Source organism: Microtus oregoni, unplaced genomic scaffold (genome assembly GCF_018167655.1).
Source record: "Microtus oregoni isolate MIOR12 unplaced genomic scaffold, Mior012 000116F_ref0000321, whole genome shotgun sequence".
NCBI lineage: Eukaryota > Metazoa > Chordata > Mammalia > Rodentia > Cricetidae > Microtus > Microtus oregoni.
This window is the reverse complement of record NW_024544745.1, coordinates 2068352-2356709: the sequence shown is the minus strand read 5'-3', so window position 1 is coordinate 2356709 and position 288358 is coordinate 2068352. Positions and strand designations below refer to the sequence as shown.

The 288358-nt window shown below is 39.6% G+C and overlaps 1 protein-coding gene across 1 annotated transcript; it reads right to left on the bottom strand.

Moving 5' to 3' along the window:
* Nucleotides 1-118164: 118164 nt before the first annotated feature.
* Nucleotides 118165-230117, bottom strand: Chrdl1 (chordin like 1). The gene is made up of 12 exons (XM_041645762.1): nucleotides 230014-230117; nucleotides 226220-226368; nucleotides 202270-202382; nucleotides 199815-199908; nucleotides 157064-157209; nucleotides 155085-155178; nucleotides 138490-138557; nucleotides 133479-133647; nucleotides 130094-130303; nucleotides 123908-124075; nucleotides 121852-121941; nucleotides 118165-118788 (listed from the first exon to the last, which is right to left on the bottom strand). Exons 2-12 carry the CDS (start codon nucleotides 226296-226298, stop codon nucleotides 118658-118660), a joined length of 1362 nt encoding a protein of 453 aa, XP_041501696.1. The 5' UTR covers nucleotides 226299-226368; nucleotides 230014-230117; the 3' UTR covers nucleotides 118165-118657.
* Between the last annotated feature and the right edge of the window lie 58241 nt (nucleotides 230118-288358).

Here is a 288358-nt window from a genome sequence, read left to right as displayed (position 1 = left end):
AAAACAGCAAATAGCATGAATTAGTCTTGGGCTCACCATTCCCAAGTTTGCCACTGATGAATGTGTAACTAGGCAAGAGTCTTAACCAGAATGATTTGTGTTCTTTGTACAAGTAGGCTAAAGATAATAGGCCTATCTTACATAACTGCTAGAATGTATTAATGATGTAAGTGAATGCAGTTAGTAACTACTAACTGTAGTAATTATAAAATGACTACATTAAATCTATATAATTCTATATGCCAATATGACCTGAAAATGCATAGACTGGGCTGGAGACATGGCTCAGTAGGTCAAGTACTTGGTGGACAATGTCAGGACCTGAGTTCAGATTCACAAACCCACAGGCAGTTTGACACAGTAGTGCATGTCTGTAAGCCCAGTGCTCCAAGAGTAGGACAAACAACAGAAGACTATGTCCTAAACCAGGTGAAAGGTGCTAACTGTGGTTGTCCTCTGACTTCCTCTGTGGTTCGAACACAATGGCATGCGTGCACCCCACTCACACTGGCTACAAAGTGAGTCCACATATCAGAAGAGCCCACATAGAAAAAGAGTGTCATTTTTCTTCAGGTTTATATGCACTTTTAATGTAATTATTATAAAAATACGAGTAAGATATGTTGTAGATTACAAGACTTTATGCTAAGGCCGTTGATATGGCTAAACCAATAAAGATGACCATCTTTCAAGCACAAATGGAATGTAGATCAGAATAACAAAATAGACAAATTATACAACTATATTCAAAATGGTGTGGAAAAAGGCTGCAAAGTCATCCCTGGAAGAAAGATAGCCCTTCCAATCAATAATAACAATGTCAGTGAAATGATGAGGGGGATTCGATCTGAACTTCAAACAAAATTAGAAAACTTGCTCTACTACCTTAGATATTTTTTGGTAATACGAAAAATTAGCTCCAAACAAATTGCAAATGTAAAGGTAAACTATGAAACTATAATAACACAGGAGGGAAGTTATTCCACTTAGGAATAGGAAACAGTTTTTAGACTTGATCAGTACAGGAAAACTTTCTAAATTAAATCTAATCAAAATCTACAAACCACATTGCCCACAAAAAACTGGACTTAAAGTATACAAAAAACTTCTGCAAGCTCAAGAGTAAAATCAAGAGGCAATGGGCAAAAGGCACCAAGAACATTTTGCCAAAAAGGAAATACAGAAGTTGGTGCATAAAATATAAAAAAAAAAACCTAGCCATCAGGAAATGGGAATTTAAATCCACACTTAAATGAGGTTCTCTCTCTCATTTGTTTGTTTATTTATTTATTTATTTATTTATTTATTTATTTATCTATTTATTGATATTTTTTTTATTGAGAAAAGGAAAAAAAACAAGTTTCCGCCTCCTCCCAGCCTCCCATTTACCTCCCCCTCCTCCCACCCTTCTCCCCCTCCTCCCACCCTTCTCCCCCTCCCCCTACTCCTCTCCCCCTCCCTCTCTAGTCCAAAGAACAGTCAGGGTTCCCTGCCCTGTGTTAAGTCCAAGGTCCTCCCCCCTCCGTCCATATCTAGGAAGGTAAACATCCAAACTGGCTAGGCTCCCACAAAGACAGCACATTAAGTAGGACCAAACCCCCTGCCATTGTCCTTGGCTTCTCATCAGCCCTCATTGTTCGCCATGTTCAGAGAGTCCGGTTTTATCCCAAGCTTTTTCAGTCACAGTCCAGCTGGCCTTGGTGAGCTCCCAATAGATCAGCTCCACTGTCTTAGTGGGTGGGTGCACCCCTCGTGGTCCCGACTTCTTTGTTCATGTTCTCCCTCCTTCTGCTCCTCAATGGGACCTTGGGAGCTCAGTCTGGTGCTCCAGTGTGGGTCTCTGTCTCTATCTCCATCCATCACCAGATGAAGGTTCTATGGTGATATGCAAGATATTCGTCAGTATTGCTATAGGATAGGGTCATTTCAGGTTCCCTATCCTCAGCTGACCAAGGAACTAACTGGGGACATCGCCTTGGGCTCCTGGGAGCCACTCTAGGTTCAAGTCTCTTGCCAACCCTAAGATGGCTCCCTTAACTAAGAATAGTGCTTCCGTGCTGCCCTATCCAACCTTCCTTTATCCCAATCATCCTTTTTCCCCAAGCTCCCCCCATCCTCCGCTTCTCCCTTTTCTCTCCCCATCTCCCCTTACCCCCAGCCCACCCCACCCCCAAGATCCCAATTTTCTCCCCGGCAATTTTGTCTACTTCCCATAGCCAAGAGGATAACTATATGTTTTTCCTTGGGTTCACCTTCTTACTTAGCTTCTTTAGGTTCACCAATTGTAGACTCCGTGACCCGTATTTATGGCTAGAAACCAATTATGAGTGAGTACATCCCATGTTCATCTTTTTGGGTCTGGGTTACCTCACTCAGGATAGTGTTTTCTATTTCCATCCATTTGCATGCAAAATTCGAGAAGTCATTGTTTTTTACCGCAGCGTAGTACTCTAAGGTGTATATATTCCACACTTTCTTCATCCATTCTTCCATTGAAGGGCATCTAGGTTGTTTCCAGGTTCTGGCTATTACAAATAATACTGTTAGGAACATAGTTGAACAAATGCTCTTGTCATATGATAGGGCATCTCTTGGGTATATTCCCAGGAGTGGTATTGCTGGGTCCAGGGGTAGGTTGATCCCGAATTTCCTGAGAAACCGAAACACTGATTTCCAAAGTGGTTGCACAAGACTGCATTCCCACCAGCAATGGATGAGGGTACCCCTTCCTCCACAGCCTCTCCAGCAAAGGCTATCATTGGAGTTTTTTATTTTAGCCATTCTGACAGGTGTAAGATGATATCTCAAAGTTGTTTTGATTTGCATTTCCCTGATCGCTAAGGAGGATGAGAATGACCTTAAGTGTCGGTTGGCCATTTGAACTTCTTCTGTTGAGAATTCTCTGTTCAGTTCAGTGCCCCATCTTTTAATTGGGTTAATTAGCATTTTAAAGTCTAGTTTCCTGAGTTCTCTATATATTTTGGAGATCAGACCTTTGTCTGTTGCAGGGTTGGTGAAGATCTTCTCCCAATCAGGGGGTTGCCTTTTCGTCTTAGTGACAGTGTCCTTTGCTTTACAGAAGCTTCTCAGTTTCATTAGGTCCCATTTATTCAATGTTGCCCTTAATGTCTGTGCTGCTGGGGTTATACATAGGAAGCGATCTCCTGTGACCATACGTTGTAGGGTATTTCCCACTTTCTCTTCTATCAGGTTCAGTGTCCTTTGTGTATAAGAGGGCGACTGATTTTTTGGAGTTGATCTTGTATCCTGCCACATGACTAAAGGTGTTTATCGGCTGTAAAAGTTCTTTGGTGGAGTTTTGGGGGTCGCTTATGTACACTATCATATCATCTGCAAATAACGAAAGTTTCACTTCTTCCTTTCCAATTCGAATCCCGTTGATCCCCTTATGTTGTCTTATTGCTATTGCTAGAAGTTCAAGCACTATATTAAAGAGGTATGGCGAGAGTGGACAGCCTTGTCATGTTCCTGAGTTTAGTGGGATGGCTTTGAGTTTCTCTCCATTTAATTTGATGTTAGCTGTCAGCTTGCTGTATGTAGCTTTTATTATATTTAGGTATGACCCTTGTATCCCTAATCTCTCCAATACTTTTATCATAAAGGGATGTTGAATTTTGTCAAATGCTTTTTCAGTATCTAATTAATGATCATATGGTTTTTTTTCTTTCAGTTTATTTATATGATGGATTACATTGATAAATTTTCGTATGTTGAACCAGCCCTGCATCTCTGGGATGAAGTCTACTTGATCATAATGGATAATTTTTCTAATGTGTTCTTGGATTCGGTTTGCCAGTATTTTGTTGAGGATTTTTGCGCCGATGTTCATGAGTGAGATTGTGTTGAAATAGGAGCGGCGGGCTGCGTCCCTGGCACCCGGCCGCCCCCACGGCTAGCTTTACCTGAAATAATTACACAGAAACTGTATTCTTTTAAACACCGCTTGGCCCATTTCTATCTAGCCTCTTCTAGGCTAGCTCTCGCACCTGGACTAGCCCATTTCTAATAATCTGCTGTAGCCCACGAGCTGGCTTACCAGGAATGATCTTTACCTGTGTCTGTCTGGAGTGTGAGAATCATGGCGACTCACTGACTCAGCTTCTTTCTCCCAGCCCTCTGTTCTGTTTACGCCACCCACCTAAGGGTGGGCCTATCAAATGGGTCTAGCAATTTCTTTATTGCTTAACCAATGAAATCAACAGATTGATATATGGCACTCCCACATCAAGATTGGCCTATAATTCTCTTTCTTGGTTGAGTCTTTGTGCGGTTTTGGTATCAGAGTAACTGTAGCTTCATAAAAGGAATTTGGCAATGCCTCTTCTGTTTCTATATTGTGAATTACATTAAGGAGTATAGGTATTAGGTCTTCTTGGAAGTTCTGCTAGAATTCCGCCTTGAAACCATCTGGTCCTGGGCTTTTTTTGGTAGGGAGGTTTTTGATAACACCTTCTAATTCTTCGCGACTAACAGGTCTATTTAGATTGTTTACCTGGTCCTGGTTTAACTTTGGTATATGGTATTTATCTAAAAAGTGTCCATTTCCTTTATGTTTTCCAGTTTTGTGGCATATAGGCTTTTGTAGTAAGTTCTAATGATTCTCTGAATTTCCTGTGTGTCTGTGGTTATGTCCCCCTTTTCATTTCTGATCTTATTAATTTGCAAATTCTCTCTCTGCCGTTTGATTAGTTTGGATAGGGGTTTGTCAATCTTGTTGATTTTCTCCAGGAACCAGCTTTTTGTTTTATTGATTCTTTGGATTGTTTTCTGTGTTTCTATTTTGTTGATTTCAGCCCTCAGTTTGATTATTTCCAGTCTTCTACTCCTCCTAGGTGAGTCTGCTTCTTTTTTTTCTAGAGCTTTCAGGTGGGCTGTTAAGTCTCCAATGTGAGCTATCTCTGTTTTCTTTAAGTGGGCACTTAGTGCTATGAACTTTCCTCTTAGGACTGCCTTCATAGTGTCCCATAAGTTTGAGTATGTTGTTTCTTTATTTTCATTGAATTTCAGGAAGACTTTAATTTCTTTCTTTATTTCTTCCTTAATACAGGTATGGTTCAGTAGTTGACTGTTCAGTTTCCATGAATTTGTAGGCTTTCTGGGGGTAGCATTGTTGTTGAATTCTAACTTTAATCCATGGTGATCTGATAAGACACAGGTGGTTACTAATATTTTTTTTTTGTAACTGTGGATGTTTGCTTTGTTACCAACTATGTGGTCTGAAAGACCCTCCCAGAGTGTCTTTCCTCTGTGGAGACCCTTCCCAAGGAACAGCGAGACCACTTGTACGGATGCAAACAGCAACAGGTTTATTCAGATACACAGGTACCTGGGGCAACAAAGTCTCTCGGAGGACTTGTGTGCCTCCAGGTTGGGGTAATGGGTTTATATATATTTTGGGGAGCAAAAAGCATGGTACAGAAGCGAGAAGCGTAGTTACACGGTTTTTATTGGTTAGTTTGAATGTGGCCGAGTTCAGGTCGGGACAAGGTCCCTAGTCCCCGAGAATTCAGATATGGGCTGCCTTGGCTCTTATCTAGGGCAGACAGAGTGTCTTCTCCCCACCTGGGGCAGACGACACCCAGCCACATTCTCGGTATTCCTCGTTCCTCCCCCGGCCCAGCCACAGGTGTCTCTATCTCATTTTGGCAGCTTCTAAACTGCCCTTTGTTCAAACCCTGAATATTCAGTACAAGCCTTGTAAAATGGCGTTACCAGTGCTAAGTTGTTTAACAAGCTGGGCGGGGAGTCTTTCTTTCCCCCATGTCTCTTATGACTTTGAATGGAATTTTTCATTCAATTGCTTTAAGTGGATTCGGGAATCTCTAGGTCCCAGTCATTTGATCCTGCAGCTAACTGGCAAAAATCGTGTGTGAGAGTAGACCACCAAGTGTTAAGTGCATGGTTGCCCTGAATTTCCCAAACAATCGCTCCACTTGGGGACAGGACTTGCCATTTTAAGGAGTATGTCTGGTGTGGGCTCCCCCCTAGGGTTGTCCCTACCAGTCCTAGCAGGGCCCAGAGAGTAATCAAGGGGCCCCCCAGGCATGTCTTAATTTTAACGGGTTTGGGGTGCGCTGGATTCTCCATGGTGGGGTCGCAGTTGGCTCCTTCTCCTCAGGGTGATGGGCTGCCTTGACGTGGGAGGCATGGACCCAGGCGGCGATGCCGTCAACTTTCAGTGCCGTGGGGGTGGTCAGCAGTACGGTGTATGGTCCCTTCCAGCGGGGTTCTAGGTTTTTGGTCTGATGTCTGCGGACCCAGATATTGTCTCCTATCTGGAAGGGATGTGGTACCTCCGGTTTGTCTAGTTGTTCCCGATAGGCTGCAGCTAATGGCCTCCAGACCTCTCTCTGGACAATCTGCAGTGCCTGTAAATGAGCTTCCAGAGAAGGGCTGTTAGCAAAATCAGCAATATTAGAGTCAAAGAAATTAATGAATGGTGGAGGTGTTCCATATAGTATCTCAAATAGGGTGAGTCCATGAGGGCCCGGCGTGTTCTGGGCCCGGTAGAGGGCTAGGGGAAGGAGGAGCACCCAGTCTCTAGAGCCAGTTGCAAGCGTTAATTTGGTCAAAGTCTCCTTGATGGTTCTATTCATCCGTTCTACCTGCCCTGAACTTTGGGGTCCGTATGCACAATGTAATTTCCAATCAATCCCCAATAGCTTGGCCACCAACTGACTTACCTGGGAGATGAAAGCAGGTCCATTATCAGTGCCCAATACCTGGGGCATGCCATACCTGGGAAAGATTTCTTCCAAGAGCTTTTTAGTTACAACCTCAGCAGTCTCGTGCTTGGTGGGAAAGGCTTCCACCCATCCTGAAAAGGTGTCCACGAATACCAATAGGTATTTGTATCCATATTGTCCAGGTCTTATTTCGGTGAAGTCAATCTCCCAATGAGTGCCGGGGCGATGCCCCCGTACCCGGACCCCTGGCCCAAGCTTAGTCTTACCTGCATTTACTTGAGCACAGGCTTTATTTTTATCAGTTACCTTTTGTAGGGCCCCATCTCTGTTTAGGAGGTAGGGGCCAGTTTCCTGTCGTTCCAGTAAGGTTTCTCATTGGCATAACAGTCTTTTCCTTGAAGACCCAATGTTACTCTTTGGGGTCATAGGTGGCCCCCATTTTCTTTAGGAGGTTGGTGTCCTCTTGACTTTAGGGCAGTGGACATCAGAACAGCCTTGTATTTTCTGAATCGGTCATAGTGAAGGCTCAGGAGGTGCTGATTGTTTTTAGGGCAGCCTCTTTGGCGGCAGCATCCGCCAGTCGATTTTCTTTTGCCTCTGGGCTGTGGCCCTTTTGGTGGCCAGGACAGTCCATAATACTCAGTTTTTGGGGCAGAAATAGGGCTTTGAGTAGTGCCAAGATTTTAGTCTTATTTTTAATTTAATTTTTTTTTCTGAGGTCAGGAGCCCTCACCTTCAGTAAATTTTCCCATGTATATGGGAAGTGGCAAAGGCGTATCGACTGTCCATATAGACATTAAGTTTCTTACCTTCTGCCATCTGGAGCATCTGGAGTGTCTGGGTCAATGTGATGAGTTCTGCTCTTTGGGATGAGGTGCTTGCTGGTAGGGCCTCAGCCCAAATTACCTCAGTTTCCGTGGTTACTGTTGCCCCCGCTCTCTGTTCCCCGTTTTCCAGGAAGCTGCTACCATCGATGTGCCAGGTATAGTCAGCGTCCTGAAGAGGGTGATCTGTCAGGTCCCGTCTGGTCCCGTGCATTTCCGCAAGGATCTGGAGGCAATCATGCTGCTCTGTCTCCTCCAGCAAGGGGAACAAAGTTGCGGGGTTGAGAGTGACCACAGGTCCAAATTGCACCCGGTCCGCATCCAGGATCATGGCTTGGTAATGAGTCATGCAGGCATTGGAAAGCCAGTGGTCTGGAGGCTGTTTGACCAAGGCCTCCATTGCATGGGGTGCCAGGATGGTCAATGGCTGGCCTAGAGTCAATTTACCTGCGTCCTTGGTAAGGACTGCAATAGCTGCTACCATCCGTAGACAGGGTGGCCATCCAGAAGCCACTGGGTCGAGTTTCTTGGACAGATAGGCCATAGGATGCCTCCAGGGGCCCAGTCTCTGGGTCAGGACCCCCTTGGCATATCCCCACTTTTTATCTATAAACAGTTCAAAGGACTTGGTAACGTCTGGAAGGCCCAATGCGGGTGAGGTTAGTAAAGCCTTTTTGATATTGTCCTCAAAAGCCTTTTGCTATTTCTTTTCCCATCTGAACATTGCCCCCTGCTTGGTTAGGGGGTACAGGGGTGTAGCTATCTCTGCAAACCCTGGGATCCAGAGGCAGCAGAATCCTGCTGTCCCCAGAAACTCCTGCAGCTGGCAGATGTTAGTGATAGTCTGTTTGCACGCCTCGGTCAGCCATCTCTGTCCATCTCTCAATTGATAACCTAGGTAAATGACTTGTTTCTGATATATCTGAGACTTTTTGGCTGATGCCCGATATCCTAATTGTCCCAATGTCTGTAGGAGGGCTTTTGTGCCCTCCTGACATTATTTTTCCGAGGCGGCCGCCAGAAGGAGGTCATCAATATATTGGAGCAATATCAGGGCGGGGTACTGAACCCGAAAGTCTGCCAAGTCCCAGTGTAAGGCCTCATCAAAGAGGGTCAGGCTATTTTTAAATCCCTGGGGGAGCCTGGTCCAGGTCAATTGACCCAAAAGTCCAAGATCTGGGTCCTTCCATTTAAAGGCAAAAAGGGACTGGCTCTCAGGATGTAACCGCAAGCAGAAGAAAGCATCCTTTAAATCCAATACAGTGTACCAAACGTGGGATGGTGACAGAGTACTCAAATAGATTGTAAGGGTTGGGGACCGTGGGGTGTATGCCCTCCACCCTTTTGTTAACCTCTCTCAGATCCTGCATTGGCCAATAGTCCCCAGTCCCCGGCTTTTTTTATTGGCAGGAGGGGGGTGTTCCATGGCAATCTGCAGGGAGTGAGAATGCCCTGATCCAGCAGCCTCGTTCCTTGCAGTAGGCACATTGGTCAATATCCATTTTGGCCCCCTTCCGTTCTCCCAGCCTACCTCCCTCTTTATCTTGTCCTTGAACTACAGTGGCCAGCAGCCTGTTTAATTCTTTATTCTTTTCATGTCTTTTTCCTCCTGATTCTTTTTTTTTTCTCTGCCATAATCTCTCTTCCTTTTCCTCTGGAGTTTCCCTTTTGTTAAATTTTTTTCTGCTTCCTTCAGTAAATCCTGTAAGGTATATCCCTGCAGACCCTCCAATCTCTGCAACTTGCTTCGGATATCCGGGCTGGACTGCCAAATGAAAGACATCGAAATGCTAGTGGCCTGTCCAGGCTCCTCAGGGTCATAAGGGGTATACATTCTATATGCTTCCTTAAGCCTTTTAAAAATGCTGAGGGTGTCTCCTCATTCCCTTGTATCACTTGCTTTACCTGAGCCAAATTAGTGGGGTGGTGTGCTGCCCCTTGGAGACCCGCTATGAGTAACTGGCGGTAAAGACATAGGTGTCCCCTACCTGCGTCCATGGTAAAGTCCCAATTAGGGCGGGTCAAGGGAAAAGCCGCATCAATCTCGTTCGGCAGCTGGGTCGGGCGTCCATTGTGGCCCAGGACATTCTTCCGCGCCTCCAAAAAGACTCCTTGTTTTTTTCTCCAAGGTCAACAGAGCCTGCAGGAGCTGCTGGCAGTCATCCCAGGTGGGCTAGTGTGTAACTAGGATAGATTCTATCAAGTTAGTTGCTTCCAGTTGTAAAGATCAGAAGCTGAGAATGGCCAGTGCTGTTGCTGGCCATTCGGACCCTCTTGGAGGGGAAGGGCGAGGGAGGTGGAATCAGGCGGAGGCCTGCGTCTGCCCCTCAGTCGGCCAGCCATAGGTGAGGGGGTTGGGGATTCTATGTCGAACATCTGCTCCTTCACCTAGGAAATGATATCAAGGTTAAAAATGCCGTCCTGCGGCTATAAATGTGGGCCATTCAGACGAACAGACAGTCACCCATTTTTTTCTTTCACACTTCGACCGATTGATTGTTTGCTCGGTCCCGGACATCAGGCCAGTGATCTAAAGTGAGACTTAAAGGTGTTGTTAACGATTGTCCCATGGTACCAGATTTAGACTCGAGTACAAACAGATATATCAAAAACAAAGGACATAAAAACAAAGAAACAAAAAAACCAAAACCAAGCTCAAAATCAGAAGCTGCGCAGCATTACGGATTTAGATGGAGGCCTCCTGGGAACTAGAGGAGTGACCTGGTCACTCTTAGCCCCTACGGATACTGGAGTGTCCTCCAGTTACAGATTGAGCCCCAAAGGCTCCAGACACCCTTAGAACGTCTTCTAGGGCTGTGGAGGGGGGGAAGTCTGAGCTCGTCAGCTCCTTCGCTAGGCCGCCAGATACTGATAGACCCGATCGAATCTTACTGAATGACAGAACGACAAAAGACTCAGACAGACACAGACACAGACAGGGAACTGGCCAGCTTACCTCCCGGTGGTGGGTCGGTGGTCCCTGGGTGGGGGTCTCCAAATCCGGGACGAGCCCCCAAATGAAAAACCCTCCAAGAGTGTTCCTTGGGAGACCCTTCCCAAGGAACAGCGAGACCACTTGTATGGATGCAAACAGCAAGAGGTTTATTCAGATACACAGGTACCTGGGGCGACAAAGTCTCTCGGAGGACTTGTGTGCCTCCAGGTCGGGGTAATGGGTTTATATATGTTTTGGGGAGCAAAAAGCATGGTACAGAAGCGAGAAGCGTAGTTACACGGTTTTTATTGGTTAGTTTGAATGTGGCCGAGTTCAGGTCGGGACAAGGTCCCTAGTCCCCGAGAATTCAGATATGGGCTGCCTTGGCTCTTATCTAGGGCAGACAGAGTGTCTTCTCCCCACCTGGGGCAGACGACACCCAGCCACATTCTCGGTATTCCTCGTTCCTCCCCCGGCCCAGCCACAGGTGTCTCTATCTCATTTTGGCAGCTTCTAAACTGCCCTTTGTTCAAACCCTGAATATTCAGTACAAGCCTTGTAAAATGGCGTTACCAGTGCTAAGTTGTTTAACAAGCTGGGCAGGGCGGTCTTTCATGGTCGATTTTCGAGAAGGTTCCATGAGCTGCAGAGAAGAAGGTATATTCTTTCCTATTTGGGCGGAATGTTCTATAGATGTCTATTAAGTCCATTTGCTTCATTACCTCCATTAATTCTCTTATTTCTCTGTTAGGTTTCTGTCTGATTGACCTGTCCATTGGTGAGAGAGGAGTGTTGAAGTCTCCTACTATTAGTGTATGCGGTTTGATGGCTGCCTTGAATTTTAGCAATGTTTCTTTTATGTACGTGGGAGCTTTTATATTAGGGGCATAGATGTTCAGGATTGAGACTTCATCCTGATGAATTGTTCCTGTTATGAGTATAAAATGCCCCTCTCCATCTCTTCTGATTGATTTGAGTTTGAAGTCTACTTTGTTAGAAATTAGTATGGCCACACCTGCTTGTTTCTTAGGTCCATTTGCTTGATAAGCCTTTTCCCAGCCCTTTACTCTGAGTAGGTGCCTGTCTTTGTGGTTGAGGTGTGTTTCTTGTAAACAGCAGAATGTTGGATCCTGTTTTCATATCCAATCTCTTAGCCTGTGCCTTTTTATAGGTGAGTTGAGTCCATTGACATTAAGTGATATTAATGACTAGTGGTTGTTAACTCCGGTCACTCTTTTAGTCATAGAGTTTGTGTGTTTCCCTTCTTTGAGTTGTGTTGGTGAAGGGTCTCTAGATGTCTGAGTTATTGTGGTCATTGTTGGACTCCTTGGTTAGTGATTTTCCTTCTATTACTTTCTGTAAGGCTGGATTTGTTTTTATCCTGGAAAATTTTGTTTTCTCCATTTATAGTGAATGAAAGCTTGGCTGGGTATAGTAGTCTGGGCTTGCATCCATGGTCTCTCAGTTTCTGCAGTAAATCTATCCAGGACCTTCTGGCTTTTATGGTTTCCATGGAGAAGTCAGGTGTAAGTCTGATAGGTTTACCTTTATAAGTGACTTGGCCTTTTTCCATTGCAGCTCTTAAAATTCTTTCCTTATTCTGTATGCTTTGTGTTTTGATTATTATATGGCGAGGGAATTTTTTTTTTTGATCCAGCCTATTCGGTGTTCTGTATGCTTCTTGAACCTTCATAGGTATATCTTTCTTTAGGTTGGGAAAGTTTTCTTCTATAATTTTATTCATTATATTTTCTGGACCATTGAGCTGCACTTTTTCTCCTTCTTCTACTCCTATTATTCTTAGGTTTGGTCTTTTTATTGTGTCCCAGATTTCCTGAATGTTTTGTGATGAGAGTTTGTTGGACTTGCTATTTTCTCTGATCAGTGTGTTTATTTTCTCTATGGTATCTTCAGAATCTGAGATTCTTTCTTCTAACTCTTGTATTCTGTTGGTTATGCTTGTTTCTGTAGACTCTGTTTGTTTACTTAAATTTTCCATGTCCAGCCGGCCCTCTGTTTGTGTTTTCTTCTTTGCCTCCATTTCAGTTTTCAAGTCTTGCACTGTTTCCATTATCTGTTTGATTGTTTTTCCTTGGTTTTCTAGGGTATCATTCACTGATTTATTCAATTCTTCAAACTTTCTGTTATATTTCTCTTCCATTTCTATAAGGGCGTTTTTTACATGCTGTTTAAGGGCTTCAATCACTTTCATGAAGTCAATCTTTTCTACTTCTTCTTGATTAAGGTGTTCATGTCCTCCCGTTGTGAGGTCACTGGTTTTGGTGGCTTCATGTTGTATTTCAGATTGTTGGGTGAATTCTTGCATTGGCGTCTGCCCATCTCTCCTTCCAAATGGTCCCTTATGGATCTTCTTTTACCGGATCAGGTCTCCTTGCCTACTGATGTACCTTCCCAGTGATGGCTCTTCCCAGTGATGGCTCTCCTGGTGCCGAGATCAGATCTCCATGCCCAATGATGTCTCTCCAAAATGCTGGCTCTCCTGGCACCCAGATCAGGTCTCCGTGCTGGTTGGGCAGCTCTTAAACAAAGCGCCTACCTTGCTTTGTGCAGGCAGGCAATAGAAACAAAGGAACTCCTGCTCGCTTGGTTGCCCTGAGGATTCAGACCCAGTGCCCAGACAGGCTGGGCTGGGTGATGTTATGTGTCGAAAGAGGGCAGGGGGGCCGAAGTGGGGAGGGTTCTGGATGCAAGCTGGGTGGGATAGGAAGAAAGAGGCAGTATGCAGGGAGTAGAGGCCCTGCAGAGAGCCCAAGAAGGATAGGGGGTTGAGGAACTTCTGAGTTCCCTTTCCCGGGCTGGCACCGCGGGGTCAGAAACTCACCCCATTGTTGGCTCTCCTGGCACCGAGAAATCAGGTCTCCCTGCTGGTTGGGTAGCTCGTAAACAAAGCCTATTTATTTATTTTTTTGAGAGAAGCTTTCTCTGTGTATCCTTCACTGTCCTGAAACACTCTGTTGACCAGGCTGGCCTCAAACTCGGAGATCTTTCCGTCTCTGCCTCCTGAGTGCTGGGATTAAAGGCATGTACCACCAATACTGGGATATTTATTTTCTTTAAGAAACCCAACTAAAATAAGTAATGTGAAAACAAATGGTAGCAATTATGTAGAGAAACTGGATGATTGCTACTTTGCTTGTGACAATGTACAATTAAGTACTGTATGGACATTCTGGAGATTGTTTATGTGGCAATTTCTTAGAAAGGCAAGCATTGTGATACTCTCTAATACAACAGTTGACAATGCCAAGAACTTAACATGGTTCCAACTGCTTTATCCATTCTGCTGCTCTCCAGACTTTTCAGTTGACCCTGAAACTTTTGGTGGCATTTTTTTCCCTTCACCAGATATATTTGTATTGACATGTTAATTTGCTTTTATGTCCCTTCTGATTTGTTTTTAAAGAAACAGGATCCCATCCTTGCTTTGTTTTTTAAGGCATTGATAGTTTTGGTTTTTCTTTCTTTCTTTTTTTTTTTTTTAAAGAATAGAGCCCCTATTGTGTACTGAGTACTGTTTCTGCCCCTGAAGTTTATATGTTCAAGTATTTACTCTTGATTAGATAGAACTAAATCCAATAATAATGGTATCCTCATAAGGCCAAACCACCAGCTAACACTCTGTATGTGCTTGAGAACAGAGGAAAAGGCTTGTAAGGACACGGGAAATAGGAGCACGTGCTACAGCAAAGAAAAGTGGCTTTCCAAGGAGGCAGTTGACAGTTTTTTTTTAAAACCTCTCAATCTTTTGATTTTTACCATTAAAGACTCAGGAGCTAGATGCTGAGGTGAAAGTCTGCTGGCTCAGAGAGTCAGAGAAAGCACCAGCTGCCTTCCCTCCTCAGCCGATGTCACCCAAGCTCCCTTTCTCCTATGCTGTCTCAAACCCAAACCTCACACTGAATGTACCTTTCTACTTCCTGTGTCTCTCTCTCTATCTGACCTCCTGACCCTTCTTATTCTCTATGGTTATTTTTCTTAATAATCCCATGTTCCCTTCCTGTCAACTGGTTCCCTGCTCTACCTGTTCACCTATGGTTGACTTTATTTAATCCTGTTTACAATATTAAATTAGAAAGCTCTTCAACTAAAGGTGTGTACTCAATGTGTACTAAGGCTGAGCCACACCACAACTGAAAACAGGTTTTTTTTCAGTAAATAACACAATATTGGGGTTCACAGTGTGATCTAATATCCTGAAACAAGACAGGGTCTTGATCATTGACTGTCAAGCCTCTAGAATCGTGAGGAATGAGTATTTGATATGTAACATTATTCCCGTCTGGGGCATTCTTCTATGACAGCTTCAACAGGAGGAGGTGGGAATAACAGGAGCACCAAGGTATGGAAAGGTGTTTTGAAAAAGACATCTTCTGAATATTCTCCAGGTGGTCATACAGTACTTAATTGTACATGTCACAGACAAAGAAGCAAGCATCCAGTTTCTCTACATAATCGTTACTATTTGTTTCTCATTACTTATTTTAGGCATTCTCATAGTTTTATTTTGTTTGTTTTTTTTTTTTTGAGACAGGGTTTCTCTGTAGCTTTTGGAGCCTGTCCTAGAACTAGCTCTTGTAGTCCAGGCTGGCTTCAAACTCACAGAGATCTGCCTGCCTCTGCCTCCCGAGTGCTGGGATTAACGGCATGTGCCACCACTGCCCGACCTCTTTTTTTTTTTTTGAAAAGAAAAAGTACCCTGGGCAGTGGTGGGATACTCCTTTAATCCCAGCACTCGGGAGACAGAGGCAGGAGGATCTCTAAGTTTGAGGTTACCCTGGTACTCATGAACTCACTTGTTTAAAAACTGTACAAGATTGAGTCAATCAAGAAAAAAGTAAGGGCTCATGAGGTCCCAAAACATTCTTGAGTGGCAATCAATAGTTGATGGTGGAGGGAGGAGAGGTATCACTTACTTCAGCATAAATACAGATAAACTGTCCATGCTCCAGTAAAAAACCTCCTACCAAGCTCATGCTAGTAACCCTAAACAAAGTCAGAGCTACAAATAGCATGAAATATCTTGGGGGTAACACTAACCAAACAAGTGAAAGACCTGTTCCACAAGAACTTAAGTCTTTGAAGAAAAAAATTGAAGAAGATACTAAAAAATGAAAAGGTCTCCCATGCTCTTGGATAGGTAGAATGAACAAGATAAAAATGGCAATTCTACCGAAAGCAATATATAGATTCAATGCAATTTTAATCAAAATCCCAACATAATTCTTCACAGACCTCGTAAGACAAATCTCAACTTCATGTGGGAAAACAAATCAAAACAAAACGAAAAACATGATAACCAAAACAATCCTGTATAATAAAGGAACTTCTGGAGGCAACCACCCCTGACATCAAGCTCTATTATAGAACTACAGTAATGAAGACAGCTTGGTATTGGCATAAAAACAGAGAGGTTGACCAATGGAAGTGAATCAAAGACCCAGATATTAATTCACATGCCCATGAACACCTGATTTTTGACAAAGAAGATAAAATTATACAATGGAAAAAAGAAAGTATCTTCAACAAATTTTGCTGGCATAACTGGATGTCAACATATAGACAAATGAAAATAGACCCATATCTATCACCATGTACCAACCTCAAATCCAAATGGATTAACACCTCAATATTAATCTGACCACACTGAACCGGATAGAGGAAAAAGTGCGAAGTAGCCTTCAATGTATGGACACAGGACACCACTTCCTAAAGATAACCTCAGTAGCACAGACACTGAGAGCAACAATAAATAAATGGGACCTCCTGAAACAGAGAAGCTTCTGTAAAGCAAAGGACCCAGTCAATAAGACAAAAAGACAACCTACTGAATGGGAAAATATCTTCACCAACCCCATACCAGACAAAGGACTGATCTCCAAAATATATAATGAACTCAAGAAATTAGATATCAACATATCAAATAATCCAACTAAAAATGGGGTACAGATCTAAACAGAATTCTCAACAGTAGAATTTCAAATGGCTGAAAGAACTTAAAGAAATGTTCAACATCCTCAGCCATCAGGGAAATGCAAATCAAAACAACTCTGAGATACTATCTTATACCTGTCAGAATCTAAGACAAAAAAAAAAACATCAATGATAGCTTATGTTGGAGAGGATATCGAGTAAGGGGAACCCTCCTCCATTGCTGATGGGAATGTCAACTAGCACAGTCACTTTGGAAATCAGTATGGCAGTTTCTCTGAAAATTGGGACTCAACCTACCACAAGACCCAGCAATACTACTCTTGGACATATACCCAAAGGATGCTCAACCATACTAAAAGGACATTTGTTTAACTATGTTCATAACATCATTATTTGTAATAGCCACAACCTAGATACAACCTAGATGCCCCTCAACCAAAGAATAGATTAAGAAAATGTGGTACATTTACACAATGGAATACTGCTCAATGGTAAAAAACAATGACATCTTGAAATTTGTATTCAAATTGATGGAACTAGAAAAAAACCATCCTGAATGAGGTAACCCAGACCCAGAAAGATGAGCATGGTGAATAGCAAAGGATAATGAGCCTCTATAGTCCACAACCCCAGAGAATCTAAGTTACAAGGTGATCCCTAAGAAAAACATACATGGATCCCCTTGGGAAGGGGAAATAGACAAAATTTCCTGAGAAAATTGGGAGCATGAGGGTGGGGGGAGAAGGGAAGGCAGAAGGGGTGGAGGAGAGAGGAAGAAGAGGGGCGGAGAACATGAGAGAATGGGATGGTCATGATGGGGGAAGGACAGAGACAGAGAGCAAAAAAGAGATATCTTAATCGAGGGAGCCATTATGGGGCTAGTAAGAAACCTAGCATTAGAGAAATCCCCAGGAATCCACAAGGATGACCCCAGCTAAGACTCTAAGCAATAGTGGAAAGGGTGCCCGATCTGGCCTTGCCCTGTAGTCAGATTAAGGACTATCTTAAATGTCACTATAGAACCTTCATCCAGAAACTGATGAAAACAGATACAGAGAACCACAGCAGAGCATTGGGCTGAGCTCCCAAAGTCCAGATGAAGAGTGGGAGGAGTGAGAATGTGAGCAAAAAGGTCAAGACCGTGATAGAGACACCCTCTGAAACAATTTACCTGAGCTAATGGAAGCCTTCCAACTCCAGCCTGAAAGCAAGGGAACCAGCATAGGACCAAACTAGCCCCTCTGAATGTGGGTGACAGTTGTATGACTGGGGCAAATTGTGGGGCCACTGGCGATGAGACCAGGATTTATCCCTACTGCTTGTTCTGGAAAAAAGGAACCCATTATTTCTGGAGGGATGCCTTTCTCAGCCTAGATATAGTGGGGTAGGGCCTTGGTCCTGCCCCAAAGCAATGTGTTGTACTTTGTTGACCCACCATGGGAAGCCTTCTCCTCTCTGAGGAGTGGATGAGGGGTGGAATAGGGAGTAGGGGGAGAGGTGGAGGGAGAAGGGGGAGGGGAGGGAGTGGGAAATGGATTTGACATGTAAAATGAGAAAAGATAGTTTTTTAAAAAAATAAATTGAAATAAAAAACTAGAAATAAAACAAAACAAACCAAAACAAAATGAAACAAAAGTCAGCGGGACACAAACAAAAACACGCACACACACGACATGAAAGTTTGCTAGTTTTCAGGAAGAAGGAGAGTTATAGCAGAAAAGGTTCAGGTATTAAGAGAAGATAATAGGGATGGAAAAGATAAATCATTTATAAAACTACCAAACATCAAAAAAGTAAATTATTCCCCATTTGGGGTGTCTTTGCTGTTTCCTCTAGTAAACACAAGTAATGACAAGCTACCATATGAATGATACCGAGTTCCCCTCAAAATACCACATATGGAGGCACACAATGCTCATTTATTCTTACTAGGTGATTCTCATTGAGGCTGCTTGGTAAAGGAGTATCTGTTCTCCACTATGAAGTTGCTACTTTCTCTTTAGTGTACAATATGAAATTTGGAGACCATGTAAATACCTTGAAGTTTATCATATTAGATTCTTTATATCTTCACGTCCGAATTAACTGTCACTCCTTGAAGCTGCCTTCTTCAACCATGCCTGTTTAGAGAGGCCTCCTTCCTTTTTGTTCTCAATTGCAACCCTGTCTATTTTCATTACAGCCTTCATGCTAACTTGTGATTTACTTATTAATTTGCATGCTTGTTAATGTCTTTAACTGTAGGGATAAGCCCAGCCCCTTAGGGGGCGTGTTCACCTCGGGCGAATGTTTACTTATAAATCGGGCAAGCGGGAGCCGCACGGGCTCTCTGCTTCCCTGTTTGTCACAGGAACCTGTGGTCCTGTAAGTCTATTTCTCCATTAAAGCTGTATATATTATTACAATCTGTCTAAATTCATTTACGCAGATACATTTAACAGATGTCCATGTCTTGGAAATACGGTTGTATGTGTCAGAGCCCTGGACCACAAAGCTCTCACAGCTTCAGTTAAACAGTAATCCAATACAGCCAACTGTTTTCTGCCTCTTGGTCTTTTTTTTTTTTTTCTACAGGCTACAGTTCTCTGTTCATTAGTCTGCAATAATTTTCTTTCTGCCACATACAGGAGAAACAGTTGTATAAGGAGAAGATTATGTCATTGGCAAAAAAGTAAGCAAAGTTCAGCAACCTTCAGTGAGTGTGTCTAGAGCTAGGAAGCAAGGACAGCTTCAGACTACAGTCAGAGTTTGTGTTAACCTTTGGATTAGTTTTACACTGGAATTAATATATTACAAAGATCTAAGCCCACTGAATGAAATTTGATTGATGGGTGCCAAGGTGCAGGTCAACAAGTAGACAGCGGAGATTCTCATGATGGTTACCTAATCATTCATGTTTGGAGTACTTGCCGTGGAATGCAGGTGACATTTAAGACCTTGCAATGGTGTTCCTTGTAGACTGTTAAACTACATTGATAGTTGATGTTTGTCCCTACTGTTTCTATCTATAAATGAAGCATACTTCCCCTTTCAAATCAGACTGAGGAATGGTACTTACTTGGGCCAATGAAACCTGAACAAAAGTGGAACAGGTGACATCTGTAGAGAGGCTTGAAAAACCAGGACTTGATTTACCAGTGTTCTTTTCCCGTATGCTGTGTTAAGCTGCAAGAGTGTTTCATCAGAATGAGGGCAACTAAGAACTACTGTGGTCAGATGCCTACCTAATGCTCCCCCACCACTCTCTGTTGGACATGTGGTTTAAGTGAGAAACAAATATTTATTAGAGGCCGCTAAATTTTGATATCACTTCTCACTGCAGTGCAACCTAGCTCATCCTAGCTTGTAAAGCTTCCAAAGATGTCCGAAAAGTGACTTAACAAAGATTTGTAGCTGCCACACAGTAACTCTTTCATGAGTTTGAACTGAGAGAATGACTTATTTATTTCTTTGATTCTGTTACAAATACTGATAAATCCCAAGTCACAGAACTAGGTGCAAGAGATGGCCCTTCTTCCTAAAGACAAAGCTTGTTCTGTGACTAAGCACCCTTTCCCCTTTTGCCTTGCTTCCTGGGTAATGAGGGAGAACCTCTGAGACACCCCCTGAGGTCCTAGTCGAGTGGCTGTCAGTTCTTTATGGAAAGCATATTGTAAATCTTCACTTTCTCTCATCATAAACCAGTGTGAGAGTTGGCATCTGTTCTGCAAGTGGAATTTTCTGCTTTTAGTGATTTGACACTTTGGCCCTTTTGTTACAAATCCAGTTTTAATTTTCTTAACATAGTCCAGGCACAGCACATAAACCCCTGCACCCTGGGGAGGTTTGTATGGTCAGTTCCATTAGAGGCTGTTTTTTTTCCCCTTTCTTTCTTTCTTCTTTCTTTCTTTCTTTCTTTCTTTCTTTCTTTCTTTCTTTCTTTCTTTCTTTCTTTCTTTCTTTCTTTCTTTCTTTCTTTCTTTCTTTCTTTCTTTCTTTCTGACTTTGCTGAAATTGATTACAAGCGTTGAAACAAACATGCAGGCTATTTCCTTGTCTGAAAGCTCAGGAACAAGGGAAACTGAGCTGTTGGAGCACACATTAATTGGTGAACTTGGAAAGTATTGTATGGGAAGGGTCACGCCACATGGAGAGGAGACAAGAAGCTGCTGGCCAGTGCATTTCTTAGTTGCCAATTTGACAGTTTCAAAGACCTTTGTGTTAAAAAAAAAATTGCGAGTGAAAATTAAATGTTCAAAAATATTCAATGGATACACGGCAGTCTTTATTTTACTTAAATTTTCCGTCTTCAGCATTTCACACTTGACTTCTTTGAAATATTTTTCTCTTGGCTTTGGTGACACTCAATTCTTCTCCATCTCACAGAAACTTCCTAGTTTCTCCTTGATCTATTTTTCCTGGACTCTTTCCCTCTGCCTACTTGCTAAATGTTGATATTTACCACCACTATCGTCTACTCTTATTGTCACCCTATACTTGAGTATTTTTGCCCATTTATATTACTTTAACTGCAATGTTTATGCTATCTTTGTGACTCCAGACAAGTTTCCATGTAAAGTTGTCATATCTATATATCCAAATACCAACTTGCCACCTTCATTTAGATATCTCATGGACACTTTTCCCCATGTGCCCTTTACCACAGCAAAGGCACCAGAGTCTACAGGATTGTCACAACAGTAAACTGTTATTCAATACCACTATCCTTCCTTAACTCTATCTAGCTAGTACCTATATAAAGATAACTGTCAATTCTCCCCATGGATGGGTTCCCATAAGTTTCTAGAATGAAAATTCATGTTCCATAGGTATATCTTCTTTTGAGAGAAGTCTTCACTATGTAACTCCATTTGACCTTGAAACCAGGATCCTTCTTTCTCAGCCCCCTGAGAGCTGGGATTATCATTATGCACTATCATGCCTTGGTTCTCCACAGGCACAATTTATTATTCCCAGCCTTCTAGTTTACTTCATTTGCTTTATCTCTTACCTAAATATCATCATCTCTGTAAAGATCCTGCATTACTCCTCTGTGAACTTATTTATGCTTTTCCTTCAGCTTGAAATGTTGTCTTCTCCATCTGGAAATTTGCTTTTCATCCTTCAGAGCCCAGAACTGATGTCACCTTCTTTGTGAAGCTTTCCATGGTATTCCTCATAATAATTACCTTATTCATCTGCACTCCCATAGCATATATACATATGTAGCCCAAAGCATTTATCACATAATAAAAGCAGATTTTCATGTTTGTTTTTCTATTACACTTTTATAACAAATTGATTTTGTCATGTTTGTCTTTCCATTAAACTTTAAACTTCTCTGTAGCAGGTACCTATTAATCTTTCTTCCTCCAGGACCCAACAGCATGCTTGACACAAAGTTGGCTCTCAGGGCAGACTTGTGGAATGAACAAATATGGAATGGGTTAGAGATTAAGTAGGTTTAAATGGAGACGGCTAAGTAATAATACATTTCTTTAAGTTACTATTAATCCTTTACATTTTTATGGCCCTTTAAACTTTTAAACCACAACCAGACACATTATTTTATACTGTATTTTACAAAAACCTCGCAAACTGGGTGGAGTAGAAAGTATTTTTTGCCTCTTATAAGAGGACAGAAAGCAAAAGACTCAAGAGCATCTAGTGATGTAGCTGTGGGATTATGACCAGAACTTCGTCTTTTCAATTTCTCTTCAGTGCTTTTGAAGTTTTCATATGAGAATGATAACCTTGTTCTTGAGTTTGACATTCATAGAATGTAGATAATATAAGTTTAATTACTATAAATAGAAGTATTTAATTATATAAATTATACATATAATTATTTAGTTATTTGAAGAGGTTATATTTCTAAGTCCCCATATAAGCAGCATTATATGGACTCAACAGCTTGTGTTTGAAAATATATATTTACTTGCAACTACATATATGCATGCAATTACAATTGATGAAAAAATAAAAGCCATGAATTTGAAGGAGAGTGAGGAAGGGTATATGGTACAATTTGGAGGGAAGAAAGGGAAGGGAGAAATGTTGTAATTAAAATATAATCTCAAAAATTAACAAAAAATAATTTTAAAGGTCACAGGTAAACTTACATATCTATGGATACTTGATTTTTGACAAAGAACCGAAATTATACAATGGAGAACAAAGAGTATCTTCAACAAATGGTGCTGGCATGACTGAATGTCAGCAAGTAGAAGAACGCAAATAGATCCATATCTATCACCCTGCACCAAACTCAAGTTCAAGTGGATCAAAAACCTCAACATAAATCCAATTAAACCTAACCTGATAGAAGAGAAATTGGGGAATAGCCTTGAATGCATTGGCACAGGAGGCAGCTTCCTGAATAGAACACCAATAGCACAGATACTAAGATCAACAATTAATAAATGAGACCTCATGAAATTGAAAAGCTTTTGTAAAGCAAAGAACACTGTCAATGGGACAATCAGCCTGTAGAATGGGAAAAGATGTTCACTAATCCCACATCTGACAGAGGGTTGATCTCCAAAATATATAAAGAACTCAAGAAACTAGACTTCAAAAAACAAATAATATAATTAAAAAGTGAGGTACAGACCTAAACAGAGAATTTTCAACAGAAGAATCTCAAATGGTAGAGAAACACTTAAAAAATGGTCAACATCTTTCATCACCAGGGAAAAGCAAATCCAAACTTCTTTGAGATTTCATCCTACTCCTATCAGAATGGCTAAGATCAAAAACACAAAACAAAAAATGACAGCTTTTGCTGGAGAGGATGTGGAGTAAGGGGAAGATTCCTCTATTACTGGTGGGAGTACAAATTTGTACAGCAACTTTGGAAATCAATATGACTGTTTCTCAGAAAATTGGGAATCAGGGTTGAAGAGGAAGGGGAGAGTCAGGGAGGGAAGCAGAGATAAATGTAGAGCTCAATAAAAATCAATAAAAAACATTTAATTAAAAAAGAATTGAGGATCAGTCTACCTCATGGCTCACTGATCCCATTCTTCAGCATATACCCAAATGATGCTCAAATCATACCACAAGTACACTTTCTCAACTATGTTCATAGCAGCTTTATTTGTAATAGGCAGAACCTGGAAACAACCTAGATACCCCTCAACCAAAGAATGGATAAAGAAAATATGATACATTTACATAATGGAGTATTATTTAGCAATTCAGAATAATGACATCAGCAAATTTGAAGGCAAATGGGGATAGAACTAGAAAAAATCATCCTGAGTGAGGTAACCCAGACCCAGAAAGACAAACATGGTATGTACTCACTTATAATTGGATATTACCTACAAAGTAAAGGATAGTCATGCTGCAATCCATAGACTCAGAGAGGTTAGGTAACAAGGAGAGCCGGGGGGGGGGTGTATGGATCTTCATGGGAAGGGGAAATAGAGGAGATCTCCTGGGTAGACTAGGGGCAGATGGGAATGGAGATTTGAAAGGTCTGGTTGGGGCATGTGTAGAGGGAAAGTACTGAAAGAGATAACAGGAAAGGAGGCTTTTCAGGGTCAGGTAGAAACCTGATGCAAGGGAAACTCCCACGTATCTACAAGACTGACTCCAGCTAAGACTCCTAGCAATAGTGGATACATAGCCTTAACCGTCTCTTTCCTGTGATCAGATTGGTGATTACTCCAATTGTCATCAGAGAGCCTCCATCCAGTAACTGATGCAGGCAGATAGAAATACCCATTGCCAAACATTGGGCTGAACTGGGATATCCTGAAGAGAGTGAGGAAGGTTTGTAGGAGCCAGAGGGGTTGAAGACACCACGAGGAAATGAACAGAAACAACTAACTTGGCTCATAAAAAACTCAAAGAGTCTGAACCAACAACCAGAGAGCCTTCATGGGAAGGACCTAAGCCCTCTACCTATATATGTGACAGTTATGTAGCTTGGTCTATTTGTGATATTCCTAACAATGGAACCCTAATGTTTTGGCTGGCTCTTGGGAACCTATTCCTCATACTGGATTGACTTGCCCAGCCATAATACAAGGGAGGTGCTTAGTCTTACTGCAACTTGATATGCCATGTTTTGTTGAAACCCATAGGATGCTGGCCCTTTATGAACAGAAACAGAGGAGGAGTGGATTGAGTCTCCATATGGGTGGTGGTGGTGGTGACTGGTAAGGGAAGGGGAGGAAAAGTGAGGAGAAGAGTGAGTGGAAACTTCAGTTGGATGTAAAAATAAATAAATAAATCAAACAAAAGGGCACAGGCAAACTTTTTATATTTACTTAAAATTCATATAATGAATGAAAATATATTATATAAATTAATATAAAATACATGTATTGTATATACTTACATATAATTTGAATGAAGTTATGCCACGTGGGGAGATAATGTTCTCCCCAAAAGCCACAGACTGTCTAATGAAAATCCCAGTGTCAGACATGGGAAACACCAGTTGTCGGTCAAGGGAGATAAAGAAATTCCCAAAATAATATTGTTGCTTCTCTTGATTTCCTCACAGAATTTGAAAGTAAGTCCCTAATTTGGAAGACACCACACATTTCAGACACAGACCTTGTGGGAATCAAATTGGGTTTGGCCTGGAAACCTTTTCCCTGAGGACTCTCATAGGATCTGAAGGTTATATGCAGGATGCTAAATGAGAAAAGCAAACAACAAGACTACATAGCTTTAAACCCTGTGAATGACAACAGTGGACGAAGACATCCCCAAGTGTGCAAGGGGATAATCAAGAGTTGTCTAATTGGCTTTAAGGCCCATTTGATAGGAGAGAATTCATGTTCTGGTACTGTAAACCTGGACAACTACCAGTGACTGCTGAGGCCATGAACCCTAGAGGAAAACCTACTGTTGCCACTTTTCCTCACTGTATAATTCCTAACTGCATTGTAGATACTTATTTTTATATCCACAGATAGGTGTAGCTTTTATCACCCACTAAATAAACTTCTCTTTTCAGCAGACAGAGGTCATTATAGAAAGAAGTCACAACTGGTCAAAATGCAGAAAACAATTTATCATAGAGTGCACAGTCCAGGTGATACATATACAACAGAATCCTTTCAGCTAAGGTTCAGAGAACATCTTGGAAGAAGGGGAAGAGAGATTGTTCAAGCCAGAGGATCAGGATGTCTGTTATTGAGACAATGTCTTCTATATATGATGGGGAAGCTGCACCCACAAATCTTAATAAAGTGGTTACCTAATTAAGACCTACCTAATGTGTGGGTGAGGGAAATCTCACACATCTTAATTCCTAGATGAAGCGTGAAAGGGGAAATTAGCTTTCCCTGACAGGTTATATAATTCCAGATGGTCAGCCCTAAACATATATTTATATGAGCAACATCAAATGTACTCAGCATAATTAAAGTAAGAAATAAGAATAATTTGATAGGTTGGGTATGGAAGGAATTTAATGGATGAGAGGGAAGTGTGCAAATGATGTAAACACAGTACTTATGCATGGAATTAAAAGAAAGCTTTAAATTAAAAATCTTTCGGTTATCTTTTTGAGATCAGATTTCACTATGTAGTCCAGGCTGATATGGAGTTTACTAGCCTCCTACCTCCACCCACCTAACTTGACACTGCCTTATTTAATTTTTATGAAAGCACTATAAAGTATCTTCATTTAAAAATGCAAAAACTGAGATTAAAAGAAGTTAGGCAAAGGGCCCAATATTATAAAAATTGGTATTCTACACAACTGAGAGCTTATATAAGTTTCAAAGCTTATAGTTTTTTGGGGGAGGCCTTATGTTTTTCAGTAGTAAAAGTAGACAGTGTATTAAACAGTGTTAAGTTCATGGCAAATTTGATTGGGAAGACAATTTCTATGGAGCTTCCCGCCCCTTTTCATGTGCATCTCATCTTGTTGCATTACCAGATATACCAGACTATGTATTCTTTATAATTGATGGCCCTGCATCTAGACATCATTATCAACCAGAATATGTAAGTTATGTTTAGATTCACTTTTAGTGCTGTGGATTTGGTAAAATATATAATATACATGTCTATTATTTATAGTATTGCACAATCTCACTGCCCTTAAAATTTTCTCTATTCTATGTATTCGCTTATTCCTTCCTTTCTCAAGCCTTGATAAACACTGTCTCCATAATTTTGCCTTTTCCAGAATGACATGCAGCCTGTAGCTTTCTCAGATTACTAGTATGTATTTAAGTGTGATTTGTGTCTTCAAAATACACATACACACATCCAGCAAAGCACTAGACTAGAAGACCAGAAATAAACGCACAAATTTATGGTCAATTGAGTTTTGACAAAGGTGCCAAGAACATACAACGGGGAAAGGACTTTCTCCTCAAAGAATACCATTGTGTAAACTTGATATCCACATGAATAACAATTAAGTCATGCCTTTTAAAAACAGCTATACGAAAATTAAGTTGGAATGACTAAACGGCTTTTAAAATGTATTACCCAAAACTACAAAATTACTAAAAGAAAACGTAAAAGAAAGCTCTGTGGCATTAGCTTAGGAGATAATTTTTTTTAAATATACCACCCCCAAAGCATAGGTAGTGAAAACAAAGTTAGACTAACAGAAGTACATCAAAGTGAATAGCTTCAGTCCATCAAGGGGACCAACTAAGAATGAGAACCCAACCCATAGAATAGAAGAAGTATTTGCATAGAAATTTCCCAAAGGAAGACACACAAATGTCCCAACAAAATATGAAAAAAGCTCACTACACATTAGGGAAGTGAAAATTAAAATCATAACAAGCTATCACTTCACTCCAGTTATAACTGCAGTTACCAAGAGAACTCAAAGTTTTAAGTGTTGCAGAGAATGCAGGGAGATAAAAACTGAACATTGCTCATGAAAGCGAAAGTCGATGCATCCATTATGCAAACAGCATGAATTCTCTCAAAAATAAACATAGATTTGCCATGTAATCAAACAATCTTAATACTAAGCAGATAAGCAAAATATAGACTATCTTCAGATTGAAGAGATACTTATTTACAGTCTCAGTACATTGCAATATTGCGGTGCCATTCATTATTGCAAGGATGAAATCAGTCCAACTGCCCACCAGTGTAAACACATTATACAGCCTTAAAAAGAATGATAATCTATCATCTAAGACAATAAAGATGAAAGATGCTACCCTATGTGAAATAAGCCAGGTATAGAAAGGCAAACTATTTATGTCTACAATCTTTAAAGAGTTGAATTTTTGGAGATAGAGAGTAGAATGTTTATCTCCAGAGTTCAGGAGAATAGAAAAAACCAGTAAGAAAATACTGATCAAAGGGTTAAAAAATGGTAGTGTTTGTTTTTGAGACATACATCACAGCTGTTAACTAATGATATGTATTTTCAAATTGCTAAAAGGTTAGATTTCTAATATTTTCAACATAAAAATACATAAGTACCTTCAGTAATGGCTATGTTTATTATGCAGTATATATACAGATGAATCAATGTATCACATCACATCTCATAAATGCCTACAATTATTATTTGTCAATCAAAGCTAAAAATTTAAATTAACAAAGAAAGATCATGATAGAGACACTAGGGCAATATTCAGAGATAAAGTTCACTGCCTATCAAATTTCACTGCTTTACAGTTCTTTGAAATGTATGTCCAACCATATATACATGTGATGCATGTGAAATGGTACTCATTGCTGGGTCTTGTAATGTTTGCCTAAACTCAAAACCTTCGGAGGCAAAGGCAGAAAGATGAGAAAATCAAGGCCAACCTGGGCTACAGAGTGAAACCTTTTCTCAGAAATAAAGGAAAAAACTAAACACAACTAAAAAGCAGTGACTGGGTCTGTAGATTCAGTGCTTGAGTGTTGTTGTTGTTGTTGTTGCTGTTTTTTGCTTTTCCCATATGCAAGTCCTCCATTACCTGATTATGAATGTGCGTTTGAGTATCTCTCCATATCTTCCTTCATTTGCCAGTCATGTTTCTCCTGTCCTAAGTGAATTTCTTAACCATAACCTTTGTCCGTTTTTTTCTGTTGAAAAGCTTTTATTTTTATTCTTGATTATATTATGGATACTAATTCTTTATTTGTTGCATATATTACAAATACATTCTCCTGTTTGTCAGCTCATAATGTGTTGTCCATTTACTATAAATTTTGATTTATCTAATCTGCTGAATATTTCTTGATTTATGCTTTTCTTTTCTTTTAGAAATGCTGAGACCATAACATGATCAATTATATGTTCTTTTAATCACTTTACTTTTTTGTTTTTTTTCATATAAGTTTTTAGCATGCCTAGAGTTTACTTGCCTATGTGGTAAAAGACAAGGAAATGGTCAAGTTTTCCCTTTGTATTGTCAGGTATTCCAATCTCATTTATGGAACAGTTTTTTTCTTGTTCTACCAGTCTGGAAATCCAGTTGCATATTATGAATATAATTATAATATATTCATGAATTTACAACTGGGCTTTTCTTTGTGTTCTGTTGATCTATTTGACTTACCATGTCTTAACCAATGGTACTTTCTGTTTGTTTGCTTTTTTGTCACAGTCTTACCATGTAACACTGCCTGCTTTGGGAACTCACAGAGCATCACCTGCTTCAGCCTCCAAAGTGCTAGAATGAAAGGTGTGCACTCCCATGCCTGACTCAGTACAATGTGTTAGTTATTGCGGTTTTATTGAAGTCCATGTTATTTAGCAGAAAATATTGAATTTTCTTGGCTATTTGACTCTTTTTGGACCCTTGGGTTTCTATACAAATTTAAGAATCAATTTGTCAGTTTGAATCAAGAAATAACTACTATTAGAATTATGTTGGAAATTGATTTATATTTATGGATGATTCTGGAGCAAGCAGTCATGGTATATTCCTCAAATTTTGCATCTTTTTGTGTTACTCAGCAATTTAGATATGTTTACATATTATGTTCTGCTCGTTTAGGACCTGACAACTAACAGGTAGCCTAGCCCTAGATGCAAGCTGAAGGAAGAATGTTAATGAAACCTTCCTGAGTTACCTGGAGGAGTGGATCACTTTTCAGTCTTCATTCATATGCAGCTTACTAATTGATCTACTTTATCCCAACCTCATAGTATAATTTCCAACTCAGGATGGCATATGGCTTATGTAGATGACAGAACTCGGCTCATAATAAGCAATTGTGAGCATGCTGTCAGATGATATCTCTTTGTTAAATGTTCCATCTCTAGCATTTTCTATTTCATGATGGCAACACATCATGAGATTATCTTCAAAATGTAGTTTTCCTCTTCTGTAGCACAATTAATAAAACCCCAGAGAAAGAAATTGGAGTTCAACCTGAAGGTCAGAAAAGCAAAACAGTCAACCACTGGCTTTTAACTCTATCTCAGTCTGAAATGGCGATCCTGTCTCCGGGAATCTCAGGATGAGACTGTGTCTGAGAGAGCTGTCTTATAATTCCTCTTAGGGCTCGGATTGAAGGTGTATACCATTACTGCCCAGTTTCTATGGCAAACTAGCGTGGCTCCTGGGATTAAAGGTGTGTGTCACCACTGCCCGGTCTGTAAGGAAAACTTTATTATTAAAATACAAATGAAATATCACTATATACTTCAGATCCTATGGTAATATTTTACAACTTCAAAGCAATGCATTACGGTTGTTCTCCTACTAGAAGTTGCCTTTGAGCTTCACATTCCCTTTGTTTCCCATCACTAACCATACAAAGAAGAGTAGCTTGTGTCTACAGAGGCCATTTTTCTCCTAGTTTCACACAGATCTGAACGCATTCTCTGTCACTGGTGTATGACTCATTGCATAATGTGTGCATCCAGAAGCCAAAGAAGTCCATTAGCTATTACACCTCCTTCTTTATGGAAATGAAACAAGATGCTGTAAGCGTTCTTCTGCTATGGAAGAGATACCTTTAAAACCATGACTCATTGGCAACTCTCTGAGTCTTCGTGAGATCTGTCTTACACCTCATGCAGCACATGTGTGTCTTGCCAAATCCTAAAGCATATTATGCCACCTCTTTTTCTGCCTCACTTATTCGGCATGTCGACAATGCAATGATTCTCAACGATGTCCTGAAATATGCAGGTGCTAATTTTTTTCATGGTGTATTGTGACAAAGAGTATAAACAAAAGAATTATAACAGACTTAGATAAAAATATTATAGATGGAGGAAAGTGATAGATTTCCTAATTTGAAAGTCTATCGCATTCTTGTATAAAGTGAATAATGGTTGTTGTGCATTTACATTGATGGGCTTACTAAAGCCATTCGATATTTTGTTTCTCATTTCTGTAACTGAGGAGAACCTGTGCTTTTCTTACTCCATTTCTATTCACTTTAAACATTAACATGAAATTGGTTAATAAAACTGGATATATTTCTCATCTTTTTTTCTGCTCCACAAAATGCAAAATATGGCACTATCAGATTCTTGTGGGTTTGATACAAGTCACCTACAAAAAACATACCGGGCATGTCCTGTTTTTGCAGTAACACCTCCTTAAGGGATAAAGGATTTACTCTGGGAAAAAGATGTACTCTTTTAGGGTATAGACAATAACAGGAAGAAAGGATAAGTGGCATGGACTTGAGGTAGTTGGAAATATTGCATTCACAGTTAAGAGACAAATTTTTAACTACAAATTAAATTTACGTAATGATTATTAATATATTTGCATTTTATTCCTTCCCAAGTCAACCTTATTAATTTTTTCTTATAAATAATTCATCCCACTAATCATTAGACTTTATTATTGTCATACATCATATCTTAGTTCTTTTGAAACAAAGTGTCACACTGTAGCCCCAGCAATCCTGAAACACTTTGGCATTATACAATTTTCTAGACTATATTAGTATCTTTGTCTTTTTACACAAATGTAAACATTCTTAAAGTTACTGTGTAGTTCAGGCTATCCTTAGACTCATGACAGCTCTCCTGTCTCTGTCTTCCAGGTACTCCAATTACTGGCATGAGTTTCCATGTTTGGTATATACAATGATCCAATGACTTAAAAGTTCTACTTTATATGTGTACATTTGTTCCACCGTTCCATATTCATTACATTTTTCATTTGTACATTTTCTTTATTCCTCATGTATCTTACCACATACTACTGTACTAACTTTTTGGGAGAGCTGGCTTTCAGTTTTATTTGTCATCTTTAATACATGTCTGTTTTCTGTTATATCATTTTCTTTCGATGAATTTTATTATGCTGTCCAGCCTGACTTGCAACTTGTGATTCTCCTGCCTTGGATTCCCAAGCTGTTGGAAATACAGGCAAACATTACCCTGCCCAGATGTTTTATTAGCTTTTCCAGTTGTTTTTATTACTTAGAGACAGATGCTGTCAGTTAGTGTCTGTTGTTATATTTTCAAGTTTTCCCATCTGGTTGGTAAAACATCAATTATTAAAAATTAAACCATATAAAACTCTAAGTAAATAAAGTATATTAAAACAAAAAACAATAGGCACTCAAAGCCCGCCATTTAATATTGCTTTTAATGTTTTGTTATTGTTTATGTTTTTGAGATTGTTCACAGCTATTGTATTGGAATGATCTACTGTGCATCCTTTCCCAGTAAAAATCATTTTGGCGCTCAAAATTGGCCCTGGTGAGAATGATCAAGCCACAGAAATACATAAATGCTCTCTGTAACAAAGAGTTTGATTTATTGTTTTTGGTAATTCTCAAGATGTATGAAAATATAATCAACCTTTGATTATACTGTGTCTGTAGACATTTCCTTTTAGATATTGCATCAATTATTCTTCCCATGTTCAGAATTATTATCTGGGTAAGCACAGAAGCCAGTCATATCATTGACATGTAGGTCTATATTTTTCACATGCATTAGAAGGACTATTGATTCTTTGATTGGTGAGTTCAGTGTGTGTGCGCTCTTTAAAAATTGGTTTAACGAGATGGAGGAAGGACAGAGATTAGAGCAAGAAAAGAGATATTTTGACTGAGGGAGCCATTATGGGGTTAGCAGAAGCCTGGCTCTACAGAAATTCCCAGGAATCTACCCGGATGACCCCAGTTAAGACCCTAAGCAATAAAGAAGAGGAGGCCTGATCTTGACTTGTCCTGTACTCAGACTGATGAATATGTTAAATATCACCATAGAACCTTCATCCAGCTACTAATGGAAACAGAAGCAGCGAAGCAGTAGACTGAGCTCCCAAAGTCCAGTTGAAGAGTGGAAGGAATGAGAATATGAGCAAAGAGTTCAAGACCGTGATGAGTTCACCCACTGAAACAGTCTGCCTGAGCTAATAGGAGCCCACCAACTCCAGCCAGACTGCAAAGGAACAAGCATAGGACCAAACTAGTCCCTCTGAATGTGGTTGACAGTTGCATGGCTGGCTCAGACTGAGGTGCCACTGGCAGTGGCACCAGGATTTATCTCTACTGCATATACTGGCTTTTTGAGAACCTATTCTCTTTGGATGGATACCTTGCTTAGCCTAGATATAGTAGGGAGGGCCTTGGACCTTCCACAAGGCAATGTGCCTTACCCTCTCTGAGGAGTGAATGGGGGTGGAGTGGGTTGGCATGTGGAGAGAATAAAAGGAGGGAAGGGAGTGGGAACTTAGATTGGTATGCATAATGAAAAAAGATTGTTTGTTTTCTTTAAAGAAATAAATATATAAAAGAAAAAAAGAAAAAAAATTGGTTTGAATATTTTGTGGTTACAGAGAGACTATCTGTAAGTTTGGAGAGTTTCCACACATCACTTCCTTGACATCAGCACAATGATAGTACACTTGTCAAATGGAACAACACTTACAGATCACTACGCAAAGCCTAGAGTTTACATTAATGTTCACACTTCCTCTTTCGAGTTTCATGGGTGTTGACAAATCTATAATGACAAATATATACAGGCATGTAACTCTATATGTAACCTTAGTGGTCTAAAACCCTCTCTATACTGTGTACTCGTCCCTTTCTCCACTCAACCTCTGGAAACCCACTGCTTTTTGTTTTTATTTATTTAATTTTAATGTATCTATCAACTTGCTATTTTATTGTTTTAGCTATACCTTGTCTATCTCCAGTAATTTTTATCTACTTTATCAGTCCCTGAATAGAGGTATGCTCAAATCTCACACTGGGATTACAGATTGGATTTTGATCGCGCTACTTCTACTTTCTCTTGGTACGTTTTAAAGCAATGCTTTAAAATCTTTCAGTTAGGCCAGGCAGTGATGGAGCACACCTTTAATCCCAGTACTCGGGAGGCAGACATATGCAGATCTCTGTGATTTTGAGTCCAGCCTGGTCTACAGAGTGAATCTCAGGATAGCCAGGGCTGCACAGAGAAACCCTATCTTGAAACAAACAAGAACCTAATCAACCAAACAAAAAATCTTTCAGTTTGGCTGACCTGAGTTTGAATTCTTGACACCCACATAAAAAGTAAGGTGTCACAGAGTATGTCTGTAACTCCAGTGCTGGGGATGAGAAGAATGGACAGAGATTATGTCTCTGGAACAACCTGGCCAATCAGTCTAGCCAACTTAGCAACCCTAAGGTTCATTGTCTCCAAAAATAAGGTGGAGCATAAATGAGGAAGATGTCCAACATTAGTAGCTGACCTACATAGCTACTTGTGCGTGTGCGTGCGTGGACACACACACACACACACACACACACACACACACACACACACACACACACACGCGTGTGCATGCGCGCGCACACACACACAAATAAAGTTCACAGTAAAAAATATGTAATTTAATTTTCTTTGTGAATGTCTCCATCTCTCTGTCTTCCTATCTCTCTCTCATATCCCTATGTGGCACTGGATAGCTTGGAACTTGGTATGTTCAAGGCTGGCCTCGAACTTACAGAAATAGGCTTGCCTCTGCCCAAGGAGAACTGGGATTAAGCATGTGCACCTCTACAAATGACAGGGGTGATATGTTTCTTTTTCTTAATATTTTTAATATTAAATTCGATTTTTCCTGTTGTGCATTTTTACCTCCATCCACTTTTCATGGTGATGGGCACTAAACCGAGGGTCTTGAAGCTACTGAACAAACACTCAGCTACTAAGGCACCCCATAACCCCTACTCTCCTTTCTTTCATCATTGTCATGATGTATTACATATGCTTCTTGTAGACAATGGCAGTTAAATTTTTCATTTGTGAACTTAGTACATCTATATTCAAATAGATTTATTTATTTACTAATTTGTTATGCTGGGTCCTGCACATGCCATTGTGCTTGATCATTGAGCTACATCCTTAGCAAAAGTTTTAATCCACTCAAATTAATTTGAACTATTCATGTACTATTTTGTCTTTTCTGATGACCATATTTTATATTTTCTTTTGGTTTCACATCGCATGGCCTAAGTGCATCAATTTTCCTGGTTGATTTCATTTTCATTAAAACCTTTTAAGATTTATTAATAGTATTTTGTGTGGATGAGTCTTTTGCTTGGATGTATGTATATGCTCCACATGTGTGTCTCATGTCCACAAATGTCAGGAGAGGCCATTAGGTACCCTGAAACTTGAGTTACAGTTGGTTGTAAGTCACCATGCTTGTGCTGGGAATCAAACCCTGGATCTCTGGAAGAGCAACAAGTACTCTTAACTGTGGAAACATCTCTCCAGCCCTCATTTCCAATTTTGAGTTGGAGCAAAGATCATATAATTGCTATTATTTGGTAAGCATGTCAGATCTAATAACTCTGTTATATGGAAAACTTGAAACTTTCTTTCCTATATTTTTTTAGCCCTAAAAATTTTATCTGGCTCATTTATTTCTTTGAAGTAACAGTCTCCAAGTTGTAAGTACAGTTTAAGTATTTTCTTTGTTTCTAGTCCTTTAATATTTCCTTTCTTGTTTTCAAGATTATATATATATATACTACTTAATATTATATATACATATTTTTATTTTTATTTTATTTTTTGCAATAAGAAGCAGATTTTAATAAGCAGAGCAAAAATTTCCACCATTTAGATATTCTCACATCCACAATTTTTGAGATGACTTTTCTAATATGCTTTCATCCACATATGTTTAACCTGCGAAAGAAAAAATATCACCTCCATTATGGCGGTGGGTGGTCCTTGGACTTCCCACAGGGCAGGGAACCCTGATTGCTCTTCAGGCTGATGAGGGAGGGGGACTTGATCGGGGGAGGGGGAGGGATATGGGTGGCGGTGGCGGGGAGGAGGCAGAAATCTTTAATAAATAAATAAATAAATAAATAAATAAATAAATAAATAAATAAATAAATAAAAAGTGAACCCCACAAGAGTTGGTCTAGTGGGAGCCAGTCTGAACACTTTGTATTTTAGAGTATGTAGATCCTTGGCTGACAGGTTTTCAGTTTCATCAGCTTGACCTCTTAAACCAACCAACCAAATAAAAACTGAGGTGGTTCACATAAAAAAAATGGTGGTAAATGTGAGGATGACTGTCATGGAACCAGAAAGAATAAGGAATTTGTCTACAGTACTAAGTAACAATCATATACATATTTTTAAATATCAGGCATTTTTGTAGATCAGGTGTGTGTGAATTTGTGTTGTGTGTGTTGTGTGTTTTATGGAATGGTGGCTTACTTCCATTAGGCTTATTACATTGACTTGGGGGTGGGGAGCCTGTGCTCTAACCACCAGGCTCTACTGCCTCCCAGTGTTACTTCCTCTGATAGATGCCAATATCACCCTTGATGCTTCTGTGAGTTGTAGCAGAGTCAGATATTAGGGAAAATGCTGAGAGATGAGAGAGAGAGAGAGAGAGAGAGAGAGAGAGAGAGAGAGAGAGAGAGAGAGAGAGAAGAAAAACCACAACCACCTTACTGCTCAACTTTCCAGCCAAAAAGAAATTGAGTTCCTGTTTCCTCCCGCCTTATCACTTCTTCTCTATACCCAACTATATCAGTTCTAGTCTGTCTGTACAGACCTCCTGACCTCTATGGTCATCTAGTGGCTAGCTCCATCCTCTGATCTTCAGGCAGGCTCTATTTGTATAAGCAAAATATCACCACATTTTCCATTTTTGTCTAAAAATTTAAAAAGAAAGCTATAACTGATATAAGAAAAACTATGTACAATGTCTAGTACATTAACAATTGACAAATTCAGAGAAAATATTCCATATCTATCTTATCTTGGTGAGCCCAAAAGGTTGCACCTAATTTACTTTCTATTTTAACTTGTATTACCAAAACTATCTATGTATCTCAACCTTATATAATTCACATTTCTTTTGTGAATTTCATTTCTGAATCTGGTAACAAGGAAAACTATAATAATAACTATAAAGTCTTCAGTTCCATCAGAGACCTAAGAAGGAAATACTATTACCTGAGTAAGCAGGAAGTGCAAGCAAGCAACTTGCAAAAACTGTGAGAAATGACAGAAACTGCTGGCTGTCTGGACAGTCACCCAAGGTTCCTCTGCAACATTGAGACATCCGTCTTTGGCCTATAGGCCTAGCATATATGACAGACTTTTCTGTGATACAGGATATTCTAAAGGGCTGTTCTACCTTGTTTTGGCAAAGTTCAGCAGTTCTTTCTTTCGTGTCCTGCTTGTCCAACTTGTACAGCATACTGACTGCAGTTGAAGTGAGAGCACTTTCTTACCCAGTGGCTAACCTTTGCCACAAAGACAGTAAACTCCATGATGAGTTTCTTTGATGCCCATCAACTTTGCTGAAGTAAATTGGTGCTGCCAGGAACAGACACGTCTCATTGTCATAAAAAAGAAAAGAACCTGTGCTATCAAAACATCTCAAATGCCACATGTTTGAAGATGATCTGTCTATAAAATGTACCTTGAAAATATACATAATATAACTTCAAGCTCAATTGTAATAGGTGATTAATTGATAACTTGAATTTCCTGATTATCTTAAATAGTTGGTAGTAATAACTTTCAAGGGCCAAAACTTTGCATCACATTGTTAAATGACTTGCTTAAGCACAATACCTTGAAGAAGAGTAGAAATGTGTGTGCAATATGTTCTAAGAAAAATATCTCAACTTTGTGTCAATATATAAAAAATCCAAGCCAATTCAAATATTTAAAACTAGTAGTTGCTTTTTTTGGTTTGATAGTAGATTCAGTAATCTACCTTTTAACTCTATTTCTATGACTCCCTTATTTGTTTTCAGAGTAGATTCAATAATCTACCCTTATATCCTATCATATCTATATTCCCCCTTTTGTCAAAACAAGAACTCTGACTCTAATAATTTTCTTTGTTCAACTTTCTTGTTGACTGTAACCAATATCAACTTGTAACTAACCCCTCTAAACAATGACAAACATATATAACCCATTGAATGACCAAAAACCACTTACCCTGCCTCTTGGAAATGTGGGAGTCATTATTCTTAAGTTTAGTTCCTGCTGTCCGGGGGCAATGGCATCTTTAGGAGATCCTAAGAAAAATTTTTGGGCTAATTATCAAGTCCAGGGACAGGTAGCTATATCATTTGTTGTCCAGTCTCTGTATAATGGGAGAGTTTAGGGCTTGTCTCAAGTCCTGGCTAAAGTAGTCTGTGAGGCTGGACCATCTCAACTAGCCAACTTGAAATTGCCTTGAGCAGTTTGGAGTCCAAAGCTGATTTTTTTAGGTGGTGATTTTCAGCCTAGTGGTGTTACCATAGTCCTGGTGGAATCACCATTGTGGGGACCCATACTCCTTTTGGAGACTTCAAATGCCTCTGGTAGACATGGTCTTGGTTCATTGCAGAAACCTTAAACATTTTAAATGTCATGCGCAGAAGATCTCGAAGACGTTAAAGGATGAATATTTGTTATGTATATCCAGAGTACAAAAACTTTATTCCTAGTTGCCTGATAGAGACTCAAACCCAAAATCATGTAGAAAAAGCTAGAGGAAGCCTTTTTCTAGAATTAGTTAATACTCTATATGACCATTAATATCACGATAAAAACTTTAATATATATTTATTTAATTTTATCAATTTTTAGATCATGTTTATGCCTCAAGAAAAGTTTCAAAGACTTAAAGTCTTTGAATACCAAGGTATTATGAGTTTAGTGGCAATATAATAGTCCTTTAATTTTGTTTTCTTCTGTTCCATATCAGTGAATTTTTTTAAAAAAATGACAAAATCTGTTACATATACTTTCTTCTTATAATGAATAAACACATTTATTTCTGTTGACATTATCAACTTTTTAATACAAAGTAGAGAATTAATTACCCACAGTTATTGGCCAAATGAGCCTATCATGTTCTTCACTATCTAATAATTTGTTCCTCAATTCAGAACCTTAATAAATGAAGACCTTGTCTGCCAACTCTCATGGAGCACTAGGAAGTCAAGTTTTAAGATACTTCCTTTCTGAGAAAGGAAGGCTCAAAACTTAATGCACCACTTCAAACTTCATCCTTAAAATCAAAGTGCACACCCAAGACTGTAGATGCACTGACTTGCTTCAGCCATTCCGTGTTGCCTAATAGATTTAGAAGGTTGAAAATCAGCAGCACCTGTCGCTCTAGTGACTCCCTGACAGTTACCTTTGCTCCATTGATGGAGGAAGGTCATTGGCTAATAAAGAAACTGCCTTGGCCCATCTGATAGGGCAGAATTTAGATAGGTGGAGTAAACAGAACAGAATGCTGGGAGGAAGAGGAAGTGAGCTCAGAAATCTTGCAGCTCCTCTCAGAGCCAGACGCGATGAAGCAAGCCGCCAGGTCAGACATGCTGAATCTTTCCTGGTAAGCGCACCTAGCAGTGCTACACAGATTATTAGAAATGGGCTAAATTAATACATGAGAATTAGCCTAGAAGAGGCTAGATATAATGGGCCAGGCAGTGTTTAAAAGAATACAGTTTGTGTGTTGTTGTTTTGGGGCATAAGCTAGCAAGGCGGCCAGGAGCTGGGTGGCAGAAAGCAGCCAGCAGCTCCTACAACACTCCATCCTGTATAAATATACAAATGATGATTAAGATGTCAAGCTTAGTAAGGGACTTTTGCAGGAGTGAAGACAGTGAGTCACTCCTGAAATGTCTCCCTGACTGTCCCCCAGATGTCTGCCATCCACCTCTTCAGCGATTTCCTTGCCCAATCGTTTTTTATAAAGCCAGAGTCTTCAAAATGGCCCACGAATGTTGTGGCATTTGAGGATTCTCTAGGAAGCATACACCTTGGACTGGATGATCTTTTACTAGAAGTCCTCCCAGTTCCGGCATTTAACATGCTCAACTTTCATTGCCAGCTTCCATAATTGAAGACAGATATCACATGAGACGTTAAGTTCATTCTTAGGAAAGTGACACTGCTCATGTTTATTGCCATCTTCAGACTTCAGACATTTATCACAGTGCATGCTTCAACCTCCAGGTGTTTCTCTAAGAAGCAGAAGAAAAAGGAAGGGCACTATTATTTATTGCGTTATCACATAGCATGTCTTTCCTCAACTAAAACATATGCCTCTAAGGGTTATACTATTTTTCTTATTGTAAAATGATAGAGTTTGAGATAATATAAGTGATTTTCTGGGTGGTGTTTCACTATCAATAGTAGAGATGAGCTTACACTCTAAGCACTTGGTCACAAAATCTGTCACAACTCATGTTGCCATGCCTATTCATCCTTCCATCTAGTCTTTCACCACGTATTTATTGAGCACCTACTATGTGATGATTGAATACCTACAGTGTGCCTCACTCTATTCTGAGGAAAATGTGAAAGACAAGATCCTTGGCATCCATTATGACTCATTTAGATCATAGAGTCATTTTCAATATGTAAACCATAGGAGAGTTATCCTCACTATGACTTCAGTAAGACTTAAAACATGAACTTGAGTGCAAAGAGCCCAGGAGACTGTGGTGCAGTTTGGCTAGCACTACTCAAAAAAGGACTTTTTTTCTGATTATCTTGTTATGACCACAAAAATGAAACACTTCATTCAAACCAAATTGCTGGCAAAGTGAGCTGAGGGAAACATAGCCCTCCTCACCCATATGAGCCTATGCAACTATTGTAAAGTTCATCTATGTATGAGTATAACCTAATATAATTATAGTTTCACAAAGTTTGTAACCATTAACAAAATTAAATGTTTGAATACTTTCATCAACTGAAAAAGACACTGGACAACCATGATGCATAGTACCTTATACCTGCCCCCTCTCTTTCTTTACTCCAGACTTAGGAAAATACTAATTTTCTTCTGTCTCCACAGATTTATGAAGTCAGGATATTTCACACAAATAGAATAATGTAGAATAATGTAGAATTCTTTCTAAATGGCTTCTTTTCCTTAACATAACATTTTGAGAGTTTATTGATGTGATAGCATGTATCAGTAATTTATTCTTTTGGTGGTCAAAAATCTCATTGTTTAGATATGTCATATTTTATATATTTACAGTGGGGATATTTGGGTTGTTTATATCCATTGTGAGTAATGCTATAGCGATCATTTGCATACAAGGTTTTGTTTGAATACACACTTTCAGGGTTTTTTGGTATACACCTGGGGTAAAATTTCTGAATTGTAGAGGAATCAACATTATTTTTCCATATTGGCGACATACACATCATTTTATATTCCCATCACAAAATATATGAATGTTGCAGTTTTTCCTCATCTGCTCTAATCATTTATCACTCTTTCAAATAGGCCTTATGATTCTTTAATAATAATGTAAACAACAATAATGCTAGCCAACATTTACTATGTGTCAGGCACTCTTCTAAATACATTGCATAAATTAACTCATTGAATTTCCATACATACTGTATGGCAAAGATACCACAAAACACAGAGAAATAAAATTTCCCAGACCACACAACTAAAATGGTCATGGCTAAGGGTTGAATCTAGATGTTGTGAATTGAAAGTTTGTATTCTTGACAAATACTTATAGTGGCTCCCTAGTTATACTACCTTACATTCTAATTGTTTTGCACTCATTTTGTCATGTCATCCTACAAACTACTAGTGAGCCGGACATAATTTTATCAACTTCTGCCTATCAGTGAATAGTCACAGGAAGGCTAAGGGACCTTGTCATATTGTGTGGTTTCATGCTTGTGAAAGAAACATGCAAATTCAATCCAAGCCTGCTTAGTTCTTTTTTTCAGACCTGAATGTCAAGCTACTTTCCTGGTGGTCGAATAGGAAAGAACATCAGTACTCATAGACAGTCATTGCCGTCATTACTCTTTCCAGAGTGACCGTCAATACTTGTAAACTCCCCATGACCCTTGTATGAAAATATTTGCGATTAAAAATGTGAGACTGGGGGCTGGAGATATGGCTCAGCTGTTAGGAGCACTTACACTTGCAGCTTGCTCTGGCTGCTCAGGCAGAGGACCTGGGTTTAATTCCCAGCCCTCATCAGGCCATTTCCAATCATCTGCAGCTCTAATCCCAGGGAATCCAACACCTCTGGTCTTCAGAGTCCTAATCACTCATGTCTGCATGCACCCCCGTGTGTGTGTGTAATTAAAGCTAAAGTAAAAAGAAACCTTTAAAGTGAAAAGAAAACATGAGGGCTAGAGAGATGGCTCAGCAGTTGAGAGCACTGGCTGCTCTTCCAGAGGACCCTGGTTCAATACCCAGCACCAACATGCCAGCTCACACCTGTCCTCAATTCCAGTCCCAGGGTTTCAGACACCCTTACACAGACGTACATTCAGGCAGAACACCAATGAACACAAAACGAAAACAAATTATTAAAAAGGAGAAAACTTAGTTGAAATGTTAAGGTGAGACTTGGTGCCATGGGAGACTTTGGGGGAAATATACAATGGCTGTCTAAATAAAAATGGCACTGGTGCTGAAGTTGAAGCAGTTTCTGGTCATTAAAAGGCTTTTAAGATTTCTTTCTTTCTTTCTTTCTTTCTTTCTTTCTTTCTTTCTTTCTTTCTTTCTTTCTTTCTTTCTTTCTTTCTTTCTTTCTTTCTTCCTTCCTTCCTTCCTTCCTTCCTTCCTTCCTTCCTTCCTTCCTTTCTGTTTCTCTCTCTCTCTCTCTCTCTCTCTCTCTCTCTCTCTCTCTCTCTCCCTCTCTCTCTTTCTCTCCTTGCGCTTGCTTATTTTGGGGATGTTTCACAAGATCATGCCTTACAAGCATGTAATGTACTTTGAACACATTCTCCCCCACAATTCTCTAAAAATTAAAAGTTTTATGTTTGGTATTTTGTCCTTTCAGGCCAGGAAATTGATGACTAAGGTACTAGCTTTGAAGCATGAAAAAGAAAGGATGTCTGAGAGATAACACATCAGGAAAATATGAGGTAATAACTATTAATTCAGGCATGGACTAGAGCATACAAGCTTAAGGGAGTTTACTTTGTTGAATTTGAAACAATTATGTAGGTATTGACATTGAAGACTACTGCCTTTCGGATTTCTATTTTGAAATCTGGCACTAGCTACTTATATAAACTGAATTGGATACTTAATATATCTCTACCTCAATTTCCCCATCATCAAATGGAGATCATAGTACCTATCACATAGAACTGTGGTAGAGATTAAATGGGATAGTATGAATAAAATATCTCATTTATCATGCCATTTTAACATTTACTATAAACTGTATACATAATTTTATTATATCTTACATAAAAGAGCCACCACAGACATTTACATAAGTTAAAAGCAGGAAGGATAATTAAGGAGAGCCCAGACCTGTGAGCTTCTTTTCTCACATTCACACTTCACTAGGAAAAGGGGTTTATAATGCACTATTAGGAGTGAAGGAAAGCCTTTAGATACAGGTAACCAACAACGGAACAGCCAACATCCGAAGATCTCCATATTCTTTTGTTTTGCTTTTCGAGACAGAGTTTCTCTGTAGCTTTGAAGCCTGTCCTGGAACTAGGTCTTGTAGACCAGGTTGGCCTCAAACTCACAGAGATCCATTTGCGTCTGCCTCCTGAGTGCTGGGATTAAAGGCATGCTCCAATACTGCCCGGCAAAGAAGAGCTCCATTCCTGACATAGGCATCTATGTGGACTTTCTTCCATGGCTTAGGAAATCCCATTACAAAGATGTCTCTTTCCCAGATGTTGACTCAAATATCCACTCAATCTCAAAGGCAGGGGTTACCTCACTCTGTTTTCCTTGTGAATAACCCCATAACTTCGGGACACTAAATATCCATCCCACATAACGGTTTTATGTTTGTTTATAGCACCCGATCGCCTAGAAGTAAAACACTATAGTCTAGGTTGTCCGTGTTTTGTGAGAGATGACCAGGTATACATGTCTGGATAATGGGAATTCCAAATCCATCACTGCCGAACAATTCTCAGAATGAATTATCAACTGATAAAAGTGGGTTCGGGTTTCCCATGTACAGTAACCCATCTTCATTGAGGAAATGATATGGAGGCTTTCTTTAAATTTCCAGGACCCTGGGATCTGAACTCATCTTCAAATACCTGCCAACTCATGAAAAGCATTCAGTAAAGAAATTCAGGGAGACCCACTGGGTATCTTGGGAGAGATATAGAAGAATGAAATATCTCAAACAGATGTGGTATTTAATAAGACCTCAGTAGTGCGCATTGCTTATAAAAATTATAATTATAGGGCGCTTTGTTTACGAGCTACCCAACCAGCACGGAGATCTGATCTCGGCACCAGGAGAGCCATCATTGGGGTGAGTTTCTGACCAGCAGCAGCAGCCCAGGACACGGAACTCAGATGTTCCTCATTCCCCCTATACTTCCTGGGCTTCCTGCAGGGCCTCTACTCCCCGCATACTGCCTCTCTCTTCCTATCCCAACCAGCTTGCATCCAGAATCCTCCCCCCTTCTGTCTCCCTTCCCTCTTCGGGCACATAAAATCACCCAGCTCAGCCTGTCTGGGAGCTGGGGCAGAATCCTGAGGGCAACCGAACGGGCAGGTTGGAGGTCCGTTGTTTCAATAGCCTGCCTGCACCAAGCAAGGTAGGCGCTTTGTCTACGAGCTACCCAACCAGCAATCTGATCTTGGCACCAGGAGAGACATCACTGGAGCACCAGGAGAGCCATCACTGGGGAGTGCCATCACTGGGAAGGTACATCAGTAGGCAAGGAGACCTGATCCTGTAAAAGAAGATCCATAGGGGAGCATTCAGAGGAAGAAATGGGCAAGCGCCAATGCAAGAATTCACCCAACAATCTGAAATACAACATGAAACCACCAGAACCCAGTGACCTCACAACAGGAGGACATGAACAGCTTAATCAAGAAGAAGTAGAAAAAAATGACTTTATGACAGTGATTGACGCCCTTAAACAGCATGTGAAAAATGCCCTTATAGAAATGGATGAGAAGTATAACAGAAAGTTTGAAGAGTTGAATAAATCAGTGAATGATACCCTAGGAAACCAAGGAAAAACAATCAAACAGATAATGGAAACAGTTCAAGACTTAAAAACTGAAATGGAGGCAAAGAAGAAAACACAAACAGAGGACCGGCTGAACATGGAAAATCTAGGTAAACGAATAGAGACTACAGAAAAAAGCATAACCAGCAGAATACAAGAGATAGAAGAAAGAATCTCAGATTCTGAAGATACCATAGAGAAAATAAACACACTGATCAAAGAAAACAGCAAGTCCAACAAACTCTCATCACAAAACATTCAGGAAATCTGGGACACAATAAAAAGACCAAACCTAAGAATAATTGGAGTAGAAGAAGAAGAAGTACAGCTCAATGGTCCAGAAAATATAATGAATAAAATTATAGAAGAAAACTTTCCCAACCTAAAGAAAGATATACCTATGAAGGTTCAAGAAGCATACAGAACACCAAACAAGCTAGATCAAAAAAAAAAATTCCCTCGCCAAATAATAATCAAAACACAAAGCATACAGAATAAGGAAAGAATATTAAGAGCTGCAAAGGAAAAAGGCCAAGTTACGTATAAAGGTAAACCTATCAGACTTACACCTGACTTCTCCATGGAAACCATGAAAGCCAGAAGGTCCTGGATAGATGTACTGCAGAAACTAAGAGACCATGGATGCAAGCCCAGACTACTATACCCAGCCAAGCTTTCATTCACTATAAATGGAGAAAAAAATATTTTCCAGGATAAAAACAAATCCAGCCTTACAGAAAGTAATAGAAGGAAAATCACTAACCAAGGAGTCCAACAATGACCACAATAACTCAGACATCTAGAGTCCCTTCACCACCACAACTCAAAGAAGGGAAACACACAAACTCTATGACTAAAAAAGTGACCGGAGTTAACAACCACTGGTCATTAATATCACTTAATGTCAATGGACTCAACTCACCTATAAAAAGGCACAGGCTAAGAGATTGGATATGAAAACAGGATCCAACATTCTGCTGTTTACAAGAAACACACCTCAACCACAAAGACAGGCACCTACTCAGAGTAAAGGGCTGGGAAAAGGCTTATCAAGCAAATGGACCTAAGAAACAAGCAGGTGTGGCCATACTAATCTCTAACAAAGTTGACTTCAAACTTAAATCAATCAGAAGAGATGGAGAGGGGCATTTTATACTCATAACAGGAACAATTCATCAGGATGAAGTCTCAATCCTGAACATCTATGCCCCTAATATAAAAGCACCCACGTACGTAAAAGAAATATTACTAAAACTCAAGGCAGCCATCAAACCGCATACACTAATAGTAGGAGACTTCAACACTCCTCTCTCACCAATGGACAGGTCAATCAGACAGAAACCAAACAGAGAAATAAGAGAATTAATGGAGGAAATGAATCAAATGGACTTAACAGACATCTATAGATCATTTCGCCCAAATAGGAAAGAATATACCTTCTTCTCTGTAGCTCATGGAACCTTCTCGAAAATTGACCGCATACTCGGTAACATAGCAAACTTCCACAGTTACAAAAAAAAAATATTAGTAACCACCTGTGTCTTATCAGATCACCATGGATTAAAGTTAGAATTCAACAACAATCCTACCCCCAGAAAGCCTACAAATTCATGGAAACTGAACAGTCAACTACTGAACCATACCTGTATTAAGGAAGAAATAAAGAAGGAAAATAAAGTCTTCCTGGAATTCAATGAAAATAAAGAAACAACATACTCAAACTTATAGGACACTATGAAGGCAGTCCTAAGAGGAAAGTTCATAGCACTAAGTGCCCACTTAAAGAAAACAGACAAAGTACACATTGAAGACTTAACAACCCACATGAAAGCTCTAGAAAAAAAAGAAGCAGACTCACCTAGGAGGAGTAGAAGACTGGAAATAATCAAACTGAGGGCTGAAATCAACAAAATAGGAACACAGAAAACAATCCAAAGAATCAATGAAACAAAAAGCTGGTTCCTGGAGAAAATCAACAAGATTGACAAACCCCTATCCAAACTAATCAAATGGCAGAGTGAGAATATGCAAATTAATAAGATCAGAAATGAAAAGGGGGACATAACCACAGACAAATTCAGGGAATCATTAGATCTTACTACAAAAGCCTGTATGCCACAAACCTGGAAAATGTAAAAGAAATGGACACTTTTTTTTTTAGATAAATATCATATACCAAAGTTAAACCAGGACCAGGTAAACAATCTAAATAGACCTGTTAGTCCCGAAGAATTAGAAGCTGTTATCAAAATCCTCCCTACCAAAAAAAAGCCCAGGACCAGATGGTTTCAATGCGGAATTCTACCAGAACTTCCAAGAATACCTAATACCTATACTCCTTAATGTATTTCACAAAATAGAAACAGAAGAATCATTACCAAATTCCTTTTATGAAGCTACAGTTACTCTGATACCAAAACCACACAAAGACTCAACCAAGAAAAAGAATTATAGGCCAATCTCACTCATGAACATCGACACAAAATCCTCAACAAAATACTGGCAAACCGAATCCAAGAACACATTATAAAAATTATCAATTATAAAAAAAAATATCCATTATGATCAAGTTGGCTTCATCCCAGAGATGCAGGGCTAGTTCAACATACAAAAATCTATCAATGTAATCCATCATATAAATAAACTGAAAGAAAAAAAACCCATAAGATCGTTTCATTAGATGGGGAAAAAGCATTTGACAAAATACAACATCCCTTTATGATAAAATTATTGGAGAAGTTAGGGATACAAGGGTCATACCTAAATATAATAAAAACTATATACAGCAAGCCGACAGCTAACATCAAATTAAACAGAGAGAAACTCAAAGCCATCCCACTAAACTCAGGAACATGACAAGGCTGTCCACTCTTGCCATACCTCTTCAATATAGTGCTTGAAGTTCTAGTAATAGCAATAAGACAACATAAAGGGATCAAGGGGATTCGAATTGTAAAGGAAGAAGTGAAACTTTCGTTATTTGCAGATGATATGATAGTGTACATAAGCGACCCCAAAAACTCCACCAAAGAACTCCTACAGCTGATAAACACCTTTAGTAATGTGGCAGGATGCAAGATCAACTCCAAAAAATCAGTCGCCCTCTTATACACAAGGATATGGAAGCAGAGAGGGAAATCAGAGAAGCATCACCTTTCTCGATAGCCACAAACTGCATAAAATATCTTGGGGTAACTCTAACCAAGAAAGTGAAAGATCTATTTGTCAAGAACTTTAAGGCATTTAAGAAAAAAATTGAAGAGGATACCAGAAAATGGAAGGATCTCCCTTGCTCTTGGATTGGGAGAATCAACATAGTAAAAATGGCAATTCTACCAAAGGCAATTTATAGATTCAATGCAATTCCCATCAAGGTCCCATCAAAATTCTTCACAGATCTTGAGAGGACAATAATCAACTTTATATGGAAAAAAAATCTAGGATAGCCAAAACAATCTTATACAATATAGGAACTTCTGGAGGCATTAACACCCCCAACTTCAAACTCTATTACAGAGCTACAGTAATGAAAATAGCATGGTACTGGCATAAAAACAGAGAAGTCGACCAATGGAATCTTATACAAGACCCAGTTTTTAACCCACAAACCTGTGAACACCTCATTTTCGATAAAGGAGCTAAAAGTATACAATGGAAAGAAGAAAGCATCTTCAACAAATGGTGCTGGCACAACTGGATGTCAACCTGTAGAAGAATGAAAATAGACCCATATTTATCACCTTGCACAAAACTCAAGTCCAAATGGATCAAAGATCTCAATATCAATCTGAACACACTGAACCTGATAGAAGAGAAAGTGGGAAATACCCTACAACATATGGGCACAGGAGATAGCTTCCTATGTATAACCCCAGCAGCACAAACATTAAGGGCAACATTGAATAAATGGGAACTACTGAAACTGAGAAGCTTCTGTAAAGCAAAGGACACTGTCACTAAGACAAAAAGGCAACCTACTGACTGGGAAATGATCTTCACCAACCCCGCAACAGACAAAGGTCTGATCTCCAAAATATACAAAGAACTCAAGAAACTAGACTTTAAAATGCTAATTAACCCAATAAAAAAATGGGGCACTGAACTGAACAGAGAATTCTCAACAGAAGAAGTTCAAATGGCCAAAAGACACTTAAGGTCATGCTCAACCTCCTTAGCGATCAGGGAAATTGCAAATCAAAAGAACTTTGAGATATCATCTTACACCTGTCAGAATGGCTAAAATCAAAAACAGCCTTTGCTGGAGAGGTTGTGGAGGAAGGGGTACACTCATCCATTGCTGGTGGGAATGCAAACTTGTGCAACCACTTTGGAAATCAGTGTGGCGGTTTCTCAAGAAATTCGGGATCAACCTACTCCTGGACCTAGCAGTACCACTTTTGGGAATATACCCAAGAGATGCCCTATCATATACAAAAACATTTGTTCAACAATGTTCATAGCAGCATTATTTGTAATAGCCAGAACCTGGAAACAACCTAGATGTCCTTCAATGGAAGAATGGATGAAGAAAGTGTGGAATATATACACATTAGAGTGCTACTCAGCGGTAAAAAACAATGACTTCTCGAATTTTGCATGCAAATGGATGGAAATAGAAAACACTATCCTGAGTGAGGTAACCCAGACCCAAAAAGATGAACATGGGATGTACTCACTCTTAATTGGTTTCTAGCCATATATAAAGGTCACTGAGTCTATAATTTGTGATCCTAAAGAAGCTAAATAAGAAGGTGAACCCAAAGAAAAACATATAGTTATCCTCCTGGCGATGGGAATTAGACAAGATTGCCAGGCAAAAAATTGGGATCTTGGGGATGGGGTTTTCTGGGGGTAAGGGGAGATGGGGAGAGAAAAGGGAGAAGGGGAGGATGGAGGAAACTTGGGGAAATGGGATGATTGGGGATAAAGGAAGGTTGGATAGGGGAGCAGGGAAGCACATATCTTAGTTAAGGGAGCCACCTTAGGGTTGGCAAGAGACTTGAACCTAGAGGGGCTCCCAGGTGCCCAGGGCAATGTCCCCAGTTAGTTCCTTGGGAAGCTGAGGATAGGGAACCTGAAATGACCCTATCCTATAGCCATACTGATGAATATCTTGCATATCGCCATAGAACTTTCATCTGGTGATGGATGGAGTTAGAGACAGAGACCCACACTGGAGCACCAGACTGAGCTCCCAAGGTCCCATTGAGGAGCAGAAGGCGGGAGAACATGAGCAAGGAATTCAGGACCACGAGGGGTGCACCCACCCACTGAGACGGTGGGGCTGATCTAATGGGAGCTCACCAAGGCCAGCTGGACTGTGACTGAAAAAGCGTGGGATAAAACCGGAATCTCTGAACATGGCGAACAATGAGGTCTGATGAGGAGCCAAGGACAATAGCACGTGGTTTTGATCCTACTTCATGTTCTGGCTTTGTGGGAGCCTAGCCAGTTTGGATGTTCACTTTCCTAGACCTGGATGGAGTGGGGAGGACCTTGGACTTTCCTCAGGGCAGGGAACCCTGACTGCTCTTTGGACTGGAGAGTTAGGGGGAGAGAAGTGGGGGAGGGGGATAGGGGAGGGAGGAGGGGGAGGGTAATGGGAGGCTGGGAGGAGGTGGAAATTTTTTTTAGTAAAAAATTAAAAAAATTATAATTATACTAATAATTATTATTAAGCGATGAAACTAACTGCTGTGACAGAAAAGATAATGCAAATATATCTTTGTTCTATTTTATGTGTTTCTCTACATCTATCTATCTGTCTGTCTATCTATCTATCTATCTATCTATCTATCTATCTATCTATCTATCTATCTACTATCATTTATTTTTGAGACAGGGTCTCCCTGTCTAGTTCTGGCTGTCCTGGAACTTGCAATGTAGATGAGGTTGGTCTCAAACTCTCAGAGAACCACCTGCCTCTGCCTCCCAAGTGCTAGTCTCAAAAGACTAAAGGTGTGCTCCACCACACCTGGCCATACTGAGAATCTTAAAACGTATGTTGCACAGCCTTTTGGGCAGCAATTACACTTTTCCATAATTATCCTAAATAAATAGTTCCACATTTGATTACAAATGTTCATTCTATCTGGCCTGGTTAGCTCTTGTCAATTGTGATGATGCATCTGTAAGATTGGCCTATAGGCAAGTCTGTGTGGAATTTTGTTCATTGTTGACCCAGTGCACTGATGTTGGTGCTGCCCCTGGACAGGTGATCATGGGAGCTATAAAAGCAGTAGTTGAATGTGAGCCTGAGAGGATGTCAGTAAGTAACTTTCTTCCACAGTCTCAGCTTCAGTTCTGACCTCCAGATTCCTGCTTTGGCTGCCCTGGATGATGGACTCTTCCCTGCAAAATGGAATAAATTCTTTCCTCCCCAAATTGTTTCCTCAGCAACAAAGAACTACATGCATTAGGACAGCATTTATGTATACATAGTAAAAAACCTGAATCCATGTATTGATAATGTAGATCTGTATGTTTTCTCAAGAAAGTGGCTTTACAATCAAGCACTAAGTGAAGAAAGTACATTAGTTTCTAAAAGTATATGTATATGCATATGCTTAGAAAACAGTCTGGCATAGGTACAGCTCATTAGTAACTTGGGTTGTGGTAATTTTGATGACTTGAACTGTTGATAGTTTACTCTTTTTTTTTCGCTCAATGAGCAGGAATTATTTGTATATTTTGAAGCCGTGACTAAAAAAATCTTTAGATTCATTCATTTTTATTTATGTTTTTTTGCCTGAATATATGCTAGTGCATCATATTCATTCATTGCCCTCAGAGGCCAGAAGAGGATGTTAGGTTGATCCCCAGGAACTGGACTTAGGGACTGTTGTTAGCTGCCATGCGGATGCTGGGAACCAAACCATGCATCCTCCGGAAGGGGAGCTAGCCCTTTACTGCCTTTAACAATCTCTCCTGCTCCTGAGATAGGGATAGTGATCTTTAAAGGTCCAAGCCTGCCTCACCTGGCAGCTGATGAGAATACTCAGGGACACAAGCCAGATTATATGGGAGGCACTTTACATTCTCCACTAGGCCTGGGGACAGTATTTAAATTAGCACACCTGGGGTTGCCTTCGGTGGCCCCTTGCTGCATCAGTTCCACCTAAGAGGTACTGTGAATTTGCATAAACACCCACTGGATGAGTGCCATTGTCTTGGAAAATAGAATGTGATGAGCAGGCAGGGAGGAGGGAGAGGGAGCATTTGCCTTTGTTTCCTGGTACTCCTTTCTCGTCAATGCTGATTCAAGACTGATTTGACTGCTGCTCAGTTGTGGTTTGCTAATTTCCATGTTTTTTTTATGATGGGGAAAACAATTTGAACAGCATTTTCTTTCGTGAGAGGCCCTCCTTTGGAAAGAGATGTTGGACATTGGAGAGCCAGATCACATGGCATGAAATGTGTGTGCGGGCTTCGAATTTCCTAGTGAAAAGTGCCCTTAGGGGCTGCCTGTCCAGAGTTGCCTGCAACCATGATTTATAATCCATGCTGGCCTTTTCAGAAACTCAAAGATGATGTCCTTTCTCTAGTGGGGTTCATAACCACAATCTTTCTTTTTCACACCGTTGTTCTCTAATTGAAAAAAGAATTAAAAAACTTTAGTTGTTCATTTGTAATAGAAAAAAATGTTTTGGCCTTTTTAAAATGGTTCTTATTTTGATATTCTACCCTCCTGGACTTGGTGTTCATGATGGCCTCACACAAAGAAAAGTCATCAAGCCAAGAGTCTCTCCTCATAACCATTTCCTTTTCATTTGGTTAATTATTGAGCCAGTATCATGTTCGAAGGAACACACAGCTCATGTTATGTGTCTCCCTGTGAAAACAGAATCTGTATAGTTCTAATAAAAATGCCTGTGGCTAGTAGAAATTGGATTTGTTCATCCTCTTTTCATTGAGCAAATATTTATTGAGAATTCACTATGACCCAAGCAGTATTGTAGGTCCTGCAGGAATCAGCAGTGAGCTGGAAATAATAGTTTACCACAGAAAGATAATAAATATAGAAAGGCAGACAGTGACAAGTGCTGTGAAGGAAACAAAGGGTAGCATGGGAATGCTTCTTTAGTTATTGATGCCAGAAAAGGATGTGCTAAGAGATACCGCTGAGTAAATCGCTGAGTGAAAGAGAGAGGAGTCTTTTCCCTAGATAGTCCTAGAATCGGAATGCATAATGAAAGAACATCCGTGAACATACATAAAGGAGCTATCTACTGCTGGTTCCCCAAATCTGCTGAATCTCAGAACAGGAAAGTCCTCTGACTATGACAGAAGATATGGCCATGTATAAGGTGAGCAGTGCAAAGCATTCTACACCCTGTGTTAGAAGGCAAGAGACAAACCATTAATTTGATTTCTCTTGACAAAAGAGAACCAAGAATGTTGCTATCAGTTGGTTTATATGAAGAACAAATATCAGCAGGTGTAACTCCCTATTCCTTAGGCTCCTGGGTTCTTGGAGAATTCAACTGAATCCTTAGTTCCTGCTAATTCCCTGCACTCTTATTGTGTCCTCGTGAAACCTAGTCATGTCACTGAAGTCTCTGGTGAGATTCAGGTTTCAAGAGGCAAACAAGGCCATGGGACTAGATGCTTGTACTTTTAAAGGGTGAAAAACAGTCATGGGGGAAAGGGGGGAGAATCCAGAAAACAACAAAGTGAGCAAACAGTTATGTGACTGTTTTTGACTTCCCAGATCCATCCTGTTGCTTCTGTTTCCAGTAACTTTGACTGAGCCTCCATACAGATGCTGAGTTTCCTTGCCATGTACTCTCTACTAATCCCCCGCACACTTACCCCCAGAAAGAAAACTCTTTCATATTACAGCATTAGATTTTAAACTAAATATTGTATAATAGCAAGGCTCTGAGGTGGTGCCTTGGTGGCTGCTATAGGGAGATGTAGTGGGATATATGACACAATGGGTTCCTTTCGATTCCTTACCCAGGCTGAACAAATAAATTATATTTGGGTCTGCAGGACATACTGCCTACTATAAGAAAATATCCACCTAAGAGTTAGTTAGGTCATGGATAAGGTAATTTGTATTCTATCATAGCATCATCACGTCAGTGACCTTTGGCAAAAGGCTGATGTGGTGGTTTGAATCAGAATGGCTCCCATAGGCATACAGAAGAGTTCCACAATAGCCTGGAATAGAGTGTAACAAAGGTTTATTTATTTGGGGATAAACTCACAGAAAGAGTAGTGATCTACTGTGCTCTGTGTGTCCTGGGAACTGGAATCAAATCCAGCAGCCAAGAGGAAAGATGCCCAGAACCTTTAATGGTAAGCCACAGTGTCGTGGCGATACACAGATGAATAGAAATGTGTTAATGTAAGAAAAGAGTGCTAGGAATATGCCTAAGTCATTGGCCAAACAGTGTTATAATGAATAGTTTCTGTGTTATTATTTGGGTCTGGGCAGCCAGGAAAAGAACGAGCAGTCTCCAGTTACAAATTGGTGCCCAATGGTGCCGACATGACCTGAGTCCACGCCTTTTCCAGGCCCTGCTCAGACCACTGTCTGCAGCCTTTTCCCACCCAACGCAACTGAACAACCCCGCCACAGCTGAACTACCCCTCTGTGCAAGGTTGGGCATGGCTGACCCACCCCGACTACTTAGCAATTCTTGCTGGTCCACGCCCACGTGGCTTGGTCCCCCTTACTAAGTGGCTGAGTTACTGCCACCCACTTACTAGGTGGGACCATTGGCCAAACAGTGTTGTAACTATTATAGTTTCTGTGTGATTATTTGGGTCTGAGCCGCAGGGAAACGAATGAGCAGTCTTCATTTACACATATGTTTGAATGCTTAGTCATCAGGGAACAACACTATTTGAGAAGGATTAGGAGGTATGACTTTTTGGAGGAAGTGTGTCACTTGGGGTAGGCTTGGAGGTTAGTGATCCTAGAGAAGCTAAATAAGGAGAACCCAAAGAAAAACATATAGGCATCCTCCTGAATATTAACCTTCAGCAAGCGATGAAAGGAGACAGAGACAGAGACCCACATTGGAGCACAGGACTGAATTCTCAAGGTCCAAATCAGGAGCAGAGGGAGAGAGAGCACGAGCAAGGAACTCAGGACCATGAGGGGTGCACCCACACACTGAGACAATGGGGATGTTCTACTGGGAACTCACCAAGACCAGCTGGCCTGGGTCTGGAAAAGCCTGGGATAAAACCGGACTCTCTGAACATAACGGACAATGAGGACTACTGAGAACTCAAGAACAATGGCACTGGGTTTCTGATCCTACTGCACGTACTGGCTTTGTGGGAGCCTAGGCAGTTTGGATGCTCAACTTACTAGACCTGGATGGAGGTGGGGGGTTCCTTGGACTTCCCACAGGACAGGGAAACCTGATTGCTTTTCGGGCTGAGGGGGGGGGGACTTAATTAGGGGAGGGGGAGTGAAATGGGAGGCGGTGGCTGGGAAGAGACAGAAATCTTTAATAAATAAATAAATTAAAAAAAAAAAGCCCACAATAGGCACAGTGTTGTTCTCTATGCCTATGGATCAGGTTGTAACTCTCAGCCCCTGCTCCAGTGCCTTTCTGCCTGTGTGCTGCCATGTTCCATGATGATAAGGAACTAAACCTCTGCAAATATAACCAAGCCCCCAATTAAATGCTTACTTTTATGAGTTGTTATGGTCATGGCCTCTCTTCACAGCACTAGAATAGTGACAGCTGAAGAATTTCTCAATCAGATTTGTGAAACTTCTGGCTTTATTTTTTTTATGTTGCTTTTAATCCCAACGGTGCATGCCTTTTATCTCAGTGGTACACACATTTAATCCAAGCCCTAGAGAAGACTATAAGACGGGAAGAGACAGCTCTCATATAGAGTCTAATTCTGAGATTCCTGGAGGCAGAATCACTATTTTGGACTGAGGTAGAACTAAGAGCCAGTGGCTGACTGTTTTCTTTTTTGACCTTTATGTTGAACCCCAATTTCTGTCTCTGGGTTATTGTTAATCTTGCTACAAATTTCATGAATATCTAATGAGGTGGTAGTGGTTGAAATCTTTGTACAATGGCTGTAAACCTCCTCGGCAGGTCATCGGCGGGTCACTCAGTCTAGGGTTGTAACCCGCCTGGCAGGTCAGTAATTCCAGGGTCCCGGAGAGGCGCTATCTGAAAGACATGGGCGGGAAAGAGGAAGAAGGCCAAGCAGATTTGTCAAAGCCTCCGTTTATTAGAGTCATGGTTACAGCTTATATAGGATGAGGAATTTGGGGGGCAGGGGCATGGGCAGGAAGGAATCTTGCAGCGGTGGTTACAGCCTGTCGCAAGGTCCTTGGCCAGGAGGTTACCATAGGTCAGGTCACCATTCCTCGGTCAGGAGGTTGCAAGTTGACACTCCTAGTTCTCTAGATAATTGGAGTGTGGGGCGGGTTCCGCTAACAGATAGCTCTCTATTAACAGATAATTGGGTGTGGGATAGGCTCTGCCAATTTTGGGGGGAAATGGCTCCTGACAAATGGCTACCACAAATTAAGCACATAGGAATGTTATCAGTTATTAGCTATGCATATTTGTGTACGCTCATATTTTACTACTTATATGGTAGTCCATGGACCAGTAACCCAAGCATTCCCTGGGAGGTTGTTATAAATACAGCCTCAGATCTCAACTCAGACCTACTTAATAAGGATATGCACATTAATAATATTTATAAGCTATTCATATATGCAGTGATCCTAGGACATTGAAGATCAAAGATACCTTCTAAAGGACAATGACCACGGCAATGTTTTGGAGTCAGAGATTTTCCTGGTGCTCTTCAAGTCATATGTAGTAAATTGTTGATTGCTCAACCAAGAAGTTTGGTTTTAAATGAGGGAAGTGTCTGACATCTCCAAAGGGCATACCGCTCATCTTTCAAGCATTGCTCAAGTGTTCCTCCTCAGCACAGTATTTCCTGAGACATCTATCTCACCCCTCATTTCCTCATAGGACTGAGTAATCTTCCCTTTGTCTTCCTTGTTACTGAAATGGCATCTATGTTGACACCAAAATCTGTTCAGCAGGGCTGGAATGTAAACCAACAACTCAGATGTGCAAAACTGTGTCCCTACAATTGATTTAAGCTACCCTAGGAATTGTCAGGCTTTCTGTATAAGGGACAGGGAGTGGAGACATATAATGCATTGTACCAACTGAGAGAATCTGCCTTTTCTGGGTAAATATTGAGTTGAAAATGTTTTGATTTCTGTGGTAATATTTAATTTGGATTTTAATAAATAAAGCTTGCCTGAAGATCAGAGAGTAAAACAGCCCCACTTGTCAGCCTTACAGACCAGGCAGTGATGACACACACCTTTAATCCCAGTAATCACACTAGTTTGCCATAGAAACCAGGCGGTTCCATGGATTTAATTCCAGTAGTGCACGCCTTTAATCCCAGCCCTAGAGAGGAATATAAAATGGGAGGAGACAGCTCTCAGGGATAGTCTCATTCTGAGATTTCTGGAGGCAGGATCGCCATTTCAGAATGAGGTAGAGGTAGGAGTCAGGGACTGGCTGGCTTGCTTCTCTTATCTTCAGGTTGAACCCCAATTTATGTCTCTGGGTTTTTATTAATTGTGCTACAAATTTCAGTTTCCTTTTTGTTTTAAAATAAGATGCCTGGAGTTGAGGAGGATGGAGCCTTGGGTCCATACTCATTCTTCTGGTTGCACATTATTTTTTGCTACGTCTCTGTGAAGAATGGCATATAAGGTGCTCCTTCTTTTTTAAAGGACTCCATGGGTTGTTCCTATTGCTAAAATATATGGTCTTAAGAATTACATCTTCAACATAGTGATAGACTTCAGATGGTCCACAGGGCCTTTGTACTCCTTCAAATGCAGCATTTTATGTATCCCAAGTATAGGTGAGGAAGAAATGGAAGGTTCCATCATGCGCATCCTTCCTCCTCTATCCTACTATACCCTATTCGGGATACCACATTGCTACAACACAAAGATGAATGCTGATCTTTCTTAAGGGAGTTGCATATCTCCACAGTCTGTTCCAAGTGAGAAATATGATTCACACACAGTATATATGATTTCTGTCTTACCCTGTGACATCTATCTTCCCAGTCCTCCTGTCTTCATTCTATAGTTCAACATCTCAACCTACGAAGTACAATTCATTCTTGAGGAAGGCGAAAATATATTCAAGTATTTCCTTTATATTCAAGACTGATACTATCCATGGTTTGTTCTAAAAGTCTATATTTTCCTTTGAATTTATTGTTAGCCTTTTGTATCTAAGAGTTCCACAGGCTCACTCAAGTATAGCTCAAAGTATTCTGAAATTGAAGTCAGTAAGTTGGCTCAGTGGCTAAAGGCATTTGGCCTGCAAATTTGTAGCCCTGAGTTTGATCCCTGGAACCCATGTAAGGAAGATGGAGAGAACTGATGCCACAAAGTTGCCCTCTGTCGTGGCACAAAGGTCCCCCTCATACATTCACATGCACACACTATTAATAAATAAAAATATTCCAAGATTGCCTCTGTATTAAGAATATATACTCATTTTTGTTGACATTTGTCCATAATCAGTACTGTACCACAACTAGTATTTAACATTTTAGATACTGTAAATAACATAAAAAATGATTTTAAATGTAGGAGAGGTTTGTTTAGGCTTCAGCTGAACACTACACAATCTTATATAAAGGTCTGAAGTTGCTGTGGTTTGGGTATCCATTGGCAAAGGGTTGTCTTGAATATGGAGAAACAGTGGTAAAAAGAAAACTTAGGAAATTTGAAAATTCTTTTCTTCCTTGATAAACCCTCTCTCTCTCTTTTTTTTGATTTTATTTGAAATATAGTTAGATTTTATTTGTGATAATAGAATAGGGTAGCACCTTACTTTATTTTTTTTTTCTGGCTGGAAAGGTGGTTTTTTTTTTTTATTTAAATTTATTTATTTATTAAGGATTTCTGCCTCGTCCCCACAACCGCTTCCCATTTCCCTCCCCCTCCCCCGATCAAGTCCCCCTCCCTCATCTGCTCGAAGAGCAATCAGGGTTCCCTGACCTGTGGGAAGCCCAAGGACTGCCCACCTCTATCCAGGTCTCCTAAGGTGAGCATTCATGTTCCTAGAGAAGCTAAATAAGAAGGTGAATCCAAAGACAAACACATAGGCATCCTCATGAATATTAACCTTCATCAGGCGATGAAAGGAGACAGAGACAGAGACCCACATGGGAGCACCGGACAGAAATCTCAAGGTCCAAATCAGGAGCAGAAGGAGACGGAGCACGAGCAAGGAACTCAGGACCACGAGGGGTGCACCCACACACTAAGACAATGGGGATGTTCTATTGCGATCTCACCAAGGCCAGCTGGCCTAGGTCTGAAAAAGCATGGGATAAATCCGGACTAGCTGAACATAGCGGACAATGAGGAATACTGAGAATTCAAGAACAATTGCAGTGGGTTTTTGATCCTACTGCACGTACTGGCTTTGTGGGAGCCTAGGCAGTTTGGATAAACCCTCTCTCTTAAAATGATTATGGAACAAAGGTTCTTAGGCATATTTTGGTATCATAGTCCTCTTTTGTAGACTGATGGGACCCATGAACTCCTTCTCAAAATATTCTTTAAATAGACAAGACTGTAACCTATAAAAGAAGCTGATTTTGCTGAAGTATAGTTATCAAAATTGAAGATACAAAAATTCTTGTCAGGTGTGATGGTAGCATATAGCTTTAATCTCAGTGCTCAGGAGGCAGAGGCTGATGGATATCTATGAGTTCAAAGCCAGACCGACCTACATAATGAGTTCCAGGACAACCATAGAGAGACCCTGTTTCAAAAGTAATTCGTGACAATAGGCCATTTGTGTTGCCTTGATTTATAATTTGCGAAAGTCTAGTGTCACTCCTAATGAAGCAGTGATGGAAAATAACATCATGAGTTAGCTAGAACAATATTAATTTGATATGAAAATCAGTGTGCTTTATTTTGGTTGTAAATCATAGGCTCTAATGTGGTAAAAGATGCCCTTTGTGTTGTTTAGCTTTGGGCTTCATGTTTAAAACAAAGCCTCATGGAGAGATTAAACACAAAATCTGATACGAAAGTCAAAGCTAAGCTGTGACTTGTTACTATCTACTCTTCCCTGAGGGGGAAAAAAAAAACTACAGATTTGGTGAAACAGCACCACGACTTCAGGTTACTAAAGATATGTCAGTCAACTGGCTTCAAACTGATTATTTTATATACTGGTCTTGTTTTGTTTCATCTGTTCACTGCCTTAGACTATAAGACCCCTGAGAACAGGTTTTATGTGTAAGACGCTTTTGTCTCTTAGGAGTTAGCTTGACACGTGGCAGACACTAAATAACGGTGTAATGCATGTACAAATTAACCAGCCTTGCCTACACATCTGTGGGACCTAGCTGCCTGCTGAGCCATTCACCCCTGAGCTCTTCCTTACGTTGCAGCTTCTTCAAGCTCCTAACAAACTTAGTCCCAATGCATTCCATCCAATTAAATGCATATATAAAACAACATGTGCCTGCCATATGGGGAAAAAAACTCATGTAAAGACCAACAATTGCCACCTGTTGTTGGTATCTATGACTCAATGGATTCACGACTATGGTAATCCTCTTATGTGCCAGGCTTGGAACATAGTGAGGGGATGCAGAGGTCTGCCATCTAGAAATGTTCCACAAGGCTTGATATTGATCTTTTTTATTTTATTTTATATTATTTTTTTCGAAGACAGATTTTTTTCTGTATCCTTGGCTGTCCTGGAACTTACTCTTTAGACCAAGCTGGCCTTGAACTTACAGAGATCTGCCTGCCTCTGCCTCCTATGTGCTGGGATTGAAGGCATGTGCTATCGCTGCTCAGCTTGATCTTGAATCTTATGGTCAAGGGCAGTGCCTTTGTGTTCTGCCAATGCACAGAGATAAATATGTCAAAGATCTGCTTCCATATTCTATTCAGAGTATCTATACTTTCATCTCTCATGTACTGTCTTTCTTTCTGTTTTTTTTTTAATATGACATAGGCTGGGTACATAGCTCAGTTGGTAGAGCGCTTGCCCAATACACACAAAGTCCTGGGTTCAATATGAAGTACCACATAAACTTAGCCTGTTGGCATACACTTATAAACCTAGAACGTAAGAGATAGAAAGAGGTAGATCAGAAATTCAAGGGCATCCTCTGGTACATAGTAAGTTTTGGCCACCTTAAATTACATGAGAATGCTGTCTTAAAAAAATTGAGTAAGCAGCTTCTGTTCTGAGTGCCTATTCTAAACATGTAGAAGTTCATTCAGTTGTATAGACTTTGGGTCTGGCTAATTCTGCTGTGTCAAGTTTTTATTTATTTTCACTCTTTTAAATAATAAAGTTTATGAAATTAAAGTAAGAAAAAAAGGATGCCATAGCTAAGTCACAGCTTTAGTGGAAGACCAGACAACAGCCATGGTTCTCAGGTCAGCTACCTTCTTGCAATGGCAGAAGAGCATGTGTGCCAGAAACCCATGCAAATAGAGAAAATGTCCTCATCCATTAAGTGCTTAGAGAAAAATATTTTAAAGGACAAAGTCTTTATTCCATTGGAAATCACTACCTTTCTGTCCTTCACAAAGGAACCAAAGGGGCACAGCCATGTGGCCTCTGTCCCTGGTTGTCAACCCCCACCACAGGGCTTACAGGAAGGACATGTGGATTTTGCAAAGAGTGGAATTTCCCTAGTGGTTATGCCATAGACGCCAAGCTGATGCCTTCTCTCTGGCACCCTGCTTCCCTCCTCTGCCTTTCCAAGTGAGATGGCAGAGAGAATCAGGAATGCAACCTCTGCAAGGCCAAAATGTGGTTAATTCCATTGATGGCTGGAAATCAAGACCAAAATCTTTAATACAGAATGGTGCCCTTTTAAGACTGCCTTGTTTAGACTAAGAGCACAAATTGCATTAGAAAAAAATGGGGCCTGTGGAGATTGTATTTGGAAACATATGAGGCACATGGTAGGAAAACATTTTCCCCAAGCACTGCCTTCTCCACGATTGCATGACATTTTTTTGTTGTTGCTGTTCTTAAAGGCAACTTTGGGAACAAAGAATCTGGATTTGGTTTGCTAACCAATCACTTTTCTGTTAACTACCATACCATCCAAGCTTTGGTAAAGTTCAGAGATGGTGACCCAGTGTGAATGATCAGGAATGAAAAAGATGAGGGCATAACAGAGGTATATGACTTGTGCATAGTGTTGAAGGAATTCATTTCTTTGTCTTCAGCCATTCATTCAAAATACTTACTGTATACTAGCTGTGAATTTCAGTTACCCATTAGTATACTATAGAGTAACTGAAATAGAAGAATGTAGACATAGCCTTTGCTTTCTTGCTGCATGGATAAATTACCAAGGCTTTGTAAAGTTTTTGGTTTTACAGCTACAAAAATAGAGTTCATAGTAGTTGTTAAAGCACATGCGTACTCAATTGCTATAGTTTACAAATTGTTTAAAGCAGACATTTTTACTCACCTGCCTAAATTCTAATAAACATTGCAAACAAAGGTTTAAGTATTGAGATACAGAGTAAGATATGTCAGGAGATTACTGATATAGCCATAGAATTTATCTGGAAGAACCAGCCTCTAGACTTCTATGAATTTGGTCAGCCAGTGGCCCGGAATTTATTGGCCTAGATTATGAGGGCGCTTCAGTTTCACATCAGATGAATTAAACTGCAGCCCAATTAGTGGTTGATTTCTAAATGACTTGGATCCTCAAGGGCATTGTGTCTATTTAAAAACTCATCTCTCTTCCTACCAGAGCGGTAATATCAATGGCATTGTTCTGAACATGAGGGGTCCTCCAACCCTAAGGACCATTCATAGCTCTGCCCTTTGTCATTCTGCCGGATGAACTTCCTTCCTTCAGTGCTCTTTTTCCTGGGTACAGGTTAGGAAATGCTCTGAATGCTAGCTTAGGTAAGCCATGCCATCAGTGGTTTATTTCTGCCCTAATGGAAGAAAATTAGAGTGTATTTTGTGCTTAGCACTAAGGTTTGCAATAATTTTACAAATATAAAGAGACTTGCTGAGAAAAACCTTGAGCTGCAGTGAAGTACTACTACTACCACTTTGAATGTGCTTGATTATTATTCTGAAGATGACTAGAGCTATGGACTAAAGCCAGCCATTAACACGCTGATCAGGCTACAGAATCATACTGAAGCCTCCTGTTGAGCCACAGTCTTTGGCATAACAGAATAGTTGATTTAAAATATTCATTGTGTAAAATACAAATAAATTAAAAGTCCTGAAAATAGGAGGGAGATGAATTGGAAATAAGGGATTTGGTAGGAAATGGGGGACGGATGCTGAGAGAATGAAGGGAATATAGTCACAATACATTGCATACATGCATGAAATTGTTAAAGTCTAAAATCTATATTAAAAAATCCACAGTTGATATGGGATTCCCCTCTGTATGCTGTGAATACCATTTGTTAATAAAGAAACTGTCTTGGCCTGTGATAGGGCAAAAGAGTAGAGCTACACGGGGAAAACTAAACTGAATGCTAGGAGAAGGAAGGTGGAGTTTAGAGAAGCCATGGAGCTGTCACCAGAGAGAGACATGCTGAAACTTTGCCAGTAAGACATAGTCATGTGGTAATACACAGATTAATGGAGATGGGTTAGTTTATATAAGAGTTAGCTAGAAATATGTTTAAGTTATTGGTCAAACAGTATTGCAAATAATATGGTTTCTGCGTGATTATTTTGGGAGTCTCGGTGGCCAGGAAATGAACAAGCAGTCTCCTAAAACACATGGTAAGTACTAGGGCTGAAGGACAATATTGGTTAGTTTGGTAGAATATCTGATGTAAGCAGTACAGAGGTGATTAAGAACATAAGGTCTGGAATCAGGCTGGCTAGCTTTGAAATGCCAGTTTGGAGCTATTTATTTACTTAGGTTCTACAGCAAATCACGCTAATCCTTGGACCCTCCCACACATTTTACCTCTAGTACAAGGTAATTATAGCCAGTTATTGTTTTGTAAGATGTAACATTTTTGATTCAGAACTGTTTACCTAACAATCTGTGACCATTCTTGGAGCACTATATCCTGTAGAATTACATTTCGTTACCTTTAGATATGTTAGCATTGCCCTGAGACATAGTTTGGCCAAGCAAATAGGAAAAAGATGTCTTGTGCTGCTTTCAGAAACCTGAAAAGCTAGTATGTCATATTCCTATTTTTTCTCTATATAATGGCAGTATTACAGCTAGATTTTGGTCTATCGTCTTGGGCTCTGAAATAAATATAGTGTTGGACAGAGAGGCTCAATTAATTTATGAGACATTTGCAACATGAATAAAAAATACTCCTTTGTAGTTTACAACTGAACTTTTGCAGATGTTACTGTATCCTGATTGATACAAAAACTTCTAAATAATGTTATTGTGAAGCAGAATGTTTCTCTCATTTAGCATACACAAAATTCAAATACATCATTATATTTAGCAATAGAACAAATCAATTGTTACTTTTTTACTCCTATGGTTTTCAGATCTGTTCATTAACAAAGCTGCCTTATTTAACAAATCTCTATACAGGACCTCAATACACAAAATAATGCAAAGAGATTACATCTTGAAAATATTTGATAACCAAAATAGATATTTTTTTGTAAGGAACAGTTAATAAGTGTGACCTGATAAACACAAATGTTTGCTATCAAAAGTTATGATGGTTATATCAATTGATTCTTGTAATTTGTTTTTGTTGCATGGCATTAAGATTATTCTGACCCAAACAGATGAATATTGCAACTAGTAATTATTATTATTATTATTATTTGTTACTATTTTTTTTTTTTTTGAGAAAAGGCCTCACTATGTAGCCCTGACTGTCCTGGAACTCACTCTGTAGACCAAGCTGGCCTTGAATTTAAAGGATCTACCTGCCTTTAGGTCCTAAGTTCTGGGATTAAAGGCATGTCTGCCACCAACTGGCATTAGTAACTTTTTTTTATTTCCCTGTCCAACAGCATGCTGTGTAATTGCCATATATTGCTTGCTTTAGATGGAGGCCAAGTGAAGTTTATGTTAAATTCTTTTCAAACATGAATCTGTTGAGTATCCCAAATTAACATACTGTTGGTCTTCAACATGTTAAAATATGCTATGTATGACAAAATTTTTTAATTTATTTTTGAAAGTATAATTAGAGCACTTCCTTTTTCCATTTCTTTCCTCGAAGCCCTCCTGTATACCTTTATTTTCACTGTTTCAAAGTAATGGCCTTTTTCATTAGTTGTCATTCCATGTATACATATATGAATATACATATATATTTCTAAATATAATCTGCTCAGTCTGTATAAATGTACTAGTATGAGTGTTTTAACAACTGTGTATTGGATAATTCGTTGGTGTGCTCTTTCCCATGCAAGACTATTTCTCCCACTCTCAGCATTTCTTAGTTTTCCTGTAGTTCTTTGTGTAGGGTTGAGGCCTCATGATCTTTCCCCTGTATACCTCAACAATAGGTATGTGACAGTAATGAATACACGTCTTACTTTTAGCTTTATTTTCTTTAGATAAAACACTCAAGTTACTTACATGATATTTTAATATCATTTAATTAATATCTTTAAATAATATTCAAGCTGATTCTAGAATTCCTTGACCATTTCTTCAAAATTCTCTAAAGTAAAGAACACATTTGTTTAAACCAGTGTTTTCCAAGTATATTTCATTTGCATACTATCTTAAGTTTTTGCTATAGACCACCTATTCCATCATCCATGGAGTACTCTTTTATCAAGCTGACTTACTTAAAAAGAAGTTGCCTCTCAAGAGATTCATTACACAATATGGTGACTATGGTTAATACCAGTGAATTGAGTATTTGAAAATTGCTATGAGTAAAATTTAAGTATTCTTGCCACAAAAATGTGTGTGAACATGTATAAGTTTGATTTAACCATCTGTAATGTGTGAATGCTTTAAAAACATCATATTGTAAATCTTAATAATAAACAATTTTTGTTATATAAAAGATAGAGCTTCGATCCTCCTACATCCTTGGTGGAACTCTGAAACACAGCTTGCACCAATACTGAGGGGACTTAAGAGGTGATTGAACAGCCACAGGGTAGAATGCCCCACTCTCTAGGACCTCAACAGTGGGACAAAACCCTGAGCCCCTCCCCCAACTCCCTTGGCTATATTACCCAGTCAGCTGGGAGTTTCCTTTGGCTACAAGCCCCTCGAACCCAAATTTATCCAGCTATCCAAACTACTAGCCACACCCCACCCCTAAACCTGCCTATCCTCCTGCAACCTCAGTGGAACTCTGAAGCACAGCTTGTTCCAATACTGAGGGGACTTAAGAGGGACTAAGAGCTTGCTACAACACTGAGGGGATTAAGAGAGAGCACCAAGAGAGCAAACCAGGAGAGAAGACAAAGAAAGCAGGAGTATAGAGACCTCAGAGGCTTTCTGAGAGAGATATTAAGAGTATAGATCAGACCAAGAAAAACCCCCCAAACACTCAGACAACCACTGCAAGGATTGGACCAAGATGCAAAGACACTGCCAGCCTCATTTGAAGGAAGAGATGGGTAGGCACCAATGCAAGAATTCTTCCAACAACCTAAAAAACAATATGGTAACACCAGAACCCAGTGGTCACAGAACAGGAAGACTTGGTCACCCTAACCCAGAAGAAGTAGAAGAAAATGACTTTAAATGCTGCCTTATGAAAATGATGGAGACCTTTAAAGAGGAAATGAAAAACTCCCTATGGAGGAGAAGACAAACAAAAAAAATTGGAAGAAATGAATAAATGCCTTAAAGAAACCAATGAAAACCAAGAAAAAACAAACAGGTGAAGAAAACAGTTCAAGACTTGAAGACTTAAATAGAGAAAACACAAACTGAAGAAATTCTGGATAAGGAAAATCTGGGTAAATGAACAGCAACTACAGAGACAAGTATAACCAACAGAATACAAGAAATAGAAGAAAGAATCTCAGGTGCTAAAGATACTATAGAGGAAATAGACTCATTGGTCAAAGAATACATTAAATCCAATAAATTCTTAACATAAAATCTCCAGGAAATCTGGGATACCATGAAAAGACCAAACCAAAGAATAATAGGGGTAGAAGAGAAAGAAGAACAACAGCTCAAAGGCACAGAAAATGTATTCAACAAAAATATAGAATAAAACTTTCCAAACCTAAAGAAGAATAGCCCTATGAAGGTACAAGAAGCTTACAGAATACAAAATAGACTGGATAAAAAAAATCTCCTCACCATATAATAATCAAACCAAAAAACATATAGAATAAAGAAAGAATATTAAGAGCTGCAAAGAAAAAAAATCACATAACATATAAAGGTAAACCTATCAGAATTACACCTGACTTCTCAATGGAAACCATGAAAACCAGAATGTCATGGAAGATGTGCTGAAGGCACTAAGAGACCACAGATGCAAGCCCAGACTACTATACCCAGCAAAGCTTTCATTTATCATCGATGGAGAAAACAAGATATTCCATGACAAAAACAGATTTAAGCAATACGTATCCACAAACCAAGCCTTACAGAAAGTACTAGAAGGAAAACCCCAACCCAAGGAAGCTAACTGCACCTACAAAAACACAGGCATCTGATAACCCCCACCAGCATAACCCAAAGAAGGGAAACACACAAACACTACTACAGAAAAATAACCCGAAATAACAACCACTAGTTATTAATAAGTTATCAATGGACTCAATTCACCTATGAAAAGGCACAAGGTAAGAGAATGGATATGAAAACAGGATCCAGCCTTCTGTTGTATACAAGAAATGTACCTCAACCTCAAAGACAGACAATAACTCAGAGTAAAGGGTTGGGAAAAGGTTTTCCAAACAAATGAACCTAAGAAACAAGCTGGTGTAGCTGTCTTAATATCTAACAAAATTGATTTCAAACTAAAATCAGTCAGAAAAGATGGTGAAGGACACTTTATACTCATAAAAGGAGCAATTCATCAAGATGCAGTCTCAATCCTGAACATCTATGCCCCTAATACAAGGGCACCTACATATGTAAAAGAGACATTACTAAAATTTAAATCACACATCAAAACCCACACACTAATAATAGGAGACTTCAACACTCCATTCTCGCCAATGGACAGACAGGTCAAACAGACAGAAATTAAACAGAGAAATAAGAGAACTAACAGATGTCATGAATCAAATGGTCTTAACATAGAACATTCCACCCAAATGGAATAATATACCTTCTTCTTAGCACCTCATGGAACCTTCTCTAAAATTGATCACATACTTGGTAACAAAGCAAACCTCCACAGATATAGAAACAATTGGAGTAACCCCCTGTGTCTTATCAGATTACCATGGATTAAAGTCAGAATTTAGCAACAATACTACTTTCAGAAAGCATACAAACTAATGAAACTGAAGAGTGAACTACTGAACCACCCCTGGGTCAAGGAAGAAATAAAAGAAAGAAATTAAAGACTTCCTTGAATGCAACAAAAATAAAGGCACAACATATCCAAACCTACGGGACACCATGAAAGCAGTGCTAAGAGGAAAGTTCACAGCACTAAGTGCCCACATAAAGAAAATGAAGAAAGCTCACATTAGTGACTTAACAGTACATCTGAAAGCTCTAGAACAAAAAGAAACAGACTCACCCAGGATGAGTAGAAAACAGGAAGTAATCAAATTGAGGGCTGAAATCAACAAAATAGAAACAAAGAAAACAATACAAAGAATTGATGAAAGAAAGAGCTGGTTCTTTGAGAAAATCAACAAGATAGACAAACCCTTACCCAAACTAATCAAAAAGTAGAGAGAGAACAACAAAATTAACAAAATCAGAAGTGAAAAGGATGACATAACAGCACACATTGAGGAAATTCAGAGAAACATTAGGCCATACTACAAAAACCTACTCCACAAAATTGTAAAATGTAAAAGAAATGGACAATTTTTTAGATAAGTACCATATACCAAAATTAAATCAAGACCAGGTGAGCAATTTAAATAGGCCTATAAACTGCAAAGAAATAGAAGTTGTTGTCAAAAACCTCCCAACCAAAAGATGCCAGATGGTTTAATTGCAGAATTTTACCAGAACTTCCAAGAAGAGCTAACACCTATATTCCTCAAAGTGTTCCACATAATAGAAACAGAAAAGACATTGCCAAACTCTTTTTACAAAATTATAGTTACACTGATACCAAAACCACACAAACTTTCAACCAAGAAAGAGAATTACAGACCAATCTCACTCATAAACATTGATGCAAAAACACTCAATAAAATGCTGGCAAACCGAATGCAAGAACACATTAAAAAATCATCCACCATGATCAAGTTGGCTTCATCTCAGAGATGCAGGACTGGTTCAACATACAAAAATCTATCAATGTAATCCATTATATCAATAAACCGAGAGAATAAAAACCATATAATCATTTCATTAGATGCTAAAAAAGCATTTGACAAAATCCAAAATCCCTTTATGATAAAGGTCTTGGAGAGATCAGGGATACAAGGAACATATTTAAATATAAGAAAAGCAATATACAGCAAGCTGACAGCCAACATCAAATTAAATGGAGAGAAACTCAAAGCAATTCCACTAAAATCAGGAATAAGACAAGCTGTCCACTCTCTCCATATCTCTTCAACATAGTTCTTGAAGATTTAGCAATAGCAATAAGACAACAAAAGAGATCAAGGGGATTCAAATTGGAAAGGAATAAATTAAACTTTCATTATTTGAAGATGATATGATAGTGTACATAAGCGACCCCAAAAACTCTACCAGAGAACTCCTACAGCTGATAAACAGCTTTAGTGATGTGGCAGGATACAAGATCAACTCAAAAAAATTCAGTAACCCTCCTAGACACAGATGATAAAGATGCTGAGAGGGAAATCAGAGAAACATCACTCTTCACAATAGCTACAAATAACGTAAAATGTCTTGGGAGTAACATTAACCAAAGACGTGAAAGATCTATTTGACAAGAACTTTAAGTCTTTGAAGAAAGAAGTTGAAGAAGATACCAGAAAATCGAAAGATCTCCCATGCTCTTGGATAAGTAGGATCAATATAGTAAAAATGGCATTCCTACTAGAAGCAATCTATAGATTCAATGCAATCCCCGTCAAAATCCCAACACAATTCTTTACAGACCTTGAAAGAACAAAAATTAACTTCATATGGGAAAACAAAAAACCCAGGATAGCCAAAACAATCCTGTACAATAAAGGAACTTCTGGAGGTATTACCTCCATCCCTGACATCAAGTTCTATTACAGAGCTATAGTAATGAAAACAGCTTGGTATTGGCATAAAAACAGAGAGGCTGACCAATGGAATAGAATTGAAGACCCAGATATTAATCCACACACCTATCAACACCTGATTTTTGACAAAGAAGCTAAAATTATACAACAGAAAAAAGAAAGTATCTTCAGCAAATGATGCTGGCATAACAGGATGTCAACATGTAGAAGAATGAAAATAGATTAATATCTATTGCCATGCACCAAACTCAAGTCCAAATGGATTAAAGACCTCAATATAAATCTGACTACACTGAACCTGATAGAAGAGAAAGTGGAAAGTAGTCTTCAATGCATGGGCATAGGAGACCACTTCCTAAATATAACCACAGTAGCACAGACACTGAGAACAACAATAAATAAATGGGACCTCCTGAAACTGAAAAGCTTCTGTAAAGAAAAGGACACAGTCAATAAGACAAAAAGGCAGCCTAGTGAATGGGAAAAAATCTTCAGAAATCCCACATCAGACAAAGGACTGATCTCCAAAATATATAAAGAACTCAAGAAATTATAAATTAAAATTCTAAATATCCCAGTTAAAAATGGGATATGGAACTGCACAGAGAATTCTCAATAGAAGAATCTCAAATGGCCAAAAGATACTTAAGGAAATGTTCAACATTCTTACCTATCAGGGAAATGCAAATCAAGACAACTCTGAGATAACATCTGACACCTGTCAGAATGGCTAAGATTAAAAAACACTAATGATAGTTTATGCTGAAAAGGATGTGGAGTAAGGGGAGCACTCATCCATTGCTGGTGGGAATGCAAACTTGACATACAACACACACTGAGGAAATTCAGAGAATCATTAGGCCATACTACAAAAACCTACTCCACAAAATTGTAAAATGTAAAAGAAATGGACAATTTTTTTACGTAAGTACCATATACCAAATTAAATAAAGAGCAGGCGAGCAATTTAAATAGGAAATCAGTATAGTGTTTTCTCAGAAAATTGGTAATCAACTTCCTTCAGGATCCAGCAATCCCACTCTTGGGCATATACCCAAAGATGCTCAATCACACTACAAAAGCATTTGTTCAACTACATTTATAGCAGCATTATTTTTAATAGCCAGAACCTGGAAACAACGTAGATGCCCTTCAACCAAAGAATGGAAAAAGGAAATCTGGCACATTTACACATTAGAGTACTACTCAGCGGTAAAAAACAATGACATCTTGCATTCAAATGGATGGAATTAGAAAACACTATCCTGAGTGAGGTAACCCAGACCCAAAAAGATGAATATGGCATGCACTCACTCATAAGTGGATACTAGCTATAAACAAAGGACATTGAGCCTACAGTTTGTGATCTTAGAGAAGCTAAGAAATAAGGTGAACCCAAAGAAAAATAATTATAGATCCAAAGAGAAATTATTATAGACCCACCTGGAAATTGGAAACAGACAGGATTGACTGGCAGGGTTGTGAGCATGGGGGTGAGGGGATAAGGGAGGGTAGGAGGAGAGGAGGAGAGGAGAGGGGAAGGGTAGAGAACTTTAGGAAAGGGATGGTTGAGATGGAGGAAGGAGAGAGATACTTTGATTGAGGGAGCCATGAAAAGGTTAGCAGAAATCTGGCTCTAGAGAAATTCCCAGGAATCTACAGGAAGACCCCACTTAGGACCCTGGGTAATAGAGTAGAGGGGGCCCGATCTTGACTTGCCCTGTAGTCAGAACGATGATTATCTAAAATATCACCATAGAGCCTTCATCCAGCAAATGATGGATATTCAGTGAGGCTTCAGTTTTTGTTTGTTTGTTTGTTTTCTGTTTCTGGCATATCCAAGAAATTAACAGTCTGTAGAAGTGGCTCTATAAAGGAGATGCACAAGCATAGTGAAAAACAGAAAAACGTGGATAATATTCTAAGAAAAAAAAGTCCACGTTAATAGCCAAACTGTCACTTTTTTTGATGACTTATAATATGAGCTCTCCTTCCATTGCAATCTCCTTCCACAGCTTTACAAAAGTAAACTCCTTGAGAACACCTTGGAAACACAGGGACTGGCTAGCTGATCAGCCCTTTTGCCATTTACCTGCAAGGTAGCTTGACTTTCACCACATTAGGTGGAGGTCTCTTGTTGTATATGGCAATTGATATAACGATAATTGCAACCTGAGTCTAAGTGACTACTTGAATTTCACTCCATCACTGTTGGATAAAGATCCACTAAGAAAGACAGGGAAAGTCTGTGGCCAAGAACATATTTTTATTTGACATTTAGGGACTAAGAGGATCAAGAAAAGATAAACTTCATTTTGACAGTCCAGATTTTCCTGGTTTCATTCTTTTGGTTTGAGTAAAATTTTAAAAGAAATCTTCATCCAGCCAGAATAAGATATGAATTTTGAAGACCATTTGGTATTTTAGATGCGAAGAGAAGAGTTTGTCTTATTGCATGTGCCACTTTTCTATGGAGTATAACTTCCATATGCATGGCTCAAGGATATCAGCAAAAATAGTAATGTTCAACTTCACAGGTTTGACAGTCTAATGTTCCTTAAAGTGTTTTGAAACAGTGTAAAGGTTAAGTGAGTCTAAAAAACCATCAATGGGAAAATGAATTTGAAAAGTGAGGTACCTTTTTAGACTGGAAGGCTTTGAAGTACAGGTATGGATCCAATTCACAAACATATTTAATATTTTATTATTTATACAAAGGGTAAGAACATGTCAAACAACACTGTATAATGTTCAGGGGTACATAAATAAGGGAAAAGAATTCAAAAGGATTTGACTGTACTTATTTTTTATTTATTAAGCTAGAGAGCACATAAATGTGTAATATATTTTTCTCTGTATATTTTCAACGTATCTAACATTTCTCATAAATTAAAATCACATCAAATTTATCCAGTAGGACAGCCTATAACGAATAATCTTGGTTGTCAGGCTGATTGCATTTAGAATTGCCATGGAAACAAACCTCTGGGTGTGTCTGTAAGGATGTTAGAGTGTACATGTATCACACAATTTAGTTGCTATGCAAGGTCTATACTTTGGTGGGCAGTGCATCTCAGAGTTAAGCCGTTTCCTACATCCTTACTACAAACAGTTCTCTGCAGTTATTCTAGAGTTCTAACAATTCAGTTTTTCTCCATGAACCATCCAATGTTCCATGCATTGTTTTCCTGTGCCTCCAGATCAAGGCAAATATAAAGACATGACCTACCCAACCCTGATGCCTTTCTCCTCCTCGAAATTTGCTTCTCTATCTACCATTACAATCTTTGATGTCAATAATTTGATTCTGCTCATTCCTTAGGTAAGAAGTCTCAAAATTATTCTTACTCTCTAGTTTTCTAAGTTAAATTTTTTTATTGCGAAAAGAAGAAAAAAAACATAAACAAAAAACAAGTTTCCACCTCCTCCCAGCCTCCCATTTCCCTTCCCCTCCTCCCACCCTTCTCCCCCTCCTCCCACCCTTCTCCCCCTCTTCCCACCCTTCTCCCCCTCCCCCCACTCCTCTCCCCCTCCATCTCCAGTCCACAGAGCAGTCCGGGTTCCCTGCCCTGTGTTAAGTCCTAGGTCCTCCCCCCTCCGTCCATATCTAGGAAGGTGAACATCCAAACTGGCTAGGCTCCCACAAAGCCAGCACATTAAGTAGGATCAAAACCCCATGCCACAGAGGCGCAGCGGCGGCGGCGCCAGACGCACAGAGGCGCAGCGGCGGCGGCGCCAGACGCACAGAGGCGCAGCGGCGGCGGCGCCAGACGCACAGAGGCGCAGCGGCGGCGGCGCCAGACGCACAGAGGCGCAGCGGCGGCGGCGCCAGACGCACAGAGGCGCAGCGGCGGCGGCGCCAGACGCACAGAGGCGCAGCGGCGGCGGCGCCAGACGCACAGAGGCGCAGCGGCGGCGGCGCCAGACGCACAGAGGCGCAGCGGCGGCGGCGCCAGACGCGGCGCAGCGGCGGCGGCAGCACGGCGGCGGCGCCAGACTCGGCTGAGCGGTGGCCAGACCCAAGCAGCTGGGACAGGCTGCAATAAGGAGAGCAGATCGCCCTACTACAATTGAATCAAAGAGGTAGGCCTTTGGTTGGCCAGGTCACTGGCACAAGGGGAGCCTGGTCCTGTCCTGAAGATCCTTCGGAGGGGTGAGAGGGTTCTTGGCCTGCAGCAGGAACCACAAAAGAGAGTGAGGGCATTTTGTAAGCGGAGCCCTTGGCCAGCAGGGAAACCTGATCCGGTTTCTAAAGGATCCATTGGATAGGATCAATAGGGGGAGATGGGCAGGCGCCAAGGCAAGAACTCACCCAATAATCCGAAAAACAACATGAAAACATCAGAACCCAATGATCTTACAACAGAAGTATTTGAACAACCTAACACAGAAGAAGTGGAAAAAATCGACTTTATGAAGATAATAGAGTCCCTTAAACAACATGTAAAAAATGCCCTTATAGAAATGGATGAGAAGTACAACAAAAAGTTTGAAGAAATGAGTAAATACGTACATGATACCCTGGGAAACCAAGAAAAAACCATCAAACAGGTAATGGAAACAGTTCAAGAATTGAAAACTGAAATGAAGGCAAAGAAGAAAATACAAACTGAGGACCAGCTGGATATGGAAAATCTAGGCCAACGAGCTGAGTCTACAGAAACAAGCATAATCAATAGAATCCAAGAGCTAGAAGAAAGACTCTCAGATGCTGAGGACACCATAGAGAAAATAAACGAACAGATCAAAGAAAACAGCAAAGCCAACAAATTCTCAACACAAAACATTCAGGAACTATGGGACACAATAAAAAAACCAAACCTAAGAATAATAGGAATAGAAGAAGGAGAAGAGTCACAGCTCAAAGGCTCAGAAAATATTTTCAACAAAATTATGGAAGAAAACTTTCCCAACTTAAAGAAAGATATTCATTTAAATATTCAAGAAGCATACAGAACACCAAACAGACTGGATCAAAGAAAAACATCTCCTTGCCATATAATAATCAAAACACAAAATATACAGGTTAAAGAAAGAATATTAAGAGCTGCAAAAGAAAAAGGGCAAGTAACTTATAAAGGTAAACCGATCAGACTTACACCTGACTTCTCGATGGAAACTATGAAAGCCAGAAGGTCCTGGATAGAGGTTCTGCAGAAGCTAAGAGACCATGGATGCAAACCCAAACTACTATACCCAGCCAAGCTATCGTTCACTATCAACGGAGAAAACAAGACATTCCAGGATAAGAACAAATTTAAACAATACGTAGCCACAAATCCAGCCCTACAGAAAGTAATAGAAGGAAAATCGCAACCCAAGGAATCCACCACTGCCAACACTGCCTACAATAACCCAGGCATCTAATGGCCCTTCACGAGCACATCTCAAAGAAAGGAGACACACAATCTCTACTACCAAAAGCAATAAGAATAACCGGAGTAAACAACCACTGGTCATTAATATCACTTAATATTAATGGGCTCAATTCACCTATAAAAAGGCACAGGCTAAAAGATTGGATACGAAAACAGGATCCAACATTCTGCTGTTTGCAAGAAACACATCTCAACCACAAAGACAGGCACCTACTCAGAGTAAAGGGTTGGGAAAAGGTGTTTCAAGCAAATGGTCCTAAGAAAAAAGCAGGTGTGGCCATACTAATTTCTAACAAAACTGACTTCAAACTAAAATCAATCAGAAGAGACCGAGACGGTCACTTTATACTCATAACAGGAACAATTCATCAGGAGGACGTCTCAATCCTGAATATATACGCCCCCAATACAAAAGCACCTACTTATGTAAAAGAAATATTACTAGAACTCAAGGCTGACATCAAACCACACACACTAGTAGTAGGAGACTTCAACACACCTCTCTCTCCAAGGGACAGGTCAATCAGACAGAAACCTAATAGAGAATTAAGAGAATTATTGGAGGTAATGAAGCAAATAGACTTAACAGACATCTATAGAACATTCCACCCAAATAGGAAAGAATATACCTTCTTCTCTGCAGCGCATGGAACCTTCTCAAAAATTGACCACATACTCGGAAACAAAGGAAACCTCCACAGATACAAAAAAATCTCAGTGTCCACCTGTGTCTTATCAGATCATCACGGATTAAAGTTAGAAGGCAACAACCACGCTGCCCCCAAAAAACCGACAAACTCATGGAAACTGAACAGTCAACTACTGAACCACGCCTGGGTCAAGGAAGAAATCAAGAAAGAAATTAAAGTCTTCCTTGAATTTAATGAAAATAAAGGGACAACATACTCAAACCTATGGGACACAATGAAAGCAGTGCTAAGAGGAAAGTTCATAGCACTAAGTGCCCACTTAAAGAAAACGGAGAATGCATACATTGGGGACTTAAAAACACACCTGAAAGCTCTAGAAAAAAAAGAAGCAGACGCGCCCAGGAGAAGTAGAAGACTGGAAATAATAAAACTGAGGGCTGAAATCAACAAAATAGAAACACAGAAAACAGTCCAAAGAATCAATGAAACAAAAAGCTGGTTCTTGGAGAAAATCAACAAGATCGACAAACCCCTATCCAAACTAATTAAACGACAGAGAGAGAACACGCAAATAAATAAGATCAGAAATGAAAAGGGGGACATAACCACAGACACAGAGGAAATTCAGAGAATCATTAGATCTTACTACAAAAGCCTGTATGCCACAAAACTGGAAAATACAAAAGAAATGGACATTTTTTTAAATAAGTATCATATACCAAAGCTAAACCAAGACCAGGTGAATGATCTAAATAGACCGGTTTCTCGCGAAGAATTAGAAATGGTTATCAAAAATCTCCCTTCGAAAAAAAGCCCAGGACCAGATGGTTTCAATGCAGAATTCTACCAGAACTTCCAAGAAGAACTAATACCTATACTCCTTAATGTATTTCACAATATAGAATCAGAAGAGTCATTGCCAAATTCCTTTTATGAAGCTACAGTTACCCTGATACCAAAACCACAAAAAGACCCAACCAAGAAAGAGAATTACAGACCGATCTCACTCATGAACATCGACGCAAAAATTTTCAATAAAATACTGGCAAACCGAATCCAAGAACACATAAGAAAAATTATCCATTATGATCAAGTAGGCTTCATCCCAGAGATGCAGGGCTGGTTCAACATACGCAAATCTATCAATGTAATCCACCATATAAATAAACTGAAAGAAAAAAACCATATGATCATTTCACTAGATGCGGAAAAAGCATTCGACAAAATTCAACACCCCTTTATGATAAAGGTCTTGGAGAGAATAGGGATACAAGGGTCCTACCTAAATATAATAAAAGCTATTTACAGCAAGCCAACAGCTAACATTAAATTGAACGGAGAAAAACTCAAAGCCATCCCACTAAAATCAGGAACACGACAAGGATGTCCACTCTCGCCATACCTCTTCAATATAGTGCTTGAAATTCTAGCAATAGCAATAAGACAACATAAGGAGATCAAGGGGATTCGTATTGGAAAGGAAGAAGTTAAGCTTTCGTTATTTGCAGATGATATGATAGTGTACATAAGCGACCCCAAAAATTCTACCAAAGAACTCCTACAGCTGATAAACAGCTTTAGTAACGTGGCAGGATACAAGATCAACTCCAAAAAATCAGTTGCCTTCCTATACACCAAGGATAAGGAAGCAGAGAGGGAAATCAGAGAAGCATCACCTTTCACGATAGCCACAAATAGCATAAAATACCTTGGGGTAACCCTGACCAAGGAAGTGAAAGATCTACTTGACAAGAACTATAAGTCTTTGAAGAAAGAAATTGAAGAAGACACCAGAAAATGGAAAGACCTCCCTTGCTCTTGGATTGGGAGGACCAACATAGTAAAAATGGCAATTCTACCAAAAGCAATCTATAGATTCAATGCAATCCCCATCAAAATCCCATCAAAATTCTTCACAGATCTGGAGAAGACAATAATCAACTTTATATGGAAAAACAAAAAACCCAGGATAGCCAAAACAATCTTATACAATAAAGGATTGTCTGGAGGCATTACCATCCCTGACTTCAAACTCTATTACAGAGCTACAGTATTGAAAACAGCTTGGTATTGGCATAAAAACAGAGAAGTCGACCAATGGAATCGAATAGAAGACCCTGACATTAACCCACAAACCTATGAACACCTGATCTTCGATAAAGGAGCTAAAAGTATACAATGGAAAAAAGAGAGCATCTTCAACAAATGGTGCTGGCAAAACTGGATGTCAATCTGTAGAAGAATGAAAATAGATCCATATCTATCACCATGCACAAAACTCAAATCCAAATGGATTAAAGACCTCAATATCAGTCCGAACACACTGAACCTGATAGAAGAGAAAGTGGGAAGTACTCTACAGCACATGGGCACAGGAGACCACTTCCTATGTATAACCCCAGCAGCACAGACACTAAGGGCATCATTGAATAAATGGGACTTCCTGAGGCTGAGAAGCTTCTGTAAAGCAAAGGACACTGTCACTAAGACAAAAAGACAACCCACTGACTGGGAGAAGATCTTCACCAACCCTGCAACTGACAAAGGTTTGATCTCCAAAATATATAAAGAACTCAAGAAACTAGACCGTAAAAGGCTAATCAACCCAATTATAAAATGGGGCACTGATCTGAACAGAGAATTCTCAACAGAAGAACTTCAAATGGCCAAAAGACACTTAAGGTCATGCTCAACTTCCTTAGCGATCAGGGAAATGCAAATCAAGACAACTTTAAGATACCACCTTACACCTGTCAGAATGGCTAAAATCAAAAACACCAATGATAGCCTTTGCTGGAGAGGTTGTGGAGAAAGGGGTACACTCACCCATTGCTGGTGGGAATGCAAACTTGTGCAACCACTCTGGAAAGCAGTGTTTCGGTTTCTCAGGAAATTCGGGATCAACCTACCCCTGGATCCAGCAATACCACTCTTGGGAATATACCCAAGAGAGGCCCTATCATACAACAAAAGTATATGCTCAACTATGTTCATGGCAGCATTGTTTGTAATAGCCAGAACCTGGAAACAACCTAGATGCCCTTCAACGGAAGAATGGATGAAGAAAGTATGGAATATATACATATTAGAGTATTACTCAGCAGTAAAAAACAAGGACTTCTTGAATTTTGCATACAAATGGATGGAAATAGAAAACACTATCCTGAGTGAGGTAAGCCAGACCCAAAAAGAGGAACATGGGATGTACTCACTCATATTTGGTTTCTAGCCATAAATAAAGGACATTGAGCCTATAATTCATGTTCCTAGAGAAGCTAAATAAGGTGAATCCAAAGACAAACACATAGGCATCCTCAGGAATATTAACCTTCATCAGGCGATGAAAGGAGACAGAGACAGAGACCCACACGGGAGCACCGGACAGAAATCTCAAGGTCCAAATCAGGAGCAGAAGGAGACGGAGCACGAGCAAGGAACTCAGGACCACGAGGGGTGCACCCACACACTAAGACAATGGGGATGTTCTATTGGGATCTCACCAAGGCCAGCTGGCCTAGGTCTGAAAAAGCATGGGATAAATCCAGACTAGCTGAACATAGCGGACAATGAGGAATACTGAGAACTCAAGAACAATTGCAGTGGGTTTTTGATCCTACTGCACGTACTGGCTTTGTGGGAGCCTAGGCAGTTTGAATGCTCACCTTAGGAGACCTGGATAGAGGTGGGCAGTCCTTGGGCTTCCCACAGGTCAGGGAACCCTGATTGCTCTTCGAGCAGATGGGGGGAGGGGGACTTGATCGGGGGAGGGGGAGGGAAATGGGAAGCGGTTGTGGGGACGAGGCAGAAATTCTTAATAAATAAATAAATTAAAATAAAAAAAAAAAAAAAAAAAACCCCATGCCATTGTCCTTGGTGTCTCATCAGCCCTCATTGTTCACCATGTTCAGAGAGTCCGGTTTTATCCCATGCTTTTTCGGTCACAGTCCAGCTGGCCTTGGTGAGCTCCCAGTAGATCAGCTCCACTGTCTCATTGGGTGGGTGCATCCCTCGTGGTCCCGACTTCTTTGCTCATGTTCTCCCTCCTTCTGCTCCTCATTGGGACCTTGGGAGCTCAGTCCAGTGCTCCTGTGTGGGTCTCTGTCTCTATCTCTATCCATCACCAGATGAAGATTCTATGATGATATGCAAGATATTTGTCAGTATTGCTCTAGGATAGGGTCATTTCAGGTTCCCAATCCTCAGCTGCCCAAGGAACTAACTGGGAACCTCATCTTGGGCACTAGGGAGCCCCTCTAGGGTCAAGTCTCTTGCCCACCCTAAAGTGGCTCCCTTAACTAAGAATTGTGGTTCCGTGCTCCCCTATCCACCTTTCCTTTATCCGAATTCTCCTGTTTCCCCAGGTCCCCCCTCCTTCCCTTCTACCTTTTCTCTCCCCATCTCCCATTACCCCCATCCCACCCCACCCCCAAGATCCCATTTTCTCCCCGGAAATTTGGTCTACTTCCCTTAGCCAAGAGGAAAACTATATGTTTTTCCTTGGGTTCACCTTCTTACTTAGCTTCTTTAGGTTCACCTATTGTAGACTCCGTGGTCCTTATTTATGGCTAGAAACCAATTATGAGTGAGTACATCCCATATTCATCTTTTTGGGTCTGGGACACCTCATTCAGGATAGTGTTTTCTATTTCCATCCATTTGCATGCAAAATTCGAGAAGTCATTGTTTTTTACCGCAGCGTAGTACTCTAGCGTGTATATATTCCATACTTTCTTCATCCATTCTTCCATTGAAGGGCATCTAGGTTGTTTCCAGGTTCTGGCTATTACAAATAATACTGCTATGAACATAGTTGAACAAATGCTTTTGTCATTTGATAGAGCATCTCTTGGGTATATTCCCAAGAGTGGTATTGCTGGGTCCAGGGGTAAGTTGATCCCGAATTTCCTGAGAAACCGAAACACTGACTTCCACAGTGGTTGCACAAGATTGCATTCCCACCAGCAATGGATGAGGGTACCCCTTCCTCCACAGTCTCTCCAGCAAAGGTTATCCTTGGTGTTTTTGACTTTAGCCATTCTGACAGGTGTAAGATGATATCTCAAAGTTGTTTTGATTTGCATTTCCCTGATTGCTAAGGAAGTTGAGCACGACCTTAAGTGTCTTTTGGCCATTTGAACTTCTTCTGTTGAGAATTCTCTGTTCAGTTCAGTGCCCCATTTTTTAATTGGGTTAATTAGCATTTTAAAGTCTAGTTTCTTGAGTTCTCTATATATTTTGGAGATCAGACCTTTGTCTGTTGCGGGGTTGGTGAAGATCTTCTCCCAGTCAGTAGGTTGCCTTTGTGTCTTAGTGACCATGTCCTTTGCTTTACAGAAGCTTCTCAGTTTAAGTAGGTCTCATTTATTCAATGTTGCCCTTAATGTCTGTGCTTCTGTGGTTATACATAGGAAGCGATCTCCTGTGCCCATCTGTTGTAGGGTATTTCCCACTTTCTCTTCTATCAGGTTCAGTGTGTTCGGGCTGATATTGAGGTCTTTAATCCATTTGGACTTGAGTTTTGTGCACGGTGAGAGATATGGGTCTATTTTCATTCTTCTACAGGTTGACATCCAGTTGTGCCAGCACCATTTGTTGAAGATGCTTTCTTTCTTCCATTGTATACTTTTAGCTCCTTTATCGAAAATGAGGTGTTCAGAGGTTTGTGGGATAAAATCCGGGTCTTCTATACGATTCCATTGGTCGACTTCTCTGTTTTTATGCCAGTACCACACTGTTTTCATTACTGTAGCTCTGTAATAGAGTTTGAAGTCAGGGATGGTAATGCCTCCAGAAGATCCTTTATTGTATAGGATTGTTTTGGCTATCCTGGGTTTTTTGATTTTCCATATAAAGTTGATTATTGTCTTCTCCAGATCTGTGAAGAATTTTGATGGGATCTTGATGGGGATTGCATTGAATCTATAAATTGCCTTTGGTAGAATTGCCATTTTTACTATGTTGATCCTCCCAATCCAAGAGCAAGGGAGGTCCATCCTTTTTTTTGGTATCCTCTTCAATTTCCTTCTTCAATGCCTTAAAGTTCTTGTCAAATAGATCTTTCACTTCCTTGGTTAGATTTACCCCAAGATATTTTATGCTGTTTGTGGCTATCGTGAATGGTGAAACTTCTCTGATTTCCCCCTCTGCTTCCATATCCTTTGTGTATAAGAGGGCGACTGATTTTTTGGAGTTGATCTTGTATCCTGCCACATTACTAAAGCTGTTTATCAGCTGTATAAGTTCTTTGGTGGAGTTTTGGGGATCGCTTATGTACACTATCATATCATCTGCCAATAACGAAAGTTTAACTTCTTCCTTTCCAATTCGAATCCCCTTGATCCCATTATGTTGTCTTATTGCTATTGCTAGAACTTCAAGCACTATATTGAAGAGGTATGGCGAGAGTGGACAGCCTTGCCGTGTTCCTGAGTTAAGTGGGATGGCTTTGAGTTTCTCTCCGTTTAATTTGATGTTAGCTGTCGGCTTGCTGTATATAGCTTTTATTATATTTAGGTATGACCCTTGTATCCCTAATCTCTCCAAGACTTTTATCATAAATGGATGTTGAATTTTGTCAAATGCTTTTTCAGAATCTAATGAAATGATCATATGGTTTTTTCTTTCAGTTTATTTATATGGTGGATTACACTGATAGATTTTCGTATGTTGAACCAGCCCTGCATCTCAGGAATGAAGCCTACTTGATCATAATGGATAATTTTTCGGATGTGTTCTTGGATTCGATTTGCCAGTATTTTGTTGAGGATTTTTGCGTCGATATTCATGAGTGAGATTGGCCTGTAGTTCTCTTTCCTGGTTGAGTCTTTGAGTGGTTTTGGTATCAGAGTAACTGTGGCTTCATAAAAGGAATTTGGTAATGAACCTTCTGTTTCTATATTGTGGAATACATTAAGGAGTATAGGTATTAGGTCTTCTTGGAATTTCTGGTAGAATTCTGCATTGAAACCATCTGGTCCTGGGCTTTTTTTGGTAGGGAGGTTTTTGATAACAGCTTCTAATTCTTCGCGACTTACAGGTCTGTTTAGATTGTTCACCTGGTCCTGGTTTAGTTTTGGTAAATGGTATTTATCCAAAAAAGCGTCCATTTCTTTTACATTTTCCAGTTTTGTGGCATACAGGCTTTTGTAGTAAGATCTAATGACTCTCTGAATTTCCTTTGTGTCTGTGGTTATGTCCCCCTTTTCATTTCTGATCTTATTAATTTGCGTGTTCTCTCTCTGTCGTTTGATTAGTTTGGATAGGGGTTTATCAATCTTGTTGATTTTCTCCAGGAACCAGCTTTTTGTTTCATTGATTCTTTGGATTGTTTTCTGTGTTTCTATTTTGTTGATTTCAGCCCTCAATTTGATTATTTCCAGTCTTCTACTCTTCCTAGGTGAGTCTGCTTCTTTTTTTTTTCTAGAGCTTTCAAGTGGGCTGTTAAGTCTCCAATATGTGCTTTCTCTGTTTTCTTTAGGTGGGCACTTAGTGCTATGAACTTTCCTCTCAGGACTGCTTTCATAGTGTCCCATAAGTTCGAGTATGTTGTTTCTTTATTTTCATTGAATTCAAGGAAGACTTTAATTTCTTTCTTTATTTCTTCCTTAATCCAGGTATGGTTCAGTAGTTGACTGTTCAGTTTCCATGAGTTTGTAGGCTTTCTGGGGGTAGCATTGTTGTTGAATTCTAACTTTAATCCATGGTGATCTGATAAGACACAGGTGGTTACTAATATTTTTTTGTAACTGTGTAAGTTAGCTTTGTTACCAAGTATGTGGTCAATTTTCGAGAAGGTTCCATGAGCTGCAGAGAAGAAGGTATATTCTTTCCTCTTTGGGTGGAATAATCTATAGATGTCTGTTAAGTCCATTTGATTCATTACCTCCATTAATTCTCTAATTTCTCTGTTAGGTTTCTGTCTGATTGACCTGTCCATTGGTGAGAGAGGAGTGTTGAAGTCTCCTACTATTAGTGTGTGCGGTTTGATGGCTGCCTTGAGTTTTAGTAATGTTTCTTTTACGTACGTGGGTGCTTTTATATTAGGGGCATAGATATTGAGGATTGAGACTTCTTCCTGATGAATTGTTCCTGTTATGAGTATAAAATGTCCCTCTCCATCTCTTCTGATTGATTTAAGTTTGAAGTCAACTTTGTTAGAGATTAGTATGGCCACACCTGCTTGTTTCTTAGGTCCATTTGCTTGATAAGCCTTTTCCCAGCCCTTTACTCTGAGTAGGTGCCTGTCTTTGTGGTTGAGGTGTGTTTCTTGTAGACAGCAGAATGTTGGATCCTGTTTTCTTATCCAATCTCTTATCCTGTGCCTTTTTATAGGTGAGTTGAGCCCATTGATATTAAGTGATATTAATGACCAGTGGTTGTTTACTCCGGTCACTTTTTTAGTAGTAGGGTTTGTGTGTTTTCCTTCTTTGAGTTGCGCTGGTGAAGAGTCTCTAGATGTCTGAGTTATTGTGGTCATTGTTGGACTCCTTGGTTAGTGATTTTCCTTCTATAATTTTCTGTAAGGGTGGATTTGTGGCTACGTATTGTTTAAATTTGTTTTTATCCTGGAAAATTTTGTTTTCTCCATTTATAGTGAATGAAAGTTTGGCTGGATATAGTAGTCTGGGCTTGCATCCGTGGTCTCTTAGTTTTTGGAGAACATCTATCCAGGACCTTCTGGCTTTCATGGTTTCCATAGAGAAGTCAGGTGTAAGTCTGATAGGTTTACCTTTATAAGTAACTTGGCCTTTTTCCTTTGCGGCTCTTAATATTCTTTCTTTATTCTGTATATTTTGTCTTTTGATTATTATATGGCGAGGGGATGTTTTCTTTTGATCCAGCCTATTTGGTGTTCTGTATGTTTCTTGAACCTTCATAGGTACATCTGTCTTCAGGTTGGGAAAGTTTTCTTCTGTAATTTTATTAAGTATATTTTCTCTACCGTTGAGCTGCACTTCTTCTCCTTCTTCTACTCCAATTATTCTTAGGTTTGGTCTTTTTATTGTGTCTTATATTTCCTGAATGTTTTGTGATGAGAGTTTGTTGGACTTGCTGTTTTCTTTGATCAGAGTGTTTATTTTCTCTATGTTATCCTCAGAATCTGAGATTCTTTCTTCTATCTCTTGTATTCTGCTGGTTATACTTGACTCTGTAGTCTCTATTCGTTTACCTAGATTTTCCATGTCCAGTCGGCCCTCTGTTTGTGTTTTCTTCTTTGCCTCCATTTCAGTTTTCAAGTCATGAACTTTTTCCTTTGTCTGCTTGATTGTTTTTCCTTGGTTTCCTAGGGTATCATTCACTGATTTACTCAATTCCTCGAACTTTCTATTATACTTCTCATCCATTTCTATAAGGGCGTTTTTTATATGCTGTTTAAGGGTGTCAATCACTTTCATGAAGTCAGTTTTTTCTACTTCTTCCTGATTAAGGTGTTCATGTCCTCCTGTTGTGGGGTCACTGGCTTCTGGTGGTTTCGTGTTGTTTTTCAGATTGTTGGGAGAATTGGCGTCTGCCCATCTCTTCCTCCCAATACTCCCCTTTGGATCTTCTTTTACAGGATCAGGTCTTCTTGCCCACTGATGTACCTTCCCAGTGATGTCACTCCCCAGAGATGCTTCTCCACAATGATGTTTCACTCGGTGCCCAGATCGAAACTCCGAGCTGCTTGGTTAGCTCACGAACAAAGGGCCCACCCTGCTCGCTGGGGGCAGGCTATGGGAACAAAGGAGCTACTGGCCACCCCTTTGTCCTCCCGGTTCGGGTTCGGTCCCAGCACCCTAGCAGGCTGAGCAGGGAGGTGCTATGCCCCAAAGAAGGGAGGGAGGGAGGGAGGGAGACAGGGGGTGTGGGGATCTGGGTGTAAGCTGAATGGGATAGGAAGAGAGAGGCGGTTTGGGCAGTATAGCCCCTGTAGGATGGCCAGGAAGTGTGGGCGGGCTGAGGTATGTTCCCAGCTGCCGCAGCACTCTAAGTTAAAATTTTAAGATTTATTTTTATTCTTAATTGTGTATGGGAAAGTACACATATGTCAGATATCCCCAATGTTGAGTTACAGGTTGCTCTGAATCACCATGAAGGTGCTGGAAATTGAGTTCAAGTCCTCTGTAGTGCATGATTTTTTTTGTTTGTTTTCTTTTTCACGATAGGGTTTCTCTGTGTAGCTCTGGCGGTCCTGAAACTTATTTTGTAGACCAGGCTGACCTTAAACTCATAGAAATCTGCCTTCCTCTGCTTCCCGAGTTAGATGAAAGGGGTATGCTACCACCACCCAGTAATTTTAACTGCTGAGCTATCTCTCCAGCCCCTAATTTAAATCTTAATTACAGCAGCTGGGCATGGTGGCACACAGCTTTATTCCCAGCACTCAGGAGGCAGAGGCAGGTGGATCTCTGTGAGTTCAAAGTCAGCCTGGAACAGAGTGAGTTCCAGGACAGTCTCCAAAGCCACACAGAGAAACCCTGTCTTAATAAATAAACAAAAAAAACTTAATTATAAATTGAGAAATTATAGCTATGTATGTATATGATCAAATAACATTGTTATTTAGCAATACAGTGTGAAGTAAACCAAATTAATTGAAATGAACACCTCTTCAAATACTTTCATGGTGAAAACATTTGCTTTCTTCATGATTTTGAAAAGCAAAACCTATTATTTACTTCATCCACAAAGCTGTGCTGTACAATGTCTCAAAAGGAAAATTAATCCTTATTCATCTTGTCTAATTGAGATTTTTTAACCCTTTAAATATTATCTAATATCCAAAATATAAAAGCAAACTAACTGTCCAGCCAACAGACAAATGGATAAAGAAACTACAGTGTATATTAGAATATTCTCTTATCCATAAAAGGATGAAGTTCTGCTGTCTGTGACAATGTGGATAGAACTGGAGATTTTTATTCTAAGTGAAATTAAACAGATACAGAAAGACAAATCTTGCATGTTCTTGTATGTGAAATCTAAATTCAATCTCATAGTAACAAGAGGCTGAGAGGATGGAGGAAGGGTAGGGAAAGGAGGGCTGATCAAAAGGACAAGGTTAGACATCCATACAAAGGTTTAGTGCTCTGTTGACTTTGGACTTATTTTTAACATTATATACAGTCAACATATTAACGTGGCAGTTTGGGTATCAGAATTCTATCACTGCACATCTCTGTACGATGAATTCCCTGGCACAAACAATCACACTGTCATGCTTAGATTACCAGAACTCCCTCCTGCACTTCTGTTTCCATGGTTCTCCAAGTAGCAGCAAGAATATATACATAACAGTAATAATTGAAGAAGAGGTCACAAGATTACGAAGGATCTGGGACATGAGAGGAGTCAGGAAGGAGAAAGTGTCTAATAGAAATGATGTAAATAAAGTATTCACATATGAAACTCTCATAAAGTAAATATTTAAAAACCTAAATGCCACTATGTAAGCCTGTAGATAAACCTTCCAATAGCTTTCTACCCCACTCCTAATAAATATCAAACCCTCAGTTTCTTAGGCACTATATGATGTGATCCTCTTCAAGGTCAACTCCTTCCTCCTCACTCCATCCATTATTTCATTTCTACCACACAGCTCTCTGGTAGTTGTTTACCATGAGTTTCTGTATCATGTCATCTCCCTTCTGACTGAAACCCATTTCTCGTGACTGACTGATCGCGTGATCGCTTCCCTTCATATTGCCAGCTCTGTGCTAAAATATCACTATTCCTGTGACTTCTCCCATGACCTACAGACACATCATAAGCCCTTCCACTTAGATTTGAAATTCTCCAGGAATAGACACTGATGTAGTTACTAGGCTTTTTCACAACATAACTGCTTGCTCTACAGGCTTTTAAATGGAACAGTCAAAAAAAATTCCAAGATTTTAGCATTCAGGGCCTAAGTGCTAGTGTTTTCTGACATTGAATATCATGGCTCAAACTTCATCCTTGATTTTCCTTTGCTTCTGCAGTGGTCAGCTTTCTCCTAGAGGGGTTCTGTCTTTCTACTTTTCTACTCTCCTTCAATTAATCAGCAAGGTTTGGGTTCGGTGGATTTACTTGGTACATTTTACCTTGGTCAGAGCAGCAGGCAGAGCTCCTTTATTTATTTTTTCTTGATTCCATATAAGCACAATGCATCTAGTGAGTTGACTGAAAACAGTTAGCTCGCTGTGGTGGTAGTGGCGGTGATGGCAGCATGGGCCGCTCATTATGTTCAGCAAACCCTCTCTCCTGAAACTCTATCTTTCCCTTCCGTGAAAGGAGCCGTCTATCTTTTGTTCACCACAAGCCAGTTGGTTGAGGTAAAATAATCTGTGTCAGCTCGAAGTTGAGGCCAGCGCTGAGGGATGGAGCAGGCTTAAAATAACTCCACGAGGCCATAAACTCTTAATGATTCAATCCTTCAGCAGCCTTGGGCTGCTGGAGTAAATCCAGCTCAAAGCCCCTTCTCTCTGGTTGCCAATTCCATGGAGACAGTGGTCTCTTTGTTCTTCTTATCAGCCAGAGTAATTATGGTACAGTAAGTGGGTTTTTCACCAGTTCTTTTCTTTAAAAGGCTCCTAGGAGAATGAGTAGGCACAAAGAGTCTGCCTGCTCTTTTCTCTCTTAGAGCTGGCCTTATCCTTTGGACATGGTCTATTTTGAATACAGACTATGTTCATAAGATGTCCCACAGGCACTGAGTCCCCTTGACTCCCTCTGAGGTTGTCTTAGTTTCCTTTTTCTTTTCTGTTGCTGTGATAAAATACCTTGAGAAAAGCAACTTATGGGAGTGAGAGTTTATTCTTCTACCCAGCTCAATGGTCTAGTCTACCATAGCCAGGAAGTCAGAATAGTAGAAGCATGAGGAAGCTGGTCACATTGCACCCACATTTACGAAGCACAAAGTGCATGAATGCAGGTTGCTGCTCAATTCCCCTTTTCCACCTGTACTGCCGAGTATCCCAACCAGGGATTGATGCCATCCGTTGTTGCCGGGTCTTCCCAGCTCAATTAGTGTAATTAAGATAATCTCTCACAGACATGCCCAGGGGCCCATCTCCTAGGTGATTCTAGAGTCCATTAAATTAACAATTAGGACTAATAGAGGTCTTCTTATGACAAACTCATCACCTTCATTAGCTGTGGAGATTGTTAGGGAAACTCATTCATGTCTTAGAACCTTGGGTACTTGAAAGTACATCAAATTAACATTTTGGCCATTCTTCTGATTTCAGATTAGAAAATGTTTAGATGAGTAACAATTTCTGTTATTCAGCATTATTAAGAAGTATGATCAAAATGTTATATATATTTATGAGGTGTCATAACAAAATCCATTTATCCATGCAATTAATATAAACTAATAAAATGGTAACAAAATATTATGATAGTGATTGTATAAGCTGTTCTAGCTCTGTGTTGAGAATTAAAGTTTCTCCAAGAACAGCATTTGAAACCCATTAGAAATGTTTGAAGGTTCACTGCCGAAGTCCATATAAGGTAAACTTCAAGCACATACATATTTCAATAAAAGGTTTGAACAATTACCTCTGCTGCATAACAATCATTACACAGAGTCAAAGAGCCCTGGGCACTTCTTTATGTATATTTCTACTTTAGTGAAGATTTGGAACATAGTTTTCATGGCATATTTACGAAGCATATTCAGTCAATGAATATTTATTGAACTGCATGTCAGGAATTTTGCTAAGTAGTAAGTATTCAATGATGCATACAAAAGACTTGATTCTTTAACTGTGCTATTTGCTAAGCAACATAGATGTTCATCAAGCATACCCAAATTATAAATTTACTGTAGTGAAAAGTGAAAGAGAGGTGTGGAGAAAGTAATTTTTGTGGGCAGACAGAGGCCCTCGGGTAGGCCCCACTACAGTGAGCAAGTATGTAGTAGAGAGATGGGAGAGAAAGAGAGGTGCAGAAATTCGTGTGCTATAAGAAGAGGTGAAACTGGAGACACAGGGGTAATGAGGGGCAACCTGATGTAGGTTGCCATCAGAAGCCATGGTGATGTCTGACTTGTGCTTCCACCAAGAGCCATGTCTGGGTCCATTGCCTTACCACTTGGGTCTGTCTTGATGTCTGTAGTCATGTTACTACCAAAGGCTGTGCAGATGCCCATGGTCTTGGGCTCCTGCCGTAAGCCGTGTTGATTTCATAGGGCTGAGATGAACTGGTCCCACCCCTCCCTGGCTGCTGCAAGCTGGAAAGCTGGCCCCCATTCTCAGAGCTGGCCCTGACCCTCAACTGTGGAAGAGCCTGATGGCATGGGCACTGGAGAGTTGGAGGCCTGAGCAACTCATCTGCCACCCAGGCCCAGAAACAGGGCTTTGAGTTGGCTTATCCCAACATCTACTCCATCTATGACCTGCTGGAGAGTGTGTGATGGGGCCACCCTGTGGATTGACCCATAGTTGCAGGATCCCCATGATTCATGGCATCAGCAGGATATCTGAGAGGAGTCTTGGTAAAGTCTAGTATTGATGGTGTAGCAGAAGGCAGAGACCTTGAACCAGACCAATGACTCATTGCAATTAACATTACAAGTAAAGTGGATTGGGCAAAGGGATATACTATGTGATACATGACAGCTCCCAACACCACTAAGATGATCACTGGAGAGGTGGGAAAGAGTGGAGCAGAATGGTTCATGCACAGTAGAACTGGAGACGTGATGGGTGTGAGAGAAGGCTGTGGTGGATAGAGGAGCCGGTCATCCAGAGGGGCCCGTAAGATGCTATTTATTTACTTATATTTTTTAGTCTTTGAAATTTTAATTTTCTTCTGTGGGTACAAGGGTAAAGGGCAAATATGGAAATACTGAGAAATGAGTGGGTTTTGGATGCATGTTGTGAAATTTCCAAAAATCGAGAAAAAATTACGTTAAAAACTGGAGTATATAGAAACTAACCTTTTAGTTAGGTTAGGAAATCTAAATTTCTGTAATGATATTTAAGTTTTAAAGGAATGATTTCTCTATATTTTGTTTAAATCCTTTCCAAATGCATCCGTAACAGCAGAAGAGTGTCTTTAAAAATGTGATTCTAAAAATCTCCATGTTCAAGGCTTAGTAATATAATTATTACCTATGCAAAGAAAGCATAAAAATCATTAAAATGAAGCTTCATAAAGACAAGAGTGGTGCTGAATAATGCAATGATATGTTCTTAAAGGATTTATAGCCTCACATTTTAAGTTATCTCATTGCATTTTGGAATAGCTTGAATTTTCATGAGAGTTTATGACTTTACGTCTCACAGGAATCTTCCATACTCTATGTTGAAATGTAATAAAATCAAGTCTTCTCATTTTCAAACACATGACATTTCAAATAATTAAGATAACTCCTTATTTATACACCTTATTTTTGTAAAATATGAATAAAATATTCTTGTAAAGTCTATAAAAAGAAAATAATTCTTACCAGGAAGTGGTTGGACACATTTTTAATCCCAGCACTCAAGAGGCAGAGGCAGGAGGATCTTTGTGAGTTCAAGGCCAGCCTCGTCTACAGAGTGAGGTCCAGAATATCCAAGGCTACACAAAAAACCTTGTCTTGAAAAACCAAAACTAAAACAAAATAACAACATAAAGAACAAAACAAAAAACACAAGAAAAACCAGAACAAAACAAAAATAAAAAAGAAAGGATTTCTTTTGATGAATTTTAAAAGTTATGCAGATATTACCGTGAGAGAATAGAAAGAGGGGGGCTTGTGACAAGAGGAAGAATGGCAAGCCCAAGATACTAAGTAAAGATCCTGTCTGGAGTCTATGGGACTAATAGAGCCTTAGATGAGGCTGGAGAGACATAGGACTGTGAAGGGGTCTATAATAAGTTCTGTAGTAATCCTCTGGTATATGTAACTAAAAATGAAATGCCTTTTTTGCTTATTATAATCTAAAGCACACTAGAGGTATACCAAATAATCCTACAGGTCAGGAAGTTATAGAAAGGTCAAATTGTACTATAAAGGATATGCTGAACAAACAGAAAGGGATGGAAAATCCCACAGAAATAGATTGCATAATGCTTTATTAACCTTGAATTTTCTTAACACTAATGAGAAAGGAACAACAACAGCAGAGAGACATTGGATAATGCAAAAAACTTTTGAATTAAATCAACCAGTATATTTCAAGGATGTGTTGACCTAACAATGGAAACCAGGAGATGTACTACGTTGGGGAAGGGGTTTTGCTCTTGTTTCCACAGGAGAAGAAAAATTATGGATACCATCAAAATTAATAAAGATTCACTTTGAAAAGTAGAAACCTATTGGAAAGGAGAAATGACAGCTTATTCACAATGGTGATAACCATACAGGTGGTAAGAAAAGCGTATAGGGTGGGGGCAGGGTTCTGTTCTTGTCTTTGCAGGACAACCCTCATCTTCAAAAAGTTCAAGGACCCTGGATGTTTGAATGCTGACAAAAGAAAAAATAACTATCCACTAAGGAGCATCTAGAAAACAGAATACAGTTTATGAATCCAGGTATGGGTTACACTCAAATTTACACACACACACACACACACACACACACACACACACACACACACACACACACACACACTCAGAGTTTCTATCTCATATTGGAACCGTCTGGTATGGGACAGAAGAAAGACTTTAGGAAAAATTTTACTTTCTCCATGCCTTTTTTGTCTATATCATATTCTTCATTGAATGTATGTTTATATGAATGTTTAAGTTTTTCATGATGAACACAGATTTTCCTACAGATCCATTTCCTGCAGTAATCTTTGAAGTTTCCAGGAAGAAGATGGGGCCCCACAGCAACTACTCTACCTAGTTGAGATGACATCGTGATGCAGACAGCACTACTATAAGACCGCTTCTCTTTTACCTCCACCTTCTAGGATTTGAACCAGAGTATTGAATTGTATTTGACTATAGGCTGGAGTTATATTAACTCAAACGCTGTGGTGATGGCATAAGAACAGACACACAAAGAAGTGGAGTATATTAGAAAACCTGGAAATAAGCCTTTGCAAAGATGACTAAAATTGCTTTAACAAGGATACTTAGGATCATTCATTGGGAGAAAAGATAGTTTTTTTTTTTTCAGGAAATAGTCCTGGGAAAACTAGATGTCCTCATGCAAAAAGAATGAAGACAAATCCTTACTCTAAAGCACAATTAAAATAAACTTAGAATAGATCAGGGATAAACTATACAAATCTCAGAAGAAACCATAAAGGAAAAATCTCATGATTTTGGACTTGCCAAAGATATTTAGATATAACACCAAAACTACAATTAGCAAAAGATAATATGGAATTCATGGACAAACTTAAAACTTGTATATCAAAGGATCTATCAACAGAAAGAGAGAAAGTATTTTCAAATCATATAGCTGAAAAATGGCTAGTGATGAGACTATATAAAGAACTGTAATTCAATCAAAGTGATCACTGATAAACCTGTCACAAATTGTATAGCTGTCTTGGAAAAGAGTGAATCCTTAAAAGAGTTACACATAGAATTTTCAAGTGAATAAAATTCATACCTTCTAGATAGACAAAGAATTGAAAGTTGAGACTTGAACAGATATTCATACCTTGCTTTTCCTAAGGATCGTCAGGGTTTGCCATGGGGAAGTAGGAGGTTATTATTTGGTGGGATGAATATTTATTTCAGTTTGTGGCAATAAAAATGATCTGAATATGTGGATAGAGGTGATAATCGCACAGAAATACACTTGCACTTAATGCCACTGGACTTAAATAAATGCCCCTTAACTCAAATAGTTAAAATGGTACATAATATACTGTACACAATTTGCTACAATAAAAAATCTTTAAAAAATACTTTCTGTCTGCAAAAATCTTTCCCAGCCTGCCACATTTGCATTGGCCTCATCCTAATTTCCCACTGCCTTAGATTAAGCAACTTCCAACCAATTCTCTCAGCCTCTGCGCCAGTCAGCTAAATCACCATGACACTGAGCCAGTGGAAGGAATTTCTTTGTAGGAACAAATTTCCCAGAGATTGGAATGTTGCAGTGATGTCACCAAGAATCTGAGCGGAGTGATCTCTCTGCCAGCCGAGTAATTCCTGAATGTCCCTTGGAAAATCTCCTTTCCTCTTCACATCCGTGTCTCTGCCCGTGAAAGCAATCAGTGCTTGTAGCGTTTCTCTCCTGTACAGCCTCTTACATTTCACACAGTCTCCTCACAGAAACTTTTACATCTCACATGCTCAACAATATTTTCTTTTGTCATTCCATTTTACAGATGAGGAAAGTAAGGCTCCACTTTACAAAGTAACTTGGCCAAGTTTTTATAAGCACTAAGTGATATGATGGAGCTTTTTTTTAAAACCTAGATCTCTGAGATCTGTTCTCGGCTATCTTGGGTACAGATGGAAACCTATATATTCAAATCCTTGCTCATTAAGCCTTTTCTTAACTGACTTCTTGTGTTACCCATCTTTGTCTTTCTAAATGACACCGGCCTTCTGTTCAGAGTAGAAACCTTGGGGTTACCATGATGCCTTGTTCTCCCTCAACCTTCATACCTAATCTCTTCCCATGTGTATGAAATAGAGCTTCTAAGATTTAAAATAGTGTCCACTCTCCATCCCTACTGCTACTCCCAGGCCAATCCAACATCCCTTTTCATGTAGACTCCTGCAGTAATTTCCCAAGTGATCTCCTGGCCCCTTTAAGGTCCATTTTCATAGGATATACTGAAAAACTTTCTATAATCAACTCTGACTATGCTTCATCTGAGGTTTTCAATCACTTGTGTAACCAGCAGGGACGTTTTATAAAAGAAGTTATTTTAAATAAGCACGTGTGTGTGCATATGTGTGTGTTACATAAATACAGCAGTGTTCTCATTTGAAGTGATGTTCTGAGGCATTCATCCTTGAGTGTCTGTTTTTCACATTCCATGAGGGACCAGGGGGTCTGCAGAACACAGGCTAAAGAAACAAAACACAGCAGCGCAGCAGCAGCAACAACCCACTAATCCTACTTGATAAAGCCTTTATGCATGACCAAGGAAAGTAGTGATCGCGAAGCTCTGACTGATCTGCCTCCCCAAACCCAATTTCTCAGTTATTCTTCAGCTCCTTTTCTTTTCTTCAGTACTTGGGATTTGCTAGGTTATGCTGTAACAACAAACAAAAATCATCGTAGTATAAAATAACAATTTGTGTTTTGCTTTCAACCTTGTCTATTCCTAGCCAGAAAGCTCTACTATCATGCCTGCATTCTGGTAAAAAAAAAAAAAAAAAAAGAGTAATGGGGACTTCACTCTTTGAAGCATTGCTTCCGACCATGTCAGAAAGAATCATGTATCACGCTCTGGAAAAAGTGCTCACACTGGAAATGGAAGGCATTATTTCTGCTCACAATCCATTTGCCATTCTTTTATATAAAAGGTATCAGAAAATGCTACTATCTTAACAGGTTAAAATTAAAAGATGCCAAAATGGTCAAAAACACTAATGACAATGACACCTTTTTACTCTCATTTTAAGTCACAGTGAATTTCCTGCTTTTTGGAAGATGTATGTTGATATTATGCTGCCAATCACCTTCAGTCTTTGTGACAAACTGCTATTTGGTCAAATAATATGCTTGTGAGGAAACTGCTCCCCATCTCCTGGATTCTTACCTTCTGTTGTACACTCCAGCATGGTATGGCTCTAGTCACAGCATAAATCTTGTCACGCCTCTTAATATAATTATTTATAGCATGGGCCTCTTTAGCCCAAGTTTGTAAGTTGTTCTCCAAGGACTGTATCTTCACTGTCTAGAATATTTTCTGATTCCTTTTAAAATTTTATTTAAATAATACTTTTATATTTATTTTACAAATCAACCGCAGTTTCTCCTCCCTACTCTCCTCCCATTCCCCGCTCCCCCAACTTCCTATCTACCCCCTCCTTTACCACTCCTCCTCTGTCTCCATTCAGAAAGGGGAAGGCCTCCCATAGTGCATCAAGTTGAGGCAGGAAAGTTTCTCATTAAAGTGAGGACAGTTTGGAGGTTTATACAGTTTGCATGTTTTGGCACACCCGCATGCCTAGACCAAAGATGATGGTGATAAGGCCTGGTCCTCTGTGTGGGCTAAGAGAGTTATGTAAATGATGTAGAAATGGAGAAGAAACATTTAAAGCCTCCTCTTAGTTGAGAACCAATTCTGTGTAGCACGAATTCTAATTGTCTTTAATAAAAACCTGGAATCAAATATTGGGGGTGAAGGCTGAGAGATTAGAGAAGCAGAGCAGCCAGCCACTAGACAGACCTTTTATCTCTACCAAATCCTCAGACAAAGGAGCGATTCTGTCCTCAGATTGCTTCCTCAGACTGTGTTCTCTGACTGATTGCTTCTGGCTCCTCCTTAGACTGCATCCTCAGACTGCAATGAATTCCTGTCTCCTCCTGCCTTATATTCTTTTCTCCACCAAGCCTTATTAATCCTGTCTCCACTTCCCTAGTGCTGGGATTAAAGGTGTGTGGTCCCAAGTGCTGGGATCACCATTGTGTGAGCTCTGTTTCTTTTTTAGACAGATTCAATCTCATGTAGCCCAGGGTGGCCTTGATCTAGCAGAGATCTCTCTGCCTCTGCCTCCCTAGTCCTGGGATTAAAGGTTTGTGCCACTACTGCCTGGCCTCTAGTGGCTTAGCTCTGCACTTTGGTTGTCAGGCAAACTTTATTTGTTAAAACACAATCAAAATAACACTACAGTTCTGTCCTATGTACTACCTTGAGTTTCCTACCTGGGGTCAGGGAAGATCAGATGGTGACTGAGGCAGTTTTATGCCATAGAAAGTAGACTTCTTTATCAAGCTCAGTTAATGAGTTCCTAGCAGCAGAATGATCTGGGCAGTAGAATTGAAACTCATACTCTAAACCAGTGGTTCTCAACCTTCCGAATGCTGCGACCCTTTAATACAGTTCCTCATTGTTATGGAGACTCCCAGCCACAAAATCATTTTGTTGCTACTTCATAATCATAATTTTGATATTGTTATAAATTACAATGAAAATATGTGATATACAGGCTATCTGATATGTGACCAGTGTGGGAGTCAAGACCCACAGGTTGAGAACCACTGCTTTAAACTTGGTATCAAAATTTGTTTTCATTTTAGACCCTGAACAACTCTGATGGTGACCAGTTTTAGCTAGAGATGAGTGTATAACTCAAGGCATCTGCTTGAATATTTCACTAGTACTTTCCTGGAATTTTAGTAATGAAGATCTCACTTCAAGAGTACAGTTTGAAAAAAGAAAAGCAAAATTTATAAAAATATGCTTAAACTCACTTATTAACTAGAACAATATATGCTTAAGCATATCACATAGGCAAAGCTTAATAAGCGGATAGTGTCAAGTGTTGTCGAGGATATGGGACATTAATACATATATGTTCTGTGTAGAGTTGACTGCTTCGGTGATTCCAAAGGAAAACTTACTTCTCCATTTACACAATGACTATTTATTGAACAAGCCATTCAATAAGCTCTGTTTTAGGTGCTTGGGATATAAAGAGTGAACAAAACAGATAAAACTCCCTGCTGATGCAGCTTACATGGGACTAAAGAAGACAGGATAAACACAAGGCAATAACTATAATAAATTCAATGTACATTTTATCAGTTAGAAAAACTGAGCAGAGAAAGTAAAGCAGAAAATTAGGGTTTGAAAAATTGGGAGGGGTTTAAAAATTGAATGAGCAAGAAAAGTCCCACTGTGTTTAGGGTAACATAATTGACTTTAATCACATGTATGTTTGTATGTATGTGTGTATGTATGTATATCCACCTACCCCCAGAATACCAAAATAAGACATATATGAAAATATTTATGGACATGCTATTTATGGTGGTAGAAAATACAGAATCCCAATGGAAATCCTTGCCTGAAATGTTGAATAGGTTAATATGTAGTAGATGAATGCAGTATCTAGACATAACAAATTAAATATAAGCATATCATTATATACTAATGCAAACATAAATATGAATGAACAGACTAAGAAACAGAAAGAGACATGTATGTTACTCATGTAGATTAAGAATCCATCCACATGCTCACTTTCCTAGACCTGGATGGAGGGGGGAGGACCTTGGACTGCCCACAGGGCAGGGAACCCTAACTGCTCTTTGGATTGGAGAGGGAGCGGTAGGGGAGTGCAGCGTGGGGAGTCGGGGGAGGGGGAGGGAAAAGGGAGGCAGGGAGGAGGCGGAAATTTTTAATTAAAAAAATTTAATAATAAAGAATCCATCCACACAAAACAACAAATACAATTTTAAAGAAGCACATTAAAATACACAGCAAATAGATTCGGAAGACTGTATTGATGGGAAGAGGGAGACTAATGGGTGTAGACCGCCTTGGGTGGGTTACTTAGTCTAGGGGTTGTAACCCACCCTGCAGTCAGTTATTCCAGGGTCACGGAGAGGCACTATCTGGAAGATAATGAGCTAAGAGAGATGAAGGAGGCCAAGCAGGGGTTCCTGTATAAGCCTCCGTTTATTGGAGACAGGGCTACAGCTTATATAGGATGAGGAGTTTGGCTTGGGATGGGGGCGGGGGCATGGAAATGGAATCTTGCCTCGTGGTCCACGGTCACGTAGGCCAGGAGTTCACAGGTTGACACACCTAGATCTCTAGATAGTTTGGAATGTGATGTAGGTTCCGCTAACAGATAGCTCTCTATTAACAGCTAATTGGGTGTGGGGTAGGCTTTGTCAATAGAACGATTGTCAATACAATTGGGGGGTGGGGTTCTCTGCAGGCTCCCCAGGGCGATGGTTCCTATAATAATTTTAGGAGGAAACGGCTCCTGACAAATGGGAATGGATTATAGACTGAAAAAAATAAGTTGCATACATGAGATGTTAGAAAATGTATATTTCCACAAATTTGCAATTAAGTGTCTTTAACATAGTCCAACAATGTAGACTTATCTAATCTGGGCTTTAGTTTCCTCAGCTACAGTAAGTGAATAGCATACATAGTCCAGTGACACCCCAAGTCCATCTTTGGGGTCCTGACATGAATTTAACATATAAGTGAATAACAAGATGTACATTTAATTAAACAGTCCTGGTCATGGTATGGTTCACCTGTCATTAACTTATTACTGACACTAGCCTGTCTCACGGTCCTCCCTATAGGCTTTGCACAGTTGGTCAACTCCTTTCCCAGGAAGACAAATGATTCTTCTGGCTGGCAGAAAAGCCCCATCCTTTGCCTTGGTCAGCATGAGACTCTTGTGGAAATTCTAATCCCTTGGATCTATTGTGTCAATAGATCAACAGCCAGAAGGGAGATGCACAAGTTGGAAGAAGTACCTCTGTTTAGAATACCTTTGCTCCTAACAGGGTAGTGCCGATTAGACAGAACTGCATGGAGTAGATATTTCTTGTTTGCCTTTCCCTCAGGCGTTTCCACTTTATCTCTTCCCAGGAATCCTGACTCTTCTGGGGAAGACAGCTAATCCTGTGATCCATAGACTGATGGGCCCAGCATATGAAAATGAACCAGGCACTCATGTCATTCTTTGGATGAGGTTATTAGCTTAAAGTGGCCATATGACTCAAGCTGTTCCACTGGATTCAGTCACAAAACTGGTTTGGAGGAAAAAAAAAACTTCTCTCTCTCTCTCTCTCTCTCTCTCTCTCTCTCTCTCTCTCTCTCTTTTTAATGTAAGTGAGAATGGTATTGTAGCCTTGAAAGGAGCAGTTAAATGTGCATTTGCGGAAAGAGTGAGAGTCTACCTAAGAATGCAGCCCTCGTCAAGGAAGTGAAGCTGAAGCTGACAAGTACAAAAAGAGAGACAGAGGTTGGGCAAGAAGAATAAAACCTAAGTCTCCTCAGTATGAGATGTATGATAATATTGCTTGTTAAATTCTTGGGTGTGTGGCAAGGATGGCAAATGTTGAATTATATACTAACTGATGCATTGTTAATTTTTACTTTGTCTCATACAAATCAGTAGACACCACTTAAAATTATAGAAGCCAGCCAGCAAAATGGGTGAGACTTGAGGGTGGATTGGTAGACATCTCTACATGGAATGGAAACATCCCTCAGAAAGCGCCTTGAAATGGATTGTTCAAGGTTTTCAGCAGTTTCATTCTGCAAACGCTGCCAGCTGCTGCTACTTTGAAAAAGGAAAAAAGATATCCGCTTTCATACATTTTTTTCCCCTGATCTGTAGTTGACAAGAGAAAGAACCCTGGAAATAAAATCATTGCAGGTGGCTGATGATTACGATCCATTCGCCACATGTGATGAAATAGAGACCTTGGTTTGTAAAGAATGCCCCTCCAGAGGATCGTGGGTTTCAAAACTGAACACCATGAGGAAGCCCAGGGAGCCTCAGCCCACGGTGTCCTCTTCTCAGCACAGTTCTCTCAATTCCCAACGCTGAGTCTGCGGAGCGAATGCTTTTGACATGATACAGCAGCCAGAATCTTAACAAAGAGAGCTACATTCATCATCGAACCTGCTGCTTCCCTTCAGTGGCCTTTCCTTCTGCACAGAATAGTTTAGCACCCCCAAATATTCTTTGAACAGTGTATGAAGGCTTCCCCATATATGAGGCAGTCTGGCAGGAGGAGAAAAGGCCTCCAGAAGAGATTTTTGCTACAAATATCACCAGCCTTGTCCTTGACACCTATATGGGTTATCTCCATACTTACCAGGCATAACGAGGAATACAGAAGTTTGGGACTTAGGCCATGCCCTTGCTAAACAGAGTGCTAGATTAGCAAGACAGGAAGCAAACTGTCATTCATTATGGTCCTTGTCAAAATATGTGTTTTGCCTAATACATTCCTTACTATCATTAGCTTGAATATCACTTCCTTAGGGATGTCGTCCCTGGTCAAATTCTTACAAAATAAACATTCCAGGCACCATATCAATCTCTTTTGTAGCACTGACCATTGTTGCATTTTACATTTGCTTGTGTTTATTATATTACATGTTATATTATTATTAAATTAACTTTTCCCATTCTGAGTTTATTGAAGGAATAGATGGTCTAAGTATTTAGTAGTAACCATCTATTTTTACTATGTCAAGCAATCTCTCATTTGCAAATACTAACTCAAGTGTTTCTAATAGGCACTCTATATAATATGATTGTTACACACATGGAGGAATTTGAGACTAGAAGGGAAAAAGACTGAGCCAGAACTCAAACTCAGAGGATCTTGTTTCAGCATCCATTCTCTCAACCTTTGTGCTATGTGCTTTAACCTACCATTCTATTTCATCCCAAGTACCTAGCACAGTTTCTCACATGTATGCACTCCAGCGAACATTTAGTCACTGAATCAGTGGTTCAACCCCTTTATAACAGCCTAAAAATAACCTTACAATCACGTATGGACTGCTAACTCCATTTCATCAACCTTATTTCAGATGTTACTGTAGTTATAGCTTCCCAGGTATTTTTCTTTCTTGAATCAAAATCCGTTTCTTCTTTTTTAATTTTTAAATTTATTTTAGAGATCATAATACAATTACAAAATTTCTCTCTTCCCTTTTCTCCCTCCAAACACTCCTATATAACGCTCCTTGGCTCTTTCAAATTCACGAATACCCTTTTCATTGTTATTGCACACATATTTGTATATGTATATACATATATGTTCCTAACTACAACTTTCTTGGTCTATATAATGTACATTGTAAATATGATTTTAGAGCTGACCTCTTGGCAATGGACAATCCATTGTTGTTCTCTTTTTTCCCTGAGGAAGAACACCACTCCCACTCCAAATTTTTCTTGATTGTTGATGGGTTTTTTGAAAAGGGAAGATGACACAAAATTGAATGGATAGGGAAGGGGGAATAAATTTGGAATGATGTGGGTGATGCGCTAATATGATAAAAATACATTGGGCAAAATGTTTCAAAGGAGTAATACAAATTGTAAGAAATGATTGTCAGAATACATAAAAAAAACCCTAGAAGTTATCTATATAAACTATACCTGTCTTAGTCAATGTTCCATTGCTGTGAAGAGACACCATAACCATGTCAACTCTTATAAAGAAAAGTATTTAACTGGGGGTTTGTTTACAGTTTCAGAGGTTTAAACCATTATCATCATGGTGGGAAGCATGGCAGTGTGCAGGCAGACATGTGCTGAAGAGGTAGTCAAGAGTTCTATAGCTGGGTCTTCAGGCAAACAAGTAAAGAGAGAGCCACTGGGCTTGCCTTGAGCATTTGAAACTTCAAAGTCCATCCCCTAGTGACACAATTTCTCCAACAAGGCCACATCTAATCCAACAAGCCACATCTCCTAATAGGGTCACTCCCTGGTGACCAAGCCTATGGGGGGCATTCATATTCAAAGCACCACATTACCTATATAAAATTCACTTTAAACATAAAGAAACAGAAATTGTAAAAAGTAAAAGAATGAAAACTTATATGCTATGAGAATGCTGATCAAAAACAGTTGAAATAACTATATTGCTATAAGCTGGAATCATGTTAGAACAAGAAATAATATTAGAGTTACTGAAATATTCTATATTTATAAACAGATCAATTCTCTATAAAAGTACAATTTTAAGCATGCATACATTAAACAAGAGATGTAAAAACTTAGGTGAAATTGATGTTAAAATAAAAACAAATAGCTAAGTTTACAATTATTATTGAGACTTTAATATTCATTTGTCAATGACTAATGGGACAAGAATATAAGAAATTTATGCTAAATATAGAAGATCAGAACAACATGAATAAGGTGACTTAAGCACTATTTCTGAAACACTTTACTCAAACAAAAGGAAAACACACACTCTTTCCAAGCTTGTGCGTAACATATCAATATAGTATATATTCTGAGCCACAAAACCACCTTTACGTAACTTAAAATAATAGGAATGGTTAGCCAGTTATGTTGATGCATTCCTGTAGTTCCATGTCTCAAGAGTCTGAGTTGGAAAGATCTTAAGTTCTGGACCATCCTGAATTATATAGCAAGATTATGTCTCAAAGCATACACACATGCTTACAAACACACACACACACTCATAAAGAAGTAGCATTCATGTAAAGAACTTAACAGAATCAAAACGGTTAATTACAAAAAGACATTAAGCATATCCAAATATTCACTAACAAAAGTATACACTTTTACATAATCTATAGATCAGAGAGTCAAGTATCCAGGAATGTTGAAAAAATATTTTGCACTGAGTGAAGGTTAAAAATAGAACACAGCACACCTGGGGAATGCAATTTAAGCAACATTTAAAAGGTATGTTTTTCTCCTACTTTGTATGGTTTTAATTTTTTCTAAGTAACACGTTGATGTTGCATACTATGCAATATTCAAAAAATGGACTCATGATTTTTATTTTTACTTTAGTTATGCATTAATTGATTGCTAATATAATAATTGTATAAATGATAGGGCTTAACTGTGACATTACCATGCATATGTGTATTATGCATTGGTTATCTCTACCCTTTCTTTTTTTCTCTCCTCTTTTCTATGGTTTCCTTCTCTTCTAAAGGGAAATTCATAATATTTAACACATATATTCAAAATAAAACCTCAAATTATTATTCTAAGAATCTACTTTGAGAAACATGGGGAAAAACTAATGGAAGTCAAAGTAAGGGGGAATATAAAATAATAAAGACTAAAATTAATAGAAGTAAAACCAGAAGTGTAAAACAAAATCAGTGAAGCACAAAGCTAGTTCTTAGAAAAGATCAATATAACTGACAAACCTCTGGTTTATTGGATCTATACAGAAAAAAAGAATGATACAAATCATCCAATGTCAGCAGGCAATCGGGAGCTATTATTATAGACTCTACAAATAGGAAAAAGAAAGTAAAAGAATACCACAAGTAACTCCATGCCCACGATTTCACAACTTGATTAGTTTTACATGTACTATGCCAATCAATTATATGCTTCAAAGTAGTTAGGAAAATGTATTAGAAAGAAGGACACTACAGAAGTAGTTATAATGAAGAATTCTACTCTTTATACATCACTGAAGAACTGTAAGTTTGATAAGTAGATTTCTGGACATATAAGCAATATACAATATATAATAAACATATAACACAGTACTTATATACATGCACACAAGGTTTACTTATTTGTTTATTTTGTATGTATATGAGCATTGTATCTGCATGTATATCTGCACACTACATGCATACAGTGTCTTCTAAGTTCAGAAGAGGACATCAGAGCCCCTGAGACTGGAGTTACAGATGGCTGTGAGCCTCTCTGTGGGTTCTTAGAATCAAACCTGGGTCCTCTGGAAGAGCAGCCAGTGCTCTTAACCACTGCCCTATCTCCAGCCATGGCCTAATATTTTGTGTTGGTGAAAGTAGTGTGATATTTTTATGATTAATGTTAGAAATGGATTCTTGTTTTAAAATTACAGGTAGTCAATATAAGATTAGTGAAAGCAAATGGACTACTACTACATTTGTGACAATAAGGCATAAGAACTAATTGAGATCTTTACCTTGAACTCAGTAGGGTGAAAAGAGTGGGTTTATCCTGAAAGGGTCCCATTTTCCAACAAGATTTGCGACTTCACAACACAAAGACATGTGCCAGTGATATCAGTAATATGTACTGAGAGTAATTTTCAAAGGTAGAAATCTAAGGCTTTAAGAAGTCATAAAATATGTTTCATGACAGCCTACTTTGCTAATAAGTAAAAAAAAAATTCCGCCTTAAAGGCAGAATTTTCTTTAAGCCCCTTTCTTAAGGTAATCCAGTAGGGAGAGTAAAGCAGAGGAGTGGGACCCCTCTACCTCTAATTCCTTTGCCAGCTATCATTATTTACTAAACAATAGTTTCATATTATCAAACAGCTTTAGGTTTGAATTTGAATCCCCTTGGTATTATGCTAAACGTTTTGCGGCCCATCAATTCATCATTCTTCAAAGCAATGTCAGGAGGCAGGAACAAAGAATACCATATAACAAGGCTCACACAGTAAGATGAAATGGCCTACCCATTTCACACAGCATGGACAGGGACTCAGGCGGTCTGATTTCAGAACTGGAGTTTTAATCACTCTGTTCATCCTGGATACTGTGCTCACCACTGTTTTGTTTTAGACTTTGCAATAAACAGATGACATCATTAGGAAGCAGTGGTCTGTGGATCTGGGAAAAGTCTGAAGTTACAGGTTCCGGATACTGGGAACCTAACATGACAACTGTATTGAACTTGATGCAACTGATGACATTCTTTCAAAGCAATTTTATTGTGTTAAAATTCATGCGCCATAAAATTCACCCCATAAAATGTATAATTACGTAGGTTTTACCATTTGTTACAGGTGAGAAACTTTGATGAGTATCCTATTGCTTGGCAATGGCTGCTAACAAAAGTCACACACTGATTGCTTCATAAGTATCCTACACTATTTCTGAGTGGCACACATAAGCATTTTGGGAGGATTCCCAAAACATGTGTATCTCTCCATTTTTCTTTTCTTAGCTCCTACTAGCTCTACCCAGACCTCCTACAAAAAAATGCATCTATGAGGTACATGCCAGGGGCTCTAGATGACCTTGCTCTCAAAGAAGTATCTTTAGCACAAAACTCTCAAAGAGATGAAACTCATTGTTTCAATCATTTCTTGATAATGGTTCTTAATGCAGAGCCACAGCTCAATGGGTAAATCAGAGAGTTACCATAAACAATCTGAAAATCTGCCTCTGAATAAAGTGGTGCTTTGACTTTGAATAAACATATTCCACATATATAGTTACTAAAATTTCTCAAGAATACATGGGTGCTGCTATGACAAATAAATCATAAACCTTCTAAACAGAGACTAGAAGTACAGTTACTGTTGGGAGATAATCAGAGGAAATTTTGATTTCTATAAGAAAACATGTGAATAGAAGACATTAAATTAAAAAAATCCAGGATATGAACTTCTCATTTTGTAAATCATCAGCTTATAAGGAGTCATTAACATATTTGGTTGAGTGAACTAAGTTTATTCAGGGTAAGGCATTAATTCCATTCTAAAATCAGTGGGATCCGAAGTGTCCTCACGTCGTCTACTGTGGATGTTAAAGTACTTGTTTGCAGTACTATACAATCATGGAGACACTGATTATTTTGCATTTATGATATTTGAACTTCCATGTATGGATTATTGTTTGATTGATTCCACCTCAAATATATAACACCTCGATATGTACATAGAATGTGTTTATTCAAGTCAAACCACAAGTGTTTTCTAGCTTTCACCAGTGTCAGAAAATTCTCAAAGGGAAGCAAAAGGGCACTGAAATACAGGGATGGGGGCTAAAGGGCACGAGGAGGGACTATCAGAGAGTCAGGACAAAAGCATGCCGAATGTGTTGAGACAATAAAGAGAAAGAAATGTCTGCGAAAACCTTTAGCAGACTGGCATGATTTCATTTTGAGGGTTTCCCTTCTTAAGTTCCCCTTCTATTCTTTCAGAGAAGCTCCCACTCTTATACTCGCTTACATACCCTCCTTATCTTATCCACCAAGAGTCCCATTTTTGATCCAAAGCAATCCAATCAATCCACATTGTCTGCATTTTCCTGGAGGGGTGCCTTTTCCAAAGTTGCCAAAAAGTCTCAATATTCTCAGAACTTTTACTTAGTTTCTGAAACTTCAGGGCACCCCATAGACAGTAGTTCTTACTTCAAGTGCACAGCGACTTTGTTGCTTTTCACTGAAATCTCTTCTCCTTCTGTATTACATTGTATCAGAGCCCTCTAAAGCCTGTAAATCTTGCTTCAGACATACCCCTGACTGAGGCATAGGGTTAATATCTTTTACTTTCTGATCCCACCTCATGTGATTATGCCTTTGTTTCAGATTTGGGAGACCAATCATACTCAGACTGGGTCATCACTAGCTACAGCAAAGTGACATTTGAGGAAATAATCAGCCAGTCCTTGTACAAGCGAGCTTTCAGTTGCTTGACAACCAGCTGATGGCCTTGATTCTTCCTTCAGCCCGGTATGACCTCAAGACCATAAGTGGCTACTTTCCTCCGAACTGTAAGAGGCCATATCCTAAGAGGTCATTTCAAAAGAGGTACTCCAGACAGTTGATTTTGTTAGAATTGGAGAGAAAAGGTTCCTGAAAAACAGGTTAAAAACTTTCTTTTTCTCCAACCTCTGTCTGACTGCCACCTAGTGGCATATGGGGGTGGGGGAGGAAGGGCTCCAACTAGGTGCAGCCAATAAATAAGTGCATCAGAGTACTACTCAGCAGTAAAAAACAATGACTTCTTGAACTTTGCATGCAAATGGATGGAAATAGAAAACACTATCCTGAGTGAGGTAAGCCAGACCCAAAAAGAGGGACATAGGATGTACTCACTTATATTTGGTAATTCGTGATCCTAGAGAAGCTAAATAAGAAGGTGAACCCAAAGAAAAACATATAGGCATCCTCCTGGATATTAACCTTCATCAGGCAATGAAAGGAGACAGAGACAGAGACCCACATTGGAGCACCGGACAGAAATCCCAAGGTCCAAATCAGGAGCAGAAGGAGAGAGAGCATGAGCAAGGAACTCAGGACTGCGAGGGGTGCACCCACACACTGAGACAATGGGGATGTTCTATCGGGAACTCACAAAGGCCAGCTGGCCTGGGTCTGAAAAAGCATGGGATAAAACCGGACTTGCTGAACATAGCGGACAATGAGGACTACTGAGAACTCAAGAACAATGGCAATGGGTTTTTGATCCTACTGCACGTACTGGCTTTGTGGGAGCCTAGGCAGTTTGGATGCTCACCTTACTAGACCTGGATGGAGGTGGGTGGTCCTTGGACTTCGCACAGGGCAGGGAACCCTGATTGCTCTTCGGGCTGACGAGGGAGGGAGAGGTGATTGGGGGAGCGGGAGGGAAATGGGAGGCGGTGGCGGGGAGGAGGCAGAAATCTTTAATAAATAAATAAATTAATTAATTAAAAAAATTCCAAAACCATATAGAAACCAGCCTAAATCAATTAGACTTTTTATCATTACCAACAATTTTAGATAAAACAATGACAAAATGCTTCTCACTCTGGTACACCATTGCCACCAACTGATAGCCAAAGGATTCTCTCTTTAAGATTTGTTATCTTTAAGCCTAACATTTATATAACAGTTCAAATTTTTTCCCATGTATGTTTTTCCAACAAATGTTTCTGTACAGGCTTGATTCCTGCAATGTGGCAGTGTTCAGAGATTTGGTCTTTCTGAGGTGAGCAGATCATGAAGGCTCTGAGTTCATGGACAGATCGATCCAATAATGGAGTGATATATTAGTGAGTTTGGAGGAGGGACTTCTATGAAGTGGAAAGTTTGCCACACTATGTCCTTCCACAGTGATGTAATGCCTTGCACTCAGACATAAAAGCAACAAGGCCAAGCAAGCAAGAATGAGACCTCTGAAACCAAGAGCCGATATAAAACATCACCCCTTAAAGATTTCTTCTCTCAGATATTTTTCATAGGGATGGCAAGTATCTTAATTACTTTTCTATTGTTGTGATAAGATGCCATGACTAAGGCAACTTATAGAAAAGCATTCAATTGGGCTTACCAGAGAGTTAGAATTGTGACAGTGGAGCAGAAGCACAGAAACAATGACTGAGACTTACATCTCAAATCCCAAGCAAGAAATAGGACTATCTTAAAATGGCTTGAGTCTTTTGGAACCCCAAAGCTTGTCCCCAATGATGTACCTCCTCCAACAAGGCCACACCTTCTCACCCTTCCCACACATGAGTCCATGGCAATCATTCTCATTTAAAACTTACAGAAAGCTATGCCCCCACCCCATCAAAACTTCCCTGTGCTGTTTCTATCTCCTTAGGCCTTTGCTCTTTATTTTCCTTGGTGTAATTTCTCTCTAGGGATTGTTGATAGTGTGAATGGGGGTTTCCATACTAGTGGCACCTGCATTGTAACAGGAGTCATTTGAAGAATCAGTGTTTTAGTTCAATAGCTACCCAACCCTTTTAAAGGAGCAGTCTTGTCAAACAAAATAAAATGTGAAACTCCAACTTCCAAACTTTAAGGCTCACCTTTAATGCCATTTCCTTTGGAAAAAAAAGTCATGCTCCTCCACGATAAATATAAATCTCTATTATCTTCCATTGTCATAAGGTCCTAGACTTATTCTTTTGCATTTCCTTTCACATTGCAATTGCTTCTTCAGTGTCTTGTTTTCTGTGGTAGGAAGACTATTGTAGTATGATCTGCGGGCTGCATTCCTGCCACCCTGCTCCCAGCCGCCTGGCTAGCTTATGCCCCGAAATAACAATACACAAACTGTATTCATTTAAACACTGCCTGGCCCATTTCTATTAATGTGTGTAGCACCGAGGTGTGCTTACCGGGAAGATTCTAGCCTACGTCCATCCTGGGTCAGAGCTTCATCGCATCTGCCCCAGAGAGGAGACCTATCAAGTCTGAGCTCACTTCCTCTTCCTCCCAGCATTCTGGTCTGTTTACTCCACCCACCTAAAGGCTGGCCTATAAAATGGGCCAAGGCAGTTTCTTTATTAGGCAATGACCTTTCTCCATCAGACTACCACTTCTGTATGTTCACCATTGGAGTCCTGGTGTCTGACTCACATAGCCGATCAATAAAAAATCCCTTTTGTTGCTACAAGTCTAAAAGCAAAGGAACATTGGGCACATGTTTTCAGATCATGGATGGTTGGCCCCAGTGTTGTGGGCATTTCTGGACATCATGGTGTAGAGCAGGTGGTTGTGGATTTATTCTGAGTTAAGAAATATCAGGTTTGATCAAGGAAGACCACCTGAGAAATCTCTGGTAGAAACAGATGGCCCAGAGGTCAGAGTTCTACATCCAGAACGGATCCAAGTTGATGCCTGAGATGATCAAGGCTCACAGGATACTCCAGTCAGGACTTGATCATGATTCTAAATTTCTTTAGGTCCCCATAAGATTATCAGTGCCCTCAACCAGTAGGAAGTAGCCTGGAATACTATGCCCACATTCCCAAAATTGGACTATGGATATTTTCCTTTGTTTAAAAAAAAGAAGGGGAAATGGTGTGGGATAATTCTGTATTCTGCCAATTATGTTTTAAATAAACACTGATTGGCCAGTAGCCAGGCAGGAAGTATAGGTGGGACAACCCTATAGGAAATAGAGGCAGGTCAATGAGAACAGGAGTATTCTAGGAAGAAGGAAGCTCTTCCTGCAGTCCTGTCCAGACACCGAAGAAGCAGGATGTGACCTGTCCCACTGAAAAAGGTACTGAGGCTTAGAACAAAACACTGAAATGCCTGATTCAGAACTCAAAAAATCTACATGTAAGTCCCATATTTATCAGTTGTTTTGCCTGGGACCTTAGAACAAGTTATTTTTCAAAGCTAACCAGTTCTTTGACATTTGTATTTATTAACCCACACTTTATTGGCTTTTCATAGAGTTGGCTACAGGGTAAATATGATGGAGGACTTCATTTTTATAAATTCCCTGAGGAGCTATTTTTTCCAAATGTAGAAAGAATTTCATCAGATGGACTCTACTTGGCAACTATTTGCTGAATGTCTGGAAATGATGGGCATTGGGTCCCCATCTTCTCAGAGTTCCTCAATCTAATTAGGAAGGCTGTGGCTAAGCAAATACTTCACATTTTTACATACACTGTCATGTGTTGCTGAATGATTTGAGTATATTCTGAGAAATTTGTAGTTAGGTGATTCCATGGTTGTACAAACATGGAGCATGCTGGCATAAGCTTATATAGTGTAACTTATTTCAAGTCTAAACTACATATGCTCCTAGACTGTATGACATTCTACTATGCTGAATACTCTAGGCAACTGGATTGTGATGGTGAACACTTCTGTATCTAAATCAATCCAAACATAGAAAATACACTCTCAAACTATGGTATTAAAGATTAAAAAATGAACTTGTCAAAGTGTTTAAAATAAATGACTGTTGAGAACACAGCAATAAATCAAATATCTGCACCAATGGCCACAAAGTTGAAGGAACACTGTGAATGGAGGGGTAGAAAGAATGAAGGATGAAGATGATGGTGGAGGAGTGCTGGGACAGGCTTTCTTCTGGCCATAACATGGCTATTTAAATCTCAAATTTACTACAGCAATGGTTATCTGCAATAGACTGGCACACAATCAAGACAAAAAGATCAGTCATTCTAATAGCCGGCACTGATTGGACTCAGTGGGTTATGGCGTAAATGGGGGAAAGAGGATACAAAATGGGAAGGGACCATGTCTAAGTCTGTCAGACTGGAATGGGAGGGAGGGTTTGGGGTGCATATGACCAAGATACATTGTGTACAGGTATGAAATTGCCAAGGAGTAAATGAGAAAACAAAATGTTCTAAAATGTGGTTCACTTGTATGGCACTCACTATGACGAGAGCTTGGAGGTGCGGAAATCGCCCTGACTGAGACAGTTGAAGATCTTTATTTAGCTTTACACCTTTCCTAACTATTGGCTTTTTTTTTGTAATAACTCTTTAGAATACAAGCACGATGCCTTTACTCTAGAGGCGTTTTATATTTTTAACATTTATAATTCCACTTTTTAGACTATGTTTAAATATGTGAAAGAAAAAAGCATATCTAACAAATGGTGCTGGCATAACTGGATATCAACATACAGAAGAATGAAAATAGACCCATATCTATCACCATGCACAAAACTCAAGTCCAAATGAATCAAAGATCTCAACATAAAGCCTGCCACACTGAACCTTATGGAAGAGAAAGTGGGAAGTACACTTGAATGCATGGACCACTTCCTAAATATAACCCTGGAAGCACAGACAGTGAAAGAAACAATAATGGAACCTCCTGAAACTGAAAGGCTTCTGTAAAGCAAAGGAAAGGTCAACAAGAGAAAAAGACAGCTTACAGAATGAGAAAAGATCTTCACCAACTCCACATCAGACTGAGGTCTGATTTCTAAAATATACAAAGAACTCAAGAAATTGGTCATCAAAAGAACAAATAATCCAATAAAAAAATGGAGTACAGACCTAAACAGAGAACTCTCAACAGAGGAGTCCAAAATGGCTGAAAGACACTTAAGGAAATGTTCAACATCCTTAGTCATCAGAGAAATGCAAATCAAAACAACTCTGAGGTTTCATCTTACACCTGTAAGAATGGCCAAGATCAAAAACACTGATGACAACTTATGTTGGAGAGGTTGTGGGGAAAAGGGAACACTTCTGTATTGCTGGTGGGAATGCAAGCTGGTACAGCCCCTTTGGATGTCAGTGTGGCGATTTCTCAGAAAATTAGGAAACAACCTTCCTCAGGACCCAGCAATACCACTTTTGGGTATATATACAAAGGATGCTCAATCGTGGCACAAGGACATGTGCTCAATTGTGCTAATAGCAGCATTGTTTGTCATAGCCAGAACCTGGAAGCAACCTAAATGCCCCTTGATCGAAGAATGGATAAGGAAAAAGTGGTACATTTACACAGCAGAAAAAAATAATGACATCTTGAATTTTGCAGGAAAAAGGATGGAGCTAGAAGACATTATTTTGAGTGATGTAACCCAGACACAGAAAGACAATTATCACATGTATTCACTCATAGGTGGTTTTTAAACATAAAGCAAAGAAAACCAGCCTACAAACCACAATCCCAGAGAACCTAGACAATAATTAGCACACTAAGAGAGACTTACATAGATCTAAACTACATGGGAAATAGAAAAAGACAAGAACTCCTGAGTAAATTGGGAGCATAGGGACCGTGGGGGAGGGTTTAAAGGGGAGGGGAGAGGCAGGGATGGGAGCAGAGAAAAATGTAGACCTCAATAAAAATCAATAAAAAATGCTATGATGTGGCATATGGTTTTAATGGAATATAAAAGGGAAATTCTCCCAATGTTCTTCTCACCTCTAAAATTGGGTCAACAATGGTACCTCCAAGAGCTATGGGAGCGTTAAATGAACAAGCATGAATGTCGACTGATTACTATAGTGGCTCTTCCAGGGTATGTATGTTGGTTGTTATTTCCTGTGTACATAGAGGAGGGAGTACTAACTGTGCCTGTGACAACGTCTCAAGATGAGTACTGGGAGTCTTGAAAGATAGATTCATTAAACAGAGGCACTAGAGATTGGCATTATAGGTTAAAGAATAGAAACACTAAAAATATGCTAAGTTCTAGTAACATAGAATAGCATCTCGTAGGATACAGTTTTTAGGGAGAATGGGAAAATAGTGGGAAACTATTAGAGAAGCAATCATTGTTCCACAGAATGGAGATGAATATACTGGGCTCCAGTGGTTGGTTCACCCACTGAGACAGTGTGCCTGAGCTAATGGGAGCTTACCAAATCTTTGAATGGTATTATTTATGAAGTAATAAAAAATAAAAAAGAATAAGTATAGTCTCATGCCATGCAAAGGAGATGGAAGAACATTCTAGTAATGGAAAGAGCATATACAAAGATAAATTAAAAATGCATATGGAATGTTGGGAAACTATGTGCTGTGACTCATTCCCTAATTCTAGGAGCTCCTCTCCTATTTGGAAGTCTCAAAAATGTCTGCCTACATTTGGTAGGTTGTAGGGTAGATTCTTGAAGTCAGTTTGAAAGAGGGTTTTACAGGGAGGTAAAAACAGTACATGTGATGTGTAGGGGATTGAAGCACAGAGACTTTCACTCAGTACAGACTCTGCACATTTACAATTGAGGTCTGAAAACTGGTTTGAAAAATAGAACATAAAACACCTTTTCCCATGAAGACCTCTATGACACTCTAAGGCACAAGAAGATCCATGTTGGTGCACACAGTAACAAACACTTATGAATAATTTGTTTGCTTCAATGTAAGGTGACAAAGTAGCATCACAGGTACAAAGGAAGGGGGAGTTCTCTCTCTATATTCAAGGGAAAAATGCAGCTGAGGAAGACAGTGAATTCTGAGTACTATCATGGTGGTGCTAACTGTGTGCACACAGAAGTCCCACCAGCAATACAGAGCCGAAAGCAGTGATGATTGTGAAGACATTTGTGACAGAGAGATGATGGACATTTTTTTTCTAGCAATGCTATCATAGAGAAATGTTGGAGAAGAAACACTATTTCTTTGCCTTTTTAGCTCCCATGACTGTGAACCTATGAATTAAATCAATAAAATGCAATAACACTAGAAAGGGCACACAAATTTTATTAATATGTATATACACAGAAGTTCACAGAAATAAAATGAAACTCTAAAATATGGTTAGATTCGGGGGGCTTAATTATTATCTTAATATAGGAAGGAGAGCTTGAACTTAAATGGATGATAAATTCTGGGGGGAGAGAGATTAGGAAATGAATGAGGGAGGGAGAAAGGAATGGATGCTGCAGACTACTTTAGCATGAATTTTCGTTTGATCTTGGTGTTGATTTCCTACCCTAAGGGATGACTCACTCTCTGTCCTTGAAATGGAGGAGAGGTTACCTTCCTCAAAGGAAAATCTATGTCCAATTTTCAGGCAATTATAAGTAGAATAGAAAAAAATTTCTGTAGCTATTGATTCTTAATTGTTATTAGCTCAAAAATAATCCTTGTGATAAAATGGCAGAGTTTTGAGAAGCATATTCTGAGCTTCTTTGAGCGTCAAAGCAAAGTGCAGGAAAGATGACTTAGCTCTTCTAGTGGACCTGGGTTTGTTTCCCAACATCCACATGGAGGCCCACAATCATCTGCAACTCCAGACCCAGGATATCCGACACTTTTTCTGAATTCCGCAGGCATCAGGCATGTACATGGCATGCAGACATACATACAGGGCAAATACTCATGTGCATAAAACAAATATAAAAAAGTCCTTTTAAAAAGAAGTAAAAGCAGGAAAGGTATAACGAGGCAGAAAATGTGTGGGAGGAGGCAGGTCTTCTCCGTAAGCCCATACGAGGTAGCCCTTACTGCTTTCTGGGAGTCATGGTGGAAGGAATAAAAGAAGTAAAAGTCCTTCAAGAGGAATTGACAGAAAAAGTCTACAAACATTGCCTACATATAGAACCACAAACTTGAAGGGCTGGTAGATATTTGGGTGTGAGTCATTATAGAAAGGGGATAATGCAAAATGGAGCCACAGAAGTCTAGTTTGACTTATTTGCATTTTCCTCAATGCAGGTAGACTGATATTTTGATTCACAGTGTCATTCTAGAAGAAAGGAAGCTGAGTGGAAGGGATGTGAGATAATAGAGATCTGATGGAACTAGGTAGATCTTGCTAAAAATGGTGTAAAAATGGTCTGCATCCAAAGCTGAATTCACCGAGGTTGTGGGTCAAGAATTGTGAGTCCTGAGAGCAACCTGGGATATGACTTCACTGCCCTGCATGAAACAGACTAACTCCCTTATTACCCATCTTTAATCTTGTCCTTCCTACAGTCTCTCTGCCCTCTGTGCTATGGTATGGACAAATAGCTCCCCTATGCAAGATGAAATGGCTTTGACCCCATTTCTTTCTGCAGATGCTATCTTCACTGTTTTTTTTTTCACCCCACTAGAAAGTTTCTCCAGTGAGTTCTCTTGAGCTTCTAGCCCTACTTCCTCACAGCGCCCTTCCACTTACCTCTGACAATCCCTTGCTCCAGTAACTTCAACTCTTCTCTTCTTCCATGTTATCACCATCATTACAGAGTTTCTGCCATGTCACTGAACATCTCAGCAGTGACTGACAATTTGCATTTCTCTCTTAAAATCCTCTCATATCCTGACTTCTGAATGCCCTGTATTTCGCTAGCATTGAGGATTTGAGGGAATTTATTCTGGGTCAACACATAACAAAATCCTTACACTGATAACTAAAACAAGCTTTGCATAAAAGTGTTGTGAACAGCAGGTCAAAATTGAAGTCCTCTTGAAACCTAAGTAAGTGGTCCAAGAGGAAGTAAAACATCAATGGTTGCTCTAAGTGCCTTTCCCACCTTGAATATCAATGGTCATCAATGCATATTCAGTAGACACTAGACTAATTATTTTATATGTACTGATTACATTAAACCTTACTGCAAGATTTCAGGCAAAGGACAATGGTATCATTATCATCCCATTTTCTAATTGAGAATACTGACAAATATAGAAATCATAGAGCTAGCTTAAGAATCTAGGCAGCCTTACTGCTAAGTTGACACTGCTAGCTACTTGAGAGTAGTATAACAAGAATGCCAAGCTGACTGTGAAAACACTAGGCCCCACCCATCATCTTTTACCCAGTCAAATGACAGTCTTGACTGGAGTGTCAATTATATGATTTTCCTGTCATAACCTTTTTAAATTAAAATTTTATTAATTTAAAAATCCAGAAACACAGTGACTCCATAAATAAGTACCATACCTGGGTACATGTCCTGTGAGAAAAGCGAAAGGGTAACACTGTTACGTTACTCAGACTTGTTTACATGGGCTAACTAGAAAATGGATAAAAACTGCAAAATGGTGCCTCTGGTCTTTGCTGTCCCAAGTGTTTATGATACAAATAAATACCAAAAAAAGAACCATATCCATTCTTCCCTACTCACTACAGGCAGTTTGATCTCTCTCCGCATACCCTACACTCTACCCAACATCAAAACCTGGAGGGTTTCTACATCGAAATCCCCAGTTCCTGCTTCCCACAGCACTTTAGAAAGGTGTGTCGCTGCACCTGGAGGCAGGAGTCTATCTAGGGGAGCTCTTTAGGTGTTCCCTTGAGGCTAAGATTTCAGAGAACACCTGGGTGGGAAGGCTTTGGGGTGAATCATCGAGCAGGGGGAATCACCCCTTTCCTTCAGGATCTGGTTACAGATCTCCACACTCTGGAAATATGGTTCCCCCTCCCCTCCTCCCGAGAGGGAGGCAGCTGTGGATTGATACTTCTCCCATCACATTTTCAATGACGTTCTGCGGCTTTGTAGCCCAGGAAGCTTATGTCCCACTTATGAGGAGAATGTGTATGACCAGCTGGCAAGAAATTTGTCTCATGAAGCCCTGGCCCCAAAGCCTGGTGTCTTTTTTTGTGTGTGAAAACTGCCCCTTCTCTGCCAGGTTCCCATAAAGACCAGACCATTTGCACATTTTTTCTTATCATGTTCTCTTGCCTAGTGTGGGAAATGCAGGGTTTCTAGGCCCTCGTATTGCTTAGTACTCATTTGAGCTCATTCATGCTCCTGCAAGAGGACAGATCCAGAAGTCAGCCCTATGCTCCTTGTTAGGAATTATTTATAGTTTCTCCACAAAGAGGGTTTCTAAAGCCAAGCCTCAGAAAGCATAATTTATGCTATGGCATTCGGCTGCAAATAAACATTTCAGGAGCAGCCTTGTCAAAAATCCCAGATACAACCTATGCTTGTGGATAAGACAAGGCTAGTAGGAAGGTTTAGGAGAAAGGTCTGTGTCAGAATTCTCAGTTGACAGAAGAACCAATGTTCAGAAGTTCACAAGGACTGAGTCTCTTGATAAAGTCAAATTTCAACTCCTGTAGTCAGAGAAATCAGAGAGCCCTTAAAAACAGCTTTTAGAATAATTCAAAGTAAAGTGTCTGGCTGGGTGACTATGGCCACAAGAAAATTAGCGAGCATTAGTTTATACGCTAGTTGAGTATTATAGCTGTGAAAACAACAAAAAAAGATGGACTACTTTGTTTTTATCAGGTGTATTCTTCTACAGCTATGAATCTTCTACAGTTATGCAATGTTTGGTATGAACTTAGTTTCTGACAGTTTCACCAAGTTCTACCTTCCCAAGGGAGGTTCAGGTCAAGAAAGAGAAGTGGTATTATCCGATATAGTGAATTTGGCACTTCAAAGTGAACAAGACCCTTAACTGGCATTCTTCACCCTTAAAGTCTTGAGGGCAGTCTTCTACATACATTTTGAATCTGTTTTCCTGGGTGCCAACAGCCCCAACAGTATTTAGGAGCCAGAAACAAGGGCAGCTTCATGTCCAGTCTGGGTGTCTTTTCGTACGTGCGTATATGAGATATGAGGATGATTTTTTTCAGTATTGAAAGTAGAGCCCAAGGCTCCATGTGTTAGGTGTGTGCTCTACAACTGACTGACCTGTAGTTCCACCCACTGAATAAGTTCGTTTATTTAAAGAATGGAAGACACGTGAGCATTCGAAAGGCATTTCATACAAATGATTGCTCTATGTGACCCAACTTATACAGAGCAATTTTCTTCTCTTCCTTTCACGTGACTAACTTTCTACACAGAATCCCTAAAAGTGTTTTCTTTTAACCTTCAAATAAAAGTGATTCTCAGAGAAACTAAAGCTGCACCAGAATGCTCTATCCCTTCTCCCTCCAGAAACCATTAAAGACTCCTCTATTCTCTTTAGAGGAGATGTTTGAGGGCTGGCACACCACTGCACATAGAGGAACAAGGTATGTTGTGGCTGGCGTGGATAATTTGACTGCGTCTGACTTTGGGGTTTTAGAGCCCTGTTGACTTAAGCAAAGGAAGCCAGCAGTCCAGCTGCAGCTTGGGTTTCCTTAATTGATACTATCCAATCCTGACTGTTTTGTCTAACAGTGGCCCTTTTCAGGTCTCTCCAGGTACAAAACCTGGACCAAATCTTCCAGTTCTGTTCTGCACACCCGACTTGAACACATCTGGCTGAGCCGAGCTTCTCCTTCAGTGAAGATCTTCCACTGGTCTAAAAGGAAAACACAGAATGGTCAGGAGTGTGTAAGATCAGAGCTGAAGTAATTAGGAATACAACCAATATGCTTCATTCTTTTCCACATCCTTGTAGACCCCTGAGGGTATTTAAAATATGAATGGAAGGTGGCTTCAGCACAGAAGCACCCACTCAAACACATAAATACTTTTCTGAAGGTGGAGACAGAAAACACAACACGGAGTTTTTACTTCAATACATCACATTTGAAAGATCCTCCAAATGAGACACAATTGTTCTCCCACAAGTAAATCTTACGTGCTTAGAAGTTTAGAAAACTTCCATTAAAGGAATTATTTGATTTTAAATGATGTGTTTGGGGAAATATATACACATGAGTGCAGGTACCCACAGAGGTCGGCAGTATCAGGTCCTCCTGGAGCTGAAGTTCCAAGAAGTTGTGAACTACCCTGATGTGGGTACTGGGAACTGAACTCGAATCTTCTGGAAGAGTGGTATGCATTCTCAAGCACTGAACCAGTAATATGCACTCTCAACCACTGAACTCCATCACGAGGGTTTAGAATTTTTATACTGTATTCAGCATTTGCAAAATATTCCACAGTCTGCTTGCTTGCTCTTCTTGCGGCTCACTTGGCACCAATTTAAAAAATACCCATCGACAGCAGTATATACCGCATCACTGGACCACAGCTTGCTCTCTTAGCGCCCCATGTAATCAAATTTGGGATACTTGATTGCTTATCATTATTTGTTCTATTCCTTGTTTCCTTTGTCTACAACTGCTCACATTAATTTTTCCGCATGCTGTCCTTATGCATCAATGGCACCCTGAAATGCCATCCTATGGCTCTTTATAGTGCTCCATTCTCACACTGGTTCACAGCCCTTTCCACTCTTAACTGGACTGAATCACTTCCATTGCCTATTGACTCCCAATAGCCCCTCACATTTCTCTTTATTCCTATGTTCATGACAGTGAAGTCTGGGGAGCTCTGGGCACAAGGTCAGGAAACTCCTTTTCACACTAAACCTCCTTTGAACCTTTTTGGTTTCCCTACATACTGCCCTCCCATTTAGACCTGATCTCTCTGCTTCTTTCTGCCTTAAATTCCTCATTTTCCTCTATTCTTTATGCCTCAGTATGAAGGTAGAAAAAAGGTGGGGGAAGATAACGTTTACCAAAGCCAATGGTGTGCCAGGCTATTGAGGCACATTATGTGAAGGGGTTGGGTTTATTTCATTGTCCCTGTGCTACTCCACTGGATCATTTCACACTACCCACTTCCTTCAGCCGTACAATGTTTGGGGCACATGATACCTAATTCCATTACTTGTCCCCAGTCCTAGCTAGTATGGGCACAGCTTTGAAGTCCTCTAGAGCCTAGTACACTGTCTTGATACAAGATGAACTAAACTGTGTTCTGTGGTGAATTAGTAATTTCAAAAGTCATACCATTGATCCCTGGACCCTAGTCTCTGTCTCCTTTATTCCTGACTCTCTTGGAGGGATCCCCCAACACCTGCATTCAGATTCTTATGCTGAATTCATTTACTTTCTATTATTCTTTCAAAAGACATAAAAAATACCTTACCAACACCATTTCTAGCTGGTTCTCAGGCATCCTGACCAAAGTACGTTCCAAGCAGACATCCTTTTGCATCAGCATCTGCTTAGCCTTGAGCTCTTCATTGACAAATGGCATTACTATTCATCCAATATACAAAGTTATTAATCCTGGAGTCACTCTAGACTAAGCCCCTCCTCACACACTTCTATCTGTTGACTTAGCCTTAGGAATGTCTCTCATGGTGTCCTAAACTCTTTTGTCTTGCAGACAGTATAGTGTGGGAACTTCCTAATTCAGATTCTCACCAGCTCTGCCAGTAATGGTGCACCGCACTCCTCACAGCAAGGCCCTCTTTCTAAAAGCCAGATGTGAATACACCATTTACCTGCTTGCTTACCTCCGCTGTTGTGGTTTAGTTGTAGTCTGGATTCATCAAGGTGAGTGCTTACTATAAGAAAGCCCAGATCGCTACACTGCTATTACAGTGCTGCTTGTATGGTGGAGCACCTCCCAATGTTGCTAGCTTTGCATGTGCATTTTTTCACTGGCTTCTTCTAAGCCTTCCGACTGCTTCATAGCAACCCTTTTCATCTTCATTGTGCCCTATGTGGCCTTGATGATCATTCCTCACCCCCACCCACATTTCTTGTTTGCTCCTGCCTGGATCTTCTTTTAGGCTGCACCCTCGCCCTGAACTGATTTCTTGACCTGTTGCCCAGTCACACCCTTTTCTTTTAAAAAGCGCCTCCTCCCCGAAGCCTTCCTCGACTAAGCCCACCTGGCTCTCAATTTATTGTTCTCTGCAGATTCCCCTGAGCGCTTAGGCATTTAACTCCTCACAGCTCTTCTCATTCACGGTGAAGGCCCATTCGTATTCTGTCTCGCCCATTGGAAATTCTCTGGGGATAGAATTCGGGTGCCTTTGATTCCATTAGAAGTGCTCCCCACCCAGCCCCACCCTGGTGCCCTGCAGTATCTAGTCCCTAAGCTCCATCTAGTGTGGAAAGTAGGAGAGTTGCAAGTCTGAGTAGATGCCTGGATGCTTTTAAAGAAACATGAGCACCTAGTGGTAGTTTAAAAAGAGTCAGAGCACTCTGCTATAATGCAGGATTGATATGTAGTCCATATTCCTGTCCTCTTCTTCATCCCCAGAGGGCATAGCCATACAGATATGAAGACTTCACAGTTATACCAGACCTGAAATCTTGGGACCCTTCCTTCAACTGCCTCGTGACTTGGGTTATCAGTTTCATAAGGGGCATTTAAGAAACCTTGACCTGAAATGGCTTGTATGTGGACTATGTATTCAGCTTGTATTCATCATGCCCGGGCTTTTCTAGTTTGTATTCAGACATCCTCCTTGTCCTTAGTCTTCCAAAAGAGAAAGAGCACATCCCCTAATGTTGAAACTGAGAGTCCTTTATGTTCACTGAGAATACAGAAGAACTTCAAGTGTGGCAATACTACATTTGAAAGCTAGAGGCTATTTCCAGCGAAGAGCACTTACTTAAGGTGGTCCGAGTCACCAGCTTGAAATGATGGAGCTCCCCAAACATCCTCTTGGATATCTTCTCAATGTGGAAGTGCTGGAGAATGCCTAGGGCCAAGCGCAAAGTGGGACAGGTGATGAGACATTTTCTAGCTCTTCGTGGAACCATGTCCCCCTTTTCTGCCCAGGATAAACATATAATCTCATTATTGGGGCTTAGAGGTATTGAGCTGGGCTGTGAAATGTACTTAACCAGGAACTTGGATGGCTCAAAGATTTTAATTGTCTCCATTTGTATTCTTGGCTCACTGGCTTCCCTTTAGCTTCTCCAGGGACTGGAGATAAGGGAGGTAGTACTTCTGACCATGGGCTCTCCTTAGAAAAGCGTTAAGTACTGGTTGGAGCTTCTCTAGCCAGAGGCAGTATTAGAAATTCTGCCTTTGGCCATAATTTTGATAGACTAATTCTTGCCAAACCACTAGGCTGCCCTCCTGGCTAAACAATGAAAACCAGTAGTCTGATTGCAGGCATATTATATGTGCAAATAGAGAGGCTACCCCTATTCCTTAATTCACACAGAAATGCAACGTTTCCTTTGGGAAATAGTCAGAATTCTTGCAGGTTTCTCTTAAAAACAAAACAAACAAGGGGGCTGGGGTTTTTATGCATTGGCCCACAGTTTCCACCTCGCCTAAACAGTTCTTATTAGAGGCAGGTAAATAACTGAATACTGTCAAGCAGTTAAGGGGCAACATGTTACCAACTCACTTAAACCAGAGGTCAACGAGGAAGAAAGGAGATGAAGGCTGGATTTTGCTGTGTCCAGGAAGCATAAACCCCGCTAAAAGCTTTATTGCATATAGAAGGTTGTTGATATATACTAGCAAACTGCAAGCCCTCCATGTACTTTAGTGGGGAGGGGTGAAGGATGTGTGGCTGGGTTCACTGCTTAAGAAACCAACATGCCAGTTCCTAGTCTGAGGTATGGAGTTAAAGACAGATAACTGACATGCCTAGATATAAAACCAAAATAAACATGGTTGAAAAGCATATCTGCAACCTAGCATACTTCCTAGTTGTGGGGGGGGCATTCTTTGGTAAAAGTAAGGTTGTTGGGGAAACGAAGTGAGAAAAGATACAGTAAACAACTATAGCAGAATGTCTGAAACTGTGATCCAAATATTACTTGCATTAGCATCACGAGGTCATGCCTTATTCATGAAATGCTTATAATGTCAAGGCCTACCGAATGCTCATCTCTGGGGTAGGACTAGCTAGCAGCACATTAGTACAGCTCTGTGCATGATGCTGAAGCATATACATGTTTGAACACTGGTTATTATTGTTGCTATTTTGAGACAGAAACTCCCTGTGTAGCCCTGTCTGGCTGAGAACTTACTGAGTGTGTATAGGCACTTGGATACCACAGTACATATTTGAGGGTTAGAGGACAATTTACTTGGGATTGTGGGATTCAGTTCTCTGCTTCCACCATATGGGTCCCAGGGATTGAACTGAGATGATCAGGCTTGTCACCAAACTCCTTTACCTAGTGAGTCATCTCCTTGGCTCAAGCCCATAATCTTCTTAAAAGTAGGATATTTAAAATTTATCATAATCCAGAGTACATGGTATAATTCCAGAGACATAGCTTCACACTGAAGGAAGGGATTTTCCTGTTTTTTGAGCTTTCTATTGGGAAGGGAGATTGCAGCTTATTAGTTTACAACATAGACCATAGATTTAGAACCATTTGGAGGATTTAAGGAAACATGCTGATTGGTTCACATGCCTGGCTCAGACCAACAAATTAGACTCTGGCGGTAGGGCTCAGGTATTTGAAATAAAAATCAAACCAAACCAAAACAAAAGGCAAGATCTCAAGAGTTAATATTTGATCTTTATCATGGACTGTGGTAAATTTGCAAACATCATCTCTGTACTAGCAGCCTGCTGTTTCTCAGCAGAGGGATCGCTTTCGACCCAAGCACAGGAACCTGCTGATGCAAAATTAAGGTGAGTCGTCCCTTCTCTGTCTGACTTACAAATGCAAATTTAATGCTCTTTTGCTCACCCTTTCGAATGGTCCAAACGTGGACCTCTACCTGAGGTGGTCTCTCAGTCTCCAGTGCTATTTTTCTGGTAGTCTCTCCATCCTCCATGAACACGGACTCATAAACAGGCATGGTTTCTTCTCCACAAAAGTAACCTTTGCTGTCAAAGTTTTGGCTTGGAGGTTCTTCTGGAACCAGGAAGCAAGTAGAGTTTTGGCATGCTTTTTTTTTAAACTAGAAGTAAACTTCTGCATTTAGCCATCTCACTGTTCAGAATTGCTGGCACTAAGCAGACACAGACAATCAACCGGAACATGATTTAGAGAGACAGTTTCCAGATGTACCGTACTAGCAGCCACCAGAGCACCCAGACACATCTAAGCTCTCACGAGTCCACATGATCACAGAGTCATTGGCTCTGTAGGGCACACCCCAAACTGAACTAAGTCTCTCTACAACAGCCACTGAGAAATGAACTTTGATGAAAACAAAGATGAGTATAGTCAGGTTAAATCTCTTAGGTACTTAAGGACACACTGACTTTTCCATACTAGGGCAGAATCATGTTCTGTTCAGCTCAATGGTGCTAAAAGAGGCCCAGGATATGGGCTGACAGAAGGCTTTGGTTAGCTTTTCTGACATCATTTCAGTCTACTTAGAAAACACTCATGACACTCATCTATGTGCATATACTTGCCCAATGGATCCATCCAAATTGGCTTGACATTTCTGAATGCTCTTTGATTTGTTTGTAAAAGGAATGATAATACCGGATCAACACCAGTGCCAAAATCTAGATGTCAGATTAGTCATGTGTATGTTATGCCAAACGAATGGTTGGGAGATACACACACACACACACACACACACACACACACACACACACACACACAAATTGGTTAGATCCACTGTCTGTGGATCATTTACTATGTATAGCAGGCCGTTGGATTTCAGCTCCCAGGAATAAAGGTTCCAGCCCCATGATACTTGGCATTTCATACCACACTCCCTTTGCCCAGGCCCCGTATCAAAAAATGAGTGAGTTGTTCATTTGATAGCTTTATAATCAGCACCCCCTTGAGGTGTGTATTCAAAGTATATAACTCAAAGAAAAAATACTGAAGAGAATCTTTACATAGCCTGAAAAAAAGTTTGAGACTATGCAGAAGTTATCTACAAGAATATCTAAACCATGATGGACAAATCCACAGAGGGCTGAATGTTGTGGAATCTGTGCTTCATACTGACGAGAGTCACTGCTGTCCAATCAAACATATTGGATTGAACATTGTAATCAAATTGCTATTGTATGTCTATTTTGGACCTGATTATGTTTCCTCTCTACCTCTGCCTCCCACCATTTGGCTCTGTGAGGACAAAATCACCATTGTCTCTTGACAGTTCCAAGTTGGATCACTCATTTTGTGGATTATCCTAGAATCAAGCTTCTTTTCTCCCTTTGCCTTTCATTTTAGACATCTGATTACTTGGCAGGCCAGCCTTTTTTTATGATTTTAGGCAATTAAGGGCTGTGTGCTCAGAGTTTTCACATGAGAAGAAGGAGGTCATGAAGCGTACAGGGACTTCTATAAATTCAATTGTCACCTCTACAAGGAGAGCTGAGTTTCTCACTAACCTAATGTTGGCTCTGAATGTAACTGACATATGAAACCCAACCGTTGATAGCACTAGAAGTACCTGTCATAGGCTCATAGTTCTCCCAGCATCCTAAAGAGTCATTCAGAAGCTCCTAAGTCATCCTAAGATCTGGACTTACACAACTGAAGAAATCCACAAACAAAACCCCATTAGTGACTCAGCCCTAGTTGAAACTGAAAGACACTAAAAAAAATTGTCCTTAAAAGGGTGTGCTCACTGATGGAGGAAGGTCATTGGCTAATAAAGGCACTGCCCTGGCCCATTTTATTGGTTAGAGGATAGGTGGGAGGAGTAAACAGAACAGAACACTGGGAGGAAGAGGAAGTGAGCTCAGAGTCTCGACAGCTCTCCTCTCAGGAGCAGACGCCTGAGAGAGACACCATGCTCCGCTCCCGGGATGAAGCTCCGACCCAGGATGGACATAGGCTAGAATCTTCCCGGTAAGCGCACCTTGGGGTGCTACACCCAGATGATTAGAAATGGGCTAAATTAATATGTGAGAATTAGCCTAGAAGAGAATGGGCCAAGCAGTGTTTAAAAGAATACAGTGTCCATGCAATTATTTCGGGGCATAAGCTAGCCGGGCAGGCGGCTGGGGTGTTGGGGACGCAGCCCCGCCGCCGCCCATAATTACTTCAGCTCACTACCATCTTGCATGTTCCATCTGAAGGCACTTCACTCCCATGCCCACCTAGTCCCATTTCTTTTTGGGGACCCATGCCATGAGGGAAATCATTTGGGGCCATGTCCACTCCCCATAAGAAACTTATCCTGTGATCTCTAGAACTAAGAAACTTAGACACCATTACTGTGGGAGGTGGTGATGACAGATAAAGATGTGTTATCTCATCACAGGAAGTTTTTAAAAGTCATAACAGGGGTATTTAATGACCAAATCCAAAAGAAGTGTGTAAGGAATTCCAGGTATTAGGGAAGTACCGGGGTATGAGAGGTGAGTTGGGGAATCTGTAGATCTGTGTCTTAGCTAATTCCTTGGTGGGTGATGACATGTAAAGTAAGTTTGGCCTCTAGCAGAGCAATGAGCAGAGAAACGGGGAATCTGCATCCTTTATCTCAGCCTGCGTTTATTATTGATGGAGTCTGCTCTTATTTGTTGTGATGAAACTTTTGGCTTGGTCAAAATAATTAATACTACTGTTCTATTGTCTTCCTTTGCTTTGTCCATTTTCCTCTAGGCTATGCACCATTATTTTAAGAGGCCACTGATGGTCTGACATTCCTATCTGTGGACCCTTTCAAGTCATCAAGGAGTCTACTCAAACATCGCATTTCACTGGCTACTGCTTTGAAAGTGTTTCATACACTGTTCACCATCTCTTGATCATGCTCTTTTTGCTGTCACAGTCTCCATCATATGCTAAAATTAAATTCTTAATTCTAATTCACTGTACTTTGTCTTCACTACAATGCAAGCACCAGGCAGTAGCCTTTGGCCATCTTGTTTATCTCTCGTTCTTCTGTGTCAGTGTTTTCATGAAGTAGGTACTTAACATGCATCTTTAGATTGATTGCAGGACACACTTACTGCTGTGCAGGTGCTGAATATATGGAGCAGGACACCCTGGGTCATGCAGACAGTGACTCTCGGGCAATATAACCCCTAAGAGTGATTTAAAATGCACACACCCAGGTCTGGCTCAGAGAGAGAAAAGTACATAGAATGAGATTGGAACGGTTTCTTTCCATGATGCCCAATGGATATACTATCTCAGCATATCTGATCAGGATGGAAAACAGTAAAAATAGCTCCTCCGGGGAAACTGGTTCAGTCTGTCAGATTCTTCAATATATTGACAATTGGGATTCTGGAGGGTGGTTTTAAAAACAACAACTTTTATTATGTTTTCAAATGATGAAAGTAATACATGTTTACTACTTAAAATTTACAAAACACAAGTGAAAGCAGAAAATGGGAATATTTGGTAAGTCAGCTATCCAAAGATGTTCTCTATAAACATTCTGTCATAGTCCCTTCCAGGCTTTCAAATATTTAAGCACACACAAACTTTCTCTTAACACAAGAAATTAAGTACGACACACATATTTTGGCAGCTTGCTCTTTTAAGTTAATATTTAAATGTCAGCAGTCTTGGTCTATGATGGTTTTAATGGCTACATAATATTCCACAGTGCAGTTATACCATAATTTAGCCATCCCTTATTAGTGAGTGGTCTGATTGTTGTCAATTTTTCACCATTACAAATAACGCTGCACCAAAAAAGGCCTAGCTTCTATACCTTTATGTGTCTCCATTTACTTTCTCAGGGTAAGCCCACAGGTGGAGTTGCTTATCTGGATGCTCACAAAACACCACCAACCTGAGAAGGAAATTCTTTTTAAAGGCAAAAAACTCTCTGTATCCCATTTTCTCCTTTTATTTGAAATCACCGGTGTGAGAAAATCCTAAGCACAGTGTGAAATGAGATTCTGTCTGAAAATCAAATCAAATCAGAAAACCTGATCTTCAGTATTTAGGTAACTATTAATTTTTGCCTAAGATTATCTTGTGTTACTGGGAAAGTGTAAATGTTAGACATTTAGCCAAAAAGAAACACGTGTTGGGAGATTGCAACTGGCATTAAGATTTGTGGATCAAATGAGACCCCAGCTTTGGAAGGGACTGTAAGTCACCATGTTTGGGTGGCCCTTATGTCTACATCCTTCTAGAACATGCTCCCTGCCTACCCCTAATAGTATTTCCTCCTGCACTTTAGTGTTTTGATGTCTACTCTTGGGTAGCTCTTGTCCTTTATATCCACATCCTGTCTCTTTCACCATGGAAGATGAAGGGCATTATAGTTATCTTAAATTATTACTTCTTAAGCTTCAGTAGAATCACTTGAGAATCTTAACTGCAGAGTTGGTCTCAGGGCAGGCGGAGGCCTGGGAGTCAGCATTTATAATTAGCTCCTAAGTGCTGCTGGTAAGCAATCACATTTTAAAGGACAATACTATGAACCACTGTGAGCATGCATCAAATATTCTCAAACGTTTTTGCATATCAAAGGAGTCTGAGGCACTTATGAGTCCTAAGCCCAGGCCATAATCAAATCAATTAAATCATTATCTCTGGATATGGGACACAGGTACTTTTGGAAACGCACTGGGGATTCCATTGTGCAGACAATTTCAGGAATCACAGACTCATTTAAAGATTCTCCTATACTTACACTGAATGCATGTTTCCCTGCAAGGCAGGAGCAACTATTCAATGGAAGGGATAAATGTTGTATCCGTCTCCATTTAAAAATGCGTTTTTATTTCCACTTGTGTTTACATTTTTTTCAGAAGGCATAAGAAATGAAGAATTAATGTACCTGGGTATGGCTAATTCATTCATAGTGAAATACTGGGTTTGGAGGGTGGTGGTGATGGCTGTAGGAAGTCACTTACTGTAACCATATCATTTTGAATAAAAAGAAATAGAGGCTCAAAAAGTTGAAGGGGCTTGCTGTAGATCATACATGAAAACTGAAGCAGACCAAAGTTACAATGACAACATTATAGATGAGATATATTTTTTGATCTAGTTCATGTCTTAAAAATTGTCATTTGAACAATCTGCCATTTCAAAAATGATCAGCACCGTTTTCAAGTAGAAAAGACAGTGGGCTGGAAGTAACCTGGTTTGAAGGCCTTGACTGTATTATCCATTAGTTTCATGACTCTGAGAAAGCCAGTTTCTACACTTCACTGTTCTTGTCTTTAAAAGAGAAATAATATAATTATAGGATTTTAGTGTTGGAAGGTAGTGAAGGAGAGACAGAATTGGATAATAGATGCTAAAACACTATTAGAATGAATTATTTCTATTTTTCTATAGCACAGTAGGGTTACCATAGTGAAACCAACTATGAGAAATTTCAAAGTGACTAGAAGAATCTGGGATAAACATGAGAGGACATGGGATGATAATTACCCTGATTTGGTACTCATACCTTGTAATATATGTCTTGAATTATCCTTCTGTACCCCACAAATATACACAGACACTATGTCTCAAAAATTAAAACATAAAATGCAAATAAAAATACAAAAATGCTTTAATTTTTCACACGGGGCTGATGAGGCCCAGATACATATGGGTCCAGTATATTTACAAGGTCATACATATAATGACCTTAGATTTGAGCCAGAACCCAATCTCCCTGCACTGTAACTCATGCATCTCTCATCTGGAAAGAGTACTGGATTATGGCTAGAAGTGAATTAGTGATTTAAAAAATGAAGGTGTGGCTGTTTTCCTAAAACCGTGCTAACTTAGGAAAGCAAGAACAAGGTAAGTAATTTGGCACGTGTGTGAAGTTGTAGACACAAGAAACTCCCCAGAATAGGTCCAAGTAGTTAACTCCTTCAAAGCAACCATCAGTCTCTCAGAAGAGGAAAGAATGAAATTCATTCTTGCTAGAACTATTATCGTAAGACTTATAGGACAGGCCATTTGTGTTTCTGATGCACAAAGAAAATTGAATAGGACTCTGTGTGGATCTCATTCAACCAAAGGCAGGGCCTCCAGCCAACGCACCTTTTGCCTTTTTACCTGGACACACCTTGCAGCACTTTCCATCTATTTTTTGAGGATACTTGCAGGGGTACCGATTGGGGCAGTGGATTTTCTTACATTCTTGCTTGGTGACATTGCAAGTGCAGAGCACACATTCCACAATGCCAAAGGCCCGTAGATTTGGGTGCCAGGACTCTCCATGAGAATAGGTCTTCCCATTGGAAACACACACTGAAAGAGAACACAGAGGCAGAGTGAAGACGGATTACTAGGCTCCATGTATTCTTTAAAATAGCAAACATCCTTTGTTCTGTCATGGCAAGGACACGCATTTGCAGAGGCTGTCCTTGCTGAAGGCTGTCACTGTTTAAGGTTATCACTGTTTCAGTGATAACAACCTTCAACAGTTATCCACATGCCTTAGCAACAGCCTCGGGATTCTAACGAAGAGTCTGAGAAAGAGTGGGCAATCTGCAAACAGTTTTTCAGGTGGGTGATGAGTGGATTCATGAAAGTGGGGCTCTATTTGTCTTGAACATCTGATGATCTCTTGGGGAGTGTAGTACTTTTAGTATCTTAAGTGGCACAGCGTGGTCTAAGTAGTTATCCTGGGTATAACAATTTTCAAAAGAGATTTGTTATCTAGGAGAGTTAGATGTAAAACTAATTCTCTTTCCAAAGGACCAGTTTCATTTATGTTCTGAATCACATCCATTCAGAATAGCAAATGTTACAAGAGTCTGACCTACCCATATAGATAGAGAGCCATTGCCTCTATGTTTTCTGAGAATTCTTGAAAGAGCTTATATTGGGACTACAGGTAGAGGAAACCTGCGAAGGAAAAGGGATACAGAACATCCTTCCAGATATGTCAACCTTAAGCTAATTAGGCTACTACTGTACAGCATGGAGTTAGGTTAGAGGTAGTGCTGTGGATGGAGAGGTCTAAGAGGAATGTTATCCATTTCTGAAGGGCTAAGATTGTGGATATTTCAAGCCATAAATGGGCCTGGGTGTGGCTTTCATGATTTCTACCACTTCATCATACCCAAGAAGACCTGTCGGCATCTTAATCAATGTTATCTCTAGGGTAGGGTGTATCTCTTTGGGCAGGGCTGGGGGGAGACATATTCCCACTTGGGGCGTTTCTAGGAATTGATTGATTTGGCTGCAGCACAGACTCGGGATGAATCATTAGGCTATTTCTTTCTCGTCAAGTCCACTGGGTCACATTAAAGAATATGAAAGATGTTGGCTGTCTTTTATTGTCTTTTGCAAAAACTGCTTGAGTACTGGGCCCTCTAACAGGTCAGTCTGTGTAAAGATTTCCAAGAAACTAACCTGGAGAAGATCCCAGTGCACAGAGAGTTTCAGTAGATACCTAAAGCGTGAGGCTTGGGGGCTATGAACAGAACCACAGAAATCAGGCAGGATGTGTTTCTCTTTTGCCTACCCTTTTTCTCTTCCCAACACAGTAACACTGTTTTCTAGACTGTTTGAACAAGTGGGTACAGAGTTGGCTTCAAGAACATTTTGACAGGATTCACGTTTAAAATGTAGGGTGTCTTGTTGCTTTTCTTCTGTGATTTTTAACAAAGATATGAGTGTATATACCAGAGGGGACCCTGTCACTATGAAGAGAACTTGGGAGAAGGGTGATTCATACTCAGGGAAAACAAGGCAGGCAGCACTACCCAAGCTAAGCTTCGTCTTCCTTCTGAACATTTGGACTATGGGTACAGTCCAGACTAAGCAGTGGAATAAAATGTAGCTTTTAGAAGGGAAGACAGCCTCCTCCCACCAACAAAATTCCAAAAGATGATTTTGAATCATCCAGCTGGGGTTTGGGCGTTAAGGTGAAGACAAGAGATTCTTCAGTGAACTCTAAAAGAAAGGTCAAAAGAGAAGGGATGTATCCAGATAAACATGGCAGATGAAGAACTATGAAGTAGCCAAAGATTTTCTAAGGCACTGAGGCAGCAGTGGGATGAGCCTCTGCTGTGAAAAATGAACAGTTCTCAGGGAAATTATGGTATTAGGGCTTTTGAAGTCTATTTTTGTCCTTAATCATTTTTTAGGGCTTTGTAATTCTTCCACAGCAAATGGAATCTATTGGGGGTAATTTAGGACTGAGAAATCCAACTGTATCTTTACCTAACTCTTCTTTCTTGAAGTTGTATCAGAAAGCTTGGGAACTTAAAATCCATAAATTTCAAATCAAACGCAGATCAATAATACATATTTCTAACGATTTTAATAAGCTTAGTTTTATTAAATTGCATTTAGAGTTTTCTCTTGAGCCTGTAGATTTTTAAAAGTGATGTTTTTATGTATAATCTGAAATTTACATGTAATTAGTAACAGATGTGATGAACTAGCTTTGGCTTGACCAGCTCTGTGGAGATTTATCCTAGGAGTTCTTTGTAATGGGGATTGTTTTTCACCAATGTTATTCATTCATTTGGTTTAATAATTTACTTTTATTTTGTTCAAAGAATTGCCTTTTGATTTATTTTCTCTCTAAAGGAAACAAAACATGCTTGTGGTTATATAAAAAGAAACCAGTTGAGCTTTTATTCCAAAGAACTGATTGACAGGATACCCAACAAACGAAACACCAGTCAACATTGTGCTTTTCTCCTCCTTCCATCTCTGCTACTGGAGTTGGGGCAGTGGAGACCAGAGAAGAGAAAACTGGACCAATGAACGTATACGGCTGCTTATGCCAGCAGACTCATGGTGGACTGTACTACCTGCTCAGTGGTTCTGGTTCTGAGCCAGGTGATGTCTGGATCTGTTGATGGCTCACACAAATGGAAGGATGATCTCCTCATTTACTACATACTGAATCCAAATCTCTAAGATTGGAGTCAGGAATATTTAACAAGAGTCCCAGGAGAAAGCCTTTTTTAATACTTACCTACTGAGAAGATCTTTAGAAGTGTTTAACACCAAATACCTTTGAATGTTGGGTGCCCTGCTTATTAAAGATAAGTGGATTTTCCCAAATGACCTCCAACTCCTACAGGCAACAGAGAAAGTGCTGAGGTTGCTTCCTCAGCACAAAGGGTACTTGTGTATACTTTTCTGGGTGCAATTGTGGAAAGTTCTACAAGTCTTCTCTAGTCACTTGTTCATAGCCCCTTTGAAGACTACAACAAGACACCCTACATTTTAAACGTGAATCCTGTCAAAATGTTCTTGAAGCCAACTCTGTACCCACTTGTTCAAACAGTCTAGAAAACAGTGTTACTGTGTTGGGAAGAGAAAAAGGGTAGGCAAAAGAGAAACACATCCTGCCTGATTTCAGTGGCCTACATGTGAGTATTCACAATTTCTGGGAAAAAGGGTCCTGTCTCAGGTTCGGTCTCTAAAGATCAGGCATGCTGAGGATGATGGCCTTTACCTTGTCCATGTTTGTGCTTGTTATTGATGACAATCTGCACGATGGTCCCTGATGCTTGCTGGGAATCCATAAGAGTTCCCCGGTGACTTCTTCCCCCAGGAAAGCGAGGAGAACCTCCAGCTTGTCTGCTTGGTGAAGGATCATAGGGAGAACGGAGATAAGAATGTCTCTGTAAATAACAAGAAAAAAATCAGTCCAAAACAAATATCGACAATAAGAAGGCAGGACTTTCATCTGCAGCTTTTTAGTGACGAACTCCATTCTTAACTGTATGACTTCCTAAATCAACAAAGGTAAGGCTGTGATGGCAAGAAAGCAGCACCGGCAATTTGCTGAGCTTTCCCTCTTTCCTTGTAGACTCGACTAGATTTGCAGAGAAACTCGCAAGGCAGAAAACAGCACCAAAGGCTAAAGCGCCTTCTTGCTAAGAGACGCATATTTCCCAGTTTAAGAGTTAGTCTGCAACACAAGGCAAAAGGTAGCAGGTCATAGGAAAAGTCCAAAGCGGTGTTTGAATTACGAGGAGAGATGCTTGTTGCGGGGGGGGGGGGGGGGGGGGTTGTGACCTGGGTCATGAACAGTGGGTAGACTTTTTTCTTTTTAATAGGCAGTTTGTGGGGAATATTCCAGGCAGAAGTTTCCAAATTGAGAAGGTGTAGCAGAGAACATAGAGTCCTTAAAAGGGAAGAGTTGAAGGATAACATTCCAAAAGGGGGTTGGAGCCAGATCATGGAGGACTTTAAATGACAAGCTAAGGGGTAAGTACTTTATTTGGTAAATGATAGAGGTGGGAGTATGGAAGCCTTTGAGGGATTTTTTTTTAAAGTAGAGAAGCGGCTTAATCAAGAGTTTGTTTCAAAGCACTAAACCCTGTTATGTGTTAGTGAATTGGAGAAGAGGAAAAGGTGGAGGACAAGCAGGGTCCAGAGAATGTATACTGAGAGTGTAAACACAGGCCGTGAAAGAAGACCACACAGCAGAGCACCTCAGTGATGCACGACAGTGGCGTGATGCAAGTTCTACCGAGTCGAAGGCTTGTTTTGTTCACTGCTCTATCTTCAGTGCCTAGACCAATGTGCAATACCTATACTGTACTCACCCCTAACTGTTGAGTGAAATAAAGTAGTTTCCCACTTTTATGGTGCTAACAAAGCAACCAGCGTTGTTTCCTCAAGAGATTGGGGCAATGACAAGCTCAAGTGTTCTTCTCCTTCTCCTTCCCTGAAGCTGAGGTAGAGTGCAGGTAGAAAGGGATGGCGGCGTGAATAAGAATGAAACCTTAGGGATTAGAGCATTAACATGCACTGATTTAGGGACACTGGTTACGGGTAAAGAAGGGAAAGCCCATGGAAAGATTTCACAGGCAGTTAAAAAGGAAGATCCTTAATCTCACTGATGGAGATAACAGACAGACTGAGATAGGGTATCCTTGATGCAACTTACCATAAGACAAATTTATATTGCTATGTGTCATAAGCACATCTTTTGAAAAAAAAATGCTTTGGGAGAAGGGGAAAGTGAACAGAAACTGGAATAAAAGAACGTTTTTTGACTTCTGACATAAAACACTATTCTCTGTATCTAAGAGCTCCACTCTGGCACATGGCCATAACAATTCATAAAAACAAGAATTTGCTCCAATTTGTTATCATGCACATGGATGGGATTCCCAGGACAAATACTTCTCATTCCCGTAATGGTCAATATGTCTCTTTCTGAAATAATCGGTCTCATTCCACAAAGGCCATTACAGGCTGTTCTTTCCTGCCTGTTGTTGGACAACACTTTGCCAAAGCAACACGGAGAAGAAAGTTTGCCTGGTGGGTGTCCTGCTGCTGCTGAAAGAAAGGTGTTCAACTGCAATACAATTAAAGAGGGTCAGTGACCTTGGAAAAGTTGCAACTACATTATGTTCTCTGATTCACAATGGGGAGCACAAAATGCAAAACTCTGCTGTAGCACTGAGGGGGTCTTATGGGCAGTGGTTTCAAACCAAGAACAAAAACAGAAGCATCAGAGATTTTGAGCAGAGGATCTTTTGTAGACTGCTTGGCCCCACTCATTCATCTTAAGTCTGATATGTCCCCATGGTCTTGTCTGTTTGAATACTGGGCCCTTGGCTGGTGCTATAGGCTATGGAACCTTTGAGATGTGAAATCTATCTGGTCGAGATGGGTCACTGGACGTGGACCTCTGAGACTTACCCAACCCCCCCCCCCCCCACCGCCCCCGTTCCAGTCTGGTTCTCTACATCTTGGTCCAGCCACATCATGTGAGGAGCTCCAATGATTGCTCCTGAGACTATAATTCATCCATTCCTGCCACTGTGCCTCCTCTGCCACAATGGGCTAATACCTCCTGAAACTGTGTGTCAAATAATCTTTCTTCCTAAGTAGAGTCTGTCAGCTCTTTGTCACAGCGTAAAGAGTAGACACTAATACATCATGTCAGATTTTGGCTTTGCAGGTAGAGAAGCTGAGAACAGAGAGGAAAGGGAACGTATTCATTTGAGGCAGGAACTGATGAGGCCATGGAGGGGAGCTACTTACTGGCTTCCTCCTCATGACTTACTCAGCCTGCTTTCTCAAAGAACCCAGGACCACCAGGCCAGGAAATGTACCACCCACAATGGGGCTTCCCCTCCTTGGACCACTAATTAAGAAAATGCCCTATGGGCTTGCCTATAGCCCAGTGATAAATGATCAATCCACCTTAGAACAAAAAAAGATATTTATTTATAATAAAGTGGAACCATCTGGCCATCGTGGTCTACCAGTCCCAAACGTTCACTCTTCTTGCTGCAATCCTAAATTAAGTCATCCCTTATGGACGCTAGGAGGAATAATGAGGCTGAAAGGCAAGATATGGGGCTTCTGAGGAGCATAAATGGAAGAAAAGAAGGAAAGCAAATGGATACCATTCACCAGCAAGCCCACTGAAGTGGTTTTGGAGCTTACTGCGGAAGCTTAACAGCAGAACGTGACTGGAGCTGACGGTCTGAATGACATCTTAGCTGACAGCAACTAATGCAATTGTTCTCAAATTCTTACATAAACAAAAAACTGGGTTGAAGGAAAGAGGCAACTCCCAACACGGAAAACTGAGACTGCTACCGTGCCTTGTTAGGATCTTTATACAATCTCACTCTAGATTAGACAGAGTGGAAAGGGGAAAATCTTTCCCTAATTGTGGGAATTCAATCTCTTTGGTGGAGTAAACGTTGCTTTTGTTAGATGCCCAAAGTGTTGCTTTCCACCTTGTCCACAATTCTACACTAGTTCCAAAGGAGCAGTGTTAAGAAAGCAATACTGTCAAGTAGAAAAGCAAACGGGCACTATGTACTACCACTGCTGAAGCTTTGGTATGGTGCTGGCAAAATGGAGTGTGCAAGTCAAAACTAGTCACCGTGATGACAGTGAATGCCAGCCCAAGTGACACGGTGATGTTTGGATCTGTCATTCAATAGCAAAGTCTGTTAACTCTGTCATCATGCCCTCTCTATTTATGAAAATAGCTGCTCTATAATTACCCACTCTCCTGATTTATTTACAGTTTCTAAGGTCTGATAAAATCACCTAATTTTATTTATTATTAAACTAACATGGAAAAACATGAAATGGCACAGAAGATTAAGTAAGGAGGGCAAAGTCTACTTTTCCTCATGTTTACTTCTGTCCTTCTCTTACTATTCTTATCATGTTGATATATGACTTTTAAGATAGTTTTTATTTATACATTTGTAAAAGCACATACACATTTTATATTTGTTTTATTATATTTTTGAGTTTTTCTGTTTTGCTACATTTAGTACAATTTTACTTTTAAAAATTACTTTATTTGTTCTCTCTCTCTCTCTCTCTGTGTGTGTGTGTGTGTGTGTGTGTGTTTGAGAGAGAGAGAGAGAGAGAGAGAGAGAGAGAGAGAGAGAGAGAGAGAGAGAAAACATGTACAGCGGTATGGATGCTTGTGTGTGAAGGTCAGAGGAAATCTTGAGTTGGTCCTCTCCATTCACCATGTGGGTCCTTGATATAGAACCCAAGCTTGATGGCCAAGTGCCCACTGAGGCATCTTGTCAACCATGTTATATTCTTATTAATAACTTTCACAGTATTCTAATGATTGGGTATATATAGCCAAGCCTATATTTATATATATTTATGCTAATTTGTTAAATATATATGAAAACAATGCTACAGTGACATTTCAAAAATAGTTCAGCAGGTACATTGAACACCTGTTTGTGTGTGATGACAAGCACCTTGGAACTTGTAAACACTTTTATAAGTCCCTTGATGTGACCTGGAACTTGCTCTGTAGAGGAGGCTGGCCTTGAACTCACAGAGATCCACCTGCCTCTGCCTTCTGAGTGCTGGAATTAAAGGTGTGGGCCACTGTCACCCGGCTTTCTTTTCAAATTTTTAGAAGTTTGAAGAATATCTCTTCTTAGGCGTTCATTTTTAGAGATGTTCTGTTTTGTTAATTGATTAAATGCACACACCCACACATACACATATTCCTACTTGTCAGGCTTTTTCTAAGATTTGTGCTAACAACAGAAATAAGGGTAATGGTAGGAGACTCTGGCCCACAATCTTTGTTTTTCTTTCAACTGCTTGACCAAGAACCCTCAGGTTTACAAGGAATCTGACCAAAAGGATGAAGTGGACTATATTAAAATCTCATAGAAATCATCCACTCTTGAGAATATGGGTGGTGACTGTCTTCCTTAGAGAGAACATACAGAATTGTCAGTCATCTGAAGAGAGCATCTACTTCTGATCTAGACAAAATCCTATGGATGCTCTTTGTTCATGTTCTTGCCCTAATTACAGATGATAAATGTTTAGAGGTCAGTGAAGACATCATTTGATTTTTTTTTTTTTGAGGAAGGAGAAGAAAGTGATGTTAGAAATGGGTCCATTTTTTGGATTCGATGGAGACTTTTTTCCATGGGGGAAAAGCTTGGCTTGCTGCTGTAGAGTGTGGAAATATCGGAGCTCTTCACACTTACTGCTTCTCTGTTGGCAGGTTGCCGGAAGATATCACCATCAGAATGTTCCCACGACAATTCTCCATCCCCTGTTTATTAAAAAGAAATAAGAAAGAATCAAACATACATATACGGGAAAAATATCACCCTTTTGACCCAGCCACATTTTTGAAATTATGTTTCTAAAGTTCTCAAGGCATTTTAGCTCTTGTGGCTACCCTTCAAGAAACAGCACTGAACGACTTCTCTGGGTGGGTCTCATGATTTAAAACAACTCAAAGTAAAGTTATCATTTTTTAAAATAGATCAACTGGTAACATTATCCAGAATTTGGAGTATAAAAGGGAAAATAATTGATTTTCTCCTTAATATAGCCATCATCATCACTTTCATTTATTTTATTAGTGACAGTTAAGTATTTTACAGATCATATTTAACATGTGTTTATACTACCCTTAAACAATGAATTTTGAAGTTTTCATTGGTCAAGTCTTAAGTTAGCCATTATGTCTATGAGAAGTCATGAACTGATTTAAAAGTAAAAGTTAAACTTGCTATGATTATAGTATTTATGCAAGAAATATCCAAGATGCTGTCTTTTTATTTTTCTTTTGTTTTATAAATTCACCTAAGTGCTCTATTTTCAATGATTGGTTCCACTCCTCCTTTCCCCTCTAATTTTTCTCATGTCCCTCCTCATTCACTCTCAAATTCACAAACTCTTCTTTAGTTATTATTATACACACACACAGGTATATAGATAGGGAAAAATCTAAAATTCATATGGAAGCCAAAGCAACCTTAAATAAAAAGAATAATGCTTAAGGGGATTACCATGACACAATTCAACTTATATTACAGAACTATAATAATAAAACAGCACAGTACCTTAATTTTCAAAAGTCTTTAATTTTGATCGGACACATCTTTCTCTAGATCAGTAGTTTTCAAGTTGTGGGTCTTCACCCCTTTGGGGGTTGAATGACTCCTTCACAAAAGTTGCTTAAGACCATTAAATATTTGCATTATTATTCATAACAGTAGCAAAGTTACAGTTATGAAGTAGCAACAAAAATCATTTTGTGGTTGGGAGCCATCACAAGATGAACTGTTTTAAAGAGTTGCAGCATTAGGCAGGTTGGGAACCACTCCTCTAGGTCTATATGATCCATTATTTGGACAGTAAAACACTTATTACTGAAGTCTTCCAGAACAGCTGCTGAGGCGGAAGTAGGCCTGAGTCAGAGACCTCTGCCAGAGCAGGCCTGAACCAGCAATCTCTACCAGAACAGGCCTAAGGCAGCAACCCCCACAGGATCAGGTACAAGGGAGCAACCACTGAGTGAGCAGGCTCAAACCAGAGACCTCTGTGGGTCCAGGCACAATTCAGGGACCTCCAAGGAAGCAGGACTGTGCTAGAGAATTCTGCAGGACAGAGCCCAAGTCAGGGACCTCTGCAGGAGCAGGCCCAGGTTAGGACATCTACAGAAACAGGCCAGAGCCAGCCACCTCCACCAGAGCAGGCCTGAGCCAGCAACATCCACCGGAGCAGGCCCAAGCCAATGACCTCCACTGCAGCAGGCCTGAGCCAGTGACCTCTATCAGAGCAGGTCCAAGGCAATGACCTCAGTGGAAGCAAGCCCAAGCAAGCAACCTCCATGGGAACAGGCCTGAATGACCACCAATATTGCAGAGTGACCCCAGGGAGTGCTGAGCAAGCTCCAGGAACACCAAATAACCTCCAGGGTGACTGGAAGTGTGGCCCTGACTGCATCATGAGGTGCAACTATCTGAGCCTTGGATCCACTGGCACCTGGAAGACTGATCACCAGAGACACAGCTCCAACTACACCAATCAGGAAAAGATGGGTAGACAAGGTAAGAACACACTCAACACCACAAAGAGAAACCCAACACCAATAAAAACTAGTGGCTTTACGATAGCAAGACATGAACAATCAAATATAGATGATGAAGAAGAGAATGACCTAAAAAATAACTATAGGAGAATATTTGAGGCCCAAAGAGGAAATGAAAAATTCCCTCAAAGAAACGGAGGAAAAGATAAATAAAAAATTGGAAGAAATCAACAAATCCCTTAAAACCAAGAAAAAGCAATCAAACAGGTGAAAGAAACCATTAAAGACTTGAAAACCAAAACAGAGACAATAAAGAAAACACAAACCGAGGGAGTTATAGAAATGGAAATTATGAGAAAACAATCAGGAACAGCAGAATACAAGAGATGGAAGACAGAATAGCTGCTGCTTCGTTCTAAGACAGGGTCTTGCTATATAGTTGTGGCTAACCTGAAACTCACTATGTAGCCCATGTTGTTCTGGAGCTCATGCTCCTTCCTTCTGAATTAAGTTGGCATTACAGCTCTGCATCACCAAACCCAACTCAGAGTAACTGATTCTTAGAGAAGGATTTTATGTCAAGGTTTTGGGAGGCTTAAGCATATAAAAGATAAGGGTATTCATAAGGTGATTGAAAACAAAAACAAATTGGGTAATTTTCAAGAAGATTTGGTTACCTATGACTATATGAGGATATATGTAGGTATGTGTGTGCAGTATGCATATATATATATATATATATATATATATATATATATATATATATAAACTAGATATTGAGTGGGCTAACACAGAACATGGAATAATAGAAAAAAATCTGTTATAATTTGTCTCCCAAGTTTCAAAAACCTAGAAACTAAATAGTAACATTTTAACTGTTTCAAATATATATGTTAGTACTGTTGGGGAAATTTATATAATTTTTTAGAACTTGCAAAAGCTTGAAAGTTAGTTTGATAGCCTTCTGGCTTAGCCTCACACTTCTAGGATTATAGGCTGGAGCTACAGTGCCTAGCTCAACTACTTAGTTCTGATTGCCTAAAGGACTTAGTATTCTACAATGTTTAAAATGCAGAGAACTTGAGACATAATTTTGTCCAAGTGTTACATGGAACAGATGGGAAACCAAAGCTCAGAAAGTAGAAGCTATTCATAGTTAAACAATGTTCATAGAAATTAACACCCAAATTGCAGGCCCTAGATTCCTGAATCATTATGTTAATCTTTTAAGAGCATGGTTTACTCTTTGTTATTTGTGACTGCATTGCCATCAAATAATGGAACCGGGAAACCTCTGACAACCCTGGTATTTCTTTTCCTCTCTTTTTTCCTATGCACCTACAAGTGCGTTGTATTTTTAATATTTTGTTCTTTTTCTGTTTTCTACCATTATAATTCCACCATGAAAATCAAGATTTTTATCTATCCTGGTTTTTGATGTAATAATACCACTGACAATAGCAATTGGCACATAGTATTTATTCAGCATTTGCTACACAAGTGAATAACAAAGCATTATAAATATTTTCCACTGCTAAATGTTTCTTGGTCCTTTGTGGACAAACTGTAAATTTCTTAAAATGAGAGGTTATGCCTTACACTATCTTTATTTCTTCTTGGTCACTACTTTCCAAAGTGTGGTCCTTGTCATAATCTGGGAATTTGTTAGACACCAAAAAGTTTGGATCCCACCCCAGACCTACTGAATCAGAAACTATGGGATAAGCGCCAATAATTTAGGTTTTGATGAGCTCTTCAATGGAGTTGGATGCATACAGAAATTTAAAAATAGCTGGGCTGGAACAGCTGGTATATTGCTGGGTACATATCAGTGGCTTAATATGTGACTGAACTAAACTGCGGTGAAAAAACAAAAACAAATTCAGTGTGTGGCTGGAAGAACAGTTTTCTTTCTGTGTGGGTGCAGATGATAGGCAAAGACTAAATGAGGACCCATGTGGAAACTCTGGCTACAATGAGAGTTGGCTATGACAGAACATAATGCTGAAGAGTCAAATAACAAGCCTTGAATACTGCATAAGTGGAAAGATTGATGCTATGGCAAGTGAGACAAATTATGCTGGGCCCTTGCTCTCAAGATGCTCACATTCAATTTGGAAGTGACTGAACATCAGTTTAAGATGTAGTTTAAAAACATATGAAGGTCAGAAGCTGGAAAAAACAAATGGAATATATATATATACGCTTAGGCCATATTGAGTTGGGAAGATGGACAAGTCAGATGGAATCATGGGAAAAGCATTGAAATCAACAATGACCTATTTTTTAAGAGGTAGATGCAGAAGTGTTTTCAGGGACATTGCTGGTGTGGACAGAGCACTTCAGCTGAAATGAACATTTGCAAAGCAGTAGCACTTTGGAAATAGCAAGGCACACTAAAGTAAGCAGGAAGAAATCAGTTTGAATAGAAATTTGAGATTGGGAAAATATGGAGCTGGTAACTGATTGGAGAGCAGTGGGAGAAGAGGGGGAAGGTGGGAGTGGGGTGATGTGGAGGTTAAAGAGGGGATTTAAATAATTTGGGACATCAAAAGCAGGTTGAAAAATTCAGATTTCATCCTGCTATTAATTTTAAGGTAGAGGGTCCTATAGTATAAATGGAACCCGAGGAGGTGTCTTCTGGCAGCAGAGTGGGGATCACTAAAACTTGGAGTCCAAGCAGGAGGCAGCTATTGTAACAGGTGACAGGCCATGCTGCACAGCAAAAGAATACTGAGAGTAGATGTGATCAGAGAGGAAGAAAACAGAGAAGAAAACAGAATAAAGTGATTGTCAGCTTGAGAAGCTAAAGAGGTGTTCAGTGTCCTTGACAGTGACAGAGTAGGGATAAATGAGATTTGCGTGCCCTGTTTTAGTTGGCAATGGTGGGTCTGAACCAAATGAAAGTAGACGAGAAAGATGATTAGAAACTAGAGAATGATTAGAATGATTAGAATGATTAGAAACTAGCTAAGTAAGAAGGTGAACCAAAGGAAAAGCATATAGTTGTCCTCTTGGCTATGAACCTTCATCTGGTGATGGATGGAGACAGAGACAGAGACCCACACTGGAGCACTGGACTGAGCTCCCAAGGTCCCAATGAAGAGCAGAAGGAGGGAGACCATGAGCAAAGAAGTCGGGACCACGAGGGGAGCACCCACCCACTGAGACAGTGGAGCTGATCTATTGGGAGCTCACCAAGGCCAGCTGAACTGTAACTGAAAAAGCATGGGATAAAACTGGACTCTCTGAGCATGGCGAACAATGAGGGCTGATTAGAACCCAAGGACAATGGCACGGGGTTTTGAACCTACGTAATGTGCTGGCTTTGTGGGAGCCTAACCAGTTTGGATGTTCACCTTCCTAGAAATGGACGGAGGGGGGAGGACCTAGGACTTACCACAGGGCAGGGAAATCTGACTGCTCTTTGGGCTGGAGAGGGAGGGGGAGAGGAGTGGGGGGAGGGGGAGAAGGGTGGGAGGAGGGGGAGGGAAATGGGAGGCTGGGAGGAGGAGGAAATTTGTTTTTTTTCTTTTCTCAATAAAAAAAAAGAAACTAGAGAGGGATTTACCAGCAAATGGTAAAATGAAATGTAATAAAGCCACATGATATGGCTCCAAGCCAGATCTGAGCAGCTGAAGAGAGAAATGAAATTACAAAGCAAGAATCACAGAGCAGCACTCTTCAATACATTCATTTTTAAAGATGTCTTGATTGATATTAGCAAATGAGTGGTTTCTTAGCCTAGCCATCACAGAAGTTCAATTTATTATTTGTAGGTACTGGAGTTTTAAAAGAGTTTCTCATTAAAGAGCCTTAAAGTACTTTGAGTCCAGTCAAACGGCAGAAGCATTACAGAAGCATGCAGTCACAAACAGGCAGAAACTTAAGACGGCAACGCAGATGAGATAAGACAGTGTCAAGCATGCAGCAGAAGATTAATATCCTGCAACACAAGAGTAGATGAATGTGTCACAGCCCTGTCTTTGCAAATCTGAGGACTTGTGGACAGATACATATGTGTAAAATGAAGTATCTTGCCAACTTAAAAATTATTGGAGCTATTATTTCTGAGTATACACAGAGAGATTTTGTTTACTTATGCATTCTACACAATGTATTATTAATATATATAAAATAAAATGACATAAAATGCATAAATTATCTATACTACATATAGTAGGAACATCTAGTATTTCTGTCACCTTTGAGATTTGAAAGTCATTAAAATGATATCACCCAAGTTTGAACATTTTAGTAAATGGCTGCTAAAGGCTTCCACACTTCAGTTAACCTCTTTAATTGAAGTCATCACCAACATACTGAAATGATCATTTTAGATGCTCATACTTTGTATGTTTAAAAGTAGCTTTCTAGGCCTGTGTAGTGTCTGTTTGAATAGCTAAAAATAGATACTGCATATCCGTTTATAATCTTAGCTATTAGATTGTGGAGAAAATAGGCACCAATACCCTGGAAAACTGTTTCATTTTCCTTACTCATTGGACAGTTTGTCTTGAGTGATATGGAACTTTTTTCTTTCAACCATGGCTTTGAAAAAAAGAACTGTGATTCTAATGGAGACAGATGGATTCTAGTTAATTCTGAAAAGCAACAAGATGTAATTTTAACCAATTTTTTAGACCAAAATGAAAAACAACTCTAGTGTACTGTATGTCAAACAATATTCATTTAACCTTAAAAGCCACATGTGTTGTTCATTCAAATCTCAATTATACTCTGAGTGGTACCCTATGGGGCTTGAATTGCTTGGCTTGCTGGTAATGGGAGAAATGGAGAACAAGTATTTGAAAAATGGTCAAAAGCTAGGCTGAATTTCAAACTGTTTATAACTTCCACAACTTCCATTAATCTCTGGTTTGCTTGAGTAGGTCAAAGAAGCAAATTCTGCTGTCTCAAAAAGACTATGTGTATAACGAGATTCTGATATACCCATGAAGATAGGTCCCCAGCAAAAAAAAAAAAGTATGCCAATATGTAATCACTTCTGAGCCACAAAGAAGAACAGAAATACGGTGGCAATAAGGCCCAATTTAGCTAGGCTAACCTAATTTTATTGTCTCTCTCTTTTTATCTGTCAGGCCCAATTACTGTGACTTCATCTCTTGATTTCTGAAATGTCTGGTTAAATGGGGGAAAATTCTGTAGTCACTCTAATCATTTTAAAAAGACATGAATCATTAGGGTGGGGGTTGGTATCCCCATATTTTCAGAGTGACTTGAATCCAGCAGAACCATGGCAAACAGAAAAAGAGCTATAGAGGGAAAATGGAAGATCAAGCACAGAGAAAGCCAACATGAGATCTCCACCTGCTACATGCAAGGCAATTACCCAGAAAAAAATGAATAATACTTTTATAAAACTACATTGTGTGCATGAACCCATTTGAGTCTGAGCTCCAGGAGGCACAGGGTACAGAAACCAGTAAGTGCCTGGTGTGCATATCAACACTCTAGACTTTCAATTGTGATGTGGCTAGACAGATCTGAATCCATTGTTAAAAATGGGGCCATGGCTTCCAAGAGTCCCATACTAGCCCATAGAAACAGGGGCATCACAGAACCTGTATTTTCCAGTAGCCTCTCTGATAATAAGTTCTCAAAGTTGTTCCATTTCCCCAAGTTGAAAGGCAACATAGATTAAATGGGTAAGAGAGCAGAGAAGAACTGCAGAGTCCGGCTGCAAATCCTAGCTTGTCTTTCTGCATGTGTGGCTGTGGACAAATCCATCAACCTCATTGTGAGTCATTTTCCTTATTATTAAGACAGATACAATAATGTCTACCTTATAGGCTTTTGAAGGATAAATGGGTTAGTGTGTGTAGAAAATGCTTGGAACGGTGCCTAGCACATGGAAAATATCATACAGGCAATTGTCTATTGCCCTTCTTCCATCCTTTCTCTCTATTGCTTTTTCCTCCTTCCCCTCAAAAAGAGCTAGGAAAAACCATAGTGGGAAAAACCAAGCCTCGGTAACTCCTACAAATGTGTATTTATTTAACAGAAGAAAAAGTTTAGATTAGATAAGCATGCAGAAACTAGTAAGGAGATAATTTGTGCCCTCACATAGAAAGCAACAATTTGTTTCTGAATCATCAGATGTCAAGATTCTGGATATGAACATATATACACAGAGATATACCAACACACACACACATGCAGGGAAGTTCATATTTTCTAAGCTTGCTTATGTTCTTTTTTGTTTATGACAGATCTTTATTTTTATGTTTTTAGGGCATAGGCTTTTGTATATTACTTAAAACCCCTTATCTCATTTAACTAAAACAAAACTCCAGAGGGTTAGTATCTGCCTCATTGGGAAGCAGTTCAATTTTCATAGCTATAGTATAGTGTTCAAATTCCACGTGTCCAAACAGAAGTTTGTACTATCATAACAGAATTTTTTTTTTTAAAAAAAGTAAGCAAGATAGAGAAGGGAAGCTACTTGGTCTACCAATGTTGATGCCTTGGTCACCCTGGAATGAAAAGGAGTAAGGTCTTTTTTCTTTCTCTCAATGGACAGTCTTTGGCTTTGGTTTATCTGAAGAAGAGTGGCATCTCTGATAGAAATAGGGGGCATGCATCTGCTTTTAGCAGCCAAATGAAAAAAGAAAGTGAATGTAGTCCTGCTAGCTGTGAGAAAGAACAGATGATTATTACACTGTCCATGTAACCTGTGCTATGGAGAAAGCACATCGTAAAGTCTTATGGTTAGAATCTGGGCAATTGTCAAATACTATGCCTCTTCTTGGCTTTACTTTTGTTTCTCATGGGTCCTTACCATTTCCTTACATTGGCAATCAAGAAGTAAGATTAATTCCTATAAAAGATTAAGTCTAGGCTCATAAAAACTATTCTAATGTGAGCAATGTGCACATCCAATGGTGAGCCTCTGGACAGCCAGAAGATTCCTAGAAGTACAGAGAGAGGGGGGATGGGGCCTTAACCACCAATAAAGAAATAACTGCTGTGAAATACTGCCCTGGGAATTCTTTATTTTTATAACCAGACTCACACAATCACACAAAAACTACAATTCCACAAAAGGATGGGATGTTATTAATCCTGACGGGATATCTCAGATGGCCAATTAGGACACTTGACTACTAATTTAAATTCTATAGGAAAGTCAGTGCTGTCCCATCCACTGTCTAAAGGAAGAAACAGCTTAGAAATAAGATACATTCCAAAAAAGAACATGATGTCCAACGAGTGGGGGTCCTGAGATAGTTCACCATCATCTAGAAATAAATTTTGAGAGCAAACAATGGGGAGAAAACCAAAACAACCCAGGAAGTTTCCATGGAAGAAGAATGGTTTTAGTTGGGGGAAAAAAGCAGGCATCATTTGAAACATCTCTAAGATGGTTCTGTATTCCTGACCACAAGTGATTCACTTTATAAAAGATAATACTAACGGTAGTCAGACTTTTGTGTAGCTTTGAAAATCTGGTATTTCAATATGTTTTCAAGTATAGATATATGAGAACATGCTGAATTAAAAAGTATTTTACTTTAGTATAAATACTGAAGATGTACTATGAAGGCGTAAATCACAAACAATCCCACACCAGTTTGGAATTATGATTAATAGGATGGTATTTATTTAAAGGGGAAAAAACTTACAGATCACCATCCCAGACAACAGCCCTCTGCACAGTCAGGAAGGGAGTCTAGTCCCCGGAAGCGGAGCAGGAAGTAAGAGAGAGAGAAGAGGGAAGTGGCCACTCTTTTAAAGGGAGAGAGACCACACCCCAATGGGCTGGTATCTCAGTGGCTATTGGCTGAAGGAGCGGAAGGAGCTCCCGCAACAGTACTATTCCCTTTTAAATCTGTATAAGTGACTGTTACTAACTATAGATATAATTGTTAATGGATCTCTATAATCTATTCATTTTTGAAGGAGAAACAGAAAGCTGTTAGTGAAGAACATACATAAAGTTTCAGTTGCACAACATGGACAGTAGCTTAAAAAATGACAGTGATGGAGACAGACTTTAGAGATGCCCACATACCAGGCAAGTACTCAATCACTGAGCTACAGCTAAAGCCCAAATCTTGCTTTTCAAGTCATGTTTCCCATCAGCAACATTTTCCTCCTGATCAGGAGTAGATACTAGTGTTTCTGCCAAATATGTGGGCCAAATTGGAAATAAGCCAAGCCTTCTTTGTGAGGTTCTATATTTGATATACTGTTTTCATCTCATCATTTTCCTCATTTCTTTTGTTTTGGGTTTTTGAGACAGGGTCTCACTATGTAGTCCTGGCTGTCCTAGAACTCACTACATATACCAGATTGGCCTCAAACTCAGAGATCTGCCTGTTTCTGCCTCTCAAGTACTGGAATTAAAGGCATATATGACCACACCTGGTTTTTCTTTCATTTCTAAAACTGAAAAACTTTCTAGATTTTATAGTGTTTTAAAAAATGAAATATCTTCCCCCCCCACACACACTACTTCCCCGATGATCCCTAGATATAGCCAAGGTGCCTTCTGAGCTGCTATTTTGCTGCTTCCAGGAAAAACAAATCAAGAGTCAAATCAAGTAAGGGGCTTCAGGGATGGCTCAATATTTAAGTTCACTAGCTGCTCTTCCAGCAAATCTGGGTTTGATTTCCAGCACCCACATGGTAGCTCACAACCATCTATAATTACAGTTCTGGGGAATCTGATGCCCTTTTCTGGCCTCTATGACTACTAGACACACACATGGTGTCCAAACCTACTTGGAAACAAAATATTTATATACATAAAATAAATAATTATTTTAAAAAGAATATACAGATTTGGTTGTTATAGTATTGGAAGGTTAGTGTTAGAATGGTGAGCATCTTTCTTTAGAGACTGGGTCACTTGTGAGGGTGGGATAAAACATCTCAGCTTTTTGTGTACTCTTCCTTGCTCCTGAAACTATCAGTTTTCTATACCACTTTTTGTCATGGATGGAGTACCATGTGACTCTCAACTAGCAGACAGGGTAGCCCAATTTTGAACTTCCAACCTCTAGAACTCTGAGATAGAACTCTTTACTTTACAAATGACCTAGTCTCAGATATTGTGTTACATTAACACAAGACAGACCAAAGCATGTATGATGCAGCCTAAGACCTACAATTAGTTAAAGAAGGAAGTCAATAAGCTAGATATATTGGTTGGAACAACTAGAAGTGGAGTTTCATTAATGGCCGATAATTCCTCAGTAGGAGGTAGGGAGAGAGAATTGTAGGGAAGAAGGGTTTCAGGAAGAGTGTGGATGGGATAAGAGAGGGAAATAAGGGGTGAATAGAAACAACATTTATTATATACATGTATGAAACTGTCAAGCAATAAATTACAAACTATTTGTAAAAACTTCAGTCTCAGCTGTGCTCCTGAAAAATGGATTGCATTCTAATAGGCAATAGGGAGGTGTCACTTAAAGCTTGTGTTGGAAAACGTTGAAGATAGGTATATAACACAAGGGAAATGGTTTATGCTGGTCTACAGGGTCTGGTTATATGTTCATGCAAAAGAACTGATGAGTTGCAGGAAAGGGAAGGGACAGATTGTTTTCAAGCTCTTTAAAACAAGCCAAGCTCTTCAAAGAGCTAGGTGTGGTGGCATAAACCTATAATCCTAGCATTGGGGAAGCTGAGGCAAGAGGATCGCAAATGTGAGGCAAAGTTGGGATATACAGGGACTTTCTGTTTCAAATTAAAACAAAACAACCCTGTCCACTCACTTATCCAAACAAATAACAAAAGATTAAAGTATTAGGGACCACATACAATGTAGAACAAACAGTACAAATAGCATGCACAGGAGTGCTAGATCGATGGTACCATCAGGAATTCAGACTATAGGACTGTCACCAGTTTTATTATAGCAGTTGATGGAGGGGAGATGCTCCAGGAATTTATGTTTTACTCTCCAGATTAGGATCCCCCCTCCTTTCAGTTACTGGATTTTATGACACCTGTCCTTGGTGGCATATGGCATGCTTGTAAGTTAAAGGATTTGTGAGAGAATTCACGGGAATAAGGGGCAAAAATAAATAGATAGATAGATAGATAGATAGATAGATAGATAGATAGACAGACAGACAGACAGACAGACAGATAGATAATAAAGGAACCCTGTGATTTCGCCTCCAGAGTCCCAAATTGCTTCACTAACTGTTGAGGCATATTTGCAGTACTGTGCAAGACAGTAAAGGGGAAAAAGGAACACGGCATAAGCAAAGACTAACTTGTACCACTCCTCCTTCTCTGGAAGGCCCCAGCCTACTCACTCACAAGTGGAGGGGAACCTTCTCATTCTACCCTCCTCTCTCTTCATACTCAAAAAATATTGGGTGTAGATATTTATTTCCATTCAGCCATGAGACAGTTGCTAAGTAATGACTAAGTACCTGGTCCTGTTTAGTGCTAGCGATAAAGTAATGGGCAAAAATGGTCTTGGAACTTGCTCCCAAGACACCTTATTTTTCTGGAAAATAGAAGTATTGAGCATTTAATGAGGCAAGTAAATTTAAAAGTACCCCAATAGTTAAGGTGGTAATTACTAATTTGGGACTTTGGAATCAGAATGACTAGGCTCAACTTTTGATTCTGCCTGCCTCTTTTACTCTGTCTGGGACAGATCACTTAGAGCCTCTGTCTCCACTTCCTAGCTTTGGAATAGGAATGAAAATAGCTCCCACTACTGTTGTGAAGATCAAGTGAGTTACTCCACACATAAGCATTTACGTGTTGGCGGGTGTATACGTAAGTGTGACATATCCACACGATCTATAAAATACATGATTGGCTTTGAATACATTCAGCAGCTTACCCCAAATTCTTCTCCCTTGTTCATAGTCCAAGTACATAGCCTTCCCCCTTTGACTTGGCAACATAGGCGGGAGACGAGAAGCCCAAATGATAAATGGTGGGGGGAGTGCTGGGTGTGGGTTTAGTTTGAGGTCTGTCTGCCCCATATATGGCAGCAGTACAATCTCTGAAGAGATGTTTTCTTCTGATAAAGTTTCCCTTACTGTTCTAGCGGCTGCTTGCACTATGCTTTCAGTCCAGATGAGGTTTGCTGAAGTGCCAGCAATGACACGTATCCTGCCAACACTCTCCTGACTGTCCCAGCCTCACAGACATGTCTAAACAACTGAGGCCGAGGTTGAGATTCAATCTGAGTCTAGGATTGCTCTCTGACCCAGGGAGAAAGGCGAGAATTAGTGTTTGGTGACAGTGCGGACAGGCTGTTTCAATAGGCCCCTTTATATGAAGGTTTGCAAGTTCAGCACTCAAAAGATTGTTTTTTTTTTCTTCAGTATTTGGCCTGCAGTTAGGGTGGTCAGCATAGGGAAGAAGTGTCTGGGCTCCCTGCTGTGTGAGTAATATGCTTCGGCAAGATACACCTTTGTACAAACATCATTTCAACAGAAAAAATAACTAGGTGCTTCATAAATGGGAACTTCAAAGACATTTCAAGCACATTACATACAACTCAAAGATGTAAAGAAATTGAAGGCATAGAAAAAACAATTTTTATAAAAGTTGGGGATTTAGTCTTTATAAAGAAAGATGAAAGAAAGTGGCGCATTACGGCTGGGGATGCCAACGGAAGAACGTAGCAAACTGTCAAGCTATGAAGGGACAATGCACCATCAGTAGTAATGAGCTTTCATCTGCTGCTTCTGAGGACTCGCTAAAAGGGAGCATTTCAATCGTGACAAGTGAATTGAAGACACTCAGTACCAGGATTTGTTCCCACAAGAAGGACTCGAAATAAAGCTCTGTCTGTGGAGATTAAATAAATAAAAGGCAAATCTATCAGACACGGGAAGGCTCCGTTCTACTTAACTTCAGGATAATTGCCACTTCTTAAGCAGTCACTCTGTATGAGGCCTTCTCCCAGCCCTCCATGCTCACAGTTAATCTTCACAACCACTGTGGGTGGTGGATACCATCACATCCTTCATTGTTACAGCGGAGAGATCCCAGGCTCTGGGTGGTTAAGTGGCTTGTCTAACGGACAGTGTAGACGGTGGTCTGCAATGTCAAATCCATATCCTCCTGTCTTGAGAGCCTGTTTTCGGTTGCACATAGCTTCTTTGATGTAATAATACTTCATCTCACTATGTCCTTTTTTTATTATTGTTCTCCAGTTTATATTTCTCATATCACCCTTTCCAAATGAAATAATCTTACCCTAATGACTGGATTAGAAGGCTCAACTGATTATATTAGCAACTCATGCATATCTCAATGCAAAATGGACTTTTGGACTTTGGACCATCTTAAAATTAATCTGGAGAGGGACATGTTATCTCAATTTCTATTATTCTGACAAATGTAATAACAGCACCTCAGCAGCGCGCACACACACACACAGCGAGAAACAGGTAGGGAAAGATGCATGTCCTTATTGAAACAAAAATCTAATTAGGCTGTAATCGAATCCATATTGACTTATAAAGTCTGGGCAAGTAGAATATTAAACGGAATGAGAGTATACACGGGTAGCAGAACAATTAGATGACCAACAAATCAGAGATCGAAGTTGATTACATTTATGTCCATTTATCTGAGTTTCAGACTTTCAGCAAGCTCAGTTTCATTGCACAATGCAGATAGCAAACCATCACTGATGACTGTCCTCAGGGATCTTTGGAGTGTTTTGTCTAAGTGCTGGTCCATACAGCACCGATTTACTGCAGAAAGAATGATAATTCATTTTACATACTGACTATTGGGCCCTACTCCAAGGTCACTGAAGGTGTGGTCCAGATAGGTATCAACAGGATCCTTATGAGACAAAAACACTGAGAGGAGAGGGTAAACATGCAAAGGCAAGAGAACCCAGGAATGGTGCTTAGAATTATGTCTGCAATATTTTTAAGTATGATATATGTGAGGATAAAGATTTCATTCATTCATTCATTCATTCATTCATTTATTTATTTATTTTGCATGCAACCAGTTTCCCCTCCTTCCTAACCTCCTATTCCCTCCCCCATCCCCCACTTCCCTTTTACCCCTTCCCCCATTCACTCCTCCTCCGTCTCCATTCAAAAGGGGTAAGGGAGAATAAGGACTTCTGAACAGAGATGTAGCATAGATAAGGGCATCCTTTTCAAAGTGTAAGATGGAAATAATAAATAGGGTTCATCCATCTGACTTCCACAAGGAAATATCAGACAATTTTCTTCTGATTCAGTGCTCTTTAACTGTGGCTACCAATTAGGATCACTTTCTTCTGGTCTGGGAGTAAGTCCACCATGACAGTTCCTATGTACATCACGGTTGAAAAGCAATGATAGATACATATCACATTTGTCTACTTTTCATGATCGATTCCTGAGGCTATCCTAGACTGTCCTAGCTCCTTTCTTGTGTTATCCCCCTTAAAGCTCAAAACCGTTTTCTTTACTGCAGAGACTGTTAGACAGGTTTATAGTGGTTACTGAGCTAGAAAACAGCCAGGGTGGGGCTAAAATTGAAGCATCATAATCCCACAGGCTGCACTCAGGACAATTTCTATGCAATGTGATCCCAAGAGCGAGTCCATGCTGGAGAGGTAACTCAATCAACGTCTCTGGGCCTCTCCTCTTATATTATTGGCTTCCTTCAGTAAAATCTGGATGAAAGAACCAGTGAGTCCTTTTCAATGGCACCCTGCAGCACTCTTGCTCACAAATTTCCACTGCTTTCCCAGTGCATGTAAAACTGATATCCAAATTCCTTTTCCACAGCCTCCACAGCCTTGCATGTTCTAACTTCTGCTCATCCCTTCAGCTTCATCTCATCTCTTGCCAGTCTCAACCACAGTCACCTGATTCCAGCCATACTGCCCCTCAGACTCTTGGAATGCTTCAAGCACTTCCTTTCCTGGGCCTTAGAACTATTTTTTATCTCTGTCTGGAATTCTCTTCCCCAGGCTCTTTGCATGGATAACTCTTACTCATTTTTCAGATTTGAATTTCAAGATGCTCAAGCCAATGCCTTCCTCACAACTCAAGCTTAAACTTCTGATTTAAAAATAATATTTTCATTTATTATTTTAATAATATTTATATTGCCTATATTTAGATATTTGCTTGCTTAATTATTTTTGTCTTCTCTGGTGAAATGTGAGATTTAGAAGGGCAAAGAACTTTATCTCTTCTATGACGGTGTAGGTTGGGTCCTGCTCAAGTGTGTCACAGCTGGAGGTATAAAGACATAGGGACTTTCTGGAAAATGACAATAGAGTATCCTAAGTATGGGGTTCCTTTTTGTACTTCACATAAAGATGATAAACAGTCTAGCAATGCCTTTGATGCAGATATTCTCTACATGGCTTTGAGCATGGTTTAGTTTTAGTTTAACGTACAGGAGATTCTTGATGCTGTCATAGATTATATGTAGCCAAAGAAAAAATATTAATATTGCCAATGGGAAGGACTAGAAAAGACTGCTAATAGATTTGGTAATTTGAGAAGACGCAAGCAAGGCGTTAAAGTTAAAGGTGATTAAGTACGAGCCCAGGAGGCTAGAAAGAAAGTCTGGTACCAGTATAAAACCAAAATAGAAGCTCAAGCAGAAACGGCAGGTTTGAGGGGGTGACGAGTCCATTTAGTATATAACTTGAGTACATTTTTATACACAAAGACAACCACAACTAATTCCTTTTCTTCAGAGATGGGGCAGGTATTTTGTTCTTTTCTAAATTCTTCTACTTGGGATGGCAATCCTCTGATCCTTGGGATATAGAGCACTTACCTCTGCATACCCTGCAGCAAGAATCTGGAACAGAGACTGGGAATGCACAGGTCAGTTTAGGGCAAGTCTTGAGACCACAGTACACATTCCCCTCCTGCCAAGGAAAGCCAGAATCAATTCCAGGCTAATCTGAGAAAAGGGATCATCAGGCATTACCTCAGTACCTGGGGTACATCCGGGACCAAAACATAGTACCGCTTCTCTTCCAGCTAGCTTTAGGTTCTTCTTCCATCCCATGATGCATGCTTTCAGTTCCCATTTCCTATTTCCTCATGAGAGAGATGAACTCCCCAAAGAGTTAGCAATCTTTGTCAGATATCCGGGCCCAAGAAAACAGGCAGTATTCTGGGAGGACTGCCACTGGCCTCCAAACCCTGTGCCCCTCTCTTATTTTTACTGGTATCCTTTGGTCTTTATCATAACCTAGCTGTCTGTCGGGAGTGGATGAAAATGAGAATTTGGGTCATAGTCACTATTTATAACACTCAATACAGTCTTTTTTTCAAAACCAAAAGACAGGCTCTCTTTTGGGGGAGTAGAAATTATACAAAGTGATTTTAATACCACAGCTCAGTCCCATGTGAGGCAAGGGAGAGAAGTCACTTTGGGAATTGCATCTGTTACTCAAATAATTTCAATTTCCTAGAATTCTACCTTTCAAATGTTATCTCTTAAGCCCTGTGCTTTGTTCTTGGATACACATCCTAGTAAGGCTTGAAAGGCCATTAGAGAAATAACATCACAATAAAATTCTCCCAGGTTACTGAGATACTTAAAAATCCCAATTGGAAGAGATTCTATCTATTCTATCACCCTTGGTAATCCACTGTTTATTTCCCTGCTCAGTTAGTAAAGATGTTTCCAAGTTCCTTCTAGTTTTATTTTTTTCATCTTTTTGTGGTTTGTTTTGTAATTTTTGAGGCACGGATTTGCTGTGTAATTCCACTTGTTCTCGAACTTGTAACAGTTCTCTAGCCTCACCCTCTCATGCTTCATCTTCTTAAAACATAATATTTTTCTAATTCTTTGAGGATTTCATGCAAGCATGCAATGCATTTTGATCACACTCTTCCCTCACTCCTCCCTTAAGGCCTCTCGGATTCACCCTCATCACCCTCCCAAGGTCTTTTCTGTTTTGTTTGTAAGCCACTGAGTCTATTTGTACCACTCATGTACCCTTGGACATGAGGGGACATACACAGGAGAATGAGCCACTTACCAGGAGTCACACCCTTAAAGAAAACTGATGCCTCTCTCACCGAAGAAGCCACTACTTGACTTTCTCTAAGAAACCAGTGATCGCTCCTCTCATGCTTCATTCTAAATATCTATTTTACCATATTTTATTGTTCTGTCTAATAGTCACTGGACTACATACTGAGGTAAGGATAAAGTTAGCAGACTTTATAAAGTATATACAATGACAAATAGTGTCATGGGAATCATTGCGATCAGGCATTAACTTCACTTTCTCATTGTAGGACATTGGGGGATTGACAACCTATTAGTAACAAGATGAAAGGAATAGGGATGTGGTCCAGTAATCAAGTGCCTAGAAATAGGACAGGGAGAAATATATAACCCGTTTTCCCCTTGATGTTGTTTTTTCAAATTTGATCACGTAGCTCTAGAACAGTGCTAAGTGTTCTAGACGTCTATGACTCCTCAGGTTAAGGGTTAAGTTGTATAACTATTTAGGAAATGTAGGTGATGATTAAGTCAAACAGCTCATCTTTGCCTATTTGAGCCCTCTTAGGCTAAAAGCCTTGGATACAACTGACTTTTAGCTCTTTAACAATTGCTCTCAAACTTGATGAAAATCAGGTAGTTTGGACAGGTGGGGAGGCTTGAGATGTAAACACACCTTATCTTACTTCAAACACCTTATAGCATCTGCTTCACTGAATACATAAGGACAGAGATGGCTACTTTCCCATCTTGGTAGTGACCAGCAGGAACATTAAGATGCAGGGTCTTACCGAGCAGCTACACTGGGTGCACTGGTTGGGTTGCCGGCTCTGAAAAAGCCCTTCAGCCATGAAGAGTTCTCCATGTTGGTAAGTAGTTCCATTATACTCACACGACTTGCTGGTCACCTTATTGTTCACAGGTGGTAAGGCATCTTCTGGAACAGAGTGGAGGAGAAAAATACAAACCACATCATGTATTGGCATACTTTCAAAGAATTTCATGATTCTCAACAGCAGATGGGGCTGTACTACATAGAGGGAGCTAAAACACAATCCTTGCTCCAGAGGTTAATAATTGTGGGTAGTAGTATTAAAACAGCCACAGAATAGCTACAGCTGATCCATCTTTTCTTAAGAATTAATTGAGCAGTACCTATGTGCCTGGCAATATCATAAGCATTAGAGAAATGAGGACAAGGACTTTCCTTGATTGAGATTATCCTTGGTCCAGCATGAATAAGATAATGACTTACCTAAAAGGGAGTCCACACTACCACCATTTAGTCTTCTCTGAGACCTTCAGAAAAACCATCTATTGTCTATTGTAACTACCCTGGAAACATTATCCCTTATCATGTTGTATATAACTTGTCATACATTTGTACATAGATATTTTTATATAGCTTATTATGTGATTCCTTTGGTCTCTGGTTGTTGCTTATTGTTAATTCCTCTACCAAGACAGCCTTCTTCTTTCATGCTCTTCTACATGTTGAAGACTTTGACTATAAAGGTTCAACTCTCGTCTCCTTTTCTCCACAAAGCATTGCGCAATAATTCTAGCCAGTCTTCTGGACCTCTCGAGGTACCTGATATTGAAAGAACAAAATCTGGAACTTGAATATCACCAGAATGTGTGTCTGTATGCTATGGACACCCAGCATACTGTTTATAAAAGAGTTGCATATATATTAGCAAGAGTGATGCTCATAACTATATATGAGTCAAGTGAGATAGATTCTCCCCTTCATTTTTTTATTGGAGAGAAACAAATCACAGGACTGACTTCCCTGAAATAACAGAACTAATTAATTATGAAAAGGAGAACCTAAACCTGACGTCCTGAAATTAAATTTCACTTTCTATTACCTTATTTACACCTGTGTATAAATTATTTTTTGAAATTGAGTCTCTTTCATGTATTTCTACTTCACAGAATCTAGCAGACAGTTGCCGTAGAGAAGAAAAGTTAATTCACCCTGTGAGTTTAAGAGAATGATCTCTGGAACTTTTTCCACTGGGTTTTCTTTAGTATATTCTGTATTGCATGAGTATGCATACTTTTAGTCTTGTCTGTCTCTCTGTGTCTTCTGTTTCTGTCTTTGATTTTCTCTCTCATACACACATGCACTGACACACATGTGCACACAAAATAGTACACACAAAAATAGTAATGATTATGCTTCAAGGTTGACCTATTCATTGATGTGTGGAAAGTGCTTTGCCACAGGATAGTGGAAGAGTGGTGAAATCAGAGGAGCCATGGGTTTCTTTAGGAAGATGCTTAGGGAGCAGGGCAATTTTTTAATAAAAATATAATAAGAGTCCATATTATGTGGATAAATTATGCGGCACTAAAGCTGATAAAAAACAAACTGACATTGTTCATGAGATGCATTAAAAATTATAAAGGCTAATAATTACAATATATGTCATCATACTATAACAATGGTTAACATTTATTGAGTTCTAAGTGAACACTATGCACATGGTGATTTTAAGTATATTATTTCATTGTCTTTCACCAATAACATTCTGTTGTATATATGATCATGCCAATTTTATCAAAGATGAAATCAAGAATTAAGAAATGTAAAGCCCTGAGCATAGGTCAGTGGTAGAAAGCTTGTCTCCAAGTTCGATGTGCAGCACCACAAAATTAATTTATCTCTCCAAGGTCACGTAACTTGTAATTGGGAGCACTAGGACATTGAATGATATCTGATTCTGAAATTCCTTCCTATCCACTATCAAGAAAAGCGCATATAATTACAAATCTGTAGCAAGCAAAGCATCATTTAATTATAACCAAAGCCCAAAGCAACAGATCATGAGAGCGATGTTGTCTTACTAAAATTCCATGTTCGAAAATACCTAGAAAACTGCACTTTTCATCAAATTCAATGATGTGGCTAAAACTTTGGTTTTCTACCTTTCTGTATAAGTTTATCTAACCACGACTGTTCTTCCCTTAGATGTTAACTACTTATCCATGAAAGTATAGCCTGTAAGAATAGTTCCCAAGTTTTGGCTTACAAAGAAGAACCCTTTAAGACATATTTCATTTCATACTGATTCACTCTCTGTCTAGGCCTTGAGTCCCCAGCCCTGCCATGTCTACATGCAAGCAGACAAGTGCAGCTGGCACAAACGAGTGGAACTCTTCAGGGAAAGGAGAGGAGCAGGGCCATTTGCCCCCAGGGCTCTAATTATTCCAAATCTCAGCATTTTGTGGTAAAGGAAATGTACAATGACCTACAAAACAACATTTGCTGCGGCTCTCACAGAAGCTGGCAGGTCTTTAGAGCACACACAAAAACTTTGGAAATATTTAGCTTCAAAAGAATGTAGATTGGTTCTTCAACTGGGCCTTCCACTAAGACATCAATGGCAGGGCAACTGCAGGGAGAGGTTTTCCACTGGACATATGAGCTTCAGAGTCTTCAGAGTACTGTGGCACTGAAGTCTACTAATCTACTCAACAGAATATGGGGAGAAAGCAGAAGATAGAGGTAAACAGGAATCAAAAAAATGAGAGAAATTATTGTCAACCTTCCACCACTTCTTATGTAAATGTCTCAGTATCTTCATTCATTTTACACTAACATTTGTAATGGTTTAGGGGAAAACTTATGAAAATGAAGCCACAGATAACCTGAAAGAATTTGACCCATGTTACAAAGCTGCTCAGAAGAAGAGTAGACCCTGAAACAGTTTTTCTGTCTTCCAGTGTGTGTTATTTTTACAAATGGTGCTAAAAGTTTGGAATAGTATCTATGAATCATTATGGTAGCCCTAGTATCAACTCCCTTTCACTTTGCACAGGCCACTTTCTCTTGTTTGTGTTTAATTTTTCTATCTAAGAATGGGGCACATGTCTCAGTTCACCCTGAATCTTTATAGGGCCAACACAGCATGCTTCCCAACCACATGCGCAAGAAAAGCCACCCCAGTCTCTATCCTCTCCCTTCCCAGATTTTCTGAGGTGGCTGGGCTTTGAACCAACTATCCTTGGAACATATTCAGTGCGCCTAGCTGAAAACTGGCAGGAAATCAGTGTAAACCCAAGCTGGCTCCAGGACCCCTCAGGAGAACACTGTAACAAAAGTATCCAGGCTGCATAGCTTCTAGTCTCCCCATGTCCCATGTTTCTATTTAAATTCCCACAACATACTATGAAAAGTACTGGAAGAGAAACACCATGAAGAAATCTGAACAGCATTAAGACATATCGTTACAGATGGACCGGAAAAAGAAGCTATCTCCATCTCTTTATATGAGGAATGACCTTATAAATAAACAGAACTATGATTTCTGATGTGCTTAGAGAACACTTCCGTACCCTAAATATTTATTACTTCTTTTGCTCTTTCCAAAGTCTAAAATACGGCAATTAGAGATTCATCCTGTTGCCTAAATGATTGTCAGTTTGCAATTAAATTTTGCAGTCCAACAGACTTTCTTTGGAAACAAATACCTCCTCCAGAAGGAGGTAAAACTCAGGAGGTTGTCACATGTCTGGGAAGGCTGACACTGAAAAAAATTCTGTAAGCCTCTGCTCCCCCAATTATTTACGTTATTCTTACTTTTGTATATGGTTGTATCTGTGCGCATTTGTGTAGGTACTCCCTACAGATGTACCTACACAAGGTACTTGTGTAAAAGATGCTGGATTTCCTGATGCTGAAGCTACAGGCAGCTGTGAGCCACCTGACTGGGAACTGAAATGCGTCCTCTGGAAAGGCAACCAGTGCTCATAACCCACTCTGGGTGCAATGTAACCAGCTGTCTCAAACTCCTGCTGCCATGATAGACTGTATCCTCAAACTGTGAGCCAGAATTAAACCCTTCACCCTTAAGAAGCTAATCAATGTGCCACTCTTCTATGAGCCAATAGACTTCAATAATACATGTTCACATGGCCCCTCAGACAGCCTGGATCAAACAGATCCAAACTTCATGCAACTAAGTTATACAGTTGCTGCTACCCAAAGTGTCTTCCACTCAGCCCACTTGGGGGATATCTGCTTTGCCTTCCAGAATTTGTGGGCAGAGCCTTCTCAGCTGAAATCTCCCTTGGGCAGAATGCTACCCAAAGTGAAAATAGAGATTGCCCTCTTTTCCCATCAACAGGCGACACTCTCTGACTCACCGGAAAGGTTTGTTTTAATCTCCAAATAAATCAATGTTTGCTGGGAGAGTGAGTGCATAGACCTGCACAGAATTCTGTTGTTTTTTTTTAAAGCTCCTCAAACACAGCACCACTTTAATAATAATAATAATAATAATAATAATAATAATAATAATAATAATAATAATAATAATAATAATAATAATAAAGTAAGCAACTGCTCCACAAAGAGGCTCTAGCTAGATAGTGGCAGAGAAGGGATTCTTGGTCCTATTCAGGTGACTGTGAGTTGTGCAGAGAGCTCTAAGAATGTGGCTTTAATGAGCTGTCACCTGCCTGGTGCTATCCTTCTCCGAACACTCTGGAAACAAAAGCTTTTGTGGTGGTTTCTCTCTTCCCTCTTTTCTTCACCATCAGACTGTCATTCTCTTAGTGGAGAAATTCTTGGCTATTTAGAAACAGCTTTGTAGGGCTTCTGAGGGCTAGATGCTTATCTCAAGAATCAGTGCACCCTTTGTGTTGCCATTGCTCTCATTCTACTTTATTTTCATGGCTGAGCTTGAATGTAACTTCTTTCTGCTATTGTGGCATTTCACTGATACAGTGGTAGAAAATCTTCAGGCCACTTCAGAGGGCAAGAGTTCAGAATGGAGGGAGAATATGGAAATGATATACAGACTTGACAGAAGAGATTATAAAAAGCGAGGCATAAGCAGCTATGAACTTCATATTATATTTTATGTACTATAGACTATACTTTAAACAGTATATAGTCATATTCACTTGTATTTTCCTTAAGAAAACATGGAAAACTACACAAGAAAGTCATAATAGCTATGAAAAAATTATATGTTGGGATAGAAATAGTTTTATGTGGAATAGCCTGATTTAGACATTTTAATGGGTATGATTAAATATACATTGATATATAATCCTATATCCATGGACTTTCACATTAATTTAAGTTCTTAAATGATATAAACCTATTTTTCACTCAAAGATTATTTTGAAGACCATGTTTCTAAAAATTCTATTTGAAGGCTGTGGGTTAGATAAGATGGCCATTTGGATATCTTCCAAGTGTTCAAAATTCCAGCCTACAATGCTGGTCATTTGTAGCCTAGCTATATTCCTACTAGTGGGACAGATCCTAAGTAGGACTTACTCAGTCTTATTTCAATGACTGGGTTTTTCTCCCACCCACATCAATTCAGCATCCTTTGGAAAAGTGTGCACGAGGGCTATCCCATTGATTTCCAAGCAGCTTTTTATTTCATTGTGTAAATCTGAGAAAGCCTTTTAAATCTTCCTCTAAGTAGAAAGAAAGCACACATGAAAGGGTACTCATAGTAAATCACCTGTGACCCTGGAACTGTAGTGAGATGAGGAACAGAAGGATGTATGCTGTGGTTAGGCTAAGTGAGAATAAGTATCATATAGAATGATTTTATCTCCTACAATGAGATTCTGTTGTATCCCTGAACAATCAGTGTTCAGGGTCCCTGAGTTCAGATCATTTGGGATTTGCAGTGAGATCAATGGGTCTACCATATGAACTGGTGATGTATACTATTTAAGTTCTTCCTTCCATAGCTCCAAGTCTAGAACTGCTTGGATTTATGGCTTAACTATATCTGGTGTGGGAGAATTGTCTGTATTCTGTCAATCATGTTTTAAATAAATGCTGATTGGCCAGGCAGAAAGTATAGGCGGAAAAACCAGACAGGAAGTAGAGGTGGAGCCAAAGAGGACAGGAGTATTCTGGGAAGAAGGAAGCTCCTCCCATTCTAGCCCAGACTACCTAGAAGCAAGATGTAACCTGCCCGGCTGAAAGATACCAAGCCACGTGGCTAACATAGATAAGAATAATGGGTTAATATAAGCTACAAGAGCTAATAAGAAGACTGAGCTAATGGGCTAATCGGTTTATAATCTTATGGAGATCTCTGTGTGATTTTCTTTGGGGCTAAACAGTTGTGGGAACCTGGCAGGACAGAATGCCCCAACAAGCAGGCCCTGATCCTGTTACAAGATCTGCTTCCTTGAGGGTGTAGATTATTATGATTTTCAGATCTTCATCAAACTCTGTCCCCCATAAAACTTCATTCGTCTGTAGGGCATTATAGTAAGGTCCTATCAGTGGTCCTTAGTACTAATCTCATTAACTAAGTTCATACTAGGTGCCAATGGAACACAATGTTTCAATTTTTTTTTTTTTTTTGAGACAGGGTTTCTTTATGTAGCAGCTCTAGCTGTCCTGGAACTCGCTATGTAGACGAGACTGGCCTCACAGAATTCCACCTACCTCTCCCTCTTGAGTTCTGGCATGCACTACAATGCCCAGATGAACACAATGTTTCAAAGTAGCTTTTTTTGTTGTTGTTAATTACACTGTAACATGGACCTTTGATACTTTATCCATGATGAGGCTGCAGAATACAGAGCAAAGATGTAGCCACTAGAATCTGTCATGAATGGAAGAAAATGCCAACTTCAGAATATCCTATTTGAGTTTAACATTCAGCTCCATTATACTGAGTTCTTGCTTATCAGCTGAGTGGACTACTTGTCTCTTTACCTCAGTTCTCTCATATGTGAATGAGGACGCTAACAATGACAGCCTCATGAGTTGTAAGAAGTAAACAAGACATCTAATGTTTTCAATGTAATACTGCTTACATATTATTGCTGAATATGTAAAATTATTGTTATATCATTACTTGCTTGAAATTATGAGGTCTCCTGAAGGCAGAAAGTATTTTTACAAAGGAATAGTTGGGGATGATGCATAGTTCTTAGGCTGGGCATATCTTACAGTGTCAGATCCCACCTCTGTATTCACCAGCCTCCAAAGGAGAAGCAAAAACTTCAGCCACTAGTATGTACTGTGTTAGAAATTATCCACCTTCAACACAGTGACGATGTTTATTTTTGCCTTCATGAAGTAAAGCTTGCTGTGGGAGTTCGATTCATTCAGCCAATGGCATTGGGAGAGACTGGCCTATGCGTGGTTTTCTCTTGATACCGGACCAAATAAAACTGAGGAGAGGGATTACGTGTTCTCTCTTGGGGAGAAGGAGCAAGACTTGCAGTTGGTTGTAATCACCCTTGGGTAGAATGGCAGGACAACGGCAGCTGGATCAGCAGCACTGTCTACCGTGTTCTGTATTTGTGAGTCTGTTTTCCCATTGCAACCCTTAATAAATTATTGACCAGACTTTGTGAGTTCGCTCTTCATCTGATGGTGCTTGAACCTGTGATTCTGAGACTAAGAGTCTCATGATATACTGACAGAGCTAGACAAAATATACTCCTTATCTCTTATAGAATTTCTAAAACATTACCAGATCCTGGATGGTGGCTAGACAGTCACTCACTCCTAAGCCTTTATATTCATAATACATGCTGGACCATCATATTATGCCCAGGTTCTCAGTGGACACAATCTACCCTATTTTCTCCATGTTGATGATAAGCAAGTTTGGGCCAGCACTTGTCTCTCTGTTTTGAATGTGCTTTATGTATGTTTACATTTGTGTATGTGGGATGCACAACTGTGTGGGGGGATGGAGACTGGAAGAACATATGGTGTATCATTCTCCACCTTACTCCCTTTCATTGATCCTGGAACTAGGCTGGCAGGCATCAGTCCTCTACTTTTATCTTGACTCTGGCCACAACAGCACTGAGATTAGAAGTGTTTGTGACCACAAATGGCTTTCTAGACTTCAACTCAGATTCTCATGTTTGTGTAGTAAGTGTTCTTACTTGATGAGCCATCTTCCTAAGTCTACAGTTGAGATTTCTTGAGCCCAGCATTTGTCTTCTGGCCAGAATTACTTCCCACAACCACATAGTAGATTCTGCTTTGGATCACTAGAGTGTTCAGACAGGAGGATTTGAGGATCAGCATAGTCACAAATGTAATTTGTGTTTGTGGGTGGTTTCCAAAGCCAAGGAAAAGAAAGAAATGTTGAGCCTCTTTAGGCACTCTGTCAATGTATGTCAGATATCATTTTCAAACAAAGATGAGTCCTGCCTATGCTGTTTTCCAGAAAGGCTTGCATAAAGAATTTCCATTTAGGGTTCTGCTCTATTGACCCATTCACCTATCATCTTTTTTCCCTCCATTCATGGTCAAGCTCTAGTTCCAAAGAAGTCTCAGCTAATCACTCTTCACTTGATGTTCACTGAGATGAGTGGAATTAGAAGCCAGCAGAATAGATTGTCACTAGTGTTTCTAAGTGGTAACCAATTGCTTTATGACTGGCTTTAATACCTGATGAAGAAGGAGTCCATGTCTAGTGTTGTCAACCTGATCAAAGCCCTTGGTTAAATCTCCAGTATGAATTAGGGAGGAGCTTACATCCTAAGAGAACAGAGGTTCTCAACCAGTGGGTTGTAACCCATTTGGTAAACCTCTATTTCCCACTGTGGGACAATGGTCTGTACCCTGTCAATTGTATTTTAATAAAACGCTGATTGACCAGTAGCCAGACAGGAAGTATAGGTAGGGTGAAGAGAACAAGAGAATTCTGAGAAGAGAAATGCTCAGTCTGCAGTCATCACCCAGACCAAGAGGGAGCAAGATGAGAATGGCTCACTGATCAAAGCTACCAAGTCACATGGCTAACACAGACAAGAATTATGGGCTAATTTATGATGTAAGAATTAATTAATAAGAAAGCCTGAGCTAATAGGCCAACCAGTTTATGATTAATGTAGACCTCTGTGTGTTTATTTGGGACTAAACGGCTGTGGGACCTGGTGGGACAGAAACATCAGTCAACAATCTCCAAAATTATTTACAATTTATAAAAGTAGCAAAATTACAGTTATGAAGTAGCAGTGAAAATAATTTTATGGTTGGGGGGCACCACAGCATGAGGAACTGTATTAAAGGGTCGCAGCATTAGGAGGGTTGAAAAGCACTGGTTTAAGAGATCTTTTTCAGGGATGGTTATTAAGGAAATAGATGTCTTTTTTCCTAAATAATGCAACTACTGATGGGTGATCTCACAACCATAAGCATGTGGGCAACCTTAAGTGGATTAAGTGGGGCAAAAAAGAAGAGGATGTCAAGGTGGGATGGAGCCGTATTGAAAATATCTCCAGGGAGTTGGAGTGAGGAGTTGGGGGTGGATATGATCAAGAGATATCATATAGAAATATAAATTGACAAATAGACAAAAGTATTCTTTAACAAAGTATGACAAATAAACTGGATATTAATTCTAGCATTCAAGGGTCTAAGGAAAGAGGATTGCTAAACATTTGAGGTCAGCCGGGTCTACATAGTGAGTTCAAAAACAGTCTGATTTGCAGCATTAAATCTGTTTCAAACCCAGACAATAATAACAATAACAAGTATACTAAATGTATGATTTCCTTTCTATGAAATGGATTGAAAAGCTCAATCTGAGGAGCCAGAAATTAGACTAGTGGATGCCAAGACCTGGGAATAAGGGTCAGAGTAGAGAGTGATTGCTAATATGTTAGGTATGAGATAACTGTGTTTGTTATGCATATACCAAAACTCATTAGATTGTATACTTCACAAGGGTGAATTTTATAGTCTGTGAAAATGTCTAATAAAAGTGGTACAGAAAAAGACTGAAGTGCTGTACATCCTGCAATGAAGGCATATGAGTGACAAATGGGGCACACATAGACATACGAAAGGTATATTGTGCCCTAGTGACAGGCAGGAAGGTGAAATATGAAAGCATAATAAAGTAAATGGAGAACTAGCCAAGGAGAGAGCATGGTCAATCCTGTGCCACCGTTTTACCTAGCGCCCCCAGTATTCACCTTGGGAAATGGAGTCCAACTGATACACTGCTGATTTAAACAAAGGGACTGATGCAGGGAAGATATTCCCGCATGGAAAGTTAAAAAAAAAAAAAAAAAAACAACTCAATGCGCACACCTTCAGCAAGACAAAGTGGCCTCTCAGCTCCCACCCCAGGCCCAGCCCCCAGTGGGGGTCCCAGGCCAGGAAATTCTTGTAGCAGATTCGACAGATCACTCTTCAGCTGAACAGACAGACACAACACTGTCCCAAGAAAGAAGGTGCCGAGTGAGCGGAAACAGTCCTCTGCGGCTGCAGCTGGAGAGAAAAGCGTGGAAGAGGGCGCTGAAAGCTCACACCCTGGTTAAATCCCAGTTCTCCCCTCCTCATCCGGACCCCATCTGCATGCTGTTTTTCATCCCATTTCTGTCCGTGTTTCAGCTGCTGTCAGGCAGTAGCTGACCCTGCCTGATATGCCCCTCTTGTCAGGCAGAAGGCTGGGAAGGATGGAAGCAAGAGGTGTTTTCAGATTGGGCACAGATTTGGGCTTTGGCAGCATTTTGTCTGTTCTTAGTCTGGTTTTGGGACTGGCTTGTTGAGTGATGAGGCTGCTGTAGCTTTGCATTTCTGGGTTCTGCTTCTAAATATTTTTCTGTAACTGTATATGTGCATTTATTGTGAGAAGTTGTTTTTACTTGCTTCTACATTGCAGGATTTATACTATGCATAAAAACCTTCTACCTTCCTACCTACCTATCCCCCTACCTACTTATCTATCTATCTATCTGTCTGTCTGTCTGTCTATCTATTATCTGTCTGTCTGTCTATCTATTATCTATCTATCTATCTATCTATCTATCTATCTATCTATCTATTTTTAAAAGTCCTGGGGTGAAACAAACTACACGAAACAGCCTATTGACTATGACTCCCTTTACTTTTCAGATGACACGCCATCTAATAAGGTAAAAAGATTTGAGCCCCAGTCTGTTCTAGCAGGCTAGATAGACTTAAGAGCTTAATATGTTCTATGCGAGTTCCGTCAGTTCAGCAAGCGCCCTCTGCTGGTGATTTGCTGCCTTTTGGGCATTAGTGCCAGCCTTACTTTGCTACTCATCAATTGGCCTGTGGGCAAACACCCCAAACCAAAGCTATGCAGATGGAGGAGCATCACAGCATGACCCAGCCAGGGGCATGACACATAACTCAACTGTCCTTCCTCTGAGGATATGTCATAGAGCTGAAGAATGCTCCCTGGTAGGTCCCTGCTTCCTTACACTCCTTGCCAATGCTGTCCTGACTCATGCTAGAACCAACCACCCCCACAGACTACCCTTTGCTTATTCATATCCTCTTGAGGCCTTATGGTTTGTGAAATGCATTCTGATATTTGCAGAAGCTCTAGTGATCTGTCTCTTCATAACGCATAGCACCCAATATCAAGTATATTGGGGGTAGGGGCACGTCTGGGGATGGAATTCAGGTCGTTAAGCTTCTCAGCATGTCCCTCTAAATGTGATCTCATGGGTCCCAGCTGTACTATTTTCTAAGTAATCAATAACTACAAAGTAAACAAAACTCATGTCTTCTTCTTTCTCCATCTCCTGTGGTTTCAAAACTGTAACAAGGAACAATGTGATGGAACAAACATAGTTTTGTGTGAATGTTTAGAGGCTGTTATTAATTCTACTAAGATGTAAAACATATACATCTAGGTGCCAAATGACTCTATTTAAAGCTCAGATTGATGGGGTGAATCATGACTTCCAAAAGTGATCATGAAGTGAGTTACAAAATTTTGAGGGTACGAGGGCACATATCCTTGCGGAAAAATGCTCAACGGGTTTTGCGAGATCTGGATTAGGCCATGATGCAAAAGAGACGTCCTCACTGCTGAAAAAGAAAGCTTGGGTGCTTCAGTGCTTACCGCATTTCTGCACAAAACATGGTCTACGTTCTCTGCATCCACAGCTTTAGAACAGCTTTCTGGGGGCTGAGGGCACTTCTTCGTGGAGTCTCCGCCTAGTCCAGTCTTCAGTGCAGAGGAAACCTGTACACTCTTCCCTGCCCAGATTTCTCCCACTTTCATCCAACAGCTTCCTCAGCTGCATTATTCAGCTCATGAGTTGTTCTAATCTCATTACGCAAATCTCCTAGGATTTCCTCCAAAAGGGAACCGGAAATCCCCTTTTCTTTGACACGTGAAAACAAGGCCCCAAGATGTGAAGGGGTCACTGATCTTTAGGGCCAAAACAAGGATGCAAAGTCAGGACTTTCATTTTTACCTAGCACCACAAATCATGAGAACTGGAGAAGTCTTCCGAAGCTCAGTCCAACAACTGAAGCAGAAATTTGTTTTCAGAGGCCAATTCTTCAATCTCAAACGTCCCATCTGCACTTATAATATGTAGGCTAAAACACAAAACCCTTCCACTGTGGATCTGATAGTTGTGGAGTATTCCTTTGCTTCCAAGCTATGGGATTTTATGTTTTCTAATTCTCCAGAGGTATCTTAACTGGATTAGCAGTAGCAACGAAAATGTTAAAACTGTTATGCATGATTTGTAATTGTTAATGACAGGCTTGTGGTAACATGTGTCGCTCTCTGCCTTTTTCCTTTCCCTGAATAAATTCCCTAAATGAGTTCTACTATTACTCCGTTAGTTCTAATCCGTTGGGAGCTTGGATTTTTGAAGGCCGATGCCCCTTTGAAACGGACAAATTAGTCACTACACTCAAGCAGCACTTACAGAAACAATGTGCGGCATCTGGATGAGGCAGTGGGAGTTTGGTCAGGCATTCCTTTGGATTGCCTACAGCAGCATTTCCCAAGTCTGCTCTGCAGAGCACTACTGGTTCACAAGATGCTCCGTGAAAACAGGTTTCTGGCTATCAAATAAAGTTGGGGAAAGGGTTATCGTGTAGGTACCCCATGTCTCTCTCCACATGTTGAAGGATCTCAGGAGTGCCACAGTTAAGGAACATGCGTGACTGCAAATGAACATTTTCTCTGAAGTCCTGGGCTCACTCAGGGCATTCAAGGAACAGCCTGTGAATCACATCTAACACCTACACATCAAGAGAATCTTAATACTTGTCATCACCTGTATACTATTAACTAGAGAACTTAAGATCCCACTTCTCATGCTTAGTTACCTGTTTCAGATAAGATCCAACATGGGCTTCTAGCAGCTTCTGTGTCTTTTCCCTTCCCTGACATTTTTATTTCTACTATAAAACCATCCAAAACAAGAGAAAAGTCCCCCCACCTATGCAATACTGTGGAGTGTTGATGATTGAAACCACAGTTTGGTACTTGCAATGATAATGCAATGACATTAGGCACCTGAAGATACTAAGATGTCAAGTCCTGCAGTCTACAGTTTTTGTGTATATAACAGGAAGGCAGTGAAATGTTTTAAGCAGTGACATGATCCAGTGAGATTTTGTATTGTTGCAAAAGAGTTCTGGAATGACTGGAGGATAGAAAATGAAGTTGGAAGCAGGACCTTTCTAAAGATGGTTGAAAGAACTTATTCCTAGCCTATTATCAACTAAAAAAGAAAGAAAGAAAGAAAGAAAGAAAGAAAGAAAGAAAGAAATGCAGGCAGCACAGTACTTGAGAATTAATTGAGAAAATTTATCCCTAAACGAGCATTTTGTTGTGTTTGGTAAACTGCAAACATCAGCCCTCAGAAAGCAGCCCCTGCAGGCCTTTGACAGAGTTTGCAGAGAAAGAGGTGGCAGCAAAGGCAAAAGCTGCAGGCTCCAGGACGCTGGAGCAAGGAGAACACTGTTAGAAAAATGCAGTGTTTCACCTTCTAGACACAACAAGAGGGGCTCATTTCCCATGTACTAGAAATCTCAGCATAAAAGAGAAATTGTTATGGTTTTCCTCCTACAAAATTCCTTAAGGATGGAAGCCAAAGTCAGAACTACAGGGAGAGTAATTTAAGAGAAGGAAAAAGAACGATGTTAGGAAATCCTAGATGCAAAAGAACTCCACTACAAAAAAAACAAAACAACAACAAAAACAACAACAACAACAACAAAAAAAAAACACCTCCAATACTGACTGCCATGGAATGGTGTCTTTTCTTTGGGAAACAGAGATATCAAGGGTAAAACCAACCAAATAACAAACAAAAAGATAAACAATCATTCCCACTTTAAAAGTCGGAGTTATATTTGGAAGCCAGATGCTACTATGCTGTCCCATATCCTCATGCCAACATGAAGTTATTGGAAGGCAAGGTTACTGCAGGGGTCAGATCTTAATTAAGCAAACAGGCTGTGTGGCTACCATTGGATTTGCCCAGCTGGAAAAGCAATAATGTTTGGTCTTTGTTTTATATCAGTAATTCCTAAAAAGAGAGCAAGAGGAAGAGTTATCTGGGCAGAATGAGTTCAAACTCCGCAATCACGTTATGCTTGATTGAAAATCACTTCAAATAGCGAATCAATGTTGGGAGTGCAACGTACGCAAATAGCATAGGCACAGAAAAGAGTTGGAAGTTTGAGATTGTGATAATTATAATAATCACATCTGTGCTCAAAACTAAAATTTACAGACTAATGATGGTGATGGACAGCTCTGTGTTTGGGACTTCAAACTGATATTCATTAGATCCGTTGTCCCTACATATATCCACCCATTCAGGTAGGTACTGTTGTTATCTCTTGCTGAGATAAAACTAGGAATTGGTCAACTCAGAGATCAAAGCAAGGTCTGTGAGGTGAAGATCTGTGAGCTTTCGAGATGGACGTTGCATTATCGGAAAGTAAAGCCAGGATAAAAGAACAGCCACTCTAGTGATTTTGAAGGTTCTTCTCACTGGCTGCTCTGGAAAGAAAACTGCTATCTCTTCCAGGCAGACATATAAGTGGTCTGAAAATCAAAAGGGTCAGGACTAGAGATGGTAGAGTGCATGCCTCAAATGAATAAGGCCCTGGGTTTGGTCTCCAGCGCTGCATAAACTGGACATGATGATGCATACCTGTAACCTGAGCATTTGGAAAGTAAAGGAAGAAGGATCAGAAGTTCAAGGTCATTCTCATCTAAATAGTGAGTTTGAGGTCAACCTACATGATACTGTATGTATGTATGTATATGCTTATCACTAAGCTCTTACCATCCAGTACCTTTAGCTCTAACTTAAAACGTGGGAAAATGCACTGAATTCCAGAGTAGGGTCCTGAGGTAGGGCTATTTCTCAGCTTCATCCTCGGCTATAGAGATATTAGCAAATTATGGCTGCTGAGGGAGGGGGAATCACTTTTCTTCAGGAATGTGGCCATTGGCGGGTTTCCCATGCTCAGGTGAACAGACCCACACCTATGCACATGCAGGCAGCACAAACTGGATTCAGTGGATTATTAAAGACAAACAATGGATATGAAGGTGGGTGAAGTTTTTGAATGTCCCAGACAGAGTGAGAGGGAGGATTTGGTTTAATATGATCAAGACACATGGCATACATGCATGAAATTGTGGAAGAATAAAAAAATGACATTCTAAAAAATGAAAATAATTTTTAAAAAGCAAGCAAACATGAATCCCCTTGCACTAGAGCAGTAGTTCTCAGCTACTATAAGATTCCCACTGTTTCATATGAAGGTTCTACTAGGAAGGGTAGTTCCTGAGGGGTTATGCAGCAATGGCTGGAGATAGTTTTGATGGCCATGGGTGGGGAAGGTGTTGCTTCCATTCCACAGGCAGAAACTAAGGGAAGTGGTAAAGTATCTACAAAAAAAAAAAGGCACTGCCGCAAACAATAGACAATTATCTGTCCTCAGAGTGGATGAGGACACCTTGACTAAAATAAGTCATTGCTATGTTTGTACCAAATCTTTAAATATGCAAAGTACAGAAGGGGACGTCCTTATTTTAACAGCCCTACATTGACACCAAAGCCATAGCTACTCTTAATGGCAGGAGACACTTATTTACATGTTTCTCACAGACAGTTCTCTAAAGCTACATCATGTGAAAGCAACTGCCCTGGAAGTCACAGCAAACGCAGAACGTCTTTTATCTAAATGCCAGTCTTCAAACCTAACATTACGTGAAACAGCAAGAAGTTACACCTATATTTTCTCCTTTCTGCAACAAATAGTATTTACCATGAAAAGTAATTAAGCATAAAAATAGAAAGCAAAACCTTAAGCCAAGAAGTAACTAGCAAAAATACCCATCAAGAGGGTAAGTGAAATTGTAGTATGTGTCACAGGACTCTCAGTTTCCTGGTAGCCAGGACAAGGAAGAATACAACACCATTTTAATGGCTGTCGTTTACTTAAGAAGTGATGTATTTTATTACTTATGCATGCATGCATTTCTGCGTGGGTATGTGCACATGTGTGCATAGAGACCAGAGGAGAGCATCACATCTCCTGGAGCCGGAGTTACGGGCAGTTGTGAGCAGCTCAGCACGGGTGCTGGGAAACGATCTTAGGTCTTCTGGAAGAACAGCCAGCTCCTTTACTCATACCGTCTCTCTAGCCCCAACCCCTTATTTTGTAAGAGTGATTTTTTTTTAATTTATTTATTTATTAAGGATTTCTGCCTCGTCCCCACAACCGCTTCCCATTTCCCTCCCCCTCCCCCGATCAAGTCCCCACCCCCCCCCCATCTGCTCCAAGAGCAATCACGGTTCCCTGACCTGTGGGAAGCCCAAGGACTGCCCACCTCTATCCAGGTTTCGTAAGGTGAGCATTCAAACTGCCTAGGCTCCCACAAAGCCAGTACGTGCATTCAAGAACAATTGCAGTGTAAGAGTGATTTTTGAATGGTTCAGTATTCAGAATAAGTGCCTGGGATTACTGATTCTCATTTCCCTGAATGCCATCTTCACATTTCTCTCACTAGGAGTCACATCTCAAGTCTCTATGTCCAGGAGAATGTAGGCACCTTTAAAAACTGGGTCCAGAGGTCACATGAAGGACAGAGAAAAATGGGAGATATGAAGAATATGAATAAATGAATATGATATATGTCACATTTCTTCATCTTCAAAAGCTTCCAAAGGCAGGAGTGGTTTCCTACGTCACCAAGTAGTACTCCGAGTGGCAAACATTTCAATATTGACATTGTTGTTCAAGGCTTCAGTCGAAGACTGAGCCAGTGTGAATTCCTCCTATAAAGAACCCCCCTTATCTAACCAAGGAAGTGAAAGATCTATTTGACAAGAACTTTAAGGCATTGAAGAAAGAAATTGAAGAGGATACCAAAAAATGGATGGACCTCCCTTGCTCTTGGATTGGGAGGGTCAACATAGTAAAAATGGCAATTCTACCAAATGCAATTTATAGATTCAATGCAAACCCCATCAAGATCCCATCAAAATTCTTCACAGATCTGGAGAGGACAATAATCAACTTTATATGGAAAAACAAAAAACCCAGGATAGCCCAAACAATCCTATACAATAAAGGATCGTCTGGAGGCATTACCATCCCTGACTTCAAACTCTATTACAGAGCTACAGTAATGAAAACAGTGTGGTACTGGCATAAAAACAGAGAAGTTGACCAATGGAATTGTATAGAAGACCCGGATTTTATCCCACAAACCTATGAACACCTCATTTTCGATAAAGGAGCTAAAAGTATACAATGGAAGAAAGAAAGCATCTTCAACAAATGGTGCTGGCACAACTGGATGTCAACCTGTAGAAGAATGAAAATAGACCCATATCTATCACCATGCACAAAACTCAAGTCCAAATGGATTAAAGACCTCAATATCAGCCCGAACACACTGAACCTGATAGAAGAGAAAGTGGGAAATACCCTACAACAAATGGGCACAGGAGATCGCTTCCTATGTATAACCCCAGAAGCACAGACATTAAGGGCAACATTGAATAAATGGGACCTACTGAAACTGAGAAGCTTCTGTAAATCAAAGGACACTGTCACTAAGACAAAAAGGCAACCTACTGGCTGGGAGAAGATCTTCACCAACCCCGCAACAGACAAAGGTCTGATCTCTAAAATATATAGAGAACTCAAGAAACTAGACTGTAAAATGCTAATTAACCCAATTAAAAAATGGGGCACTGAACTGAACAGAGAATTCTCAACAGAAGAAGTTCAAATGGCCAAAAGACACTTAAGGTCATGCTCAACCTTCTTAGCAATCAGGGAAATGCAAATCAAAACAACTTTGAGATATCATCTTACACCTGTCAGAATGGCTAAAGTCAAAAACACCAAGGATAGCCTTTGCTGGAGAGGTTGTGGAGGAAGGGGTACCCTCATCCATTGCTGGTGGGAATGCAATCTTGTGCAACCACTGTGGAAGTCAGTGTTTCGGTTTCTCAGGAAATTCGGGATCAACCTACCCCTGGACCCAGCAATACCACTCCTGGGAATATACCAAAGAGATGCTCTATCATATGACAAAAGCATTTGTTCAACTATGTTCATAGCAGTATTATTTGTAATAGCCAGAACCTGGAAACAACCTAGATGCCCTTCAATGGAAGAATGGATGAAGAAAGTATGGAATATATACACACTAGAGTACTACACTGGGGTAAAAAACAATGACTTCTCGAATTTTGCATGCAAATGGATGGAAATAGAAAACACTATCCTGAATGAGGTGTCCCAGACCCAAAAAGATGAACATGGGATGTACTCACTCATAATTGGTTTCTAGCCATAAATAAGGGTCACGGAGTCTACAATAGGTGAACCTATAGAAGCTAAGTAAGAAGGTGAACCCAAGGAAAAACATATAGTTATCCTCTTGGCTAAGGGAAGTAGACAAAATTGCCGGGGAGTAAATTGGGATCTTGGGGGTGGGGTGGGATGGGGGTAAGGGGAGATGGGGAGAGAAACGGAAGGAGGGGGGGACTTGGGGAAATAGGAGGATTGGGATAAAGGAAGAGTGGATAGGGGAGCACGGAACCACAATTCTTAGTTAAGGGAGCCACTTTAGGGTGGGCAAGAGACTTGAGCCTAGAGGGGCTCCCAGGTGCCCAAGCTGAGGTCCCCAGTTAGTTCCTTGGGCAGCTGAGGATTGGGAATCTGACATGACCCTATCCTAGAGCAATACTGACGAATATCTTGCATATCATCATAGAACCTTTATCTGGTGATGGATGGAGATAGAGACAGAGACCCACACTGGAGCACTGGACTGAGCTCCCAAGGTCCCAATGAGGAGCAGAAGGAGGGAGAAGATGAGCAAAGAAGTCGGGACCACGAGGGGTGCACCCACCTACTGAGACAGTGGAGCTGATCTACTGGGAGCTCACTAAGGCCAGCTGGACTGTGACCGAAAAAGCATGGGATAAAACCGGACTCTCTGAATATGGTGAACAATGAGGGCTGATTAGAAGCCAAGGGGACAATGGCATGGGGTTTTGATCCTACTTAATGTGCTGGCTTTGTGGGAGCCTAGCCAGTTTGGATGTTCACCTTCCTAGATATGGACGGAGGGGGGAGGACCTAGGACTTACCACAGGGCAGGGAACCTGGACTGCTCTTTGGACTGGAGAGGGAGGGGGAGAGGAGTGGGGGGAGGGGGAGAAGGGTGGGAGGAGGGGGAGAAGGGTGGGAGGAGGGGGAGGGAAATGGGAGGCTGGGACGAGGTGGAAACTTGTTTTTTTTCTCCTTTTCTCAATTAAAAAAAATCATTCTTAAAAATTTTCTAATTTAATTAAAAAATAAAAAAAAGAACCCCCCTTATGCCAGACATCCCATGCTCATCAAATTCATTTGGAGACCCAGTTACAAACACTTCATTTCATAGACTTCCTTTGCAGCTAGGCGCCTTGTGAACGTTGTCAACAAAATTTGGTAGAGAATGACCCAAGTGCCTCAGAAGAGTGACCTGACAGATGCCATGTATAATTTTCCTTTTCTCTCTCCCACACTGAAGGCCACAGGCAAAAGACACAACAGAGGACTCTGAGATCTCAGAAGGGTGAGAGGGATAAAGACAAGGACTCAGGCTCCAGAGATAATGGCATGGAGCCGAATCTGAGCTGCAAGGCTGCCCTTGTATGTAGAGTCACGGAGCATTTGCATTGAAGACCGGTAGAGCAATTAGACTGCCCCACCTATTTTGTGTTTTCTTGTGTAGTCTCCTCCGCCAAAGCCATCACTTCAGTTCCTCATACACCTATGCTGTCTTTTACTTTCCGTACCTCTTCCATCTTGACAACTGTTCTCCATGGCAGTAAAAGAAAGAACTGCCTAGAGTCATTGCACTCAGAATTCCCTCTCTGATTCAAATTTCCACTAAAAGTAAATAAAAGTGAAATCAAAACCAGAGACATGGGAGGTCTAATTGTTCTCAGGCTTGCTGCCCAATGGCAATCAATGCTTGGATCCAAAGGCATGTAGGACCTGGATCAGCGGCCTGACTTCATATTCATGGCTGGACTACACAAGATTTTAAGTATTGCTTAGTGTACCAATATTTGAGTCCCTCGGCTCTGTTCTCAAGTATTGATTTCAATGGCTATTATGAATGAGGGAAGCCAGGTAGGGTTTAGGTGAAAAGACAAGTAGGCCAACCAAAAAGGTAGGCAAGAAAAGGCATCAGGAAAAATACCAGGAAGTAGTTCTTGAAAGCAGATGTTTGTTAGGGGCACTGAACAACACTTCCTTGCCCAGGAATATGATAGTCATGTATTTCCCTGTCCCTGAGAAACAGGTCCCGAGAATAGGTGACTTCCTCCTACCAGTGACATATGAGCAAAAGTCAATTTTAATTCCAAGGCAAAAACACTTAAGGTAGTAACACTAGTAACTACCTTACTCTGTTCCCCTCTCAGAACATTGGAACTAGATCCTATATGGCAAAGCTGCCAGCCAGGACCCAAAGTAAGGATAAAAAGAAGAATTCACCTAAGATGGACACCTTTATGTGTTTTAAATTCTAAAATTTGCATGTTAATGTATCCTCCTTTAGTCAATCCTAGTCATTACAATGTGTCTACTACCTTTGAGAAATGGATTTAATAGTCCAAATGGGAAGAAACTTCCTACAATGCCTGTCTCCTTCCCAAAAGGAAAATGAAAGCACTCCAATTTTCAAGATGGTCCTCACAGATTCTAGCATGGGAAACTAGGTTTCACCTGCCAATTCAGGTTATTTTGTGTCTAGAAAGGAGGTGTGAGCTAAATGGACTCAGGGCTTGTCTTTGTGAATAAAGTTTTATTGGAAGGCAGCCACAGCCATCATTTCCATGCTGTCTATGGCAGCTTTCACACTGCAAAGGAAGTGTTGTAGCAAGAGGTGCCTGCAAAATGCTAAAATATTTACAGGAAAAAGAAAATGCCAGCCCTGGCCTAGAAGAAGGCAAATGAAAACAGATCCATGGAGGATCTGGAAAACAAATTGAATATGCAGCAGCACTCAAAGTGAAGAGGACATATTCTCGGTAGTTATGTTGCCAAAAGCACACACAGACCAAGAGTTGGTACTGGTAAGATTTTAATTTGTGCTTCAAGCATTTTTCTGAGAGGGGCAGACAATGGAAGTCCTAATACAAATGATTTCCAGCAAGCACATTGTTAAAGTTCTGCTGTTTATATCGAGGCCCCAGTATCAGCATGGGGACAGAATCTGAACAAAGGATATACACAGTATATGTCAGGATTAGTGAACCTGACAGTCCTCAGGATGACTCAGTGGAAAGATGCTTAAGCGCTTATTCAAAATGATTCACTGCCCAGAGAGTCCATGGGAAGTCAGCCTCTTAGGCTAAACTGGGTGTTACAATTTGTCCACCTCCCTGAACTCAGCACAAGGCAAACCGGCAGGCCATTAGCGAGGAAGCAAGCTGTTGGAGGGTCTGCTGTGGGTCTCAGCGTGCTGGATGTGGGCTCTGCTGTGGCCACTGGCTGCCCTCCGGGGGTGGGGGTGGATATGGTGTGGCTGGAATGCAAGGAATCCTGGGCTGGCTTAGCAGGCACTCCAATTGGCTTGGTGTTCTACACGCTCCGGAGACTTTCTCCAGTGTCCTTGGCATCCAATGCCTATACTTAGGCTTCAGAATTTTAGGACTGGGTGGGTCTCTGGAAGCCTATCTCAGGACCAGATCACTTCTTCGTTAGGTGGTACCAAGAAATGAGCAGACCATGTGCTACAGATGGGGCACAAACGATTTGCCTCCTTGTTTGGGCCTGGCTCTTGGCAGGACTGCCTGGCTGCAGCAACTTGACCTTTGGTGGATGGTAACAGGTTTTGCTTCAGTTCAGCCAGGGCTGAGTTACCACTGGTTGGCTCGGGGTTAAGGGCAAAGGGCTGGGATGGGAAGCAGAGAGGACAGGGATTAGAAGAGGATACTTTACTTCCACCTATACCCTGAATTCTCCTCATTTTTACCATTGGATTCTGGGCTTAGTTTAAACTCAGCACTTTGTATCACTTTCTAGAGTGATCAGAAAGATAAATGCCTCCAAATTCTACCCTGGACACATTTAATTCTAGGTTATTTTAGAAAGGTAGAAAAGAGAGGAAGTTGTGACATGTCCCTGATTAACAGAAAGTGACAATTAGTTTAGCAAATCAAGACAATTCAGAATGTGAAGGGTCTAGGAGCCCAAAGTACTCTAGCCTTTCTGCCAGTCTGCCAGCCAGCTTCCCAATGTTCGCTCATTTGTACCCAAACACCTACGTGGGCCATGGGCACAGGCAAAGATTCCATGTCTCCCTGGGCTGAGACAGCATGGGCTCTGGCCAACTCAAAGCACTGCAAAACAATCAGTTTCCTGCAAAATCTAGTACAAAAGATGACAGGTCACACGACGGCCTTAGAGAATTAACTTACTCTACGAACCTTTGTCCAGGGTCTACTTTCTGTCTTAGCACATGAGGAGGTAAAGGTAGACCTGAACTCCAATATATTTCCAAATGATAAGGGGTGAATCTCAGTTGTGAGCTGTGAAGACCATGGAGGCGAAGAGAGCATTCATTTTTTAAAACCTCATCTGAAAGGAAGACATGGTTGAAGCACCATCCAGGAAGCCGGCAGACTGGGGTTTCAGGCTCCTTGAATGTGCCTACAGAGCAATGGGACTTCAGGTAGGTTACAGTCTTCCTTAAGTAAATTACTGGATTGTTAAGTGTGGAGAGAGAGAGCTGAAGAAAACATCATTCTAAGGTATGATTTTTCTGTGCTCATAGAATAGATAGTGCCTGCTCTTAAGATAGCTGTAAAGAACTAAACAAACGGGTAGAAGGTGTAAAATTAAACCCAATGCAGGATAAAAGCACCCAAGGAATGAGATATAGCGGTGCCATGCAGGGCAGCAGTCACCAGTTATTTGGATCAGTTTACAGTTAAACTAATTACCATTAAACACAATTTAAATGCAGCTTCTTAGTCTCACAGTAGCCTCAAAGCACATCAAGTGGCCAGTGGTCACATGTGTTTGTGGCTGCTCTAATGGGAGTTGTCCACTGCTGCACAGAGTTCCACTGGGCAGTACAGACAGCGCTGTTGCCAGAGTTATCCAGAGGACACAGAACTTCCCTATTGTGCTTCCCAGGCATAGGTGACGGCTCAGCTGTGACCAGGGCTGATTGTCTGAGACGGTGGTTGGCTCTGTGTGTCTGGTCTCGATTATTGCCTTGTTCAGGGAGCTGAGCAGTTCCACACTGTCCCCTTTGTCTCTCTGTTCTTTTGATCTTTCCCCACGGGCCTTTAGGAAAGCCAGGGCCATCCAGTCCTCTCATGAAAAATTCCCTTTTAAGTAGACCTATGAATAATCTAGATAATCCAGGAATTCATAAATCTTTTAGAAGCTGCCTGGGCTATTTGCTCAAGAGGCATTGTATGCAAAGTCCACAAAGACGGGTTTGACTGATCAATAGAATCAGCATTATATTTCCTAGTTTAGAGAAATAAGCATGACCAGGACTAAGAAGAAAGGCCTTACATGCTCCCTCCCCAGCACAACTAATAGAATAGGAGAAATACCCAGTGTCATCCTGAAAACGGATTTCAAATCAAAACAAGTCAAACAAAGGGAAGCAAATCAAGCACATGGGCTCCCCAGGGTCCCTAGAGCTTGAGGGATGTGGGGGTGGGGTGGGGTGGGGGAGAGTGAATGTGTACATGTTCCTGAATAGATATGAGAATCACATATGCGGGTGTGGGGTGGGGGTGGGCAGAGTTGAAGGTATTTGGGGGTTAGGGCTAGGCAAAAGCGGCCCTGCCTTGGAGGAGTCTCTGTGTCCTTCCGTGTGGAGAGGAGATTTTAACTTTTGTCAAACACTCTCCAGCCCAGATTCTGTAAAGGGGGGCAGGGAGGACAGTGTCATAACATAGAGACTGTTAATGGCTGCTATTTTAACAATCTAAACTTACTGCCCCAGGGCGCCAGGAGAAGCTAAACAGTCTTACTGCAAAGGATGCAATTTTTTAAAAAAAATCAAACAAATAGCTTAAAGGCACACTCATGTTGAACTTGTGCCCAATGCAGTGTCAATCAACGAGTTTCCATTGAAGGCTGGGCAAGCCAACCCCTCTTCAAAGAGAACACAGAAAACATTGTAAGTTCAGTTTGGGGGCAGCTGGATGATCTTATGTATCCTGGCATTCCCAGGGTTCACCCCCCACCTCCCTCTGATCCTGCTCTTCCCTACCTAGGATTCAGACTTTTGCTCCTTTATCCAGCCCCTCCTAATTGAATGTCTTTGTTATGCATCCTTGGCTCTGAGCTGACTGTTGTGGGCCTTCTGTTTTGTATTCCCATACAGCAAGGGCAGATTTTCAACACAGATTGGCACTTTAAAAATATTTACCTGTGTATGGATTTATGTATTTCTTGTGGTGCTGGAGACAAAACTCTGAGCTCTTCACATGGTAGACAAGCATTCTATTACTAGGTTGTGTCTTCAGCACTATTTTTTTTTTTGACACAAGGTCTACCTATGTAGCTCAAGTTAACTTTGAACTTGTAATTGTGGCACAGGCTGACCTAATACTTTTGATTCTCCTTCCTCAGTTTCCTGAGTGTTGGAATTGCAGAGATGAGCTATTGTGTCCAAATCCAGTTTTGAAGAAAAAAGCTTCCTACCTGTCTTGTGTGCTAGAATCAAACAGAATACCCAAATACAATGTATTGCAAAGCAATGCTGTGGTCCTCCATGAGAACATCTACATTCTGACGGCAAAATGGTAAAAATTCCACTGTCCAAGAGTTCAGATGCCTAGGCGCATATTTGAAATTAACTAGACACAGTCAATAACTCTTAGCACACAATCCTCTCTTTGGCCAGAACACGCTTTCACTTCTCCATACTGAACTCTAGCCCCATGGCCTGAACAACAACAACAGCAGCAACAACAACAACAACATGATACTTAATTTTATTGAAGGCATACTATTGTCCTGTGCTAAGTCACTTATAAATTACTTAAGGCAATCTTCACAACAGTCTCTGAGGTAGGAACGATTATGGCATATCTCTCTCTCTTTCTGTCTCTCTATCTCCTCTCTTTTTCCTCATCCTCCACCTCTTTTTCTTCCTCTTCTCCCTCTCTCTCTTATGCAAAGGCCATAAGGGAAGGAGAGACTGATTCTCCTTGACTTGGAAGTACCACTGGAACAAAAGCTCTTTTTAAGGAGCTCTGAGACAGTTCCTGAAAACTCAGTCTATGCTATTGGAAGAAATGCTAGTGACGGGCTCCAGCCAGGGTAGGAATTAGCGAAAAGGGAGGGAGCAAAGCAGTCCTAGTAAGCAAGCAGAAATTATGGTAGCCTAATCAGCACACAAGCGCTCAGAGCGAAGAATGCTTTCATTTTAGTGAGCTAGTTAGAGAAGGAGTCCAGCCTAGCCAAATTAAAGCACTCTTCTCATTTATGATTTAAAGGAAGTACAGAGATTTTTCCACCTTGTCTCTGAATGTGCTGTCAGTATCACCCCAGGAGTCTGTGAAAGAGCTGTCTAGGTTTGCGAAGTCAGCATTATGGGGAGGTACACTCACTGAAGGTACCTAACAGAACCTAATCAGAAGAAAGGCCAGACACTTGGATTCCACTGACTACTGTGCCTTCTTCAAGGCTGCCATGAAACCTATCACCCATCTCCTTGCAACCACACACATCATTCTCCTGGAGTTGGAGGTATATGGTCAGTGTCTGTTACCAGTGCCGCTAGCATCAGCAACTAGGATATCAAGTACCAAACGTCAAGGCTCTCAATTTACCATGTGGAGACATGTTCATATGCAGTATTGGGTCCCAGGGTTTAAACTCCTTTCCCCCTCAGGGATGTAATGTTATCTTGCTTATATGTACTTGTTATGCTTTGAGTCTGAAAGGTCTTCCCTAGACCCATACTTTTGAAAATTTAGTGTCCAGTCAGTGCTATTTTGGGAGGCTGCAGAACCTTTGGGACACAGGGCCTAGAGGGACTGGATTTTGAAGGTATTATCTACTTCAGGCTTTGATATGGCTCTCTGTCCCATTGTCTATGCCATGAAATAAAGAGCCACTCTAGGCTCCTACCTTCACAATGACCCATACCTTCCTATCACTCTGCATGTCTAAACCTTTGTCTTCAGTGGTCCATGCCATCTCTGAAACTGAGAGCCATGATGAATGTTCCCTCCCTAAAGTTGCTTGGCAGATATTTTGTTTCAGTGACAGAAAAGTAACAAATGGACTAGTGCTACTAGCATTTATCAAAATAATGTCTCACATCATCTTCCTTTTTTTCTTGTCAATACAAGTCTCAGTTGTAGCAAGAATTGTCACACATTTTACAATTTGATCAAATGTGTGCAAAATGGCTAACCTTCTCAGTAAAACCCTCAGAGTGAACTGTGGAGAGCCAGGTCAAGATGCTTGCCTTTTATCCCCCTATAACAACACAATCTAGCTTTACGTGAGGGGGAGAGCCTGATCCTTATTAGAACTCAACTTCCCTCTCTTCTAAAAGGGGTCTTGCTCAACTTGACTTTCTGAAAGCCAAAAGACTCCCTCTGAATCACTGACCTAGGCCTTGAACTAGATGCCTTCACCCAGATATCAACATACTGTGCTCCTCTGCACCATGGAAGTCATGCTTCCAATTGCAGCCCAATGCCTTCTTATGAATTCAAAAGCCCTCTTAGAAAACAAAACTTTCTGTGGATCTGTAGACTTCAGGCCTGCTTCGCTTTAACTTTTGGCAAAGGAAGGAAAAGAGACTAAGAGGAAAAAAATCAAGAGAAGGATGGAGAATCAAGAGGTAGGAGAAGAAGAGGAGAGGGATCTAGCAAATTAAATACCAAGAAGAACAAAGTCATAGAAACTGGGACACAGAAAAGGATATGCACACGTGCACTATGCTGGGTTCCCAGATGGCAGTATCCTAAGATCACCTCTGCCTCCAGTCACACTATTTCAAATACATGAAAGCTCCATGTTATTGAGATATGTAATCCTGAGAAATATGACATGTACAGCGAAAGCGCAATGCATGGATGATTTTACACCAGTTTGCCAGATTGTCAGCAGGCAGATGCAGTAAGTGCCATGTCAGCCCCAGTCAGTGCTTTCTCTATATACTGGGGGTTCTTACCATACTAACTGTCAATATAAAGACCGAACTGCAATATACTGACTTGTGTCTGCTTCCCTCCTCAAGCCTGGGAGTACCTCCCAGGGACTTTCTCTTGCCGAAGCTCATTTCTGTTTATGTTCCCCTTTTGGAGACAGAAGGCAAAAGTCATTAATCTTTCTGAAGCTGTTGAAGTCCCCTTGGTATTTCTTTCAGCAAGCTCAGTAATTACAGTTTTCCTTCAACATTGTCTCATTGGCTTGATAATCTAATCCTTTAATTATCTTTTTATAATAAAAATCATATTGAATGGTTCCAGACATGATTTCCCTAAGAAAGCTATGGCAGAAAAAGTGCCTTCAGAAATTTATTCCCCTGGATGAAGGGAAACAAGGGCACGTTTCTGGGACTGTGAATTTCCCCAGAGCAGACGACAAGCTTCTGTTAATCAGTTTCTAATAGAAGTCTCCCTGACAGTCCCTCAGAGGTGGAAATATGGAATTTTGTGCTTTGTAAAATTCAGCATTTCACAGCCATTAGTGCTAGCTGCCACCTGCCATGGTTGTCTTTGTCATGGTCGCTGTTGTTTTGTGGACTCTTCTTCATCCCACAGGGCACGTGTTCTGAAAAACCAACATTTGCTAGATTCCTCCAAGAGTCCTTGGTTACCTCATAAATTCTTTTTCTGTGTTTTGTTACCTACTCTTCACAGCACCCCTTCTCAATTAAAAATGGGTATAGTTTGTCAGACTACTTAGTATATACATCCAGACTCTGAATTCTAACTCCAAGTTCCAGAAAGAAAGGAGAAAGAAAGGAATAGAGGGGTTAAGAGAGGAGAGAAGAGAGTGGGAGGAGGGGGAGGGGTCAGAGGAGAAGAGTGAGGGGAGGAAAGGAGAAAGGAGAGGGGAAGAGAAGAGAAAAAAGGTTTGGAGAGAAGAGGTGATGGGTGGGGAAGGGAGGAGAGGAGAGGAGAAGAGAAGAGAGGAGAGGAGAGGAGAGGAGAGGAGAGGAGAGGAGAGGAGAGGAGAGGAGAGGAGAGGAGAGGAGAGGAAAGGAGAGGAGAGGAAAGGAGAGGCTAGTCATCATGGCTGAATTTTGAAGACTGTTACATGAAATAGATCAGTGACAAAAGATCATATAAATGTCTAATTCCACATATGTGAAACTTAAAATATTAAAATTCACAGAGATAGACCATTGTTAGACATTTGTCAGAAGCTGAGCAAAGATGAAGTGGGGGATCCAAGTTTAATGTATGCAGAGTTTCAGTCTGGGAAAAGGAAAATATTCTGGATAAACATAATACTGATGATGCTTATATAACAAGGTCAATATTCTTGAATGACACAGAACTGTAAACATAAAATGGCCTGATTAATTGGATGCCACGTATATTTTACATAATAGAAGAGAAAGGAATGAAGTAAACAAAATTTAAAAATAAAAAGAGAATAAACAGGAAGGAAGTCGGGTAAGAAGGAAGTAGAACATTTTCCTTATCTTTGCTTTTTAAATGTCATTTCCAGATGTGGAGGTGGCACACACTTCCTGTGGACAACCTGGATGGAGAGGTTTTCCTTAGAAGATGTGTATAGATCCTTTATATTCTCTGCTCAATTCTGAGAGAAGACAACTTCTCCAAACACATCGTAAGCAGTGGTGCGGGAGAATTGTCTGAATTCTGTCAATCATGTTTTAAATAAACACTGATTGGCCAGGCAGGAAAACCAGACAGGAAGTAGAAATGATGCAAGGAGAACAGTTGATTCCTCCCAATCCTGCGGAGACCACCGAGGAACCAGGATGTGACCTGCCAGCTGAAAAAGGTATTGAGCCATATGGCTAAAATAGATCAAAATAATGGGTTAATATAAGTCATAAGATCTAATAAGAAACCTGAGCTAATGGGCCAATCAGCTTATAACTTATGGAGATCTCTGTGTGATTTTTTTGGGGGGCTTGCTGGCTGTGGGGAACTGGGCAGGACAGAAACCCCACAAGCAGGCCCCGTTTGTGTTACAAGCAGACATACAGATATGGCTGAATCCCTTCTCATCCTCCGGGCCTTAGTGTGCATGTGGCAAAGACAAGGGACAATAAACACATCAAGATGACATTTACAAAATAGAATACTTAGATGGCCAAATACAGAGATGGTGCCCCACGTTGGGCGCCAAATGTAGTAATATGGGGCGGCAGGGCTGCGTCCCCCACACCCGGCCGCCCACATGGCTAGCTTATGCCCCGAAATAATTACACGGACACTGTATTCTTTTAAGCACTGCTTGGCCCTTTAGCTCTAGCACTTACAGGCTAATTCTCACATCCCAATCAACCCATCTCTAGTAATTTGTGAGAACCGGTCTTGTCTTACCGGGAAGATTCTAGCCTAGTCCATCCTGGGTCGGAGCTTCATCCCAGGAGCGGGGCATGGCGTCTCTCTCTGAGGCATCTGCTCCCGAGAGAGCTGTGGAGTCTCTGCGCTCACTTCCTCTTCCTCCCAGCATTTTGTTCTGTTTACTCCTCCCACCTATCCTCTAACCAATAAAATGGGCCAGGGCAGTGCCTTTATTAGCCTGGCTAATGGAGGAAGGTCATTGGCTAATAAAGGCACTGCCCTGGCCCATTTTATTGGTTAGAGGATAGGTGGGAGGAGTAAACAGAACAAAATGCTGGGAGGAAGAGGAAGTGAGCGCAGAGACTCCACAGCTCTCTCGGGAGCAGATGCCTCAGAGAGAGACGCCATGCCCCGCTCCTGGGCAGACGCACGCTATGAAGCTCCGACCCAGGATGGACATAGGCTAGAATCTTCCCGGTAAGACAAGACCGGTTCTCACAAATTACTAGAGATGGGTTGATTGGGATGTGAGAATTAGCCTGTAAGTGCTAGAGCTAAAGGGCCAAGCAGTGCTTAAAAGAATACAGTGTCCGTGTAATTATTTTGGGGCATAAGCTAGCCATGTGGGCGGCCGGGTGTGGGGGACGCAGCCCTGCCGCCCCATATTACTACACAGAGAGGAGGTGTATTTTGGAACAGATTTCAATCTTTGACACCCAATGTCTGCCAGTTGAGAAAGTTCCTTTTAGGGAATAGCTGACAGTGTAAAAAAAAAAAAAAACCTAAATACAAAAATCATAAAAAATCATTCTAATAAGACTGTTATTTACTTTAGTGACTACAAATAATCTGGCAATCCTTTTAGGTTATTGTTATTTTGTATCCAAAACCCTGAACTGAACCTCTTTGGCTCTAGGCAACAGATAGCAAGGATATTTGGTTACTTTGAGAACATATTGGTTTTAAAATAACCCCAAAGTAAAGGTTAAGAGCTGGCAACATGTCCTAGAAGCTGGTATGTCCTCTACCATGAATAGAGAACTCCCTGTTGTTAAGCAGAGGCCTGGTGCTCTGCAGCACTGGCTCCTGGGTAAAGGGAGAGCCTGACTCATTAAGGCTCCTTCAATCCCAAAAGGAAGATGGGCAGTGGTGGAGGACGACACCTGACATTAACCTCTGGCCTACACACACAAACATGCATACATGCCCCCATGCAATACTCATATGAACACATACATGACAGATGAATGAACATATCAGAAATCTAGGTTTACACAAGAAGAATGACACTGAAATGATGACAACCTTAGGTGTCTGAACTTGGCAGGGAAATGGGGATGCATGAGGCTTGTATGCTGGCTTAACAGGACTTGGGTGCACAGATCACAAGAAATCGATGTACTAACCACCTCTTCTGCATACTGCAGGAGGGGACAGGCCCTGGCTGAAGAATGAGGCCTGCAACTAGGATAAAAACCCACTAAAGGACATTTCACTAATCCATTCCTTAAAATACCCTAGATGTGACTCTTATTGAAAATCAAGTTGAAAACAGACTAAGTTGAAAACACTGATTTTATTTCAAACTATGTTGATTGCTTTTCCCTTTGAGAGTTACATTTGTTTATCAGCAGAAATTCCTGGGCTAATTCCGAGAAATGCCATTCATTTCTGGCCAACAACAAGTCATGAACAATGGGTGGGGTAGAAGGGGGAGCTCCCCACGGAGGGTCTTGCTTTCTGGACATGACCGCCAGGGCCTCTGAAGTGCATGATGGCAGAAGTCTTTGGGTGGGAGTGCTGGGAAAACAGGGGAAGGCAGGCCAGATGGCACACTGTATGCATGCCACTGCAGTCGTAGGGATTGCTACATGGGCAAAATGTTCTCATCAGGCCCACAGCCTTAGGAAGACTCGCAGGGTCCTCTCTCTAGTGTAGTCGTACTGAGGACTGCTGGTCTCTTAGTTCTCCTGAGCTCCTTTCTGAGAGTCTCCCTTGGAAGCCATTACTTTACTGCCTTTTCCAAATCCAAGCAACGACATTAATAGAGTATCTGGGTTAAATGTATGAAACTAATAGCCCAACTGGATCAGAATTTTCAGTGTGGGACCTGACAATCAACATTTTATCATATCCCCCAAGGTTGACTTTCAACATGTTAAACTATTATAGTATTCATTCAACGACTTTTGGACAAATAGCCTGTTATGTAAAGGAACACTTCCACACCAAGATACTATATATAAAATTGGCTGTGGTTGCTTATCCATTTGAACTAAGTACATAGGTGGCGAAGGTGAAGCCAACTGGCTACATAGTGAATCCCAGGGTACAGAAATAGGGTACAGGAATGAAGCCTTTTCACAAACAAACAAACAAAAAGGAGCTACTATTTCTTTCAAATAGTGTCTCATGTATAAGGCTAGCCTCACAGTTTCTTTGTGGCTAAGGACAACCTTGAGCTTCCGATCCTCCTGCCTCTGCTGAGAGTACAAGCATGAGGTACCTCACCCAGTTGTATGTGATGCTGGAGATGAAATTCAGTGCTCTATGCAGGTTAGGCAAACAGTGTAAAACTCGAACTGCCTCCTCAGCACCCCCAACAGGTTATTGCTGCAATATGCATGCTTTCAGTAACTGAGTGACATGGTTTAACACTTTCTAAAATACATATCTAAGAACACTAATCCTACAAAGGACTTTACCAAACGTTCTATAGCTTGCCAAGTTTGGGAAACATTGCATCCAACGCATGTCTCTGATGTATAATGCATGCTAATATACTAATGGTTCTACAAAGTCCTGCTTTGAAAGTAGCCCATTGAAGTCTAATCCTGAAAATCCTAAATATGCTTGACCATACAAATATTTTCCCTAATAAATTCTATTACCAACCCATAAAGTCATCTTTAGAGAAAACTTTGTAAAACATCATCCAGAAACATCATTAAAATAATGAAGGCTTTTTTTAAAAAAAATATTTTATTAGTTTTTAATCGTGTATGTGTGTGCTGTTTTTACATGTGGTTATGGGCATGTTAGTACAGGAGTCCATGGAGGCCAAAGGAATTGGATCTCCTGGAGCTAGAGTTACAGAGAGTTGTGATCTGCCTTACATGAGTACTAGGGACTGAACTCGGCTCCTTGGGACAAGCAGCAAGTGCTCTCAACTACTAAGCCTCTCCAAACCCCAAAACGAGGTTTTGTGAATATGTTAAACAAGCGGAAAAATTACTGTGAAGTAGCTGCTACCTTTTCTGCCTTTGTGAAGATCTCTGTGTTCTGTCATTGCAGAAGACCAGCAGAAGACCATACTGTTCCTAAAAGCCTTCTTCTTATACGGGAAATCAAACTATTGGTGAAAGGCAAGTCACATGCCTAATCTGAAGCAAAGTGATAAGTGACACTTCCTTGAAAAAAGATTTAACACTGCATGTTTTAGAAAGTCTCCAAAGATCAGGAATATGAGAAAAGTTACGGAAATAAAGAACATGAATAATTAAAGGAGTCTAAGAGCGCTGTCAGCGTACACAGAGGGTCTAGTGATCAGCAGTAGACATGGCCTTTGACAACCTCTACCAATCTGCATAGGAGCAATAAAATTTATATTAATGATAGAATAATGATGATAAAATGAAATAAACTATTAACCAGAGGCCAATAGTATTGAATCTTTATACTTCCGGGTAGCTTTGCATCCCAAACAAATCATTTTGGGTTTTATTTATTTCTTTGTTTTTATGAGAGGGAGTTGCACTATGTAGCTCCTGATGGCCTGGAACTCACTATGCAAACCAGGATGGCCTCTAGCTCAGAGATCCACCTGCCTTTGCCTCTGTGGTGATTTGAAAGGAAATGGCCCCTAGAGGCTCTTAGGGAATGGCATATTGGGAGGTGTGGCCATGTTGGAGTAGATGTGGCCTTGTTGGAGGAAATGCATCACTAGGGGTAGGCTTTGAGTTATTGGATGATCAAGTCAGGCCCAGTGTGTCTCAGTCTCTCTTCCTGCTGCCCAAGGATCCAGATGTAGAATTTTTTTTTGTTTTTAAATATTTTATTTATTTATTATGTATACAATATTCTGTCTGTGTATATGTCTGCAGGCCAGGAGAGGGCACCAGACCCCATTACAGATGGTTGTGAGCCACCATGTGGTTGCTGGGAATTGAACTCAGGACCTTTGGAAGAGCAGGCAATGCTCTTAACCTCTGAGCCATCTCTCCAGCCCCAGATGTAGAATTTTTAACTCCTATTCCAGCACCATGTCTGCCTGCATGCCACGATGCTTCCTGCCGTGATGATAATGGACTAACCCTCTGATCTGTAATCCAGCCCACATTAAATGTTTTCCTTTATTAGAGTTCTCATGGTCATGGTGTCTCTTCACATCAATAGAAACCCTAACTAAGACACCCTCCCAAGTTCTAAGACTGAAGGTGTGTGCCACTGTGCCTTTCAAAATGTCCCTGACTTTTGAAGATGCAAAGGAATTAACTCTAGAACAGTTTTGTTTGTTGGCACAGGGACCCATTATATGCCCCAAGTTGGCCATGAGCTCACCATCTTCCTATCTCAGTTTCCCAAGTGCTGATATTATGAAAATAAGTCACCAGGTCTAGCAACAATTTTGTTTTGTTTTAATACGTGAACCATTTAAAAAATTAATTGTATTCTTTGACAATTTCATGAATGTATGCCAAATGCATTTTAATTATACTCCACCCTTTTTCTATCCATCCTACCTTGTCAACCTCTCCTCCTCATAACATGCTAACTTTCTGCAGAAACTACACCCATCGAGTCTCACCAACATGTTGGCCCCACTTGATCTGAACAAGAAGGACACCAATGAAAATGCCAAACTGCACAGGAGGAAAAGCCCACAAAGCCTCAACCATCACAAAGAACTACAGGTAACTGAATAAAGCTGGGAGCATGAGAGGTAGTCCTCCCAAGGGAGGGGCATATCAATTGGTTTTCCAGTACCAAATAGTCAGTCTTGTAAAAATGCAAGTAAGAGTGTATGGATTCAGCAAGTTATATTTTGGAATACAGATGTATATACAAATACATATATGCATGCAATACCAACTACAGAAAAGAGAGTCCATGAATTTGAAAAAGAGTGGGGAGTAGTATATGGGAGGGTTTGGAAGGAGGAAATTGAAGGGAGAAATTTTGTAATTAAAATACAATTTCAGAAACAAGGAAAGAGAGAGAGAGAGAGAGAGAGAGAGAGAGAGAGAGAGAGAGAGAGAGAGAGAGAGAGAAAGAGAGAAAGAGAGAAGGAAAGAAAAGGAAAGAAAGAAGGGGAAGGAAAAGGAATTGAAGAGAAGGGTAGATGGAAGAAAGAAATTTCCCTGGGTTGATTATGTTTCATACCACAGCTACAGTAGCTATCAACTAGAGAAAAAGAATAAAAGTTAATTGGCTGTTTAAAGGTCATCAACATTTTCAATGAAATACAAAAGATAGGTGAATAAAGAATCCAAAAAGTAGTGCAGGAAGTGAGGAGAAAGGAATGATGAACAGAAATAGATAATGGCAAGAATAACAAAGCAGAGATGGAGGGAGGGAGTTGCTGATGAGGTAGCTGTGGGTAAAGTGCTTGCCACTCAAACATGAAGACAAGACTTCAGATCCTCACAATTCATATAACAAGGCAGGTAGGGATGCTGGCCCAGCTGTAATCCCAGAACAGAACAAGAGAAAGGGGATACCAAGAGCAAGCTGGCTAGCCAGAAGTGTCAAACTGGTGATCCTGCTTCAATACCTATGGTGGAGAGTGGTCAAGGAAGTCATTCAACTTCAGCCTTGAGCCATTATGTTTACAAACACAAATATCTGCACACATACTCCCTCACTCATGAAAACATGCAAATACATACCACACACAACATAGTTAAGATACACAAATCAAAATAAAAAACAAAGCAGTCTAAAAATTTTAAAGAGATTCTAGAATGATTTAGGAATGATCTAGAAATTCCACTCCTAGTTATCTACCCAAAAGAACTAAAAACACTGCCACACAAAATCTTGTAGCCAAATATTAATAGCAGAATGGTTCCCAACTGCCAACTAGTGAAATCAACCAAAATGAATACCAACTGATGAACTGATAAGGAAACTGCTGTGGTGGACTGAATCAGAATGGCCCCCATGGGCTCTTATATTTGTATACTTAGTCCCTAGTTAGTGAAGTATTTGGAACGACTAAGAGGTGTGTCCTTGTTGGAGGGGGTATGCTGCTGGGGGTGGACTTAGAGGTGCCAAAAGTTCATGATAGCCCAGTGTCTCTTTGTCGCTCTCTCTTCCAGACCTCCCCCTCTGCATGCTGATCAGGATGACGTTCTCAGCGACTACTCCAGCCCTATGTGAGCCACCATGCTCCCCTCTGAATTGGTAAGCAAGTCATTAATTAAATGCTTTCCTTTAGAGCTGGCTTGGCTGTGCTGTCTCTTTACAGCGATTTAACAGTGATTGAAGCAAGTAGTATGACCATACCGTGGATGTTATTCATCCATAAAAAGGAATGCAACATTGGCACGCGCTATAACATGGATGAGAGCCTTGAAAACATTTTTTCAAGGCTAAGAGAAAGAAGCCACAAGTCAAACTCCACCTACTGAATGAATTCATTACTGAGAACTCATGAATAGTCAAATCCACAGATTCAGAAAGAAGATTAGTTCTTCATAGGAGCCGAGGGTAAGGGGAATGAGAACTAACTATGCAGTGTATGTTTAGGGTAAAGAAATAGTTTGAGTTTTTTAGTCAACACATCAATGACAACAAGAAAGGGTTTACCAGCAAAGGCAAGTCTCAGCTGAAGCTGACTGGGGAAAATAAATCTGCACGTGAGTGCTCATGTGCCACTTTTAAAGAGTCACTGAAAATTCAAGGAAAATGAGTTGGTTATTAGAAACTGGACAAGAGAATTTTGTGGCTACTTAGCTGCTTCTAGTGTAAGCAAGAAAGAATGGGATCATCTCTGTGATCTCTTGCCTCACACCCTGACCTCACAACTTTCAACAGCTATTCTCCTAGGTTCTACCAATGCAGCATTTAGCTATGGCTTCCACAGTCCTCTACTTCCTTCTATCACCATTATCTTTGCTTAGGATCAGAACTATTCTCAGACAGCTTTAATACTGTCCTAATTAATTTTCCTTATTTGGATCTTTTTGTTCTTAATCCCACTCCCTTTAAGAATTCTATCTCTCCCCATTTTAAGTAATGTTTCCAGGTAGAAATTCACCTATTACCTTAGAGCAGAAATGCCTGTGTTTGCAAGTCTACTCCCAACTCACATAAGAGAGAACTGAAAGAGGATTTCCAGTCTTTCCCTTATAAGAATACAGTGTATCACTGGGAAAGACATTTTCTTACCACACCAGGAATAAAAAAGACTGGGATATGAGAGGCAAAACCACAATGTCCCTATCACTAATAAAATCATGTCAAAGAGCCAAATGTCTTCACACCTAGCAGAAAGAAAACATTGTGGATTAGGTCGCTGGTAACCACATCAAATCAGCTATTTTGGCCATTTTATAACAACCCTTTAATAATCGAGGAATACTGGAACACCTCCAAAGGAACACAAATTTATTATTTCTGAGTAGCAAACTCTCATGCAATAAACATTAAGAATCTTATGTAAAAATTATGGTTTAGGATCTTGGTCAGTAGAAAATTCTCTGGGTGGCAAAAATGTATATAAAAGCAAAAAGAAAGAAATTTCATTTTTTTCCTGTTCTTTCTTTACTACTTCTTCACCCTAATATTTCGTTGTTATAGACTTCTTCAGAACCACATACAGTCCTGGCTAGAGGTCATCCATGACTCCTGGTAGTTTAGATTCTCCCTAGAATGTTCTAGCCTCTGGGAAACGCCAGCTTCTTCAGGCACAGCAGAGGCTGGTGGTATGGGACCAAATGAAGAAAACACTCCTCGTTTGTTCTTCATGGAAGTCAGTGTGTATTTTCTGCTGGCAGTTCTGGAAAAGCAGTCTGCATATGCAGATTTCTGTACTTTACAGGAGCTGCAGGGTACAACCTCAAACATAGGTAAGACCCTTGGGAAATTTGAGAGTAAAGCCTTTACAAAGAAAGTTATGGGAAGAAAAAGAAAAAAAAAAACAAGTGGGAATATATAGCCTATCTTCTCTAAGCATGATACTTAGAACCCTTCCACTAAGCGTGTCATGAGTCCTCCCTTGTCACAGTGCTCTTGGCCACTATGGAGATCACTGTTTTCACTCTATGGATCATGTTCAACCTCATTCTCTCTCTCCCCTGTCTTCCTATTGATAACTACAGATTTTATATAATTTTATTTTTAACTTTAATATATAAAGTAACAGTTTTCCTTGTGTCATTTTCACACATGGTTTTGGTTGGACCACCCCTCCTTACTCCTGTCTATGATCTCTGTTTTCTCTCCCTGCTTGCATCCTTTGTCCCAGTAGGATTTCCCCTTCTCTTCTCATATCACAGGTGTTGGACTACCTTTCCCATTGCTCTCCCTAAAAGCTTCTTTTTCCTCTTTCATGGGGTCATTTCTAGTTTTCCTTCATCTGTGTTTACTCATGCAGATATGCATATACAAGTATTAGAAGCTAGGATATACATAAGAAACAGAAAACAGTACATTTAGCTTTCTGAGTCTGGGTTACTTCGCAGTTCCATTGAGTGCCCTGTATACCCTATAATTTTGTTTTCCTTTATGGCTGAATAAAATTCCATTATAGGTATGTACTACTTTTTCATTGGCTTTTCATCTGCGAGCAATTGTCTAGGCTGACTCCATTTTCTAGAAGCAGTGAATAGAACAACAGTGAACACGAATGTGTATAAACCTCTGTTCTAGGAGATAAGTGCTGGCTAATATGATAGTTCTAATTGTAGTGCCTATTCTTTGATCAAAAATTTCTGTGTCTCTGAAGGCATGCGTTTCTTCATTCCTAATAAACACTGGAGTGGAAAGAGTATAGAAGTGTTATCAAATTTACTGTCCTGTCTCAAAACAGGATTATGACACTCTATCTCACATGAGTAGGCACTGTTTATTTATAGAAATATTCAGTAAAGAGAATAAGAACCTCCATATAGTAGAATAGAGATAAAAACTGCATAGCAAATTTCTTCCTTTTATCAAATCCCCTCTTGTCCACTATGATTTAAATCGTATGCTCTTGTTTTCTCTTATTAGAACGACAAAGGCAACTGCTTGCACTCTGGTTCAATATGGCAAAGAGAACACGTGAAAAACCTCACGGTTCATTTCCAAATGAAGAACTATGATGATACAAAACTTAAAAAAAAAGAATGGAAATTTAAAGGAAAAGAACCCATATAAATAAAGTGAAATATTTTGTGGAATCAGATGTAGTGGAGTACAGTAATGACTGAAATCTAACGGTCAGCTTGCAGCTGGGACAACATATAGATAGGTGGAGTTACACAGCTAAGGTGCAATTAGAGTCTGTGTATGATTTCTCTGTGATGCTGGTGTTAGGCTTCGGATCTTTATTGTCCCTGAAAGGCCTAATGTTGAAGTCTTCAGTGCTAATATGTTGCACTACTAAGATGGAGCAGAACCTTTAGAGTCTGAGGCCTACTGGAAAGATGTTAGATCCTGAGAGGGGGGCATTTCCTTGAAGGAAATATTGAAGTTCTGATCTCTCTTTCTTCTTTGCCCTGCCTGATGCCTGCCTGAGGCTGCATAAGCAACTTCTTTCACTAAATGCTTCCCATCATGCTAGCCTTCCCAAATCCAAAAGCGACACAGCCAAATGACTCTGGGCTGAAACCTCTGAAAATGTGAGCCGAAATAAACCTTTTACTTTTCAGTTAATTTGGGATTTCTCACATTTATTGTCATAACAATAACAATGTGACTAACATGGTTTGGGGACCAAAGTCACTTGTCTCACATTTAAAAAGGCTCCAACATAATTCTGCCCACACTGTGTTGTTCTCCAAAATACACTGGGTTGGCAGGTGTAGTTGAGGTCCCACTTCAAGGACATTATGACGGAATAGTACCTCACATTAAAACAAAAGTAGAAACGAAATATCAAGGCAGGAAAAATCTAGTCTGAGACAAGCAAACTCCAAGGTTAGAACTAAAAGTGTCTGTCAAAAGGCCTAATACAATCATTTGTGAAGGAATAAAGGGCTCATTCTAGATTTAAAAAAAAAATCTCATAGAGAATAAGCTTTTAAACAACAGCTAGGAAAACAAGAAAAATTCAGAACTAAGACAGGAAACTTCAAAAGCAAATGAGACAATAAGAGACACAGAGGACAGATTAAATGAGGTGAAAAAATACATGAAAGACACTTTTAAAGCACTGGGAAAGTTGAGGTAGGATTACCAGGAAGGCCAGTGTGGGAGACATGGAAGCTTTTCTCAAAAAGTTAAATGGGGGGGGGGGGATTTTCAGCCTTTGAGTTTTGACACTCACAAGGCTCACATATCAGATAATTAGATATCCTGAATGTCATATATTTATATTGTAATTCATAACAGTAGCAAAATTACAGTTATGAAGTAGCAATGTAATAATTGTATGGCTGGGGATCACCACAACAAGAGGAATTGCATTAAAGGATCATAACATTAGGGAGGTTAAGAATCACTGATAGAAGAGAAATTATTATTTTTATAAAAATGACAACTAACAAATAGATTTCTAAGTACTTTGACTGAAAAACAACCATACCACCAGGCATGCTAGGGCACACCTTTAATCTCAGTACTTGGGAGACAAAGACAGGTAGATCTCTGTGAGTTCGAGGCCAACTTGATCTACATAGTGAGTTGTAGGACAGCCAGGACTTATGTAGAGAGATGCTGTTTCAAAAAACCAAACAAATAAAAAAAAAACAGCAAAAAGCAATCATACCAAACAGACTAAAGGAACATAAGTTATACATAAACACATTTTAGTATGCTCATCATAGTAAAAGAGGAAATAGTTCTAGATAAAAAAAGGCCTAAAACAGAACTAAAATTAAATAGTTCATTTTTTATCAATAAACAAAAGAAGACAGGAAGCCATTTAGAAATAACTTCAAAGTGCTGAGGGAAAATGAGTATGTACCTAAAATTTTATACCCAGTTAAACTATCACTCAAGGATGGCATCAGACATTTTGTGTGTAAGGGTTAGAGAACATTGGCACTACTACTCATAGAAAGAGATTGCACAATGAAGAAATATTAACTTTCTCAGTAGCAAACTGCAAGAGCAAGGAAAGAAAAACCAAAGCTTGTTTCTGTGCACTCTAACACTAGCTTTTAAGTCATGTTATTTTACATTTCCCTCTGGGTATTTACAATCTCAACTCTCTTAACACGTTCCTTTTTCTGTTACAATAGCTGCTACCCTCTACATTCCATTTTTAGTCAATAATTGTTTTCTACTGATAATCCATGATTTACAAAGTTGTGGTTTAGATAAGATCCTATTAACATTAGGCCACTTTGTGAGACTTCTTAGAGAGGTTTTATAGTGATTTAGTAGGTTAGTTATCTGGCAGACTAAAGAAAAGATCTCCAGAGTAGCCATTTACTCAGAAATACTACCCTCTCATTTGCCAGAGCCTCGTGAAATTCAGTTTAAGCAGAAGCAAACGAACACATTTAAAAAACAGCAAGCACATGTAGGAATTTACTCTGAAAGGTAACTTTCAGATTGGTCAGTTCCTTGTGTCTAGATGCATGTACTATCATCAACAAAGATTCAAAAAATTATAGATCTGTGTGTGATATTTTGTCACCTTTGAAAAAAATGCCTATGTTTGTTGGAATGTATTTACTAGGAGATAAAAGTATAGTTTATAAAGTAGTATCAATAAAGTAGTACACAGTAAATTGAAAGCATTCAAATAATTTCTAAGAGTTCTCTGACTCCCTAAAGTCCACTCAAGAGCCTTCATCTTGATAATTCTGTTCTATGGCATAATGAATAAACCTAGAAGATCGAAGGGCCTTGATTTGCAGATCTTAAGACTGTTAGATAGCTTTTCCTTGGGATGCCATTGGACTGGCAGACATTCTCTGAATTTCTCCATGGTTCCAGGCCTTCGGTGCAGGAACCAGGCAGCAGTCATTTCAGAATAAAGTGTAATTGAGGGTGCAAAATACCTCAGAAAAGTTCTCTAAGCACACACTGTGAAAGCAGCCTTCTGAACGACCATGTGAAAAAGCTTCTAGCTGGCTCTCCCCAGCTCTGCTCTTAACAGTGTGTACCTAATAACTGTGCAGTGTGGAGGAGGTGACTGTCCAGCAGGCAGGCAGCTTTATGCTGCCATAAACCTTACTGGTTCAGTTCCTTTGATTTATGAACAGCTTCTCATTATTTTGAAGCTATGCTTGGATGCAATTCCAGCACTAATTGTATAGGACACGTGCCACAATGATACAACCCCCCTGTTACCCACTGCCCAGGGCAGGAAGAGGCTGTTTATAGCTATAATTCCTTTTTCCCTTTTCATTCCCTTTCAAATGATTAAAAGCCCAATGAAAATCTGTTACTGGGTACCCAATAATATATTAGAACCCAGAATGTGTCCCATTTGGGCTATAAAGTGTATTTAGGGGGCCAGCTTAAGTTGTCTAAAAGTGTTCTATTGTTATTTCTGACTGGAAGTTTCCCTTCTAGGGGAGTTTAGGAAGATTAGCCGGGTTAGGTGAAGAGGAAAAGCAGAGACACACAGTTTGAGGAAAGAGAGGCAGACTGGATTACCTGGGCAACGGGGGCAACACAGATGAGGGATATGCACGGGTGAGAGGCAATGGAGACTTGGACATCTGACTCGGCTGCAAAGCACATTCCCGTTCTGAAAGAGAAAAGTCAGAATAAGAGAGAGAGAAAAAATGTCTTTCAAAGGTCACTGGGATTCTGCCAGTTTGGGAAACAGTCATGCAGGGACTCACCCAGACAGTGAATAATGCATTCCCAAGAATCTGAATGTAATCATCCTTCTTAAAAAAAAAAAAAAAACCAAAAAACCAAACTCCTTTGCTCACTCTTAGCACCTCTGCTGGATTGGTTGGAAGCATATCAGCATACTTTGTCAGAGGCTGGGTTCAACAGTCCCAGTTTTCAAAGCTTCCTATTAAATATGGGAGGCTTCCTCTGGCCTGGCTCTGGGATAGTTCTACCCTTCCCAGTTCTAGCGGCATGACTTTTCCAAGAGCCTATTCTGATTTCATAACCACCTGCCTGATGCCATGGAAGAGAAGGGGTGGTGAGTAATAGGTCCCCCGGGAGCTGCTTCCCAGCCCTGTGCACAGAGACATCCCTAGCATGCGAGTCCTTGCACTCTATAAGAACCAACTCTGCCTTGATTCAGTAGGCTGCGTGACTCCTCTCCTCATTTCTTTTTTCAGCCAACATTTGCTTCTGAGAACAAGCTAGGACTAGAATTTGAGCTGATCAACTATTATGTCTGGATGAGGCAACCTGGTCCCTGTATGACTTAGAGATACATGAACCCAACTCTGACAGCTCTCAGTCATTGCCATAACAAAGCAAGCTTTGGGAATACATTTTACATTTACATTTCCCATCCATAATTCATCTGAAGGAAGGGTGACTTTCATCTGTTAGGCTGTTACAGGGTGGCGGGTGGTGAAGTCCACAGAGAGAGTATGCTAGTGTGTGATTTGCTGGCATCAGGATCATGTTAACATTTTCACTGCCTTGTGGACTTCAAAGCCTCGGCCTCCAAGGGCTAGCTGTCCATCTCCAATGTACTGAGTCCAGAATCTGACAAAATAATGCCATACCAGGCAGTTAATCAGCTCCCAGATGCTCTGTTTAATACTGGCCTTAGTCATTTAAAGAGGCAGGCTTCTTTTATCCTGAGTGGAGTCACCTTACTATACCTCTTTCCTCTCCTTGTGTGCCTTCTAGAATAAAGTTTTGTAATAGTGCATCTGGAAACAGGAGACAGGCTCTTAATGTACAACACTCCTCAGACTCAGTTGTTCGCAAATTAAGATGAGCTCAGAAACACATCACAAAGCATTGTTCCTGGTGGACAAGAAACCTCAACTTTTAATGTTGTATACTAAACTCTGTTCTAGATACCAGAGATTAATAAAAGCACTGATAACCCTACTGATAATGATGACAATGATAATTAGCATTTCTTACTCATTGTTTTATATGAATTAGTGAATTTAATCCTTACTATGATATATGAAATAGGTAATAACATTATGTCTTTATTTTTGAGATAAGTGGACTCAAGCTGATTATCCTTATGACTCAACTTCCGGAGTGCTGGGATTCACAGGTATGCTCCAACATGCTAGACATTGTTGCCCTGTGTTAAAGAGGAAGCTGAAGGAATCTAAGAGAAGCTATAGGTAAATTACCCAACATACCATGCATCATAGGTGACCTATGTTAGAGTCTAGAAATTAGTCTACCTCAAAGCTAAACTTCACAAACCCTGAATACCACCTGATATTATAATACCTAAAGAGGGCTTTATACGTGGCAAAATTTTGAAAAGCCAGAAGTTCTTTTCAAATGGCGAAAAGAATAGGCCCTGTGAGTGACTGGGCCTGGGCACATAACAGGAGTTACTTACATGAAGCCCTTGCAATAGTTCATTCTATGCATTCGGAATTCTCAGTTTTTAAAGATTATAATGAGACTTTCCTTCCCAAATGGCTTAATGCTGTGGTTTTCATCAAGGCAACTAAACATGTCTGAAGACATTATTTGTTGCCACAATTGGGCTTGCCTCTACAGTCATCTAGAGGGTAGACTCATTTTCCTGCTGTCTGATTCTTCTACCTTCTCCTACTATGTCCTATACAGGTTGTCTAAAAGGCTACAGAAATCTATTTAAAGTAAATATTTAGATATTTTAAGAAAAACAAACCAAACTTTAACAGGAAGAACATCAGGAGAGATATTCCTTGCAATCTTGTCCCCATCCCTTTCCCCAGCTCCCTCTAAGGCGGGTCTCAAATATGCTTTGTAGCCAAGAATGTTCCTTCTATTTATTCTCCTCCCTGAACCTTGTCTGTGCTGAGATAATGGATGTGATCCATGACACTTGGGGGTTTACTAATATCTTTCATGCTTTTAATCCTCTAGTCTCCCTGGCAAATTGAGCACTGATAACCTCCCTGTGTGCCAAGGAATGTAGCAGGAAATCTTCCCTCATAAAGAATTATACCTCTGTGCAGATGCAGTTCACACAGTAAACCAGTCCGTAAGGTTCCAGGTAGGGATGCCATTTCTCACCCACTCTATACTTCTTGTCTTGAAACACACAATATGTTTCTGAATCTGTTCAAAAGAGGGAAGCAGGAAGAGCAAAGCTGTTAGAAAATATAGGCCAAATCACAAAATCTAAAGACAATCATGAGTTCCATGCGTTTTACTATGTACATCAAGGAAAGAGTCATTGCCTTTACAGAGTGCCTACTGCTGGCTCAATGTTTTCTGTGTTTTACTTACTGGATATTTACAATAACTCATAAATTGATTATCACTATCAGTCTTACTTTATGAATAAAGGCAATCAAGAGACATATAATTAGCTAGTAGCTGAGATGACACTCAAACCCAAGTTGATCTGACAGTGGAATTAAAAAATCTCATGTAATGATCTGTTATAGTAGCAAGATAGGAAAACATATCACTGTCTTTTTGATTTCTTGAAAGGTTGTGCTCCCTTTCCATAGAAAACATGAACACTTTGTTTCCATTCTACATACAGATTTTCTTGAGCATGAACTGCTTTCAGTTAGCTCAGTTCATAACTTTTCTTTGTTAGAATCAATTTTTATAGGCCTGGAGATATACCTTATCAGTTAAGAGCACTGTCTGTTCTTCTAGACAACGTGGATTCAATTCACAGAACCAACATGGCAGCTCAAAACCATCTATAACTCTACTTCCAAGCAACCTGATGCTCTATATGAATAGACGTCTTTGTTGTTTTATATTTTATGTGTATTTGTGTTTTGTCTACATGCATGTCTGCTCACTACATGCATACCAGTACCCATGGAAGCCAGAAGACATTGAATCCCCCGGAACTGGGATTAGAGATGTTTGTGATCTACCATGTTTGGGGCTGTGAACTAAATTTGAGCCCTCTACAATAACAAGAAGTGTTCTTAACCACTGAGTCATCTTTCCAGAACCTAAAACTTCTTATCATTGAAATCTGCTTTACAATGAAAGGTATTTGAGAACATTCCATGTTACATGCCATGTTTTACATGTCTTAGTTATCAAAAAGTAGACAACATTTATTATTTATACTAAGTCTATCACATGAACTCCATATATACTAGTAAAGAAATGAAGCAAACACCACAAGATCCAGTTATATCACTCTTGGGCATATACCCAAAATATTGTGCATCTCACTACAGAGATATTTGCTGATCTACGACCACTGTGTCTTTATTCATAATAGTCATGAGTAGGATACACCCTAGTTGTCCATAAGATGAAGAATACAGAATGAAAATCTGGTGCAATGATACAATGCAGTATTATTCAGCTGTTAAGAAAAATGAAACTCTGAAATGTGCGGCTAAATGGATGGTGCGAGAGCCAAACATCCCTAATAAGGTAACCCAGACAACATTGCATACTTTCTCTTATATGTGGAAGTTAGCTTTTAAGCTTTAGATATGTGTATTTTATTTAGAATAATCAAAGTTGTTAGGTGGCTAGTAAGGACTTGGTTGGGGGAGGGGATCTTCCAAAAAAGATAAAATAAAATATAGTGTTTTAAAGGGAATAAAGGCAGAAATTTGAATAGATTAGGAGGACTAAATGGGGACAGTGAGAGGAAGGCACATTGAAGGAGGGAATATGGGAAGAGACAACTAATACTGGGAGACAATGCCCCAACTAGATATCTTATACTAACACGCAAAGCCTCCAACATCAGGAATAGGTTATAGACCCCTGCAAACATTACAGGCTATTTCCAAGACTCCTGGTTACTCTCCACAACCTGAGAGTAAGGCCCTATTGCTGAAGACACCCACACACTTATGTAATCCAACAAATAAAAAGTAATAAAGCTGATAATTTTAAGCATCACCCCTATTGACTAGTGTTCATGGTGCTGGAAGGTATTACTCATGCTACCAGAGGATACAAATAATCGGCAATATTACCAAGTTATGAATCCTACTACCTACATTATCAATCTACCTGCAAGATATACTGATGCAAATTAAGTCTAATATGATATTGGAATAGGAGTTTATGAGCAAGTGGGGCTTGTGTTGGAAATTGAAGGCTAGTTCCTCATGCATTACAACATAACATCATGCATCATTGATATAATTAAATATGTTTACACACCAAAGGGGGCATATCATTGTTGCTAAAGACTTAGGACCTGAATCTGACAAAATGTTACATTTAGCCATGGCAGAAACTCTTAGAAAACTAGGAAGATAACTTTCTCAATCTCATCCATGGCATCTAAAACTTAAACCAAAACCAAAAAACTGTAGCTGACATTATGCTTCTTTCATGGCAAAAAATTGAATTATTTTTCCCTAGGACTGAGAATTATACGATGATGCCTGTTTTTCCAATGTTAGCCAGGAAAAGCAGTTCCAAAACGTTTTCAATATACAAAGCAAAAATTAAAGTATTTACAGATGTCATTTTCAATAAAAAATTCACTAATCTATTAAAATGTTGTTATGAACGGTAAGAGAATTTTGCAAGTCTGTAAGATTCAAGACTAACCATATTTACATGTTCTATAGTAATGAGAAATTGAAGTTTGACAGAGTATGGCAGCTCATGCCTCACACGTGTGGAATAAGGCAGAAGGATTGCAGGAAACTTCCAGCCTGTACTACAAAGTGACACACTGTCTCAAAAGGAGATGAAGGCAAATGAACTACAATTAGTACATAAAATATTTACAATAACTTCTCCCAAACATGAACCTTCAGAGGTACACATCTAACAAAGCATACGTAAGGTTCACACTAAGAGAACTATAATATGTTGCTGGAAGAAAAGCAATGACGGCCTAAAGTTTAGATAAATTTATAGCGTTTGTAGATTGGCAGATAAATATTTTTAAGGTCTCCATTCTCTCCAAAGTAAATAACAGATTGCATGCAGAGGCAGATGGATATCTGGCAGTTCAAGGTCAGCCTGGTCTACATAGTTAGTTCTATGCTAGCCGGGGCTACATAGCAAGACCCTGTCTCAAAAAAGGTACCAACAGAATATTTTATTTTTAAAAAGGTAGGATTCTATTAATACATTTATATGAGAAGTGAAAGTAAATAAAAGAACCAAAATAATTTTGAAGAAGATGTAAAAGACTTAAAATAAAATTACAGTTTTCAGGATATAAAGTATCATCCAAAGGTTATATAAATAAGATATCAAAATACCTAAATATAGAACCACACATACATTATCAACTGAGTCAACCATGGTACAAAGTCAATTCATTGAAGAAATAAGAATGTTTTCAACAAATTCAGCAAATACTGTGAAATCATTTGAATAGCTGTGAACAATATTTAAAGCTAGCTTATTTTCTATTTCTAATACCACAAATTTAAGTGAACAAAAAACCAGGCATGGTGGATCATGTCTGTAATCCCAGCAGTTGGAAGGCTTAGACAGGATGATGCTGAATTTAAGGTCAGTATAGGCAATATAGCAAGACCCTGTTTCAAGATAGGCGGGTATGTATGAAGAGGAATTAGAGCAGGAGGAAATATGATCTCAATGTAGATCACAGCAAAGATGTCAAAAACACATACTAGAGAAAAGACTGCATCTTCAACAAATGGTGCTGGAAAATCTGGGTGTCCACATTCAGAAGAACAAAAGTAGAACCGTATCTAGAACCCTGCACAAATATTAACTAACAATGGTTGAAAAACCTTAATGTGGAATCTAAATGCTGTAGCTGTTAGAGGAAAACCTAGGCACTACCCTATATGATGTAGGTGTAGGAAAGAACTTTGCCATTAGGTCTCTATTTGCCCAAGAATTAAGGGCAACACTTGACTAGTGGGGCCTAATAAAACAAAAAAAATGCTTCTTTACAACAAAGGAGGCCATAAATTGAGTGAAGAGGAAACCCATAGAGTGAGAGAGTGAGAGAGGATCTTAGCCAGATACATATCTGATCGGGGATTAATATCCAGACTATATAAAGAATTTATAAAGTGAAGAGTTATTAGTCTAGAAACATAGTCTATATAATCAAAATCCTAGTACCAGATATGAGAAACGTCCTTTGAATTATCTATTAGTAAGAAGAGTCCAGGAGACCTCCCCAAACCAAACAGCTACTGTCATTACCCTTGATTCCCCATCAGAATTTGACGGTTAAATCCATATTGCTGAAGACAACACATAATTCAAACACACGACAGGGAGAAACTGGGCTGGAAATTGACCTGGAAGTCTCCTCCGTGAGGACTGGCACTCAAGCTACCAAGGGAGAAAAGCAATCAATATACTCTTACCCAGCTGGGATGCTTAGAAATCCCAACCATATTAGCATTTCTCTATTAGCAGTAACCAATGGCTGGCTGTCTAATTGGACTCAAGCCTGCTCAATGGGAAAGAATTAATGTCCAGTACTCTAAACCTAGCCAATTAACCATAAGTGGAGAAGTCATGGAACCTAGAGGAGAACCTACTCTTGCCACTTTCTGAAGCCAGCATACACTAACTGCATTCGAAGTACTTGATGCTTATACCCACTGAGATGCATAGCTCTTAGCTCTCATCAAAGAAGCTTCTTTTTACCCCCCAGAAGATGGAAACCATTACAGCGAGACATAACTGGTTAAAATGAAGAGAACCAGTTGACCATGGGGTAACCATACCCTAAACTCAGGAAAAATTATAAAAAAGGCACCAGGAACATTATAAAAACTAGATGGAGAACCAGGATACCGGTTGCAAAAATAGTATCTTCTAGATATGACAGAGAGGCTGCACCTATGACATCTTAAAAAATGGTTGCCTAAACAAGACTTATGCAATGACAACACAGATAGACCAGAAGCACTGATGCAGGAAATTTCACAGGACTCCACCCCTAAATGAAGGACTGTAGGTAATTAATTATTTACTGCTAAGGAGGGGAAATCAGACTTCCTTAGGAATAAAGTCCTAAATCAGTAGTTTTCAGCCTCCCAATGCTGTGACCCTTTCATACAATTTATCATTCTATAGTGACCCCCAACCATTAAATTATTTTTGTTGATATTCCATATCTGTAATTTTCTACTGTAATAAATCATAATGTAAAGATCTATGTTTTCCGATGCTTTTAGATGACCCCTGTGTAAGGGTCATTTGACCCCCAAAGATATCACAACCCACAGTTTGAGAACTGCTGCCCTAAGTGGTTATACAATTTTGAGTGGTCAGCCCTAAAAATGTATGCATATGAGCAAGATATAAGGACTCAGCTTGTTGTATTTATATGTGTGCATGTATATAAACATAAAACAATAATGAAAAAGACAAAAGCTAATATGTGAAAGTAGAAATAGGGCTTAGAGGTAGAGAAATAGGAAGAATAAAGGGAACAGATATGACAATAAGGAATTGAAAATGATCAAAGTATGTTTTACATATGTATGAAAAGTAATTATGAAACCAATTAGTTTGCATAACTAATAAAAGCTACTAAAGCTGGGCGGTGGTGGCACACACCTTTAATCCCAGTACTCAGAAGGCAAAGGCAGGCGGATCTCTGTGAGTTTGGGGCCAGTTTGGTCTACAGAGTGAGTTCCAAAACAGCCCAGGCTACACAGAGAAGCCTTTTCTCAAAGAAACAAACAAAAAGAAGCTAATAAAAAATGAAAGAAGTGTCATAGATTTCAATCTAAAATTTAATATATTGAAATTTTTAGAAGAATGCATAGATGAATATCTTTGTTATCTAGAAAAAGACTTGTTGATATGCAAGATATTCATCAGTATGGCTATAGGATAGGGCCATTTCAGGCTCCCTCTCCTCAGCTGCCCAAGGATCTAGCTGGGGACATCTCCATGGACACCTGGGGACACCTCTAGAGTCAAGTCTCTTGCCAACCCTAAAATGGCTCCCTTAATTAAGATATATACTTCCCTGCTCCCATATCCACCCTTCCTCCATCCCAACAGTCCAAGATCCAAATGAGGAGCAGAAGGAGGGAGAACATGAGCAAAGAAGTCAGGACCACAAGGGGTGCGCCCACCCACTGAGAAAGCTCACCAAAGCAAGCTGGACTGGGACTGCTGGAGCATATGATCAAACAGGACTCTCTGAACGTATTGGACAAGGAGGGCTGACTGAGAAGCCAAGGACAATGGCCCTGGGTTTTGATCCTACTGCATGTACTGGCTTTGTGGGGGGCCTAGTCTGTTTGGATGCTCACCTTCCTAGATAGACCTGGATGGAGGAGGGAGAACCTTGGACTTCCCACAGGGCAGGGAACCCTGACTGCTCTTTGGACTGGAGAGGAAGGGAGAGGAAGATAGGGGGAGGGGGAGGGAAATGGGAGGAGGGTAAGAGGTGGAAATATTTAGAGCTAGTTCCAGGACAGGCTCCAAAGCCACAGAGAAACCCTGTCTCGAAAAAACCAAAAAAAAAAAAAAAAAAAAAAAAAAAAAAGACTTGTTTCAGACAGGCCAATCCCAACCCCATAGCATAGTCCACACATGCTATACCATAAAATAAAACTCAGTCAAAATTAAGAATTGCTAGGCTGGGGGACAGAGGCTCTGTGAGTTCAAGGCCAGGCAAAAAGGAAGGAAGGAAGGAAGGAAGGAAGGAAGGAAGGAAGGAAGGAAGGAAGGAAGGAAGGAAGGAAGGAAGGAAGGACCAACAGAACTTCTAGACTAGAGAGATGGCTCACCGATTAAGAACACCAGAACAAGTCCTTCTAAATCTCCTGAGCAAAGATCATATGAACACTCTGGGCCTGCATGGATCTGCACCAGATCCATTCCATATATATTATATCTTTCAGTTTAGTATTTTTATGGGACTCCCAAATGTGTGAGAGTCTTCTCTGTTTCTTATGCCTTGAGCTCTTTTCTTTCTGTTTCGTTTGGCTTGCCCAACTTGGATATGATAATTTTTGTTTTAGATTATTATATTTTATTTTCTTACGTTCTGTTATTATCTCTTAGAAGCCTGCTTTTGCTTAATAAGAGTCAGAAATGGAGTGGACCCTGATGGGAAGGGAGATGGGAAAGAACTGGGAAGAATAGAGGGAGAGGAAACTGCAATCAGAACGGTCAGGAAAAAAAAATCCATTTTAAATCAAAGGTTAAAAGAAACCAAGAAATTATCACACACACACACACACACACACAAAAACAAAAAACAAAAAAGGCTGAAGAATAAGTTGTGAAGATTAAGAAACCCCACCACAGAGGAAAAATATTTACTTCAATGGGAAAATTTATTGTGGTAAACTGGGACTGAGAAATCAATTGTGATTAAGACCCAGCATCATTGAGGAGACATCTTCTGATAAGATTTTTTTTTTTCTTGTTCATCAGCACACTGAAGCTGTGGTACAGGCTTGTCAAGTCTGCATCTCATGCTGGCAGCTAGACTTAATAATGTCTAAGAGTCACACAGGAGGTACTAGTTTTGAAGGCACTAATGGATCATAGAAAACAACCAAGGCTTGGCACTGGCAGGGACAGAGTCCCTGAATAGAGGTTTGAAGAGACTGATGGAGAAGGAGTCTCAGTTGCAGTGGGGACTCTAGCAAAGTGTAGGTGTCAGTACAATGGGACAACTTCCAAGCAGAGCTACAACTATGAAGTAGAGCTGGCCTGAGCATAGGAGATAAATTATGCACGCCACAGATAGTAGACCCGGAGAAGTGGAGAGTAGCAGGCCCTTTGGAGCTCAAAAGATTGTGAGTGGAACTTATAAAGCAAGAACTGAATTTGTTTACATGGTTGAAGTTTGGGTTTTCTTCGATCTGACTGTGACTGTGCCCTAGTTCTTCCACCTTATTGGGAAAAAAAAAGGATGTAACTTGTGATTTTTCAGAAGCCCATACTTGAGAGTTAGAAATTTTAGAGAGACCTGGAATATTTTAAAAAATAATTTCAGCCTTTAAGTATTGAGGTATTTTAAGGAATATGGGGCTTTTAAAATTATTTATGTTTTATATTATGTTATTAAGATGGCATTTTGGGGATAAACAAGAAAGGAAAGTTTATAGCTTAATAGTGATGTGTTTGCATGTCAAGTTGAAAAGGAGTCAATTGTGTTGGTTAGGTTTTATATAATTGGCACTAACTAGATTTGTCTGAGAAAAAGAAGCCTCAATTGAGAATATCCCCCCAGTCAGATTGGGCTATAGGCAAATTGCTGGGGCATTCTGCTGACTAATGACTGAAGTCCAGCCCACTGTGGACAGTGTTCCTCCTCAGGTAGTCCTGGGTTGCATAAGAGAATGTTGATCAAGTCAGGAGAAACAAGTCAGTAGGTAGCATTCATCTGTGGACTCTACTCTAGTTTCTCACTCCAGATTACTGCTATGCTTTCTTTTCCTGGCTTCCTTTCTCGAAAGACGATAAGCTGTAAGGTAACATAATTCCCATCTTACAGCCACAGAAATGAATTTAGAATATCCATCAATGAAAGAGTTTCTGTTGCTCCATATTCCAACCAGCACTTATTATCCTCAGTGTTTGGCAATTATAATAAGCACATAGCACTGTCTTTAAAAAAATCAATATAACATAGAGGGTGTAACGATGTATCCCTATGTTCTATATAGATTATGTTGGCCTTAAATTTATAAAAATCTGCCTGCTTATGCCTCCCAAGTTCTGGTATTAAAGAGAATAAGACACCTTGTCCAGTCATGGTCCCTTATTTTGTTCTTCCTTAGTGGCATATAATTTGAACATCTCTTCATTTGTCACCTGCATGTTTTTCTTAGTCAATTGGTTTTTTTTTTTGGATATTTTATCCTTTTATCAATTGAATTGTTCATATTTTTCTTGACAACTTTCAGAGTTCGCTCCATACTGTAAAACACAGATATTGACCCATCATTCCATTCTATTATAATATTTTCTTCAGAGCGGAATGTTGTACTTTAAAACCAGTCCAACTTATTAATCCTTTATCTTAGAACATGCTTTAGAGATAGTATCACAAGGCCCAATAGCAAATATAATTTCTCCCAGATTTTGTTATGCTACCTTCTAGAAGTTTCATGGTAGATGCATTTTATTTTGCAAAAGGGTAGCCTTTATTCTTATGAAGTTTCTCTATTTCTTTCGTGAAAAAATATTCAGCCAGCTACATATGTTCTGGTCTATTTATTGTCTCTGTATTATGTTATATTCACCTATTTCTCTATTCTGTCACCAAGCCACACTATATTCATTACTACAGTTTTACATCAGTATTGAAGTTGTATAGGGTCAGAACTCTGATGCTATTTATTCTCCTCCCTCAAAAGTGTTAGCTATTCAGGGTATTTTACCTTTCATTGAAATTTTAGAATGAGGTAAGAACTGATACCTGACAACTATGTGTTTTTCTACCCATTTTCTGTTTAGCTCATTTATTTCATCAGTGTTTGTAGCTTTCCTCACAGAGATCTTGCACACATTTTGTTATATTGATGCCCGTGCATTTACTTCATTTGGTACTAATGTAAATGGCAATGAGGTTTTTATTTTTTAAAGATTTATTTATTTATTATGTATACAACATTCCTGCAATGTATGTTTGTATGCCAGAAGAGGGCTCCAGATCTCATTATAGATGGTTGTGAGCTACCATGTGGTTGCTGGGAATTGAACTCAGGACCTCTGGAAGAGCAATCAGTGCTCTTAACCTCTGAGCCATCTCTCCAGCCCCCGGCAATGAGGTTTTAAAGTTTAATTTTATGTGTTCATTGATGATAATATTTAGAAAATATTTGAAATTTGTATACTAAATTTTTATCTTTCAATCTTGTTGCGTGTTGTTGCAGAAGCTTTTGCACCATTGTTATTTCTTTGGGTTTTAAAAGAACACTTATTTTATTTAAATTTGTGTGTGTGTGTGTGTGTGTACAAGTATTTGAAGAGGACATAAAAGGGCATTAGACCTCCTGCAGTTAGAGTTAATAGGCAGTTGTAAGCCACCTGGCGTGGGTGCTGGGAATAAAGTTTGGGTTTCCTGCAAACACAGTAAGTGTTCTTAATCACTGTATCATCCCTCCAGAACTTTGGGGATTTTTATATGAATAATTACATCATCTGTAAAAGAAGGTAGTTTTACTTCTTTCAGTCTGTATACATGATTTATTCATTATCTAGGACCTTTAGTAAAAGGTTAAAAAAGTCTGAGTGCATATTATTCCTTATTTCTGATCTTAGGGGGAAAGCATCCCGTGTCGCAGCATTAAGTGTGATGCTGACTGTTCTTTGTCAGGATGAGTAAGTTCTCCTTTATCCATAGAATGCTAGAGAATATTCGATTTTATCAAATTATTTCTTTCCATTTTTTGATAAAATCATGTTTATTTTCTTCAATCTGTTGATATCATAGAATACCTTAACTTATTTTTAAATGTTGGATCTCACATATCTGCAATAAACCCCACTTGTTTGTATCAAATCATTATTTCCACACATTGTTGGAGTCAATGTATTAATTATTTTCATGACCGTGTTTGTGCTCGTGCATGGGGTATACACATATGGGTACTTGCAGAGGCCAAATGAGAGAGCCAAGTCCCATGGACCTGGAATTACAGATAGTTTTACCGTACCCTTATGGGTTAGGAACTCCTGTTCTCTGAAAAAGCTTTTAAACATTGATTCATCTCTCCAGTTCCTGAATTAACTAAAAGTTTCAAGGATTCTTGAACTTATATTCACAGGAGCTGTTGGTTTACTATTTTCTTGCAGTGTTTCTGTCTATTCTTTGGAGTCACAGAAATATGGCAATCAGGAAATTAGTTAGTCAGCACTCCTTCTGCTTTTATCTTCTGGAACACACCATAGAGAACTCATGTAATTTTATCCTTAAATGTTTGGTGCAGTTACTCAGAGCGCCCTCCTGGGATGGTGCTTTCCATTTTAGAATGTACTATTTGCTGATTCTATGTCTTTTATAGAAGCAAAAATCTTTAATTCTAACAAAGTGTAGTGTATCAGTTCTTTCATGAATTGTGCCTTTGATGTTTTATTTAAAATATCATTGCCAAAGCCACACAGCCACCTAGACTTTGTTCAGTGATACATGCTGAGGCTTTTGTAAGTAAGTAAGAACTATGGCTCAATTCATTAATTTGTTTACTTGGGGATATAGGTGTTTAGCTGTTCAAGCACCATCTATTGAAAAGACTACCTATTCCCCTCCCCCTTTTCATTTACAACTTTCCTTCTTTGTTGAAAGTTTCCTGACAATGTTTATACTTGTCTATTTCTGGGCTTCCTGTTGTGTTGTATTGATCTATTTATTTTTCCTTTGGCCAGCGTCACAGTCTTCATTGTTCCAGCTTATACAACAAGTTTTGAAGTAAAGTATTATTGGAGATTTTGTTACTGTTATTTCTCAGTATTTTTTGCTGTTTTGTATCTTTCTCCTTTTCACACAAACTTGAGTCACTCTGTCAATACCCACAAAAAGATCTGTTACAATTTTGACTGATATTGAACTACACATTAAATTATAAAAAAACCCAACACTAACAATCTTTAACATTTCTACCCACAAACATGAATTATCTCTCCAATTATGTGTTCCTGTTTTTATTTCATCAAAGTCTTATAGTTTTCATTAGATGCACTGTTGATTTTATATATATGCATTTTATTTTTATGAGTGTTAAGCTAAGTAATAATACATGTGTTTAGTTCAAATTCTTCTTGTTCATTGCTAATATATAGGAAAGCAATTGATTTTTATACATTAATCTTGATAGTTTGGAATTTTATGCATGCAAAGTCACGTGGTTTTCTTTCCTCCATTCCAATCTATATACTTTCATTCCATCTCCCATCTTACTGAATCTAAGAGGAATCATTAATCTTTAATTCATTTGGGTACTTTCTGACATAATAGAATTGAAAATTTCGGAGCCCTTTGCATATTAGGCAAGAAACTAGAAACTCCTAACTTTTTATGCAAACCTCATGTATGTACAATTTCTGTTACAAAATGACATGCCATGATGAGAATATTGCTATTACAGTAAATAGTCTCTCATACTCTGCGTCTAGGTACACTATTCTATATCAATATATAGTTTAACTTTAGCATTAGACAATTATCTATTTGGCCAATTATACTGTTGACATTTCTATTTTTAAAAGTCTCATGGCAAGCATTCCTACACTGGCTGTTTTCTTAAAACAAATTCTAAGAAGTAGATTTCTTGGGTCAAAAGTTGTGCATAGGGGACTGGAGAGATGGCTCAGAGGTTAAGAGCACTGACTGCTCTTCCTGAGGTCCTGAGTTCAATTCTCAGCAACCACATGGTGGCTCACAGCCATCTGTGATGAGATCTGGTGCCCTCTTCTGGCTTGCAGGCATACAGACAGACAGAATATTGTATACATAATAAATAAATAAATAAATAAATAAATAAATAAATCTTTAAAAAAAACAAAAGTTGTGCATATTCTTAAATTCTTGATCTATATTGTCAAACTTTCTCCCAGAAAAGCTATACTAACCTATGAGAAAGACCTGCAATGAATATTTTAGTTACTTTAAACATCAGAAATTCTATAAGGAATAATGAAACCAGCCCCCCCCCTTTTTTTTTTTTGCTTTTTCGAGACAGGGTTTCTCTGTGGCTTTGGAGCCTGTCCTGGAACTAGCTCTGTAGACCAGGCTGGTCTCGAACTCACAGAGATCCACCTGCCTCTGCCTCCTGAATGCTGGGATTAAAGGCGTGCGCCACCATCGCCCGGCTCGAAACCAGTACTTTTTAAATTATCAGTAAGGCTTCATATGTATTCATTTTCATTAATAATTTTTGTTTCAAATTTTACAGTATTGTCATTCTCCTTAACAATTTACATTAAGCTATTTTTTTCTGAGTTAGAATGGGTATTCAGGACCATGTTAGCACTGAAAGAACATAGGAAACTAAGAAAATAGTTTTTACACAGAACATATGTGGTTTTCAGGCAAGTCTAGAAACACAGCTTCATTATACAGATAGAATTTAGAAATATCTCAGCAATCCCAAGATCTTTAGCTATTGAGCAATGATCATGAATTTTCCAACACCAATGTCTATATGAGGCATCTTTCCCTACCCTCTTGCTAGTGACAAGAAAGTGTATATTTTGTTAATAAATTTATATTCACTCTGACAAATAGTCACACGATTGGCATTCTACATATAAAACTTATATCAGTGTTTTAGAAACAACTGGTATACTTGAATACAAACTCACAAACACAACTCCTTCAAGTAGAATAATTAGTTTGGCATAGTCATATGTATCTAGGGCTACTATACTTGAATTGAAGGAACTTACAACCCATTTTGTGTATAAATCCATAGTGTACATAAAAATAGACCGTGCATACTATGTATTTTATTCTACTCTTGCATGGAGTAGTTCACTCCATGGTTGCTATCAGATCTACCCATTTAAAATACTAAGTTGGATGAAGTTTTTCTATCAGCTGTGATCTGCATGTTTGGATGGTTTATCTTTGCGTTATTTAGTGAACAAATGGGATAATGGAAGATTTAGACTTTTGAAAGATTTGTGAAAGTCACTAAAATCAAACAACCTACCTAAACATGAGTTTCAAATGCCTTTACACATTCTAAGACTTATATTCATAATGGGTCAGTGGGCTGGCTCTGTGAGCAAAGGCACATGCTGCCAAGTCTAACGACCAGAGATCAGCCCACTGACCCACATGTTGGAAGACGCACAGAGGCTTCCGCAAGTTTGACTCTGACTTCCAGTCGCACCAAGTCACCACACAAATGAAAGAAATAAATGAAAGAAGTAACATTCCAAATTATTAGATGGACAATGCTTAACTTGAACTTCTGGATCTGTATCAGTGACAAAACGTAAGGTTTAGAGTAGCTCTCTTGAGCAAAGGCAATATTGTTCGGAAGACAAAAGTTACTCTAAGTTAAAATACCCTTTCCTTCCTTGTAAACCTACAAATCTTTCCCCCATACGCTAACAACTTATTGAAGCCACATTACTATCCCATTGTCTTCCAAATTATACTATCAGAGACTGCAAAAACCTTACTCAAAACCCTACTGCTGATAGAAAACGAATTTTAATGCAAATACAATGGCCTTACATCACATACATTGGTCTTATGTCAATGATATGATATTTAGCTAATTATGCCCAAGAAATCCTTAATGAAGAAAAAGAAAGGGATCAGGGGAAGGAAAGGAGCTAAATAGTAATATTGTTGCTTTTAAATGATCCTCTGGCAATTACTGATAGTGATTTTTTTCAAGCATTTAATAAAATTAAACATGAGTCATTAAGTAATATTTTAACGTTTCTCAAAATGGAGTGGTTTTCATAATCATAAACGTTTCTCCAAGAGAACACTGAACATTATCACTTTTCAAAAACTAGGATAAATCCACCTTCAACATATGCTTATGAGTTTGGACTTGAAAAACTTTTGACACCACCCAGGAAAGAATTTAATGAGCTACAATATATATTCAACCACACCTAAAATGCCAGCCAGCACAAATGAGCTGATTTTGTTGAAACATGGATGCTACACTAATCTCTAGGAAAGATGAAGAAGAAAAGTCAGCAACCCATTGTCAATAACCGAGAGAGATCAGCTGCAGAAGGAATGACTTACTACTAACTGCTGGTATCTGAGAGTCCCAAAAGAATCCAACTAAGAAGTGAAATGGACCTTCAACCAGCATCCTTATAGCTAGTTTTCCAATAGCTCAGCTGGCCTTAATTAGAAGTGGAAATTCCTGCTACTTTGGTAGCCCCTGTTAACAGGAACAATACAAAACGTAAATAGCCACAGAAACGCACATCTGTGCCAACAGTGCTCTGCCCCTCTCTCCAGAGTAGGTCAAAGGGTCAAGAACTCTATCACTAGTCCAAAGCCAAGAAGACATTCCCATGAACTGTTTTTGATAACAGCTCTTACTGTAGACACATCACTATGTCAGTATTACAATAATATTTATTCTACTATGACACATACAGTCAGTGGAAAGGGAAAAATGAATCTTTGCTATGAGTTATGTGAAGTAGACAGACCAAGTAAACAAATTCCTTTTTAATTATTAATTTCTTTAAAAAGCTCCTAGAATACTGAGAGGGGAAAGAAACACATAAGTACTTTCCCCCTGCCCATTTATCAAAGTTGAATCACAATGTACAGTAGCTACATAATTTGTTTATTTCCATAACATGAGGTTTCAGAGTTGAAGATTCTGTCCCTTTCCCTCAGGACTTCAAAAGAACCTTGTTTCCAGTTGTGAAAAAAAAAAAACAGTGAAAAAGGAAATCTAAGAAGTCAAATTCCTCATTCTGCTGTTATGACTTATTCCTTCATCCATTTCAATCATATTTGCTGGGTCATATGCCATAAAATCATTCAATTTTACATACACACACACACAGAGAGAGAGAGAGAGAGAGAGAGAGAGAGAGAGAGAGAGAGAGGAAGAAGAAAACAACTAAACAAAAATAAACACCATACCCATGAGAGGTACCGTACACATATCATGTCCCCCTCTTTATTTACTTTGTGGCTACTTCAGTTTTCTACTAGTAGGAACTCAGACACAATGGGGATAAAAGAGTCTATAGTTCAAAGATGGTTAACACAGGAGGAAGTTAACACCATTGGCTAAAATGAGAACTGGCGATATGCCGTGAAATTTCAATTCATCGTGTCCTTCTATCTCTTATTAGCATGGATAACTGAGAGTGGATGGTATTCTCATTAGTCTTTCTAGAGGCCACCGGGAGATCCTTTTACAGAAAGGCTACTTGGCTGGTGAAACCTGACCTGAAATTTCTTTCTGGCTAAAAAATCTGTTCCATGTCATATGGCGTAGGACTGTGGGCAAAAATCCAAGTTCTTGTTTTAAAAAAGAGTCCTTCCTATCAGCACCTCAGCTTCACAAGTTTTAGCTAAAGGAGACCTTCTGTTTGACTAGGAATATTTTCTGTTTGATCAAGAGTACAAGTTGGGCTCTTGAACATTTAATAATAGAACCAACTTTTTCTCTTGGACAGCATGAGAATATATGTTCAGTGTTAGTACATTTTAGAGATTACAACTGTGAATCGACATAAGAAACATGGATTCAAATTGGTTTAAAGAGTGTTTTATTTAATATATATGTATTTTGAGCTTAGAAAAAAGGACTCTATAAGTAGCTATAACAATCACCTATGATTATCTACAGATTTTAAGATTATGATTGTTTTTCTCACATGTTTATATATTTTCTGAATCTTTATCAGTGAGCATCTATGCTAGAAAAACAACCATACTAATGTAAAGTTTCTTTCAATATCTACAGTTGTTATTAGTCTAATAGTCAATTAACTAATGTTACTAAATGTTAAATAAAATAGATGGACCACATTGTCTCATCATTTCTGAAAGATAGTTATTTCATTATTACTTAATTTCTGCCATATTCCTTTACAGATTGTGTGGTGGTTTGAAAGAAAATGGCCCACAAAGGGAGTGGTACTATTAGGAGGTGTGGCCTTGCTCAAGTAGGTGTGTTACCGTTGGGGCTGGCTTTTAGGCCTTTTTTGCTCAAGCTTCTCTCAGTGTAACAATCAATTGACTTCCTGTTGTCCGTAAATTGTAGCATTCTCAGCTCCAGCACCACATCTACCTGCACACTGCCATGCTCCCTGCTGTGATGAGAAGGAACTGTACCTCTGAAGCTATAAGCAAGCCATCTCAATTAAATGTTTCTCTTATAAGAGTTGCCATGATCATGGTGTCTCTTCACAGCAATGAATCCAATACTAGGACAGATGGATAATAAAGAAATACTAGCCAGGTGGTGGTGGTGCACACCTTTAATGCCAGCACTCGGGAGGCAGAGGCAGGCAGATCTCTGTAAGTTTGAAGCCAGCCTGGTCTACAAGAGCTAGTTCCAGGACAGCCCCAAAGCTACAGAGAAAGCCTGTCTCGAATCCCGCCCCCCACAATAAAAAAGCAAACAAAGAATTCCTCTTTATATTATGTGGCACAGCTAACAGCTGTTCTCCTTGTACCACACCGAATATGCTTTATTTGAGCATCTCATGATCAATACAGCTTAAGTAGACGGGAGACAAGACTACTCTATAGATGTTACTGTTACTTTTCAACAAACCTGAAGTTGCTCTCTTTTTTACTGAGAAGGTGCAAGCCAAATTTCGAAAAAGGATGCTCTAATCTATCTTACGACATGCTAACTGTATCTACTCGTTCTTCTTTACATGGCCTAGATTTCATTTCATCTTTAAAAATCATTACGTTCTTCTATGTCGTCTTTCATCTCTAAACATATTCAATATTTTTGGAAGTAGTCAAGCTATAAATCTTAAATGAATAAAATTCTCTTCAGAGTGACTTTGTGATATGATTAAAAGTCCAGGTGGTTTGTGCAAAATAAAATACACCAAACCAAAGTCATAGTTTCTCTTGCCTCATCCCCACAGAACCTACTCTCATGTTTTGTTCTGTCCAGAATGTAAGAATTCTACCCAGGAACATACTTTTAATCTTTCTTATTTAGGGTTCTGAATAATTTTCATCTGAGCCTGCCTTTTGAGAATTGAAATTTTATTTTTATTTGTGTCTATATCTTTATGTGTGTATGAATATATATGGCATATGTGTGTGATATACACATGTGATACAAATGTGTGCAGTGGGAAGTCTGGCCTCCTCCAACAAGTGTGCGCATGTATGTGTGCACAGGCATGCCTAGATCACGGAGGCCAGAGGAAGACATTGGGAGTCTTGTTCTATAACTCTCTGACATATTCTTTTGAGACACAGTCTTTCAGTGAATGTGGAGTTAGGTTGACAGCTCTCAAGTCACAGACTACTACTATCTTTGTCCACACATTGCTGTGGTTACAGACATACATGACCACACCTGGGTTTTTACATGAGTTACTAAGGATTCAAACTCAAGGCATCATTCTTGTTCAGCCAACAGTCTTCCTCATCGTGTGAGTCTCCAGCCCCGGCCTCAGTCTTTTTGTTGTTATTATTGCTGTAGTGGTATTGGAGATGAACTCAGAGCCTTGTACCTGCTGGGTGCTCACTTTACCTCTGAATTCTATCCTCAGACTTTGGTTCAAGTCCCAAAGGGTACATGCCTCTCTTAAGGAAACATAGTTACAAAGGCCTTTATTCATTCACTTAGATCATCACTCATATATTAAGTTGTTGCCACATGTAAAAAGCTGGGCTTAATTTCAAGAAAATGAACTGGCTTATTCAAAGAATTTCCAGAGGCAAATTGGTATAGGGAAGAGAATATTGTCTTTGGAGATCTGGGCTTTAGTTCTAACTCTGGCTGGCATTCACAGCAACCTGTCTTTGCATCAAGTTAGTTGGTCCCATTTTGTTTCTATTTTTCATCTCAAGATTTAGTGGACCACGTAATTTGATTTTTTAAAAATGCTTCTATAATGGCTATCATTTATTGAAAGTTAATCTTATCCCAGACAATATGGAAACGATTCTGCTGACTCTGATGGCTGATCTTGACCATCAACTTGATGGGGTTTAGAAATACTCTGAAAACAAATCTCTGGGATCCCTATGATGGGCTTTTTGATGAGTTTAACCAGTGTGAGAAGAACTCTCCTAACTGAGGGCAGCACTATCCCATGGGCTCCAGTCCCCATCTGAGTGAACAGGAGAAAGGGTGCTGAGTAGCAGCATTGGTCCCTCTCTGCTTCCTGAGCACACACTCCGTGTGACCAGTTGCCTTGCATCCCTGCTGCCCGGTCCAACTTGCGGCGATGGACCATACTCTTGAGTCAAAGAAAGGCTTTCTTCCCTAACCTTGCTTCTTCTGTCAGGTATTTTATCACAGCAGGGGGGGGAAGCAATCCAATGGGGATTACTCTTTCTTCCATTGCAGTGATTAGGAAAATTGATGATCTAGAGGGTACCATTCCCCAAGTACAGAAGATAGCTGTAAATCAACAGGTTGAGTCTAGGCTAATCTCAAAGTCACCATGCTCCCATATCATAAAAAAATCCAAAATTTACTTTGAAAAATATTAAGCTGTCTGGGGATTAAGACAAGGCTCCTATCTCCTGAATAAGCTGGGAGTTGGGTTGGGGTAAAGAGCAGTGCATGGGGGATGGGAACATGAGGGATCAGGTTGGAAGGGTTGGGGGTGGTACGGAGAGGGAGAGCAATGAAAGAGATATCTTGATAGAGGGGATCATTACGGGTTTAGGGAGAAACCTGGTGCCAGTGAAACTCCGAAGAATTCACAAGGATGACCCCCAGCTAAAACTCCTAGCAATAGCAGAGAGGGTACCTGACTGACAGGCTCTTTGCATGTGGGTGACAGTTGTGTGGCTTGGTGTGTTTGTGGGGCCTGTGTAAGTGGGACCAGGACCTGTCTCTGGCACATGAGCTAGTTTTTTGGTACCCACTCCCTATGGTGGGATGCCATGCTCAGTCTTAGTGCAGGGGGAGGAGCTTGATCCTGCTTCAATTTGATACCCAGGCTTTGTTGACTTCCCAGGGGAGGCCTTTTCCTTTCTGACCAATGGATGGGGTGGGGTAGAAAGGAGGTGGGGGAAGGGAATGGGAGGAGAGGAGGGAGCAGAAACTGTGGCTGGCACGTAAAATAAATAAATTTTAAAATAAAATTAAAAGAAGAAAGTGCTCACTATGTCAGCCCAGGCTGGCTGTAACTCACTTAAACTCAGTCTTTCTAGTGCTGAAATTACAGACACATGTACCATGCCTGATAAAACGTACCTGATTTTATGGTCCCTTTTCTTCTTTCTCTTTCATCTACACAAACTTTGATAGGTATCACTCCCTTTATTGCTTCTTCTTAATTGCTAATAATCACGTGAAATGCTGGGGCGATCCTAGAAAACTTGTGCTTCTATTTCTGGCTTTCACCAGAGATACAGCAGATGCCTGCAAGGCCACAAATTGCCTATGTCCAACTTGCTAATCCTCTTCCTTCTCTTTCTATGCTGGTGGCTTTCTTTTCCTTTCCTGAGAATTCTAAAGTCCCATTTTACTTAATCCAAGCATAAATGTTTGTAGGCTTTAGTTTGGAGGAGAGAAATGAGTGAGAATCTAGTCTCTCAGAGATCCAGTTTACTTTTACAGGGCAGGAATGGATCCATGTGCCACATTCTTGTCTCCAGAAACTCTGCCAGACTAGTCTGCTTCGTTAGAAACATATAATAAAATATTCTTCACAACTCAGTTCTTCAAGTTCACTTTGATCAATACTTCATTACCTTAGTTAGAGCTGCCAAAGGGGGCAAACTTGTCAGCCCATTTGTCCCATATTTGCATGAATATTATGCTGTGAATGTTACGCTCCTTTGAACTTCAAAAGAGCTTCCTGGCCTCATTGACTACAACTTTAACAACAGAGCATAATGGAGTTATAGAAAGATCTGTTCCTGGCTAAAGACCTCAAACTTTGCTGATGCTGGACAGTAGCAAACTTTTGCATAAGCAACAAATGGCTCATTTAGCCATTCCAGTGCACTATCAGTATTTCCTGGTGTCCTTAGTCTGTCTTCCTGCTTGTGAAAGCGACGATAACTTTGGCTAATTAGCTAGCAGCAAGTGGCAACACAAGCCTTCAGCACGCCTTGTGAGAAAGAGTTTTCTGCATACAAAGCATTTTTCTTAAAATCCTTTGTGTTGCCACAGCAATTGCGGGAAGATCTCGGACCATCAGGGTACCTCACATGCATCCCACCCTGGCTGTTCCAGAAAGGAGAGCAAACAAGCTCCTGAACTTAAAAGATTCTATTCTGACCAGCACCTGAAAAATCAAAAACTGAGGCTTCCTCGAGTAAAAAGACAGACAGTATGAGCAGATGAAAAGCTTAACACTTCTATATTTGGACATTTTCTCCGCTCTATAAAATTTAAAAATAATCATCCTTTTCATGTACTCTTATGCCTTCCTTTCTGTACTAGACAGTAAAATGTAAAATATGTCTCTTTACCTTGAAGAACTTTTTCCCCTTTAAAAATACAGTAATTTCCACTCGTAGAAATTCTGGAATAGTTAATATAAAATGATCATAAACAGTTCTTACAGATCTACCATCCAGAGGCTTAAAAAGTAATTCTCAATTGCATCCCATAAATGAGTCTAAATTTCACATGGAACAGAGAAATATGGATAAACTCCAAAAGAAAATGCAATAATATATGGTGGGAGAGATCTTCCAGGAAATTCAGTAGCCACAGAGGAAAGGAATACAGCTCTGACGATGCAGAATTTTAAAATTCATATACAAATACAACTTGCACAAGCACTATTTGAAATGACAAAAATAATATTTTAGACATAAATAAGCTCAAAAGAAAAACGTAATTAAGAAGTTTAATTAATCCAAAATGTTATTGAAAAGATCACATAGGAATAGGAAAATATCAAGGCAAAATGAAATAGAATTGAGATGATCCTCCAATATAAAGATTAATAACACTTTGGTAAAAGAATTATAATAAACATTCACCCATAGGTAGCAGCAACTTAATGAAGAGCAATTTGACAGCAGTTATCCAGATCAAAACAGAAAATACCCTTTAACTAAAAATTCTTCACAACTACATCCATTAGCATCTGAAGGGTTTCACTAATACCCTTAATTTGTAACGTCAAAAACTAAAAGCAACATATACACCACAAGTAGGAGGCTGGTTAGTTAAACAATGGAACATACATGCAGTTGAAAATGATGTAGGCATTAAAAAGATAAGACGTTGTTAAGAAATGTTTTGACATCTAGGCATTAAAAAGATAAGACATTGTTGTTAAGAAATGTTTTGACATGACCTGGATGGATAGCATGTATATACTTATCTTTCTGAGGTATAATTTAAGAAAAAAAATTATAGGGCTACCAATTTTTCACAGAGATGAATTTGTAATACAGTAATTGGATCATTTATGGAACATTTTCCATTGAATTGTTATTTCCACTGTTCCTAACTTGTTGTTAAAGTATCAATATAAATGTCTGTGCATGAACACTCACATGTGTGAATCATACATGAAGCATACACTACAAGATTTCCTCTTTTAGTAAAGATTTTACTTCGCGTATTTTGGTTTGGGTGCAGCCAGGTGAAATGGCAGTAAAGAATGACCACTATGGTGGCCTCACCATCTAACTACAATCTGAAATATTAGATCAAAACCAGTGTCTTTACATAATTACTGTGACACCAACCAAATATTAAAAAGGCTTGGGACCAAATAGACACAAGGAAACATTAGAGAGTATCGGTTCAGGGCTCATAAATCTTCTTTCTTTGCTTTGTCAACAAAGCTCCAAGTTTTATGGATAATATTCCTCAATACTTTGTAAGTATGGAAGACCTCCAAGTAGAGATGGTCTATTGAGAGTTACAATATCCCCCATGAGGCCATCAGCAACACAGGCTATAAGGGAAGTGTCTTTCTAAGAGGCCAGGAATTTTTATTCCCCACTGATTGTGAACGGATTTAAGAAGGAACAGACATTTCTATCACATGAACTTAAATAAGAGGAAATTACGCTGATAGGGACTACTCTGTGATGGCCGGGAAAGTGAGTAATATGAGAAGTACAAGGGGAGAGGCTGATTCAAGTTTCCTTTCACAGCCTGCCCCCGAATTGTCTTCCATTTGTGCCTCAGTCATGCTAGATAGCACTACAGATCACTGATGTTTAAGTTGCTTATCAAATGCACTTTTTCTCCTAGGAAGAAGAGTGCTGGCTGTAAAAATCATTGCGGGCCAGAAACGCTCTTAATGATAATAGAGGCTTGGTTCTGCCCTCCACGCGAACAAGCCTTCTGCCTGCCATATTTAGTTCTACATATAGAAGAGATAAATGTTTAAGTGATGGGATTCAGATGCTGCTACAGCTCCTACCAAGAACATTTGCAGTTCTTTCTCATGAATAAGTTCAGTGGAGAACAGAATATGCCCCCGTTGGACCAATTCCACTTTGTCCTTCTTCTTCCTTCTTTTTTTCTATGTAGCTCTAAAAGGAATCAAAGCTCATTTTCCCCCTCAAATTTAGAGCTAGCATACACCTCAGAAGTGGCTCTAAATGGCCACAAGAAGTTGAGGTGTACATTGTTCAAATGCAGCAGAGAGCTTGTAATAAGAACAGATAAGTCGGTGACAGCAAGTATGTGTGTTTTGGGGAGATAATTACACCTCTCTCTCTTTCGCTCGCTCTCTCTTTCTCTCTCTCTCTCTCTCTCTCTCTCACACACACACACACACACAGAGAGAGAGAGAGAGAGAGAGAGAGAGAGAGAGAGAGAGAGCGCTCTTGCCACCTCTGTTTCCTCTAATGTGTTAGCCCATATGCATCGCTGATTTTCTAGAACTATTCCTTGGGTTTGTGTGGACATTCCTTTCAATAAATGACTTCTAATTTCCTAACAGTTCTTGGAAGCTAAATTTCATCACTGGGTTTGAACCCAGTTTTTACATTGATTTTCAGTATTAGGGATATGCAAGGCCTGCCTTTCTTTGCTTTTTTGTTTTGTTTTGTTTTTGTTTTACTCTTTTCCATAAACTAAAACTTTCACTGAAGAGTTTGAAAATGGGAAAAAATCCAGATCATCTGTCAGATATTTTTAGAGTTATGTAAAATGGAATATTTGTACAGTTGAGAACAGGAAAGTGGAAATGTGTCATGTGTTCTTTAGATGAAAACTATATGATAATCAGAAAACAGCCTCAAGTTTAGTTGGCCTGATTCAAAGCTCTCATCATTTTATCAATTCATGCATAAATCAGTAACAGTTACTTTTTTCTCATAGAATAGCACCATGGCCACATTTGAGCTAGTCATAATCCCCACAGATTATGAGCACGGGTTCAAAGAGATGTGATGAATTTGAGATATTTTTTAAATGCAAGACACTTACGTTTTACTTGCTCTGTTTTGCTTCCTTCTAGGAAAATAAAGAATAAAAACAAGGAGACTATATATTTCAAGCCTCCCATTTTCCACTTTTTTCTTCTTTGAACTACTGCAAAATGCAATTCAGAGACTCCGAGGAGTGATGGACTAAACCTGTTGAGAAGAAAGCAGAAAGAAGTAATAAAAATAGATCCCTTTGAATTGATGGCATGAGTGATACTTAGGTTTCTAACTTACTAGAAAAAACATGTTGTAGAATGTACCGGAGTGCAGGCATTGTTTGCAGAAGACAAAGGACTTGCCTCTTCTGTCTTATAAAGATTATGGAAGGAAATTCACATGAGATGAGTACATATTCCTGTCCAACACTGAGGCTAAATCCTTACAAGCAAGTCATAGAAAAAGAAAATTTGAAATCTTTTCTAAAGAAATTAAAATTGATTTCTCAGGACATTTTATTGTTGGTGGGTAGAGAGAGAGAATCGTGAAACTATAGCTTATAAAAGGGCAGTTTCAGCAAACAATGTTCAAGTAGCGAGCATTCGCCTGCAATGATTTCTGAAATGCAAGCTTACTAGTCTTAGTTAGCTTCAGACTAATGTTATCATTAACACTTTAAGGGTCCTTCCTCGATCACTGTTTCTCTTGTATCTTCTAGGAGATCTAAAAGAATCTTCACTATGAGTGCTTATGTTGGAAAAGGTAGATGTAATTCAATAATGGATGCAATCCAACATCTGAGAAGTTTCATTGCTTAGAAATAGTGCAGACATATTCCTTTCCATGAAGTCCATTGTGAAAGGATATGTAAAATGGGTAATTTTAAAAGAAAATAAGCAAATTTCAACAATGATTCATTCAATTTGTCCCACCATGCAAGAGGCTGTTAAAACAACCACAATTCTTTAAAAATAGGCATTGGTGGGAAGGATTGAAATCTTCAGCTTTTGAAGACTTAAAACACAGAAATTTGCTCACATCCTGTCACGACTAGTTCCTTGGACTTTGGAGTTTACAAAATTCTTCCAACAAGCGATTGGAAAATATTTAAATCTTCTAGAAGCATTGCATTCAATTAGTGGTTAATCCTAAGTAGGAACTTAAACACCGTGGTGTTTTCAGAGAATCCAATGTAGATGTTCATTTTAGAGAACTGAATCTCTTTGGGCTCTAAAGTGGATGTCACAGCTTTTACTTTAAATGCTTATGAAACTGTCACGATCATTAAAAAATCCATTGTTTCGGCCCAGCCCAGTCTCGTGGTGCATGCTTACATTCCCAGTAGGCACGAGGATCACTCCAAGTTCAAGGCCAGTAGGGCTACACAGGGATAGTTTGTAAAAAAAAAAAAATGCAGATTACGAATACATGCACACCTGAGAACAAACTGATCCTAGAGAATTATTTGTGCTGTTAGGCCTATTTTTAGCACCCATCTACTTTCTTTCTCAGCTCTCTTAGTATATTATGAAAGGTTCAAATTTTCCTCGAGCACATTCCCAGCCTTACTGAAGACTCAGTTTTAATGCTTTCGTCTGTTCTGTATGTTTCCAATCCACTTTCAGTCATTCAGAACATCACGTTGAGGGTTACTAGATCCCTCTGAAACAAAGCATTTTTATTAACACTTTTACACAGCCACCCACCTCAACAGAGTTCTTCCTGGACCTCCAAGCCTCCCAAAGACAAAGATTTTTAACTGTTTTAACTGTTGAAATCTAATTTATCACAATCATATATGGCTCTCAGGAGGTACTTCTGAAACCATGGCTTTTGAGTCTCCCCATGCAAGAATCAACGGGGTTGTTTTTCTTGTACAATGGTTGGGCGATTTGGTGAACAGTAGCATTGCTTCATAACTCAAGTTGGCAAGAAAATGGCCCTTAGAATTTTTGCTTTTTTTGGGTCTCAACTAATGTTATGAGCAAACAGGAAAGTTGGTGAGTAGAGAGTAATTAATCTCTTTTGGCATTCCTGTCATCTATGTGGCCTCCCAGGAGGTGATGGAGCACATCAGAAAAGGAATCGTTTCATAAATATTCACTTAAGATTTACAAGATCCTGAAGTCTTGCCTTTGTATTTTGTGCAGAAATATGAACTGAGAAGGGTTCCCTCTCCAGGGCTTTTCATTTATTCTATTTCTCTTTATTCCTTTACCTTTCAATTTGGGAGCAGGGATTGTAGGAGACATTTGTTGGGACTACAGCAAGAAACATAAGCATCACTCAGGAATCACTGGATTCTTATTCCTGCAAAGAGCCAAAATGTCCCTAATTTTTCAAATTATACTTTGACCCAGTTAACTGGAGTTATTTCTGCGTTAACTCTCTGCTTCACGCAGACTGCTGTGCTATTGAACTTGCAATGGTTCTTTGACAGGTTACTTAGAATTGTAACCACTGCCGGGTTAGGGTGGGGACAGAAGATCCAGGACCCAAGAAGAAAGGAACAAAGAAAGCAAAATCCTGCAAACAACCCTGGCGGCAAGGATGGGGTGGGGGAGTGTGTGGGCTTTCCAAGAGATGGAGAAATGTGTCAGACACCCAGGGAACTGCATCTATTGAGGTGCCTCTAGGAAACGGGGGTTCACACTGTTCATCTGCTTCGAGCAAAGAGACCAATTGCTCCGTGCTCAGCTGTAACTGCAAGACCATCTGGGTCCACTCCCAAAACAGATCTCCTGAGCAGAGCAGACTCAGAGGCATCCCTAAAGAAAAGTCAACCAATACATAGTTGTCAGGCAGCTCCTCCTCACACCTGACAGTGTCTAAGGCTCAGGGCGAAGCTTGACTGACCTTGTAATTTCAGTCAATATCATCTGAGGGGTATCCCCTTGGGTAGCAAAGTTCTTTCTGACAAGCAATAAGAAAGATACTGGAGACTCCCATCCTTGTCCATCTGCTGAAATCCTCTGGTCACACTACCACCCAAAACCAGAAGCTCAGTTAACTCCTGCTGGGTTACCCAAGAGAGATGAGAGTGGGAGTCCAAGGTATCTCTTTTCAGAGTCAGGCCTTCATCACTGCTTACGACTAAGAACGCCTTGGGTTTGGGCTTATAAAACGCCTTCCAATCTAGAATTGCATTTTATTCCATACAATTAAACCTTCAAACTCAGGGGGCTGCAGAGAGAGAGAGAGAGAAGGAAATCAGGGTTGAGTTAGTGGCAGGGCTGGAAGGTATGCTTTCCAGGCCCTGAAATCAAGCAATTCTATTTTGTTTCCTGAGCCTAGTGCCTCAAACTCTGATCCCAGAGGTCTGGGTCTGGAGAAAAAAAAAAAAACGGTGTGTGTGTGTGTGTGTGTGTGTGTGTGTGTGTGTGTGTGTGTGTGTGTAGGATGCCCAGAAAAGACGGAAGCTTCTCCTTCATCCACCCTGTTTATTTAACTTACTGTGAATCAGTCCACAGCACTTCACTAAAGGAGCAATACCCTCTTTCCTGCACACATGTAGTCATAAAGCAAAGTATAGACCCTGTAGGTACTTGGCACAGAGTGCCTGTACCGCCTTTGGAAGTCTAAGAAGTACCAGAGCAAGGAGAAATTCGGGCCAAACAGGGAACAGCAAGTTGCAGGTTCAAATCCCCAGTCCCGAGTGTGTCTCATGGGGTATCTAGGGTTCTACCTTTATTCCATCAGCAAGACCATAAAACTGGTTGGGATGGCAAGTCACAGAGTTCAAGGTGCCCTGTGGGAACGTCTAGGGATAGTTCCAGCCAACAGAATGCACCCCACCTGTGAAAGGTTGGAAAGCAAGGCAGGGGTGGGGTGAAAGGCGGCAGGGCACTGCTTACTGACCTGGGCACTGGCTTCCTCCTTCTGCCACGCTTGCACAAGCTCTGAGTTCCCTGGGGCGCTCCTCCGAGGTCTGGGGCTCGCAGGTTGTGGCGAGAGCTTGAGAGCGCGCGAGGGGGGAGGGGGGACTCAGAAGTGGGTGGGAGGAAAAACATCACCGCCCTCGCACCACGAGGGAGCAGAGGCTCGTTTGGCTCCAGGGGGCAGAGCCAAGGCGCGGGCGCGGCGGCCCGGGGCCACCTGCCCGCCCGCCTGTCAGCTCCCCACTTGGCCGGGCAGCCTGGCGCTGGCGGGAAGTCCTCCAGCGAGCAGCCCAGTTTCTGCTAGCACGCACTCCTTCTTGGGCCGGGCAAAGGGCTTTATTCCTACACCCCAGACCTGAAAGTTACAAAACGGGGAGAAAGTGTGAGGCTCAGCCGGCACTTTCCCATCACGCAGCGCCCCCACCACACACCCCTCCTTTGGCTAGTACAGCGTTGGGGTCTTAAAGGGACCGCACATCTTCTGCAGCCCGTCCTCCTCCTCTGCATTGGATGCTCTGAAGAGCTCCCCACTCCTGATGAAAGTCCTGAAGACCCCAAACTCTGGCTATCCATGGCTCCTCTGCCTAGATGCCCCGCACCTTCTTTCATGAGGTCTCTGCACCTGGTCTGTTTCTGAGCCTGAGGTCTGTGTGCAAGTTGAAGGGACCTCAGCAGTTACGCCCTAAGACACATCATTTCTAGCCATTTCTCATAGCTTTACTGTGTCAAGTGACAAAACCTTGATGTTTTAAAGGGGGTGATGAGGATAAGAGATAAGGCAGAAGAGACTGAGGACTCAAGAGATCTTGCTTCTGACACAAAGAGATCAAACTCTCAATCCCTGCGGAAAAACAACTTGAAGTGATCTATCACCACAGCTGTTTCAGCAGACCTGAAGACTTCATATTGGACTAAGGACTTGATTTTCAAAAATTCCAATAGCACCCCTGAGGAATGTTTCCGGAGCTCCCAGACACACTACTACTGATGTGTGTTTCTGTGATACAGTTATAAAGATTCGTCAGAATCCTCGAAAACTCGCTGAAGCATATTCTTGACAGACAGTACCCATTTGTACTTTGAGCGACGAAATTTAGAGGAAAGACGAAGGGTGTTTTGTCCATGAACTGAATAATACTGATATTCTAAACATCTGTGCTCTGCTTTATGGCTTCAAGTGTGCCTTCAGTGTACTACATCAATATTACTATTTAAAACACTCACATTTTTCTTATCATCTAAACTATCAGTGGCCTCAATTATGAGGTGTTGGGGACCTTCAGTGCCATTCAGATCATCTTCTTCATTCACAGAATTGGAAACTGATACTACCAGTGGATCGATGCTAGATGTAGTCACACAGCTAGTAAATGACATATATGAAATTCTAGTTTATCTATCCTGTTTCTTAAATAACTGCACTTTATTATCTCCATTCTATAGATGGAAATACAATTGATGCTCTATGAAATTGTGGTTAGCCAAAAGCAAGCAAGCAAACAAACAAAAATCCACATTTTGGGAGCAAGGAACAAATGAAAATGGAGACAAGAATAATTGTCCCTGGAAGGAAGCCTTCTTTTTCTACCTAGTTAAGCATTAATATCATTCAACCAGGCCTGGCATTGCTGGAGATGTTTACTTCATTGTTAACAAAAGAGAGATGCCCTTTCTGAGATGTTGCCTGGGGGCTTAAAATGTCTAGCTCCATTCTGTAGCCATACATCTGTAGCCATATGTTGCCACGTGCATTCAATTTGGCTGTAGTAAATTAGCTTGAACTTGGAGATTTGTTGCCTTATAACTGTTTCTGTGCCATTTAATATGCTAATATTTTGTATCACTAAACAGAGTTCTTCAAGGCCTAGAACTGGTTGTTCAATTTCCTTTGTAATAGTGCTCCAGCTCTGATCATCCCGTCCAATATGTTTACAGGCATATTCAGGAAAATTGGTTTCAAGAAACAGGACAGTCATGGATCCTAGCATTTGAAATAAATGGACTCACCGAGATTTAAAACCTCATCTAGCTGGCTGAAACCACTCACTCTTGCTGGTTGATATAGTATCTAGATTACTGCTTGATAAAATATCCCCACACTTAGTGGCTTAAAGCAAGTTATCATTGTCAATTGGTTCTACTTAATTAGTTCTATTGAATCCACTCAAGATCGTTTATACATTTTTTTGGCAACAGTAAATGTGGCTGCCGTAATTCCCTGAGCAATTCTTTATTGGTATAAATGCTGTGGTCCTTGTTTTAGCTCTGGTTTAAATGTAGCCTTTCTACCAGTTCTTTTCCAACTTAAGCTGATTGCTATCTACACACTTTATTTTCTTTATTTAGCAAATGGAAATGGGATCACAAATAATCTCATACTCATTTTAGACTTATTGTTTTCTATATGATTGTTGATTCATTTTCAGTTGTAAAAACTTATTCAGAAGAATCTAGAATCACCTACTTTCCCCTCATACTAAATATCATGCATTACTATAGTTATCATCACAGCCCAAAATTGGCATTTTGACATCCCTTTACCTTACTCTGTTTCAACAGTTTTAAAGGTAGTTATTTATCTGGTATGCAATTCTATGAAATTTTATATCTGCAGATTCATATCACCACCACCACCACAGTCAAGATATAGAATGCTGCCACCACCACAGTGATTCTGTCATTGCTTTAGTCACATCCATTGTCTTCCCTCCTACACCTATCTTTGGCAAAAAGAAACTGTTCTTTGTGTCAATAATTTTATCACTGAAGAATATTACATGGGATCAGACAGTATGTAATATTTTGGAAGCAAATTTTTCCCTAAGATTATCCACTAGAAGAAAATTCAACTTATTCTACCTACCAATAGCCTGATTCTCTTACGATTGCACAATATTCTACAATATGGTTAAATCTGTGTGATCACTCATTGAAGGGCTGATTTTAAATTTGTGTTATTACAAAAATTTGCTACAAATATTTTTCTACAATGTTCGTATAAAGAGCATTAAATTGCTCTAGCATAAATGGCCAAGAGTGAAATTCTTGTTTGTTTGGCAGCTGCACATTTAATTGTATAAGAACTGCCTAATTCTTTTTAGAGCAACTTTACTTTTTTTTTAAAATATGCCCATTGCCAGTGTGTGTGAGATACAGATTATGTGTGTTTCTCCTGCTGCTATTATTTTTATTTATTTATTCTAGTAGATGTGTTCTTATATCTAATGTTGGTTTTAATTGTATTTCCCTAATATCTAATGGTATTTTTGTCTTTTTGTTGTTTTAAGATTTAACCCCATTTGTTGCTCAGTATAACCTCAAACTTAGTATCTTTTTGCTTTAATTTCCAAAGCATTAAAATCACAGTTATGCATCATGACAGCTGACTTTAATGTCTAATGATATCTATCATCCTGTCATGTGCTTATTTGACATTTGTATATCTATCTCTGTGAATATTTTCTCCTAGTTTTTAGCTTGTCTTTCATTCTCTTTTCGTAGGCTTTTACAGATAAAATGGGTTTCTTATAAGGATGTGTATGTGTGGTATATGTGTATAATATATACATATATATGCTTATATGTGTGTGTGTTTTCATGTATGTGCACTCACATGTGTGGAGGTGTATTTGAGAATATATGTGTATGGAGTTCTGAGCTTCATGTGAAGAGTCTCTCCACCCCTATCCAGTTACCCTCACTGAAACCCCTTCCATGTGTCTCCATTTTCAAGGTGATAATTCCTTTTTCTTCATTGTTGTTACGTACATATATATGTACATGCATGTACACACACACACACACACACACACACATATATATATATATATATATATATATATATCTTGTTGAGTTCACTTTTGTTGTTTGTGTGTGTATGGGTTCAAGGCTTGTCACTCTGCATTGAATAACTAATAATGGGACTTATCCCTGGGAGAGGGTAATTCTCCTCCCAGAAGCTGTTAGTTCTCTTTAGTTGTTTTTCTAGGGGTGAGTCCCAATAAAATTTTACACTATGTTAGCAAGACTGTAGGTATTGCTACTGTTCAGAGTTTGTTTATGTAGTCATTTCTAAGAGAGACTTCCTGGTATTCTGGCTCTTGCAATCTTTCTTCCCCCTCTTCCAAGATGTACTAAGTAATAGATGCAAGAGCAGATATATCTGTTGAGGCTAGGCTCTTCACAATCTGTTGATATCTGCATTATGTCCAGTTGTCGTTTTTTGTAATGGTTTTCATGAGCTGTAAAGAGAGATTTCTTTCATAGAGTATAGATGAAGAGAAATGTGTCAAATGGGGAGGAACACGAATAAAAGAATCCCATACTAGTTCCAAATAGGGTATATTAAAGGGTTCTTTATTAACAATAAAGATCACAGCGGGGAACAGGAACAGAATCCAACATCCAGGTGTGACAAGCAGGGAGAGATAAAGCAAGTAGGAGACCCATGCGCTTTTTGGTACTCAAGGCCATGCCCAACCTGGTCCAGCCTCTCAAAGGTCATTGGCTGAAGGATGTTCCTCATTACCTCCCACTTTTGTTTAAATAAGAGAGTTCCAAACCCAATATAAAATTATATACAATAAGAACAGATATCAGAGAAACCCTTTCTTGAAAAAACAAAAAAAGAACAGATATCAAGTATAAAAATTAGAATTACAACCAGCATAAACAATATTAAACAAGAAACATATGCTAAATGTTTCAATAATTATTTTATCCTAAGGAGTCTAAATCTTGTATTAGAAATGGCTTGGATAAGTCATAAGAGAAAAGTAACTACGACTATCTAGTCTTCGACCCCATTGAAGGCCTGAGAAGGGAGATAATATTACTTGAGGCGCAGGAAGTGCAATCAGGCAACTTCTAAAACGTGAAGTAGATGGCAGAGACAAATGGCTACCTGGGCAATCATCCAAAGTCTCATTTGCAACATTGGAGAAAACAACTTTGGCTAAGGCCTAGAGTAACTGATAGACCATTTTCAGAGGCAGGAAACTTTTCAAAACCATCTTACTCTGTCTTGGCAAGGTTTGGCAGTCTTTTTTCTTGTATCCTGCTTGTCCAGTCCAGACATCATGCATTTTGGTAGTTATCGAGGCATGGGCAGTTCCTTGCCTAAAGATCAGTTTTGTCAAGAAGAAACTAAACTCCGAGTGAGTGTCTTTGGTGCTCAACATTCTTTCAGGAATAGATCAGTGTTGCCAGGAGCAATTGTGTCTCATGTCAACAGACCCTAAGTTATTTAAATGCCATATTTTACAGTTCTTTGAAGTGGTTGAAGATTACCTATCTATGCAGAATACAATCTCTATATATCTAAAGAGCCTGATTAGTCTAACTATAAGTATGATAAACATGGATGACTATTGACCTATAATACTTAATACCTGTATAACTTAAAGACTAAAACTTCAAATCAGAATATTAAACAATCTTTAAACAACTGTGTGGCAAATGAGGACAATGGCCTCAAAACATAAACAATGTATAAGTATCTTCAATCTAATGTAATGTAGAAATGTATAATATGATATTATAAATATATCCCAAAATTGTATCAATATACAAAATGTCTTAAACAGTGGTAGAAGCATGCATGCATACAATACAACAAATAACCTTTGTATAGGTGTGCAAATATTGTAAACAAAAATAGGAGAATATTCAATATAACAAATATAGTTTGAATTTGTAACAATATACATGAATCTATACAATATACATTGTCTATAAATAATAGCTCACAAATATTCATTCTATTACTATTATTGTTAGTGTGTGTAAACTCACACTAATTTACCTATTATCCCATTCAATTTTCTTTTTTTGTGAGATCCCTGAGTCTACAAAATTACACCACATTTGCCTGTGTATGTAAGGATAATGTTTACAATGTAGTAAGGAATTATGCTGGTTTCCTTTTTCTTCATTCATTAGTGCCTTGCACATGCCAGCGCAAATCTCATATATATATATACACACACATATCTTGACTAATACTGAATGTTATTTTCTTTAAGTTCAGTTTTCATATGTTCATTGCTAGAATTTATAAGTGCAATTAGTAAGATGTTCTAATCTACAAATGACAACTTATGCTTGAGAGAATGGGGAACAAGGGGTGCACTCCTCCATTGCTGGTGGAAGTGAAAACATGTACAGTCACTTTGAAATCAATATCTCAGAAAATTGAGAATCAATCTACCTCAAGACCCAGCAATACCACTCTTGAGAATATACCCAAAGGATGCTCAATCATCCTCACAACTACAGTTGCTTAACTATGTTCATATAAATAGCCAGAACCTGGAAACAACCTAGATGCCCCTCAACCAAAGAATGGATAAAGAAAATGTGGTACATTTATACAATGGAGTTTTACTCAGCTGTTAAAAACAATGACATCTTCCCAAGGAAGACCTTACCCCATCTGAATGGAGATGGAGGAGGAGTGGATGGGAGGAAGGTAGAAGGGAGGTGGGAGAGGGAACAGGAGGAGAGAAGGGAGGGGAAACTATGGTTGGTATGTAAAAGAAATAAAAAACTATGCATAGGTATTCTTAAAGGAAAAGAATAATGATATCAGGAAATTTGAAGGCAAATAGATGGAACTAGGAAAAAAATCATTCTGAGTGAGATAACCCAGACCCAGAAAGGCAAACATGCTATGTACTCACTCATAAGTGGATATTAGCTGTAAGTAAAAGATAATCATGCTACAAAAATAACCATCCACAGACCCAGAGTGGCTAGGGAACAAGAAGGGCCCAAGACAGGAACACTGATTGGACCTCCCTGGGAAGAGGAAAAAAAGATCTTCTGGTTGGATTGGGGATGGGTGAGCATTTGAACTTAAGGGACTGTGTTGGGGGTGGGCTGAGGGGGAGAGTACTGAAAGAGGTGAAAGGAAAGGGGGGCTATATGAGTCAGGTAGAAACCTGATATAAGGGAAACTCTCAGGTGTCTACAAGAATGGCCCCAGTTAAGATTCCTGGCAGTAGTGAATGCCAAGTCTAAACTGGCCATCCCTTATGGTCAGATTGGTGATGATCAGTTTTCATCAGAGAATTTTCATCCAGTGACTGATGAAGGCAGATTCAGAGACCCACTGACAAAGACTGGGTTGTGCTTGGGGAGTCCTGCTGAGGAGAGGCAGGAGGGATTGTAGGTGCCAGAGGAATCAAGGACAGTGCAGGAAAACCCACAGAAAGGTCTAACCTGGCTCGTGGGAACGCACAGAGTCTACACAACCAGGGAACCTACATGGGACAGACCTATGCCCTCTGCATATATGTGACAGTTGTGCAGCTTGGTCTTTTTGTGGGACTCCTGTCGATGGGAGTAGTGGCTGTTCCTGGCAAAAAAGGTTCTTGGGAATCTTTTTCTCCTACTGGATTGCCTTGTCCAGCCTGAATACAGGAGGGAGTGCTTGATCTTATGGCAGCTTTGAAATGCAGTTCTTTGCTGATGTCAATTGGAGGCTTGCCCCTCTCTGAAGGAAAATGGAGGAGGGATGGATTGAGGAGGGAACAAAGGGAAGGTAGAGGGAAAGAGTGGGAGGAGAGGAAGAAGGGGAAACTGGTGGGAATGTAAAATAAATTACTTAAATTTAAAAAAAAAGATGTGATAATTTATATTATGTGTTTCAGAATATATACTCATTTTAAAAATACAAAATATTCTTGCACCTTAGACTCGGGGAATGTTGCAAAAGAAGTGGGAAGACTGTAAAAGCCACATAATCTGAGAGTTTGCTGTGAAATTGTGTCCCCCAGTTGCATCTCATAAAGTCTCACCAACGAGACTTCCCAAACGTGAGCTGAACAATGATGATACCGATGAGCATGACAAAATAGATAGGGAAAACCCAATGAGGTCTCAACTCTAAGGACTGCAGGCAACCGAGGAACGCTGGGAACAGGAGAAGTGGTCCTTTCCAGGGAAGAGCACAAAACTGAGTGCTAGATGGTCAGTCCTGAAACATACATACAAGTAACATTGAATGCATTCAATGAGTTATATTTAGGAATACATATGAATTTACAACCTCATATATACATGAAATAATAGCATGATTAAGGAGGCCATGAAGTTGAAGGAGAGTAAAAAAAGGTATAAGTCAGGATTTAGAGGGAGGAAAGGGAAGCGATAATTAATTAAATTACAAGCTCAAAAATAAAAGTGCAACTGCGTATATTACTGAATTATTAATAAATACTGAAGTGTTCTGATGACATCAATCTCAGATTTTTAGATTTATTTATGTGCATGAATGTTTTGCTTGCTTGTATCTCTGTATACTGTATTATGCCTGGTGTCTGTGGAGATCAGAAGAGGGTGTCATTTCCAATGGAACTGGAGTTAATGAAGGCTATAAGATGACATGTAGGTGTTGGCTTCTTTGCAAGAAGATCAAGTTTTCTTGACCACTTAGCCATTTCTCCAGCTCCAATTTCTAGCATTTTTAATGCTTCTTAACCCATTAGAACATGAAAATGTCTGACTTTTAATTTAATTTCCTAAAAATGACTGGACATAAATAAATTGATGAGTGTATTATCGTATAGGCTAACCCTTTGTTTAAAAAAAGAAGACTACTTTAGAATATAATCAGATTATTTATTCACAGACCATTGATAATAACTACTGAAAAAAAGACTGATTTTCATTAGTGCAATTCAGCTAAGATTTTGAGCTTTCTTCCTTTAAGGTTAAAATGAAATTTTTACTTCTTTTTATTTTTTGGAGTTGAGCATACCCATCAGATTGGTTTTGGTCAGTAAAAATGATACGTCATTATTTCTGGAGGTAAACTTTAAGAATGCATGATTTGCCTAATTCCCTCCTCCCTGCCACAACAATAATTAATTAGTGCAAATATTCAAATGAGGCCTCCATTTATTAAGTGATTAAGATAGGCAAAGCTCCAGGCAAGTGCATTTCATCTACTCAGAGTGAGTGATGAAGTTCTTTGTGTTGAGTTACTGAGATTAGGAAGTTACTTATTTTTGCAGCATAACCTACCCAACAGGTGACTGTTTTCTAGAACTTTACAAAATCCAGCAAAGCAAAATAACTTAGAGCATCTCGGAACCAGAACTAATAACAACACATAATTTGGTTGTTTTTGTGTTGGATATTGAACCCAGGACCTGGTGCATATCAACCATACTCTAATGCCAAAATAGATCATTAAGCTTAGAATCAGACATTTTTTGGGGGGGAGGGGCTCAATGTAGTACTTTTAATTCTGTTGTCAGATTTCCATTAATGACTTTCAGTTGTTTTTTGTCAAGAAAAAAATTGTTCAAGGCGATTTTAAATTGTACTTTGTGTTATATGTGAGTATCTAAAGATCAAATGGTGACTTCCTTGCCCCAGTGTAAAAGCGTGTCTACTGCAGCAAGTGAGTCACGTGGGCAGAACATAAAATAATCAGCTCTAATCAAAATTTGTCTTGTCTCACAAAGTTTCAAGAAGGTTTTTTTTTCAGATTTGTTATCCAAGGATGCTACAAAAGCAGAGATAATATATGAGCAAGTGTCGTGCTATGCTTACCCAAATGCAGTATAAGAAGTAGATCTCTAGAACCTCTTTCGCTATAGCGTATTTAATCACTTCACCAGATTTCATTTACTTAGATGACAGCTTACTCTAGGATTCTAAGGTACCCACAGTTACTCAGAGCTACCATGAACTTCCCAGACTATTCATTTTTATTCCCCGAGATTGCTTCATTATCCCATTTTTTTTATTAGAACTTACAAAATGACAATCTCTCTTTAACCACAACTTCTAGCTTCCTTGGAAAAGTAACACGATACAATCCATAAAACCAAGCATTTCGAATCAAATGAAACTTGAATTGGATTTTTAAAAAGTTACATAAACTTTCTGAATCTGTTTCCTTATATGTAAAAATGGCTGATAATGATGTTGTTGCTGCTATTAAATGGTCTAATGCAGGCAGTGGCTAACGTACTACAGGTTCATAGCAATTGTTTCCACCCCCACGCTCCCCCTCCTGCGTCCGCTCTGCTAATCTAAGTGTTGTGTTAGAGCTAATCTAAATGTTAGACTGTGAGTAAAGTCATTTATTAGCTACTCAACCTAGTTTCCTTGTCGCTAGAAGAAAGTGAGGATAAAGAGCAGGAAGAAAAAAACCAATAATTTGCTTAATTTCTAATTGTGTTCTTCAATGCTTAGAATGAGTTGAAGAGGAGTATGGCAACGCACCGTCAGTGGAGCCGTGAATGAAAACATTACTCTCCGTGCAAATAGGGCATAAGCATCAGGTGTTGCTTATCCCTGGTACCTAGATAATATCATAAAATGATAGATGCAGATTTGGAGTCCTATTTGGTCTTCTCCATTTTAATGGCAAGTGGACTAGAAAACAAGCCATAAACCAGAACAGAATTAGGAGGAACCTTCTGGATATTCTCAGATTCCAATGGCTTGTTCTTTCCTGTGTCAAGGTAGAAAAGATGTTTCAGATTTTTCTCCCAAGTTTGAATGAGAGCTGAACAATATTTTGCTCTCATTACTGGGATGTTTCCCACAAAAGCATTGTTTCTAGTTCTTCTTGCAAACTTAGAATTGCTAGTGACGTGGGGCTGGCATCCTGGCATGATGAGACAGCCTGAAGTAGAGAAGAGGTGGCTGCAATCAGAGAGCGTGCATACTCAGCAACTGTGGCAGTCCCCACCAGAGCAAGTTTTGTCTCATTGGCTGTGCTTGGGTTTCTTTTACTCACTGTTGTTACCTTTCTAGCCCCTAGAGGCATTCAAGTCCGAAATATGGTGTGCAGTAATAATGAAAAGCTGAGTCTCTAGGGAGAAATAAATGCTTTAATTTATAGCAATTTCCAATTTTTGTGTGCAAATAGTCCCAAAATAGCCCATTTCCAACTAACAACATGTCAACATGTTGTCACTTGGTATGAAGTTGGTAAAACTTGTATATAGTCTCTTTACAAGCTGGTGAGAGCTTGTAAGAGTTCCTCTGGCTGGAATCTGCTCAGCAAGCTTCAGCAAGCTATTGGCATGGTCAGGAGCATAAGCCAGAAGACGTTATTCACAGGCTAGAATTCCAAAAGTATCCCAAAAGAATCTGATCCAATCCCTTATATGGAACCCATCATTATATCCACACTGTTGCCTTGTTCTCTACCTCTTTTTTTAGAAGCCCACAGGCCAATTATGCAGCCATTGGGCATGGACAATCTTCAAGGAAGGTGTGGGCTGAGGAATGGCTGGCACTAGTTTGATGAGGTCAGGATGCAAAGTACAGGACCACTGACAGTACTATTGAGTTCTTCTCACTGACCACTAGACCCCCTTTCACCATAAGGAGACAAAAATGAAAGGATGGAACTGGAGCTAACAGAGAGCTGTCTGTTTAGAAGCTAGGACCAGACTGTAATGTACATAGGCTGTGGTTCATATGCAGAAATCTCTTTTCACTCTACAAGGGTGAAAAGATTGGCCTCATATGCAGATGGCAAAGCCCTCAAATGGGACAGACAGCTTCTCCTATCTCAGAGAGGAAAATGACTGTGTGCATGGAGTAGTATTCAACAAGATGAAAACTTAGCCTGAATCTGATTAATTTATAGAAGGCAAAGCTTAGGCTCAAATGTCAGTGGGGGGGGGGGCAGTGGAACAATCAGGTCTCTAAGCCAGGTCTATCAACCTGGACTTTCTTTTAAAAAAAAAATTATTTATTTATTATATATACAATATTCTGTCTGTGTGTATGTCTGCAGGCCAGAAGAGGGCACCAGACCTCAATACAGGTGGTTGTGAGCCACCATGTGGTTGCCGGGAATTGAACTCAGGACCTTTGGAAGAGCAGGCAGTGCTCTTAAGCACTGAGCCATCTCTCCAGCCCCAACCTGGACTTTCTTACTCTTTCTTCCCAAAGAGAAAGATTCCGTCCACCAATTACTCGTATTACCAAACTAGCAGCATGAATAATATTTTTTGATGGAATCCATATTCGACACAGTTAACACAATCATGTCAGCACAGTCAAACACTCATCCCCATTTTTTTTCTCTTTGGATGATTCAAAAAATTAGCAGAGAATCTGCACATCCCAGGGATTTTCCCAAGAAAATCTACACAGTCTTTCTCACATGGGCCTTGCAAGCAAGTGTCCAGGTGTTTTTCTATTTTTTTTTCATATGAGATACAATGAAATGTTTTTATCACAAAAAATGGTACCATCAGAACCATGAAGGATCCCTCAGCTGCAATGTAGGAATCTTAGATTTAGTCTTTGTCTCTGCCTTGATGGTCAGTATTCCAGCTTTCTGCTTCCTTTGGGCCTCAGTTTTCCCATCTGCAAAGTGCAGGAATTGAATTCTTAGAGCCCTTTTCAATGTCACACAGCAGGTGTCCATTCACTCAGCTTATTGAGCCCTCCCAGTCTCTTTCTCTGACTGAGCAACGTTTTGGTTCCTGAATGCCAGAGATACATTTGTATGTCTGAAAATCTGCAAGCCTCTTTGTTTCTGAGATTATTTCTACAGTCACTTATTTAGATAGCCCAAATTTCTATTCTCATCAGAGAAATATTTTTACTGTCTTTGGATTTTCTTGATAACCTCTTAAGCCGTAAAAGCCTCCTTAAACTGAGAAATGAAAAAGCAGCTCAGAACATCACATCTTTAACAAGAAATAGCCTAAACCCAAATGAGCCTTTTACTAGATTATGGGCTCCAGCCTTGCTCCTTATGGGACTCTTGTGAAATCAGAGACAGAAAACTCGAGAACAATGAGACAAAGAGAAACGTCAAAGTAAAGGTTTGGGTTTATTTAATTTTATTGTTTTCAAATCCACCATGAGTTGAAGGGGGAGGGGGAGTGAAAAGAACACAGAGAAACCCACCCTCTAGCTACAAAGTCCATGTGCTAAACCATGTTTTTCTGTCACTTAGAGTTCAGCTTTCTCCAATATTAATGGAACTTAAGCCAAACAAGAGTCCCTTTTATGCTTTCTCCCCCAGCTCCCTGCTTGCTAAGTCCTGTGCAAACTTACAGCAGTTTCCAAGCGCACGGCTGTGAAATGATCAGGATTGGAGTAATGCCAGTACAAACCAATTTATTGGGGTCCTGAAATTAACTAAAACCTAGAAAGCTTGATTAATTGTGGCACAGCACAGCAAGGAGCATTCAGGAGTGCAGCCATCAGGCCAGAGGGCATCCCCAAGAGACTCCACTCTGACTCCTGATTTTCAGAGTATATGAAGAAGAGTCCGTTCTCTGGACAGGGCTCAGCTGCCCTTACCACATTCATCCAGAACAAAAATGGCCTTTCTGAGTGCAGCAGGGAAAATGGTAGTTAGTGGGTCTTAGATACCTATGTAATCAGCCAATCCCATATTAGTAGTCCTTGGGATTAATTTCATTTAATTTAATTATCATCTTTATGCAGCCCATTTGACAAGCTCTATTTTTTTTTTCTTTCAAAACAACACTGGCTAAATACGCCTTTGGAGAGTCATTGTGGAGATTCAATACTTCTGTGGTTTCTTGGGATACCTTATCACATGGGACAAGAAGACAGAAAATGATTATTTGGCAAAAAAAATTAAAAGCAATGATATGTGTGTGTGTGTGTGTGTGTGTGTGTGTGTGTGTGTGCATGCGCGTGCGGGCACGCGCCTTCCTTATAAAAATAGTATGGTGTTCCCCGGAGGCCAGATTTTTTTCCCTTCAGTTTCTATTTGGATGGACAGTAGGTGGACTCATAGCCAAAAAGACACTTCATCCCAAAGCATTAAATACATTAATCCTTAAAATTTTTTAAATTATTTTTCCAATCTTAGCTCTGAAAAGTGAGACAGTGGCAACAAGAAGAGTTCTGGAACATAGAAGCAATTATTATGAGCCAGCAGGTAGCAGTCTCAAGTTCCTTCTCAGTTATCTACCACATGAGTTTCTAGAGAGGTGGTACCAGCGGTAGGTGGTTCTTTTTGTCAGCCTCAGGCCAAAAACTCTCTGAGCACATACCGTCCAGAGGTAGTTCTTTGCATTATCCTCTGGTGCAGCTGTATCTTTGGCAAACCTCGAAGTATATCTTCTCTGCTCTGATCACCCAGAATGGTAGGCTGGCTCTTAAAATGAAAATCTACCTTGATAAGGATCACCCCAGCCTTGTTGTGGTGGTCCCCAGAATGTGGGAATTAGCGGTAGAAGAACTTAAATACCAAACTGCATGTATGTATGTCACCTGGGGTGGGTGGAGCTTAGAAAGGAATTCAGGAGACCTAGGCCCTAGTGCTGGTGCTCCCATTTGCCAGCTCTCTTTTAAGAGTCAGGCTCTAACCTTCTACATCTTTACAACCAAAAGACAACTGAGTGAAATGATCTTGGGGATCTTTCTAATTTCAGGACTTTCTAGAGTGCCAATTACAATTAACCACCAAAATGTTAATTTAATGTATTAGGCACTGTGCAAGTCAGTTTTTTTTAAGGTGATGTGAGCTAGAATCATCAAGGAAGAGGGGACCTCAGTTGAGAAATTATCTCAATCAAATTGATTTATGAGCTTCTCTGTGGGAACATTTTCTTGATTAGTGATTAGTTTGGTAGGGTCTAGGCCACTGTGAACAGTTGAACCTGAGATGAGAACGCAAGCCAAGAAAGTCACAGACAGCAAGCCAAGGTCACAGAAAGCAAGCCAAGGTCACAGAATGCAAGCTAAGGTCACAGAAAGCAAACCAGTGTGCAGCATTCTTTTATGGTCTCGACTTCAGTTCCTGCCCACAGATTCCTGCATTGAGTTCCTACCTTGACTTTCTTCAGTGAGGCATTGTGGCCTAGGAGTTCTAAGATGAAAGAAAGCCTTTTCTTCCCTACGTTGTTTTTCCTCAGTGTTTCTAACAATAGAAACTAGGACAGGTACTCACTGTGTATCGGCCATAAAGCCATGTATTTTAATGTATGCACTCCTTCATTCAGCCTTCAAACAACCCTATTGTGTAGATACTAGTACTGTTATCATATCTGTTATAAAAAAATCACTCAGACAGTGAAAGGTATAACCATGACACACAAGCCATGTGTCTGAATGTCAACCCTGCCCTTTTTATCCCTCTCTATTCCCCATATCTCATGTCTCCACATGTTAAATATCGCAAGCCATGTGCCTGTAAATGCCTTAGTATGCATTACCTGCCTCTTTTTCCCTTCTCTCCATTCTACCTAACAGTGAGCCCCTGAACTCTGGAAATCGCCAGAGTCCTAGCTCACCAGAACTGCACCTACCATACTGATTTTTTCTCATCTGTCTATCATCATCTTTTACAGGTGAATAAATAGAATAGGCAGGGGGCCAAAAACTATACATCAACTCCTAAAGAGTAAACAGACCTACCTACTCTCTTTTGAGGTTGGATTAGAAGAGGACTGTCTGGTTATATTCATGACCTTTGGAAACTGCTCTCAAGCAGGGACAGCCAAGCCAATAATATTTGGAAAAATAACAAAATTTGACTGTATTTAGCTCTGCAGAAGAATCCTGCTGGTTGTTCATGGTTAAATATTAATGTCTCAGCTGTTTCTGGCTATCTGAGTGACAGGCTGTAGATTTGGTTAAAAGGTCCATTATAAAATCAATTTGGTTGAAAATAATTTTCTTTTTAAAACATATTTCTATTAATTATTCTAAAATTTCATACATGAATACAATATATTTTTTATTACATTCATCTCTAATCTTCCCCTAACTTCTCCCAGATTTACCCCTTATTCTTTTACCCCCTCCCTTCTTCATGTCCTTTATTCTTTCATAATATAGTGAGTCCAATTTGTGTTACCATTCAATCATGTGGTGTTGGTGGTGGGACATCTACTGGAGCCTGGTCAACCAATTTGGGGTACACCCTTAAAGCAAACTGACTTTCCATTCCCCAGAAGCTGTCAACAGCTCCTCAGCTTGTGGTATGTGCCCTTGAGTTAGTAGTCATGTTGGAATCTTAGCTGGCTTGATCTTGTGTAAGTCTTATGCAGGCAACCACAGTAGCAGTGAGTTCATGAGTGTAGAGATATCCAGAAGATAGTGTTTGGCTGTGGCCCTCCCTGATGTTTGGCTATTACAACATTTCTCCCCCATCTCCTCTTTTTGCAAAGTTCCATGAGCCTTGCTGGGAGTGTTATGGCAGAGATGTCCAAGTGGTGGATGAGTATTTTATGGACAGTTATTCTATGTACTTTGACCAGGTGTGAGTTTTTGCATTAACTGCCATGCACTGCACAGAGAACCTTCTCTTATAAGATCTGAGAACTGTATTAATCTATGAGAATAGAGAAGCAAATTTAGACAAATTTTGGTACTATGTCCATTTAGCAGAACAATAGCAGTAATTTCATCCCTAGGGCCCATGAGCCCCCCAGCCATGGGATCTTGGCCAGATTATACAACCAGACATATGTATTGGCCCATGGAGCAAACCTTAAACACAATTAGAAAACAGTCTGTTGCCTCCATATTATTTGTGTCACAATTGCACCAATGGGGCATATCCTACTATGTCAGTTATTTCATAGCTCACAATGGGTAGGTAAGGCTGTTAATCCCTTTTCTCCACTACTAACCTGCATAGCACCTCCCAGTACCAGGAAAGTGAAACAGCATGGAGTAAGCTTCCTGATCAGTACCAACTTGATTTCTCTATGTCCTGTGGTCAAAACATGTAGTGTCTTCAGCAACAGAATAAGTGAAAGTTAAGAGACCATTTGGAGCTAAAAGGAACATGTGCATTCACAAACACATAAGCAAGCCACGAAAGACAGAGGTTTCCCCATTTCACAGAGCATGTTAGTAGCAGGGCTAGACCTTGACCTGGATTCCAGAAACTGCCATTATTGAAGAGAAATGAGACTTGCACTCCAAGCAAAGGTTTGATAAAAGGTACATGGAACACATGCAAGGCTCATCTGCTTGCATTACCTACTCTCTCATTGGCTTTGATTGAACGGTTTAGTCATGCAGGGGTTTCATGTCTCAGTTGTATAAAAAGTGAAACATTCTTAAGTCTTCCATAGTTCACATTAATTTCTATGTTACATCTTTATTGAGGTGAGTTACAGATTTACGTTCTTAATCACTTTTGGTCATTTCATATATGTGCATAAACATGAACACACACAAACACACACACACTGTGCACTTCTCCAGTGGTGTAGGAGGTCCTTTTGTATTTGTGTTGCTTTTACTGGCTAATAAAAAAAACTGATTTGGACTTGGTGATAGGGCAGAACTTAGGTAGGTGGAGAAGACAGAACTAAATTCTGAGAGGAAGAAAGCAGAGTCAGAGAGCCGCCATGGAGACGCCAGGTCAGACATGCTAAATCTTTTCCAGTAAGCCACGACCTCGTGGTGAACACAGATTAATAGTAATGGGTTAAATCAAGATGTGAGAATTAGCCAATAGAAGGCTAGAGCTAACAGCCAAGCGGTGTTTTAATTAATACAGTTTCTGTATTATTATTTTGGATGTAAGCTAGCTGGGCGGCCAGAACAAAGGACCTGCTCTCCTTGTAACACTCCAGAGCTGTAACAAAGATTCTAGACATTTTCCAGAGCTTCCCTAAAATGGACATTGGCTGATAAAGGTGAGAGATGTTGACATATAGTTGAGTGTGCCACATCTCATGTGCTCAAGCATGCTACTGTTATGTTTTTTGTTTTACCTACAAGCTTTATCCAGAGCCAATTATTTTTCAGCTCCTTTCTTTGTTTCTTTCTCTTTTATCCTCTCTCATGCAGCTGTTACCTGGAACAAAACATTTGTCACTTTTTCCTTCATTTTTATAGTATTTTATTGCATCTTTTTGTGTCACAAAATAGCAATTTTTTAAAACTCATGTCCTTCTACTGCTAAAAGGGAGTCATGTCTTAACTTTTAGGGAGTTATTTGTTTTATCTAACATCATACTACTAACTCCATCAATGCTATTGTTTATGACCAATTTACTCATTTTGGCAGTTGTGCAACAGACCATCATTATATACTATACAGATATATTATAGCTTATTTATCCAGGCTCACAACAAAGGACATTTAGGTTGGTTATGCTTGAACTTGAAAATTCAGCAATTGACTCATTTCTTTCTCACATGATTTGTGTGGTGGCGGCTCTACTCTGAGGAAATGAGTGCTGTGTGGTTAATCTGCTTTAACGGGTAATAGAGTAACAGGAAACACCTGGAATGAGAGAACAACTTAGTTAGTATTCCAAAACTTACCCAGATTTGGCTAGAGAGATGGCCCAGCAGTTAAGAGGACTTTCTATTCTTTCGGAGGACCTGAGTTTGGTTCCCAGCACCCATTTCAAGCAGTTCACTACTGCCTGAACTCCAGCTTCAGGATATTGGATGCCCCTGGCCTCCTTGAGCACCATACTTGTGTTTCCAAACCCAAACACAGCCATATAATTTAAAATAGTAGAGCATGAAAAAATATTCATATTCAAACTCAGGAGGTTTAACTTAATGATACCTAACATCGCTCCAAAAGATCAGTGTTAGGGGAGAAGAGTGTGGAGATGTCTCCCTGCCATTAAGCCCATGTACTTAAGGAACATCTCAAAATACAGGTTTTGCAGAGCAGTGTCTTGGTACTACAAATCCCCTACGTGAGATAGTGTGTTTTCCTCACCCCTGTGAAGAAACAGCATAGGTGGGCTAGAGAAAGTTAAGAAATAATGTCCCTGGCACACCTACTCAATTGGCACCCTTCAGTCATGTTTTAGATTACCTCCCCAAGTACCAAAGAACACTGAGTCTGCTAAAGTTACACTATCATTACTGCTAAAGCAATTGGAATTAAGATTTCTTTACACATTTTCTTTCTTCTGTCACTATGAAGCACCCCATGATACTTACAAGTGTCACTTAGAGAGAAAATACTAGAAATAAATCATTTCTCTGGAGATTCAGGGTGTGAAATGTGTTTAGAAGAGGAAAGACAGTTTAGATGGGGCAGAAAATTATTTAAAGATTCAGTTGGCTTTAAAAATATTTTTTTCTTTTCAGTTCCCCAGTCTACCACTTACAAATGCTGATCTGGGGAAAGTCTCAAGGAGCTTGGTGGGTGGGGGTGGTGTACATGATACTGTTTTAATTTTTCAGCAAGTGGGCAGTTAGCTTCCTAGCCATTTAATTTAACTGCTAGTTTCCCAAAGTTAAGTAAAAAAGAAATCTTCCAAATGATACCATATGCTTGCATAAGGAGGACTGTGGTATTTGCTTTGAATAAATAGTGAATTGGGAAAAGTATTTTTTCTTTATTCATTACCAAGCCTCCTCTAATAGAATCCTTATATTAAAATCAGAGTTCAATTTTATTTTATTTTAGTCCAATAAAACTTTAGTTTGGATTTATTAAAGGGCTCTAAAAGCAATTTTATACTTATACGAAATATATAGAAGCAGTAGGTTATCATATACACTTCAACCTATCTTCATTAATTATATATTATATGGCATATTAGCACATGTGTCAAAATTAAGAGATTTGCATTGGTACATGACTAAACTCTAGCTTTTATTTGACTTTCTCCACTAGTATTCCTTCTGCATTCTGGGATTCTATTGATACAACAGTGCATTTAGAAAATTGCATGTTAAATGGAGGAGAGCTAATAAAAAGTAAATGAGAGAAGACTATGTCCTAATTACCTCATTACTATTGAACTTGACAATTTATTTATGAATATATGATGAAATGATAATAGAAAGGGGAAAACTGGTTACATGATAGAAATAAAAATAAGTTGTCATTTAAGATGGCCTTTGAAGCTTCCAGTTAAGTAACAGCTTGTTTTCTCATGTTCTGTGTGATCCAAGTGTGTAATGTATTCAACAATAGGGTCTGACCTTCTAATTCTAGAGAGTAACCAATAATGATGGAAGTAGCCTGTGCTCTTTGGGGGAGGTTTCTGGAAAGCCCTTTACCAATAACTCAAAAGGAAACATCTGACAACTGCCAATAGGTTTTTTGTTTGATTACCTATGGTGTCTGGGAGAGATATTATTCCCTGTATATGGTACACCCATTTAAATTCATATATAATATATACATATGTATGATATATGTTAGGAAGTTTCTAAAACAGTGGATTTTCATATAGCTTTTTTTCAAACACTTTTATTGTTAGCTCTCCCCCCCCCCCTCATCTGACCTATTCCCATCCTACCTTAAACCAGGACCATTAATCTCACCTGTGTTCTACTGCCAACCCTCCATTATACTCTTAGCACTCCCAATGGCACCTTTATACTTATCTAGCCCCTTTAGTCTTTTTATAGTTTCCCAGCTTTTATAGGAACTCTGATTTTTACACACAGATCCAAAGATTTGAAGCTAAGAACCTATTATGAGAAAGAATATGTGTTGTTTGTCTTTATGACTCTAAGTTATCTCAATCAGTGTGAGTACTTCTATTTACACTCAATTACCTGTATAAGTTTCGTGATTTAATTTTTCTTTATAGCTAAATAAAATTCCAATGTGGTCAGATACTTCACATTTTTTGCCTATTCATCACTTGATGGACACCTAAGCTATTTCTATGTTCTAGGTATTATGAGTAGAGAAGCAATGGGTTAAGATTAGCTAGTATCTCTGTATAGGATACAGAATCCTTTGGGTAAGCTTAGGAGTGGTATAGCTGAGTTATATGGTGGCTCTTCTACTACTAACTTCTTGAGGATACACTACACTGATTTACATAGTGCTTGCACAGTTTTCACTCCTGTCAACTGTGAAATTGTAGCTCTCCTTTCCATGAAATCTTACCTGCAAGTGTTGTTTTTTGTTTTCTTGATCTTAGCCACTTGTACTGGGGTAAGAAGAAAACTCAAAGTAGTTTTATTTTCCAAAAAAAAAGCCTCTATTCAGGTCTCTGGGTAAGAAAAGTCATTAACATTGTTACCCATTTGGGGACCATGTGAGGCTCAATAATGACTGGCATTGGAATTGTTTTCCATTTTCTCATTGATGTAATAGTGGTGTGGATGATCCAGGATAACATTCACTTCATGATTGGGTCTAAGGGCCACTGGACAGGACCAAGCTCATGTCTGCTAAAGTAAGCTGGACCAGAAATCCATAGTTGAATAAATCATAGGCTTAGGAGAGAACCCAATTCTACTCCATTTCTCTGCGAAATAGACACAGTGTCAAACTATCTTCTAAATATTTACCTTTATATTCATCAATTAGTAGAGCTCTCAACATTCATCAGAGGATGCTTTTCTTGCAGTGTATAGTGGTTAATATAGAGATTCAACAGTTGATCAAAATATAGAGAATAAGTGATTATGTAGAGATCAGCCTTAATGGAAAACCTCTAGTATAGCCTGTTCCCCCAAGGCAAGTGTCATCATGGAAGTGGGAGCAGAAGAATTGGGTGAACTACTATGAAGCAGTGTTTTCCACACAAGGAAGGGCTATTTCACATATTAACTTACAGTGACTGTGGTTGTCAATCAAAATTCCAGCATGGATTGGATATGGGCTCGTGTATTACAATCATGAGCTATTGTCAATTTATGTCGTTTGAGGAAATGATAATAAGTTTACTTCAATTATATGGTCCCTGGTTAATTGTTCATGCTCCAATAAATGGCCTCATGCTTAAGTATGTGTTGGTAGATCTAAGTGAGATGAAGGTGAGTGGGGGCTGTGAGGGGAATCAGAAAGGAATTGTGGGGAAATAGGGGTGAATATGATCATTGTATAAATATATGAAATTCTCACAAAGTTAATGTCAAATATTTATGGATGGTTTCATTAGCAGAGTTCTTAAAAAGAAGTATCACTATAATGGACAAATTCAGAAAAATATATAAGGCAGTTACAGCATCAAGAAGTAATATGACTTATAAACAAACTTATATGTTGGAAGTTAGTAAACTTGTCTTCTAGACTTAACTATCACTATGCATCTATGTGACCTTTCAAAAAATTAATTAAATGACTAGCTCTCTGCCAGTTTCTTATGAAATAGGAACAGAGTTTTACCTACTTATTTATCTGAAGGAGTTCTTTGAAGTAACAAAGGACACAGCATACATGAAGTTTACCTTCATCAAAAGAGGACAAGGATATTCATTTGCACAATGCACATTCATGAAAATAAGAATGTGGCTATGGTAACAACAAAGTTAGTTGATTTTTCTATCAAAACCTTCTCTCATCACCCAAGTTGCCATAATTCACAAGTAGGAAAATTTAGTCAAATGACACAAGCTTTTAATTGTAAGTCCTATGATACAAGATTGACAATTAATAAATGAGACCTTCTGAATCTGAAAAGCTTCGGCATTCTGTAAAGCAAAGGAAACTGCCAATAAGACAAAACGGCAGCCTACAGAATGGGAATTAGTCTTCCCCAACCCCACATCTGACAGAGGACTGATATCCAATATATGTAAAGAACTCAAGAAACTAGATATTAAAATACCAGATTCCATTAAAAATGGGGTACAGATTTAAACAGAGAATTCTCAACAGAAGAATCTCAAATGACCAAAAGTCATTTAAGGAAATGTTCAACATCCTTAGCCATCAGGAAAATGTAAATCAAAATAACTCTGAGATGTCATCTTGCACCTGTCAGAATGGCTAAGATCAAAAACACCAATGACAGCTTATGCTGGAAAGAATGTGGAATAAGGGGAACACTCCTCCTCTTTTAGTGGGAGTGCAAACTTGTACAGCCAGATTGGAAATCAATATGGTGGTTTCTCAGAAAATTAGGACTCAATCTACCTCAAGACCAAGCAATACCACTCTTGGGTATATACATAAAGGATACTCAATCTGACCACAAGGACACTTGCTCAGCAGTGTTCATAGCAGTATTGTTTATAATAGCCAGAACCTGGAAACAACCTAGTTTCCCCTCAACTGAAGAATGGATAAAGAAAATGTGTTATGCCTACACAGTGGAGTAATATTCAGTGTAAAAAAAAACAATGCTATCTTGAATTCTGAAGGCAAATGTATAAACTAGAAAAAAATCATCCTGAGTGAGGTAACTCAGACCAAGAAGGACAAATATAGTATGTACTCACTCATAAGTGAGTATTAGATATAAAGTAGAGGATAACCAGGCTAGAATCCTCAGTCCCAGAGAAGCTAGGTAATAAGGAAGACCCTAGGAAGGATGCAAGCATCTCCCTGGGAAGAGGAAATAGATGAGATATCCTGTATAAACTGGGGGCAGGGGTTAGAGAAGAGGAGATGGGGGATGTGAACATGAGGAATCAGGATGGTTGAGTTGGGGACTGGATGGAGGGGCAGAGTAATGAAAGAGATATCATGATAGAGGGGGTCATTATGGGGCTAGGGAGAAACATGGTACAAGGGAAACTCCCAGGATGATCCTAGCTAAGACTCAAAGCGATAGTGAAGATGGGGTGCAAACTGGCCTTCCCCTCTAATCAGATCGGTGACTATTCTAATTGCCATTTTAGAGTCTTTATCCAGTAACTGATGGAAGCAGGTGCAGAGATCCACAGTCAAGCACTGGGCTGAGTTCCTTGAGTTCAGTTGAAGAGAGGGAGGAGGCATTATATGAGCAAGGGGGATCAAGATCATGATGGAGAAACCCACAGAAACAGCTGACCTGAGCTTGTGGGAACTCAAGGACTCTGGACCAAGAGCTAAGGCGTTGACATGATACTGATCTAGGCCCTCTGCATGTGGATGACAGTTGTGAAGCTTGGTATTTTGTGGGGCCCTTACTAGTGGGACCAAGACCTGTCCCTGGCTCTGTGGAACCTATCCCTATGATGGGATGCATTGGCTAGTCTTGATTTAAGTTTGTCCAGCCTCAACTTGACATACCATGCTTTATTGACTGCCATGAGAGGCCTTAAGTCTTCTGAATGGAGATGGCAGAGGAGTGGATGGGGGACTAATAGAAGGGAGGTGGAGGAGGGAGCAGGAGGGAGAGGATGGAAGGAAAACTGTGGTTATTATGTAAAATAAGTAAGTAAGTAAATTAGTAAGTGTGATAAAGTCCAGATATGTTCAAAGTCAATAAATTATTTCTGAACATAAAAAAGTCTGGTGATCTAAGAAGGTAGACAGTTACAATAGTGAATAATAGTGCATTTTATACATGCAATATGAAACAATAATCTCATATCAAAGTAAGCTCATAAACTCATAAGAACCATATGAAGGACTATTCTGTATTCATAAATTAGTTTGATTTTGATAATCATTTCATAATTCATTCTTAGAGCAAAATATTTCTTTAACTGTTAACAAGTTCAATGTTTTAATTATACTTTAATAAAGGTGGGTTGAAGTAGTAGTTGCAAAGCCTAAGTTTAATTACATTTTGTTAATGTAATTAGTTCGGCATACTTAATTCTAGTTATTCTTAGTTATCTCAGTCATAATGTTTCTAACTTCTTAAAGTTCTTTGTTTTGCAGTGTTGAAATAGTTGTGACCTATTAAGGCAATGGTATTGTCATCTCTTAGAACAAGGCATCAGAGAAAGAGAAAACTGGCTAAGAATCAGAAAAGTATATTAACTAGATGTTGTGACTATGTGACTGAACAAGGAATTCTCAGTGGCCTTCATTGTACTGACTAGATATTATTGGATTTTAAATGTCACAGAAATTTCTGAAGCAGTCATTTCAATTCTCGTATTTGTGAAACAGTTGCCTATTGAAACACCGAGGAGACTGAATCATGAGGAATTTCTAATTAAAATGAACCCTTTTAAGGTTCAAACAGTAGCTCAAAGAACCTGACATTTTGTTAATGTAATTAGTTCAGCATACTTAATTCTAGGTAGTGTAGAAATTTATTTAGCCTGATCTTCTAGGTTAGCATTTACCTTCCTAGTGAGTTTTTTAGGTACTACTTTGGCTATTTTGCTTATTCATGCTTGAAAAGGAGGCTTTGATGCATTTTTTCAGGTAGCCTCACACATCTGTCTCACTTGAAGTTCACTAGGTCCATTAGGAAACTAACCCAGAAAGTTTTAGTATATTGCCTAAAGACATACAGTTTTGTAAATTTGGACTGATAACTCTTCCACGTGACTGCTTTAAACAACTGTGATCAAGTGTGTTGATCTGAAAAAGAATAAGATACTAGTTTAGAGCTCATTCATTCACTTAGGAATAAAGTTAAGAATAAAAAATTGAGTGCTCTTTCTCAGATTGCCAGGCCATTCATTACTGTAGCATGCAGGGTTCACAGCTGGTAAGATTGGTGATCACTCTTCTACTCTGATAGACTGCATAGCATCTTTCCCAGTATGAAAGCTACATAGTGGGGAAGAAGCTTCCAGGTCTATACCTGCTTGGGTTTTCTGTGCTCTATGACATCAGCATGTGGTGTCTTTCCACCTAGCATGGGGCCAATTAAGAACAATGGGAGCAGCCTATAATATTTTGAGGTCTATGTGATTTTACTGAACAGCTTCAAGAAGAAGCAATCGATTCTTGGCCCTAGTTTTTTTTTTTTTTTAACAAAAGTAACTTTGTATTTTATATCTCTTAATTAATGTTTTTTTTTATTTTAAATTTTTTATATTGAGAAAAGAAGAAAAAAACATAAACAAAAAAACAAGTTTCCCCCTCCTCCCAGCCTCCCATTTCCCTCCCCCTCCTCCCACCCTTCTCCCCCTCCTCCCACCCTTCTCCCCCTCCCCCCACTCCTCTCCCCCTCCCTCTCCAGTCCACAGAGCAGTCCGGGTTCCCTGCCCTGTGGTAAGTCCTAGGTCCTCCCCCCTCCGTCCATATCTAGGAAGGTGAACATCCAAACTGGCTAGGCTCCCACAAAGCCAGCACATTAAGTAGGATCAAAACCCCATGCCATTGTCCTTGGCGTCTCATCAGCCCTCATTGTTCGCCATGTTCAGAGAGTCCGGTTTTATCCCATGCTTTTTCGTTCACAGTCCAGCTGGCCTTGGTGAGCTCCCAATAGATCAGCTCCACTGTCTCAGTGGGAGGGTGCACGCCTCGTGGTCCCGACTTCTTTGCTCATGTTCTCCCTCCTTCTGCTCCTCATTGGGACCTTGGGAGCTCAGTCCAGTGCTCCTGTGTGGGTCTCTGTCTCTATCTCTATCCATCACCAGATGAAGGTTCTATGATGATATGCAAGATATTCGTCAGTATTGCTCTAGGATAGGGTCATTTCAGGTTCCCAACCCTCAGCTGCCCAAGGAACTAACTGGGAACCTCATCTTGGGCACTTGGGAGCCCCTCTAGGGTCAAGTCTCTTGCCCACCCTAAAGTGGCTATGTTTTTTTTTTTGTTTTCTTTTTTTATCATCCTATGGTTTCTTGTAGGGGCATCATCTCTCCATTACAGGATAACTACATTTAAGCTCTTCTTAAAAATATATGAATATGTTTTAGGAAGCTCCTACTGTAGTAGGTTTTCAAAAAGACTTTTAGTATTACTGATCCTTCCCTATATTCCCTTCTCTATGTTGCCCACCCACCTTCCTTCTCATTTTATCCTTCCTGTTTCATTATTTCCCTTTCTCCTCAAATCTCTTTGTTCTGTTTGTTTTTTTTTGGAGGACTTCTCCCAAGGCCCCTTACTGGTTTCCTGGCCTGTAAGGGTAGTCTAAATGAAACACACATATCTGAAAATTCAAAGCTAGCCTCTACAAATGAGAGAAAATATACATTTCCTTTGGTGTCTGGATTACCTCATTTAGAACGATTAGAGCTTCATCAATTTACCTGTGAATTTCATGATTTCATATTTCTTACCAGCTGAATAATATACTATAGTGTACCACATTTTTATTATCCATTCATCAGTTGATGGGCATCTAGGCTCTTTCTATTTCCTGATTTTTGTGACTAGAGCATAAAAACATGGATGAGAAGGATTTCTGTAGTAGGATGTAGAGTATTTTGGGTATATGCCTATAGTAGGACCATGTTGTAGCTCCATTTCTGACCTTTTAAAGAGACTTTAGCAGTGCTTCTCAACCCTCCTAACACTGTGAGCCCTTAATACATACATTTCCTCATGTTGTAGTAACCCCCAACCAGAAAATTATTTCGTTCCTACTTCATATCAAGAATTTTCCTACTGTTATGAACTGTAATGCAAATAATTGACACGCAGAACATCTGATTTGCAACACAAAGTAGTCGCTACCCACAAGTTGAGAACAACTGCTCTACAGTAATTTCCAAAGCGGCTGCACAGAGTTTTCAGTCTCATCATGAGGGAATAAGTGTTCTCCTTTCTCCACATCCGTGCCAACATGTTTTTGATCATTTGTTGTTTGGATCTTAGTCATCCTGGCTTGGATAAGATGAAATCTCAAAGCAGTTTTGATTTGAAATTCCCTGATGACTACGGATATTGAACATTTAAAAGAATGTTTCTTGGCCATTTGTGTTTTATCATTTGAGAACTCTGTTTAGTTCCACGTCCCATTTGATTTTTTAAAATTTTTCTTAAATATGTTTTGAATTGAAATAGAATTGCCTCACTTTCTCCCCTCCTTTTCTTCTCTCCAGGCCTTACCACCTAACCCATTTCCAAGTTGGTAGACTCTTTTTATTATTGTTGCACACACATATATTTATACATTTTTATATTACTTTATTTTGTGTGTATGACTCTTTCGTCTACAAATATATATGGGCAGCACATTTGTGCCCATAGAGGTCAAAAAAGTCATCGATTCCCTGGAAACCCGGGTCTTCTGCAAGAGCAACAAGTCCTCTTATCTGCTGTTATCTTTCCAGTACCTTTATGGTCCATCCTTTAATTGAGTTGTTTATTTTCTTGATGTTTGGTTTTTTTTTTGTCCTATGTACAAAGATACTAATTTTTGGTCAGATGTATAAATTTGAGAGATTTTTTTCTCATTGTCTAGGCTGCCTCTTCTCTAGAATGATTGTCTTTTTATCATAAGTAGGTTCATGAAGTGCCATTTATTGATTGTGGTCTTATATGCTTTCAATATTGGGATTCTATTCAGAAAGTCCTTTCCTAAGATTATGATTCAAGTGTATTTCCTACTTTCTGATCTATCAGAGTCAGGAAGTCAGACAGATATTAAGCCAAGATTCTTTTTTTTTTTGTGTGTGTGTGTTTTTCATTTGCTTTATTAAGTAAAATTTTGGTAAAGCACATTTTACATGTAGTGAAATGCAAAAATCATGAACATCTACCTCAATGATGTTCTTTCTCAACGTCAAGCTACTTCTATAACCAGTAAACAGATTTAGGTTGTTTTCTAGTTTTGCGTGTACTCTGAATGAAGCTACCACAAATTTTCTTATACCTAATTATACAGTTCTCAATGATATATACCTAGGAAATTTGTTTCATAATATGCTTTTATTTTCAGTTTTTGGTAGCTATTACCAGTTTTCAAAACTGGTTATACTAGATTACAGTTTTAGGGGAAGTAGGACAGTATTCTGTTTGTTCAAGGTCCTTTACAGTACTTGGTAGGTTGGGGTGAAAAAAATCATTCTGATGGAGGTATATTGGTGTTTCCTGTTGCTTTTTACTCATAGTTCCCTAATGTTTAATAAAATCAAGAATCTTTTTGTGTCCTTATTGACAATTTAGATATAATCTACTGTGAGTTGTATTTTCAGTTCTTTTTTTTTTTTTCGTATAACCCCAGCAGCACAGACACTAAGGGCATCATTGAATAAATGGGACCTCCTGAGGCTGAGAAGCTTCTGTAAAGCAAAGGACACTGTCACTAGAACAAAAAGGCAACCCACTTACTGGGAGAAGATTTTCACCAACCCCGCAACTGACAAAGGTCTGATCTCCAAAATATATAAAGAAATCAAGAAACTAGACCGTAAAAGGCTAATCAACCCAATTAAGAAATGGGGCACTGAGCTGAACAGAGAATTCTCAACAGAAGAAGTTCAAATGGCCAAAAGGCACTTAAGGTCATGCTCAACTTCCTTAGCGATCAGGGAAATGCAAATCAAGACAACTTTAAGATACCATCTTACACCTGTCAGAATGGCTAAAATAAAAAACACCAATGATAGCCTTTGCTGGAGAGGTTGTGGAGAAAGGGGTACACTCACCCATTGCTGGTGGGAATGCAAACTTGTGCAACCACTCTGGAAAGCAATGTTTCGGTTTCTCAGGAAATTCGGGATCAACCTACCCCTGGATCCAGCAATACCACTCTTGGGAATATACCCAAGAGAGGCCCTATCATACAGCGAAAGTATATGCTCAGCTATGTTCATGGCAGCATTGTTTGTAATAGCCAGAACCTGGAAACAACCTAGATGCCCTTCAACGGAAGAATGGATGAAGAAAGTATGGAATATATACATATTAGAGTATTACTCAACAGTAAAAAACAAGGACTTCTTGAATTTTGCCTACAAATGGATGGAAATAGAAAACACTATCCTGAGTGAGGTAAGCCAGACCCAAAAAGAGGAACATGGGATGTACTCACTCATATTTGGTTTCTAGCCATAAATAAAGGACATTGAGCTTATAATTCATGTTCCTAGAGAGGCTAAATAAGAAGGTGAATCCAAAAGCAAAACACATAGGCATCCTCATGAATATTAACCTTCATCAGGCGATGAAAGGAGACAGAGACAGAGACCCACATGGGAGCAATGGACTAAAATCTCAATGTCCAAATCAGGAGCAGAAGGAGACGGAGCACGAGCAAGGAACTCAGGACCACGAGGGGTGCACCCACACACTGAGACAATGGGGATGTTCTATCGGCAACTCACCAAGGCCAGCTGCCCTAGGTCTGAAAAAGCATGGGATAATTCCGGACTAGCTGAACATAGCAGACAATGAGAAATACTGAGAACTCAAGAACAATGGCAATGGGTTTTTGATCCTACTGCACGTACTGGCTTTGGGGGAGCCTGGGCAGTTTAGATGCTCACATTAGGAGACCTGGATAGAGGTGGGTGGTCATTGGGCTTCCCACAGGTCAGGGAACCCTGATTGCTCTTGGAGCAGATGAGGGAGGGGGACTTGATCGGGGGAGGGGGAGGGAAATGGGAAGCAGTTGCGGGGAGGAGGCAGAAATCCTTAATAAATAAATAAATTAAAAAAAAAATAAGCCAAGATTCTTGATCCATTTGGAGTTGAGTTTTGTACAGAGTGAAAGATGAATATCAAGTTTTATCCCCTTATATATAGTTTTCATGGTTGGTTGACCAGCACCAGTTTCTGCACATGCTGTCTTTTTATCTGATGTGTGATGTTGACTTTTTTGTCAAAATGCAGATAGCTGTAGGAGCATTGGACTTACACATGTGGGTCCTTAGTTCTCCTCCTTTAATCAATGTGTCTGGTTTCATGCCTGACAACACCATGCTGTTCTTTTTTGAGGGGGCAGAGGATACACTTATTGTGAACAATTGTTGATAATTGTTAGTTTCTTTTATTGAAAATACCTTTTCATACAATATGTTCTGGACTTCCGTTCCTCCAACTCCTCCCAGATCCCTCCCACTTACTCACCAACCCAAATCTACACCCTTTCTTTCTCGTTATCATTAGGACACAGACATCTAAAATAATGACAACAATTATAAAATAAAAACAAATAAACAAACCACAACAGGGCAAAACAGACAGACAGACAGACCAAAAGCCAAAGAAAAAGCACAAGAAACACATACAGATTTGGACGGACACACACACATTCTCATGTAGAGAAAAGGGACAAATACAAAATGCAAATTGCAGAAATGATAACATATAAGCAAAAGTCATGTCATGTTAAAAAAAAAAAAACCTCGGCCATCCTACAGGGGCTATACTGCCCAAACCGCCTCTCTCTTCCTATCCCATTCAGCTTACATCCAGATCCCCACACCCCCTGTCTCCCTCCCTCCCTCCCTCCTTTGGGGAATAGCGCCTCCCTGCCAAGCCTGCTAGGGCGCTGGGACCGAATCCGAACCAGGAGGACAAAGGGGTGGCCAGTAGCTCCTTTGTTCCCATAGCCTGCCCGCAGCGAGCGGGGTGGGCCCTTTGTTCGCGAGCTAACCAAGCAGCTCGGAGTTTCGATCTGGGCACCGAGTGAAACCTCATTGTGGAGAAACATCTCTGGGGAGTGACATCACTGGGAAGGTACATCATTGGGCAAGAAGACCTGATCCTATAAAAGAAGATCCAAAGGGGAGTATTGGGAGGAAGAGATGGGCAGACGCCAATTCTCCCAACAATCTGAAAAACAACACGAAACCACCAGAAGCCAGTGACCCCACAACAGGAGGACATGAACACCTTAATCAGGAAGAAGTAGAAAAAACTGACTTCATGAAAGTGATTGACACCCTTAAACAGCATATAAAAAACGCCCTTATAGAAATGGATGAGAAGTATAATAGAAAGTTCGAGGAATTGAGTAAATCAGTGAATGATACCCTAGGAAACCAAGGAAAAACAATCAAGCAGACAAAGGAAAAAGTTCATGACTTGAAAACTGAAATGGAGGCAAAGAAGAAAACACAAACAGAGGGCCGACTGGACATGGAAAATCTAGGTAAACGAATAGAGACTACAGAGTCAAGTATAACCAGCAGAATACAAGAGATAGAAGAAAGAATCTCAGATTCTGAGGATAACATAGAGAAAATAAACACTCTGATCAAAGAAAACAGCAAGTCCAACAAACTCTCATCACAAAACATTCAGGAAATATGGGACACAATAAAAAGACAAACCTAAGAATAATTGGAGTAGAAGAAGGAGAAGAAGTGCAGCTCAACGGTACAGAAAATATACTTAATAAAATTATAGAAGAAAACTTTCACAACCTGAAGACAGATGTACCTATGAAGGTTCAAGAAGCATACAGAACACCAAATAGGCTGGATCAAAAGAAAACATCCCCTCGCCATATAATAATCAAAACACAAAATATACAGAATAAAGAAAGAATATTAAGAGCCGCAAAGGAAAAAGGCCAAGTTACTTATAAAGGTAAACCTATCAGACTTACACCTGACTTCTCTATGGAAACCATGAAAGCCAGAAGGTCCTGGATAGATGTTCTCCAAAAACTAAGAGACCATGGATGCAAGCCCAGACTACTATATCCAGCCAAACATTCATTCACTATAAATGGAGAAAACAAAATTTTCCAGGATAAAAACAAATTTAAACAATACGTAGCCACAAATCCAGCCTTACAGAAAATAATAAAAGGAAAATCACTAACCAAGGAGTCCAACAATGACCACAATAACTCAGACATCTAGAGACTCTTCACCAGAGGAAATCAAAGAAGGAAAACACACAAACCCTACTACTTAAAAAGTGACCGGAGTTAACAACCACTGGTCATTAATATCACTTAATATCAATGGGCTCAACTCACCTATAAAAAGGCACAGGCTAAGAGATTGGATAAGAAAACAGGATCCAACATTCTGCTGTCTACAAGAAACACACCTCAACCACAAAGACAGGCACCTACTCAGAGTAAAGGGCTGGGAAAAGGCTTATCAAGCAAATGGACCTAAGAAACAAGCAGGTGTGGCCATACTAATTTCTAACAAAGTTGACTTCAAACTTAAATCAATCAGAAGAGATGGAGAGGGACATTTTATACTCATAACAGGAACAATTCATCAGGAAGAAGTCTCAATCCTGAATATCTATGCCCCTAATATAAAAGCACCCACGTATGTAAAAGAAACATTACTAAAATTCAAGGCAGCCATAAAACCACACACACTAATAGTAGGAGACTTCAACACTCCTCTCTCACCAATGGACAGGTCAATCAGACAGAAACCTAACAGAGAAATTAGAGAATTAATGGAGGTAATGAAGCAAATGGACTTAACAGACATCTATAGATTATTCCACCCAAAGAGGAAAGAATATACCTTCTTCTCTGCAGCTCATGGAACCTTCTCGAAAATTGACCACATACTTGGTAACAAAGCGAACTTACACAGTTACAAAAAAATATTAGTAACCACCTGTGTCTTATCAGATCACCATGGATTAAAGTTAGAATTCAACAACAATGCTACCCCCAGAAAGCCTACAAACTCATGGAAACTGAACAGTCAACTACTGAACCATACCTGGATTAAGGAAGAAATAAAGAAAGAAATTAAAGTCTTCCTTGAATTCAGTGAAAATAAAGAAACAACATACTCGAACTTATGGGACACTATGAAAGCAGTCCTGAGAGGAAAGTTCATAGCACTAAGTGCCCACCTAAAGAAAACAGAGAAAGCACATATTGGAGACTTAACAGCCCACTTGAAAGCTCTAGAAAAAAAAGAAGCAGACTCACCTAGGAGGAGTAGAAGACTGGAAATAATCAAATTGAGGGCTGAAATCAACAAAATAGAAACACAGAAAACAATTCAAAGAATCAATGAAACAAAAAGCTGGTTCCTGGAGAAAATCAACAAGATTGATAAACCCCTATCCAAACTAATCAAACGAAAGAGAGAGAACACGCAAATTAATAAGATCAGAAATGAAAAGGGGGACATAACCACAGACACAGAGGAAATTCAGAGAGTCATTAGATCTTACTACAATAGCCTATATGCCACAAAACTGGAAAATGTAAAAGAAATGGACGCTTTTTTAGATAAATACCATTTGCCAAAACTAAACCAGGACCAGGTGAACAATCTAAACAGACCTGTAAGTCGCGAAGAATTAGAAGCTGTTATCAAAAACCTCCCTACCAAAAAAAGCCCAGGACCAGATGGTTTCAATGCAGAATTCTACCAGAACTTCCAAGAAGACCTAATACCTATACTCCTTAATGTATTCCACAATATAGAAACGGAAGGGTCATTACCAAATTCCTTTTATGAAGCCACAATTACTCTGATACCAAAGCCACACAAAGACTCAACCAGGAAAGAGAACTACAGGCCAATCTCACTCATGAACATCGACGCAAAAATCCTCAACAAAATACTGGCAAATCGAATCCAAGAACACATTAGGAAAATTATCCATTATGATCAAGTAGGCTTCATCCCTCAGATGCAGGGCTGGTTCAACATACGAAAATTTATCAATGTAATCCATCATATAAATAAACTGAAAGAAAAAAAACCATATGATTATTTCATTAGATGCTGAAAAAGCATTTGACAAAATTCAACATCCATTTATGTTAAAAGTCTTGGAGAGATTAGGGATACAAGGGTCATACCTAAATATAATAAAAGCTATATACAGCAAGCCGACAGCTAACATCAAATTAAACGGAGAGAAACTCAAAGCCATCCCACTTAACTCACTAACACGGCAAGGCTGTCCACTCTCGCCATACCTCTTCAATATAGTGCTTGAAGTTCTAGCAATAGCAATAAGACAACATAATGGGATCAAGGGGATTCGAATTGGAAAGGAAGAAGTTAAACTTTCGTTATTTGCAGATGATATGATAGTGTACTTAAGCGACCCCCAAAACTCCACCAAAGAACTTATACAGCTGATAAACAGCTTTAGTAATGTGGCAGGATACAAGATCAACTCCAAAAAATCAGTCGCCCTCTTATACACAAAGGATATGGAAGCAGAGAGGGAAATCAGAGAAGCTTCACCATTCACCATAGCCGCCACAAACAGCATAAAATATCTTGGGGTAAATCTAACCAAGGAAGTGAAAGATCTATTTGCCAAGAACTTTAAGGCATTGAAGAAAGAAATTGAAGAGGATACCAAAAAATGGATGGACCTCCCTTGCTCTTGGATTGGGAGGATCAACATAGTAAAAATGGCAATTCTACCAAAGGCAATTTATAGATTCAATGCAATCCCCATCAAGATCCCATCAAAATTCTTCACAGATCTGGAGAAGACAATAATCAACTTTATATGGAAAAACAAAAAAACCCAGGATAGCCAAAACAATCCTATACAATAAAGGATCTTCTGGAGGCATTACCATCCCTGACTTCAAACTCTATTACAGAGCTACAGTAATGAAAACAGTGTGGTACTGGCATAAAAACAGAGAAGTCGACCAATGGAATCGTATAGAAGACCCGGATTTTATCCCACAAACCTATGAACACCTCATTTTCGATAAAGGAGCTAAAAGTATACAATGGAAGAAAGAAAGCATCTTCAACAAATGGTGCTGGCACAACTGGATGTCAACCTGTAGAAGAATGAAAATAGACCCATATCTCTCACCGTGCACAAAACTCAAGTCCAAATGGATTAAAGACCTCAATATCAGTCCGAACACACTGAACCTGATAGAAGAGAAAGTGGGAAATACCCTACAACAGATGGGCACAGGAGATCGCTTCCTATGTATAACCCCAGAAGCACAGGCATTAAGGGCAACATTGAATAAATGGGACCTACTTAAACTGAGAAGCTTTTGTAAAGCAAAGGACATGGTCACTAAGACACAAAGGCAACCTAATGACTGGGAGAAGATCTTCACCAACCCCGCAACAGACAAAGGTCTGATCACCAAAATATATAGAGAACTCAAGAAACTAGACTTTAAAATGCTAATTAACCCAATTAAAAAATGGGGCACTGAACTGAACAGAGAATTCTCAACAGAAGAAGTTCAAATGGCCAAAAGACACTTAAGGTCATGCTCAACTTCCTTAGCAATCAGGGAAACGCAAATCAAAACAACTTTGAGATATCATCTTACACCTGTCAGAATGGCTAAAGTCAAAAACACCAAGGATAACCTTTGCTGGAGAGGCTGTGGAAGAACGGGTACCCTCATCCATTGCTGGTGGGAATACAATCTTGTGCAACCACTGTGGAAGTCAGTGTTTCGGTTTCTCAGGAAATTCGGGATCAACTTACCCCTGGACCCAGCAATACCACTCTTGGGAATATACCCAAGAGATGCTCTATCAAATGACAAAAGCATTTGTTCAACTATGTTCATAGCAGTATTATTTGTAATAGCCAGAACCTGGAAACAACCTAGATGCCCTTCAATGGAAGAATGGATGAAGAAAGTATGGAATATATACACGCTAGTGTACTACGCTGCGGTAAAAAACAATGACTTCTCGAATTTTGCATGCAAATGGATGGAAATAGAAAACACTATCCTGAGTGAGGTGTCCCAGACCCAAAAAGATGAATATGGGATGTACTCACTCATAATTGGTTTCTAGCCATAAATACGGGTCACGGAGTCTACAATCGGTGAACCTAAAGAAGCTAAGGAAGAAGGTGAACCCAAGGAAAAACATATAGTTGTCCTCTTGGCTAAGGGAAGTAGATCAAATTTCCGGGGAGAAAATGGGATCTTGGGGGGGGGTGGGATGGGGGTAAGGGGAGATGGAGAGAGAAAAGTTAGAAGGGAAGGAGGGGGGACCTGGGAAACAGGAGAATTGGGATAAAGGAAAGGAGGATAGGGGAGCACGGAACCACAATTCTTAGTTAAGGGATCCACTTTAGGGTGGGCAAGAGACTTGACCCTAGAGGGGCTCCCTAGTGCCCAAGATGAGGTTCCCAGTTAGTTCCTTGGGCAGCTGAGGATTGGGAACCTGAAATGACCCTATCCTAGAGCAATACTGACGAATATCTTGCATATCATCATAGAATCTTCATCTGGTGATGGATAGAGATAGAGACAGAGACCCACACAGGAGCACTGGACTGAGCTCCCAAGGTCCCAATGAGGAGCAGAAGGAGGGAGAACATGAGCAAAGAATTTGGGACCACGAGGCGTGCATCCACCCACTGAGACAGTGGAGCTGATCTAAGGGGAGCTCACCAAGGCCAGCTGGACTGTGAACGAAAAAGCATGGGATAAAACCGGACTCTCTGAACATGGTGAACAATGAGGGCTGATGAGACACCAAGGACAATGGCAGGGGGTTTTGATCCTACTTAATGTGCTGGCTTTGTGGGAGCCTAGCCAGTTTGTATGTTCACCTTCCTAGATATGGACGGAGGGGGGAGGACCTAGGACTTACCACAGGGCAGGGAACCCGGACTGCTCTGTGGACTGGAGAGGGAGGGGGAGAGGAGTGGGGGGAGGGGGAGAAGGGTGGGAGGAGGGGGAGAAGGGTGGGAGGAGGGGGAGAAGGGTGGGAGGAGGGGAAGGGAAATGGGAGGCTTGGAGGAGGTGGAAACTTGTTTTTTGTTTATGTTTTTTTTCTTCTTTTCGCAATAAAAAAAAAAAGAAGAAGAAGCCTGAGCTAATAGGTCAACCAGTTTATAATTAAAAAAAAAAAACAAACCTCCAAAAATCTCATTGATTTTTTTTTTTTGTGTGTGTTGGCCATATTCTGCTGGGTATGAGGTTGCCCTTAAATAAAGTTTGCATATCCAGTGAGACTTTGTTGAAGAAAACTAATTTTTCATTTGTGAGCAATTATCAGTTCTGGCTTACATAAGGGGACATTTGTCCACTTGCCCTCTGCGTGCTAGAACTACATCTGGCATAGACCTGTGTAGGCCCTGTGAATGCTGCCACAGTCTGAAGGGGAGACTCAGCCAATCACCTTGCTTGCAGCGGGCGGGGTCCCCCGAGGATATTTTTTACTTATAAAGATTGTGGGCGTGCTCCCTGCCTTCCCTTCTGTTTTCCTGTTCTCCACTGGAACTTTTGGTTCTGTAAGTCTATTTCCCAATTAAAGCTGTATATATTATTACAATTTTTGTCTGAGTTCATTTAAGCCGCTACAATAGTCTCTGTGAGTTCATATGCTATTCTGTTTTTATACTATAGCTTAGTCTAACTTGAAATCTGAGGTGTTATTACCTCTAGAAGATTTTCTTTTAGGTAGAGACATCTTTATGATATGAAAAAATATCCCACAACACATAACTTCTTTCAACAATACGAACTTCTTTCAATTTTTATAATACAAAACAAATAATGGAGACTTCATGTTCAATTTTTCAGTTAGTGTGTATATATGCACACACCCATCTACCCCTGTAATGCTGACTGCCGGGAAGGACAAGTGTTCCCATGTCATCATATGTTCAAAACTACTTCCTTCCTACACTCTGGAATGTCAAGATCTAGTTATGTCTATGACTGATAGACTCTTGTCATATTTTCCTTCTCTCCTTTTACAATACAGTAGCATATAGAAGACCACCCCTAAGATAAGAAAGTGTAGCTGAGAAAAACTCATTATGTTTTTGTTCTAGCAGACATATATGGCTTGTTAATGTTTCAGAATTTGTGCTTTTATTTTTTTAAGTCCTGAATTTCTTTATTTTTTTATTGAGCTCTATATTTTTCTCTGTTCCCCTCACTGCCTCTCCCCTCCCACTTCAACCCTCCCACAAGGTCCCCATGCTCCCAATTTACTTAGGAGATCTTGTCCTTTTCTACTTTCCATGTAGATTAGATCTATGTAAGTCACTCTTAGTGTCTTCATTGTTGTCTAAGTTCTCTGGAATTATGGTTTGTAGGCTGGTATTCTTTGCTTTATGTTTAAAAACCACCTATGAGTGAGTACAAGTGATAATTGTCTTTCTGTGTCTGGGTTACATCACTCAAAATAATGTTTTATAGCTAGAAAAAAATGACATCTTGAATTTTGCAAGAAAATAGGAGATTTTTTTAGACGTTTTTGTTGTTTTTTTTCTCTTGTTCTTGTTCAGGGTTGCTTTTAGTATCCTGGGTCTTTTAAAATTTTAACTCGCAATTATTCTTTCAATGCCTATGAAAGATTGAATTGGAAATTTGATGGGAATTGCATTGAGTCTGTATATTGCTTTTGACAGTGTGTCTATTTACACAGTATTAATTCTATGAATCCATGAACATGAGAGATCTTCCCATTTTAATATTTCCTTCAATTTCTCAGAGTTATATTAGATATTTCATTAAACATGTCTTTCACTTCCTTGGCTAGATTGATTCCATGGTATTTTGAGAATATTATTAGTGGGTTTGTTTCCCTGATTTCTTTTTCAGTTCATTTGTTACTTGCATATAGGAAAGCTACTGATTTTTGTGTGTGAATTTTGTATCCTGATACTTTGCTGAAAGTGTTTATCAGCTTAATTAGTTTTCTAATCATGACGTTAGGATATTTAAAGTATAGAAACATAACACCTACAAATAGGGACTGTTGGACTTTGTCCTTTCCCTTTTTATCTCCTTTATTCTTCTAACTAAGACTTTAGGCACTATATTGAACAGGATAGGAGATTATAAACATCCTTGCCTTGTTCCTGCATTTAATGAAAATGTTTCATAATTTTTCTTTATTTAGCATGAAGTTGTTTGGAGGCTTTCTTTTAGTTGCCTTTATCATGTTAAGATATGTCCTTTCCTAGGCACTAAAGAACTTTTATAATAAAAGACATGCTTAATTTTGTCAAAGACATTTTTTCTGTATCTAATGAGATGATTATGCGGTAAATTACGTTTGCTGATTTATCCTTGTTAAATCACCTCAACAAGTCTGGGATAAAACCAACTTGATTGTGGTGAATAATCTTTTTACTGTGCTAGTCAATTTTGTAAGCATTTTACTGAAAAATTGCATCTATACACACGAGAGACAGTAAAAGTGTTTGTTTTCTATTAATTTCTATTAATACATTTAGGAGTGTTGATGTAAGTTCTTCTTTGAAGGGTTGGTATAACTCTGCACTGAATTCAACTGGCCTTGACAAGTTTAGTTGGGGGTTTTAAATTGGTTCTTCTACCTCTTTGGATATTACAGGTTTATTTAAATTATTTACTTCATCTTGATTTACCCTTGGAATATCATGTGTGTGAATGTGTGTGTGTGTGTGTGTGTGTGTGTGTGTATGCATGTATATTCATCCATTTTAGATCTTCCAGCTTTATGGAATATAGATTGCAGTAGAGGGAGCTTGAGACAGTGTCTCTCTAAGTAGTCTTGGATTAGTGGGGGAAGCTTTCTTAACCAATTATCTTTAAGAAGTGGAACCAAGTTAGGGTGTGGCTTTCTGGGGCCTGGAAAAAAAATGGGCTCACAGTCCTGGTGCTCTATCTCTGTGGTTCCCTTGTAGCACAGCTGAGCATGGACTTCTCTTTCCTGTTTCATGAGTTTTACCCTTACAATAAATAAAAATAAAATTGCCTTATCTTTTAGCTAGCCTGGTTATTTCCCAAATCAAAATACTGTCTATAGTTAGCCCCTGGATCATGGGGCTCAGGTCTCCAGCAGCTCTAGCCAGCTGCCATCAGGCTCCATGACATTCCTGTGGGCATAGAATTCCCATGTAGTGGCCCTGAGTAGCCTCTAGACGCAATCCTTCATATTTTTCCATTAAACACCTCATCTGGCTTCTGGATCCAGTTTTTTTCCATGCTGTGGAAACTCAGATAGAATGAGGACTCCCCAGGCTTCCCCAGGTACCTCTGTTCAGCATTGCTACCTTGCTATATGTGTGTTTGGGTGGCTGCTGACCAATCAAGGACCTCCGTGGAGCACACAGTTTGGGATTTACACTAAATAACTGTTTTTAATCTGAGTATATCTGTCAGAATTTAATGCTAAAATCAGATTCAAACCAACCATGAAGCTACAAATGCACCTTGACACCTACTGGCAGGTAATGGTTATTGCACCTAATCCAGCTCAAACTCAACCACAGGTAAGATTTTATAATTTAAAATATAATTAATAAATTTATAATCTAAAAGGGCAAGATTATGGACAAGTTAATAATCCCCGAGTTCAACAGGTTTTTACTTATACCATATACAATGTTATGCAAGGTTTATATGATTTCCCTTCTACATCCCTCTATTTGACTGTTGGGATAAGCTTTGCCCTTAATATTTTCTCCTTAAAACCATGGTTTGATAATAGGGCTAAGAACGAGGCACTTTTGAAAATGATACAGTCTTTACAGACTGATAATGACCAACTAAAAGGGAAATTCAGCATTCTAAAAAAGGATACAACCAATTTGACAAACAAAACCCAGTCAAATGAGCCACAATAAGAATTGATACAATCCCTCTGTCGGCACATAACATCACCCAGCACAGCCTGTCTGGGCACTGGGTTCGAATCCTTGGGGCACCCAAGCGGGCGGGAGTTTCTTTGTTTCTATGGCCTGCCTGTACCAAGCAGGGTAGGCGCTTTGTTTGCGAGCTGCCCAACCAGCACAGACACCTGATCTCTCGGCGCCAGGAGAGCCAACATTGGGGTGAGTTTCTGAGCCCTGGGCGCCAGCCCTCCGGACAGGGAACTCAGGGGTTCCTCAGCCCCCTATCCTTCTTGGGCTCTTTGTAGGGCCTCTACTCCCTGCATACTGCCTCTTTCTTCCTATCCCACCCTGCTTGCATCCACAACCCTCCCCACGTCGGCTCCACTGCCCTCTTTCGGCACATAACATCACCCAGCCCAGCCTGTCTGGGCACTGGGTCCGAATCCTCAGGGCAACCAAGTGGGCAGGAGTTCCTTTGTTTCTATAGCCTGCCTGAACCAAGCAAGGTAGGCAGTTTGTTTGCGAGCTACCCAACCAGCACAGAGACCTGATCTCGGTGCCAGGAGAGCCAGCATTGGGGAGAGCCATCATTGGGCACAGAGATCTGATCTTGGCACCAGGAGAGCCAATACTGGGGAGAGCCATCACTGGGAGACCTGATCTGGTAAAAGAAGATCCATAAGGGAGCATTTGGAAGAAGAGATGGGCAGACACCAATGCAAGAATTCACATAACAAGCTGAAAAGCAACACGAAGCCACCAGAAACCAGCGACCTCACAATGGGAGGACATGAACACCTTAATCAAGAAGAAGTAGAAAAGACTGACTTCATGAAAGTGATTGATGCCCTTAAACAGCATGTAAAAAACGCCCTTATAGAAATGGATGAGAAATATAACAGAAAGTTTGAAGAATTGAATAAATCAGTGAATGATACCCTAGAAAACAAAGGAAAAACAATGAAACAGATAATGGAAACAGTGCAAGACTTGAAAACTGAAATGGAGACAAAGAAGAAAACACAAACAGAGGGCCGGCTGGACATGGAAAATTTAAGTAAACAAACAGAGTCTACAGAAACAAGCATAACCAGCAGAATACAAGAGTTAGAAGAAAGAATCTCAGATTCTGAAGATAACATAGAGAAAATAAACACACTGATCAAAGAAAACAGCAAGTCCAACAAACTCTCATCACAAAACATTCAGGAAATCTGGGACACAATAAAAAGACCAACCCTAAGAATAATAGGAGTAGAAGAAGGAGAAGAAGTGCAGCTCAATGGTCCAGAAAATATAATGAATAAAATTATAGAAGAAAACTTTCGCAACCTAAAGAAAGATATACCTATGAAGGTTCAAGAAGCATACAGAACACCGAACAGGCTGGATCAAAAAAAAACATCCCCTCGCCATATATTAATTAAAGAACGAAGCATACAGAATAAGGAAAGAATTTTAAGAGCTGCAAAGGAAAAAGGCCAAGTCACTTATAAAGGTAAGCCTATCAGACTTACACCTGACATCTCCATGGAAACCATGAAAGCCAGAAGGTCCTGGATAGATGTAGTACAGAAAGAGAGAGACCATGGATGCAAGCCCAGACTACTATACCCAGCCAAGCTTTCATTCACTATAAATGGAGAAAATAAAATTTTCCAGGATAAAAATAAATTTAAACAATACGCAGCCACAAATCCAGCCTTACAGAAAGTAATAGAAGGAAAATCACTAACCAAGGAGTCCAACAATGACCACAATAATTCAGTCATCTAGAGACCATTCACCAGCGCAACTCAAAGAAAGGAAACACACAAACCCTACTACTAAAAAAGTGACCGGAGTTAACAACCACTGGTCATTAATATCACTTAATATCAATGGGCTCAACTCACCTATAAAAAGGCACAGGCAAAGAGATTGGATAAGAAAACAGGATCCAACATTCTGCTGTTTACAAGAAACACACCTTAACCACAAAGACAGGCACCTACTCAGAGTAAAGGGCTGGGAAAAGGCTTATCAAGCAAATGGACCTAAGAAACAAGCAGGTGTGGCCATACTAATCTCTAACAAAGTTGACTTCAAACTCAAATCAATCAGAAGAGATGGAGAGGGACATTTTATACTCATAACAGGAACAGTTCATCAGGATGAAGTCTCAATCCTGAACATCTATGCCCCTAATATAAAAGCACCCACGGACATAAAAGAAACATTGCTAAAACTCAAGGCAGCCATCAAACTGCACACACTAATAGTAGGAGGCATCAATACTCCTCTCTTACCAATGGACAGGCCAATCAGACAGAAACCTAACAGAGAAATAAGAGAATTAATGGAGGTAATGAAGCAAATGGGCTTATCAGACATCTATAGAACATTCCACCCAAATATACCTTCTTCTCTGCAGCTCATGGAACCTTCTCAAAAACTGACCACATAGTCGATAGCAAAGCAAACATCCACAGTTACAAAAAATATTAGTAACCACCTGCGTCTTATCAGATCACCATGGATTAAAGTTAGAATTCAACAACATTGCTACCCCCAGAAAGCCTACAAATTCATGGAAATTTAACAGTCTACTACTGAACCATACCTGGATTAAGGAAGAAATAAAGAAGGAAATTAAAGTCTTCCTGGAATTCAATGAAAATAAAGAAACAACATACTCAAACTTATGGGACACTATGAAAGCAGTCCTAAGAGGAAAGTTCACAGCACAAAGTGCCCACTTAAAGAAAACAGAGAAAGCTCACATTGGAGACTTAACAGCCCACCAGAAAGCTCTAGAAAAAAAAGAAGCAGACTCACCTAGGAGGAGTAGAAGACTGGAAATAATCAAACTGAGGGCTGAAATCAACAAAATAGAAACACAGAAAACGATCCAAAGAATCAATGAAACAAAAAGTTGGTTCCTGGAGAAAATCAACAAGATTGACAAACCCCTATTTAAACTAATCAAACGGCAGAGAGAGAATTTGCAAGTTAATAAGATCAGAAATGAAAAGGGGGACATAACCACACACACAGAGGAAATTCAGAGAATCATTAGATCTTACTACAAAAGCCTATATGCCACAAAACTGGAAAATGTAAAGGAAATGGACACTTTTTTAGATAAATACCATATATCAAAGTTAAACAAGGACCAGTGAACAATCTAAATAGACCTGTTAGTCGCGAAGAATTATAAGTGGTTATCAAAAACCTCCCTACCAAAAAAAGCCCAGGACCAGATGGTTTCAATGCGGAATTCTACCAGAACTTCCAAGAAGACCTAATACCAATACTCCTTAATGTATTTCACAATATAGAAACAGAAGAGTCATTGCCAAATTCCTTTTATGAAGCTACAATTACTCTGATACCAAAACCGCACAAAGACTCAACCAAGAAAGAATTATAGGCCCATCTCACTCATGAACATCGACGCAAAAATCCTCAACAAAATACTGGCAAACCGAATCCAAGAACACATTAGGAAAATTATCCATTATGATCAAGTAGGCTTTATCCCAGAGATGCAGGGCTGGTTCAACATACGAAAATCTATCACTGTAATCCATCATATAAATAAACTGTAGGAAAAAAAAGATATGATCATTTCATTAGATGCTGAAAAAGCATTTGACAAAATTCAACATCCCTTTATGATAAAAGTATTGGAGAGATTAGGGATACAAGGGTCGTACCTAAATATAATAAAAGCAATATACAGCAAGCCGACAGCTAACATCAAATTAAACGGAGAGAAACTCAAAGCCATCCCATTGAACTCAGGAACACGACAAGGCTGTCCACTCTTGCCATACCTCTTCAATATAATGCTTGAAGTTCTAGCAAAAGCAATAAGACAACATAATGGGATCAAGGGGATTCAAATTGGAAAGGAAGAAGTTAAACTTTCATTATTTGTAGATGATATGATAGTGTACTTAAGCGACCCCTAAAACTCCACCAAAGAACTTTTACAGCTGATAAACAGCTTTAGTAATGTGGAAGGATACAAGATCAACTCCAAAAAAATCAGTCGCCCTCTTATACACAAAGGATATAGAAGCAGAGAGGGAAATCAGAGAAGCTTCACCTTTCACGATAGCCACAAACAGCATAAAATATCTTGGGGTAAATCTAACCAAGGAAGTGAAAGATCTATTTGACAAGAACTTTAAGTCATTGAAGAAAGAAACTGAGGAGGATACCAGAAAATGGAGGACCTCTCTTGCTCTTGCATTGGGAGGATCAACATAGTAAAAATGGCAATTCTACCAAAGGCGATTTATAGATTCAATGCAATCCCCATCAAGGTCCCATCAAAATTCTTCACAGATCTTGAGAGGACAATAATCAACTTTATATGGAAAAACAAAAAACCCAGGATAGCCAAAACAATCCTATACAATAAAGGATCTTCTGGAGGCATTACCATCCCTGACTTCAAACTCTATTACAGAGCTACAGTGATGAAAACAGTGTGGTACTGGCATAAAAACAGAGAAGTCGACCAATGGAATCGTATAGAAGACCCGAATTTTAACCCACAAACCTATGAACAATTTCTATTAGGAGCTAAAAGTATACAATGGAAGAAAGAAAGCATCTTCAACAAATGGTGCCGGCATAACTGGATGTCAACCTGTAGAAGAATGAAAATAGACCCATATCTATCACCATGCACAAAACTCAAGTCCAAATGGATTAAAGACCTCACTATCAGTCAGAACACATTGAACCTGATAGAAGAGAAAGTAGGAAGTACCCTACAACAGATAGGCACAGGAGATCACTTCCTATGTGTAACCCCAGCCGCACAGACATTAAGGGCAATATTGAATAAATGGGACCTACTAAAACTGAGAAGCTTCTGTAAAGCAAAGGACACTGTCACTAAGACACAAAGGCAACCTACTGACTGGGAGAAGATCTTCACCAACCCTGCAACAGACAAAGGTCTGATCTCCAATATATATAGAGAACTCAAGAAACTAGACTTTAAAATGCTAATCAACCCAATTAAAAATTGGGGCACTGAACTGAACAGAGAATTCTCAACAGAAGAAGTTCAAATGGCCATAAGACACTTAAGGTCATGCTCAACTTCCTTAGCGATCAGGGAAATGCAAATCAAAACAACTTTGAGATATCATCTTACAGCTGTCAGAATGGCTAAAGTCAAAAATACCAATGATAGCCTTTGCTGGAGAGGCTGTGGAGGAAGGGGTACACTTATCCATTGCTGGTGGGAATGCAATCTTGTGCAACCACTTTGGAAATCAGTGTTTCGGTTTCTTAGGAAATTCAGGATCAACCTACCCCTGGACCCAGCAATACCACTCTTGGGAATATACCCAAGAGAGGCCCTATCATATGACAAGAGCATTTGTTGACCTATGTTCATAGCAGTATTATTTGTAATAGCCAGAACCTGGAAACAACCTAGATGCCCTTCAATGGAAGAATGGATGAAGAAAGTATGGAATATCTACACATTAGAGTACTACGCTGCGGTAAAAAACAATGACTTCTCGAATTTTGCATGCAAATGGATGGAAATAGAAAACACTATCCTGAGTGAGGTAGCCCAGACCCAAAAAGATGAACATGGGATGTACTCACTCATAATTGGTTTCTAGCCATAAATACGGGTCACGGAGTCTACAATAGGTGAATCTAAAGAAGCTAAGTAAGAAGGGGAACCCAAGGAAAAACATATAGTTATCCTCTTGGCTAAGGGAAGTAGACAGAATTGCCGGGGAGAAAATTGGGATCTTGGGGGTGGGGTGGGATGGGGGTAAGGGGAGATGGAGAGAGAAAAGTTAGAAGGGAAGGAGGTCGGGCCTTGGGAAAACAGGAGGATTGGGATAAAGGAAGGTTGGACAGGGCAGCACGGAACCACAATTCTTAGTTAAGGGAGCCACTTTAGGGTGAGCAAGAGACCTGACCCTAAAGGGGCTCCCAGGTGCCCAAGTCGAGGTCCCCAGTTAGTTCCTTTGGCAGTTGAGGATAGGGAACCTGAAATGACCCTATCCTAGAGCAATACTGACGAATATCTTGCATATCCCCATAGAACCTTCATCTGGTGATGGATGGAGATAGAGACAGAGACCCAGACTGAAGCACTGGACTGAGCTCCCAAGGTCCCAATGAGGAGCAGAAGGAGGGAGAACATGAGCAAAGAAGTTGCGACAAAGAGGGGTGCACCCACCCACTGAGACAGTGGAGCTGATCTATTGGGAGCTCACCAAGGCCAGCTGGACTGTGACTGAAAAATCATGGGATAAAACCGGAATTTCTGAACATGGCGAACAATGAGGGTTGATGAGAAGCCAAGGACAATGGCACGGGGTTTTGATTCTACTTAATGTGCTGGCTTTGTGGGAGCCTAGCCAGTTTGTATGTTCACCTTCCTAGATATGGACGGAGGGGGGAGGACCTTGGACTTACCACAGTTCAGGGAACCCTGACTGCTCTTTGGACTGGAGAGGTAGGGGGAGAGGATTAGGGGTAGGAAGAGAAGGGTGGAAGGAGCGGGAGAAGGGTGGGAGGAAGGGGAGGGAAATGGGAGGCTGGGAGGAGGCTGAAACTTGTTTTTTTTTCCTTTTCTCAATAAAAAAAAAGAGGAAGAAAAAAGAAATGATACAATTTTTAAAGACTGATAATGATCAATTAAAAGGGAAATTCAGCACTCTGGAGAAGGATACAACCAATATGACAATTAAAACCCAGTCAATGACGGAGAGTGTGAGATATTGTCTGAGAGAATTCATATGTTGAGTATATTAATTGGACTCTGTCAAAGGGTTATGATAGTTTGACTGACAGAATGCCTCTCCAGAAAGGTAATATGCATGCTATAAAAAGTATATCCAAGGATGAGATATTATCTTTACTGGACAGACTTCAAACCTTGGAATCCTCAATGAGGGCATTAGAACAGAACACTGGACAGGAGATCCAGACTTTACAAAAGGCAGTGATAAATAGATTTGAAAAGATTGATGGATTTATTGAATTTGATGATCAGAGACAAAAGGTACAAAGACAAAATGTTGCCTCATCAGTACGTACTAAACTTTGGGATAGCTTACCCAGAGTTCTACCTGCCTTTCTGGTGACATCATCAGAAATATCATCTGGCACCAAATACCCTAAGGTAGTCAAAGAATATACATGGTAGCCCATATGTATGACTGATCTAAAGGATATTAAACAAGCAATTTTATTTTATGGAATACTTTTGTCTTTCATTAGGGATATGGTCAAAATGTGGGCTTCAAGCAACAAAGCAATGGCACAAGACTGGATTCAGATAATCTCAGCAGTCCTAAAAAATGGAACTCAGTTGGTTTGGAAGTGTTATTGGAGAGAAGAAGGGAAAATTTTAGACCAACAGGGAAAAGCAAAAGGACTTAAGTTTCCCAAGATCAAATTCTGGGCAAGGGACTTTACTCTGATCCTCAGATTCAGGGTCTTTATAATAAATACACCTTGTCCCTATATAGCACAGGAGTTTTTAATGCTTGGGACAGGATTCAGGAACTAAAAAAAAATAACTGAATCATATATTAAGTTTAAACATGGTCAGAGAGAACTCTTTAGTGACTTTGTACAGAGTTGAACTAAGGTTGTACAAATATGGGTAACAGACCCAGAGTCTAGATGTGTACTAATTGAATATTTGGCTTTTGAGAATGCCAACTTATATTGCAAAATGATCCTTGGGCCTTTAAAGGTCAGATAATTACCAATGGATGAATGGATCTTACATACAATGAATGTTGAGACACTTGAATATAGTACTGAAGCTTGGGTAGGAGAATCAGTTTCCAATGGTATGAGGAGACATCAAAATGCCAAAAGTTTTAATTGTGGTAGAGTAAGACATCTGAGAAGTGATTGTAGACAAGGGATTCCTAGCAATAATGTCTCCTCTGGGAATGGCAAGAATAGGAGGACTCAGCCTTCAGGTATGTGTAGGAGGTGTGGCAAAGGTCAACATTGGACCAATGAATGTAGGCCAATGAGAGATAGACAAGGCAACCTAATACCACTGGGAAACACCATGGGGGGGCCTCTCACAGGACCTCATGATGAATGTGGTCCAATCATTCCCAGTTACTTTGGAGAATATGTCTCACGAGGAAATTTAAAAAATCCAGTGCCTACTATAAAAAAACCATACTGGTCTAGGTGATGGAATAGATGTGGAGGATGAATCAAAAACTCAAGTAGGACAGAGGAAATGTATATTCTGGCAGACTTCTATAAATGATCAAAGACCAAAGCAAAGAGTTCATATAAATGGCAGCTTTATTGAGGGCTTATTAGACATGGGTATATACGTAAGTATCATTACCCCAGAATCTTAGCATCTGAATTGGCCTCTTCAAGAGTTAAATGTTCAGTTCCTAGGAATTGGAATCCTATCTCAAGTGAAACAAAACATGAGATGGGTCGAATGCATATGTCCAGAAGGGCAGAGAGGAAGGCTGAGGCCATATGTAGCTAATATTGTAGTGAATGTGTGGGGTCGTGACCCATTGCAACAATGGATTACCCAGATTAACATTCCTGCAGCCCCCCAAACTTACGTTTATGAGGAAGAAGTTATAAGATATTATAGACAAAGGTCACCAGCCATTAAGGCCACAGAAGAACACAAAGAAATTGACAAACCTTCAGAGGTACTAATGGCATTGCCTTTAAAATGGTTAACTGAGAATCCAATATGGATTAAACAGTGGCCTCTAACAGAAGAAAAGCTGAAAACTTTAGAACAACTGGTACAAGAGCAGCTAGAAGTGTACTATATTGAAGAATCTATTAGCCCTTGGAATTCCCCTGTATTTGTTGTTAAAAAGAAATCTGAAAAATGAAGAATTGGTGACAGATATTAGAGCTATCAACAAGGTTATTTAGCCCATGGGCCCTCTACAATCTGGAATTCCTCTGCCTTCTCTTTTACCAAAAAGATGGCTTCTCATAGTTATTTATTTAAAGGATTGTTTCTTCACTATACCTTTACAAGAAAGGATAGAGAAAAATTTACCTTCACAGTGCCTATTTATAAAAATTCTCAGCCTACTAGGAGATATCAATGGACTGTCCTCCCACAGGGAATGCTCAATAACTCCCACCCTGTGCCAATACTTTGTCAGTCAGCCATTGGAAATAATACGTAAGCAATTTCCTAAGTCTATAATCTACCATTACATGGATGACATTTTATTATCTGGTTCAAATGCAGATATTTTAGAAAGAATATTTGAAGAAGTAAAGAAAGTTTTTCCTAAATGGGGATTACAAATTGCTCTGAAAAGATTCAAAATGGAAATTCTGTTAATTACCTAGGTTACAGAGTAGGTTTACAGAAAATTAGAACACAAAAGGCACAAATTAGGAGAGACCAGTTGCAGACTTTTAATTACTTTCAAAGACTGTTAGGAGACATTTCTAGTCGAAAGTCAGCTGCTGGGATAACACCTGATATAATAATTTATTTGAACAAAACCTTAGATGGTGATAAAGACTTAAATAGTCCCAGAGAATTAACAGCTGATGTAGAAAAAAAATTGACAATTGTTGAGGAGAAATTACAGGAGGCACATATGGATAGGGTGAATCCAAATCTTAATTGTATTCTAGTCATACTGCCTTCCAGAATTTCTCCCACAGGAATTTAAGTGAAAAGGGACTATAATATCTTAGAATGGATACTTTTTTTTTTACCACATAAACCATGTGAAAAATTAAAAACTTATGTGTAAAAAGTCTCTGAATTAATTATAAAAGGTAAATTGATACTTCATCAATTAGCAGGTATAGACCCAGCAGAGATTATAGTGCCTTTTACTACTGATGAAATAAAAAAAAAAGTTATGTGAAGAGAATGAATGATGGCAAAGAGCTTGTGCTAATTTTTTGAGAGAAATTAATAGCAACTATCCCAAAAGTGATAGATTTAACCTTATAAAGAGAACTTCTTGGTTTCTTCCCCCAAATTGTTTGTGATGCTCTAATAACTGGAGACTGTACATTTTATACTGATGCAAATAAATCAGGGAAGGCAGGTTACAAATTAGAAGAATTAAGTAAGGTGTAACAAAGCCCTTATAATTCTGTCCAGAAGGTGGAATTATATGCTAGTCCTATGGTACTTGCTCTTTCCAAAACCAAACTCCATTGCCTGCAGGGAGTAACCCAAAGGGTACTCAAGGGAATGGGATCTGGCTGATGGATTTGCATCAGTATAAAATGTACAGTGCCATGGTGTTTAAATGGGTATTTAGGATTGCTATAACTTTTTGGTGTGTTCTTCCTTTAATGAATATGAGATGCGCCTCATATTTTCTGATTAGTTTTGGTTTACAAATTATTTGATCAGATATTATAACTCTGCCTGCTTGTTTGTTAGTTTCGTTTGCTTGGAATATCTCTTTCTATCCTTTTACGTTAAGTTGGAGTCTTCTGCTGCTGATGTGCATTTCTTGGAAGGAACAAAAAGATGGATTCTATTTCAAATCCAATTTGTTAGTCTGCAGCTTTTTATTGGGTATCTGAGACTGTTAATATTAAAGATTGTTACTGAACGTTGTGTATTAGCTCATTTCATTTTATTGTTTTGCTGTATTTTCTTAGACCTTCTTTGGTGACTTTTTCTGAAATTTTCTATTCCTTGTGACCTCTTGGCTATGTTTAATTTTCTATCTAGACTTAAGTATTTCTTCTAGTATCTCCTATAGATCTGGCTTAGTCATCATAAATCACTTAAAGCTGATTTTACCCTGGGAAGTTTTCCCTTTTCCTTTGTTCACAGTTGACATTTTTGTTGGGTATGGTAGTATGGGATATGTAGTCTTTTATAACTTGTATAACATTTGAATAAGTCCTACAGTTTTCAAATTTCAGTTGAAAGATCAGCTGGTATTTTGATGGGCTTGCCTTTATATGTGACTTGGATAAAGTGGAGGAGAGCTAGTTAACTTCTGGTGTTGAAGAGAAGGTAGAGGAATTGGATTATTCCTTCACAGAAGGTCTAAAAACTAACACATTACAATAAGAATATGTAGGAACTCTGAGACACCATCAAAAGTCTAAAACTAAGTATAATAAGTGTGGAAGGAGATGAAATCCAGGTTAAGGGGACAGAAAATATTTTCAAAAAAATTATAGAAGAAAATTTTCCTAATCAAAAGAAAGAGCTGGATATCAAGGTGCAAGAAGCATACAGAACACTGACTAGACAGTTAAGAAAAGAAGCTCCTCACATCATATAGCAGGAAAAAAATTAAATGTATAGAACAAAGACAGAATATTTAAAACTGTAAGGCAGGTGGATCTCTGTGAGTTAAAGGCCAGCCTGGTGTACAAGAGCTGTTTCCAGTGTAGTCTCCAAAGCTACAGAGAAACCCTATATTGAAAAGCAAGCAAACAAAACAAACAAAAAAAAGGAAGAAAGAAAAGAAAAGAAACTGTAAGAGAGAAAAATCAAATCTATCTGCACAGGAGAGGCCAGCAAGAGGGTAAATCTTGTCCTTCAGTGATAGGGTGGGTGGAGCTGGCAGCAAGAGTCTGAGGCTGCTGTGTGGAGAGGACTTGAGGTGGGATGGGAAGGCATGGTACAGCAGGTCTTCTGTCAGGCAGTTGGGGATCCATTTATTCATTTTTGAATTGAATTCAGAGACTCACGCAATTAACGCATGTTCAAACAAATATCCATTTGGCAAAAGCTAGGTGGTAAGCCTTGTTATGGGCTCCAAGAATCATTGGCTAACAAAATAGAAAAAGAACAGAAACAAAACTATCTTTCCTGGGAGTATACGTTTTGGTAATAATGGAAGTGATATATAAGAGACAAGATTGATAAACAAAGTGTAAATTTTGTTATAATTATGTTAGGTTAAGCAGAAAAGGAGACAGTTGAGGTAATCAAGCTGTGAGTAGAGTTTGAAATTCTTAGCTCGGATGACTTACTGCATGGAGACAGAAACACTTGAAGTTTCAAATGATTAATCCATGTAAATATCAAGCAACAGTTTGTTGTCCCAAGCAAAATGAACAAGTCAAAAATTCTTAGGTTGGAGATACAAGAAGCCAGGAGGGATAAAGTGGGAAAGATTGGAGTAGAGAATTAATACTATAGAGACCAGAATAAATCTTTCAGTGTCTGTTTTAATTCTGAGGACCATGATGAACTTTTGAGCAATGTTCAGCAAAAGTATCATGAGAGTTCTTTTGGGATATAATTGCTTTTGGTTTCTATATTTAAAACAGACTAAAGGTGGACCAAGACAGAATCTGGCATATCATTTAGAAGGCCACTAGATTATTCATGTAAGACAAGATGATGGCTAGGGCCAAAGTGGCACCGTGGATGGGCTGAGATGGGCTCAGGTTAACAGTGCATTTTTAGTACAGATTCAATGACACCATTTTCCAATATGCTGAATATAAGTAATAACATCAGACTTTTGAATTTTAGCAAAAGCAAAATGTTACCATATACAGAGATAAGAACGTCTATAATGGTTTGGAGCTATGGGGAGCTGATTATTAAGTGTGTAAATTTTATTTATCTCTTCATTTATTTATTAATTTACTATTTTCATCATTGACAATTTTATAGAGGCCTACAATATAATTCTGTCATATTTACCCCTTACCCTACTCTTTAACTCTTCCCAGACCACTTTCACTCCTTGCTCCCAAATTCATGCGTTTATTATGTGAGTCTCTGAATTCAGTTAATGCTGCCCATATATGCATTAAGGTGGAACCTTAATGCATTAAGACGAGCCAAGTTTTCAATGCTACCCCAATATCAAAGTGTATCAAATAGATAGCTGGAATATTTGTGTATTATATAACAAGGCAGTAGAAGTGAGCTTTGGGTACTTCATCACTTAGATGTCAGAAAGGGAAGGAAAAACCAGCAAAGGAAACTCAAGAAACAGTGGCTACAGAGATAAGACAAGAAGTGAGTATAACATCTTAGAAGTCAAGTGTAGGAGGCAGGAGAGGGAATAAACAGTGTGGAAAAGTATGCCAATAGGTATTTTACAAAGTGGGTATTTCAGATGATCTTCAGAGGTACAGATATGGAGGAGTAGTGGAATCTAAAATATTAGAATATATTCAGAACAGCGTGGGAGGAAAGAAATCAGTGGCTAGAAATGGGCCACCCTTTCCAAGAGTTATTCTATAAAAAGAAAAAGAAAAATATAAAACCATCCATGGATAAAGAAGTAGAGGTTTTGGTTTAAAGATGGGAGAGATAACAATATATTTTTATGTGATTAAGGAAGATCCAGCGTAGAGAGATTTTGAAGTATTCTTAGCCATCATGGGTTTATTACTTTGTGGTAACAAACTGAGCACTAAGTTGTGGGTTTCATGCTGTGCTACATGTTAAAATTGCTCGAGGAAATTCTCTTTCTTTTTTAAAAACAATTCTAATTTGCCTAGACAATTAAATCAGTATCGTTGTGGTTGGATCCTAGACATTGATGTGTGTGGGTGTGTGTGTATTATTATACAGAAGTCATGTGTCACCATGTAGCTTCCTTTTAACCTATTAGCTCCATATGGTTCTAGGGCTACCCCTCTTAGTGGCAAAGAAGGTAAAATAATATGTCATGATCAATTATCAATATCTTAAAGAAAATTGTTCTAACCCCTTGCCTTTATGGCAGATAACCATCTTTGTACAGGATCTGGCAGTGATGAGATATGACATAGAGAATTTTTGCTTGAAAGATAGAAAAACATTCTGCACTTCTTATTTGCTTGATTCTACACACGACCACAGTTACTTATGTATTTATGCATGTATGCATGTATACATGTATGTGTGTATGTATGTATTTATTTATTTACTTGAATCGGACATGTTCAGCAGGTTGCCTATAGTGGTTCTTGTTTTGCATTTGCCATTATAAGCAGCATGCTGCATACCTAGCAGAGCAACAGACCATGCTCTCCCAAACCACAGCCACTTTATATGATTCAAAGTGAGAGGCTGAGGCTTGAAGGCTTTTCCCTTTCACCTTTCACAAAGAGAACGCGCATACAGTAGTAGGTCCTCTAGTATCTCCTCAGGAAATCACATTCAAGTCCTACTGTATTGATGAGGTCTGAAATAGCTATTACAGAAAAAAGAGGGGACTAAGTGATTACATCAATACTTTCATCATGCATACTTTCAAGGAAGAATTATTCAGTACCCATTTATGTCTGGTACTTATTTTTCATACTTGGAATTTTACCAGTGGACAAAGCATGGCTCTGTCAAATTACATTGTAATGGACAAAAGTACAAATAAGATTAGTAATATTATGCTTATTTTTGTTTATGAGTTTTCTCCTCATTTCTCTTTTTTTTATGCTGACAGAGTATATTGTTTTATATCAATTCATGTATATTGGTCTTGGCCATAAAACTTGCTTCATCTAATAAAATATTCTTGGAAGTGGTGAAAAAAAACTTAAGAATGTGCTTGTACAGTTCATCTTATTTTCTGTTTCATCTTGTTTTACCATAAACATGAAAAATATGTTTTTGGCAGCTTATAGTCTAAAGAATATGAGGAGCAAGAAGGTAAGATTAGACCTAAATCATAGCTTAAAGCCAGTTCTAGATTGGTACAGAAATACTTAATTGAGAATTGCTAATTATTGTTCTAATTACCAATGATTGAGGTAGTATATTTCTTAGTTACTTTTCGTAATTTTGTGATGAAACACCTCTGAGGAAACGATTTAATGGAGAAAGGATTTATTTTAGTTCACACTTCTAGGTACAGTCCTTCATGGCCGTGAAGTTAGGGCAGCAAGAATTTTCAGCAGTTAGTCATACTGCATGAATGCAAATGGTAAATTTCTTTTTTTTTCTTTTTTCTTTTTTCTTTTTTTACAGATTCATGCCCAGGAAGCAGCCTTAGTCTGTTATAAAACCAGTGAATGATCTGATAGAAAATTGGTGAGTTTTCTAAACCAAGTAACAAAAGAATAATGTGGACCAACACTAAATATTAGAAAAGGAGAAAAGGGCAGCAGAAGGAAAAGAAGCAAATTAGAAGACACATGCACTATGTCCTGGTTCTCTGGTACATACATTTTTTGTCTCCTCTTTGTCAATGGTCCTGAGACTTTGATGTTATCCCTCAAATGGGAAACATGGGTGAATATTTAAACATTCATTTCTCAGTAACTGAATAATAGACAAAAATGTTAGTTGAGTCAAATATCATTTGAGCAACATTATAATTATAATTATTATAATTCGCGTTTGGAAATTGATATTTTTAGCATACCATATTCCCAAGATTTAGAATACAATTTTCTCAAGTGCCCACGGTATATTCAACAAGATGGACTGTGTGAGGGAAACTTATTTTTAGTTTCAATACCAGTTTTAAAGATTGATATTATTGGGAGAATTTTGAGCCCCAAAGAGCTCCAAAGAGATATGTTGGAATAACCAGCAGTACCTCCAAATACGATTTTATTTGTAGCTAGATAATCAGAGTGACCAAGTAAGGAAAGAAGAAGTTATACTGGAGGAAATTAGGCCTTCAATCAACATGGCAGGAAGAGAAGTATAGACATGTGATGGGGGTAACATAATGTGATGATGAAAGCGGAGGCCCAACCTCTACAGATGCAAGCAAAGGAACACCAAGCATTGCCAAGAAGCTACCAGATGCTAGGAAGAAACATAAGAGTGTACCCTATGGTTTCAGGGGAAGCTTGGTTAAAGAAACCTACTTTTTCTCAAGTTTCCAGACTTCAGACTTGTAAAATTATGCTTCTATTGTCACAAACCATTCAGTTTGTGTCATTTTAATATGCCAACCCAAGTACTTACATGTAATACAGATATCATAAGTCTGTTCTCTGACCTTAATGACATTAACTTAAAAATTGTCAAAAAAGATGTCTGAAGGAAAAATATTGGAAAGTGGAGAATTTCAAACATTAGATGAGTGAAACATTGAATCATATTGGTAATAAGAAAATTAATAAATTTAGAAATGTTTCATTAAAAATCAATGAAATGATCACTTCCTAGCAAGAATCATGAAGGAAAAGAAAAGTATAATTTACTTATATTACTAATGTGCAATATTAAAAGTATTTGAATAAGGAACTGAACTTTCAACTAAGAAATTCAATGTACTTGGTGAAATGGAAAAATGACTGTGAAATGCAGCATCAAAAGTTATACAAAGGAATAGAGAGTTGGATGATGAGATTAAGTCCTATGCCCTGCTATTGCATAGGGCCAGAGTTCAGTTCCCAGTACCCACATCAATCAGATCACAACCATCTCTAATCCCAGTTTCAGGATATCCAACACAGTTTCTGACTTCTTTGGCTAGTGTGTATACACACACACACACACACACACACACACACACACACACACACATACACACACACACACACACTCGCACACACACATTCAAGTAATTTAAAAATAACATTCAAATAGTTTAAAAATCAATTCAAACTTATTCAGGAAAAAATATTACATTAAATTTCTCCTGAAAAATTCTGGGCCAAAGTTGTTTTATTGACAAAGTTTATCAAACTTTTAAGGAACAGCCAACATGAACATTATAAATTCAGTCAAAAGAAGAAAAAGTAAACAAATTTCATAGCATTTTATGAACACAGTGCAACTCCAATATCAAAATTTGGCAAGATAATAAAGGAACAGAAATTAGAGACCAGTATTCTTCATAAGCACAGACATAAATATGCTTAGTACAGTATTAGTAAGTAGAACTTTAGAAATACATTAATAGAATAACAATCCAGTACCAAATAGAGTTTATCCTAGAAAAATAAATGAAAAAGTATAATCATATGAAAATATGCAAAAGAAGCATTTTTCATAATTAGCATTCTTTGATGATTACATTTCAAAGCAAAGAAAGTAATAATCGATGGGAACTTCATAAATCTAACAAGGCATATCTAGAAAAATGTGCATCTATTCCCATATGCACTGTCGTAGTGTTTAATGTTTAAGTCAGGATTTTTGGAATATCTGACATATCACACTAAAGTATACAAAGATGACAAAAGACATACATATCATAAAGGTAGAATTAAATCACCTTTATCAGCAGATGATACAACTATTTAAGGTAAAAATTCTAACTAGTTTCTGGAGAGGTGAATCAGTAGCAAGTATGAAGACCGGCATTTGCACCCCAGCACAAACAAAAATTGTTAGGTGGGCTCAATTGCATGCCTGAAATCACACTCTTTCTTTGGCCTCTGCACATACATTGTATGCACATACATATGTGTATATACCACATGTACACACAATGCTTGAGCACATATATGAACATATACTCACACAAAGACAATAAAAATTTGAAAGCAACTTATT

Excerpts from the sequence above, each read along its gene's own strand:
- Chrdl1 (XM_041645762.1), bottom strand. The coding sequence starts at position 226,298 with ATGGGAGGCTTGAAATATATAGTCTCCTTGTTTTTATTCTTTATTTTC. Across the intron at positions 121,942-123,907 it reads CGTTTGGACCATTCGAAAGG|GCATTCTCCAGCACTTCCAC; the intron begins GTGAGCAAAAGA and ends GCTTGGCCCTAG. Across the intron at positions 118,789-121,851 it reads GGTGACTCGGACCACCTTAA|ACCAGTGGAAGATCTTCACT; the intron begins GTAAGTGCTCTT and ends TTTTCCTTTTAG.